Source organism: Erythrolamprus reginae, chromosome Z, assembly GCF_031021105.1.
Source record: "Erythrolamprus reginae isolate rEryReg1 chromosome Z, rEryReg1.hap1, whole genome shotgun sequence".
NCBI classification, from domain to species: Eukaryota; Metazoa; Chordata; class Lepidosauria; order Squamata; family Dipsadidae; genus Erythrolamprus; species Erythrolamprus reginae.
Genome location: NC_091963.1, coordinates 95,651,245 through 95,891,333, shown reverse-complemented (window position 1 = coordinate 95,891,333; position 240,089 = coordinate 95,651,245). Strand labels below are relative to the sequence as shown.

At 39.5% G+C, this 240,089-nt stretch overlaps 4 protein-coding genes across 13 annotated transcripts; 2 read left to right on the top strand and 2 right to left on the bottom strand.

Moving 5' to 3' along the window:
• Positions 1–29,967: 29,967 nt before the first annotated feature.
• On the top strand, positions 29,968–110,855 carry MARCHF10 (membrane associated ring-CH-type finger 10). 8 transcript variants are annotated; one of them, XM_070729259.1, is made up of 12 exons: positions 30,684–30,768; positions 40,011–40,095; positions 44,306–44,411; positions 44,664–44,816; positions 51,168–51,345; positions 58,553–58,702; positions 60,333–61,698; positions 66,484–66,650; positions 68,122–68,231; positions 76,018–76,131; positions 81,143–81,176; positions 110,647–110,855. In XM_070729259.1, the coding sequence occupies exons 3-12, from the start codon at positions 44,325–44,327 to the stop codon at positions 110,676–110,678; spliced, it is 2,391 nt and encodes a 796-aa protein (XP_070585360.1). In that variant the 5' UTR covers positions 30,684–30,768; positions 40,011–40,095; positions 44,306–44,324; the 3' UTR covers positions 110,679–110,855. The 8 variants fall into 8 exon arrangements, with proteins under 8 accessions (XP_070585365.1, XP_070585364.1, XP_070585360.1 ...); XM_070729261.1 differs by lacking the exon at positions 110,647–110,855 and adding an exon at positions 89,195–89,823; XM_070729264.1 differs by lacking the exons at positions 30,684–30,768; positions 44,664–44,816; positions 110,647–110,855 and adding exons at positions 29,968–30,063; positions 89,195–89,823.
• Positions 91,158–199,579, bottom strand: MRC2 (mannose receptor C-type 2). Of its 2 annotated transcripts, none has more exons than XM_070729256.1 (30): positions 199,338–199,579; positions 171,229–171,636; positions 167,799–167,972; positions 164,675–164,839; positions 163,583–163,696; positions 161,800–161,943; positions 157,431–157,616; positions 153,558–153,712; positions 150,312–150,416; positions 139,592–139,707; positions 139,105–139,253; positions 133,123–133,340; positions 129,254–129,396; positions 128,780–128,882; positions 127,193–127,331; positions 125,624–125,659; positions 124,129–124,289; positions 121,989–122,056; positions 121,772–121,872; positions 118,198–118,343; positions 116,270–116,375; positions 114,923–115,086; positions 112,606–112,714; positions 111,432–111,670; positions 110,964–111,132; positions 110,626–110,775; positions 96,490–96,609; positions 95,906–96,085; positions 95,079–95,105; positions 91,158–94,207 (listed from the first exon to the last, which is right to left on the bottom strand). In XM_070729256.1, the coding sequence occupies exons 1-30, from the start codon at positions 199,438–199,440 to the stop codon at positions 93,987–93,989; spliced, it is 4,419 nt and encodes a 1,472-aa protein (XP_070585357.1). In that variant the 5' UTR covers positions 199,441–199,579; the 3' UTR covers positions 91,158–93,986. The 2 variants fall into 2 exon arrangements, with proteins under 2 accessions (XP_070585357.1, XP_070585358.1); XM_070729257.1 differs by having other exon boundaries at positions 157,431–157,613.
• LOC139153134 (tigger transposable element-derived protein 1-like) lies at positions 147,124–150,198 on the top strand. The gene is made up of 3 exons (XM_070726731.1): positions 147,124–147,604; positions 147,850–147,998; positions 150,133–150,198. The coding sequence occupies exons 1-3, from the start codon at positions 147,196–147,198 to the stop codon at positions 150,196–150,198; spliced, it is 624 nt and encodes a 207-aa protein (XP_070582832.1). The 5' UTR covers positions 147,124–147,195.
• On the bottom strand, positions 190,320–192,833 carry LOC139154550 (zinc finger protein 862-like). Of its 2 annotated transcripts, none has more exons than XM_070729268.1 (2): positions 192,756–192,815; positions 190,320–192,490 (listed from the first exon to the last, which is right to left on the bottom strand). In XM_070729268.1, exon 2 carries the CDS (start codon positions 192,481–192,483, stop codon positions 190,321–190,323), a length of 2,163 nt encoding a protein of 720 aa, XP_070585369.1. In that variant the 5' UTR covers positions 192,484–192,490; positions 192,756–192,815; the 3' UTR covers position 190,320. The 2 variants fall into 2 exon arrangements, 1 of the variants encoding a protein (XP_070585369.1); XR_011556925.1 differs by lacking the exon at positions 190,320–192,490 and adding an exon at positions 192,601–192,665 and having other exon boundaries at positions 192,756–192,833.
• Positions 199,580–240,089: the final 40,510 nt, after the last annotated feature.

Genomic DNA, 240,089 nt, shown 5'->3' with positions numbered 1-240,089 from the left:
GAGTTGCAGATTACAGATTTTTTTTTTCTGAAGCCAAATTGTTTGTTGGAAAGTAGGCTATTGGTTTCAAGGTGGAGTGTAATGGATTGGTTTATGATTGAATGATTTGCAAGTGACATAACCTAAAGAGATTGGTTTGTAATTTTGTAATTGGTTACTTTGTTGTAAAAATGTTTGCTGCGACTTTGAATTCAATAGGTCTATGTATTCTCTCAGAATCATATGTGCCAAGGAGTTCTATTTAAAGTTACTTGCCTATGTTTCTAATTATTTCTCAGATCTTGATTAGAGTGATGTGAGGTTTTGTATTCTGTAGCTGCCCCTATCTGAAAAACCCAGGCGGGGACTAAAAGAACAGGAAGGACTACAAGATCCATGCAATTGACAGGCTGCATGTAAGTAAGTGATCATGCCACTTTGTACTCTCTTTATCCTTATCCTGAGACAATAGTGTGTTCAGTTTGTCATATGGAAGTGAGGGCTGAACCCTTCAGAGGAGCATAGTAATAAATTGAGCCTAATAGCTGTGGATTAATCCAGAAGTGGCATTGCAAAACAAGAAGAGAAAGCATAAAAAATGAAAGGTTGATGAATGAATGCATATTGACTACAAAACATGAAAAAGGTATGTTGGGTAAATTTATGATGTAGAGAGAATTAATGTGGATCAGTAATATAAAATAAATAATAGAAATAAGATTTAAATGGGTTAAAAGAAAGCAAAATGTTGAAAAAATGATAATTGAACAGAACTGGGATCCACAAAAAGAAAGAAATGATAAGCTAAAAGAACAGATTTGTTCAATCTTGCTTCTGTCATATGTGTATGATAGAGATAAGCATGGTTTGCAATGATACAAGGGTGTGAAGATATATACTTTATGTTATTTATATAAATTAGATTTTATTAGATATCTTTTATTTTTGTTTGTCTATATTTTGTTTTGCTTTCTAACTCTTATTCCTTTTCGGTGCTATATATAATGTACAGCACTAATTTTTAAAAATTGTAAACATGTTTTATTTCTAAAAATCACAAAAAACGCCTGGGGTATTCACATGGAGGGGAATTTCTATATACAATCCCAATATAATTATGTTTACTTGTATAAAAATTGTAATTTTAACATCATTATGATTGAATTATGGATTTGGAGGCTTCCTATTGTTGAATCAAGATAAAAATAGCAGCAGTAACATTATAATCAACATTATGCTTCAATTAGCTACGTAAGCTTAGTGATGTGTTTTTGTAGAGTGATGACCAAGTCAGTACCTCTTCTACGCACATCCAACATTGTGGACTGATTAGTTTTTAAATCTATTTGTGTCTTGTAAGAAACACATATCTGTATCGCAGGCGGTCTTAGTAGCCAGAAAAATAACATTTGCTTCTAGAATGATTAGTGAGCCTGTTGCTTTCAGAGGTACCTACTAATTTGCAGAGGCTCAAACCACGAGGATGTAAAAATCAAAATACTTACTTGATTTCATGTATATTTCCTGCAGAACAGTTATTGATGTACAGTATGTGCTTTAATGTTTTGGGAAGCCCTTTCTTCTCAGAGAACCAAATTGGTAGAAAAAAAGAAAAAACATTTTGCATTTGTAAAGTAAATTAGTATAAATGCTTGCAATAGATAATTAAGAGAACATGGCAATGAATAAAATCAGGAATAAAATAGTACAAAAAAACCTGAGATATCAATTAAACCAACTGGTTGGATATAGCTATATCATTTATTATGAAGGTAATCTTTTATTTCAAAAAGTGATTTCTTTAGATTTTTCAAAACTTAGGTTTGCCCTTTATTTTGATCATTTAATTTTTACTATACAAACGCTATCATTTAATGCACAGTATTTCATATTCATGTGAAAATTTGGATTGTCTGTTAATAAATGTAAATATATTGATTTAGATATTTTTATTAGAATAATTTTATAAAGTTGTTTGTTGTTGTTTGGCTCTTGAGTTTACTTTTGCAGAACTTATAAACATAAGCAAATAAAGTACTTTGTCCTTATTAACTTTTCAGATTTTCTGCATTTTCAGCTTTGCCTTTATTTTTTTCTAAAATATAGTCACCACAGATATAACAATAAAAGGGAATATTTGTAGCTCAGGATTGAAATGAGAGGTCCTTGATGTTCTCTGAACTTGCTTGTTTATTTTCTTGCAGATATTTCATTAACCAAACTAGGTAACATCATCAATGCTAGCACTGATGATGCTATAAATGAAATGTCTGCAGGAAAACAAGCTATTTCATAGAGTACGGAGGACCCTCACCGCAGATATAGTCCAACGATTATAAAATTTTATTGGAGAATCCTCTCACTAGTTTCCCCTCCTAAATAATGAAGATGTAATTTATTGACTGACTGACTGACTGATTGATTGATTGATTGATTGATTGATTGATTCAATCAATCAATTTATTTAACCTCCCATCTCAACAGTGACTGGGTAGTGAGAAATAATAAACATTTAAGAAGTGCTGTATACAGTGGCACCTCTACCTACAAACGCCTCTACTTATGAACTTTTCTAGATAAGAACTGGATGTTCAAGATTTTTTTTTCTCAAGAACCATTGTTCCACTTACAAACCCGAGCCTCCGAAACTGTAACCAGAAAAGGCAGGGAGAAGCCTCGTGAGGCCTCTCTAGGAATCTCCTGGGAGAAAACAGGGCCGGACTCTCCTTGTGGTTTCCCCAATCGCACGCATTATTTGCTTTTACATTGATTCCTATGGGAAAAATTGCTTCTTCTTACGAACTTTTCTACTTAAGAACCTGGTCACGGAACAAATTAAGTTCGTAAGTAGAGGTACCACTGTACTGTATGTGCAAAAATTAAAATACATAGTAACCAAACCAATATCCACATAGCCAGGTCCTTTCACTTATTCAAGAACCCAGGCCACACAAAAAGCCAGGACTTTAGGGACCTTACCAAAGACAGTAGGTTCAGGGCTAACTTAATCTCCAGGAAGAGAATATTCTCCAAAGTGGGTTTAGTGGCAAAAAAAAAAAAAAAGGCTTGTCTTCTGAGACTCAGAGCATACCCATTTTGCTGAACTGGATGAAATGGGCAGAAATAACTGGGAAGAGAAGGTTCCTCAAGTAATCTGACGCAAACAATGAACACACCAAAAGAATATAACAAGTCCATGGGATACTAAAAATACAGTTTGGAACTATAGCAGCATGGAAATCTAGTGGTACTCACTAGATTTCAAATAATAGGATTGCAGGTGAAGACTATTTAAAGGATATATGTAAACAAAGTATGTCGACTAGGCTTTGTTTATATATTTATTTTTTTAAAAACAGGGAGGGGCAAATAATATTAGAGACAAAGGAGCTCCATTTCTCTTTCCTTCCTTGTAGTTTTATTAAAATGCACCAACTCAGAAGATCAACCTTTTTTAATATAAAAGGAATTATCAATGATCAATGACTACCATGAAGGGCAAGATCAATTCTGTATCTTTTGAAGATATTGTTTATATAATCTGAAATATACGGTCCAAATTCTTCTTTGTATTTGACACTAATGTATTTTCCATTGAGGTTTCATGCTGTGAAATATAAATGAAGGTTCGTTGTCATGACATACAGCAATTCTCAACAAAGAAAGTGAGCAACAAAGAATAAAGCTATTGTGTTTTGCCTCCTGTTACTGCATTCCTTGGACTACTGGAAAATTTATGATAGTCAAAATGTTAAGGATCAAAAACCTTGCAACATTAAGAGATTAACAACAGTAAGTAAGTAATCTATTCTAAGATAACAGTTAGTAATCTATTCTATTCTAATCTAAGTAATCTATTACTTACTAAAGTACCTGGTTCAGACCACTCAGTGTGATGTGATGATAATAAAGTTGTTTGCTTCTATTTACACCACAATATGTTGCAGCTTGAAGAAGAGTAGAAGATATTTGTAGGAGACAGACAATTGTAGTCATTGCCCTGCCCATTCGGGGATGGGTTGACTTGGTAAAGTAAGTGATAATTCAATTCTTCAAAATATGAGAATTGCTTTGAAATAGATACTGAGCTGCACTTCTTGTTAAAAGGTCCTCTATATACTCAGAAAATTTGTAGAAAAGCCACCCAGTTGGGTTGGACTTCCCTGCCTTTCTTCCTTCCTTTCCTCCTTCTTTATGTTAGGTTAACAGACCAGCCAGAAGTTTGGACTGAATTCACATTTGGCTTTTACAGTGATTGAACCTTTGGAACCTTATCTTTTTCAGAGCACCCAACTCTGTCAAAATCGTGCCTGACTGTTAATATTATATATACATCAATGTGAAATAACAGCTGCCATATTTCTCTGAAAATAAACCCTAGCCTGATTTTTAAGCATGCGCCTAATATAAGCCCTATCCCCAAAATAAGCCCAAGTGAAGGGGACGGTGGTAAGCATGGCTAACACAGTAAGTGGTGAGTGCCTGTGGTCAATAGCGTCCAGCCGCCACCACGTAGTGTAGGTGAACTGATTCTTTGTCCAAGCAGCAGGTAGAGGCAGAGGCTGAGGAAGCATACAATCTGGATGCACCATGTACCTATGTGAAAGCCGAAAGTCCGAGTAGCAGACAACCATGGGAGGCTTACCTTATAATGATAAGAGTGATAGTGGGTCCAGCAGTAGACCAAGGCAGAGGTGTAAGGGGGAAGGCAGGCAATCTGGACACAGCTTGATGACCACAGGAAAGCCGAGAGTCGATGGGCCAGGGCAGGCTGGCGACTGCAGAATGCTCCCAGTTTGCCTGCAGTGTGCATGGCACATAGGGATCACCTCCCTTCCGTCCCCCACCACCTGCCAGTGCTGCCGTGTGAACACGAGCCTCCCGCAGCAGGCAGCCTCTCCAGCCCACTGACGCTCAGCTTTCCTGCAGCCCCCATGGCACTTCCCACCACATCTCTGCCCCTGTCTCCTGCTTGGACATGGAATCAACTCACAGCCCCAGAATGCACTGACCTTGGGAATGGCAGGCTACAGCTGCTGCCGGATACCATCAATCCTCAGGGAATTGACACCTCTTGTGTGAACGCACGGGGGCAGGACACCCAGCTGGGCTGATCATCCTGAAATTGTATTTCCTTGAAAATAAGCTCTAGTGCTTATTTTGGAGACCCCAAAAATATACGAGCAGGTCTTATTTTCAGGAAAACACCATTCTTTAGCTTAGTTTAGGCTTCATATACAGTATGTGTTGTATTATATCAGTGTAATAAATGTGTAATTGCTAGATAAAAATGTTGTCAATATGCAGGTTTTCTAAGTGCCATCCAAAATTTTTTGATATGCATCCAGTGTGCCAATAATGACTAAGATCCCTACATCCATTTTATACCACAATCTTCAAATTTCAGATTTGGGTAGGATCTTTCCTGTATTGCCACATCAATTATCCATACTTACTATTTTACTTTATTATTTATGAATGGTTGTACAGTCAGTCAGATATTTATATATTAATAATATTAATTTATTATAGTTTGTCACATAGCCAGATGTTAGATTGGACTTGACATTTTTATCATCTATCCTTCTCAAGGACCTGGGATAGGCAGATATTGATGTTTTTGTTTGTATTACATGTATTATTGCATAATGTAAGTTGCTTCAAATAAAGCTGCTTTTTGCAATTGACTGATGGAGATTTTGTCAATATTAGTAGTGTTCAAATGGTGCTCCAGATATTTTGGGATTGCATCCAAGGCATCTATTATTATTTATTTATTTTATTTGTTTGTTTGTTTTGTCCAATACACAATAATACACAATGAGGGTTACAGAGGATATAATCAGGTAGAATGTATTAAAGGGGGAATAAAGGAGAAAATAAAGGAGTAAAATATAACTATGAGAGAATAGGAGGAAAAGATATAGGTATAGAAGAGAAGTTATATGAGATATAGGAGAGACAATAGGACAGGGGATGGTAGGCACTCTGGTGCATTTATGTACGCCCCTTACTGACCTCTTAGGAACTTGGAGAGGTCAACTGCCCCAAGTCTACGGAGAGGGGTGGCATACAAATTTAATAAATAAATAAATAAAGTAAATAAACCATGGATAGTCTAAGGGTAAAGTGTTGGAGGCTAGGGGGATGATACTACGGAGTCCGGTAGTATTTGGTGCTTTTTTTAACCACAGTAATTCTATTTCTATTTGCAGGTCTTTGTGTTTTGTTATCTTCTTCAGTTCTCTTCTATTCTTCTGTCTCCAGATATTGTCCACAATCCAGACTTTTTTCATCTTTGTTATCAACAATTGTTAAGTTTATGGTATGATATAGCAGATGCTTGTGATTCTCAAATCCTAGAGAACTGAAGCTTCTTAATTTCTGATTACTGTAGTTTGTCTATTTTATGAGTCAATGAATTCTTGCTTGCAGGTAAATAGTATTTCTTGCAGATCTTCCAGTTCACCATTGTTTCTTCTTGCAACAGCTAACTAGATAAGACACCTAGAGCATAACTAGAGCAAGACAAAGAAAAGGGCTGACTGAACTCAGGCAAAAGCCTATATTAGGTCTTACAGTAATAAGAGTGACAAAGAATAATTATTTTAGAAGGTCTATCTAGCTGTTCATATCTTAAGGCAGTATTTAATATTTGGACAGACATGTTACTACTTGTTATATATTACAGATATACCAGAAACCTGGGGTGTTTTTTATATCAGAAAAGAGTAAGGCAAGTTTAAAAAAAATTATTTCCAAAAATACAACAATACTGCAATATGAATGCAGTATTAGTCATTGCTAGAACTGTAATTGAGAGCCCTCCTTTGTTTCCAATCTGTCCTTGAATTACTCTGGAATAAGGAAGAAAACTAGCACCAATAACAGGAACAGGGGTTTATTATGTGCAACCTATACACAAGAAAACAATCTACTAATAGTCAAGGTAAATTGTAGATGAGTCAACAGAATTCACGGAGGTTCGACTTAGGTCTCTTGTGGGAATTGTAACAACTCCAAACTGATGATGTGTTTGATCCTGTCTTTGGCTCCACCTGGTCATCTCCTACAAAGTTATGGAGATAATAGGAGGAGGAAAGAGCATTAGCTATGTTTATCACCTTAAAGTATTTATTTAAATGCTTTCAGCTTTATGGTCAGGTGAACAAAGCTTAAAGATGTTTTGTGCTGAATTTGAAAATTAAGGGAGACTAGGGTAGATCTATTTCGGCCTTATTTGGCCTCATCAGCTAGCCATACCCACTGAGACTTGAACCTGCAACCTTTGCCTTGTAAGACAGAGAATTATCCTCTAGGCTACAGTATCTAATCCCTTCAGCTCTGCACCAGGGAAGGGTTACATATTTTTGTGTCGAATCACCCTGGTGTATTGAGGGAACATCACAGCTCCTTATTTGCCTCTCTCTCTATGTATATAAATCTTTACAGTTTGTTCACCTGACCATAAAGCCAAAAGCACCAGCCTGAAGATGACGAGTGGGATTATATACACACACACACACACACACACACACACACAAACAACAGAATAAAACATCATGAAAACACAACAGAATAAAAGATGTTATCAGGTTTACGATTTGTTAAGTGCAAATGTGAAACTCCAGTAATTTGGGAACTGAGTATTATATTTGGTAATTACAGATATGCTATGCTTTGAATCCACAGCCAAAAGGGTGTTTCAAAGTATGCATGAGTGTGCATGTTGCATCTGTTGGCACCACCCTAAAGAAAGTCTTTTTTTTTAATGCCATGTAAGAAGTTTCTTAACTCAAATGCATGTTTTCCTGTGGTGGTCTTGCATCTATTTGTAATCCCAGAAAATGACAGATATAGTAGGAGTGCCCATACGCGCTCTGTACTACATTTCTAACTTTGGATCCAGAATGAAGTATGTACATTCCTAATAGTAATTAAATCTAACTTCTTTATAATATTATTATACATAGTTTTATTTCAATCAATTTCACTCTAGTGCAACAATTGCAATTAATTTACAGGCATAAAGAGTGTTATGTTTCTCTTTTCTCTACCTCCCTGACAAAAAAAAATCAATTTGCTTGAGGACAGATAGATTTGAGATACATATTGCTGTTGTAATATATATGTACAATGATTCATAGTGATAGTCAGCCATGGTTTCTTGAGTCCAAAGTGCTACTGAATTTCACAATATTAACTTGTAACAAAAACATTCAATCTGCAATTTCCATGTGAAGGCTAACTCCAAACTACAGATCTTTTTACAGTCTTGCTTAATTGTTTTAAATTATTTTGTCTCTTCATTACCTGCTTCTTTAGCACATCTTATGTTATGAGTAGTTTTGAAAAACTGGATAGTTTAGATCAACTTTTAAAACATTTTGTAAAATTTTAGTAAAGATGCTAATTAAGAGACATGATCTTGGAATATTTTTCCTCTTGTGGAGCATCATAGATGTATGTTTTATCATTTGTATATCTTAATAATCATTTTATTGTTAAGAATAGAACAATAATCTATTCTTCATGTATTTCTGAGATTATTTTTCTATGGAAAATTATCACTGTGCTAATAACAAGTTAATTTTGAGAGAGGGGGTGGCTCTTAGCACTATCCCTTTAAAAAGTTACTTTCTTTCCTTTCTTGGTGGAAGAAAAATGTGAAAGAATTCACAGGAAGGGTGTAAATACAAATTAACACCAATCATATGAAATAAATAATCTCACATGGAACTTTCTTCCCAAATATGGTTATTTTTTAAAGAAGAGAACTAGAAGAAACATACTTTCTGTATGTAATCAGGATGGAATTTTGCCATTCTATTGTTCACAAAACTGAAATTGTATATGTTAGTTTCATGAAGTACAGTAGAGGGTAACCATCAAGAGTATAAATTATTTATATATTTTAGCAATTTAAAACTCAGTGATGCCTCATAAAGTAATGCTTTTTAGGGAAAACATATATGTCTGTTTTTCTTTATTAAATTTGTTTTAAAAATAGAATTCTATGTCATTTGCTTTGGTAAAAATCAAACATAGATTAATTACAATAAAATCTCTATCCTGTAATTAGCAGGGTAAAATAGCATAACAATAATTATAACTATTATTTATTAGATTTGTATGCCACCCTTCTCCGCAGACTCAGGGCGGCTCACAGCAGTTATAAAACAGTATACAATGGCAAATATAATATTAAATCTAAAATAACAATTTTACATTAAATGTGACAAACTGAGAAAAATCTTTCTCTTCCTCCTTTCATGCAGGACAGTTTGGATAGTGTTTGTTTTTGTCCTCATTCAGAATTTTATGCCTCATAAAAAGTACTGGAATTAAACACCACTAAGCAAAGTCAAGACTTTCATATTACATTCAGAAATCATGCCCTTTATCCATATTTATTTGCAAGGTTTGGCTCTTCAGTGCCTTCCTGCTGCCTTTTTGAATCAACGCCTTACTCATTTCCAGTCTTGGAGGCTTCTACCATCTGTCCCTTGTGTTGTTTATAAAAGAGCTTTCTCTGGCATGAGAATCAGAAATTCCTATCTCACCCATTTCAACTCTTGCAAAGTCATGATTACAACTTAGGACATAATTATGCCTTGTACTTCCCCTATAATGGGCTATTTCTTTTCCTTTCTTTTCCTCCTTAAAGACAGATCTTCACCATCTTGACTTTTTCTACTGTGCCCTTTTAAAAATTTCTTTGCAATCACAGCAGCCATCGCTCGTTTTTGGCCGCCCTGCAGTTTCATTCCATCATCCAATTCTTATGTTGTTGTGGGTTTTTTTAATCTCGTAATCCCTTAATTCAAGGTAGAATCGGGACGACTGAATGGAGCTGAGAGTTTATTGGCTAGATGCCCTTTCTAACGCATATAAGAAGTTCGCCTGAGAGAGAAACATCTGCCATTGCTTAGGATTGAACTCTCAGCCTTCTAAATGGGAGGCAACAGTCTTCATCAGTAGACCATGGTATTCAGCTATAGGACCTATTTTAATTTGTGAGCGAAAGTGTTAGTGGAACCTCTTTCAGTCAATGAAGAAAAAGTTGAGAATATTTCAAGAAGACTCTGGAATGCAGCTGTGAACAATACAAACTAAGACAAGTCTGTAGAATAATTGACAAAGGCTGGAGAATCAGTATTCATGACCCCAAATACTGTTCTGCCGGGCTCTCTGATAGGGGCCTCCTGAAAATTCAAGGATACAAATTTCAAACACACACACACGTTTGAAAATTCAAAACAATGTTCTTTATCACAAAATGCAAAATAAACAAAGCACTCTATTTGTATGGCAAAGAGCACTCATCCCAAAACAACCAGGTAGTCTGTACAATTACCCTTAAGCAGTCATTAAGTACTTAGATAGCAGCTGTGAAGAAACTTCACACCCCTTCTTCTTCCAACGAAGTGAGACACACACACACGTTGCTCTGCTTTGTTTTCCAAGGCATGAAAAAGCAACAAAATCCAGAAGACACAGGATTCCTGAGGAACTCCGATCAGATATTCTTCCACAATGGCCAAACCCACATGCTGCTATTTATAGCAGCAGCCCTAATTACTGGAGCCCCACCCAAACACAGGTGGCCTCTCTTATTTCCTGTAATATGTTCTTACTTGATCTCTTCTACGCATAATTCTGTGCTTGCATGAGTCCGAAACGTCATCATCCGAATCAATGGAAGATAAAGGAGATTGACTGCCTGGGCTGTATGCCAAGCCCTCCTCTGCCGAGTCACTCCCACCTTCTTCTTCGTCCGATGACACTAAACTCTGAACTGATTCTGTCGGCAATAACACAGGCCTATGACATGTTGAATTTTCCCCTTCATCCACCTCCCCATTCCCTGGGGCAGGAGCTGGGTCAGAGCCAACCACAACAAATACCATCCCAGAAAAGGGTAACAATATTCTCATAAAACTTAAAATATCAAAGATTTCTCACAAGAGATGTATAAAACACCAGATTCCTGGAGATCTGCTGACCAATTCAGAGGGCAGCAAAAATAAAAAATCAGAAATCAGTTGATTGAAATTGAAGTTGCCTCTTCTTACCAATAATGTGGAATGCTATATTGTAACATCTTTTCATGCTTGAAACTATAAAAAAAGAATAGTGAGAAGCCCTATACTTGGAGCCAACATAAGCAGAAGCAGGGAGGTAAAACAAAGCAAAACTTGGAGCCCTCTTATAAATCTTCAGCTTAATAACTCTGCTGGAATAAAGTCAGCCTCAGAGCTTTCCATGGCTATGCTCAATTAACTGCTTGGTTTCAAAGGTGGTAACTGAGGGCTAAGGAGTAATTGCATGAAACCTATGATGTTTTTCTATGCAGAACCTATGATTTTCCTGTACACTGGCCAGTAGACACGCAAGATATTCTAGATAGAACTGTGTGGGGATAGTGGGGGTGGTACTTAGTCAGATACCAATTGTGCAAGTTCTCCCATTTTAAAAGATGAGAGAAGCCTGTAATTGACATCATAGATAACCTCAACTATGAGAGACAACATGAGAAAACACATCCAGAAAATCACATTGTCTGATTTTTAACTAATTTATTTGCAAATTATGGTGAAACATAAGTATTTGGTCAATAATAAAAGTTAATCTCAATACTTTGTTATATATCCTTTGTTGGCAATGACAGAGGTCAAACACTTTCTGTAAGTCCTCACAAGTTTGGCACATACTATTACTGGTATGTTGGCCCATTTCCCCATGCAGATCTCCTCTAGAACAGTGATGTTTTGGGGCTATCGCTGGGCAACACAGGCTTTCAATTCCCTCCAAAGGTTTTCTATAGGGTTGAGATCTGGAGACTGGCTAGGCCACTCAAGGACCTTAAAATGCTTCTTACGAAGCCACTCCTTCTTTGCCCTGGAAGTGTGCTTGGGATCATTGTCATGTTGAAAGACCCAGCATGTTTCATCTTCAATGCCCTTGCTGATGGAAGGAGGTTTGCACTCAAAATTTCACGATACATGGCCCCATTCATTCTTTTATGTACACAGATCTTGCGTGGAGCCCCAGATCGAGGGAGATTATCAGTGGTCTTGTATGTCTTCCATTTTCTAATTATTGTTCCCACAGTTGATTTCTTCACACCAAGCTGCTTGCCTATTGCAGATTCAGTCTTCCCAGTCTGGTACAGGGCTACAATTTTGTTTCTGGTTCCTTCCACAGCTCTTTGGTCTTCACCATAGTGGATAACAAGTTCAAACAGGTGCCATTACTACAGGTAATGGGCGGAGGACAGAGGAGCCTCTTAAAGAAGTTACAGGTCTGTAAGACCCAGAAATGTTGCTTGTTTGTAGGTGATTTCCACCATAATTTGCAAATAAATTCGTTAAAAACCAGACAATGTGATTTTCTGGATGTGTTTTCTCATGTTGTTTCTCATAGTTGAGATCTACTTATGATGTCAATTGCAGGCCTCTCTCATCTTTTTAAATGGGGGAACTTGCACAATCAGTGTTTGGCTAAATACGCCCTCCCCCCACAACTAAGATGTGGAAGAAGAGCAAAGTATAAGTAATCCTTGACTTACAATGGAACCCCTAATTTTTGTTGCTAAAGAAAACATTGTTAAGTGAGTTGTTTAAAGATCACTTTATGACCTTTTTGCCACAGATGTTAATCAAATCACTGCAGTTGTTAAGTGAATCACACATTTATTAAGTGAATCTGGCTTCCCCCATTGACTGCTTGTCAGAAGCCAGCTGGGAAAATTAGAAATGGTGATCACATCATTATGAAATTTTTTGAAAAGCTGATTATTATTAATCTTTTACTATTCATCTAGCCTCCCTCCAGTGTTTGGCTCAGTTGGTGGGTATAGTGGAGTTGATGTCAAAGACTGCTGCTCCCTTAGGCAGGTAAACAGTTTCGCTTATTAGTGATGCTTGATTCTTTGCTTACCCGCCAAATCATTCCACAAAGGATGCTATTTTCTCCATAAGAGTTTAGTGCACTTAGAGCAGCGGTCCCCAAACTACGGCCCGGGGGCCGAATGCGGCCCGCTGAGGCAATTTATCTGGCCCGCGGGGGCCAACGAGATTTTATCAATAGATATAATAAGCTCCCGCGGTCTGCTGCTGAGTGAGGAGGTGGTACAGAGGCAAGGGACGGGGATGATAGGAGGGAGAGAGAGAGGGGGAGGGAGAGAAAGAGTGAGAGATACAAAGAGGGAGAGAGAAAGGGAATGAGTGAGAGAAAGAGAGAGGGACAGAGAATGAAAAAGAGGGAGAGATAGAGAGGAAGAGAGAAAGGGGGATAGATGGAAAGAGAGAGAGAGAAAGAAAAAGAGAAAAATGAGAAAATGATGGAGAGAAAAATGAAACAAATGAGAGAGAAGGAAGAAAAGAGAGAGGGAAGAGAGAAATGGAGAGGAAGGAGGGAGGGAAGGAAGGAAGGAGAAATGGAGGGAGTTTGTTGATTTAAGTTTAAATTACTTTATTACTTAATTAATTACTTCTTTATTTTAAATATTGTATATGTTCCCATTTTGTTTTTTACTTTAAATAAGATTTGTGCAGTGTGCATAGGGATTTGTTCATAGGGTTTTTTTATAGTCCGGCCCTCCAACAGTCTGAGGGACAGTGAACTGGCCCCCTGTGTAAAAAGTTTGGGGACCCCTGACTTAGAGGAAAGAAGTAGTCAATGTGTGAACGTTGTTTGTTTACTTTAGTTTGGCATTTAATGTGATCATCGCTCAGCATTTAGTACAGTGATAGCAAACTTTGTTTAGTTCACATGCCAAAAGGGTGTGTGTGTGCTAGCACGCAGGCATGTGCTCACACCCATTCCCTCCCTCCACACGCATGTACAATCCCCTGTGCTGCACATGCACACAATCCCCTACCATCCCCGCACTTGTGCACAAGCCTCCCTGAAGCCTGGGATGATGAAAAAATGGGCAAATCGGAAGTTCAGAAAAATAGAGGTCTGGTTTGTCTGTTGTGCTGTTTTTTGCACTCCACAGCCTTCAGGGAAGCTTCCTGAAGCCCCGGAGTACGAAAAACAGTACAATGGGCAAAACGGAAGTCTGTTTTTCGAGCATCTGGTTTGCCCATTGGGCTGTTTTTTGCACTCCGGGGCTTTAGGGAAGCTAGTTGGCTAGTGCATGCGTGCGCACTGGAGCTGACATAGGACAATGCCTCAAGTACCCTTTGATATGGCTCTGCATGCCACAGGTTCCCCCTCATAGATTTAGTAGATAAACTAGATCTTTTTGGCTTTAACTCTTCCTTTGTACAACTGGCCCCTTGATTTTATCACTGTTAGGCCCCAGTATGTGCAAGCTGCGACTAATATTTCTAACACCATTATTCTCGAGCACAAATTTTCCCCAGGGCTAAGTCCTAAGTCCACTATTGTTCACCCTGTTGACTCATGAATGTTTGCTACCAACCGTATTGTGAAATATGCAGATGATAAAACAGTGGTGGGCCTTATTCAGGATGATAATGCAGATGATGACTGGAAGTTGGTAGAGGGTTTGATGAAGTGATGTAATAAAAACAATCAAGTTTTAAATGTAGGGAAAACAAAAGAGATCATTGTCAATTTCAGAAAAGGCAGGCACAGTCATTCACTTGTGTATTAACAATTTGACTGTAGAGTAGTATCAAGTTTCTGTGTGTGCAGATGACAAGGTTAGCTTGGTTATTCAATCAATGTGAGACTCTGGTGAACCGGGCAGAACAATGCCTGCATTTTATGAATCATATCAGAAGAGCACAACTTCCTTCCACTATCCTTACCACTTTCTATGGTAGGGCGGTTAAAAGCATCCTATCATATTGTATTACTGTGTGGTTTCGAGGTATTAATGTTTCAGACAGGAAGGCTGTGCAGAGAATGGTGAGGATGGCATGAAATATTGTTCACTTCCTTCTATCATAGTATATAAGTAATGTTTGACCAGGGTCTTCACTATTGTCACAGATGCTATACATCCTCTCTATTACTGGTTTTCTTTGTTACATTTTGGGAAGAGGCTTCACAGTATCCCAAGCAGGCCAACTAGATTCTATAATAGTTTTATACCATATACTGTCAACCTTGTTAACTCTCAAGACTCTTTTTTCCACATTGTATTCTAAATGGTCTATGATCTGCCTGCCTGCCTGCCTGCCTGCCTGCCTGCCTGCCTGCCTGCCTGCCTGCCTGCCTGCCTGCCTGCCTGCCTGCCTGCCTGCCTGCCTGCCTGCCTGCCTGCCTGCCTGCCTATCTATCTATCTATCTATCTATCTATCTATCTATCTATCTATCTATCTATCTATCTATCTATCTATCTATCTACATGTGTGTGTTAGTGTGTGCTTGCGTGTGTGTGTACGTGTGAGTATGTGTGTACATATTTTCTTTTGGAAGCAGGCATCAGAATTTCATTTTTTAATGTATGCCAGTATGTTCACAGAAAAAGTGACAATAAAGATTGTCTTGTCTTGTCTTGCCTTGCCTTGCCTTTATTCTCTTTGGATATAAGAGTGAAACTGTGGAATTGTTCAATGGAGATTATGTAAGGATTCCTGTGAGGACACAAAGTTTCCCTACACCTTTCTTTCTTTACTGTAGTCTCTGTTTTCCATTTATTCCTTCAAAGGCTAATCTATTTTTTTCTTTCCAATTGATTTTTGTTATGCATTTCCTTTCCTTTTGGTGCATCATGAACATCTTCAAACTTACCAACCTTGCCTCACTTTTCAAGCCTTGCTTTTCCTATTGTCCCAAATATTATTATTATTAAGAAATATATATTATTTTTATTATTATTTATTAGATTTGTATGCCGCCCCTCTGTGTAGACTCGGGGAGGCTCACAACGGTGATAAAAACAATACATGGTAACAAATCTAATAATTAAAATCTAAAATAACAGTTTTATATTAAAAAGTCTAAAAAGAAAAAAAAAGAAAAAAAACCCCAATAGATAAAATACATACACACAGTCATATCATGCACAAAATTACATAGGCAAGGGGGGGATGTCTCAGTTCCCCCAAGCCTGACGACAGAGGTGGGTTTTAAGGAGTTTACGAAAGGCAAGGAGGGTGGGGGCAGTCCTAATCTCTGGGGGGAGTTGATTCCAGAGGGTCGGAGCCATCACAGAGAAGGCTCTTCCCCTGGGTCCCGCCAGATGACATTGTTTAGTCGATGGGACCTGGAGAAGACCAACTCTGTGGGACCTAACCGGCCAGTGGGATTCGGGTGGCAGAAGGCGGTCTCGTCTTCATACAGTGGTACCTCTACTTAAGAACTTAATTCATTCCGTGACCAGGTTCTTAAGCAGAAATGTTCTTAAGTAGAAGCAATTTTTCTCATAGGAATCAATGTAAAAGCAAATAATGCGTGCAAACACATTAGGAAAGAAATAAAAGCTCGGAATTTGGGTGGGAGGAAGAGGTGGAAGAAGAGGAGGAGGACAGTTGCTGTCGAAGGAAGAAGGTGAGGTTAGGAGAATCAAAAAAATCAAAAACTTTAAGGCTTAAAAATAAAAACCAGGGACTCTGAGGTGGCGAGGAGGAGCATGCGCCTCACATACACCCGGCGTGAGGCTACCTCCCATACACTCCACCAGAGAGAGAAACCCAGGCGGTTGAGAGTGGGGAACCTCCCACTCCTTTGACTGAAAGGCGGCGGCGGCTGCTGCTGCTACCTGCTGCCTCTTCCTTCCCATGCTGAAGGGCTCCCCTCTCCTCTCGCTCATTTGTTTTGAAGCTGGTACCTTTCCTTCACTGCGGTGACTCCTTGGTTTGGCTGAAGTTGAGTTGATCTGGCTGGGCGAAGCGCCCCCTTTTGCGTTTACTCATGCAGATGCTCCGGGAAGCAACCTCGCACCGGATGTATGTGAGGCAACACGAGGGAGTCACCACAGCGAAGTGGTTTATTCCCTCTCCAAGCGCCCAGAGAAAGGAAAACACTCCATTCGCTCTGGGCTGCCAAAGTCTCCTTAAGCACCACCGAAAGGCTCCTCTGGCAGCCTAGAAAATCCCAAGATGGCTGGGATTAAAGGGGAAATGCCTGGAATTAAAGGGGAAATGTTGGGCCTTCGTGCCGCTCTCAAACTTCCTGGGAAATTTTTCCGGGCTCGAGTTCTTAAGTAGAAAATGGTTCTTAAGAAGAGGCCAAAAAACCCGGTTCTTATCTAGAAAAGTTCTTAAGTAGAGGCTTTCTTAAGTAGAGGTACCTCTGTATATGTCACCTGTTTTTGCTGAATTTTTAAAATTAAGGGAGACTAGAATAGTACTGTTTTAGCCTTGTTCTGGCCATCATCAGCTACCCATACCCTTAGTGGGATTTGAGCCTGCAGTTTCTGCCTTGTAAAGCAGAGAATTAATCTCTAGGCTACAGGATCTGATCCCTTCAACTTTCTACCAGGGAAGGGTTATATGTTTTTTTTCCTGTTGGATCACCCTGGTATATTGAAGGAGTGTCACAGCTTCCTTTTTGTCTCTAGGCCCAACCCAGGGCCATTTCCAAGACAGTTAGTTTGTTCATAGCCGACTAACTACTGTATATATAAGCTTTACATTGAAAACCTGGATTGTGGAGGCAATATGCTGGCTCTATTAAAAAGTGCTATTGCTAACATGTTGTAAGCTGCCCTACGTCTAAGGAGAAGAGTGGCTTAAAAATCTAATTAATTGATTAATTAAAAAAACTAAAATCTTTTTAGGGAAAAATTAAATATAAAATAGTGTAACTGCACAAGAGTGCAGATTCTCTTATAAGTAAGGATGTGCCTGTGTTCAGAATTAACCAATCACATCCAAATTTATCTTAAATAAATAATAGGATATACCTGCCATCAATTAAAGTGACTTTGATTAAGCCCATACAAAATTCCATTGTGCTAGTAGGAGTTTTCTGACATTTACTCTGTGCCTCCTACACCAAAAGCCATGGTCAACAAAGGGAACTCATTTTTGGAAGGCATCAGTCAGGAGAAAGATACAAAAAAGTTTCAAAGGTATTGGATATACAGGGGGACACTATGAAGACAGTCAAAGCAGAGAAAATATGGCACAAGGTGACATTACCACAAACTGGATGTACATAAAAAATTATGAAAAAAACCAAGAAATCTGGTCTGATTGCCAGCCAAGAATCTTACAGCAACATTAAAGGGACCAGAGGAATTTCTAGAAAGTATTGATTGTGTACTACAATACCTGACATTTTTCATATATCTGGACTGTGGGGTAGGGTGCAAGATTTACCACCCCCACCCCCCACCACCATCCAACCTTGCTACACTTTGTAAAAACCTACATAAAACCTAACAAAGCAAATGGGAAAATATTATGGTCTGATGAGACCGCGATTGAACTTTTTGGCTATAATCGCAAAAAATATGTTTGGTGCAAAAACAACATTGTGTGCACCACCAAAAATACCCTGTGGCCAAAGTGAAGTGTGGTGGTGGCAACATTAGGTTTTGCAGCTGCTATTCTTCAGCTGGAAATGGGTGGAGGGAATTTTGAATAGGTCCAAATATCAGTCAGTTATGGCACAAAGCCTTCAGCTCTCTGCTAAAATGCTGAAGATGAAGAAGTATTTCACCTTTCTATATGCCAACGATCCAAAGCATCACTCTGAATCAAGAAAATAATGACTTCACCAGTCAGAGCCTGGATCTGAATCCAATTGAAATTCTGTGGAGTGACCTGAAAAGATGGTGCACAGGTGCCCCCCCACTGATAATTTTGGAGCAATTTCGCAGGGAAGTGTTGGCAAAGATTTCCAAGGCAAGATGTACCATATTGTTAGACTCCTATCCCAAAACACTGAATGCTCATAACATTAAAAGGAGTTTCAACAAAGTTTACGGTGTGCATACTTATGCATTCACATTATAGTAAGATTTTTGTCCATTCCCCCCACCCAATCTTTTTTTAGTTGAATTGTACAGCTTATATATTCTTTCTCACTGAATTACTGAGAGTGACTTGGTTAACCATAATCATTTTCCTAGATAAATAAAAATTTATTTTAAAGGTGGAAAAATTCTACAGAGATTTTTAGTATCTTGATCTTATTTGTTTACATTTTAAAAATCCTGGCATTTTAACAGGTAGATTTTCTATATGCAATATAAAGTACATATATTGAGGGGTGAGTTTCATTAAGATTGAATTGCATTTCAGGAAGAAGGGACAGGGAAACAGGTGTTTAGAATTTTTGTTTTGAATCTGCACAGTCAAAAATTATGAAAGTATTTTATGCAAGTGTTAATAGACACTTCTTTTTAGACACAAAATTCAAGAAAGAAAACGGGAAGTCTAGAACTACATTTAATCGAAATCTGACAAATCACTTGTTCTGTTTGGCAGCAAGCATAATTGAAAGTGAACCTGATTACATCAGCTATTAATTTATAAGGGAAGTGTTGATAAATGCCTACATTCAGTGTGTCCACTCGAGGGCCCTAAATTTCTGGTTTCCCAATTTCTACTATTAAAAAATATGAAATAAACAAACCAATTATGTTTGAGCTATGTTTTCACTGTGATTTGAAGGGAGAAATAACAGAAGCTCATTTCTAAAAGACTAAGTAAATACACTAGCTTGATCAGCAATGTGAATCAGTTTCCTGGGAAATCATGATTACTAAAATTTATTTCTTATGGCATAGCAAAATTCAGCATAGCACATAAAATTCATAGAACATATGTATGTATGTATGTATATGTATATGTACATACACATATTATGTATCAAAATAAAGAAGACCAGGGCACTGAATTATTTTAAAAACACACAATGCAAGTGATGAATAAAATAATGAATAAAATTAAATTATGTAGGAGTGGTTACTTTAATTACGTAGGAGTGGTTACTTTAAGATGAGATGGTTCTTTAACCATCATTAAAATTAATGGGATTTGCATCAAAAAAAAATTGCCAAAAAAATATAAGCATTTATATCTAGATTATGCTGTATATCCAGTACATCTGAAAGGACAGATAATGCAAATAATGAAATATGCATTGATATTGGGCATGAGAGAGAATGTCATTTTCTTGGATTTTGGTATATTTGGGTACCAAATAATTAGGAGACCCTGTTTAATTCTCAAATTCTCAGCTAAGTGCAGAAATCCAAATAAAGTGGTCTCAAATAGAAGACTGCCTAGCTTCAACACATCCAGCAAAGAGTTTACCACTTTGGGTAATTAGGTCTGCTGTACGGAAACATTTTTAAATAATTAAATTTGCCTTCCCATCCCAAACTTTGTTGCTAGCATCTTATTTATAATGACTTATGATAATGAATCCTAAATTTGGAATAAAAAATAGGTTTTGAACTTCTACTATGTAACACTTTCCTGGTTTATTTGATGTGTGTTTCCCTCCTATTTTTCTCAAGGCAAGGCTAAATATTCCCAGTCCTTTCTTTTTAAGATTTCATTTGCAATCTTCATTATCCTTCTACTCTTAAAGACCCATTTTTTGTCTTGTGAAGGGAAGATTCCACTCAAATGCTTCCTTTAGAAAGCTATTTTATCTAGAAATATAAACATGTGAAAACTGCTCATAAGAATGGGAAATTTAAAAAACACAATATTGTACACTATTTGCACCTCATTTCAAGTCAAAAAGTCCAGTTATTTTTTTTAAAAAGCAAGTCATCTTCCTGTCAACTATGAGCTAACTTAAGCTAAGGTTCTAAACTTAATAGATCTCTGAGTTTAAAGTAGCCATCATTGGAGATTTATGGAAATTGAAATTCATAAGCAAGGCTTATTATAAATTTTAGCTTCCAATCTGTGCAAACCCTCCCCAAATTGTGTCTGCTCCAACATAAGATGGGAGAGTAAGCCTGAAACTTTGATTAAAAAGCAGCATTGAGCTGTGGGAAAGAGTAGTGCGTGTACTTTAGCTGAACTGTGTGGCTTTGGCCAAATGTGTAAAACAACCATAAAAATAAAAAGAACCCAATTTGTTCTTCCAGTATTCTTAAGATCTGCATTCACTGAGTGAATGATAAAACCTATTAGTAGTCCTAGTAATCTAGTATACTTTTTCCACAAAAATATTCACACTTTAAAAATTGAGTAGTATGTGGTTTGGTAGTGTTTGAACATGGAGATATAAAGGTTCTGCACAGATTTTTATTAATATGTTTAAAGGACAAATTATTTGTCCAAAGAACACTCCTTTATGTTAAAAATTATCCTCCCCAAAGTTCTGTGATTTATTTTATTTTTCATTTTCCCTGTAGAAAAGGGCCAAAAAGTTATAGATATATATGGACATATACTATGATTGGTTTCTGAAATAAACTATTATAACGCTACCTGTGTTAGAGGATTTTTATTTTTCTCTCCTTTAAAATATATGTCTTTTTATTTGTATATACCTTGCAATTAATGTAGTGTTGCACTATATCCTGCTTTTGGGGGAGAATTTTAATGATGTCTAAACCTTTTCTGAAATATTCTCAAGCCATTCTTATTCCTATCCCATTGTGGAGCCATTACTGCTGGGTTGCATTATTACAGACTGAAATGGAATTGTATTGATGGTTTCTCCACTGCTGAAAGGATATTCAACATTCAGTATAAATTTGTTTCCATCTCTCAAGCATCTCTTCTCAGCTAGCATATTGAATATAAAAATCTGCCCTTAACAAACAGACTAAGTTATACATTGGTATGGTATTAGATGGCTTAATACAAGGTTGAATCCTAAATATGCAAAGCTACATTCATAAACTAAAATATGGCAATTTTACATTATGTAGAAAATATCAATATTATTAGTAAATAGCAGGAGGGAATTTTTTAAAAAGTCAAGGTGTATTTTTCTTTTTGGAAAGCACTAAGTAATCTGATCAGACAGAGGAGGATAGCATCAGCAGTAAAAAAAAGATGGAAAATAGATTTGTTTAGCAGTTCTTCATGCTAAAAGAGAGGAGGAGAGAGATAATAAAGTAAGCAGAAGCAAACACATGATGATGATATCAGGTTTCCTGAAAAAGAAGAGGGTGGAAGCTACCACATTTTGCAATAGACAGTGTTTCCTAGCGACTGCAGAAAGAAACAGGTTGCTAAGTAACCTGGGGGATATGCAGGCAACAGGACTGGCCACACAGAATCCAGAAATCAGCCATAAAAGGTCGGCTCCCTATTTCAATTTTCTGGTTGCCATGGAGATTATATATAAGCAATGGATCCCAAGTTAAGAAACATGATTTAAACATATTTTCCTTTACTTCTTTTTTTCCTATATATCCTAGATATTTAACCAGGAAGCCAGCATATACTAATTTTTTATCCCCCTACTGAATAACATTATTTTGAAAAACCATACTGACAAGACTAAACAACACTAAACATAAACTCAGTGCTATGCTTTTCTTTATCTGCATTATATAGAATACTACTTGAAAAAATGTAAATGCACTGAATTAGAAAAACAGTAGGATTATTATAATCCCTCCCCAAAATTCAACTTATCATGGAACAACAGCCAATCAACATTTGAATGTAGTTCATTGGATCCATGGTATGTTCATTTTTTGGACATCACATCTATTTTCCTAAATTATCTTTTTTTTCCTTTTTGTCTTTTGCTAGTTGCAGTCTGATTTACTATTTGTGCAAGACCCACAGAAAACTATCTGACCAATCAGGCGTTTACAGTGGGAGTGTCCCTCTGACCTTCCTCCCAATCAGCTTAAAGCTCTGTTGGGAGAATTGGCACTAGACTTATGGTTGGGAGTCACCATAACATGAGGAACTGTATTAAGCGGTTGCGGTATTAGAAAGGTTGAGAACCACTGGTCTAGAGACTTATATAAAATTTGCTTATACCACAAGGTGTTTGTGCCATGATCATGTTTTAAAAGATCATAGATTCATAGAAATGAATCTATCTCTTCTACTTCTACTGCTTATGGAAATAAATTGAAGCAAGGAAACAAATATTATTGATCATTTATTCATCAGTGTCTACCCTGCTACCTATTGCAAAGACATTACTTTTAACTTTCCTTTTGCAATACAATTGCATACAGAACCAATGGTACATCACAATCTGTTCAGTTTCATGGGCTTAATGCAATGCACTATAAAGCATTGTGGCTTTTATAGGAAACCATTGTTTTTAATATTCCATCTTAGCATCATGTATGAATCCAGATGGTCACACTAGAAATAGCTTGCCTCTCTTGTCTTTAAAAAAGTTGCCTATGGGAATCCATATTGACAGCTTAATGCTTAAAACTGCTTAGTCCTCGAGATTTAGAGATGTGAAAAGATTTCTAAAGCATATATAGTTAATCAAATCTAGGATTAGCACAGAATAGTTTGCTTTATTTTTCTGAATCAAAAATAAACAATATTTTATAGCCTTAGGTGGTCAATTGAGATGGAGATACAAAATAAGTAAAATAAGATAATCCATATTCTGGTTAAGCAGAGCATTTGTGTACTGTATATGTGTATATCCTGAGAGCCCTGTGTGATATAATAAATAATTACTGGCCTAGGACTTGGGAGAACTGTGTTCGAATCCATCTTTAACCATGGAAACTCACTGGATGACTTTGATCCATTCTGGGTAATTTGATATTAAAAGATCCTACTTCCAGCATCTCAGAACTTTCAAAATCTTAGTATAGATTGTAGTGGATTGACTGTAGAATTGAATTGGCAGTCATCCAGACTAGCATGGCCACTGCAGAACCTGACTGCAATTGCTGCAAGCCAACCACTTAGAAAGGCTTAACACATCTTGGGAGAGATAAGATCTATTCCTGCAGCTCATTAGTAGTGGATGGCTCATACTGGTAAAGGCAAGCAGAGCGTTCAGATCTGCCCTCTCCATCCTATTTTACAAGTTGCTCTTGTAAAGCTTTTTGAAGAGAAATCTTTGTGTAAACTTTAAGAAACATATAATCTTCATGTCATATATGGATTTTCAATAACCACAGAAGCATGCTTGATGAAACTGATGTAAATGGGCACTAAACTTTTTATGTATATTTTCTTACCAGCTGAGGGTAGAAAGGATTTGTCTAAAAAAAAGCTTATTGCATTTATGTCCAGCTTTTTTAAAAAAAAACTAAAAATTTATTGCTCCGTCAAATCCAGCCATTTTACCATCAATTTTCAATGGATGATCTAAGATTGCTCTGCATTACACAAAATGATAGCTAAGATACTAATAATTATTATACTGTAACTTGCAAACCTAGAAACTGAGGCTTGTAAATTATACTTAATTTATCAAATTTTGAAACTGCCCATTTCTCTTGCAGATGGAATTATGTTACAATTTAACACATACTAACTTACTCAATGGTGATTTATGCAATAAATCACAAACAATTAAATAATGACAGTTCAAAATAGTATAATATCAAATAAACTTGGATTTAATTACATTTTATAAATGTTTAGGACTGTGTTACTGAAGAAGAAAAAGAAAAATGGAATGCAGTGAAATGCAGATATATGCAACAAATGGAATGCAATCAAATTCAGATGCATGCAACAAACAAGATAATTACACCCATCAACTTTTTTGGCTTTAGCCAGTATGCTAAGTCAAAACATGGTTTGCTTGTTATTTATTCTATGATATATATTCAACCAAATATATATTTTAAATTAAACCATGGGTTGGCATGTTCTATAAATACAGCTTAAGAAACGCAAACGTAAGGGCCATTCTTTATCAAGTGGACCAGCTGAAATTGAAGCCTTATTTGAAAAGAAACCGTCACAAAAACAACATATATGATAGAAAAAAATGTGTTCTTTCTGATGAAATAAAAATGAAGGTGATTGAAGTTGAGAAAACAGAGAGCGATAGAAAAAAACATGCTCTTTCTAATGAAGATAATTGAAGGTGATAAAACAGAGTTCTCTTCAATCATCTTCACTTTTATTTCCTTAGAAAGAGCATGGGGAGGGGGAAATTATTGATGCCCTCGGAGAGAGTCCGTAACTGGGGCATCCTATTCGATCCACAGCTGACTTTAGAACATCATCTTTCAGCTGTGGTGAGGAGGGCGTTTGCACAGGTTTGCCTGGTGTACCAGTTGTGGCCCTATTTGGACAGGGAGTCCTTGCTCACAGTCACTCACACCCTTATCACCTCGAGGTTTGACTACTGCAACGCTCTCTACATGGGGCTATCTCTGAAGAGTGTTCAGAAACTTCAGATCGTGCAGAATGCAGCCGCACAAGCAGTCATGGGTCATCCCACATATGCCCATGTTTCGTCAACACTCCACAGCCTGCACTGGTTTCCAATTAGTTTCTGGACACAATTCAAAGTGTTGGTGATGACCTAGAAGGCCCTATGTGGCATCAGACCAGAATACCTATGGGACCACCTTCTGCCTCATGAATCCCAGTGGCCAATTAGGTCCCACAGAGTTGGCTTTCTCCGGGTCCCATTGACTAAACAATGTTGTCTGGTGGGGCCTAGGGGAAGAGCCTTCTCTGTGGCAGCCCCAGCCCTCTGGAATCAACTCCCCCCGGAGATTCGAACTGCCCCCATCCTCCTCGCCTTCCGCAAGACCCTGAAGACCTATCTATGTCACCAGGCATCGGGCAATTAATGTATCCCCTTTTCTGACCATTAAGAGTTATGTGTGGTTATGACTGTATAGTATTGATTGTTTTTTAAGATAGTGGGTTTTTAGTTATAATTTTAACCATTAGATTTGTATTGTGCTGTTTTATTGCTGTTGTGAGCTGCCCCGAGTCTTCGGAGAGGGGCGACATACAAGTCTAATAAATTATTAATTATTATTATTATGTTTTTTTCTATTATATATATATGTTGTTTTTGTGATGGTTTCTTTTCAAATAAGGCTGCAAATATCAGTCTAGTGGACATCTGGTCCACTTGACAAAGAATGACCCATAGGAAAACTCTGGGTACATATTATAAAGCATTTATTAAGTATTATTTTTCTCTTAAAAGAATGTTGATTCAAGTTAATTCTGTATGTTGTTGCCCAAATTCCTGCCTGACATCAACAGATGCAAAATGCATTTAACTGCCAACCCAAGCAACTATTATAACATAGGATGACAGTCTCCTAATATTATCATTAAGCCTGCTGTTGGCTTATCTAAAACACATAACTAAGACTTGGTTGGTTTACCACTAAATGTTAGGGTGTGTTTTCATACAATTGTACTTTAGGATTTAATCAGAGTTTTCAAATAGCATGAAAAATTTCAAATAAGCAAATCACATTTTGAATAAATACAGTATATTGTCTCAGGCAAGATATAATTTTAATGATATTTATTCAGAAATAAATCTCCCTGATTTAAGTAGGTTATTTTGAGGTTAATATATGGAACTGCAAGCACAGTTATTTTGGACTTAGTAATCAGTATAGGGACTTACAACTTTCTATCATGAACATATGATTGTATTTTAACTTGTGTAGTTAGTGTACTACAAAGCAAGTTTGTTTATAACATATTTATTCAACAAAAAAAAATTACAAATTTGAATGAACAAAATGAAAAAACTAAAATATGATAGTGATGATAAGCACTTAAGTGCACTTATGCACACATCCTTAGGAACTTTTTACATATGTGATGAGGTCCACAAAAATTAAGTTAGAATTAAAACTAAAAGTTAGTAGCTGAGACAACTGAATCAGGTAAGATATTCCAGACTTTAACAACTCTGTTACAAAATCTGATTTTTTTTTTACAATCAAGCTTAAAGTAGTTTACATTTTATTTTATTTATTTTATTTATTAGATTTGTATGCCGCCCCTCTCCGTAAGAGTTTAAGTTTAATGACATTGTTTGCATGTGTTACATTGTGATTAAAATTTAAAAAATCATTTAAGGTAAGATGTTACTATGTCCAATTTTGTATACAATATCTAAATCTGACCACAATCATTGCAGTTCTAAACTATCCAAATCAAGAACTGATGATTAATCTCTATAGTCCACATTTAAAAAAAATTTTTTTTTAAATTCTATTTTCCATGAAACATTTCGAAACTATGTGTATACTTTGCCTCGAAGCAAGATTATCTTACTAGATTACCCTATGGTCAGCTGAGATGCAGTAGATTGATAGAAATGATTAAACATGGATTTAAATTAGATTTCTTTAAAGTAGGCTGAATAGCATCTCAAATAGAAGCAGATAACAGCAGGCAGAATATCCCTTTTCTAAGTAAAGCCATCACGAACGATGGGATGTGTCATAGAATCAAAAATAGTTCATACCTTTATTATTGACTCTTTCCAAGCCAGAACCATGTGGAGCATAAATTTCATAAACTATAATTTTCCAAGAATTATGAAAGAGGGATGTGGGTAGAATAAGATTTGTTAATTTTTTAAAACAATTAATCTTTTGTCAACCAAATTTATTTTAATAATAAGGAAAAGATTCAAATTATTCTATATGACATTGCTAGGAGGATAAACTAAAAATCAAACAGGCCACATGCCTATAGAGCAGTGTTTCCCAATCTTAGCAACTTGTAGCTATCTGGACTTCAACTCCCAGAATTCCCCAATTAGCAAATGCTGGCTGGGGAATTCTGGGAATTGAAATCCAGACCTCTTCAAGTTGCCAAGATTGGGAAACACTGCTGTAGAGGGCGTTGAAAATATTACTAGCAACAACACTGCATGAGTACAGTATATGAAATATTAGAATACACAATGAGAAATGATGGATTAGAATAGAAGTTGGAAATGAAAATTGCTGAAAATTCAAAGGATTGTTAAAGTTGAAAGGCTTTCTAAGTTATATTGGGAATTTTCTAGCAGACTTACAAGGTTTAAAAGAGAAATAAATTCATACATTAAATTTTATTAAATACAAACAAAGCATTAAGCAAAAAACCTTAGCTGCCTGTTCCCCGTTCTCATTTGGAGAAATAAAGGACACTACCTCCTACAGAGTAGCAATGCAAATCCAGCAGGAAAGCTTTGAATCTTTTAAGGAAACTGAGCTAGACAACCAACACAACCAATGTAAACTCCTGACTAGTATAATAGAATAATAATAATAATAATAATAATAATAATAATAATAATAATAGGCTTAGGAATTCTGGGAATTTAAGTCTACAAGTCATAAAAAGGTCATAGTTTCCCATCCTGATCAACTTGCTCCCCTATTATCCCTGTTGAAAAGTATTTTGGAGTAAAATTGGACCAAAGAATAGGGTGGCAAAATCAATGCTTAAATTATGTGTAAATGAGGAGCCTCAGTGGCCACCTTCAAGTCATCAGCGCTAGGGTTGGTCTACTCCACAGCAGAATACTATGACTGTGGTATGTCTTAACAGATCCATACTAGGAAGTTAAGATGCTCAATACCATGAGGATGATAAACAGATGTATTAAAAACACTCTGATTCAAAATTCAGGAAACCCACACTGGCACTTGCATAACATCTGCCTAACAACTTTAACACTGATTACCAATGGAAAGTGAAATGGGTTGCTGAACACCCACATATGAAGACATATAAATAACCTCACAAAAAAGGTGTCCGGCTTTAAACGACTATGTCAGCAATGGACAGTCCTGAATAGGATCGATACCTTATACAGCATCTTCCAGTACTCTCTGTATAAATGGGGCACAGTATGCTTCCTTCAGTGTGACTGCAGAGTCCCACATTTGCTGTAGATCACATTGTCACACAGTCACCGACTGTAAATTGAGGGCATATACTAATCCAAAATCTGTTTTTTAAATATAAACTATACTGGGCTTTAGTGGTTTGTTGGCCTAGATCAGTGATGGTGAACTTTATTTCTCTGGGGTGCCGAAAGAGCGTGTGCGCATACTATCATGCATGCATGAGCGCCCACGCCCATAATTCAATGCCTGGGGAGGGCAAACACAGCTTCTCCTACCCCCCAGAGGCCCTCTGGAGGCTGGAAATGACCTGTTTTCCAACTTCTGGTGGGTCCAGTAGGCTCATGTTTCACTCTCCCCAGGCTCCAAAGGCTTCCGTGGAGCTGGGTGCAGATAAAAACACCTTCCCTCATTCCCCTGGAAGCTCTCTTGAAGCCAAAAACGCCCTCCCAGAGCTTCTGTGTGAGTCAAAAATCAGGTGTCCAGCACACACATGCATGTTGAAGCTGAGATTGGCAAAGGCTCAAGTGCCAGCAGATATGGCTCTGCGTGCCACCTGTGGCACCCGTGCCCTAGGTTTGTCATCACTGGCCTAGACATAGGTATTTTTAACATTTATATTTTATTGGATTCTACTAACCTAGATGAAATATTAATATATATTGCTAATCCATGTATGATATGGCATATGCTAAATAAATACATTCTCATTTGGAATAGACAATATAATGAGGAACTGGAAGGATGCTTTCATTCTTATTTGCACTGTGTTTATTAGTATGTCTATACATGTCGTTTTACAAATTTGGTATGAAATCCTGGCAGTTGGCAAGCTAGTTGATCAATATCAATAATTTGGAAGGCACGAAATTCAAATTTTCACCATTTCAGGTCAGTATTAATTTCTCCACCAAAGGAAATGCTTTGGCCAGTTTTCTACCTTTGGATCGTTCGTGAATGACAGTTACCAGAGTAGACATTTATGTACATGCATATCTGTAGGGTATACAGAACCAAAATTACAAGATATTTCTGTAACAGGCCTCGGGTTATCGTTCGCCTCCGCGCTATTTTTTTATTTTTTTTTACGAAGGCGTTTATGAGTTCCCGCACAAAGGCTGACCAATTTACGGCCGGATAAGTACAAACACCCACCCAAGGAATCGCCTCCGCTGCCACCCACACCGCCTGCGGAGAGGCGGGGGTGGGAAAGGGGCCCTGTTTTGCGCATGATGACGAGACCAACAGATGACGAAGACAACAGCTGCTCTAGTATCAACGCGTGAACTGCGGACAGTTAAGTAAGCCTCGGCCCCGCCCTCCTCCCTGCGAGGCGCGGGTCCTCAAGCGCCTCTTCCGAGCAGCTTGGGCTCTTCGATTGGCGCATAAGGCTTGTTGTTGACTCAGACATTCAATACACGAGAGTTCCGGACTCCTCCTTCGATACGGTAATAATAATAGAAGAAATCCATCTCTGTTGTGACAGCCTATCTCAATTACAGCAGGCATACAGCACACAGTCGCCTCTACGAAAAACATGAATGCAAACAGCAAACCCCAATCGCTTCTATCGCTGATGCGGCTATCTAGTTTGGGTAATGGTGCATAAGTGCACCAGCGTGTCTTCCGTCCCGTCCTAATGTTTCTTTTTTACTAGCATCATATATGAATATTATTATATCTTTATATATCACCAATATGTACTTGACAAAACAAATAAATAATGAAACGTCTGCAACAAAACGAAGTTCAAAGAGCCCCTCATGTCAACCCCGAGCTGCAGATATTTTCCTTTATTGATATGAATGTTTATTGGCTCATTTTAAACTTAAAAAAAAGAAAATCCTAATTCACAGTAATCAGTCAGTGAAATAACTTCCTCGCTAAAATTTTACTTCAAGAAAATCAACAATCTGCTTGCGAGGCGAATTAAAGATGGCTTCTCTAAGGAAAAGCAATTAAAAAAAAAAGATTATCTATAATTTCCTATCTCTATGGTGCTTTACCATCACAGCATAGTGCGCACGCTCGCTCGTTCTCTATTCCCTAAACCGGAACTATGGGGTTGCTAGGAAACGGGTAGACGCTACCCGACGGCTTGGAGAGAAAGAAAGCGCGAACGCGCTCGAGGCAGGCGGACCAAAAATAGGAAGGTGAGAGATTTCTTGGCGAACAGTCGTTCTCAGCTCATAGTTATTTAAATACGAAAGGGTTATATGCCCCTCCCCCTTTTCGATTGCGAGATTAACTTTTACATATACAGTTTGCTTACTATTATGGATGCTATTCCATTTCTGGCGATGGCCGCCGCAGTTTTTATATCTTTATGACTCGCTTGTGAAAGACATCTCTTCCCCCCCCCCCTCTTACATTCTGTTCCCAGTATCATTGGAGAATTCTTACGGTTTATTTAACAATAACAGACTTAAAAACCGAGACACACAGGTACATATATCCCTAGTTAAAATGTGACTAACTAAATGTCTACGAAGTAAACATAGACATTTTTGACACTTTTTACCTTCTCTGTAATATTTGTATCTATATTAAGGGAACTGAAGCCACTGGAAACTATCACCTGATGATCCTGCCTGGGGAAAGGGTTTATGATTAGACAGTTAACCTGTTTCATTTTGTGTTGTGCTTTCAGTCAGTTTTGACTTTTGGGAATCAGTCAGGTAAGTCCCTGTATTCTTGGCATAATTTTAAAAAGAGGTTTGCCACTGTCATCTTCTTAGGACTGAGAGTGGACTAGCTCAAAATCACCTAGTTGGTTTTGGGCCTAAGGCAAAACTAATGATCTCCCAATTTCTAGCCAGTCAAGCATTTAACCATTCCATCAAATTATATCTTTTTATTAGGACCATCCAAAATAAATAAAATTCACCCAAATATAACATAATATAAAAGACCATGAAAGAACTACATGATCTATGTAGATTTAATATAATAATACAGGTTTTATTTATTTATTTATTAATCAGATTTGTATGCCGCCCCTCTCCGCAGACTCGGGGCGGCTCACAGCAATCGCCATACAATGTAAACAAATCCAATATTTAAATTAATTTTAAAACACCACAAGTTAAAACCAATCATACACACTAGCATACCATACATAAATTTTATAAGCCTAGGGGGGAAGGAACATGTCAATTCCCCCATGCCTGACGACAGAGGTGGGTTTTAAGGAGCTTACGAAAGGCTAGGAGGGTGGGGGCAACTCTGATATCTGGGGGGAGTTGATTCCAAAGGGTCGGGGCCGCCACAGGGAAGGCTCTTCCCCTGGGTCCCGCCAAACGACATTGTTTAGTTGACGGGACCCGGAGAAGGCCAACTCTGTGGGACCTAACTGGTCGCTGGGATTCGTGCAGCAGAAGGCGGTCCCAGAGATATTCTGGTCCGGTGCCATGAAGGGCTTTATAGGTCATAACCAACACTTTGAATTGTGACCGGAAACTGATCGGCAACCAATGCAGACTGCGGAGTGTTGGTGTAACATGGGCATATTTAGGAAAGCCCATGATTGCTCTCGCAGCTGCATTCTGCACGATCTGAAGTTTCCGAACACTTTTCAAAGGTAGCCCCATGTAGAGAGCATTACAGTAGTCGAGCCTCGAGGTGATGAGGGCATGAGTGACTGTGAGCAGGTTTTAAAAAGATTAAGAGAAGCCTAGAGCGCCGCTGGAGGAAGACAAAAAATTACTCGATTGGACATGCTTTAGAGCTACAAAGGTCAACCTTATGGCAGTAAGAGCAGCAAACATCATTATTTCTCTGCCCTTATTGTATCCTCACAATGTTACTTAGTGAGCCTATTCCAGATCATCTATTCTTTACTGGAACGGGTGGGGGTGGGGTAGGGGATAATAATTTTCAGGGCCATTGAGAGGAATTTGTTTAACAACTGACAAACATTTGGATTCATTCCCAGTTAGATCTCATGCATGAAGCAATTCTATGTGAGATACTTTGGGGCAAGGTCTTCCACTGTTATCTGGGAACCATTTGACCCATTGGACCTGAGAAAGTGGACCAGATCCTTAATGCTGCTGAAGACTACTACAATATCTTTTTTAATCAAAATGCAGAGAGTAATGTACCACTAATAATTATGAAAACAAAAAAAACCAAAAATTACCCATAAAAATAAGGAAACTCCAATCCCCCCAAAAATTCCTTTGGTGAAAACCAAAACTGGCTATGTTGCTAACTTTAAAAGCTGCTACAAAATCTAAGCCACCAATTAAAGACTGAATGTATCAATTTTCACATCAATTAAGGAAAAAACCTGTGCACAAATTCCACATGTGCCTTCTACATCTTTGTATACATCCCACCCATCAAAGGACCAAATGGTAAATAATATAATGATGAAGCTGTTAAAGCCAACCTCTTTAATAAATTCTTCGGCTCTGTCTTGGTAAACAGCAATAGCTTATGCCCAATATTTCCTAGCCCCAAACAATTTCAACAATCTAACACAAATCGATTTTACAGAAGATACTGTTGGAAAAGCATTACACAACCTAAAACCATCTCTATCCATTGGACCTGACAGTCTATGTGCATATTTCTTTTAAAAAGCTCTCCGCAACCATAGCAGAACCTCTAAGCATAATTTTAGAAAAATCCTTTCAGAACTAGTCTCTTACCCAAGTTATGGTCACTAGCTACACTCATCCCTATCTTCAAAAAAGGAGATTCAAGTAACGTGGAAAATTACAGACCAATGTCTTTATGTTGCATCACCTGCAAAGTCATGGAATCAATCATAAATCAATCCATCACTCTTCACCTAGAAACTAACAACCTACTCTAACTAACACTTTGGTTTTAGAAAAAAATTATCCACTAACCTGCAACTCCTATACTGCAAAAACATATGGACTTCACAACTCGATCACGGTAAATCAATAGATGAAATTTACATAGACTTTTGTAAAGCCTTTGATTCAGTAGTACACGGCAAACTATTTACAAAAACTAAAATCTGGTCCCCTTCATGATTGGATAACTGTGTGGTTGTCAAACAGACAACAAATGGTTAAAATTCTGCACCAACACTATTTATTCTTTACATAGTGATCATATTAGAGTGATACCTCGTCTTACAAACCTCTCATCTTACAAACTTTTTGAGATACATACAAACCTGGGGTTTAAGATTTTTTTTGCCTTTTCTTCCAAACTATTTTCACCTCACAAACCCAAGCCACCGCCACTGGGATGCCCCGCCTCCAGACTTCTGTTGCCAGCGAAGCACCCGTTTTTGCGCTGCTAGGATTCCCCTGAGGCTCCCCTCCATGGGAAACACCACCTCTGGACTTCCGCGTTTTTGCGATGCTGCAAGAGAATCCCAGCAGCGCAAAAACAGGCGCTTCTCTGGCAATGGAAGTCTGGAGGTGGGGTTTCCCAGTGAGGGGAGCCTCAGCAAAATCGCAGCATCAAAAAAACACGGAAGTCTGGAGGTGGGGTTTCAAGGACTTCCGTGTTTTTGTGATGCTGCAATTTCGCTGAGGCTCCTCTCGCTGGAAACCCTACCTCCGGACTTCTATTGCCAACGAAACACCCATTTTTGCTCTGCTGGGATTCTCCTGCAGCATCAGTCAAATTTCTCATGTACTCCAAATTGTTAAAATACAGTACAAAATCTTTAATAGTAGGCTTTAGTTGTATATTCTTTTATTCATGTTTGTCCCTAGTATCCACATATTAAAATGGCCACTCCTTAATTTCCAGTCCTTGTTTTTCCCTTAAACTTTTAAAGTATTTGTTTTACCTTTTCTTTGGCAATATCGCTCACCCACCTTCATTTCTTCACATCTCCAGCACTTATCCCCGAGTCTGCGGAGAGGGGCCGCATACAAATCTAAATAAATAAATAATAAATAAATAATAAATTATCATGAGATTTCCTTTCCAGATGACTTCCAACTCGCAGTTTAAATCCATTCGATTGTGACCTCTTTAGCTAGGGACGACATAAAAGTCATCTCCCGTCACCACCAGCTGAGGAGACTGTTCCGGCTCCCTGGGGGGGTGTTGCCACGGGCGATGCTCCTCTTCTTCACCACCCCTTCAGGGTGGTTCTGACCTGGCTCTAAGTGAGTCAGGTTTCCCAATAACGTGGGTTTCGGGGTTGTCCTGCAGAACAAGGGAAAGTCTGTGGTACTGTGGCATTTGGCCACGCCCTTTCATCCTCTCAACAACTATCTTGTGGCATGCCACAGGGTTCAATACTTTCTCCACACCTTTTTAACATCTACAATGCACAGCCTTCCATTTCTGCTGGCAGAGGCCTTCAGGAGGCCATTGCAGCTGAAAATGGAGCTCGGGAAGGGTGCATGTGCCCCTCCTGAGCTCTGTTTTCACTTGCAGAGTGCTAGCAAAACAAACTACTAGTCCTGAGTTGCCTTGAGAAAGGGGGGCATAGAAATCTAATAAATAAATAAATAAATAATAAAAGTGGCATTGAGGAGATGAAAGTGCATGGCCAAATGCTGCAGTGCCACAGACATTCCCTCGTTCTGTAGGGCAACCCCGAAACCCACATTATCAGTATCACAAGCCAAGGAGACATCGAGAAATGTTTTCCCTTTTGCATTCAAGCCTCCAAAAGGGACAGGAAAGGAAAAGAGGAAAGACAAAGAAAAAGAAAGAAAGATGGGAAGAGAGCAAGGAAGGGAAAAAAAGGAAGAGAGGGAGAAAGGAAAATGAAGAAGGAAAGAAAAGGAAGAAAATGGAAAAAAGGAAGGAAACAAAGAAAAAGAAAGAAAGAAAGGCAAATTAAAATGAGAAGGAGGGAAGGTCTGAAGGAAGTCCTGCCTTAGCACTTGGCCCCAGCAGCCCTACTGCCCTTTTGCGACCCCCTTGTCTCCTCCTCCTGACCTCTTCTGGTGATGTCTCATCCTATCGCTCAAAATGTTTTCAAGGCTGGGTCATCTTGTGTGGAGAGGGAGTGGGCCTCCCTCTGACCCCCACACTTTGCCCTGTTGCACATATCATGAACAATCTATCCAAGGAGAGCAAGAACAGTAGCAGCAGCCTCAAGGAGGAGGCAAACGCAGCTGGGCACTTCATTGGGCAAATGGGCTGGTTTGGGCTGATGTCCTGGGAGTTGGTGGGCTGGGCACTTGCCCTGCACTGCCTAGGGCTCTGGGTAGCATATGCCTTCCATGTAGCCTGAGAGGGATGGCGATGCTTCTCTGGAGGACAAGAGTTTAACACTGTCCCTGGTGTCATCTTCTTCCACTGGAGACAGTGGATCCCCCCGAGTGCTGCCTGTACCATCAAGGCACCTGTGACATGAGTTGTGTAGAGCTTGCCATGCCCTCCCCCCAGGTCAAACACAACCCTGGTGCAGCTCAGTGAAATGGAGTTTGACACTCCTGATCTAATGAATCTGTCACCATGGGTTGAAGTATCTGAAGTATTTGTACCCATGATCACCCTAGTGATGTTGCTGTTTTCTTGTGGTGCCTGGAGGCTGTGGGATCTTGAAAGGGAGACAACAGGATTTGATTGAACCCTAGCTTTGGATGCATGGAGCCCCAAAATCTGGAACTCCAGTTGGTCTCCTCCTCTCCCTCCCTCCCCCTCATGGCAGTGTTGGCCTCTTGCTGGGGAGCGGAAGGGTCCATTGCTTGGAGGTCAGCGCAGCTCCTGCTCCTTGTCATGATGTCCTTTGTCGTGGGACCAAACACCACTTCTATTTTCTCTCCTTCCTTCTGTTACCTCCCCCCTACCCTTCACAGCAAACCGGTAGGATGAGACTTCCTAGACCAGCATTTGTTTCTGAGAAAGTCTTTGAGGACATGCCTTTCATGCCCAGATGCCCTCCCATCTTTGCCGGGCACCAGAGTCTCGGGCCGTCCCCAGGAACAGTGCTTTTTGCTGTGAAGGAGTCTCAAAAGCCTCCTGAGGAGGTTTAAAGCAGGGCCTGAAAGATCCCCCCCCCATTTTTAAATGGGGAATCCAGCAGTCAAAAGAGATGCAAGCTCAAAGACTTCCTCAGAAACAAAAGCCGGTCTAGGAAGTCTCAGAAATAAAAACCAGTCTAGGAGTGTTGAGACAATGGGAGGAGTCGTGAAACTTCGGAGAGGGGGGGTTGTCTTGGCCGAAGGGTGAAAAGGCAAGATGGGATGGAGCCGAGTGCTTGGCAGCACGTCTCTCCAACACACCTGGGATCCAGACCCTTCAGCACAGTCCCTCCAATTTAGGAAACTGCTCCAGGACGATCCCTTTTTTATTTTTTTATTGGCCAAGTGTGATTGGACACACAAGGGAGGAGAGATAAACAAATGAGAGTGTGAAGGGGGAGAGAGAGGGAGAAGACAAAGAAATGAGAGAGACCTGGAAAGAGAGAATGAGAGAGAAGGAAAAGAGAGAGAAAGAGAGAAAAAGAAGTGGAGAGAAAGAAAGAAAAGGGAGAGGGAGGGAAAGAGAAGTGGAGAGGAAGGGAGGAAAGGAAGGAAGGAAGGAAGGAAGGAGAAATGGAAGGAACAAAGAATGAAGGGAGGAATGGAGGAAGGAAGGAGAAATGGAGGGAACAAGGAAGGAAGGAAGGAAGGAAGGAAGGAGGAAGAATGAAATGAAAGGAAGGAAAGAGGAAGGAAGGACTTTTGGGGGGGGGTGTTAATTTTTTTTTAAAAAATTCTCTCAACATACATTTAAACAGTACAGTGTACCATCTAATTTTCCATGAATAAAATGTGGTATTTTATTAGTAACTAATATCAATCATCAAAAAAGTTGCAAAAGTTTTTTTTTCTAATTTTGTCATCCAGTTACGTACATTTTCTTTTAATTAAATTCCCTCCTTAATGTTCCTTCAAGAAGTACAACAATTATATTTCTAGCTTAACCATTATGCCAAAGTGCTTCCTTCCTTTCTTTATACATTTTTCTATAAACCAAGAAAACCTTGTATAGCCAATCAGATGTTAACCAAAGCAAATTAAAAACAAAACATAAACATATACGAATTACAGACTTCTTCCCCCCTCTAAATGGTACATTTACCTAATCCCAAAGTTAAAAATTATTTCAGCCCATCTAACACTTAGCCAATTAATACTTATCTACATTTCTTACTTAATTATTAATCTTAAATTTCAGTCAATTTGAGAAAAGAAAAAAAGGGGGGGATTCTAAATATTCTCTATTTTCAATCAATTAAAAATCATTAACATCATTAATCCCCCCCAACAATTCTAAATTAAATTTCATTTATGCATTAATCCAAATCAGTATCACCTACTACATATCTTATTATAATTAATACTTCTAACTTTATTAAAACAGATCAGCAATTCCTAAATCTCAATAGAAAAAATAATTAAAGTTAAAAAGAGCAAACAAAATAATACTCCAAGCTTAATCAACCCTTCTCAAACTCCAATTTTAAAAATCTGAGCAGATCTTTGAACCGAACCCCCTTTTTTTTTTGTATACCCTTTTAATCCCCTTTTCCATTTTATTCTTTCTATTCTTCCTTCTAGGAAGGAAGGACTTTGTTAGAAAAATAAAGAGGTTATTGGATCAAACATTGGACATTTGGCAACTGGTCTGTAGTTATGATGGTGGCAATGTCCCAGGGTTATGTGAACATCTTTTGGGATCTTCTGACAAGCAACTGCAGGGATTCACTTAACGACTTTGGCAAGAAAGTGAGGCAGAGCTCACTTAATAACCGTCTTACTCAGGAGATAGAAACCTTGGCCTCCATTGGGTTCAGAACAGAAGTTGAGGATTATCTATCTGACCAGTGCACTCTTTTAGAAGCAGATCAGAAGTCCATTTTGAAGCTCCACAGAAAACATCTGGGAAGGCAGGTTGTCCTCGACTTACAACAATTCATTTACTGACTGTTCAAAGTTGAACGGCCTTGAAAAAAGTGACTTATGTCCCTTTTTCACACTTATGACCTTCGCAGCAACCCCATGACCGCGTGATCAAAACTTGGCCGCTGATGTGTCTTGAGGTCACGTGACCCCTTTTGTGACCGTCTCACAAACAAAGACAATGGGGGAGGGGGGAGAAGCCAGATTTGCTTAACGACCGGGTTTCTAATCAATCCACGCCCAGGCATGAAAATGTGCCACTCAGACATTATACTTTTCTGCCCACACTGAAAAAAAATTAGAGGGAACATTGGTCCAGACTATTCGAGGGATCAGCTTATTCCACCTTGATTGGCTTGCCCCATCCATGCCATCCATGGGATAAGGGGCAAATAAATAAATAAGGAACGGGGGGGGGGGGAGGTTTGCGCTCTTTGTATGTGTGTGTGTGTGTGTGTGTGTGTGTGTGTATGGGGGGTGTAATTTGGGAGAAAGAAAACAAGAGAGTAGAACTGAGTTAATTATATTAGTCCGGCCCTCTAAAACCATCCCAATTTCTCATGCAGCCCCATGGCAAAATTAATTGCCCACCCCTGCTATAGATTATTCATTTAAAAAGCTGTAGGCTTAATTCACACATTAACTACAGTACATATTACCTTTGGTTTAGCATGTTATGTGAACGCACTATTTTCATTTATAAATTATAGTTTATAATTGTATAAACTAAACATAATGTTTGTATTCAATAAACCATTGTTAAAGAAGCTATTATAGATATGAACCAAATCACAATATGTCCAGAAACATATATCTAATGAGCCAACGTCAACATTTTTAGAATATTATTCATGGAAATGCTTTCAATGAAAGAGATTAAGTTATCAGTATGAAAACAAGGTGTAGGAATTTGTCCAGGCAGTCATCAGGAATCAAGATTGACTTTAAAGCTCCTCTCTACACAAAAAACAAGCCTCAATCCGCTTATTCTACTTCTATACACATTCTAAATTATTCCTTACTGAGTTCAATATGCCTCATATTGCCGCCTTTTATGAGGGTGAAATTGGCAAATCTAGTGTCCAGATTTTCAGAATTCTACAAAGTTATACAATGAAAATTTACTGATATAACAGTTGGATTTCAAGATTATTTCTGTATCAATCTTTATTTTAAAAGTGCTGCCCCCCATCTCACTGAGAAAAAATAATTGGTTCTGCTGATTCAATAAAATTGTAGTGCATATCCTTTGGAGCGCTCAAAGAAAAAACTATGCAGGGAAAAATATTTATTACAAAATAGTTACCCATCTCTGTGCTAGTGCAAGTGGTCTCATCTATGACGTATCATAGTTCTCAGTATATTGTTAAGTCATTACATATGCCCAGGAAACAGAATGTTTGGACTTCAAAGAACCAAAGTATTTAGTTGCAACTGTGTTTCTCTCTGCCTTGTCTATAATATAATATTCCATTTTTTTCTTGTGTCCTTTCCTCCCCTCTCTAATTACCTTTCTTTTTCCTTTCTGTCTTTCCATCTACTTTACGTAGAGTGACAAGCCTGCCTCTAGAGGATCAATTCTGCATAACAGGGCACAGCAATGAGAGGGCAACAAAAGCTGCAGTGATCCTGAATGTAAGAGCATTTAGAATTAATAGAACTACTAAAACAGAAAAACAAATGGAAACTATCAGTAGCCTTGCTACAGAGAAAACATTAAATAGATCTTATATGATAACTGTTATAACAGTTTGCATGCAGCATTATCCAAAGTTTCAACTCATTATGCCATTTGAATTCAAAGTGAACTTTATGTTGAGTCCCTTTAATTTTGATAAAAAGGATGCAAGAAAATGTTTCATTTCACATATGATAGTAATTAATAGAAAACAGAAATTAGAAGAGCATTGCATTCTGATAGAATCTCTCCAATAGTTTTAGAAGTGAGATCACATATATGCTGCTTAATCAGGACTGTACTGTAGATTCAGATTCAGCTTTTATTTCATCACTGGGCCTACACAACTAACATCAAGCTGCTAACATCTGACGTAGAATGGATGACCAGATTTCTGTCTGTTAAGTACAGATAGTCGTCAGTGTACAATAGTTCATTTAGTGACTATTTAAAGTTACAGCATCATTTTTAAAAAAAAATATTTTATTGATTTTATAACAATAGAACATACACACAACATATAACAAGGTGCTTAGTATTTTAGTGCCCGCCACCAGACAACATTTACACCCCTCCACCAAAATGGGGGCATATTTTGTACATACCATTTTAATTTAAAAACAATATATCTATTTACATATTATAAAGTGATTCTAATTTATTATTTATAGCTTGGTCTCGAATTCTACTGACCACGTATCCTCTTACCTTGTCCCATCGTCCCATCAGTTCCCGCAGATTGATTTCATTAGCCGAATTCATCCTCTTATCCATAATCTCAAACTGAATGTGATCCACCATGTACCGATACCAAGTTACAACATCACTGAAAAAAGTTATGATCATTTTTCACACTTACAACCATAGCAACGTCCTCAAGGTCACATGATCAAAATTCAGATGCTTGGCAACTGACTCATATTTATAATTGTTGCAGAGTTCAGGAATCATGTGATTCCCCCTTTGCAACTTTCTGAGAGGTAATGTCAATGAGGAAGACAGATTCACTTAATATCCATGTTACAAATTTACCAATTTCATTGATTCATTTAACTATGGCAAGAAGAGTTTTAAAATGGAGCAAACCTCATTGAGAAAAACGTAATAAATATTTCACTTAGTAACAGAAATTTTGGGCTCAATTGTAAGTTAAGGACTTATACAGGTATAAGTCTACTGTATAAGTCTACTGTATTCCAGTCTATTTAAACTTCACAGCAAAGAGAAACACTTTGGTAGAAAATGGGGGAAATGGCTCTTTATACAATATGGTAATTCAAATGTTTTTTGTAACTTGGGGGTCTGAGTCAGATTAAATAAACATTTTTGCAGGCTGAATTGCATACAGAGCTATGGATTCAATTCTCAAATTTATCTGTCTGTCCGTCCGTCCGTCCGTCTGTCTGATTTATAAGCCACCCAACTCCTCAAGGACTCTGGTCAGCTTACAACAAATAAAACAACATTTAAAAGAACAATTTTAAAATAACTACAAAAGCCATACATTTCTCTCAATATCTCTCATGGACGGATCTAGATGATATCTCATTCAGTCACTGACTAGGCCAGCCGAGAAAACCAGGTCTTTACAGCTTTAGGGAAGGCTAGTAGGGTGGGGAGGGTACAGATCTCTGGGGACAGCTAGTTCCAGAGAGCTGGAACTGCCACAGAGAAGGCCTTTGCCTGCGGCCACGCCAGTTGACCTTTTTTGGTTGCCAGAGTCCAGAGAACCCCCGCCCCATGGCAATAGATCTGACATTCAACAGCAGCAGCCCTGAGGCCAGGGCCCTGATATCTCCTGTCACCAGTTATACGGGGTGAACCCGAAGGGCCAGAACAAGGAATCACTCTGAGAGAACGAGTCCTAGTTCCCTAGTTCCCTATGAGCACCTACCTCCCCAGTTCCTGCCATATCTACTTTCCTCAGTCATGACCATGATGCTCTGGCTCTCCCTTCCCCCAGAGATCTCCTCCCCAGCCCTACTGTTTCCCATCCTCTCCAGCAGGTCACTTATTTATTTATTTATTGATTGATTGATTGATTGATTGATTGATTGATTGATTAGATTTGTATGCCGCTCTTCTCCGCAGACATATCTCATCCATACCGAGCCGGGGGTATGTGTGTGTAGTCGGGTCCCTATTTGCTTCTGTCTACACATTCAGCAGAGGGGGTTGAATCAGACAATCCTGAATATCACTATTCCTCTGCTCCAGATTACCCTGCCCAGATAATAATTGAACTATTGGTTAAACAGCTTAGTGAATAAAGTTGTTCTAATTTTGTTATCATTGTTATCATTTTAGCATCCAGGAATGCAGTAAAATAGAACAATCTAAATGCTTCAAAATATCTTTTCAAACAAACCTGTCTCAGCATTGCTATTTTCTTAAATTTGATGATATTTCAGTAATTTATCTTTCAATAAGTGCTTCATACATTGCAATTACTGAATGGTTTTCCTTGTAACTCCATCCCAGCACAATATTTTTGGTCTTTCCCTAATTCTTGACTGATGCACTGTTTTTTCATATATTTGTTTTGCAATTCAGTCTTGATTCAGTCTGTCTATATGATTAAAACTCTTTAGTGTATTTCTTCTGTATTGCTAAAACATGTTCTATAGTCACATTTATCCAACATTCATTAATGACTGACCTTATCTCCTCTAGATTTATTAGACATATTAAATGAAATATTCTTACTTTTATGCCATATTTACTTTTATGCCATACAATTACTCTTGGGTTTTAGATGTTCTCTGAGTTTGCTTCTCTTCACAGAGAAATTCATTATCAGACTAGGTAGCATTTTAACCCTTTGGGGAAATGCAATTTATATGTAGTAGCTTGTCTTACCAGCCTCAGTTGGGGTAAGACTGTTTTTTATTCCTTATTTGCAGGGTATTGTTTCTTTATTATTTTTGTTTATCTGATGCTGATTCTTGTTTATCTGGGGTATTGGTTAATAGGTATGCAATAAAGAACATGTTTAGTTCTGTTTTGATTTTTGGTTGTTTCTTTTTAAAAAAAATACTGTAGTTTGTAAATGAGATTTATCTCAGTGTTTCTGTTTATCACTACCATGTTGCTAAGAATTCTTTTGTGTTTTTTTAAATCTTGCTTGGTATAAAATATTTACTTTCTTTGCTGAAACTGATTAAATTTTCAGTTTGTTATAAGGTTATGGAGATTTCATAGTATCTTCTTGTTGCTAATTGGTGTTCATAGTTCTGTTCTCTCAATTTTCCGCCTGGTTATTTGTGGGTCTTGGGTTAATGTTCAGAGTGGGATGGTAACTATGCTGCCCTAGGTAGCACAGAACTTAGATATTTGTGAGATATTTACAATATATTTACAATTAATTAGTTAGGATATTAATTAATTATTTAGGAGAACGTTGGAATATGCCAGGTTCTATTTATTAAACAATGTCATTTTATGGGAATCAAGCATGACATGAGGTGGACAAGGATCACTCACAACAATTGGCACACCGGGCACTGTGCCAAAAGACTTCAGCCAGCATTTGAAAAGAATAAACATTGACAAAAATCACGATCTCTCGATTTCAAAAGGCCACCATACTTGGATCTGTGCACATCATACGAAAATACATCACTCAGTCCTAGACGCTTGGGAAGTGATATTGTGATACAAAATCTAGTACTATATCAATTTCGTTTGCTGTGTATTACTGTTTTTTGTGAATAAAATAACAATAACAACAACAGCAACAAAGTTGGGAAAGACCTTGGAGGTCTTCTAGTTCAACCCCTGCTTAGGCAGATAACCCTACACTACTTCAGAAAATGGTTATCCAACATCTTCTTCCAGTGTTGGAGCATTCACAATTTCTGGAGGCAAGCTGTTCCACTGATTAATTGCTCTAACTGTCAGGAAATTTCTCCTTAGTTCTATGTTACTTCTTTCCTTGTTTAGTTTCCATCCATTGCTTCTTGTTCTACCATCAGAATCTTTTGGGTTTGCTTTTTATAAATATTTTTAGTTGTAATTCTTATATTTTTTATATTTTCTAGTTCTTTGTAGTTTTTCTTAGATTTATATTTTTGATATTTCCATTATCCTTTTAAAATTAATGTTCCCTATCTTTCATATGCTGGTTTGTGACTGCAATAAAGATGTAATTTGAATATGTTTTGATAGGTTTTCCTGAAAGATTGCCATGTATGAAGCAAAGGAAAGACAGAAGTTTATCAGTGATGCTCAGTACCTAAGAGAGATGCAGCACAAGATGGATTCAGAGTATCAGGTAACAAATTATATTTCAGTATTTGATTTTTTTTTTAACAAAGAACATGAACCAGAAGTAATCCTCCCCAAATTAAACATTGTTGTTCGTAGATACTAGGTTGACGTATATTTCAAGAAATCTGGAGAGCTTCTGATTGGGAAAAATTGGTAGAGGGTGTTATGGATATGTGGCCAGATTCCATTAGCTATTATTTGAATGTAAGCCTCCACATGCTACTCATTTAAAATAGATATATGGTTTATTTATTAGGCCTGCCTAAGAAAACAAGAGCACATTAAAGACCAGTCTGATAAAAAACGAGAACAGAGCAAACAAGAACTAAGGCAGAGAAGTTTATCATCTATCTCTCCAGTGCGTAGATATGAAAGGCCATGGATTTCAAGACTTCCTGTTAATAGACAGGCAAGTATTTGCTAACTTTAGATGTGAAGTAGGAAACATGTTCTAATAAAGACACAAGCAGCTTTTTAAAATGCAAAATCCTGGTGTATCTTTTAATTCTGGAGCATAGGAGTTCATATTATTGTATATCTTAGAATTATTATGAAGACCGAAGATAATAACTCTTGGAGTTATGGAGAATCAGGGTGGTTTTTCTTTTCAATTCAAGACACATTTCATTCGCTTCAGGTCTTATAACAGTCTTACTGAAAATTGGAGCTGAGAGGTAGTATCAGAGGAGCATCAAGAGGAATAACAATAAAAAAAACATTTTGGAAAAATTTGCTGAAGTATAGACCATTCCATTCTCTAAGAGTATTGCTAGAGAGGTGGTTTCTTCTGTGTTCTGAAAAGAAAATTGCTTGTTTAATAGAGAATTAAGTAAAGATAACTAGTAATGGGCAGCCAAAATTTTTACTGCCACGCTTTGGGTGTGGCTTATTTTGTGGGTGTGGCTTGATGGTCACATGACTGGGTAGGAATGGCTTGCAAGCCATGTAATCAGGTGGGAGTGGCTTGAATGATCATCATCGTTCAAGTGAACTGTTAAGTCCTCAACTTACAACCTCACCAGTGTTGTTCTCTGGGGTAACAATTTGCTTTGTGTTTCCTGCACTCTCCTTCCTGGGTCAGCCCCTGTCTCAGGCTGTGTAGCTAGGCGAATGGGTACCGATCAGCTGTTGAGAAAAGAAGGGGGAGGAAATGGGCCCCCTGCAACTCCTGCCGGTGCTCATCTCCCAGCCGCTTTCCGAGGAAGAGGAAGAAGTTGGGAGGGGGGAATAGCCAGTTGGAGCTGGGCACACAGCTTCATTTCTGCCGGTGGAACTGTGTTCCACCCCATCCTGCCTGTTGCCCACCCCTGAAGATAACACATTATAATATATTTTGCATAAGTTTAACCTTTCAAATGAACAAATATTAAACACAGATATTAATCACTCTGTTGCCTTTCATGGTAAACAAAGTTAGGCAAGTTATAGAAAAGAAATAAGAAATAATAAGGCAAAGAAATTATAGGATAAGGAAAGAAAAGAACAACCATTTGTCTAATACAGTGTTTTTCAACCAGTGTGCCGAGGCACACTAGTGTGCCGCGAGACATGGTCAGGTGTGCCATGAAGCTCAGCTTCCGAGACTGGAAGCTGAGCTTCATTCTTCAGGTCTCCTTTTTTGCGCCTTCATTCTTTGTGGAAGATGAGCTTTGGGGCCCAGCAGGAGAGCGCCGGCAACAGCGGCATCGGACAGTAGCCGGGTGGCGGCTGCGAGCGGGAGTTCCAGGTCGGAGGCACCTGCAGCGCCCCGCCCAGCTGGACTTTCCCTGGCGTTGGCAGCAAGTGTCCTTTGGGGCCCAGCGGGAGGGCACTGGCAGTGGGAGCGGGAGGGTGCCATCAGCAGCAGCACCGGGTAGTAGCCGGGGGATGGCGGCGGCGAGCAAGAGCTGAAGAGCGGAGGTGCCGGCAGTGCCCCGCCCAGCTGGAGCTTCCCTGGCGGGGACGGCAACATGTATCCTTTGGGGCCCAGGGGGAGGGCACTGGCAGTGGGAGCGGGAGGGTGCAGCGGCCCCAGGCATATATATATATGAAGGTTTTGGCATATTCGGGTTTCTTCCCGTGTAGGATTTATAGATTTTTGGCGACGTTTCGACGAGGTCCCACTCGTCATCTTCAGGCTGGTGCTTCTGTCCTTGTTCTAGGGCGAACACCTAGAACAGGTTCGCCCTAGAACAAGGACAGAAGCACCAGCCTGAAGATGACGAGAGGGACCTCGTCGAAACGTCTCTAGAAATCTCGAAATCCTACACGGTAAGAAACCCGAATATGCCAAGACCTTCATACCTGTACCCATAAAAATCTATGAAAACATGGTATACAAATTCATTTATTTGACCTAATTCTTCATCATTTATGTATAATTTGCATTTACTCAATTTTCCAGTAAAAAACAACAATCTTATTGCATCATTGTTTTTGCCTTGTATGTGTTAGTTAACTCCTAGTCAAACATATGCTCCAAATCAGAAAACCTCATCTTCTGTTTATAGAAATACACATGCATTCATATTCCCAGGAAACTTATCTCTAACTTAATCACCATAAGCATTCATATACATTTATCTATAAACTTATTTAACAGTCATGGTAGTGCATCCCTGCTTGGCACTGTGAACCATTTGTTGAGCATTTCACTTATTTTCATGCATGGTTTCATGCATAGTTTACTTCCATAATTTTATCATATTCAGCCATCAACTCTCAAGTTCAGCAACAGAGTTGTCAATGCCTGGAATGCACTACCTGACTCTGTAATTTCTTCCCCAAACCCCCAAAACTTTAACTTTAGATTGTCCACTGTTGACCTCACTCCATTCCTAAGAGGTTTGTAAGGAGCGTGCCTACTGTCCCTGTCCTAACATTCCCTTTTATTTATATTCATCTCGTGTATTCATAATCATGTTTACTCTTATATCTGTTATCTAATACATGCTCAACAAAATAAAATAAATAAAAGTTCAAATTTGCACAAAACTGAAAAGTTGCATCTCCTAACCAGCTCTGTTCACTTCTTACAAGTGAAGAAATAAGAGTAATTTCTTTCTACATGAGAGTTTAGACCAATTCAGATTGTAAGCAATTTTGCAGGTACACATGTACAAATATATAATAGACTTAATGGATCAAATGTAACACTTTAAATTGAATTGGAAACCAATTGGTAATCAGTCCAATATCCATAACACAGGTATAATATAATCCCAGTGCCAAGTGTCAGATGGCCTGTTTCATTCTGGAATAATTTCTGAGAATTCTTTGAAAGCAATCCCATGTAAAGCACAATCTAGTAGTTTAATTCTTAGGTCTCTAAATTGCCTTTGCTATAGTCTTTTCTCTTATTGCCACATATCCATCCATGTCAAGTTCCTTGATCATATTTGTTCAGAATAGGACAAAATCCCCTCCCTAATCATATTCAATTTATTTATTATCTCCATTCATTGGAACATATAGCTAGTCCTCATTTAGTGACTGCAATTGAAACTGCAACTTGGTCATTAAGTACATTTGCTATGTAAAAAACTACAACTCTGTTTAAGATTTTAATTCAGTTTTACTTTGCTTTACACATCTGTGACAATTATAAATGTGAGGACTGAGTTATTTTTTCATCACTGTGGAAACTGAACATTTGCTAAACAAACCAGTTACTAAATGAGAACTATCTGTAATTTTCAAATATAGATTCCTTTAGACTTATCTAGAACAACCAATGGTACCAACTTATGCTTTATGACATACATTTTAGCCCTTTCAATTACAATTAAATTTGCATTGTTTTTCCCTTCATCCATTCATTTAGACCATCTTAATTCACAATATTGCTTCCTTCCATTTTTCTTGGTTTCACAATATGTTACACAACATATCTTTTTTGTAAGTCTAACCCAATATTTTGCCTGAATCCATATTAGAGTCCACATTGTAATAATGAGAATGTCAAAGTGTTATTTCCCACACACACTTTATTATGTCTCTAGAATGATGCCAAGTGTTCCTTTGAAGGTAAACTTGACCTTTTGCAGAGGGTGGGTTTGAGGGATTGAATGAGGATATGTGAAGAATGTGCTTGGCATCTAATAGATGAAGTCACTTGCATTAATATAGATTCTGATCAGACAAATCTTATAGTTGACTGAGTAGAGGTCTTGCTCTTTTACAGTTAAGTTCTTTGGTTCTGATGACAGTTGGGTCCAGAATTGCCATAGCTAAGTAATACATTTGTAAAGTGCAACATCATGTGTTTCATTGCTTAGTGATGTCAGTCCTGGTTGCCATCATAATCCAAGAACTGCACGAGTTATTAAGCAAGAAGAGACAGGAGTCTTGGGCAAGGAGTATGAATGTGCAATGGAGAAAGTGCCACAAGCAGGAGCTATGGAGCTCAGATGGGTCATTGGAGGCCTTGGAAAGGCTCTACAGAGGGCTCCTAGGGATATAAAGCAGTGGGAGCAACTTGGGGCAAATTGCAATCTTCCCTGCCAGCTTCCCCGTTGCTTTTGCTAACAGATGTCTTTCAAGTGCAAAGCTGTGTTTTGGTTATTACATGTAAATCTCTTCCTTTATGACTGAAATTATATACTCTTATTCATATTTACTTGAAGAGTATAGAATGCTAGGCTTTGAGAGTTATACTTCAGAAGCAAATAGGGTCAGGACTTGAAATCCCAGTGAAAAATATTTTGGCCCTTCTTTCATTTTTGCCTGTCACTGGTTTGATGTCCTTCTTGTGTTTATAACAGGAGTAGGGAAATTTACAGAGGTAACTCATTGATTAACAATCCAACTCTTACCCTAACCAAAGAGTTCAAGCACATTCCTAATGATAATTACTGAAATCAGCACTATTATTTTTCACATGAATAGGAATGATAATAACTTTGATGAAAGCTTGTTGAAGGTAATGGAGATTCTAGCTATGCAGTTAATCAAGTAGAAACGTTTAGCCCAAAGGACTGTGTTAGATTCCTAAATGAAATTGTCAAATATTATCTGTGATTTGAATTTGGCTAATTAGAAGCTAATTAGAAATTGTAGCTGTTGGATTGTTAATTATTATCTAAAAATATTCTCCCAGACAGTTTATAACAAATGTCATTGCTGTCTGAAGGGCAAGAAAGGCCATCACATGTCAATTGCCAAAAAGGTCCTATTATTCCTAATATTGCAAAATTCCAGTCTTAATCTGATTTTATGGGATATTGACAAGATATAAATAGTCAACAGCTATGAAAGATAAATGTAAAAGAAATCTTCCATTTATTTTGAAGGTTCTTTTGTTACTTTAATCATCTGACTCTTAAGTTCTATCTGTAATAAGGAAGAAAGAAAAAGGATAATTGAATTCACTGATTATTACAATCCCACTATCATTGGTGCACGAATAAGCATTAGCAAATTAAAAGTTTATTTATTTTGATTTTTTAAAATTAGAATGTATTAGCCTTCCCTAGTACAAGCGATACAGGAGGTGAACCTGTAGCCTAGAGGTTAAGACCACTGCCTTAGTCTCCTTTCCTTTACATTATCAGCAAAAATATGTTACACACACACACACACACACACACACACACACATATATGAATATATATATCCCACAAACATTCTTACAATATGGCTGGAATGGAACATATGGTTAGTTATAAGAGGAAAATAGAAGGCAAATATTAGTAGGCTGCTCAACATCTTAAAAATGCTTGGCATTCTGTCTATCATTTCATACCTTTATTTGGGGGCATGCGGACACACCTCTAAATAAATATTGGTAATAGGATGCAGCTGCCACTGTGTGTGTGTGTGTGTGTGTATGTATGTATGTATGTATGTATGTCAAAAACATGCACAAGATAGCTGGTATTGGTATAAACATAAATACAGTATAAGCAAAGTAGGCACAAGTAAATTAGGACAATAGGACAGTAAGACGGGGACAGTAGGCACAATGGTGCACTTATGCATGCCCCTTACAGACCTCTTAGAAACGGGGTGAGGCCAACTATAGACAGTCTAAAGTTAAAGCTTTTGGGGTTTGAGGAAGAAACCACAGAGTCAGGTAGAGCATTCCAGGCATTGATCACTCTATTGATAAAGTCATATTTTCTGCAATTGAGTTTGGAGTGGTTTATATTGACTTTGAATCTATTGTGTGCTTATATATTATTGCAGTTGAAGGTAAAGTATTCATTGATAGATAGGACATTGTGGTAGATGATTTTATGAACTAGATTTAAATAATAATGGAAGTTATGTAGCTAAGCTATCTTTGCCCAAAATGTTAAGTCTGGTAGAATGAAGTATTCTGTTGCATGCAGAGGAGTAGAGGACTCCTCTTAGAATTTAAGAAATCTTCTAATATTTTCTAAGAACCCTTCTGATATCTACATGGGTTCTAAAGACTTTCTTTGAAATTAAATTGATGCTGCATGCTAAATGGTGAATTTGGATGCCACATTGGAAACTGAGGTGCTTGGGCTGCAGCAGATGTACCAACTTAGAGTAGTTTTTTAAACAAGGATTTTGAGCCAAACTATTTCTAATGCTATTAAAATCTTTGGCAGAGGCAGAGAATTTCTTCATTTGAAGAAAAGAAGCTTAATTTTTCCAGCTATAATCCTGATTGAAAGACTGACATTTGCCTCAATGAAAATTAAACAGAGAAATAAATTCCTCTAAAGAGAAATTAATTCTCCTAATACCAATATATGGGATATTAAAATTGATTTTAGTGTTAATAGTTAAGTATTTCTTTTCAAATTACCAGATCCCGGCTGATGAAATTTCTGGAAGTGATCCAAAATCTAATGTAAAATCTCATGGGAATAAACCAGAAGCTAAATTTCCTGCCATTGACAAAACATCTGTTAAACAAAAACAAAAATCAAGCTCAAACATGAAAAAAAATGAAAAAAGTGGGTCTAGCCCCAAAAAAGATATGCAAGGTATGTATGGAAAAATATTTATGAAAATAAATTGCAATGCATATGATTGGAGCTAAAGAGATTTTTAAATTAAGCAAAACAGCTAATATACTAGCTCTGTTAAAAAGTGCTATTGCTAACATGTTGTAAGCTGCACTGAATCTAAAGAGAAGGATGGCATAAAAAAATCAAATAAATAAATATATATTAAAAAGGCTGGGTTAGAAATTGTGAGTTATATAAGTGAATAAAAGTGTATTCTGATTAAAAACAACCATATAGTCTATTATTCTGGAGAAAATAGTCATGTACAAAATCCATTAAAACTGTAGCCCCCAACAATTTAGGCACCAGGGACCGGTTTTCTGAAGAGAGGTTTTTCTGTGGACCCGAGGGGGTATGGTATTGTGTGCTTCCTGCTTGGGGCTTTGCTTGTTTGTGCAGGCAATGCTGGTCCACAAATTGGGGGTTGGAAACCTGTGCCTTTAAAAGTTGTTGTTGAACTGTGATAAATATATAAAATACTACCATCCTTACTGTAGGGCAATGGTTTTCAAATAATGGGGCGGGCCCCCTGGAGGGGCGCAGAATGATGCCAGGGGGCGTGTGACCCGGGGGGGGGGGACTTGTTTTTTTTTGCTGCAGGGAGTAAAGGTTTTTTGCACTGAACAATAGCATACAGCACAGAGAAGTAGATACAAAGTGCATATAACAAACCCTTAAGAGATACCTTGGAAAATATTTAACAGGGATGAAAAGAAAGGAGGAGAGAGGCATAGATAATGAGACAAACATAAGTCTCCTGAAAGCCAAGATGAGGAAATATGACGACGCAGAAGTAGCACTTGGCTTCACTGTGACTACAGTGAGAGATGAAGAAAGACCGGTATGTTTACTGTGTCTAAAAATATTGGCAGCGAACAGCATGAACCCAAATAAATTAAGGCATCATTTAACCATGTTACAATCACGTTGATAAGCCACTTGAGTTTTTTCAGCGAAAAAATGCTGAATATTGCAAACAATCATCCCGGTGGAGAGTTGGGCAGGGCACCAAATGTTTAGTTCTCCCTGGTGGCGGGTGTGTGTGTGTAACAGAAAATAATTGAGAAACCCTGCTGTATGGTATGCAATCTCTTTCAGAATCAACTTTTTCAGATCAAAAAGCATTACAAGCATAATTGAATATATTTATTTTATTTATTTATTTATTCTTTGTCCAATATACAATACATATGGAAGAGAATAGACATTAAGTAATATATATAACGATAGAAAGTAAAAAGAAGAGAAGTAGATGGGAGGGAGAGAATATATATGATATATATATAGATAAGGAGAGAATATATATGATATATGAGATAAGGAAAGACAATTGGACAGGGGACGATAGGCACATCAGTGCACTTATATACGCCCCTTACTGGCCTCTTAGAAACCTGGAGAGGTCAATCGTGGAGAGTCTAAGGGAGAAGTGTTGGGGGTTGGGAGTTGACACTATTGAGTCCGGTAATGAGTTCCACGCTTTGACAACTCGATTGTTAAAGTCATATTTTTTACAGTCAAGTTTGGAGCGGTTAATATTAAGTTTGAATCTGTTGTGTGCTCTTGTGTTGTTGCGGTTGAAGCTGAAGTAGTCGTTGACCGGAAGGACGTTGCAGCATATGATCTTGTGGGCAATACTTAAATCTTGTTTTAGGCGCCGCAGTTCTAAGCTTTCAAGACCCAGGATAGATAGTCTATTTTCGTAGGGTATTCTGTTTCGAGTGGAGGAGTGAAGGGCTCTTCTGGTGAAATATCTTTGGACGTTTTTGAGAGTGTTGATGTCTGAGATGTGGTATGGGTTCCAGACAGATGAGCTGTATTCAAGTTATGCATTTAATAATTATGTTATTGTAACCCAAATTTAACCGGATAATTTTTGTTTGAGTCAAAGGAATCTTTGATTATACAGCCTTAATCTCAAATTAAATGTAAATGCAAATACACAGTTAAATAAGATTACATAGCATGTATGCATTTGATATTTTATACTTATATCACTTTCATTATAATTTGATAGCAACAATGAGAATTTTATCACAGGCTTTAGAAACAAGTGGCTCTGGAGCCATGTTTTTCACATCATCTTTCACCAAAGTCTCTGGGCCAAATTAATCTGTCACAGGATAATAGATCTTAATTTATCAACTGCTTACAAAACATAAACCATAAATGGGAGGTGGAGGGCACACAATGAGGACTTTATTGGTATGTATGGCATCATCCTTGCTCTCCCGCTCTATGTCTTAAATACTATCTAACGCTGGAAAGCAGTGTCAAATTGAAATAGGTAGACAGTTCACCTCTTCCCAAAAGCCCACTTTATTCTTTGGGGGCCACAACATTTATGCATTAGCCATACACTAAACAATTTCACGTGAAAAGCTTGATTTGGAGTCCAATGGGCTTTATTGCAACTTTTTGTAGTATGTGGGTTAGTTAAGGTCTACACTAAATAAAAATCTTCAGCCAAAATTCATTTAAGAGTAGACATATATTTGTTTGTTTGTTTGTTTGTTTATTATTTATTTATTTATTATTAATTAATTTTATTTGTTTGTTTGTTTATTTATTTATTTGCAGCCCCTCTCCAAGGACTCAGGGCGGCTTACAACATATAAAAAACAATTTCACGTGAGAAGCTTGATATGGAGTCCAATGGGCTTTATTGCAACTTTTTGTAGTATGTGGGTTAGTTAATGTCTACACTAAATAAAAATCCTTAGCCAAAATTCATTTAAGAGTATATATATATCACATGTTTTTTGCTGAAATTTTAAAATTAAGGGAGACTAGGATGGCACCATTTTGGCCTTGTTCTGGCCTCATGAGCTAGCCACACCCTTACTGGGATTTGATCCGGCAGCTTCTGCCTTGTAAGGCAGAGAATTAACAGCTGAGCCACCAGACCTGATCCCTTTAGCTCAGGGAGGAGCTATATGTTTTTTATGTCGGATCACCCTAGTATATTGACCAGGCTAGCTGATGAGGCCAGAACAAGGCCAAAATGGTGCCATCCTAGTCTCCCTTAATTTTAAAATTTCAGGAAAAAACGTGATACATACAGAATATAGTTGTCGGCTATGAATAAATTAACTGCCTTGAAATGGCCCTGGGTTGGGCCTAGAGGCAAAAAGGAGCTGTGACGTTCCTTTAATATACCAGGGTGATCCGACATAATATATATATATATATATGACGGTCTTGGTATATTCGGGTTTCTTCCCGTGTAGGATTCAGAAATTTCTGGCGATGTTTTGACAAGGTCCCACTCGTCATCTTCAGGCTGGTGCTTCTGTCCTTGTTCTAGGGCGAAGGACAGAAGCACCAGCCTGAAGATGAGGAGTGGGACCTCATCGAAATGTTGCCAGAAATTTCTGAATCCTACACTGGAAGAAACCCGAATATACCAAGACCGTCATACCTGTACCCGTGAAAATCTACGAAAATATATATATATATATGCATGCAGCCCCTCTCAAAGGACTCAGGGTGGCTTACAACATATAAAAAACAATGTGGGCATCCTAATCCAATAAAATTAAAATTAGTTACTAAAACCCCAATAATATTACAATCAATCATTACCATTCACACAAGAAACATACATTACATTTGTTGGCTAGGGGGCTAGAGTTAAATAGCTCCAAGCCTGGCAGTATAGATGAGTTTTAAGACTCTTGCAGAAGGCAAGGAAGGTGGGGGTGGTGCAAATCTGTGGGGGAGACACCACAGAGGGTCGGAGCCCCCACAGAGAAGGCTTTTCCCATAGGCCCCACCAAGTGACATTGTCTAGTTGATGGGATCTACAGAAGGCCAACTCTGTGGGACCTAACCGGTCACTGGGACTCATGCAATAGGAGGCAGTCCTGCAAGTAATCTGATCTAATGCCATGTAGGGTTTTGTAGGTCATAACCAATACTTGAATTGCGTCCGGAAACCGATCGGCAGATAGTGCAGTCCGCAGAGTGCTGGAGAAACATGGGCATACCTGGGAAGGCCTATGACTCTCACACAACTGTGTTTTGCACGATTTCCAGTTTCTGAACACTCTTCAAAGGTAGCCCTTTGTAGAGACCATTGCAGTAGTCAAACCTCAAGGTGATAAGGGCATGAGTGATTGTGAGTAAAGACTCCCTGTCCAAATAGACAAATAGTTGCACCAGACAAACCCATGCGAATGCCCCCCTCGCCACAGCCGAAGTCAGCTGTGGATTGAGAAAGACACCCAAGTTGCGAACTCTCTCTGAGGGGGTCAAAAGTTCCCCCCAAGGGTAATGGATGGACAGATGGACATGTCCTTGGGAGGCAGAATCCACAGCCACTCTGTCTTGTTGGGGTTGAGTCTGAGCCTGTTAACACCCATCCAAACCCGGCAGCCTCCAGACACTGGCACATTACTTCCACTGCTTCACTGAATTTGCACGGGTTGGAAATGTACAGCTGAGTGTCATCAGCATACTGATGGTAACTTACCCCGTGCCCTCAGATAATCTCACTCAGTGGTTTCATGGAGATATTAAACAGCAGGGTGGAGAGAACTGACCCTTGAAGAACCCCACAAAGGAAGGAACTCTGACCCCCTGCTAACGACTGCAACTGACCAGAGAGGTAGGAGGTGAACCACCATAGAACATTGCCCCCTACTCCTAATCCCTCCAGCTGGCACAGAAGAATACCATGGTTGATGGTATCGAAAGCTGCTGAGAGATCAAGAAGCACCAGGATAGAGAATAAACCCCTATCCCGGGCCCGCCAGAGATCATCCGCCAGCATGAGCAGAGCAGTTTCTATACTGTAGCTGAGCCTGAATCCTGACTGTTGAGGGCCCAGATAATTGGCTTCATCCAAGGACTGTTGGAGCTGGAGCAACACCACCTTCTCAACAACCTTCCCAATAAAGGGAAGGTTGGAGACAGGATGATAGTTGTTAAATACAGCTGGATTCAGGGAAGGCTTTTTGAGGAAGGGGCACACAATTGCCTCCTTGGAGGAAACTGGAAAGGACCCCTCCCTCAAAGAAGCATTGACAATCTCCTGAACCCAGCTCCATGTCAACTCACTGCTGGCCGAAACCAGCCAGGAGGGACATGGGTCCAACAAACAGCTCCCATGGCCTTGTCCACTTCATCAGATGTTACTTGGTCAAACTCATCCCACACAACAGGACTAAGGTGAGCCCCTGTCACCTCGACTGACTCATTGTCAGCTGACACTGCATTCCAGTTGAAGTCAAGATCTGTCCGGATCTGAGTTATATTATCTGCGAAAAACCTGGGTGGGATTCTGCAGATGCAATCAAGGTGATATGCGCATCTCTAGACTAATTCTGACTACACATGACCAAGCTTTAAGAACAAAGGGAGAATTGAGAAGACAGCAACAGATAGTAAGTACTGCCTATGCAAAGAAGCTGAAGAAACAGTGGACCACTTGGTAAACTGCTGCAAGAAGATTGCCCAGATTGATTACAAATAACAGCATGACAAATAAACAATAAGCAACAAAGGTGCATTGGAAGAGCTGCAAGAAATATCATTTGTCTGAAGAAAGAATTGATGGTATCATAAAAAAGGAAAATTCATAGAAAATGAGGAAGTTAAATTGCTCAGGAGAGCAATTAGAATTCGAATAGGCATTCATCACATAACACCCTGCACTTAACAATGGTGAACAATGGTGAACAGCCAAAAACTAGAAAGATATATCTCCCAGAGGCCCTAGTTTAGGCATGACAAAATAGAACGTTGTTCTGAAAAGCTTTATAGGACAGTAATCTTAACTCTAAGGTAACAAGGAAATTTGCAAAGCACAGAATCAACCGCAATAGCAAGAACATTTAGACTTATATTTGCAGTGGACATGGAGTAAGCACACGGACACAGAACTGGGATTTATGGGTCACATTTATTAATTTAACTTAGTACCTGCAGAGGTAAACGAAAGAGGGTGGAACTACCATTCAAAACATTCCTGAGCAACTATAGGGCAAAAGCGCCCTGCTGAGCAAGGGAGGGTCCCCTTAGCCTTGAAGTTGGATTTGAACTTGAACTTGACCCTCCCTTGCTCCTTGCCATGCCCATGCATGTGGGGAGGCTCACCCACCCAGGTTGTCGTCTCTGAGCATGTGGTGGGTGAGCCCCAAGGGCATCTCGCCTCCATATCCGGGCTGGCCCAGCCTTGTAATCATGGCATGGAGCGGCCCATCATCTTCCAAAAGGTGCCCAAAGGAGATCACACAGTTGCTGTTTTTCCCAATTTTTCCACCCCTTACTGCCACAGCAGGGGAGGGTAACTTACAAGTGAGTGTCCCCTGCTCTCCCGGTGGCATTGCCGAAAAGGGAGGCAAGCGGCGCTCCATCCCCTTTTGTACTGGGGGTTGCTGCTCGCCTTCCGGAAATATGTCATGCCCCACATGGCGCATGCTGGGGAGGGGGCCGTGCATTATGTTCACGTGCCTATGTCCCCCTCCCTAGAACACTGCTGCCGGCTTCCTCCGTGCTCGCCCCACTACCGCAAATGCCGCCAGCTTGAAGGCAGCCAATGGTCCCATATCTTTCTAACACTTTACAGTACTCTCTGGGCAGTTTACAAAATAAACATTATTTGGATATTGCACTCAATAATCTAGACCCTGATTTTTTTTGACCTTGGAAGGATGGAAGGTTTAATCAACTTTGAACCTGATCAGGATTAACCTAAAGGCTGTGGGCAGTTTGCCTACAATATTGCAGTTTAACCACTGCACCATGAGGGTTTCTTAAATTCCCCAACTGCTCCCATCTTAGGAAAAAGCTGTGGGGGTTTTTGTTTGGTTTTTTGGAGACTTCGTGGAGATGTCATTGGGAGCAAGAGTTGTACAATGCATACGTTTGCACAATCCAAATTCTTCTTGCAAATTTAAATGCCTTTAAAAATTGATTAATAACAAGATGATCTAAAGAATTGGTAGTGGTTTTGTCTTTAACTTCAAATATTTCTCGGGGAAAAGATCAAACATATTCTTTCTCAGAGTTTTCTAAATGCATCTTGCATTCTTTATTATTAGAATCTCTTTAGCCTTCTATATTTACTATTCCAATGCAGGAGATGATACATTTCTAAATTAATAAAACTTTGATTTAAGATCATCCCTATCTTAATCTTTCTAAAACAAGTGAAATAATAAACCAATATTTTTAATAGGTTTCCCAAAGCCAATTTTATCAAGAAGACAACAAATGAACCCGAGAAATGTGCTGGAAAATCCAGACTCTGAAACTTTTAAAAAGGCAGAAGGAAAAAGAAGGAAAACGCCAGTGCTCCAGGAAATAGCAAAGATTACTAGAGGATCTGGTGAGAAATTCTTTTGCAAGTTGTGCTAATTTTATGATTCCTTTTTATAAATGTATGGAATTTTTCTTTAGATAGATTTTGCTTACTTTAACAGACAAATAATATATACAATATTGACAGGTTAATTGTAGCTAAAGGACAAAACATGAGCAAAGTTGATTAAAGTCAAAAGTTACTTTAAGCTTCTTAATGAGGCAGGTCCATGTATAAAAGTCCCAATATGCAAGGACATCTTTTAAAAATAAAGACAAAAGCAACAGCGTGTAATTATAATCTATGATTTTTCACATTTCCCTGGCATTTCCTATAGCACTGATATAGGAAACTCTGTTGCTTTGGTGATTTGAGGCAGAACTGCAGTAGTTATTTTTTTATTTTGGTCAATGACCAATGTATCATTTGGCAGAATTACAAATATGTAATTTTACATGGAATTATCTATAGTGAATGTGTTTTGCTATCATATTTAGAAAAATATAAATACTTCATCAAATAGTATTACTTATACTATAAATTAAAATTAATTAAATGTAAAAAAAAAATCTAATATAGAAAAACTAACCAGTTTTCAAATGGACTATCTCAGAGATGGGATGAAACAAGTTGCTAACGGCAAGTTGCTAGTGGTAAACCGGTGTGAACCAGGAATAATCTACCCCTGGTGTGTGTGTGTGTGTATTCAAGTTATAGAGTAAGAAACATAATATGAAAATATACTGCTCAAAAAAATAAAGGGAACACTCAAATAACACATCCTAGATCTGAATGAATGAAATATTCTCATTGAATACTTTGTTCTGTACAAAGTTGAATGTGCAGAACAGCATGTGCACATACTTCAGCTTCAACCACAACAACATAGGAGCACACAACAGATTTAAACTTAATATTAACTGCTCCAAACTTGACTGTAAAAAATATGACTTCAGTAACCGAGTTGTCGAAGCATGGAACTCACTCCATAGTGTCATCCCCAAACCCCCAACACTTTACCCTTAGATTATCTACGGTTGACCTACCCAGATTCCTAAGTAAGGGGCGAGTACAAGTGCACTAGAGTGCCTTCCGTCCCCTGTCCTATTGCTTTCCTATATCTCCTATACCTTTTTTCTATTCCTATATCTCTTCTTCTATTCTTTCATTGATATGTTCTATTACTATATCTTTTTTTCTATTCTTTCTTAGATATATTGTGTTGTTTAAGTGTTCCCTTTATTTTTTTGAGCAGTGTAAATATTTTCAGAAGGAAAGCAATTGGCCATTCCTGGAACAGAAAAGTGGTAGGCCCTAGCATATGATAACCTATTTTTTTGCACTGAATATCTTGCAATATCTTATTACTAAAGCAAAAGTCTGCCTGCATTTTCTCAAACCAGCTGAGTTAAACTAGCATTAATATGAGAAAAGTAAGTGCAGATAGACCTATTCCTTCACTGCATTTATCAAAATATGTCAACATAAAACAACAATTTAAAGAATTTTACTATAAATAATTTGTGAATCCAAAAATTTAATATTTATTTATTTATTCATCAATTTATATAGCCTGCATTTCTATTATATTGAAATTGATTGCTTTTTCTATCATATAGACAAATACATTATAAAAGCTATTTTCTCTTCAATATAGAATCACAAAATATCACAGGACAAAAAAATGGTTCTATTCAGAAGACAAAGAAAAAACCTCAAGAAAAAAAGAACATATTCCAGTCCTCTAAATTAAACATAAGTAGTAAAAACCTAGACCAGGATCTTAAGAAAGGAAATGTTCTTACAGTAGCACAGCAGCCCTTGGCTAATTCAGTGGATTCTTCTGTTCAGTCTGCTAATTCTTCTTCAAATGAATTAAGTAATTCAAATCTTCCACCCATTAGAAACACTCTTATGAAGTCCAAAGAAGATGATTTTTACACAGCACTATGCTCAAATGTGGAAGCATCTGTTGGAATAAATGAAGATACAAATGATAACTTAGAACAAGAACATATTTCAGTTGATCTTAACAAACCTCCTCTTTTTGACCAAAGTAGAGGTAGTACAATAACTTTAACACAAGTGGAACAACATAATTGTGAAACTGGAGTTGGGAGTGATGGAAGTAGGGCTGAATTTTCCCATAGATTTTTACGACAACATGATGTAACAGTGGACTCAGCTATTGAATCACATTCATTAGCACAAAGAAAAGTAAGAGATCAAAAAAAATCTTATTCTCTTGAAGAAAACCTTTTGGAAGAGGCTCATAAAAATGAAAGTGAACATTTGGAATTTAATTCAAAAATCCCACAAGCAGGAAGTGCAACAGCTGTTGAAGCTCCTGGTAACTTAAATTCTCCTGAAGACTGGCAAGGGAACAATTTGTATGGCAGAGAAAGACAGAGTTTTGAGAACAATCAAAGATGTTATGCTGGTTTTATTTCTGCTAGATCAACAGTACAAAGGCCTTCTATGCGTTCTACACTTAATACAAACTTTAATACAACTGCAAATAGAAGTGATATGGCAGGCACTTTGGATGTTGCAACGAGTCCTGTGCAAATCACAGAACTGAATGGAAATCCAAGACTAACTGCTCGCAGACAACTATCTCCCATAAGAATCAGAGATTCCTTTTCAGGTGCTGAAAGTTGCCAATCTTCATCACCCACAGTCAGTCACTTTGATGATAGCAATCTGCTTGAGGACAGTATAAGCAATGGTTTAAGTAGCATATCTCCAAGCACTGCTTCTCATGATGAAGATAACTTTTTGAATTCCCACAGTTCCTCATCATCCACAGATTCTTCTCCTCCATCTCTTTTTCGCACAAATTTCACAGCACATCTTCACATGACTGGTCCTTTACCTGACCAGGTTCCAATTTTCCTGACAGTATCTGATTTGCGAAATCAAAACAACTATATAAGCAGTACTACTTCTTGTAATTCAATAAATTCCAAAGAGATTAATAAAGCTGAAACAGATCCTGAGAAGCTAAAAAAGTTGCAAGAGAGGTGAGTAAAAGCTAGTGGGCATGGAATGTTGACACTTTTCTTTGGTTTGGTATAAGCTAAAGTATAAAGAGGAATCTATTAACTTTTATCTAGAACTATTTTAAGCTATTACGTGCTACAATTATTTTTCAATTCCAGAGGTTAAAATAAACTCTAGTATAGAGAAATGGGACATTCCTCATAAATGATCAGATTTGGTGATACATTTCTAAATACTGTATTTTTCAGAGCATAAGATGCATCGGAATATAAAATGCACCTTAATTTTTGGGAGGAAAATAGGGAAAAGAATCTGCTTACCAGGTATTCATCTGGCTAGCATCCTTAGCCAGCACATAATTTAATCCCCTGGTTAGGACTTTAAAAAAAAATATTCGGAGAGAGTAACAATGAAAGAGCTTGCAAGCCAGTAAGAGCTTTGAACATCATTAGCACCTGGAAATAAACCTAAAGCAAGTAGAGCAGTAAGGAAAAAAATCTGCAAAGATTTAGGGCTTGGAAAACATTCTTCACAGAGAGTAAAAATGAAAGAGCTTGCAACCCGGTAAGAGATGGGAACATTGTTAGTACCTGGTTAGGGCTGGTAAAAAACATTAGGAGCAAGTAAAGCAATGAAAAAAACTTGCAAAGACTTAGGGTTTGGAATACATTCTTTGGAGATAGTAACAATGAAAGAGCTTGCAAGCTAGAACATTGTTAGCACCTGGTTAGGGCTGGAAAGAAATATTCAGAATAAGTAGAAAATGAAAAAAACACTAAAAGGCAGGGTTTGGAAAATATTCTTTACAGAGAATAACAATGAAAGAGCTTGCAAGCCAATAAGAGCTGGGAACATCGTTAGCCCCTGGTTAGGGTTGGAAAGAAACTTATTTGGAGCAAGTTAGAGCAATGAAAAAACCCTGCAAAGGCTTAGGGCTTGGAAAACATTCTTTGCAGAGAGAAACCATGAAAGAGCTTGCAAGCCGGTAAGAGCTGGGAACATCGTTAGTGCCTGGCTAGGTCTGGAAAGAAACTTATTCGGAGCAAATTAGAGCAAGTTAGGTTGTAAAATGCCCAGGTCTAATCTATTAGTTTAGAAGGTCGTAGCTTCAATTTGGTAAGATTATGTTTATTAGGTGTAAGCAAATAAAGAATTTCTCAATTGGATCATAGTATGCTGTCTTTGAGCTTAGGCCTAACATCTGTTGATGATTCATCCTAATGGCAGAAATTAGCCGCCATTTAAATATCTTCATTTCAGTTAAGGCTGGCTGTTCTGTTTGTCTTTAGTTTGATCTTTATATTTAATTTTAGTTCCATTTTTTTCACTTTGTTCCTTAATGTTTAAGGTATTAAGCATAAAACGTATCAGGAAAGACTTAATGAACTCAATCTGTATAGTCTGGAGGACAGAAGGAAAAGGGGGGACATGATCGAAACATTTAAATATGTCAAAGGGTTAAATAAAGTTCAGGAGGAAAGTGTTTTTAATAGGAAAGTGAACACAAGAACAAGGGGACACAAACTGAAGTTAGTTGGGGGAAAGATCAAAAGCAACATGAGAAAATATTATTTTACTGAAAGAGTAGTACATCCTTGGAACAAACTTCCAGCAGACATGGTTGGTAAATCCACAGTAACTGAATTTAAACATGCCTGCGCTAAACATATATCCATCCTAAGATAAAATACAAAAAATAGTATAAGGGCAGACTAGATGGATCATGAGGTCTTTTTCTGCCGTCAGTCTTCTATGTTTCTATGTTTGCTATTAGACCATGCAAATCTTTTGCATTTTCAGCTATCAAGGTAGTGTTATCACCATAGCATAACAAATTTAAAACCACACACTTTTCTTCCAGTCCAGTTTCTTTTAATATACATTTGGCATATAGGTTGAATAAATAAGAAGATATAATATAGTCCAGGGACACTTCTTTCCTAAGCTGGAGCTAGGTTTTTTCACCATGTAGGGGATGCCCGGAGAAAGGGAATTTGGAGAAAGTTGCAACCAAGTATTCTTGATCGGCATGCTCAGGTACAGTCCTCAGTGGACTCCAAAGCCCACAAGATTTTATGCAGGTATTTTCTGAAAATGATGCATAAGAATTAAAAAGCAATATAAATTATAACATGACCTTTACAGCAGCAGTATAAAGTCTAATACGTGGAGTAAAACCTTGAAAATAAATAGTATCTGCTATTGTGCCCATCTATTCCTTCCCATCTATTCCTTCCCTTTACAACTTGTTTTTTTATTATCTGTCTCCTACCCTTCCAGGGTCCTCAGGCAGTTTAGTTTTCCTGCTCAAAATATGCACTTCAAATTCAAGTGTGTAAGGTAGAATATTATTTGTCACTCAGATGGACTTCTCAATTAATGTAGCAAGGTTCTTCTTAAATTCCTTATGAATGTGCAATCTTTTAATCAAAACTATTTAGCAATTAACATGTCTAGCAAATCCAAATAACTGATATTTTCATAAAATATAAGGGTTTTTTATAGATAAAAACCAAAATTAGAAGAAAACCAAAGAATTTTTATATTTTAAAAAAGCAGGAGATAATGAGTTAGTTAAAAAATAAACAACTAAATGAGAATTCCATGTTTTCTGAATAACAAAGTGTGAAGAGAAATATTTATTTATGGGGCCCTATTCTGTCGCAATTACATTAAAAAGAAAATCATTATAAAATAATTTATATATTTAGGTTGTAATTTTGTTTTCAAAAAAGACTTTGATTTATTAAAGAGTAAACTATACTTCATGGACTTCTTTCTAAAGAGTTCTATTTTTTTTGGAAAGAACTTAGTATGCCCTTAGCCTGAAGCAATTCCCATTGACTACACAACATGTGTATTAATCTGTAAATCTTGATATCTTTCTCTGAAGTGTAGTCCAAAGTTGGCAAATTTGAAAAATATTAAACATTTTGTTTTAAATGGAACTTTTTTCAGGTATCAAATTGAAATGGTTGGGGAGAATTTTTATCAGCCTTTGGCATGAAATATTTTCTTTCTCTGATGAAAAATAAAGGGGAAAAATGGTTGCTCTCTGATAGGGCTTTAAATTCTTCAGAGGCACCATATTATAACTTTCCCAAAATAAATAGAATTTAAATAAAAACCAAGTTACTTTCCAAGACATCCTTGGTGCTTCCTGAGTTTGATTGTTCTCTTGCAGATGTTTCATTATCCAAACTAGGTAACATCATAAATGATAGCACCAAAGTCTATTATCATAGGGCACCAATGACCCCTAATTTCAACTGTGTGCTGAATTTCGACAAAGGAATTCACACAAGACGTTCAGGCAAAAGAACAGAAGAGTTTTATTCTCTCTGGGTTTTAAAAAAATGATTGGCCAAGCATGGTGATTCCTCCGCAAGGAAGAGACACCTAACAGAAGCTAAATGCAGGTTAATATACCTAATGAAAACACCTCCCATTCCTACATCAGCTATTCCGACAAGGAGGGTTACAGACAGTGAAGGGCTACCAAAATTTTTACTATCACACTGTGGGCATGGCTTATGCATTTTTCCCCAATTTTTTTTCAAATTGGGTGCTCTGGGATGGAGCTCCATTTTTGCTACCCCACTGCGTTCCCCCCCTGTCCAGGCAGTAGCCCACCCCTAGTTACAGCCTATAACAAAAATACACACAAATCCTGCCTTAAACAATACTATTTCTTTCTTTCCCATTGCTAATTCTAATATTCCCTTGTCTGGCAAACCATAGATGATTCATTACTATCCTCCTGCCGTCTTATCAGGGTCACAGACTTCTTGAGAAACAGTTCTTCTTTGTATGAGCTAAACTCATCTACTAAAACAAAACTTAAGTGCATATGTATAAAGGGAATTTTCCACCTTCACAACCATGACTTACAAATATTCTTTTTTTATTGGGTAAGTTAATTTCTAAATATAATTAAACAAAATTTATAGAATGCTAAATAACAGCATTGGAGTAATCCAACTAATTAAGTTAGACTAATGAACTCTAATCAAACAGCAGACCCTATACTGTTCCAGACAATTGGTTGTCCAATTGTTTCTTGAAAATCTCCATAAATGAAGCGCCCATAACTTCTGGAGGCAAACTGTTCCACTGATTAATTGTTCTTCTTAAATCTAGGTTGGATTTCTCCTTGACAGGTTTCATATGGTTGGGTTTTTTTGGTGTTGCTCTGTATTTGTAGAATAAAGTTGCTTTGAAGAAGAATTTGATTCTCCTCTTTAACAACCCCTCAAATAGTATTTCTTTATGGTTGGGGTAGTGGTTGAGGTAGTTGTGGTGGAGTATAAACAGGTGGTGGTGGAGTGGTATAGGGAATTTGGTTTGATGGGTTTGCATTTTTTCAGTGCTTGGATATTTTTCTCCATGGATGCAAGATGTGGTTCAAGGCTCATATTTAAGTGGTTGTCTACTAGGACTCCTAGATCTCTCTCACAGCCACTGCTGTTGCGCCAGATACCCTCTATTCTATATTGTGCATTTGGTTTAGTAAGAGTTAGGTTTGGTGTATCTGACCCTTTAGTTCTCTAGTTTTTGAGAAATAAAGTTGTCTGCTAATTTGATTGAAGCCTGAAAAAAAGGACATTATTCCTTTTGTAATTTTGTATTATACTTAAATTGAGTATACTGTACTCAGTATGTAAGAGAAAAATTACTTCTTCCCACTACTCTTTTATTTTGATAATTTTGAAACCTATTTTAGATATGGACTTTTAAATGCCACTCTTCCAGATTTTTTAGATTCAAAATTTTGCAGGATTGAAAAATTGTATTTGTATTTCCAGTCTCCTGGCAGAAGACCCTGAAGAGGAGGGAGATCAGTGTCGGATATGTCAAATTGCAGGAGGATCTGTAACAAATCCTCTGCTAGAACCTTGTGGATGTGGAGGAAGTCTTCGATTTGTCCACCAGGAATGTCTAAAGTCATGGCTAAAGGCTAAAATAAAATCAGGTATGGTTTTGTGTGTATATGTGTGTGTGTGTGTATAAAGACAGACATCATGATCTCTGGAATTTAAAATATATTATCCACTTAGCTTTCGTTAACCTCTGCTAACATTGTCAGAATGCAAAAACTACCATTGAAGAGGGAGGGGGCCACAGAGAAGGATATTAAAGCAATACCTGACAGCTCAGCGCTGTTCCCTGGGGATGGACAGCCCAAGCGGTATGCGATAGGGGAAGAAGCGACAGGAGCTAGGCCTCTATCGATTAACAGATCTGAAGTAAAAACAATAGAGCTAATTATAGGTGGGAGGTGGGTGGATGGGCCTATCATACGCACAATGGCTAGATTGATCAATGATGTATAAAAGCAAATATCTCTTCAATTGTAGTTTTTCTCTGATGATGTTAGCAGAGGCTAACAAAAGTTAAGTGGATAATATATTTTAAGTTCTGGAGATCGCGATGTCTGTCTCTTCTTTTATAGCTACACCTGGAGCTTCTATTTTTAGGATAGTTCAAGATATGTGTGTGTGTGTGTACATATGTATATATATGCATGTATGTATGTATATTTGTATATATCTGTGTACACACACACACACACACACACACACACACACATATACATACATACACAATACATATATATACATATATGTATACTGTGTTTCCCTGATAATAATATGACTTGTCCTGAAAATAAGATCAAAATTAATTGGGGTGGTGGTGGTAAGAATATGCCCTCCCACAAAAATAAGCCCATGAAAGAGTGGTCCTGACCAGCACAGGAGGCAGCCCTTTTCTTCTCTGGTCACCTCAGGGCTTCTCAGACCCTTAACTGAATCTGCCGATATGTTCCCACTGCCATTCACAAAACAGCTGATTTGCAGGTGCAGCTCAGGCCACTGGTACTGGTTTCTGACTTCTCATATTAGGATACTATTACACAAAAGCATTATTTTTCCCTATTAATATAAGTAAAATCCAATTTGGTGTAATCATTCAGGCATTAGACCATAAATGGAGAGAGCAAGAGTTCTAGTCCCACCTTGGACATAAAGCCACCTGGGTGACCTGGGACCAGTCATTTTCCCAATCTAGGAAACAGACAATGGCAAATCAATTCCAAAATCTTGCAAGAAAACTGGACAGACCTGCCTAAGTAGCTCCAATCATTTGAAGACACACAACTATATTATCTGTATATTTCAAGCATGTTTCAGCTCCCCAGAGTTACTGTGCAGTAAGATAAATCTTATAAATAAATAAATAAATGTCGTGGGCTGTAAAATGGATATCAATATGTTAACATCAGTAAACAAAATACAAATTTGATAATGTGATTGTGATTACAAAATTCTATACACAGCTATTAACTGATCTAATATATGGTATAATTAGAGAGGATATTAAACTATTTAATCACCAGTAAATATCTTATAAATAAGGTAGCAAAAAATATTTCTGTTCATTAGGTGCTGAGCTTGGTGCTGTGAAAACATGTGAACTGTGTAAGCAGACTCTCACTGTAGATCTGGATGATTTTAATGTGAATGACTACTACAGGAATCACCAACAGTCTCGGGTAAGAAATCAGCTACTGTGATAAACCCATCTTTTATTGAAAAAAAGCAAATATCTTTGATTATCTTCCTTGATGAAAACTATATAAAACTGGAGATTCTACCTATACTTAGAAACCCAAACTTTGTATCTTCTATCTTCTTGGCTATCACTGCTAATTGCCTGTCTTATGATTTCTAGCACTTCCTTAATCTTCCTTGTTTCTAACTTATATTTCTTGATTAGGCATTCTGTTGGTCTTCTTGTTTTTCACCTTTTCCCCATCTATTCTAGGTAATTTGCAACTGATCTCAGTTTGCTAATCTTATTTTCTAGCCTGATCTTCCATTTGATGGTGCGTTCTTTGGCTTTCAGTTATGACAGCATGGTGTGATTTATTATTGGTTTGTTTCTTGTAGCGAGTGAGTGCTTATATTTGATGTTGCAGTAATGGCATCTTGTAATGGTTATGCTGTTTCTTTAGAACAAACTTCAACACAGATAACCTTATTCTATTGGGTTTGTGCTTTTCTACATGCTCAATTAGTCTTTGTTCAATTATTCTACTTCAGTTAGAATGTGTTACTTATTTGCTCTTTCTGAAGTAATAGAGAGGTGTTCCTCATGGTTTTCAGAGGTATTATCCCAAAAGTTACCTCATATGAGATTAAATTGATGTCTAGACATCAGTTGAGATTATGGCTACTGCTATAGTCTCTCTGCTGCATTATTATCTCCCTGTCTGGGCTCCTTGACTCCATTTCCGAGGAGCAGTTTTCAGTTTGGAGCAGTGGCAATTGATCAGGAATTGGAAGAACTGTCTTTGGTCCCATTTCATGGTCAAATCATGCCCTGATAGCCATGACATTTTTTTTATATTATTCCCCACTGCAGGGAGACAGAACCTATTTCATTGGTCCATAGGAATCTGGGGCTTATTCTTAATAACAGAGTTGGAAGAGATCTTGGAGATCTTCTAGTCCAATCTCTGCTCAGGCAAGAAACTCTATTCCGGTGATAGTGAAGCTTTTAGAAACAGAGTGTCCAAACTGCAACCCAAAACCCATTTATTTATTACAAAGTGCCAACACGGCAATTTAACCCGAATAATGAGGTTTAACTACCTAAAATAATGATAAAGAAGGTAGAATTCAGCTAATTGTTCTAAGAAAAACTTGGTAACTGCACTTTTATGTCCCTTCATTTTTTTCCCATGTTACATTTAGCAACAATAAAAAGAAAAACTTTTGTAATATCGTTTCTTTCCCTCCCTCTTTATCTGTTTCTCTCTTTCTCTCCATTTCTATTTCTCTCTTTTTCCTGTTTTTCTCTTGCTTTCTTTCCATCCTCCCTCGCTCTTTCCATCCATCCATTTATCTGTCTGTCTGTCTGTCTGTCTGTCTTTCTATTTATCTATCTGTGCTCTCTTACCCAGATTCATGTATTGTGTGAATCCAAACACTTGGACTGTGGAAGGGGAGTGGAGGCTGGCAGGCAAAGCCAATCATTAGAGATCCACACGAAATAAGACAACTCAAACCTGGATCCTGCCCAGAGGACACCCCCTTTCCTCTCCCTAACTTCCCCCACAGCACGGGCCCAGGTGGCCTGAGCACAGCTCCCTCCTCGGAGGTGAGCAGAAAGAAAATAAATTTGGCGCTGCAGCTGGGAAGCAGTGGTGTGTAGCCCCAACTTTGGCCAGCAAAAATGGAGCAGACAGGACATGCACCTTCCCTGCTGCTGCAACACTCCTTTGGGGTGAACTGGATGGGAGGGCAAGGGCAGCGCCAGCCAGTGGTGGAATCACCCAACTGGGAGCCACAGCAGAGAGATGAAAGACCTTGCAGCTTGCCAACACCCGCCCTATGGCATATTGTGATGGGGTGACAGTGTGCGTGCCCACAGAGAGGGCTCTGCGTGTTACCTCTAGCACACACGCCATAGGATAACCACCAGGGGCCTATACCATTTCAGAAAAGTAGTTGTCCAATATCTTCTTTAAAACTTCCAGTATTGGAGCATGCACAACTTTTGGAGCAAAGTTATTCCACTGATTAATTGTTCTAACTATCATGTAATTTCTGTTTAGTTCTTAGTTGCTTCTCTCTTTGATTATTTTCCATCCATTGCTCTTTTCTTCTGCCTTCAGATACTTTGCAGAATAGCTTGAATTGCTCTTCTTTTTGGCAACGCCTGATACTGCTATCATGGCACATCTAATATTTCCATTAAACTACTCATAGCCAATTCCAACAACTTTAGCCTCCAATCTCCTAATCATCTTTTTTGCTCGTCTCTGCACTTTTTCTGGTGTGTCAAAAAAGTTTATATCATGGCAACCAAAACTGGATGCAGTATTCCAGCTGTGGTCTTACCAGAACATTATAAAGTGGTATTGACGCTTCATGTGATCTTGACTCTGTCTTTCCTTTAATCCTTTTGGCTTTTTTGGGCAGCTGTAGCATACTGCTGGCTCATATTTAAGTGATTGTCTATTAGGATTCTGAGATCCCTCTCACAGTTGCTGCTTTTGAGTAAGATACCACCTATACTATACCTGTGCATTTTGTTTTCTTGCATAAAACTTACTTTTTTTCACCACTGAATTTCATGTTGTTAGATAGCGCCCAATGTTCAAATCTGTCAATATCCTTCTGTATCTGAAACCTATCTTCTGGATTGTTGCCTATTCTTGCCAGCTTGGTATTGTCTGCAGATTTGATGAGTTCCTTATCTATTCCCTCATCCAAATCATTGATGAAAATATTGAAGAATACTGGGCCTAAACCAGCACTTGGGTACCTCACTGTATACTTCCCACCAAGTAAATGCAGTTCCATTTAAAATTGCACATTGAGTATGGTTGGTCAGCCAGATACAAATCCATCCGGTGGTGATAATGTCTAACTCCAATGCTCTCTACATGGGGCTGCCTTTGAAGAGTGTTTGGAGACTGCAAGTAGTGCAAAATGCAGCTGTGCAAGCTATTGTGGGGCTTCCAAGATCTGTGCACATTTCAACATTATTCTGTGAGCTGCGTTAGTTGCTAATTGGTCTCTGGGCACAAAGTGTTGGTTATGACTTATAAAACCTTACACGGTTTAGGACCAGATTACCTATAGGACCGTCTTCTGCCTCATGTATTCCAGCGGCCAGTTAGGTCCCACAGAGTTGGCCTTCTCCAGGTCCCATTGGCTAGACAATGTCGGCTAGCGAGACCTAGAGGAAGAGCCTTCTCTGTGGTGGCCCCAGCCCTTTGGAATTAACTCCCTCCAGAGATACATACCAACCCCTCCCTCCTGTCCTTTTGCAAAGCTTTGAAGACTCATCTCTGCTGGCGGGCATGATGGCCGTGAGTGCTGAGATTTAACTCCAGCCGATACAATGAGTGACTAGATTAGATGAATGTGGATGGTTGTGTTAGGATAAATGGGGTTTTTAGAAATTTTTTAGTTTTTGTAGTATTTTTAATATTAGATTTGTACACATTGTACTGTATTTATTGTATTGTATGCTGCCCTGATTCAGTTGAGAAGGGTGGTATATAAATCTAATAAATAAATAAATAAAATAAAATAAAATAAACAAACTCACAAGTGGTATGTTGTGATTACTTTATCAAATACCTCAACGAAGGCGAAGGAAATTATATCCAGCATTCTTCTGGTGTACTAATTTTGTTACTTTGTCAAAGAATGCAATAAGATTTGTTTGGCATGATGTTTTTGACAAACTCATGTTGGCTTTAGGTTAAGACTTTGTTTGCCTCTAGGTGTTGGCTGATTCATTGCTTGTTATCTTTTCCAGAATCTTCCCAGGTATTGAGGTCAGGCTGATCCAGGACTATAGTTTCTTGGATCTCTCCCTCTCCCCCCCCCCCCTTTTAATATGGGAACTACATCAGTTCCTTTCCAGTCCTCTGGTAGTTCCCTGGTGCTCCAGGATCTTTGAAAGATATAGTTCAGTGATTCTGAGATCGGGTCTGCCAGTTCCTTCAGAACCTTGGGGTGTAGTCCATCTGGTCCTGGTGATTTGAACTCATCTAGGGTGGAAGGTGCTCATTTACCATTTTTTTGCCTATTGTTGATGGTTTGCTGCATGATCCTATTCAGGTCACAATTGTCACTTGGAATAAGGGGGCAGAAAAGACACACATACAACCTTTCTTTCCTCACAGATCCAATCACTGTGATTTATAGAAAAGTTGAGTGGGATCAAGTGGGTTAAGAGATTTATTTTATTTATTTATTTATTTATTTGTCCAATACACAATACAGAGAATAGACATGTAGTAATATATATAAAGAAAAGGATAGAAGAAAAGATATAAAAATAGAGGAGAAGATATATGAAAGGAAGAAAAGATATATGAGATAAAGGAGAGATAATTGGACAGGGGACGAAAGGCACACTGGTGCACTTATGTATGCCCCTTACTGACCTCTTAGGAACCTGGAGAGGTCAATCGTGGATAGTCTAAGGGAAAATGTTGGGGGTTAGGGGTTGACACTATTGAGTCCGGTAATGAGTTCCATGCTTCGACAACTCGATTGCTAAAGTCATATTTTTTACAGTCAAGTTTGGAGTGGTTAATATTAAGTTTGAATCTGTTGCGTGCTCTTGTGTTGTTGCGGTTGAAGCTGAAGTAGTAATTGACAGGCAGGACATTGCAGCATAGGATCTTGTGGGCAATACTTAGATCGCGTATTAGGCGTCATAGTTCTAAGCTTTCTAGACACAGTATTGTTAGTCTATTTTCGTAGGGTATTCTGTTTCGAGTGGAGGAGTGAAGGGCTCTTCTGGTGAAGTATCTTTGGACATTTTTGAGGGTGTTGATGTCTGAGATGCGGTATGGATTCCAGACAGATGACCTGTATTCTAGGATGGTCTGGCAAAAGTTTTGTAGGCTCTGGTGAGTAGTGTGAGATTGCCAGAGCAGAAGCTGCGTAGGATCAGGTTAACAACTCTAGAAGCCTTTTTGGCACTTAGGTCATTTGATATTAGAATTCCAAGGTCTTTTACTGAGTGGGGGTTGGCTGTGAGATTTTGTTTATTCAGTTTATATATGAGGTTCAGGTTCTTTTTGCCAATGTGGAGGGTAGAGCATTTGTTGATTGATATTTGAAGTTGCCAGGTGTTAGACCAATCTGAGACAAAGTCGAGGTCTTTTTGGAGAGTAGATATGTTGTCCGTGGTGTTGAAAAGTTTTACATCATCGGCGAAAAGAACATAGTTGCTTGTGATGTGATCGCAGAGGTCGTTAATGTAGATAATGAAGAGAGTAGGACCTAGTACGCTGCCCTGGAGAACGCCACTTTTGACAGGGACGGGGGTGGAAATGGCGCTTCCAATTTTGACAACTTGTTGCCTGTTTGACAGGAATGCAGTAATTCAGCTGTGGTGGAATCCTGAGATGCTATAGGATTTGAGTTTTAGGAGTAGTTTGTCGCAGACCAGTGAGTCGAAGGCTTTGCAAAAGTCAATATAAATTGCACCAATGGATTTTCCTTTATCTAGCTGTGTAGTCTATATGTTTTTGCAGTGAAGTAGTTGTAGGTTGCAGGATAATTTCTTTCTGAATCCAAATTGTTTGTTAGAGAGTAGTTTATTAGATTCTAAGTAAAGGGTGATAGATTGATTTATAATAGATTCCTTGATTTTACATAAGGCGCAGCATAGTGATATTTGTCAGTAGTTGTCAACGAGAGAAGGGTCTCCTTTTTTGAAGATGGGGATGACTACTGTTTTGACCATAGTTTGGGGAGTGTGCTGGTCCTGAAGGATTTTTGGAAGATAATGCTTATAGAGGTTCAGCTATAGCAGAAGAAAGCTTTTTTAGGAAGTATGCACAAAGACTGTCTGGTCCGACTGATAGGGAAGGTTTGAGGTCATGGATTGCTTTTTCAACACAGTCTACAGTGAAGTCTATTTGGGTTAGGTGGTTATGAGAGTTTGAGGTGCGATTTGCAAAGATGGGGGATGAGCCGTTACTGTTACCAAAGACAGAGCCAAAGAAAGAGTTGAAGAGGTTAGCTTTGGATAGATCATCATGGTATTCTTTGTTGTTGGATCCTTTGAGAGGTGAGATAGGTCTAGAATCTTTGAGTTTATTGTTGACAAAGTTGTAGAAGGCTCGGTTAGATTTGGTGCGAAGGAGGTTTTCCTCTTGTTTGCTGTGATAATTGAGACATTCTGCTTTTATTTGCTGGCATATCCTTTTGTAGTGGCTTCTGAAGTTGGTTACTTGGTCTTTTTTGCTTTTACGCCAGAGAGATCTTTTTTTGGTTTGCAGTTTCTTTATCGAGACAAGTAAGTTATTTTTTCTTTTACCTCTGGATGAAGTGAGTGGTACATGTAGTCCAATAGGTCTTTTAATCTGGAGTAAGAACGTGTTGTAGAGATCATCAATGGTGTTGCAGTTAGAGAGCAAAGATTGCCAGTTAAGAATTGAGAGATTGGCATCTATGAATTCATAGTTGGCTTTCCTAAAATTGTACTTAGGTGTCACATTATTCAGGTGAGTGTCAGGATGGTGTAGATTGAGGTTGAAGTTAATCATACTATGATCGCTGTTGGAGAAGGGTTCTTTTATATGCAGTCCATAGATAGCACTTTTGCTATTACAGAATATGAGGTCAAGACAGCTGTTGAGTCTGGTATTGTTTGATACTAATTGGTCAACTCCCAAGCTGGTGATGGCGTTGTAAAGGGCAGTATGTATAGATCCTGTGGAGCATTCGTTTAAGGTCCAGTTGATGTGTGGTAGGTTGAGGTCGCCAAGGAAGATAATGGAGTAGGGACAGGAAGTTGCCCATCTTAGTAGGGAGGTTAATTTTGTTGCATGGGTAATGTCGTAGTCTGGAGCTCTGTAGCAAAGTAGGAAGCGGAGTGTGGTATTGAGGGAAAGGTCACATATAATGGTTTCAGGAAGGATAAGATCATGTGCAACTTGGATGTTTTTTAGATTGAGTGAATTTTTATAGAATATAGCTACACCACTTCCTCTGCAGGATTCACGGTCAGACCGGAAAACAAGGTAGTTACTTGGTGTGGTGATGGAGTCAGGATAGGATGTATTCAGCCATGTTTCACAAACAAATATTATGTCAAATATGTTGGTGTCAAGTAGGAGGAGGAATTCAGACAACTTGTTGATTATACTTCTTGCAATGATTAGTTTACATTTGAGATTGAATTTATATTCAGGAATGAAATTGGATTGAGTTGAATTGAAATTGGATTGAATTGAGGTAGTAAGGGGCACGCTTTCCTATTCTTTGTTGGATGCCTGGACTGCTGCTGTATATGGATGAATATTGTTGATGCTAGCAGGCTATTTCTCTTTTGTGGAAGATGGGATGAAGAGAAAGGCATTCAGTTCTTGTCCAGCTTGGTGATAGCAAGCATGAATGCTAGTTGAGAAAGAAAGTTTGCAATTCACAATCAACATCTTAGAGGCATTTTAATGTACCTGGTAGGGTAGTCATTAAGATCATTTAAAAAAGCATAATGGAGTTTTAAAACTGATGATTTATGTTAGAAAGTACTGTTTACAAATCGTGTTCTAACTGCATTGTTATTTTTCATGAAATAATGTCTTCCTTCCTCCCAAAATAAAGTCTTCATATCATTTTCCATAGTAATGGGAAATATTCAGAAAATATCTATAGAAAGGATTTAAAGTTTTTATATTTATCTTGTATTCATGCATCTTGTATCAGAGGATAATAGAAATATGCTCAGTTAAGATAAATTTATTTGTTGTTTCTTTTGTGAAACAAACTCATAATGTCTTCTTTAACATACAGGCCCAGGATGAGCTGATGAACTCAGGTCTTTACCTTGTACTGCTGCTTCATCTATATGAGCAAAGATTTGCAGAACTCATGAGATTAAACTACAATCAAGCCTCCAGAGATAGGGTAATAGCCAGAATAATATTTATTTTTTTCTTTCTATTTACTTAGGAAAATTAGCACTTCTTTTGTGTTTATCATATCTATTCACAGCAGTCTAAGAATCTCAGGGTTCCCTGTGTCATTACCAGATTAAATGAGTATACATTAATGTTCTGTCTGGGTCCCCCCAGACGCCAACACCAACCAAAAAGAGTAGCCAGACACACTGGTAAAAAGCAAAGGCAGTTTATATAATTCAAAGCAAACACAGGTAACAAAAACTGTTCTTACAGACAGGAACACTATGAAGCTTCACAGAGGTTTCATGAAGGCCAGGCAATAAAACAGGATTCTTGCTGGCAAAAACAATGCTGGAGATTATAAAACCCATGCCTCCCCCAAGTCTTCCAGACTTCTAGGCCACAAGCCAAGATCAGAGACGCCGAGGATCGAAGCAAGGTCACAGGACTCCCAATTGATAACTCTCCACAAGACTGTAAGGGCGGGCCTGCCTTTTCAACCCTGCTGAGGAGAACCACACCCAAACCCAGCTGTTGCCAATTCAGGGATGGAAATACCTTTCTAATTGGCCCCGTCTTTGAGCTGCTCGTCGCTGCCTCATGTCTATTATAGCCTGTGTGTCTTCATCCAATGAATCCAGGCTACTAGTTGGGGAGAGCCCCCCCCCCCGGGGGTCTCAGGCTGCTCTCCCTCCTCCTCTTCCTGACGTTCCTCTCCCCCGTCTGCCTGGTCCTCCCCCTCCTGTTCACTGACCTCCTCCTCTGGGCATGGATCCGGCAGAGCTCCAGCCGGTCCCTGAGGAGCCTCAGGCTGAATCACAACAATTAATAGGAGCATATCTCTTTTTTAAAAAAAAGAAATCAAATTTTGTATAAAACATGCAATACAGTGATCCCTCGATTATCGCGAGGGTTACGTTCCAAGACCTCTCGCGATAATCGATTTTCCGCGATATAGTGGTGCGGAAGTAAAAACACCATCTGCGCATGCGCGCCCTTTTTTCCATGGCCACGCATGCGCAGATGGTGGAGCCGGGGAGCGACGAAAGTTCGGAGGCTGGCAATGGTTATTTTTAATGTCGGCCCCCCCCCAGCGCCCCCGGGCTCCTCACCGCTACCCCCCCGCCCGCCCGATTCGCCCCTCTCACCGGCTTTCTTGGGGCACGAGTCCTCCTGCAGCAGCGCTGGCGGCAACGGCTTCTCAGCTTTTAGAATGCCCGCCTCCTTCCTTCCTTCCCTCCCTCCCTCCTTCCTTCCCTCCTTCCTTCCCTCCCTCCTTCCCTCCCTCCTTCCCTCCCTCCTTCCCTCCCTCCTTCCTTCCCTCCTTCCTTCCCTCCTTCCCTCCCTCCTTCCTTCCCTCCTTCCCTCTCTCCCCCCTTCCTTCCCTCCTTCCCTCCTTCCCTCCTTCCTTCCTTCCCTCCCTCCTTCCTTTCGTAAAAAGCACTTAAACAATGACAGAATAAAAACCCCAGCCCTCACCAGCATTTGAATTTCATTCGCTCAGTCATTCATTCATTCATTCTTCTGTATGCCACTCAGTCCCAACACTTTCAACCCACAAATTACCATTTCACATCCCCTTAATTACCATTTCCCCTTCACCTCTACCTGTACCTGTACTGTACACATTGAATAAGACACTTAGTCATCCTTATTATAAATGATAACAATATTTATTTACATATTTACATTTTTTGGGGGGGGGTTAGCATAACTAGGATAACTCGGGATCTTCTTCTATCACCATTTCTACAATGGACGCTGCAGGTGATGGTGTGACAGACCTCTTGGTTTTCGTGACAAACATAGTTATGGGCAGTTGTTGGCGCAGTTTCTTTTTCTGGGCTAACATGGCTCTGTATGGTGCAAAGGTGTTGTCAAGGGAGGCCTTAAACTGTATAGAGCGAGTCATGTTGGGATCCCAAAGTTCCACCATGCGTTGTACATTTGCAGCAGCTCTGTTCAGTTCTGCAAGCCGCTCAAGCGTTAGGCCAACATCTTCTTCCTCAGCTTGTTCAGCTTCCGCTTCCTCCTCTTCTTCTTCACTCGCTGACCTGGTCAGCTCCTCCAGATCTTTGTCAGCGGTAGGCCATGCTCATCAAGCAAACCATTGATTTCATCTGGGGTCATGTCAACGAAGCCTTCTCCACCCAGTGCCTGTGCCAGCTTCACAGAGTTCTGGACTGCAGCATCTTGAATTTCTTCGGGAGCAAATCCCTTGTAATCATGCACCACTTCTGGCCACAATTTCTTTCAGCAGGCATGTCTGTGACTTCATATCCATTAAGGCATTCTGAATGTTCTTCAGACAAGATGCGATCGTGTACTGACGCCAGTAGGCCTTCAATGTGAAGTTTTCATCAGCATCCATTGCTTCCACGATGCTTCCAAGGGAATTGCGTGTGTACAGTGCCTTAAATGCGCGGATAACAACTTGATCCATCGGCTGGATAAGCGATGTGGTGTTTGGTGGCAAGAATTCGACTTGCACCCCAGCATGTTCATGTGCCAGGTCATCATGGCCTCCAGCATTGTCCATTAGGAGAAGCACTTTGAAATTGAGTCCTTTGGCAGCCAAATAAACCTGCACCTGTGGGATGAAGCACTGATGAAACCAGTCCCGCGTGAGGGGTTTTGTAACCCATGCTTTAGGATTATGCATCCAGTACACTGGCAATGCATTCTTATTTCTGTTCTTGAGGGCTCTTGGATTTCGTGACTTATAAATTAGCCCTGGCTTCATCAAAAAGCCTGCTGCATTCCCACACATGATCAAAGTCACCCGATCTTTCATGGCCTTAAAGCCAGGGGCTTTGGCTTCATCTTGCATCAAGAAAGTCCGTGAAGGCATCCTCTTCCAGAACAGGCCTGTTTCGTCCATGTTGAACACCTGTTCTGGAAGGTAGCCCCCTTCTGCAATTAGGTCTTTAAACGTGCCCTGGACGTACTTTTCGGCTGTACCTGTATCTGCTGAGGCAGCTTCTCCGTGCAATGACACACTCTTCAGGCCATAGCGCCGTTGAAATTTCTCGAACCACCCTTTGCTTGCTATGAATGTGACTGGGGCCGAAGAAGCAGAAGATGTTGATGGCTGGGGGTCCTCAGAGTCATCAGCACCTTCACCAGCACCTTCATCTGCAGAGAATGACAGATAAAAGCACTTAAATAATGACAGATAAAAGCACTTAAATAATGACAGATAAAAGCACTTAAATAATGACAGATAAAAGCACTTAAATAATGACAGATAAAAGCACTTAAATAATGACAGATAAAAGCACTTAAATAATGACACATAAAAGCACTTAAATAATGACACATAAAAGCACTTAAATAATGACACATAAAAGCACTTAAATAATGACACATAAAAGCACTTAAATAATGACCTTCCCTCCCTCCCTCCCTCCTTCCCTCCCTCCTTCCCTCCTTCCCTCCCTCCTTCCTTCCCTCCCTCCTTCCCTCCTTCCTTCCCTCCTTCCTTCCTTCCCTCCCTCCCTCCTTCCCTCCTTCCTTTCGTAAAAAGCACTTAAATAATGACAGAATAAAAAACCCCAGCCCTCACCTGGGTTTCCCTCATCTGCATCGCCTCCTTCTGTGTTTCCAAGACGGTTGTACAGTTGCTGTGCTTTTGTCCTTATGGTGTTGGTATCCAAAGCAATGCTCTTTTTGCGGCAGTCTTGTACCCACACGGACAAAGCAGCTTCCATCTTCATAAGGCGTTTGTTTCTAGGCGTCACCATTCTTTTTGCAGCCTTGTTGAACATTATCAGAGAAGTTTGCCTTATCTTCTTTTCGTCTTTCCGAATGTATCGCACACTCGATTCGTTGATCCCATACTGCCGACCAACATCTGCATTAGAACGTCCCGCTTTCAGCATGTCCAAAAGTTCAATTTTCTCTTTAATTGTCAGTATCTTCCTGCTCTTTTTAGCGTCGCCGCCTCCACTCCGCGTGCAACGTTTAGGAGCCATCTTCCAACAAGTCTTAACAAGTTCCAAAAGTTCCAAAGCACGCAGGGCAAACAACACTGATTGGCCGAGATTTCTGTCCATCAGCATTGTCGGGCGAAATGTTTGCAATGACAACGCTGATTGGCTGAAATTTTGCTGTATCACCGTTGCCGGGCAAACTTTTTGCGATGGCAAAGCTGATTGGCCGAGATTTCGGCCAACCAGCAATGGCAGACGTCAGTTTGGTGATGACGTATGACGTCATCGGGCGGGAAAAACCGTGGTGTAGAAAAAAAAACACGGACGTATTTTTAATTTATTATTTTTTGAAAAACCGTGGTGTAGCGTTTCGCGAAGATCGAGATCGCAAAAATCGAGGGATCACTGTATATTGATTTATTATGCTCCTGACTTCTACTTTCTGCTATAAGACAGTGTCAAAATCACCCAGCTGGCCTTCATTCCTAAGGGAGAACTACACTTTTTTAATATGCAGTTGTTTTTAATTAGAAAACTGATTTGTGAAATATTGCTGCTTTAGACAAGTATAAATTAATTGTAGATGTAATGAAGCTTAATTCAATATTAATACCTAGTGTATCACAAATGTCCACCGTACCTTGCATAGACCAACAGTACTCATTCGGCAAACTACTCTTGTATTTACAATTATTCATTTTATGAATAAATTTTGTACCTCAACAATCTCCACTGAAATATTAGAAATCCATACCTCATTTCTGATATCAGCTATTAAATATCCAAGGTTGGAAGACTTCATATCTTCTAGACATGTATTAGGACATAAGCTTTTATCCAGTCACAGAGGAATCACATTTTTTAAAATTCCAGTAATCTGGATAAAATGTTACAGCACCTTTATTTAAATGGTTACAGTACTTAAAATTTTAGTACTATGCTTTACCCAATTATTTTAAATTAGTTCTATTTTTTAAAATACTTTTTCCAAGTTATTTCTATAACATTGTTAAAACATTGGAAAATCATGTTTCTGTTTATTATTAATAGAGATGTATATTAATCTTTTTTCTCTTTCCTTAGCTCTCAAGGCAACCTAGAACAGAGGAAAACCAAAGTAGGTTTATATAGGGTTACAACAAGATGCATGCTATTTAATAGTTTCGAAACAGCTTACATATTATTTCTGCCTAAAAATTTGCAACTATGTTTGCTACTTACTTGTGGAATCAATATGATAAATTCCTCTTCTAGCATCAAATCAGATAGCAAAAATAAACCTTATATTTTATGTGACTTTCAGTTTATTTCAATCTCTTGAAGTTCTCTATTGAGAGTAGAAAACAATGGGATTCTGAATCTATTTCCATTTAGAAGAAGTACAAGCAATATTGCATTTTCCAATGTGTTTTACGAAAATAATCAGTGTAGTGGCCAGAGAATTGTTCAGGTTGCTTTATTTTTTTTGTTTCAGAAATTATATAGATTATAGCATTGGTTTACATTTTATGAAGTTCCTAGTTTCTCAGATATTCAATTTGACAAAATATATAGAAAAATATTGTTCTGAGTGAGTACAACTATTAGTGTAATAAATCAGATTTTAATACTGTATAATTAAAAATATGTGTGTAGTAACTGATATGATGCAAAAACAACTATAATAAAATTTCTTATTTCTTTATAATCTAAATTAGCCCCCCCCCATCTCTTGGACTGTGGCCCCCATCTTCTGAACATGCTATGGCATGTTCAGAACTGGGCTGTGGAAGCAGTGGGCAAGCGAGCATAACTGTTGGTTCATTTGCATTCACAGTGGGTGGGCGATTGTGCATGCACAGCTCCATTTGTGTAAACAGTGGGCAAGCAGTGGGGGTGCGTGTCCACTTGTGCAAATGGAGCTTTCGCACACACTCGCTCCCTCCTTGCATGGAACCATCCCTCTTGCCCACCATAATTTGATTTTAATTTAATAGATTTATATGCCACCCAATTCCTTGGGACTCAGGGCGGCTTAAGGTTGGAGATTGCTGATCTAAGTCTATGTATAATTTGCATTATTGCTGAAGCAACAGTTGTTGAATGATACACTTTGATGGCACTCTTTTTCCATCCACTGTTCAACATTGATTTATTCTTTCAGCAATAGAAAGACTGGTTAACAACTAGGTTGACCAACAGAGTGTCCTAAAACAGAACTTCAAGATAGTAGGTCATAGTTTGTCTAGCAGTTTGCTCACCTGTTCCAGAATTAGTCAGCTGAATATTGCACTACAACTTTCATAGTGAAATCAGGTGCAGCAAGTAGGACCATCTCCCCAGTTATTCGTACCCTGTATTTACTGTATTAACATTCATGTTTATACTTTATGTCTGTTATTTTGTTATCTTGACAAACTAAATAAATAAAACAAAGAAATAAACTGTAAGGGATCGGCAACAAATGACATAAATGGAATAGAAGGAATTGAAGGCAAATACCATATTTCTTGAGTATAAGACCCACCTTAGACTTATTTTTAAAGACTGCTTTGTTACTCTTCTAGACCCACTTACCAAAATGAAGAAGTTTTTTAAAGCTGAATCTGAAGAGGCCCTGTGCTATTGTATCTTCTTTTAAAAAGCAGATAATACAGTGGTACTTCTACTTAAGAACTTAATTCATTCCGTGACTGGGTTCTTAAGTGGAAAAGTTTGTAAGTAGAAGCAATTTTTCCCATAGGAATCAATGTAAAAGCATTGTAAAAGCCTGTGTTCAAATCATTAGGAAAGAAATAAAATCCCAGAATTTGGGTGGGAGGAGGAGGGAGAAGAGGAGGATGACAATCACTGCTGAAAGAAGAAGGTGAGGTGAGGGGAATAAAAAAAAATCCAAAACTTTAAGGCTTAAAAAAAAAAAGAGGAGGAGCATGTGCCTTCCATACACCCGGCACGAGGCTGCCTCCCATACACTGTGCCAGAGAGAGAAACCCGGGGGGGAATGGCAGAAAACTGGCCGGACCTTCACGCCATTCTCAAATTTGCTGAGAAATTTCTCCGGGCTCGGGTTCTTAAGTAGAAAATGGTTCTTAAGAAGAGGCCAAAAAATCTTGAACACCCGGTTCTTATCCAGAAAAGTTCTTAAGTAGAGGCATTCTTAGGTAGAGGTACCACTATATTTCCAGAAAGTCAAATCAATTTTAAACATCTGTAAAAGTATAATCTGCAATGTCCTGTTTTAATATTAAGTAATAATATCAAGTATTAGTATTAAGATAAGACAGCTAAGTTAAACTTGTATGCCGCCCCGAGTCTTCGGAGAGGGGCGGCATACAAGTCCAACTAATAAATAAAAACCCTTATTTAGTCATGTTTGGAGTAGTTCTATTTAAATAATTGGGAGGAGTAAGTGTGATTACATTTAAGAAAACTTTCTGGGATTAATATACTGCCATAAGGTACATTTCTCCAATTATTTGCTATTTCTATGGGTCTCACATGTACAGAAATCAAAGCAAACAGTTTATATAATCTGTGCTGTTTACTGTTTGGCAAATTGCTAGGTGTCAAATGCTTTTTTCGTTGTTTTCCTCCCCCCAAATTAAGGTGCGTCTTATACTCCGATGCATTTTATATTCCAAAAAATATGGTATCTCTAGCTTGAAAGTCCCAACATGGACATTTGGTAGTAATATAATCAATAATAAAACTTGTAGCATTAGTTTGATGAGCAAAAACGTTTATCAGATGCAAGGCATGATTGGCAATTTTTTATACTGTATAGCAAAATTAAAATAAAATGAAAGCAGTGACAATTTTATGTGACACTTGAATGTATATAAGATAAAGTGAGATTTTGCAACAGCAGAAATTATTAATATGGATATTTTGAATCCCTTGTAATTAATTAACATTTGTGGGGTGACAGAGCTCAGCTTTATTTCCGACACAGCTTATGTCTTCCCTGCAAGTTCTGTCTTTAAAATGGGTTCAAGATTAATGATATTGGAATTGAATGTGCTTTAGTGTCAGAATGTCTCATTTTATGTTTTTCTTCTCTTTTAGCTAGCAATTGACCTGGTTTTGCCTACTGCATTTAGATAACACAAAAACATTGCTGATGCATTATCACGTGTATTCCATAGTTTGTTTTAGACTTGAATTCTGATGGTCCCCCACTATGCATAGCTTGGAAAGCCAAGAGTGCATAGTTCAATGACTATTTGATGGACTTGTAGCTATAAGATTCTTGTAACACAGCACAAATTAAGAGAGGTAATATGACATAGCACTTAATGCCCTAGGGTAGAAATCGTTAGACTGTGAGTTCTTGTCCTGCCTTAGGCACAAAGCCAGGTGGGTGACCTTGAGCCAGTCACTCACTCTTTCAGCCCTGTAAAAGAGCCAATGATAAATCACTTCTAGAAAACTTGTCAAGAAAACCTCTAGTCTTCGTTGCACAAGCTTGGAAAACTACATGCCATTCTGAACAAATGGCTGCCCAATATTTTTGAAAAACCCCAATGATAAGAGCACCCACTATTTCTAAAGGCAAGTCATTCTACTGGATAATTGTTCTGTCAGGAAATTTCTCCGAGGTTGGTTCTCTCTTTGATTAGTTTTCATTCATTGATTCTTGTTCAGTGTTGTGATGCTTTGATAAATAGGTTTACCACTTCTTCTTTGTGGCAGCCCCTAAAATATTGGAACACTGCTATCATATCAGCTGGTCCTTTTCACTAGACAAGGCGTACCCAATTCCTGCAACTGTTCTTTTTGTTTTAGTCTCTGGTCCTCTAATCATCTTTGTTGCTCTTCTTTGCATTCCTTCTAGAGTCTTTTTTATATTGTGGCCAAAATTAGATACAATATTCCAAGTGTGGTCTTACCAAAGTGTTATAAGGTGGCACTAGCATTTCACATGATCTTGATTCTATTCCGTTAATGCAGGCTAGGATTGTATTTATTTTTTTTTTGACAGTTGCAGCATACCACTATCTCATATTTAAAGTGATTTCCACCGGGAATCCCAAATCCCTCCTCCAATTACTGCTATTGAGACTGATTCCACCTGTTCTACTTTGTTTCACCAAAAATAATACCCGGACTTATATTTTGGGGGGCTCCAAAATAAACACCTGGAGTTTCAGGATTAGGTTAACCCTAACCCTCCCAGTGTGTGCACAAGAGATGGCTGGCTGGTCCCTTGGTACTTGGCACATTATTGGTTGGCAGTCTGTGCAATACAGGAGAGTTGATTCCATCAAGCAGCAGATGGAGACAGTGGCATGGGGATGGGGGAAGCAGGCAATCCCAGATGTGCCACATAGACCATTGGAAAGCTGAACCAATGGGGCAGAGTGGTCAGGTGGCTATGGGAGGCTCATCTTTATAGGGCAGCATCAGCAGCAGTTGGAGGCAGACAAGGTGGAAGGCATGCAATCCCAATGTCTGGCTATGGGCACCCAATCACTCCATCTCACCAATTCCTAGCTTTCCTGTTACCTATATGGCATGCCTCCCATTGCCTCTGCTTGCATCTTGGACAGGGAATCCACTCACCTGCACTGAGCAAGCTGTGGCTGCTGCTGGATACCATTGGCCCATGCATGCTCACTGCCTCCTATGCTGGCCATGCCCACCTCTTCATTTTTGGAGTTAGGGCTTGTACTAGGCACATGCTTAAAATCAGACTAGGGCTTATTTTTGGGGAAATGGTAAATATTAATTATAAAAATCTAAATAATATATGAAGATATTGTAGAGTCCTGGCCTTAAGACATAACTTTGGGGTTCCCTCCATATAGATGTTTGCAAGCCAGTTACAAATCTATCCGGTGGTGATGCTGCCTATCCCACATTTTCTAACTTAGTAAGAAGTAGGTTTTGGTCTGTTTTGTCAAATACCTCACTGAAATCCAAGTAGATAATCTTTCTTTATGATGAACATAGAAAATCAGCTGGCATGATTGGTGTAGATCCCTTTTCCTTTCAATATCAGTTTTATCACCTTATGGATATTAATGTGACCTTATACATAGTTATGCCAGTATGTTCCTTAATGAGAAAAATATGTGCCAAAACTGTATTCTTAAACTTTGCAAAGATGCTGTTATAAAGAAGAGTGAAAGATTCTTGTCAAACCTCACTACTGTGTAAACTCCATAAAATGTTAATTTACTTATTTTTTAAATTAAATTTAGAGATGGCCCATCTCACTCTGGGCAATATATAATTAAATTATAACTTTTGAAATAATAAATTGAAGCCATAGTTCAGAATATGAAACAGCCAGAATGCTTGTTATTCATCTTTATTGGTATTAGTAATATATAAGCATTAATTTAGCTATGGAATCTTAAAATAATCAAGTTCATAAAATAATTGTTTATTGTATTCCATAAAGTTTTAGCTAGCAAAAAATATCTTTATAGAACAATGATAGTTCCCAACATTCTGTACTTATCTTGAAGTAAATTTATTGAAATCAAACTTATGAATACACAAACAGCTTATTTTTGTAGCTAGGGAAATATGTTACCTTTTCCCCTTTTGGGATGTCAAGAAAGTTTGCTAGTTAACTATATATAAAGCTATTATAAGATTTATATTAGAGGTCATTCTCAACTTAAGACAATTGAGACCAGAATCTCAGTTAAGTGAAATATGCCTGATTTTATGTCCTTTTCTCCCACAGTTGTTAAGCAAACTATTGCAGTTATTCAATGAATCTTTTACTTTTTGTGTCTAGATCAAACTTTAAACTGCCAGAATGAAGTCACTTTCTTGGCTCTGTCATTGGCCAGAAATAAGTCATCAGTACATGTTTCTGGTAATAGCTACATATCATTAGATGGGCTGGGCTCTTTGTCCCTCCACATTCACATAGCATTTTTATTTATTTATTTATTCAATACATATTGAAGAGAATAGACATGAAGTATTATATATAAAGAAAAGATATAAAAATAGAGAAGATATATGAAAGGGAGAAAAGATATATGATATATGAGATAAGGAGAGACAATTGGACAGGGGACGAAAGGCACACTAGTGCACTTATGTACGCCCCTTACTGACCTCTTAGCAACCTGGAGAGGTTAATTGTGGATAGTCTAAGGGAGAAATGTTGGGGGTTAGGGGTTGACACTACTGAGTCCGGTAATGAGTTCCACGCTTCGACAACTTGATTGCTAAAGTCATATTTTTTAGTCAAGCTTGGAGATTTTAATATTAAGTTTGAATTTGTTGCGTGCTCTTGTGTTGCGGTTGAAGCTGAAGTAGTCATTGACAGGCAGGACGTTGCAGCATATGATTTTGTGGGCAATACTTAGATCGTGTTTTAGGCGTCATAGTTCTAAGCTTTCTAGACCTAGGATTGATTGATTGATTGATTGATTGATTGATTGATTTGATTTGTATGCCGCCTCTCTCCGCAGACTCGGGGCGGCTCACAGCAATAATAAACAATATATAACAAATCTAATAATTTAAGAGAAAAGCTAAAAAACCCATTATTAAAAGCAAACATACACACAAACATACCATACCTAAACTGTATAGGCCCAGGGGAGATGTTTCAATTCCCCCATGCCTGACGGCAGAGGTGGGTTTTAAGGAGTTTACGTAAGGCGAGGAGGGTGGGGGCAATTCTAATCTCTGGGGGTAGCTGGTTCCAGAGGATCAGGGCCGCCACAGAGAAGGCTCTTCCCCTGGGTCCCACCAAACAGCATTGTTTAGTTGACGGGACCCGGAGAAGGCCAACTCTGTGGGACCTAATTGATCGCTGAGATTCGTGCGGCAGAAGGCGGTCCCGGAGATATTCTGGCCTGATGCCATGAAGGGCTTTACAGGTCATAACCAACACTTTGAATTGTGACCGGAAACTGATCGGCAACCAGTGCAGACTGCGGAATGTTGGTGTAACATGGGCATATTTGGGGAAGCCCATGATTGCTCTCGCAGCTGCATTCTGCACAATCTGAAGTTTCCGAACACTTTTCAAAGGTAGCCCCATGTAGAGAGCATTACCCCATGTAGAGAGCAGATTGATAGTCTGCTTTCGTAGGGCATTCTGTTTCGAGTGGAGGAGTGAAGTATCTTTGGACATTTTCTAGGGTGTTGATGTCCGAGATGTGGTATGGGCTCCAGACAGATGAACTGTATTTAAGGATGGGTCTGGCAAAGGTTTTGTAGGCTCTGGTGAGTAGTGTGAGATTGCCTGTTGATATCCGCTAAGAACCTCCATCTGAACTTATTTATTTAGGCATTCCAACTCTCAACCTGTTCAGGGTCCTTCAGGTAATATAAGGGAAGTCAGAATTTTCAGTCACATTACGTATCATTAAGCAAATTTATCATCTCCCATTAACTTATCTTGTTGGAAGCTAAATGGGAAGATTACAAATGGTGATCACATGACTCTGGGATGCTGCAAACATCATAAATACATGCTGATTGCCAAATGCCAAGATTTTGACCACAAGAACATGGAGGGGTCATAAGTGAAAAGGCCAGCCATCACTTTTTTCAATGCTGTTTTAACTTCCAATGGTTGCTAAAGAAGTAGTTGTAAGTGGATCAGTTTCTTTATGCTTCCTGAATACATCCTGCTGTTTCCTTGTGCTGCCAACTCCTTGGCTCCTAAGTGCCTAATAAGCTGGTGGTAAATCAGCCCTCCTGTTGACTGCCAAGGAACTTCAGTCATTTCCCTGGCTATCTTTGTGCCTACTCAGACAACAATCTTACTAGCTGCTATTCTCCCACAATCTCCCATCACCAAGCAATCTTGCAAAGATTGCTTGGAGGTAGGAGATACTTCTAATGTAATCTATTTGAAGCCATGCATGGATTGTGCCTGTGATGAAATAAACAGGTGGGGAGGAACAATCAGCCTGCAAGAACACAACGCCAGTAGATGAGGAACTCATTGGTAGCCTCACATTGCAATGAACAAGGATATACATTCAATTTCACAGCTATTAAGATTGTTCATTATAATTGACTATGTCACTGCTTAGAATAAGCTACAGTATATTACATTGTTTAGAACTTCATCACGTTCTTTAGCAGCAGTATTCAATAAGTTTAACATTTTTGCTGTTTTATGAGCCAAAAGGTCTAAAATGTATTTATTTATTTATTTATTTACTGCAGATCCAACCAATTCTGCCAACAGTGGCTAAGAACTGTCAAGCAGGATCTGAAGAAGTAAATTCCCTTTAGAAATCTGACAGAACTCTCCTCTACACCCTTCCACTTTCACCCGTTGATAACACCAGGCCAAAATGAATATGTGCACCATTCATATTCAGTGTCACCTTTTTAAATTTAAAGCCTTCTAAGGGTCTAGGGTTGTTTGTGTGGTTCGGTTCTTGTCTTAAGTTGTATTACTAACTTTTTTTCAACACCATGGGTTATTAATAGCAACCTGCAAAGTGTAAATATCTCCTCCTGATTAGCCAGCAATTGGTACTCAATCAACAATGGCTACAGTTTTATTTGTGGGTACTTTTTAACTGAAGTTTAACAATCTTCTGAATGCTAGGTACCTGTTTTTCTACCCTTTCTTTAGAAGCCAGTCTGCATAATTTTGCTATGGATCAGAGGCTTCTTGAAGATCCATAATCATCTGTATATTAAAATAAAGTTGTATGCCCCATCTTATAAAACAATCTGTGAGACACAGATGTAAATGAATTGATGTACTATTGTATGAACATCTTGCCTATGATTTGCATGGCACAAGAACCTAATAAAATACACAATATTTTGTTCTCTTTCCAATCACCACCTTACCCTTTTTGCAGAATAGATAGTTTGCTTAGCTAATATATGATACCACTGTTATACTACCACCCTTTTAGGAAAAGGGTGAAAATCCAAAAGATATTTTCTTCATCTGTCTAAGTCTAGTATTTAACAGTTTTTGATGTAAATTCTCTTTATCTTGAGATAAACAGTTTTCTTTAAACCTCACCTATTTTATTTTGCTATACATCTTTTGGCAATTTCTTTCTTTTTTCTTGCTGAGGACTGTTTCATTTCCATGCTTAATACAGCACATGCCATAAGTTCATGGTGGTTTAATGTTATAACAATATCAACAACTGTAGCCCAGATAATTTGTCTCAATTGGAGCCCTCAGATCACTGCCACTAATTTCCATGCTGTCATAAAAAGCTTTCCCTGAAGAACTTATTTTGCTTCTAAATCTAGAGACAGCTTTTGATAAGTTACATTGCCATAAATTACAAATTGAGGGACATAATTTATAGATACAGGAAATACTTTTGAAGAGCCCCTGTGCCCACAGAGGGAATCCAAGAATACTGATAGCTCTTAAAGTTCAAATATACCATATTGATAATAGATGCTTGAATCCTTGTCAAACTTCATTTCTTTATTACATAAATACCTTCAGCGATGAAGCCAGGATGCAACTTATTAAAGCTCTGCTAAATAGCAATTTCTTAAATTCTTTTTAAATTCATCTTTGTTTATATATGATAGTAAGTATCAAAATCTTTGCAACTGCATTCCTGAAAAGAAATGATTTAAACAAACATATCTAAGACTAAATAAGCATATTTCATAGATACAATCTAAAACTTCAGTGGCATTCTGATTTTCATCTTGCTTTAGAGTTGATGCTGTAGTATTAACTATTCTGACTATACTCCTAAAGGGAGGTCACATTAGTAATTTGTGAATCAATTTTAGATACTACTTTTAGTCCTCTATTTCTAGTAAGTTTCCTTTTATCTCATTTATCTATATACTATATTTTGACTTAATTAGCTACCTGTATAATTCAAAGGAAGCGATGTTGCATACTATTATAAATGCTTGCAATTAAACTAGGATAAATTGTAAAGTTTGGCTAAGGCCAAAATAGTACTGATTTTTTAAAGTTTTTCTGCTTCATACATTACATAACACTAACTTGGGTACCATTGCAGGGGAAAAAAATAACAATGCTTATTTAGGTCATATAAAGTAGAATCTTTCCAATATTACTCAAAGCAAAGATCAGCATTGTAATACATCCTGAGAGAATAAATCACAAAGGGTTTTTTGTAACTATTGAAAACATGGAAAAAAAACATTTTGCTGATAATGATGGGAAAGTAAGCTTTATTGAAAATACTTTTCTTTTTTAAAAAAAGCTATAGCAATCTGTTTTAAAATATGCCAGTTTTAGCACCATTTCACATTATTAAAAACAAATAAAAATAATCTGAATCATTTTTCCAGTATATTCAAACACCTCCATTAATGGCAGGATATTTCTCCCCTCCTTTATGGAATTAATCATTTCTAGTTACACTTTATTTACTCCGAAAGCAAATAATAAGAAAAGAATACAGTATAGTCATTATGGAGAGAGAAACTGAGGGAATAGCAGCAGCTTGGATAGCTGGGTGAATGAAGAGGCTGATCTTGAAAAGCTTCCCATCCTTTCAGTTCTGCTATTGCACTTACTCCTTGAACACGTTAGCTGGCCTGCCTAGCACAAGAGACACTTTCAACACAACTCCCTCTGTTAAACAAAATTGAATGAGCATGCCAGTGGTTCCTTGGGAAGAAACCTGTGCTTCTTAAAAAAAAAAATCAATTTCAGTGAACACACATGGTCAGTTTCCACAATATATTTGCACAGAAATCCTGAATATTACTGCAAAGTGATTCTATATCATCCTAAAATGGCAAATCTTTTGTGCTCAATGCTATAAATCTTGACCTCTGCTCTAGCATTATTAAGATGCAGCAGGACTGCTTGTATGTCTCATCAATGAGATGAAAAAAACATTGCACATGCTTAAAGGCAACTTGCCCATCCTACAACAGACTCTGAAACTAAATGCTCTATCTTGATTTAAACTATCCCCTGAGGAGAAAAATATTGAGCAAGAGAGTCATATAAACATATATAGACACAAATAAAATAGTTTCCTATGAAACAGGCAGTTATGAAGGGAAAAGAAAGGAAAACGGGAAAGTTAGATTTGCTTTTGAAATTTCCCTTACTATTTGTTGGTGTGGAATAGATTTGGCTGTCTAAATGTCATAGTTATAGCTTTTTTTACAAACACTTAATATCCAGCTTAAGTGAAGAATCTGTTTTCATACACAATAAATTCCTTAGGTATCTAGGTTGTAAAAATATTTATCCCCACTTCATTGTCACAGTTACCACTCAGAAATATTTAATTAAAAATGAAAACATAAAATAGAATGGCTCTCACAGGTTCCCTGTTTTAAATGAGGCTCCTTTTATTCTTTATTTCTGTAAATAATTATAATAATTATTATAATAAAAAGCCACTATTCCAAGCAGATACAGTATTTTTTCATTGGTTCTTAGCATCTGATATCCAAACCTTAAGTTGCCCAGCAGCCTTTATGCTATTCTTAAATAAAAATAAAGGATTTACTTTTTTTCAACCCATGTGGAATGGAACGTCAATTCACAGACCAGTTTTCTGTTTCTGAAACATTACTGCCCAAAGTAGGGGGATAAATAAAATATTAAGAGGGTAATCCAAATGTCATAATACAAACTATATTTCTGCACGCATAAAATATATCTCCCTCACACACAAAAGTTTGTGTTGTGCTGGTCATTTTGTGATTGTAATGAAATTCAGATTCTGAGCAAATTTGGGTTCCAAAATCTAGATGATATCTTTCTGCTATATCAGCTTTTATACAATGTGCATTATTTTCCCCCACTTGTGTTATTACATAGGGCAATTACTCCTTTGGCTGCCCGCATTTATTTTAAGCGCTCAAACATTTCATCTGGGGAAATGTAATCCTGCTGTAGAACCTCTGAATATTCTTCTCTCAGAGATATAAAGATCTGAACACCTCACCTTCTGCATATTCTTAATTACAAGGTTTTTTTTAATCAATGAATAGTAATTACACAATACTCGGGCCATTTTTATGCAGTATTGTATAGCGTATCCTAATTACCAAAACATTTCAACATCCTTATATTGTTTGCCACTCCAAAGCATTCATTTATTATTTTATTTATTAAATTTATTTGCCACTTATAAATTGAATAAATATATCTACAGTGGTGAATCCTTTCAATATTTATACATAAATATGACTTAAACCATGATCTGTTTCCCCACATGTCCTAAAACTAGATAAAGAGAAACCAATTAAATAGATGAGTCAAATCATTATGCAGAAATATTGAATCTTCAAAGGGATTCACCAGCTATTAACCATTGCTGTAAATATTTCTGTCATGAAGCTGGCACTTGTAAATATGAAAGTTCAATTATGATGGTTTGGGGAAAAGGCTTTCTACGGCAATGGGTTTCATGATAGCATCATGGCTTAAAAAAGAAAAAGTCCCTGGGCAGTAGTGAAATAGAAGATCTGGTCCCAACTAAAAGGATTCAAGGGCCTTTCACATTGCTCTGAGAAGTAATGGAAAGACATATCAGGGAAAGAAACAGGTAGGAAGAGCAAGATGAAAAGATACAACAAAATACTTGTTTTGCTATTATTATCAGAGAGGAAAAATGCTTATATACTAAGTCTCTAAAGAGATGTGAAGAAGTTATACAGTTTATTTATTTATTTATTTATTAGATTTGTATGCCGCCCCTCTCCGTAGTTACTTAGAGATTATAGGTTCCAAATGAGATTTTCTTTCCAAGAGATAAACCATCATTTTTCTCTTCTCTGAATAGGACAAAGGTAAACTGTGATTTCTTACAAAGCTTCTTTTAGTATTTCTCCACATCTCCTTAGTGGGTCACTGCCCTGCCTTTCAACCTTTCTACTGTTAACTCAGCAGTTCTTCTCTCCTCTCCTGAGCGGCTTATTTTTGAGACAGTTTATGACAGGTACTTGTGACCCTATCCCTGTTCATATACCACCCCCCATCCCTACCCCACTCCCACAATTGACAGATTCACTATTAGTCTTGTTGTTCATTCATCTCCATATCAGATACCAGGATGTTCTTCTCAACAGATTCAGTAGGACTAGCATTAGTGCGGCTATAGCGAGCACTCTCAAATGTCCCTCGTTCCGAAATCCACCGGCGCTTATACAGATAGAAGGCCACAGCTACCAGTGCACAGAGTGCTAGAGAAGAGAAGATGACTACAACAATGGCTTTTGTGTTTTCCAGGAAATCTGCAGTAAAAGGAGAAAAGTTAGAAGGAAAGATCAATTTTTGTAACTAAGCAGTATTCAAAAAAGAGTGAGCAAAATAACTTGGTGTGTAAAACTGACCAATAACAAAAACTTGATGAACACTAAGAGATGAATCACTGAAATTGGGGGATTCCAACCCATTCAAAAACAGTGTATATTTCATCTAAATATTTTGTATACTCAAAGACTTTGTCAAACTACTCAAAATAGCTGTAATCTGCAATTATATATAGATGTGCTAAATTCAGTTTGTTCAAATATTTCTACTACTTTCTTCCAAAGAAGAACGGGACTTTCTGTTCAGTAGTAAATGATACTCTACAAACTTTTTACATACAATACATCATGGTGGAATTACAAACACCATGGCAGTATCTATGGAAGTTACAAACCACATGTGTCTCACCGCCCTGTCCCCTCCCCCCCCGCCAAAAAAATATTTGGAGAAATACCAAAGCATCCTCTTTGATAAAGTCAATGGACTCTCCAGTCCTATTCAACATTACCTAATACTGATACTCAAGTCTCACATCTGAGGTAGAGTGGGTAAAAGAAGAGGTAAGAGGCAGGATGAAGAATTAAAGGAGGTCTATTTCTGGTATGTTATATGTTTTTGTTATGCTTAACTAATGTAATTTGAGTAGGGGTTCAAATACCTGCCATACAGAATATATTTATTTTTTATTAGTTTGATTTACCTTCTGTTTTTTATTCAATTAGGACACTCATATGCAAGGCCGTGTATTTGCAGCATAATTAGATCAACTCTCACCCTATTAGTTTCAACAGTGATGTTAAAAGCGGTGTTGGGTTAGGGAATTGAACTGTGTGATAAAGGGGCAAAACATACCTGATTTGGAGTTGGAGCTTCCTTTCACTGCCATGGAAAATACAAAGAAATAAAGAACGTCAGCTTCCTGTCCCAATATCATTTGACCTACCTCTCCAATTCTGTTTAAGTTATTCCATAATGACTCATATTCTGCTACAGCATCATCTAAGTTATTATCAAATATGTCTTGATTTCAAACAATATTATACTCAACAAGGAGGTAGATCAATTTTACATCTAGTGGAGTCCTTAATTTTTGTCCCCATCGTAATATTAAACTAGAGTAGTACTTAATTAGTAGTAATTAATAATTAATCCAATTTAGAAAAATGTGAACCCTACAACACTTAGTCAAACAGAATAGAAAAGATTATGTCAATCCACTTACTGCCTTCCCTTTATATAATAAGGGTTTCTCTTTTAACTGTCATTTTGTCTCTTAAAGAATTCCATAAACCTGCAGAATATTGCAGATTCTTTCAATTTCAGTTGGCCCAATCAAAGACCCAATACTAACTGAGGGCTACCACAAGCCAATCACAGTTTCAAGAAAATGAAGAACAATGCAACCCAAATAATTCCTATCTAAACCCACCATCTTAATGGTCAAAATTCTCCCTGACTCTTCAAAATCATCCATAGGTCTTCATGAAAATATCTGCTTTCCCCTCATAAAAACAGTAGTTCCAACCATAAAATGGTATCTGTTATAATTTGTCCTTGCCCTAAAATAAATAGGTAAGAACATCCAGGTCCTGTTTGTATTCTCCAGTGCTATAGTTCAATTGAGGGCCATTCAAAATCTACCCTGATTTTATCTGTACAAACATAATTCATTTCTTTACCTCGAGTCGTCTTACAGATGACTCCCATGGTTACATTTGAACAAGAGCCCAGACGCCAGACGCCATTGCTGCTCTGGATCCAATAGCAACTATTTGGGCTAATCATGCTTGGTCCTGTATCATGTTGTCCCCAGTTAGAATAGTTTACAGCTGTGCTGTCATGCCAAACAAGTGCGGCCCCTGTGCAGATAGGAAGAACATGCTTTATGTGATTTGTGAAACAGTCATTCTAGAGTAATACATTAGAATATCCTCAGACCACCAAATGTTGGAAAGCAGCAAAAAGAAGTAGTATAGTCATTAAAGCATTTGACTAGGACTGAGGGGACATAAGTTTGAGTCCACCAGCCACACCCAGTCAACCCAGCCAAGTTCACAGATTTATTTTAGTGGGAGAAAAGTGAAGAGAGATCTCATGTAAACTGCCTTTGGAGAAACAATAGGATATAAACTTAATAAGTACATTGTCAAAGTATATTTTCAGAGACGGACGGTCCAGTGCAGTTCAGTGAATCAATTTCAAAGTTACCAAAGTTGTCTAAGTGCGGAACAATAATACAGTCTCTCAATTGTGCTTGAGTTACCTTTGGGATTAAAGGACATCCCCAGCCATACTCCTTTGGCTTGGCTTTCATAAACTTGTAGATGTTGCCAAACAAAGATATTCTCCACCTCATCTAGGATGGACAGCACCGTACCTCCAACTATGGAGAACAGAAGAGATGCAACAGCTAAAAAATTACAGAACAGTTTGCACTTTCCTGTGAGAGTAAAGTTTTGCCATAGCTCAAAGGCCCATAAATTATACAATTCTGTTGAACATTTTCCTCATATGAAGAATATTCATTGGAATAAATAGATAGTATATTTTACAATTATTTTTAATTCTAAAATATATTGCATATTTATTCTGGAGAATAAATGCATTTGATTAATTTTATGCAATCTTCCTGTAAGACTGAAGTTTACAAGAAAGAGAACTTCACATACATGGGTAAAGTATAAAAATGTCCAAAATGGCAGCATCATAATCCATGCTCTGTTTCTTTTGACACAGCCGATACAAAAGGAAGAGATTTTACTCAGGATGTCATATTCACCATGCTGCAGATTTTGATTTTTTTTAAAAGTCAAACCTATATGCCATCTATCTCATCAAAGTCAATTAAGAGCATGATATAAACATTCAATATAAATACCATATAAAATATTTTAAAATAAATAGAAACCATACAATTATAATATAGTTAAAATCAAATTGACCAAGACTAAAAGGAAGGGAGTGACTGAGACTTACTGGGGTCCCAGGCCAGTTGCCACTGGCAGGTCTTCAGGCAAAAAGGGTGAGTACTGATCTCACCTGGGCGAAACAGCATTTCAGAAAAATAGCCCTTCTCTGGGACCTTGCCAGCCAGAATTCCTTAACTGCAGGATCCATAGCATTATTCTTCTGACAACATCAATGTATAGGCAAATCTCAACAGGGTGAAATGATTCCTCTGTTTTCAACACTACTCCATCCCACCAAGCAACTGAATATATGCTATTCAATCATCCATTCATTCATATCCCACCTCTATTATGTTTACAGATAATTCACCATGGTAGGCATACTTTCCTTCTCCTATATTCCCCACTACCATTCTCCTGTGAGGTAGATTGGGCTGAGAGCACGCAAAATCATCTTTCATGGCAAATACAAGACTAGACTTTTCCACTTTGTAATTGGAAGCTATGCAGTGTCACTTAGGAGCAAGATGGTTGGCATATAAATTTAATAAATAAATGCGCACATGCATAAATACATTATTTAACTGTTCCCCATAAAAAGAAATCTTGTGGCCAATTTGACCTAAAAGAACTGATTGGAGGTCCACACTGTGCTTCCAACTTCTTACTTTTTGACCTAGGACTGAATCAGAAATTTTCTGATTTGCTTCAAACTGCCCAGTTGTAAGAAACAGATGCAAAAGTTCAGTTCCCTTATAGCCTCTGATTTTTAATTTTAATTTTAATGCAGTTTGATATTGTTGGATAGTACAGTGGAACCCCGACATAAGAGCTGCTCTACTTAAGAGCAACTCGAGATAAGAGCTGGGAGGGGAGAGATATTTTTGTTCTACTTACAAGCCCAAATTCGAGATACAAGCGCCAAGGAGCTGTCTCCTGAAGCCAAACGCTAACTTCCGCGTTCGGCTTCAGGAGACAGCTGCGAAGCGGCGCGCGTGTTTTAAAAGGTTGCAGCCGGCCTGGGGGGCTCGGGGGGGTGGTTGCAGCTTTCTTTCTTGCTCTTTTTCTTTCTCTCTTTTACCTTCCCTTCCTCTATTTCTTCTTTTCTTTCTCCTTCCCACCTTCTTCCCTCCCTCCCTCCCTTCACTCATTCCTCTCTTACTCTCCCCTTTCATAAGTTTCCTTGCTTCCTTCCTCTGTTCCTGTCCCTTCCCCCTTTCTTTATTTATTTCTTTCTTTCTTTCTTTCTTGCTCTTTTTCTTTCTCTCTTTTACCTTCCCTTCCTCTATTTCTTCTTTTCTTTCTCCTTCCCACCTTCTTCCCTCCCTCCCTCCCTTCACTCATTCCTCTCTTACTCTCCCCTTTCATAAGTTTCCTTGCTTCCTTCCTCTGTTCCTGTCCCTTCCCTCTTTCCTTCCTTCCTTCCCACCCTCCGTCCATTCATTCACCCATTCCTCTCTTGATCGCTTAAAGCCGGTCCCTGGTGCAAAAAGAGTTGGGGACCTCTGTCCTACAGGATTGGGTGGCAGAGAAGTTGAACATATGTAAATTTAAAAGTTTAAGAAAGTTTACAAGTTAAGTGAAAGAAACTTCATTATTCATTTATATGTACATGTACATTTCTTCATTAAAAACATGTCTTTCTGCATAATTTAGACTAACTTTGTGAGTTTTTTGAGGGCTGGAACCAATTAAAATTATTTACATTAATTCCTATGGGGAAAAGTCGTTCGAGATAAGAGCTGCTCGACTTAAGAGCCCAGGTCCGGAACGAATTAAACTCGTATCTCGAGGTACCACTGTATTGGTGTGGATTTTTAGCTTTGAAGAAGATACAGTTTCTGCATCAAAGATTCCACATGTTATTCATGTATCCTACTTTGTATTAAAATGGACAAAATAGGAATAAAAATATTTCTCAGTTTCTTTTCTATTATTACTTTGCATTTCTCTTAATATTCCTTTTGTGTTTCTTGCTACTGCTTGGCAACAAAAGATAATTTTGGGCGGTGGGTGATAAAATTCCAAAAAATCACTCCCTAATTTATTTCCTTTACATAAAGTAGGTGCATAACTAATATCTATTTCACAGGAATACAGATGGAAAAATATGACAATTTGTAATGAATTAACATATTTCAATTTTGCTAAGATTTTCCTATACGCTAATGCAGATAAAAGAGTGAAAAAGAATTGTTTGATTAGAGACTTCGGCAAATAAATTTCCTAAATAAAATTATAAAATACAGCTAGTGGGATGTGTGGCTGAGCTTCTATGGAAGATACTGATCCTGAATGCCGCGCTTGTATGTTAACTTGCTCTTTTAGCTATTATCAACTGCTTATTCACACTGAATTCCCTTCTAAAACAACTGAGAAATGCAAACTATCCAGGAAAGATGCTTCTCAAGAAGCAAAAAGAGTCAGAACTCACATGAAAAAGATAAAAACAAATAACTAGCAATCCTCCAGCTGAAAAGAGGAAGATGAGGACAAATTGCTACTGAGCTCTTTAACAATATCAAGCGTTTATTACATTAATTTATTTAGGATCTAAAGATGGAGTGGGAGAAATCATCTATTTCAGTAACAGATAATTTAGCATGTCTAAAGAAAATTAATATAAACAGTTCAAAGTTTTAGCAAAGAAGATATAAGACATTAGCTGAGAAAAGTACAGGTAGGCCTTGACTTATAACATTTCATTGATTTCATTTTTTGACCATCTGAAGTTACAACAGCACCGAAAAAGTGACTTATGACTGTTTTTCACACTTATGACCATGATAGCTTTCCCATGGTCAGGTGATTAAAATTGAGATGTTTGGCACCTGATGGTTAGAGTGTTCTGGGGTCAAGTAATCACCTTTTGTGACCTTCTGACACACAAAATCAACGAGGAAACAGATTCATTTAACAAATATATTACCCTGTTTCCCCGATAGTAAGACACCCCCGATTGTAAGACGTATCGGGGGTTTCAGGGGGGTTGGCTAATATAAGCCGCACCCCGAAAGTAAGACATATGTCTTACTTTCGGGGAAACACGGGGGTATTGCCGCCTCCCTCTCATCTAGCTGCGCGCCGCCTCCTGCCCACTTCCGTGCCGCCCCCCCTCCATACATCACCGCGTCTGCCGCCTCCATCTGATCCAAATGAGCGCCGCCTCCTGCCCACGCCTGCGCCGTCCCCCTCTCCATACGTCGCCGCATCTGCCACCTCCCTCTGATCTTAATGAGCGCCGCCTCCTGCCCACTTCTGCGCCGCCCCCCCTCCATACGTCACCGCGTCTAAATGTTAATTTTATGGTTAAAACAAAAAATTCGACAATTTTTTTCCAATATAAGACATACCCCGAAAGTAAGACATAGTGGGGCTTTTGGGGATAAAAAGAAAGTAAGACACTGTCTTACTTTCGTGGAAACACGGTACTAACTTAACCACTGCAGTCAATCACTTAACAAGTGAGACAAGTTAGGTCATAAAATGGAACATTTAATAACTGCCTCACTTAGCAACAGAAATTTTAGATCAATTGTGTTCATAAATTGAGAACTCATACCTATAGTTAGCCCAATGTTTTAAATACTAAAACAGCCTCTAGCATAAAAAAATAATTGAGAAAGACATTATGGATCTTAAAATGCCTCTAGCAGATTCTGAATATAACAGCAAATGAACCTCTATATTAAAGGCATCAATGAAAAAAGAACAATACTATGATAAATTATGTAGAAACAAATTGAAACTATCTCTTCCTCGATCTACATTTGGCTGAAAAGGGCATAACATAGTACATTCCCAAAGAATTCAAAATTCCAGGCTTGCAAAGTTAAATAAAATCAAGGGTTAATGTAATTAAGTTTCTAAATTAATGTACCAGAGATAAAATTCTTAAAAAGCTCACAGGCTGAAGAAAATGAAGTGCAGAGGAGACAAAGAGATTCATCAAACTTCTACAAAATGTAACTGCATTCAAGACTATAATAGAATTGTTGATAAAAATGAAAAATTTCTATGAATGGAGATATCCATTCAAACTTTAAAACTACAAGGAACAGCGATAATCTCTTTTATTCAGGACTTGAATCAAATTCTGACTGACTTCAAGACTCCTACTGATGTTGGCCAAATGAGTAATTTGAACATCAAAATAGACACAGTTCCAAAAGGATGATCAAAAGGAAAAAAATAATAAAGAAACTATACTGATCAGTTATGATGTAATATAATAAAGAAAACTTTAGTTTACATTAGGAGTTAAGGAAATATTGGCAAATTATAAGTAATTTATTAAGATAAGGATAAGTTTTTTATTGGGTGGCAAAACCCCTCCCCATTTAGAGCTTATGCCTATACAGAAACTGAACTAAGGTTGGGTTACGAAGTAAAGAAGAATATTAAGAATTTGGGGATAATTATAGGGGAGAGATTTGTGGGCATTGATGGCCTTGACAAGTTTCAGAAGTGAAAGGAAACAAGGAATAAGATATAATGAACAAAAGGTTTATTCTCAAAAGCCCAGAATAAATTCAAATAATTTTAAGGCATGACATGTATCTACTGCATCAATAACATTTCATGTATGATATTGGTACATTTATCTAATTGATTTTTGGAGAATTGAGAGATCCATTTTAAAAGTTACAATCTATTTAGACATATTCAAATTTTATGTTACAAGAAACGTCTTGGATAGACAGTATCTAAATAAAGACAAATATTTTGATGTAGTAATTTTTCTCTAGGCACAAACAAATCAAGATGGTTTATAGTTTTATTTAAAGATGCTTTAAAGGATTATATTGTGAGCTGCCCCGAGTCCTCGGAGAGGGGCGGCACACAAATCTAATAAATAATTATATTATTATTATTATTGTTGTTGTTGTTGTTGTTGTTGTTGTTGAAGGATACAGTGGAAATTTATATTTACTAAAGAAGACTAAGACATATTTCAAGTTCTTATTGTTTAAGTTTAGTCCCTAAATCAGTCAAATATAGTTTCTTAGGAAAATATTAAAGGTATTAGCAGTATTTGGAAAGGAGAACTTACTATCAGGAGATCATAAACATAGATGCAGGCACCTTTTCAAAAGGGAAAATATTAAAAATATCTGCAATATACTGTACTTCGTTTTTGGAATCAGAGAGAAAAGTGTTTTCAGGCAGAAGTTCCATGATCCCCTCCCTAATTCCAAAAGCGGAGTGTGCAGAGACCAAAACAGAGCACTGCATTTTGGGTGACAGACAGCTCTGGCTGCATGCCCCATTTTTGGAACCTGATCCACACGAAAGCCTGGAGGGAGGGAGGCCCCGGCTTAGAGAAGTCAGGAGGCGAGGCTGCTTTCCTCTGTTGGCAGTCCAGGCCCTTCACCACAGGGCGGGAAGCTCTCCCTAAATGGAAGCTGCCCATCCCATCTTGTGCCACCTGGCCTGGCCAAGCTTGACCCAGTCTCTGGCCACCTGGAGAGTGAGCGGGGCGGCCGTGGGGGAAGGCAAACACTTGGGGGAGCCGGTCCCAAACACCTCAGAGGCTGGATTGCCACACAGCCAGGCCACCGGCGGAGGCTTCACAGAACACTTTGTTGGGCAAAACGGCAACCTGTCAAACAGCCACCAGCTCGTGAGTATCGCCTGCTGCCAGGCAGGCTGGCTGGCTCATGTTCACCCCTGCTCTCCCAACTAGCGGGAGGGCTTCTGCTGGGCCTGGAGGGGTGGGGGAATGGGCGCCAGTGGTTTACATGCATACATCTCTGGCCTGGCAGGTTCCCAGCTGGGTTTGGGTGGAAGTACTTGGAGATAGGTGGAGTGAAGCGAAAGGCTGGGCAGGAGGTTTGAGGGGAACCCCCAAATTGACTGCAATTTAAAGGGGGGAGCAGTAGCCTGGCTCAAGCCATTACATCCAAACATGCAAATCTTTAGCCGCTTAACAATCTTAATTAGATTAGATTAGATTTATTGGATTTATATGCCGCCCCTCTCCGCAGACTCGGGGCGGCTCACAACAATGGTAAAAACCAATCTAAATTACAATTTTAGGTTAAAAAGTCAAAAAAAAGAAACCCCAATATATAAAAAACAAGCAGTCAATCAATCATACACCAAAACTACATGGGCAAGGGGGAGATGTTTCAATTCCCCCATGCCTGACGGCAGAGGTGGGTTTTAAGGAGTTTACGAAAGGCAAGGAGGGTGGGGGCAATCCTAATCTCTGGGGGGAGCTGGTTCCAGAGGGTCGGAGCCACCAGAGAGAAGGCTCTTCCCCTGGCTCCCACAAGACGACATTGTTTAGTTGACGGGACCAGAAGAAGGCCAACTCTGTGGGACCTAACCCAAAGATTTTGAGTTATCCCATTGTCACTCAAATAAATTGAATCATAACATTTTTCAGACGAAGAGCTCCTGCTCCACACACTGTGCCCCAAAAGTCCATTAAAGGTAGTACATTAAAGCCAAGTTTAACTAGTGTGAACATATTTCTTGCATGAGGTGGAATTCTCTGAACAGCATTTCCCACCCCCTTAAGTTTGGCCGTGACTAGTCTGCTTGTTTTGTCCTTTATCAGCCACCTGAAGTAATGGGTGTGGGTTTTCTTCAGCCAATTTGGGATTCTGCCTCTTGGCTGGACTACACCTGTTGTACAGAAAACTGTTTCACATCAAATGCCCTTGTATTAAATTGACCTCAGGCCCTTCCTTAGGTTGAGCAGTTGAAGTTTGCAAGTGATAGTTTTCAGCATAAGGCACTAGGCAAGTCTAGCTACAGGAAGTCCTCAACTTAAAACCATTTGTTTAGCTACTGTTCAAAGTTACAACAGCATTGAAAAAAGTGACATATGACAATTTTTTACCTTGAGAACCATTGCAGCATCCCCATGATCAAAATCCAGATGCTTGGAATCTGGGTCACTTTTATGACAGTTGCAGTGTCCCGGAGTAATCCCTTTTTGTGATCCAGTTTTGTCACTCAGTCACATGACTTTTAAACTACCTTTGGTCATATGATCATCAAGCCACTCCCGCCTGGTCACATGGCCGGTAAGCCACTCCTACCCATCACATAACCATCAAGACATACCCACAAAATAAGCCACGGCCACAGTGTGGTAGTAAAATTTTGGGGGACCCTAGCCTGGGGTATCTGTGTGTACACAAACACACATATCCATAAAGTGGTATAACCAAATAGCTGGCATATACTGAATGTACAAACAAATAGCTAGCAAAAGATAGGAGACCCCAGAGAAGGTTGTGGAGAATAAGAAAACTAAGATCCTATGGACTTCTACATAGCAACAGCACTTAGACTTACAGTGCTTTACAGCCCTCTTTAAGCAGTTTATAGAGTCAGCATATTACCCTCAACAATCTGAGTCCTTATTTTACTGACTTTGGAAGGATTGAAAGTTGAGTCAATCTTGAACCTGGTGAAAATCGAACTGCCGAACTGCCAAAAGCAGTCAGTCAGCAGTAGCCTGCAATACTGCATTCTAACCACTGTGCCACCATGCCGCTAAATCCAGACAGACAGATAAGTACTAGCTAATCAACTAGACACTGTATAGTGTCTAGACAACAATCAAAGACAGTGGTGGCAATATATGTAATAATGTCAAGTGATAGCAGCATCAGGAAAAAGAGTATGAGATCCAAAAAATGGATCCAGGAAACAATAGACCTATCAGCCTGACATCATTATCTGGGAAGATTCTGGAAAAGATAAGCAAAAAACAAATCTGCAAGCACCTAGAAGCCAACGAGGATTTGTCAAAACAGATCATGCCAGACAAATCTTATTGCATTTTTTACAATATCACACAATTAGTGGACCAGCTAAATGTTGAAGATATAATTTACTTTGACTTTACTGGCATTTGATAAACTAGCATCTTATTGGCATTTAATAAACTAGACCACAATCTACTACAGCAGTGTTTCCCAACCTTTTTTGAGCCGCGGCACATTATTCGTATTTTCAAAATCCTGGGGAACACTGAAAGGGGGGGGCGGGCTAAAGAAAAGTTTGGACAAAAAAACCCTCTCTCTTCCTCCCTTTCGCTCTATTTCTCCCTCTTTCTCTCTTTTCCTTCCTTCCCTTCATTCTCTCTCTCCATCCCTCTTTCTTTCTTTCTTCCTCTCTTTTTTGCTCTCTTTCTCTCTCCCTCCTTCCCTTCCTCTATGTCTTTCTCTCTCCCTTGCTCTCTCTCTGTCTCTCTTGCTATCTCTTTCTTGCTTTTTTCTCTCTCTCTTGCTCTCTCTCTCTCTTTCACTGTCTTGCTATATGTCTCTTTCTTTCTCTTTGCCTCTCTTGCTATCTCTCTTTCTCTCTCTGTCTCTCTTGCTATGTCTCTCTTTCTTTCTCTTTCTCTCTCTCTCTGTGCCTCTCTTGCTAAGTCTCTCTTTTTCTCTTGCTATGTCTCTCTTTCTTTTTCTCTCTCTCTGCCTCTCTTGCTATGTCTCTCTTTCTCTCTCTCTTTCTCTATCTCTCTTTCTCTGCCTCTCTTGCTGTCTCTCTTTCTTTCTCTGTCTCTCTTTCTCTGCCTCTCTTGCTATGTCTCTCTTTCTCTCTCTCTCTGCCTCTTATATGTCTCTCTTTCTCTCTCTCTCTCAGCTGACTGCAAGCGGGAGCCCTGACGGCGGCAGCTGGACGTGGTGCTGGACACCGTATATGCCAGGCACGCAGCGCCAGCATGTACGACGTCCAGCAGAACATCCAACCGCCACCGTCAGGGCTCCCACTTGCAGTCAGCTGAGAGAGAGAGAGAGAGCGATCCCTCTCGCCGCCGCCATCTCCCCCGACTGCCTGCGGCCGCTGCGGCCACCCCCCCCGCTCCCATTGGACACTTGCCGTCAACGAAAGAGGAGCTCCAGCTGGGCGGGGCGCTGCCGGTACTTCCGTCCTGGGGCTCCCGCTTGCAGCTGTCCCCCGCCTCCTGCTCGATGCCGCGGTTTTCGGCGCTCTCCTGCTGGGCCCCAAAGAAAGAAGGCGGGAAAAAGGTGCGAAGAATGGAGCTCTCCGTCTTCCTGCCTTCCTTCTTTGGGGCCCAGCAGGAGAGCGCCGAAAACCGTGGCATCGAGCAGGAGACAGCTGCGAGCGGGAGCCCCAGGACGGAAGTACCGGCAGCGCCCCGCCCAGCTGAAGCTTGGCGGCACACCTGGCCATGTCTCGCGGCACACCAGTGTGCCGCGGCACACCGGTTGGGAAACGCTGTACTACAGTGATACCTCGTCTTACAAACGCCTCGTCATACAAACTTTTCGAGATACAAACCCGGGGTTTAAGATTTTTTTGCCTCTTCTTACAAACTATTTTCACCTTACAAACCCACCGCCGTCGCTGGGATGCCCCACCTCCGGACTTCTGTTGCCACCGAAGCACCCGGTTTTGCGCTGTTGGGATTCCCCTGAGGCTCTCCTCCATGGGAAACCCCTTCCTCCGGACTCTTTTTTTGATGCTGCAGGGGAATCCCAGCAGGGGAATCCCAGCAGCGCAAAATGGGCGCTTCGCTGGCAACGGAAGTCCAGAGGTGGGGTTTCCCAGCGAGGGGAGCCTCAGTGAAATTGCAGCATCACGGGTTTCAAGGACTTCGGTGTTTTTGCGATGCTGCGATTTCACTGCTGGGATTCTCCTGGTGGGATTTCCCTGCAGCATTGCAAAAACACAGAAGTCCGGAGGTGGAGTTTCCCATGGAGGGGAGCCTCAAGGGAATCCCAGCAGCGCAAAACGGGCGCTTCGGCTGGCAAAAGGGTTGAATTTTGGGCTTGCACGCATTAATCGCTTTTCCATTGATTCCTATGGGAAACATTGTTTCGTCTTACAAACGTTTCACCTTAAGAACCTCATCCCAGAACCAATTAAGTTTGTAAGACAAGGTATCACTGTACTTGATAAGACAAGAAAAATTTGGGTTAAAGATTTGTAATTGGCTGAGCAACTACATTCAATGTGTAGTCCTTAATGGAAATGCACCTACATGGAGAGAAGCATGCATCTATTCCTGGCTCCATAGTAGTAACTGTAAAAAGATTTTGGATCTACTTATGAGTCAGAAATGTCAAAAAAACAGTGTCAAAAAAGCTAGGCTGCATTAAAGAGGGATAGAATCAAGATTACATGAAGTGTTAGTACAGTGTTCCCTCGATTTTCGCGAAAAGTCTATACCACGGTTTTTCAAACATATTAATTAAACCGTGGTATAGACTTTTCGCGAAAAGTCTATACCACGGTTTTTCAAAAATATTAATTAAAAAATACTTCACAGGCTTTTTCCCTATACCACGGTTTTTCCTGCCTGATGACGTCACATGTCATCGCCAAACTTTTGTCTGCCTTTAATAAATATTTTTTTAAATAAACTTTAATAAATAAACATGGTGAGTAATAATCTGAATGGTTGCTAAAGGAATGGAAAATTGCAATTTAGGGGTTTAAAGTGTTAAGGGAAGGCTTGTGATACCGTTCATAGCCAAAAATAGTGTATTTACTTCCGCATCTCTACTTCGCGGAAATTTGACTTTCACGGGCGGTCTCGGAACATATCCCCCGCGAAAAGCGAGGGAACACTGTACTACTATATAATACCTATGTAAGACCATGCTTGGAATATTGCATCCAGTTTACATTAAATTACAATTTAAAAGAACATTTTATAAGATGATGTATCATTGTTATATAACACCAGATAAGTTATCAAGAATATATTAAAGTATTTCAAAGGAATGCTGGAAATGCAAATGTAAAGAAGGGACTTTTTATCACTTGTGATAAAGCAAAGAAATATTGGACTACCGTGTTTCCCTGATAGTAAGACCCCCCCGATTGTAAGACATATGGGGGGTTTCAGGGGGGTCGGCTAATATAAGCCATACCCCGAAAGTAAGACATATGTCTTACTTTTGGGGAAACACGGGGGTACAGTAGAACCTCGACATACGTCCCCCCCGCCGCCCCCCCCCGCCGCCGCCTGCAAGCGCTCCTTCTCCGGCTCTCCGGCAGATCGAGCGCGTGAAGAGGCACCTCTCACCTTCCGCCGCTGCTGGCCGCCCTCTTTCGCCCAGCGTCGCTTCGGAAGCCACCGAACGCCATCAGGGGGCGCGTGGCGACCGCCTCTCCGCTCGCCAAGCGCCCCCCTGACGACGTTCGGCGGCTTCCGAAGCGACGCTGCGCGAAAGAGGACGGCCAGCAGCGGCGGAAGGTGAGAGGTGCCTCTTTGCGCGCTCGATCTGCCGGAGAGCCGGATGAGGAGGCACCTCTCGCCTTCTGCTGCTGGCCGCCCGCCCTCTTTCGCCCAGCACCGCTTGAAAGGACCCCCCCCTTTCCACCCCTTGTCGCCCGACAAAGGAGAAACTTCTGCGAATCGTGCGCCGTCTCCAGCGCTCTCTCCGCGCTCATCTGCTGTGTGGCCGACAAGGGTGCGGCGGAGGCGGCAGCAGCCCTCCACTTCCGTCCCAGCGCGAAGGCACTCCTTGCCTCCCCTGCCCGCCCCCGGGTCACACACGTCGGGGTTGCTGCTGCTGCTGCTGCTGCCGGTGGTCGGTCGGTCGGAGCAGCTTCCTCTCCAACCAGGCCGGGGCGGCGGCAGCACCGACAGCGGCTGCGTTTCCTGCACGAACCCAACTTTCCCATTGGCCGCCCGCGAGCCTGCTCGGCCGGCCCCCAGCCAGCTGCTTCGCCGCTGGCCCACGATTCGCAGAAGTTTCTCCTTTGTTGGGGAAGTCGCGCGGGCTGCCAAGCCGAGAATGGGGCGCGAACTCGGGGGAGCGGGACAGGTGGCCAATGTCCGCGCTCGGTTGCCAGACCCTCGGTTGCCACACAGGGGGCCGGGGTTGGGGGAAGGGGAGAGGTAAGATGTGTTTGGTTTTTTTTGCAACGCCGCTCAAAAGGTGCCTTGGCTGGAAGAGTAGCTGGTTTCCAGGGCATAAACTGGCTCGCTTCCGGGGATGGTGCACATCCGCTCACTTGCAGGGAAACAGCTTTGGGGCTAAAGAGGCGCTCCGGGCGCAAGATTGTATCCCGAGTAGTAATTCCATATACTGCTCCGATGTGCCTCGCTGCAGGCTTTCTGTCAACGAAATAACAGCAACATGTTCTCGGAAGCCACCGCCTCTTCCCCTGCCTCGCTGCCCCTTGTCTCGGGCGACAAGGGGGGGAAAGGGGGGGGCGGAGCTGCGCCCTCCTTCGCCCGCCTCCTTTCCAATGTAAGACATACCCCGAAAGTAAGACATAGTGGGGCTTTTGGGGGTAAAAAGAAAGTAAGACACTGCCTTACTATCGGGGAAACACGGTAGGATTCATATTCAAATAGAGAAGATGCTTAAACTGAATATAAAGATAAAACCAGAAACTTTTCTTTTTGGTTTAATGGAAAAAGACTTGGAAAAGAATTTGGAACTTCGATGTTATATATGTTGATGGCAGCAAAATTACTTTATGCACAAAATTGGAAGGATGCTTCAATCCTCACAATGGATGAATGATTGCAAAAACTGATGGAGTTAGCAGAAATTGCTAAACTGTCTGCTTTGATAAAAGAAAAAAAACAAGTACTTTTGTTTCTACTTGGAAACCACTTCTGGACTTTGTGCTTGAGATGGTGGCAGTGGGGAGAAATGAAACTTGGATTTTTTGGGGGGTCTTACTGATTACATAGATCTGCTTTTATAGAAAAGGCTAGTTTATGCTATTATGTAAAAGTAAAAAGTTGAGGTTCAATGTTAGTTCTTACTTTATTGCACCAAAGGGAATCAGAAATCAATGCCTTTTCTTTCTTTTTCCCTTCTCTACACTTTCCCCTTTCCCTCCCCTATTTTTCCTATTATTTACTTTTGTATTTTTGTATTTTATATTATAAATTAATAAAAAGAAGTAAAAAAACAGGAGGGGGAAAGGAATATTGTATTCAGTTTTGGTCGCCAAGATATAAAAAAGGTTGGCGGGCTCTATTCTGCATAAAAAAAACCCTCCTTAAGTATCCATTTCATCTGGAAATTTACATTAGTGGCATCAAGCCCCAATAACCTCACACATATCTTCTCAGTATTTAGTGAGATATTGGAAAGGTATAGATGCAGCTGAGGAGCTGGCAATCAAAATAAATATTCTTTTATCTTTGATGAGAATGCAATAAAATATTGGCATTTTGGAAGAACATTCTTAAATAAATGTCTTACACAAAATAATTATCACTAAATATGTTGGGTATCTTTGATGGGCAGAATAAAAAAATAGAAAAACAAACAAACAAATAACATACATGTCAAACCAAAGACAGAAGAATGTCACCTAGCCTTTATATAAAAATAGGTAAAAGAGATGGATTGCTCCTTGTACATATGCTTATCTATACCTTACTATTTATTTGGGGTCAGGGGTTGATGAAAAGAAAATGCCTCTGGATTTGGGCCTCTAATACTTTAATTATACGCAAATCTTCCAACAATTAATAGCCAAAGTGAACAAGACAAGAAACCATTAATTCTAACAAGATTCACCTTTCTGGCATTTCTTCACAGCTTCCTTCTGGCCTAGAATGACTTCCATGTGAAAAGCATAGCAGTGGTTTCGAAAAGGAACCCAAGAGGAATCTTCTATTGTTTTAGGACAACTTCCATTGTAGCTCCACTTGTGTGAAGAAAGGGGTCCTGAAGCAGAATACTTGGTCAGAAGAAATTGAGCAAATACTTACACTGGTTTTAATCATTAAAAACAAATGACAAAATGATTTATTTATTTTTTGCTGATTTATTTATTTTTTGCTGGTAGGAGAGAAGAGAGTCCTTATTTCATCATTCCCTCCTCTATCTGTATAGCTACCATACAGGTAAATTACCTGTGTTCAACTTGCAGATGGCCCCTTGAAGCTTTGTGTCACAAGGGGCAGTTCGCCATGTTCCATCAATATCCATGTATGCACACCCCATAATTTGTTGAGGTTCTCCATCTTGCCAGTTTGTGTAGGAGACACTCTCATCTATAAACCATTCATAGTTACGTCTCCCCTAAAAAAAGTCAATATATATATAATTTTGCCACACTGGACTAATCAATCTAACCAAAACATATTTCATGGCATACATTTACCATATATATATATACACACATGCACCAGTCACTAATAGTTCTCCATAGGAGATTTCTTCTTTATACCTTCACTATTTGTTATTCCAGAACAATGATTTAGCCAACACATAATCTTAAAACCATGACTGACTCCTAGATATGCTGCCATTTTTTGCATCTACTATATGCAAGGCAGGTTTGATTCACATGCTGTGGTTTCTAAATATAGTTGACTCACCTCTTCATTGGACAAGCCAATCCAGAGTGGGGTACGTAAGCTGCTGACTATCTGAGTGAAGAAGGCCTGGGTGAATGGTTCCATCACATTTGCTAGGCTTCCATTGAGACTCTCACATAGCAACACAGCTTCATGCCACTTGAGGGGCTTCATCAAGACACGGTAAGTGTTGTTAAGATATGAAAGAGTAGAATTGAGAACAGGAGAGAAGGATGTTGAAGAAGGGCTTAGAGTAGGGTCTTGAAAGTGGAAAAAGAATTTGAAAGAAAATAAAAGGTTGGTCACACTTTATAAATATACTTTAGATCCATTAACAAAGCAGTATTATTTTTATAACATAATATAATATTAGCAATTTGCTGACTATCAGGTCGTTTCTTAGTGTTTTATTCCATTTCACTGAAAACTGGTTATTTTTGTGTTGCTTTCTTATCATTTCTGTGAAATAGAACTTTAGTTCTTTCTGGGAGTCACTGTGTAAGGATGGTGAGAGAAGCAAGATATATTTATAGACACTACTATACCATCTCATTTAAAACATTTATCATTAATTCTTTAGTTAGGAAACCTCACTTTTCCTCTATGTAGTTTGATCAGGATAAGGAGAGAAGAATGTTAATGTCTATATTCTACTTCTGACCATGGTTAAATATTGTTTTCTCATTGTTAATAAAAAATGAGGAAGGATGTATCTGCTCCCTATCTTATTTGGTACTTAATCAACTGGAGTAAGGAAAAATGGATAGAACTCACGCATTAGATACATATTGCAGAGAGAAACCAAACCTTGAATAAGTGCTCACAAAAACAACATTTTCAAGACTAATGGATTTTGACAATAAACAAATCAAGAGTCTGGAAACATTTTCAAGACTGATTAATCTTTTTGGGGTAAATTCTGCGATCAGAAGCAGAAGTTTTTATGAACATGCACGCAATTGATGAACAGAATTGTTGCCCATGAAATAATATGCTTCAAGTTGGCCAGGCTTGAAGATGCTACCAGATTCTTTTATCTGTGTTCTTGCCACAGCCTAATATAATTCTTCCCCCTTGTGCATAACAGAAATGAATGCCAATGTCCTTAGCACAAAGAATTAAAATTATCACAAGCCCTCTCTGCTAAGCATAACATAAGCCAATGTTAATTCCATGCATTATTTCTAACTCTTACCTTTACTTCTTTGGCAGATAAAAATATGTTTCTCTTCTTGGCAGTTCCTATCATCCCAACGGCCTGTAAACAGGGAAGGGGGGCCATGCCACATCACAGCGCAGTTGGTCTGTGAGAAATAGAAACAGGAAAATCAAAATCATATACAGTAATACCTCGTCTTATGAACCTAATTGGTTCCAGGGGGAGGTTCGTAAGACGAAAAGTTCGTAAGACGAAACATTGTTTCCCATAGGAAACAATGTAAAATCCATTAATCCGTGTAACGAACCCCCACCCCCCGCAAAAAAACGCCGCCGCCCGACTGTCACCTTTTGAAACAGCTGGGGGTGCTTCCCAGCGTCCTCCTGAACCCGAACGCCAAACCCGAACTTCCGGGTTCGGCGTTCGGGAGGCAGATTTTTATTTTCTTATGCTAATCAGACTACTGAAATTGGATGCAAGGAGGTAAGTCAATTATTATTAGACTTATTTTTTAAAGACTGCTTAACAAAATGAAGTTTTTTTAAATTCTTGATCTGAAGACGCCTAGTGCTATTGTATCTTGTTTTAAATAGCAGAGTAATGTATACTTCTAGAAAGCCATATCAATTTTAACAGCATCTGTACAATGTAGCAATATCCTGTTTTAGTATTAAGATAAGGCAGCTGAGTTAAACCTTGACTTAGTTATGTTTGGAGTAGATCTATTTAAATAATTGGAAGGAGTTAGTGTGACTACATTTAGGAAAATTTTCTGGCATTAATATACTGCCGTAACGTACATTTCTTCAATTATTTACTATAGCTATGGTCCAGGCACACATGCACAGAAATATACAGCAAATAGTTTATATAATCTGTGCTGAAGTAATTGTTGACAGGAAGGACATTATAGCAAGTGATTTTATAGACTATGTTTAGGTCGTGTTTAAGGCGACGTAGTTCTAAGCTTTCTAAACTAAAGTCTAGTTGAGCAGGGTATTGTGTTTCGAGTGGAGGCTCTTCTAGTAAAGTATCTCTGGACATTTTCTAAAAGTGTTTATGTCCAAAATGCTGTGTGGGTTCCAGACAGATGAGCTGTATTCAAGGATTTGTCTGGAGGAAGTTTTGTATCCTCTGGTTAGTAGTGTGAGATTACCAGAGCAGACGCTATGCAGAATTAGGTTAACAACTCTTGGAGCCTTTTTGGCAATGTTGTTTTGGCACTTAGGCCATTTGATATGAGTATTCCAAGGTCTTTTTTGGAGTGAGTGTTGTCTGTAAGGTCTTGTTTATTCAGCTTTGTATTTGGTGTTCTGATTCTTCTTGCCAATGTGTAAGACAGAACATTTTTTGGTTGAGATTTGTAGGTGCCAGATGTTTGACCACTCAGATACAAAGTTGGGAAGAAGCTCAGATCTTCTGAATGCGAGCTTCTTTTCTCCTGCCCAGTGCCGAAGTTCTCCTCTCCATGGTGTATGGAGGAAACTCTGGCACTGGCTTGGATACAAGTTTGCACCTCAAAGATCTTTATTTCTTCATCCTTCCCTGCAGGAGTTTCCCTCTCCCCCTCTCCACAAAGAGTGAAGTACTTTCACAAACAGTAGCAGCTTTCTCTGTCAGTTTCCACACTGAATTTCTGGTGAAACGAGCAGAGAAGATTGCAAATAGCAATCATATAATTATAGGACTCTTGACAACCAGTCGTAAGTATAAACAGGATGCCAAATGCCTAAAATGTGATCACATGACCTTGAGGATAATGGGGGATCAGTACAGATGTGAAGCAATTTTTTCACGAGTCTCTCATAACTTTGAACTGTCATTAAATGGCCAATTGTAGGTTGAAAATGTGCACCTGTGTTACAAAATGTGCATCTTTGAAAAAAACATGCGGCTGGTTAATCTGTAAGTAACAGAATGCTGCCCTACAGATACTAGTAGATCAAGTAGAGTAAAACTAGTAGAGTAAAACTGTAGGTACTAGTTTTAACACTAATTGCAAGTTTTAATATTTTAAAGAGATAATCAACCCTCCCCCCACTTTTATTATATATTCATTTAGCAGGAAGAAAAAAATGTTCTCTGAAAATCATACCAAATGCTTGAAGAGAAATAAACAAATTATGATTTGTTTATGAAAATACACAAAAGGCCACTTTCATGATTGACCAACTTCAAAAATTCAGAAGTCAGAATTCAAAAGCCGTATTCTAGAGATAAATAAGACATAGCCTTTTCTTCTTCAGTTTTTGGCAGAGAAACCTGAACAGAAATTGTAATTCTGTTTGTCTGAATATTTACTTACTTAACCCAGACCCTTATTTATGCTATTAGCAGTAGAGGTTTAGCTCACCGGCTGATCACTAGCAATGGATATTCCATGTCCAGATGGTTCTCCAGGGGCCCAGTTCACATACTTAACAGTCTCAGATTCTACCCAGATAAATTCCTTCTTGGAATCATGGAGGCCAATCCATACATCAAAGGTCACATTTGGAAGAAGAGTTGTTATAAAAGCTGCAAGAAAGAAACAAAGGAATGGAAAGTGCTTGGCGTACGATTAGAGAAAAAGCAGTGAATATAGTGCTGTTTTTCTAAATGGAGCTAGGAACTCAAAAGTTGAACCTCACTATTCCCTCTATTAGTATTTCCCATTGTCCATAATATAAAATTTACTGCCCTTCCCTGGCTTTGTTACTTCTGTTTCACCGCAGTCCTTGAATAACATTCAAGATAACAGAGAATTAAAGGCTAACAGATTTTATACATCACGAGCTTCATTTGATGGCATCAGAATACTATTTTAACATGGTACTGACAAAGACATCAGCTCAGAACTCCTCTGAATGTATGCTTGCAGAATAGCATAAAAAAGGCTTGATCTGGACTGAAATGGTACTTCATCCTGTCACTTTTTAGCATAGACTTGAGCAGTTTTGATAATAATGAGACTGCTACAATTATTCTACAATTGTCTTGTTTAGCATAGACAATCTGTTAGTTTAATTTATTCAACAGCTAAAATAAATGCAGTATTTATATTTTCAGGGCCATCTATTCTTTATTACTACTTCAGATATTCCTGGAATGAATGCTACAAAATAAATTCTGTGTATGCTCCATAAGAGAATACATTTGCTCTAAGTAGAATTCAAAACAGTTTGGGAATAAAACTGATATCCCTACCAAAGACTACTAACTATGATACTAAAAGGCAAAGAAAGAAACAGATGAATCTCTGGCTATCACACATTCATTAAAAAAAACCCATTTTTTCCTTCCTGTGAACTGGAAAATTATTTATCTTAGTGTTCTAAAAATTCCAAATTGATACGGAAACCATTTTCAGAGAGATAGCTGTTACCAACAAGAAAAGTTTGCACTTTTGTTTCAGTTATTATTGAAACACATAGCCAATCGTGATATTATTTCTTTAGAAGAAATGAACTTCTCAACACATCTACAAAAAGAGCTTGCATTGTGAGATCCACACAATTATCATACTATCTACCTCCCTTCCTCCACACAGATACTTCATTAGATGAATTTTCCCAAGAAAAATACCATTCTCCCTTATCATATTTTTTTTCTCTTGAAGTACTCTTTTATCTATTCTGGGATCAAAATCTGTCCACTTTTCAGAGACAGAACATGTATCTCTCTGTGTACATTTACCCAAATACCCTTGGATAAAACCTACCTTGCTCAAGGAGGTTGGAGATAGTAGCCAATATACCTCCCTGAATTTCACATTTCTGCTTTGCCTCCAGCCATGTCACTTTTTCTTCATTATAGATCCTAAAGCACTGTAAATGGATTTAACAGCAGAGAAAAAAAATTAAAATCAGGAAGTAGAGGAATCTTTTTGATGCAGATTTATTTACAGTAATTTACTATTTACTCCTCTTTTTATTCCTCTCCCTAAAAATCCTTTTTCTTCCTGAAACAGCCTAGTGAGGTAGTGTAGAACATTGTTCTACACCCTTTGGGACATCAGGGACTGGTTCCATGGATAGAGGTTTTTCCACAGTTTGGAGGGGGCATAGTTTTATGTGCTGCCTGCATCTTTATTAATTAATTAATTAATTAATTAATTAATAATTAATTAATTAATTATTAATAATAATAATAATAAAATTTTATTTACGGTCAAAGACCATCAATATAATATTAATAATAATTAAAAGGAAAAAGAACAGGAAACAGGACTTTTGGCTGAGCAACCAAGATTGACCCATTGTAACTATACAAGAGATGTACATATCTCGCTATGAAGGCACACATTTGCGACGAATCCCCGCTGCTGCTGCGCAGAATCTGGCCACCTGTGCCATAATCCTGGCCTGCTCATCCCCAAGCAACCACCGGAGATAGGCAACATCCGAGCGGCCAGGATATCCCTCAATAAGTGGTACAATATGCTTTCTCCTAATGTCAGTGTAAAAGGAGCATCTCAGGAGCATGTGTCCCTCAGTCTCTCCTGAGCCACAAGGGCAAAATCTTTCAGTGGCTGGAGTTCCCTTGTACTTGTCGTACAAAACAGCGGATGGAAGCGCATGGCACCGTACAAGAGCAAATGCCTTTCGATGGCTTGCGATTCTAGCTGTCCCAGGTATCTTGCAGGAGCCACAACATATCTAGTGGCATTTGGGGCCAGAAACAGCTCTACCCAAATCTTCCTGCCTCTCGATGTCCTCCACCCTTTGTCGCAAGGTCTGTCCTGCTAGATCATAGTTCATCTCAAGTATTAAATCTGGGGAGAAGCCTAATTTGTGAATATTGAACTCGATGGCCTTAATCCATGAGGAGGAAAATTCATCGTGAAGGATTAACGGAGCAAGACTTTGTGGAAAAAAATTAAGCTTTAACCACATATTTAGGGATGCTATACAGATTCTTGCTTCGACCTTTATCAGTCCAGTCTCCAGGCGCAAAAGTGCATTTGAGACGCAACGTGGCATCTGGAGAATTGCTCTAATAAATTTGGATTGAACTAATTCTAGTGGTGTAAAGTGTAAAGCTGAAGCTAGCGGTCCAAGCAAGGACCCGTAAAGCAGCTGAGCTGGTGACTTGGCCTTAAAAAGCTTGATAGCAGCAGGAACATAATAACCTCCCTTTGTGCGGAAAAAATTGAGAATGGCACTCGCTGATCTTTGGCCCAAGAATTGGGGAGGAGCCAAGATGGAGGACAGGCAGCACTGGCTCTAAAGAGCTCCTCCAAAAGTAAATAGGCTTTTTTTTTAGCTCGTTTATATTTATTCTTTTAATTTATTTTTAACTCTATTTTACATTTAAACATTTTAACAAAATATTTTATACTTTTAACTTATTTTTAATGACTGACATTGGGTGAAGCATTCTAGGATTTCAGTCGAAAGTCTCATCGACCATAGTTTACCATTTTACTGCACTGGTTTCTAAACTCATTTATTCTTATATGTAAAACATTAAGTAGGGAAAGGAAAAAGGCCCTGATGCCAGGAATAGGAATAATTTTGAAGAAACGGTTTCAGTATTTTCCACAAACCTTACTTTTTCTTCTCACATATTCAGCTCAAAGAGGACGCACAAATAGATATTGCTTCAAATTGTCCCCCTTAATGATTTACAATAAAGTGATCTGGGTACCTTATTAATGAAGGCATGCCACCCTTGGGCACAACCGCCAGGAGTTGGCACAAGTAGCGATGGCAAGGAAGGCTGCACAGTGGTGATGTTGGTACGCTTGCAAATATAAGGCAGAGCAGTAAGGCATCTCTGGTCACCCCAGTCCTCTGCAGAGGGTGGGAAAATGATGATGAGTTTCATTCAAAGCATGCCAGAACACAGTGGCCCTCTTAAAGCAACCTCTTAAAGAAAGTTCTTGCTTAAAGAAACTACCTTATAAATGATACCAAGATTTGATATTAAAATTCTGACAGAGAAAAACCCAAATACGAAACTTGGGATGTTTTCTCTCTTACCTGCTGTGTCTGAAAAGCCATCTAGACCCACACCACTAAAATAAAATATAAATGAGAGGAACTTTATACACATTTCCATATTAATGGTTAATTGCATTCCAGTTATTAAAAAGAGAATGGAAAGTAGGGAGAGAAGAAACTATAGTGCTTTAATAGCAAGGAAATAAAAACAAAGACAGGAAAGAAGTCTACCAGTACAAACATTTCTATAAGCTTGATGCATTGCACAAAGTTTCTTCAAGGGTGGATAAGGATACCAATTTGGCTAACTGGAAAAAAAAGCAAGAAAAAAGAAACATTTCAAGCTTTCTATCATGGTTTTTAAAAAACAAAAAACAAAAACATTGTTTTTCTTTACATTTGTTGAAATTGCTGTTTTTTAAAATAAAAAAAACCTCCTATCTAGAAAGAATGTAATGATAACTGCAGTTCTATAAAAATCTCAGAAATGTTCATAACAAAAGGGGTCACCCATGTTGAAGTTTTATATAAATAATTCAACAATATCTATAACGTTGGGGTGAGTCAGTGCTCCAACTCTCACTATATCTATCATGGGGATGTTTTTTCCCAATTCATTGAACTCATCAGTCCATAAAATCAAGGAGATTAATTGGGCAAGTACAGGTAATTGAGTTATAACCATAATTAAGCCAAAGGTTTGTGCTGAAACATTTGTTAAGTGAGCTTGTCCCATTTTACAACTTTTCTTGCAACAGTTGTTTAAATGAATTACTGCATTGGTTAAGTTAATGACATGGTTAGTAAGTTATAGCAGATTCCCCACTGACTTTTTTTTGTCAGCAAGTTGCAAAAGCTGATCACATGACTCCAGGACACTGCAACTTTTATAAATATGAACCACTTGTCAGCTATCTGAATTTTGATCATGTAACCCTGGAACACTTAGACAATGGTCATAAGTGTGAAAAATGTGCCATTGTAACTTTGAACAGTCACTAAAATGTAATGGTAGAACTTTTAAAGTCTTAGAGATAGTTTGTAGGCTAGTATTAACTAACTGCAATGGAAGAAGAACCTTTCTCTGCACAAAGGTATAAATCCTTTGCTTTGATGACTGATATTCATTACATCTGGGAAGGGGATATCTACAGATGAATTTGTTAGATTAGAAAGTTCTTGATCCTCACCCTCCTCCTCCATCATAAATCAGATAGACAACTGGTATATTTATAAGAGGTTTGGATAAGACAGTGTTTAATTTTCCTGAGCATCTATGCAGCCAATTTCTTGGAAGTGAAAAATAAGGAACTGAGGAACTAAGGGAAGATTGCGTCAAACAGAAATATTTGGAGGACTCCTGTCCACACAGTGGGTGGTCCCTGTGGAAATCCTCCATTATACTTTCCCCTTGATTTTCTCAGCTCCTGAAACAGTTTCAAGATTATCCCCATTATCTGAGAAAGTAGTACGATAGTAGAAATCAGTGCTGCTTTCCATGTCACCATATCTCCCTTAGGCAAATGGGAAGAATCTGGGCTGAGGGCAGGAGATACTATAATCTGGTTAGGCTGCTGCTTGAAGGGTCAAGCTCTGAGAATGGCTACCCTGACTATTCAAATGTTCTCTCAAAGTATCCATAGACTTTCTGAGGTCATGGCCTGGCCAAGGAAGACAGGATGAAAAAGTAAAGGAAACATGAAAAGAACTGCAAGATTAAAAGAGAAAAAAGTATTTCACAAGGAGTTCTTATTTAGATCCTTAACATTGGCTGGACGGTTACTTCATTCTGCCACATAGAGGTTACAAATGAAAATGATTTGGTCTTATCAGCTAAGAATATTAGAGTAAGTATATTCTTACTAAGGGTAAGAATAAGATCCTTCCAAAGTTCCTTTAATAAGGTATGTTCTAAGAAATAGTAATAAATTACAGAAACCTCAGCAGCTGCTTTGTTTTGCTTTCTGAATCCAATTTATCTCCCAGGTTCTTAAGAAAATTTCTCAGTCTCCAAATATATCCCCTGGGAAAACTGGTAAGAAGCTGTTCTATTAACTGATAGAGAAGGACCATTTGGATGATTGACTTGTTGGCTTTTTAGTGTTTAATTTCTAAATCAGTTCCTTGCAAGGTATGCTCCCAATCTCTCCTGGTTGAACACCTGTATTATCAATATGCATTTAATATTATTATTTATTCAAACAATAACCAGACTCAGAAGAAAATTGAGAACATTTGCACAATTCTGTATTGATAAACAAACAAGTCCAGAATACTGATTGGCAAGTGAACTTAATTTCCCAATAACTATGGATTCTAAAGGCTCATATTTAATCTGCAGTCAAATAAATATTTCACCACCTTGGACTCTCCTAAACATTAGAGAACATTTCTTGCAAGATCCATTTATTATCCTTCCATCTATTTTGCCATACAGCAGGTTTCCATGCTTAGAATTGACTGAAATAGTTAAGCCATGTTCTACTCTATTACAAATGTTACAAGAATCTATAGCGTAAATTGTGATTTCTTTAAACAAGCCTTCCATAGCATTCAGATGAATTTCTTTGTGTTGCCTATAAAGTAACACAATTTTCACAGATGTATATAGAGTGCAGAAACAAATAATGATGCAAATTAAATCAGTAACCTTTAGTATGTAATCTTGTATTGCTTTATGTTCATGTTTGTTTATTACACTATACAATAGGTATTTGACAATTACTAAGGAATCTTGCCACTCTTCATTGCAGAAAAAAAACCTTGCAAAAATTCTGCTAAATTGTCTGGTTACCCCATCTGGAGCCATAGTCACAACTTGGCTTCCACAAACATCCTGGGACTATTGACATAATTTTTTGTCATGCACCAAGCAACAGCTTCAGGAGAAGAAACAAAGAAAGCAAAGAAATGTTATGCCAGAGTTCCCAACCTTTCCAGCTTTGCAGACCAGCCAGGTTGGGGCATGGGAGGAGAGAGGATATGGTTCCATGCAAACAGTGGGCAACTATTTGCGTGAGCAGTGGGCACACACACACACCGCTCATGCAAATAGAGCACACACTTGCCTGCTGCTTGTGCAAGTGGGGATGCTCACCTACAGCTTCCATGGCCCAATTCTGAACATCTCAAGGTCCAGTAGTGTGCTATGAACTGGGAGTTGGGGACACCTGTGTTATCCCTTGTGCCAACTGGCCAAACACACAGTAAAGGCACTCAAGAAAGAAATCAATTATCATTTGGGAATGTCAAGCATTCCATGAATATCTACTACTAACCTCGGCTAGCTGTCATGTACACACACTTCTTTTCTTTGTTGATAAGCCGTGGTTGATCAGGTGCCCATGAGATGAAATTCAATAGAGAACTATCAGACCACCTGAAGGAAGTAAATGGCACAGAGGGAAACTTCATATTTTAGGCAAAGGTGAAGCCATGAACTAAAAACATTTCTAGAGCAGTGACAGGTGTTAATGAAGAACACAGAAAACTCACCGAAACCGTCCATCGTTCTCAAAGGTGTTTAATCCAATCCACCAATGTTCCTCCTGACCTCTTGAAAACTGGTCAAGGATTGTATATATTGGCATTAGAAATATCATCGTGAATAAGAGGGAGAATGAGAATAAGAGAACTAATCATTTCTCTCCAATGTCAAACTACCTGTTGTGTCTAAAAAAATGCCATCCTGGGCCTCCTTCTTTCATTATTCTAGCTTTTGATGAAACATGCCTCAAGTACTACTAAATAATTGTTGACACTGCAGCCTTCAATCACAAGTCACCAATCTCTCTTTAAGGTTATTAATTCTCTATTATATTTTCAAGGATCAAACAACATGCTTTTATATAACTTTACATACACCACCTTGTATGCTTTTGAAGAAAGGCAGAGTAAAATATCAATGTATGTCAGCCTGCAAATTCACACAAATCTACCTAGATTCATCCTTAGTAAAGTTTCAATCCCCACATAGCTTACCTATACATGAAACCACAACTGCACACAGCATGGTCTCTCATACCAAATCATGTTGTTTTTTCTAGCCCAGTATTTATTTTTTTAAACTTTACCATCACCTAAACCTTAGATTTGGCATTCTTCAGATGTTTTAAATTAAAACTTCCACTCAGTTCAACTAGCTTGCCACTGATCTGGCTAAGATTCTCATTGAAGCCATCTAATATGCACCTAATGTAGAAAGCTAAATTGTACAGTGTAATAGGATCCACTTTATGGATAAAGGTTACCTGGCCCTCCATTAGGAAAATGATATTAGTATTAGGATCATTCCAACATCATGGTCTCATTAGTACTATGCTCTTTGTAGATACATTTAAACATAGAATAAAAATAATTATGTACATTAATCCTAAATCCTTCACCTGAAAATGCCAGAAACTGAATCTGAGAATATGTATATTCTAAACATATGCTCATTTACCAACTTCATTGGAATTAGAACACATCGATAGAAAAACAGCTTTCCTTTTTAACTTAAAATAAGAAGTCAAAATCACAATTGGCCATGTTTGAATTAAAAGATGCATCCATTACATTCTGAACATTTAAGCCTGTTGGACTCTCATTGCATTTATATAGAAAAGGACTGTTAAAAACAGCATTTTGTTGAAGATGTAGTAAGGATAAAGCTTCTTTAAAACATATGTTTCCATAATATTCTCTACTTACAAGTTTGGCAAGAAAGTAGGTGATTGTATCAATATGGGCAACAAAGCTAAATTTTTTGGAGGATAGTGGGGTTTTTTGAACTCGAATACATGGAATTTGGGCAACGTAAATGGATTTTCCATGCTCTTGCTATGGCTAAGACTGATACTGCATCATTAGAAAGATAAAGGGATGACCTCTTTTAGTTAATGGATTGAAGGCTTGATTACACTTACAAGCAAATTGCTGTAGATTTGTATAGACAACTATAATAAAATATAGGATTCATTTATATAAAATACATTTATATGATAACTTTAAAATTGTGTTTACATAAATATATTAGAAGTACATTGAATAATATTTTCTTTAGTTTAGCAGATATGAAGTTGCAATTATTTACTATTACAATGACATACTATTTGTTTCCTTGTCCTATTTTTTCATTATTATTTTGTTAAAGCATTTTTATATGGTATTTTTTTTCTCTTCTCTTTCACTATATAAGTATTTCCAAATTATTATCTTCATGTTTTTCTTTTCTTTTTCGTTAATTATTAAAAAGCAATAAAATAAATTATATAATATCCTATACAAATTTGCAAAATTAAGTTATGATATAAATACAATCATTTTTTATGTCTTCTTCCAGACCACTCTCCCAATCATCAATTCTTTCTCCTTGTAATAGGCTGCTTTGCAAATGGATTTATTATCAGAGAGGTAGTCCATCCTCCACAGATTTTGTTTTTTAAAGGAAATCAAAACTACTTTTATAAATTTTTGTGTTTCTTACAACTTCTTCCATTTTTGTTTTTTCTATAAAATAATTGTTTTGGATGGATGAAATATGGAAATGTCTTTTGACTAATCTTGAAATCCCTACAATCCCTAAGGCAACACAATATGACTAGTTTTATTTTATTAATTTATCACATCATCATATTTTTAGATAGTGTCCTACCTTCTTCAAGTTTTGGCCCAGAAAATCCAATTCAGTTTGGCTATGAATTGACACCAACTCAGCTTGAAACCATGTGCAAATCCGTTGAGCCTGCACCCAAGTTGAGTGGTGATCAAAGAACTTGTATTCAGCATCCTGAAACTTTAACCACTCATTACTCCCTGCAGAGAAAGTGAGAAAATAATTGGTCTGTCTTAGTGCTTTTTAGCTGCAGAAAAATCAACGATACAGTAAATCTACCCTGAGTCGGTTGAGAAGGGCGGCATAAAAATCTAATTAACTAAATAAATATCATAATCATCAAAGGAATCATTTCTTTGGCTAGTTACTCTTTCATTGTTTTTGTTTTTTGTTCTCATAAGAAAAGAGTTATAAATCCTGAAGTATTGGTGAATGAACAGGTTTTACTTAAATCATATCAAATTTCTGCTCATAAACTAATGTAGGTGAACATTATCCTTATGAGCATAAAATATTTATGAACGCAATATCTTGACCATAAATTCCTTGCCATCCAGCTATTGTTAAGAGTACAACCATCTTCATCCATCACAATTGCACACAATGAATGGGATTGACTAGAATTTGATTTCAATTGCAATATGTTTCTCACCTGTGAGAAAATAAATGTCAAATCAAATTCTTTGAATCTGGTCAGTAATCCACATGCCATAAAACTTATTAAATATAACCTGCGTAGTAGAGCTACAGGAGTGAACATACAGAGTAAAATAAATGTCAATCTGGAGGTCAATGCTAGGTCAATCTACAACACAATGCTGGGTCAATCTACAACACAATAAGTATATAATATATTGGAGCCAGAGGATTAGATTACTATTGTACAGTAAACATAATTACTGTGTTCAGTTTCAGTCAATTATTTTTGTAGTTTAGTTTCTTCCAGATCACATATGATTCTAGAAACATTATAATCATAATGTGCTCAGGCATATTATATATACTCACAAAATATGCTCACAATATACACAGTATACTCAAAAAAGCCACCCCCTTTCATTTTAATCAACTTTTCCTTCTGCTGCCTCAAGCACTGATCTGTCTTTTTGATGAAGGGCCTTGTTGACCCTGATTATTGCCTTCCTCCCTTGGCACTTAGTTAGGGCCTGCACTTTCTCACAGCACTTAATTCACATAACACATCTCTTAAAACTGCTTCATACATATTAGGCCTCTGCAAGTCCACCCAACTTCTAAGTATCAAATGCTTTCTAGTTTTAGTTGATTCATAAAAACCCTTACCAACCACCTGCTGAAAAAAACAAGTTAGTTTGAAGTAACATAATCCATCACTGCCAACTATAATACTCTACTGATAATGTGGGATACTACCACATCTATATATGTAAGTCTTGACATCCATTGTGGCAAACAAATCTAATAAATAAATAAATAAATAAATAAATAAATAAACAAACAAACAAACAAATAAATATAGACATATATATATAGACATAGGACTAGATATACTCACCTTGGATGGTTGTTTCTGGTTCTTTCACTTCAGTCCCTAATGAATGAATGAATGACAGATCATATCCCCATCAAACATATCACATTGTTTTCAAGAAAGCAATAAAATGAATTGTCCTTATTTGAAACCCCCACAAAGCAGGTGAATTTATTTTCTTGTTTTATTTGTCTATTTCCTTCACTGGCAAAACACAAAGCAATTCGTAAGGAGCTTTCCTCATAATATCTCGATGTATGCTGCTTTTATATGTTGTAAACCACCCCAAGACTTTGGAGAGGGGTGGCATATAAATTGTATTATTATTATTATTATTATTATCATCATCATCATCATCATCATCATCATTATATAATAATAATAATAATAATAATAATAATAATAATAATAATAAAAGATTTGTGAGTTAGATAATAACTGCCATAATAATGTAGCAATAGAAAAAAAAGCAAGTGTAGTGGATAAAGCTATTTTGTAAAAAACATTCAAAAATAAGTTAACCTTGTAAATCAAATGAGGCAAAGCTCTCAGTCTAAAGTACACAGTTGTAACTATATTATTCATATGGTCTACTTAGGCACTAAAATTAGTTAATAAATCCTCTTTAAAATCTCATATTTAAAGACAAAGAGAATGAAGAAATAGCAAAAATTGTGATAGAGGTACTTAATAACCGCCTGAGATAAGGATTGCCCCCCACCCTCCTTGCCTTTCGCAAACTCCTTAAAACCCACCTCTGCCATCAGGCATGGAACTGAAACATCTCCCCCTTGCCCATGTTGTTTTGGTGTTTGATTGATTGTGTGCTTGTTTTTTATATATTCTGAGGTTGTTTTTATGAATTTTTAGCTTAAAATTGTAATTGGATTGGTGGGTATTGGATTTGTCACTATGTACTGTTGTACTATGTACTATGCCATTGTTGTGAGCCGCCCCGAGTCTGCGGAGAGGGGCGGCATATAAATCCAATAAATCTAATCTAATCTAATCTTTTGCTGCATGAATCCCAGCGGCCAGTTAGGTCCACCAGAGTCAGCCTTCTCCAGCTCCGGTCAACTAGACAATATCATCTGGTGGGACCTAGGGGAAGAGCCTTCTCTATGGGGGGCCCGGCCTTCTGGAATCAGCTCCTCCCGGAGATTCGCACTGCCCCCACCCTCCACCTTCCGTAAAGACCTATATATTCAAACAGGCTTGGGGCCATTAAACCCTAGCCCCCTGGCCGACGAGTGTAGTATGTTTGCTGAGTGAATGGTAATGAATGATTGTAAATCTTATTAAAGTTTTTAAAAGTTTTTTAGTATATTAATTGGATTTTTAGATATGTATATGGTGTATTGTTTTTGACATGCTATGAGCTGCATCGAGGGGCGGCATTCAAATCCAATAAATAAATAAATAATAAATATATAATAGTATTCATAAGTACATAAGCATTCAATTCCCCAAACAGAGAATTAAGAATACAAACCATGTCCAAACATGGTTAGCTGAAATACCTTGTCCTCTGTACAATCCCATCACTTCTTTTATTCTGCTCCCTCCCTGTCTCCTCATTACAATCCCAGTCACCTTTGGGCAATTTGCAGATCCAGTCCAGTTTAATTTCACACTGCAGAGGCACCCACTGCAAGGATGCCAAGTCCAGGGCCACACAATTACGGATGTCATCATTATCATGGTTACTGCGGTCAAAGTTGTGATAAGAAAACTAAAGGCCGAAATCAAATGGGAAGCAGTTAGTTCCAAAGAGAATTTGGAGAAAAACTCTCAGATCATGTTTGGCTGCAGATGCAAAAAAAAAAAAAACTCAGATAGACTGCTCTTGATCCTCTGCCAGCACACTCTTCATTCCTTGTCTCCTGAGTTAGGCTTTGTTTTCCAAAGGTTAGAGGATTTTGGGTGAGAAAAATGAAATATTTTGTAATGTTTGTGCTTTAAATTATTAAATTAGTCTAGTTTTGAAAGTATTCACCAAATCAAAAATAAACAACTACTGTATTTTGGGGGGGGACTATAAGATGTACCTGTGTATAAAACACACCAGCCTTTCGAAGAGGTAAGTAACAAAAAAAAAAACATTTTTTTTGTCCACCCTGGTTCCCACTCTGCAAGCCCCCCCAAACCCTCTGTGTGACCCATTTTTTTGTAAAAATAGGTCTGTTTTTCAAATGGGACATGCAAAGCGCTTGGGATGCCTGCAGGGTATTCCTAGGAGCTGGGGGAAGGTAAAAATGCCATTTTTCATTCTTTTTTGCAAGAATGGGTGCATTTTTGCCTTCCTCCAACACCCAGCCCCCCAGGAGCACTCAGCAGGCCTCCCAAGCCCTCTGAACACCAATTCTTTTGCAAAAATGGGCCACTGGCTTCAAGATGCCAAAAATGCCTATATTCCATGTATAAAGCACACCAAAATTTTAACCCTCTTTTGGGGGGAAAAGTTGCATTTTATACTCTGAAAAATACAGTAGATATGAAAACAGAGTTTGCTTCAGGATGGGCAATTCTTCACAGAAAAAAGAGACTGATATTCTTGCTGTAAAACCCTTATTTTTCTAAACCTTTTTCAGATTTTTTTCATATGAATATTGTCATTTAATTTGTTTGATGCACTGAAGTACAAAATACAGAATAAAAAGAATGTTATTTGGCGAATTATAAAGTTCAGAGGTTGGGTTTTTTTTGTTTTCAGTGTAAATTATTTGACAGTGGTCCTCAACCTTTCAAATGCCGTGACCCCTTAATACCATTCCTCATGTTGTGGTGACCCCCAACCATAAATCAAGCGATAATTTTCCCAACAGAGCTTTAAGCTGATTGGCAGGAAGGTCAGAGGGACACCCCTACTGTAAATGCCTGATTGGTCGGATTGTAAAAATATGTTCCAAGGTACCAGAATAGAAACTTTAGTTCCTAACACCATGGGAAATTTGTCTTTTCCCATGGTCTTAGGTGACCCCTGTGAAACGGTTATTCGACCCCCAAAGGGGTCCCGACCCCCAGATTGAGAATCACTGGTCTAAGCAGTCAACGATGCTATATTAAACAACCTGTAGCTCAATTTATACTTTGTAAAAAGCTGAGTCAATAAATAAACTAATACTGTTTAAATATTTACACTTCTCCATGTATATTCCAAATATAAAATCCACTACTCACTCCAACACCATCGCTCCAGCTCCAACTTCCCCCAGCTCTAGGGCTACGGCGATTCAAGCCAATCCAGAACCAATGTTGCTCATGAATGTCAGGTTCCGACTCCCTGAGTCATAGCAAAGAGGGACAGAAACAGATGATTGTGTAGGCGAAAAAACCCATTTGACATAATTAAGAAAAATACTCTGATTTTGCTTTTGATGCTGAAAGAAAATTGAACAATTCTTCTTCTTCCTTTCCCCTAATTACTTTCCCCAAATCAAAGTATTGCCATGATTTAAGTTATGTTTTTAGTGAGGTCATTTGGGCTTTTACAATAGATATAGAAACTCTAGGTAAAATTACTGTATGTTCAGCCAATGCATGTATATATTCAGGAGCACAGAAAAATGCTCAAATGTATATAAGCCTGTAACTCCAAAGTATACATTTTCTAATTAGTCACAAAATTACTTAAGTACTTAATTTATTCCTCACCCAAAAATCTTGTTGAGAGTATTGGCTACAAAATGTTCTTCCTCATAATCACTCAAGCTCAAGAGCTGTGCTTTTAATTCCTGACAGAACAAATGTGCTGTGATCCAATTTTTCTTTTCCTGCAGCTTATCATAGCTGAATACCTGTCCAAAAATTAAGGAGAAAGTGTAATTTTACTAATTTATCTCTGTTATTATCCCACCATGACTGACTCTGGTTTTTGTTTCAAATGTATGACAGTATATGTCTCACACAAACTCTACATTGGAAAATGAAATCTATTCTGTTAAAGAAGAATGCTCCATGAATAATATCCCTTTTCTTGAAGACTCAACAAAGGCAGAATCTGATAAATATGCAAAAGGAGCATCATGTTTTCTCATGACTTGATTAGCATTTGGGATAGGATAATGTGAATATCATATTTTTTTATTCTATCTAAAGCCTTCAATATTGATTGGGGTTTGGGTTTTTTTCTTACTTAACCAAAACCATATTTACAGCAATGTGAGATACAGCTACAAATCTATTCACTACACCCATTACCTTTCTCCTCAGTGCATAGCCATAAAACATGTTAATTTTTCTTTCTTTCATCTCATTTGTTAATTTATTCCTTGGTATCCTTTACTTTTACATTCAAAGTCATAGTGTTCTATATTTATTTTATTTTGTTTTGTTTTTGGTGTTATTATATACTATTATAATTTGAATGGTTAATTTACAAACAGTACTAAAACTAGGGCAGCAATACAGTACATTACAATGACACAAACATTAATCTGCCCCCCACCAAACTTTCTTTAAAAAGTTTGAATTAGGTTCTAGAAGGCCATCAGACCAAAAGTGGGAAAGGTTCCACAATGAAAAAGCATTATCTATATGTTTTGCCATTTAACTGCTCTGTAATGAGAACTCCTATGCTGTTTTCTCAGCATATTCAGGAAGGTACTTAAGAAATAAGCAAAATAGCACTTTGAACTGTACTTAGATGGATAACATATGAGAGTTTGAATAACGAAGTTGGAAGAGACTTTGGAGGTCTTTTAATCCAATCCCCTGCTCAGGCAGGAGACCCTATAGCATTCCAGACAAATGGCTATCCTCTTGAGGCAACCAGTTCCACTGATTAATTGTTCTCATTGTCAAAACATTTTTTCCTTAATCCTAGGTTGGATGGCTCCTTGTTAATTTTCTGTTATTTTATTGTCCTACTCTCAGGTGCTTTAAGTTAACTTCCCTCTTCTCTGTAACAGCCCCTCAAATCTTGGAAGGCTGCTATCATGTCATCCATAGTCTTTCTTTTATTAGAGTAGATATATCAGCGACCAGTTACGTCCCACAGAGTTGGCCTTCTCCGGGTCCCGTCGACAAAACAATGTTGTCTGGCGGGACCCAGGGGAAGAGCCTTCTCTGTGGCGGCCCCGACCCTCTGGAATCAACTCCCCCCAGAGATCAGGACTGCCCCCACCCTCCTTGCCTTTTGCAAACTCCTAAAAACCCACCTCTGCCATCAGGTATGGGGAAATTGATTCCCCCGGGCCGTTCCATTTTATGTATGGTTTGTTTGGGATGTATGACTGCTTTTATAATAAGGGTTTTAAACTGTTTTTAATCATTAGATTTGTACTGTGTTTTGTCGTTGTGAGCCGCTCCGAGTCTCCGGAGAGGGGCGGCATACAAATCTAATAAATAAAATAAAAATAAATAAATTATCCAGTTCCTGCAACAGTGCATCATATGTTTTCTTTTAATAATCATCATTGCTGCTCTTTCCTGCATGTTCAACATCTTTTTTGTATCATGGTGAACAAAACTGATGCAGTTTTCAAAGTAGATTATTTCCAAAGCAGTATAAAGCAGTATTATCAAACGTAATGTCCCTAAATAGCAATTCCTGTTTCCAACAATCTAACAAGTTGGCTGCTATATTTTACACTAATTGCAGCTTCTAGGCAGCCTTCAAAAACACCTTTTTATTACAAATATTTTCACACTATTCTGCAGAACTAGAGGATCTCTGACTTGCAAACCAGTATGCTGTTTCTGTATCATACCAGCTAGGAAATACAATCACATTCAAACTATAGCATTTATGTTGAATTATGAAACTGCTGCATTAAAATCAGTTCAAGTTAAAATTATTCTCCTTCCATTTAATCCTTTGCGTATACAGCAATGCTGATAAGTTTGTGAACCCTCAATATATATTTACATAAATATAACCTAAAATTTGACAGTTTTCCAAATAAGTTCTAAAAGTAGAGAAGAGAACTCAGTTAAACAAATGAGTTAAAAACTTTAGATTTATTCATATAGAAGATTATTAGGCTGAGTCTGAGGCAGAGTCAAATGAATCATCAGTTTGGAATTTCTATGCCTTATAAGAAACTTACATCCAGTCCCTTTTCAAAAGAGTCCATTGACTCTTACTTGGCCTTGACCGCTAGTGAATCAGATTCTTGTGAATAGGTAGCATGAAATAAATTTGGAGTACTTTTGGACTCTATCTATCCTGGTTCCTGATTTCTTGTCCCTGACTGTTCATTCATTTATTGAGGAAAATAATCCAAAACTACATATCTCTGTAGGGCAAAATATGTGAACTTCTAGGATTATCAGCTCAGTTGAAGGAGAAGTTAGTGTCACATTCTTCAGTCAATGGGGTGATCAATGGGACCACACTCAGAAGAATACTTGGCAACAATGGTTTGCACAGCAGGGTTAAAAGGAGAAAGCCATGCTCTCCAAAAATAATATTGATAGTCATTTAGTTTGCAAAGCACTACATGGATAAGCTAGAAGTCTATTGAAGAATGTCCTGACCAAAAATAACTTTTTGGTTTGAATGAAAACTTTATGTTTGGCAAAAGGAAAAGCTATATTCCAATATAACAACCTTATCCCATCTGTGAAACATGATGATGGCATGCCGGGGTGGCGCAGCAGGTAGAGTGCTGTACTGCAGGCCACTGAAGCTGACTTGTAGATCTGAAGGTCAGCGGTTCAAATCTCATCACTGAGCCAGGTTGACTCAGCTTTCCATCCTTCCGAGGTGGGTAAAATGAGGACCCAGATTGTGGGGGCAATAGCCTAGCTCTGTTAAAAAAAAAGTTCTATTGCTAACATGTTGTAAGCCGCCCTGAGTCTAAGGAGAAGGGCGGCATAAAAATCAAATGAATGAATGAATGAATGAATGAATGAATGAATGAATGAATGCCTCTGGACCAGGATGGCTTGCCATAATTGATAGAACTATGAATTCTCAGCTAATTCTATAGGGAAAAAAACAGAATATATGTTTATAAACTGAAGCTCCAAAGAAAGTGGGCCATGTAGCAAAACAACAACCGAAACCACAAGTTAAACAACCAAAGAATGATTAAAACACAAGAAAATGAACATATGGACTAGCCAAGTCAAAGTCTTAATCTTAATCCTTGAAAAATGTGGAAGGACTTGAAGCAGGCAGTTTATTTTAGGAAGTCCACTAGCATCCCCAAGTTTACATTTTTCTGCAAAAAGGAATTAGCTAAAAGTTCCTCAAAGCCAATGTGCAGGACAGACAACAGTTATCAGAAACATTTAGTTGCAGTCGCTGCTGCATGCGGAAGTCACACCAGTTATTGAAATAAAAATTCACATTTTTGCCACACACAAATTTGCAGCTTTGGATCATTTTGCTCAATAAATAAGAAGCCTAATATTTTGACTCAGTTGTTTAATTGAATTCTCTTTCTAATTTTAAAACTTTTGTAGAGAACAGATGGTTTAGCTGATATTAATGCAAAAATATTGAAAATTCAAACTTTTAAGCATCACTGCAAATCACTAAGGTAGTTGGCTGCCTTTCTTTACTCGGGACTTACTTTATAGCAATATCTCAGCTTGGAGGTGGTGGTCCAACCTGAAGGACAATTGCCAGTGAGGCTGGGTGTAGGATGTGGTGAAGGAAGTTCAGGATTTACTGGTGTCCCCAGATTCTGCCTGCAGATATACTTGGCCTTGAATGTAGTGCAGTTCTTTACTTCCCACAGGCCCATGGCACTTCCTGTGGCTAAAGCAACACAGCCACCTTTGTTATAACCTAATAAGTTCATGAGAAAGAGGAATATCCAAGAGAAAAGATTTAAATTAATATTTTCTTTCTGACTCACAATACCACAAGATTGCTACCATTACAAAAGCTGACCTTTCTCATTCCTTGAATCACAAAATACCATTTTGATTTTCTCAAATGTGTATTCAAGCTGAAATGTTATTGTCATATTGATTGCAAACTTCTTATAAAAAGATAGCTAGAGACTGTAGTTAATATCACACATCTGATGATGTTATATGTGACGGATACTGGGGGAATATACATTTTGGTGGGGGGTTTTTAATTCCAGATGTTCCTTGTTCCTTTGACTCAATTTCCATAACATTATTTTGAAAGAGAGATGATTTACTATTATTGCTATCAAATTTACATGCTACCCATTTCACTATTCAGAGAGACTCTTACAGCAAGATAAAACACACAAATAACTGACTTATAAATATAAAAACAGATTAAAGTTACAAAAACTAAAACAAACTTTTAAAAAAAGGGTTTATATATAGAGAGAGATGTTAGGACACCATGCCAGCCAGCATGATAGCATTTTCAGGCTGTTTCTAAAGGCTAAAAAAAGGAGTCCGGATCTTACTTTTGTGGCAAGATGTTCCAAAATGTGCAGACCATGGCAAAAAAGACTTTTTTCCTGGATCCCAGCAGTCAAAATTCCTTGCCTGATTGGATCTGCAGTAAGGCCCTTCTGCCAACACGAGCAGAGCAAGCCAACCCCATTGGGGAAAGATAGTTCGGTACATACCCTGGATATGACTTTAAAGGTAATAACCAATACTTTGAATGGCACCCAGAAGCTGATACCGTGTTTCCCCGATAGTAAGACCCCCCCGATTGTAAGACATATGGGGGCTTTCAGGGGGGTCGGCTAATATAAGCCATACCCCGAAAGTAAGACATATGTCTTACTTTCGGGGAAACACGGTACTAAAAGCGAGGGAGGTGTCGAAGCAGTTCGCGGCGCTGGCGAGGGAGCTTCGCACCCAGGAGAGTCTCCCAAACCCGGCGCGGATAAGAAGGACTCCTCGGCCGTTCACGCCAAGGACAGGCAGCCCCAGTTCCAGCGCCTCGGCCTGCTCGCCCGGCCTCTAGCCCGGCGGGGAGAGCAAAGGCGGCGGCGGGAGTAGCGGAGGCGAGGTGGAGAAGAAAGAAGCGGCGGATAGCTGGCGAGGCGCCGGCTAGAGGGCTGGACCCCGCCTCTTTGCCGCCGCTCCCGCCGCTGGCTTTGCTGGGGTCGAGCGCCACCTCCTTTCTCTCACCCCCAGTCCAGCGAGAACGAGAGCACCTTCACAGCCCCTCACTCAAGCACACAGCCAGGCTGGGCCAGGGCGCCCTCAGGCTTCTTGGCGCAGGATCCCAAGCCGGCGCGTAAAAGCCAGGAGGTCCGAGGGGAACATGAGGGTGGGTGACGGGGGAGAGAGAGAGAGAGAATCTTCGCTCTTCCCGGCTGGGGAGGCTACTGCCGCATTCCCCCGGAGCCTTCCCGACGCCGTGTTGCTCGCTGCTGCTGCCGCTGCAAACAGACACCGCGCCACACCACACACGGCGCGCACAAGTGGCGCGCACAACCGGCGAAAAAAGGGAAAGAGGCAGGCGTGGCAGCTCCGGGAATACAGGGAAAGCCGGAGTCCCTTCGTTGGACTCGCCCCTGAGGTGCTGCTGCTGTCACTCGGCTTCGCTCGCTCGCCCGGGTCTGCCTTTCGTATCCGAGGCAGGGCTCCTCTCCTTGCCGCCACCGCTGCTGCTGCTGGTGCCGCCGCTGCCACCGCTGCTCCTGCTTGGGAACGTGTTTCTACGTGCTACCGCCGAGGAGACGACGCCAACACGAGACGCAAGAGGTGCAGGGTTTGGCCACGTCCAATAGCCCATTGGAAGGTGGGAGGGGGGATGGAAGGGGGGTGATTGGAGGGAGAGAAGACGGCGTGGAGGTGGGGGGGGTGGAGACCGAAAGGAAAGGTTCGCAGGGGGGGGGGGGCGACCGCGTCCCTTCCTTTTTCTCGAAGCGTTTGTGTGCTGAAATGCCCTCCCTCTGACTCGCCGAAGCCTGAAGACGAGCCAGCCCCGGTGCCCGGGACAATATAAGACATACCCCCAAAGTAAGACACAGTGGGGCTTTTGGGGGTAAAAAGAAAGTAAGACACTGCCTTACTATCGGGGAAACACGGTAGGATCGCCTAGAGTCCTTAGGGAGTTGGGCAGCATAGAAATGGAAGAAATAAATAAACAAGCAGCCAGTTCAGTTTGCCTAACAGTAGAACATAAGAAGAGCCCTGCTGAATCAGGCCAAAGCCCATCGAGTCCAGCATTCTGTGTCACACAGTGGCCCACCAATTGTCCTTGAGGATCTTGAGCAGAAAGAGAAGGCAAGACCCTCCTTTTCCCCTGACCCCCACCAAATGGTACTCAAGAGAATCCTGCCTGCCTCAACCAACATAGAGGCGGCACATGGACATCCGTTTCAATAACCACCGATACACCTGGCATCCATGAATCTGTCTAATCCTGCCTTGAAGCTATCAAGGCTAACAGGGGTCACAACCTCTTCTGGAAGTGAATTCCATAAACCAACGACCCTCTGGGTGAAGAAATATTTCCCTTGATTTGTCCTCACTTTGAGTGGTGTTACATGTAAGGGGCCTCTAGAACTGTCTGTGCTGCTCCACCCTGGACCAACTGTAGCTTCCAAATAGACTTCAAGAACAGCCCCATGTACAGCACACAGCAGTAATCCAAGCAGGAGATGACCAGGCTAAGAGTGACTGAACACAGTGTCTCAGAATATAGAAAAGGGCACAACAGCCACAAGACAGAAAGTTGTGGGAAGGGTCTCCTTTCCAGAAGTGCTATCTGCTCTTTGAGCAGGAGATATGGACCTAGGATAGTGATGGTGAACCTTTTTTTGCTCAGGTGCCAAAAGCCTGCCCACACATGCAGTAGCGCGTGCAGTAGCACCTATAATGTAATGGCCTCCCCTCGTGCATGCACACACAACCCTCCCCCCTGACTGCCCCTGCATTTCCAAACTTCCGGTTTGCCTGTTGGGCCGTTTTTCACCATCCAAAGGCTCCAGAGGCTTTCCTGAAGTTTGGGGAGAGCGAAAAGCAGCCCAATGGAGGGAAATGGCCTTCCTCTGCCCTCTAGAAGACCTAAAATCAACTGCCTAGCGCACACAAGCGTGCTGGAGTTGAAATAGGGCAAAGCCTAATGTACCCTCAGATATGGCTCAGCATAGCACCTGTGGCCCCAGTACCATAGGTTCACCATCACTGGCCTAGGAGAACTCCCCAAGTTGCATACCAAGTCTGCCTAGGGCAGGAATAGGCAATGTTGGTTCTTCTATGACATGTAGACTTCAACTCCCAGAATCCATGAGCTAGCATGATTAGCTCAGGAATTCTGAGAGTTGAAATCCACAAGTCATAGAAGTGCCAACTTTGCCTACTCTGGCCTAGGGTAATCCCACACTATCCAGAACTAAAGATAGCATCACAATAACTATTTTAGGACTTCTGGGTCTCAAGACTTTGTATCTTTATCTTTATCTTTATCTTTATTTAGATTTGTATGCCGCCCTTCTCCGCAGACTCGGGGCGGCTCACAACAAAGTGGAAAAAACAGTTTATAACAAATCTAAATTTCTACTAAAAACATTTTAAAAACCCCATTTTCTAAACACGCATACATACACACATACCATTCATAAATTGTATATGCCCGGGGGAGATGTCTCAGTTCCCCCATGCCTGACGACACAGGTGGGTCTTAAGAAGTTTACGAAAGGCAAGGAGAGTAGGGGCAGTTCTAATCTCCGTGGGGAGTTGGTTCCAGAGGGCCGGGGCCGCCACAGAGAAGGCTCTTCCCCTGGGGCCCGCCAACCGACATTGTTTAGTTGACAGGACCCGGAGAAGGCCCACTCTGTGGGACCTAATCGGTCGCTGGGATTCGTGCAGCAGCAAGCGGTCTCGGAGATATTCTGGTCCAGTGCCACGAAGGGCTTTAAAGGTCATAACCAACACTTTGAATTGTGACCGGAAGTTGATCGGCAACCAATGCAGACTGCGGAGTGTTGGTGAAACATGGGCATACCTAGGTAGGCCCATGACTGCTCTCGCAGCTGCATTCTGCACGATCTGAAGTTTCCGAACACTTTTCAAAGGTAGCCCCATGTAGAGAGCATTACAGTAGTCGAACCTCGAGGTGATGAGGGCATGAGTGACTGTGAGCAGTGAGTCCCGGTCCAGATAGGGCCGCAACTGGTGTACCAGGCGAACCTGGGCAAACGCCCCCCTCGCCACAGCTGAAAGATGGTTCTCTAATGTGAGCTGTGGATCGAGGAGGACGCCCAAGTTGCGGACCCTCTCCGAGGGGGTCAATAGTTCCCCCCCCAGGGTAATGGAAGGACAGATGGAATTGACCTTGGGAGGCAAAACCCACAGCCACTCCGTCTTATCCGGGTTGAGTTTGAGTCTGTTGACACCCATCCAGGCCCCAACAGCCTCCAGACACCGGCACATCACTTCCACTGCTTGTATACCCCCAGGCACTCTGTCTTTCAGAAGGTTCAGTTGAAGCCTGTTGTCCCTTACAACAGTTCCACAGACTCCAGGCACCACAAAAGGACAGCCACACCATCACTTGTGACACCAGCAATGGAGATATGAAGCTGAGTGTTGGATTATCTCACCCAGAAGTTAAAAAGGAGAGTACCAAGCCCTATGGCACCACACAAAAGAGCGGCCAGGGACTCGATATCTTGCTCCCATTAGCATCAATTGGAACCAGCCACTGAGAAAGGAACCCAGCCAGTGCATCACAGTACCATCTAGTCCTAAATTCCGCAGTCAGTACAAAAGGAAGCTATGGCGATGATATCATGATAACCATTTTTCTAAAGACACTAATGTGTTCAGGGTAATATGGGGCCATAATGGAATCCTGAACATTTTTGCTCTCAGGTACAGGAATAAATGAGGTGATCATAAGCTAAAAAGGAGATGTTACTAATCATGGAACATATTATATAAACCCAAGAAAGCCTAAGAATTTCCCTCTGTAAGAAAAGATGTTTCATAGGGAAGATTTTGAAATTTTGAAAAGGGAATGGAGCATCTCCCAGGCTGAAACTAGGTTGCAACGCCTTGGTCTCTTCAGTCTTGAAAGATGGTGTTTAAGGGGTGGCTTGATTAAAGTGTATAAAATCATGAATGGAATAGAAAAGATGGACAGAGAAAAATTCTTTCCTCTATCACACAATACTAGGACAAGTGGGCACTCCCTAAAGCTCATAGGTAAGAAAGTGAGGACAAATCAAGGGAAATATTTCTTCACCCAGGGGGTGAAGAAGAGGCCGTGACAGCTGTTAGCCTGCATAGCTTCAAGACAGGATTAGACAGATTCATGGATGCCAAGTGTATTGGCGGTTATTGAAATGGATGTTCATGTGCCGCCTCTATGTTGATTGAGGCAGGCAGGATTTCCTTGAGTAACTGACTCTTAAAATAGTAGGTAGTATCCATTTCTTAATCATTTTAATATGAAAATTTTCATTGCTGATTCACATAAAATTAATGTTTAATAAAGCAAACCACAAGATTTTTTTTCTAAAAGCCAGTGTATATTGATATACCAAATCAATACAAATACAAAATCAGATGGTTTTTTTTCTTAGATTGAGTACTTAAAACAAAGTATATAAGAGTGTATATATACTTATGATTTGGAACACAATATAAATTTTTACCGGGTTGGTTGCGGTTCCAATGGGTATAAGTGACTTCATCTCCACTCAACCAATGGAAAGAACCAGTTTCATTTATGTCTTGTAATGCAGTCCAAAAATATTCATCCTCCCAGCCATAGATGAGGCTGCTCACATAAGCTTGTTCAAATCTGGTCCAGGAAAAAAAGAACAAATCCATCATTGCCTCATGTTTTCCTTGAACCCTAATCTTTCCCCAGAGGTTCTGCCATTTTACTATTATCTCTGGCATTCAAATAGCACATACTCTTTCCAAAGGCAACCGAGAGGACAATGGGTAAGTAAACATAGAAACATAGAAACATAAAAGACTGACGGCAGAAAAAGACCTCATGGTCCATCTAGTCTGCCCTTCAAAAGTACTTCAAAAGCTTTACACTGGAGTATCCAGAAGCCAATCTCCCCAATACCTGAATGTTTTTTTAAAAAATGCCACAATACAAAAACTCTTCTTCGTGAGGTTACATACCTGTTGGTGATGGTAACCAGGGTAGAGCCAAAATCCATGCACATTTTCCGAGCTTCATTGTATATCACATGATCGTCCCCCAGCCAATAACAGGATGGACTGTGCCATTTCCAACCCTGAGTAGAACAGAACAGAATCGAATAGAATTCTTTATTGGCCAAGTGTGATTGGAATTTGTCTTTAGTGCATATGCTCCAAAGGAATTTGGAATTTGGTGAATATGCTCTCAGTGAACAACATGGTCTTCAAATTGCCATGTGTTAATTAGTCTGCATCAACAATTACATTATTTCTTCTTTGACAAAATAAAGATTGAAAATATTACAAAAATTGTTAACTTAATGAAATGGTAAATTGCCTTATTTAAAACAGTGAATTATAGAAGGGTACCAAAGAGATATTTTTATCTCGTTATCTATCTGGATCTGGGCTGCAAAAATCTAGACAGACATCAGATGAGAGGTTGATTGTTTTCTTTATCTCGTTCCTCTTATTTTGGGGGCCAATGTTTTGTAGCCCAGATCTGGTAATTCTTAGCATATTGTCAAACTCAGTCACAAAGTTAGAATGGATGGCACAAACAGACTCCAACAGCCTACAGTAGCTGAAAATATTATTCAGATAATTTTTGTCCTTCTCAGTCCTTCAAGCCATAATTGGGTAACAATGGAAATATTACTATCTGCCAACAAGAGAGTGCCAGAAAAGAAGTAAAAAGAACAATTGAAGGGGTGTAAAAATAACAGTATTCCTTCTCTGCTGCTGGTTTCCATTATTCATCACTGTCGAGTAAACCTGTCACAGGATAAGCAAAGAACATAGGGATACATGGGAACTGCTAAGTTTATACTTAATTTACATAAACAAATATGTTTATAACCATCATCCTAATTTCTTATAAGATTTGTAAGACAAGCCACAATTTGCAAAATATGTCATTTTCTACATGCTAATTCCCTGTAACTTGAATACATAATTGGAACAGTCATTATAGTAATAGCAAAATTAAAATATCATAATAATACTAACATAAAAAATTAAGGTTGTATGCCACCAAGAGTCTTCCAAATGAAGCAGGCATAAAACAAAAGCTCTGGGAATGGGATGCCCTTACAATGCCAGATCTTCTCAGGGTGTCAAACTCAATTTCACTGAAGGCTGCTTCAGGATTTTGTTTGATCTTGGGGGGCAGGAGTGGGTGGGGCCAGGGTGGATATGGTCGTCATCACTTGTGTTGGGGGCACCTCTGGTGGTCCAAGTGCTCTGCCAGAGAAAACAGGCTCCTAAGCTCAGATTTTGGTTGTGATGGCCCTTTGCAACCCTCTGTAAAACAGAGAGAAAACAGAGTGCACGGCCCTCCCAAGCTCCATTTTCACTGGCAGAGGCACTGTGGGCCAATTCTTCCCTGTTGAAGGACAGGTCAGATCTAAGCACCTTACAGGCCAGATCCGGGCCTTGAATTTGACACCTCTGTTCTAAGAAATGCCATTCCCACCTCACTGCTTTTAAATATCTTCCCCATTTTTCCTTCCTATACCTCTTCAGCCTACAGGTTTCAGACATATCTTTTCTGGTTGTATGAAACTGAGCCTTTTATTTATATTTTGGGAACCGTGAGGTTCAGCATATGGAATTGTTTAAAGAGGCTAAAAGGAGCACAGGTTGTTTTCATGTCTTGGCAGCCAAATACTATAATCTGCAACAGTAATCCAAAATACACTTCATCTCAAATTCTTCCTCTCAATTTCAACAATAAAATGAGAGCATGGTGGGAAGAAATACACAAAGGCCAATGCAGCTGTTCCAGTTCAGGATGGAAGTAAAAAACTAGATGTACCCTTAATTCATGGGGCAGCTACAAATGAAAGATTATAGGACTGATCTGTACAAGAACAGGATGTAGTCCAATAAACTTAGCATCCAATTTGATGGCTAATAGCTCTTTTAAAAATAAGCATAGTTCCATTCAGCGGAAAAGATTTGCCAGAAAGAAAAGAGTTCACAGCAGAGGTGGCAGTTCTCAAAGCCTAGAACATATTGTATAAAAACAACTTTGGACACAAAATCAAAAGTAACTGTCTTTACAAAAAGGGCAAGATATTTGAATACAAGCTTAAGACATCTAAATCTGAATCTTGCTGACAGGAATCCTCTTCTTGGTTAGATGGTGAGTAAAACGGTTAAGACAGCTAAATTAGCAACAATTTCATGCTAAAAGATAAACATAATTCATGATGTAGTGAGGCATGATGCCTTACTCTACTGGGGCTATACAAATCATTTTATTTTTTTCTCTTGATTTTATTTTTCAACTAAAAGCCAAAACAACCAAACTGGTTTGTTTTTTGCTTCTGCAAAACCAATGCCAATCCAAAACAGTTCAGGAGAACTTCTGGTTTCAAATTAAAACTCATTTTATATTTCATGTCCGCCACTTACAAAAAAATTAAAATTTGAATGAGTGGGAGAACTATCCTTCAACCTTCCATTAGCCATAGTCATGACCTTATATGAACTGTTCTGTGGACCACATTTAAAAAAAATATTTAACTAGAAATCATTGAGCCAGGTTTATAAACAGTCTTCTTTGATAAAATGAGATGAAATTGCTTTTACTTCTTTATAAATGAGATTAAGCAACCTTAAACCTAAGTTCACACTTCTGGAAAGGGAACTGAGGGTCAAAGAAGTGTTGGAAAGCAACACAAGAATGAGCATCATCAAAATTTTCTTTTTCTTTTGTTAAGAGATCAGATGTATTTTTGCATCTCGATTCCCACAAAAGAAAATCATTCCAATTTGGGATGAAGAACATGGGTACAAACCTTCTTCTGAAAACTCTCCGCCCTGCTTCCCACCAAAAGAGAGAGAGAGTTTTTTATCCTGATCTCTGAGGACTCTCAGACAACTTCAAAGTGAGGGAGTGAGAAGATTGCAGACTAATGATTGTGATGTAAGTTAATCAAGATCTTATATACCTTAGACCAATATTTCTCAAGCTTGACAACTTTTATGATATGTCGACTGGGGAATTTTGAAAACAAAATCCACATATCTTAGGCTACCAAGTTTGAAAAACATTGTCTTAGACAATAACAGTAACCCAGAGAAAGTCCCTTAAATATTTCAAAGTTTGTTAGATTTTTATACGTTGTATATCTGAGAAATCTTATTTAAAGGAATAATAGTTAGTATTTTATAATTTAATCCAAATGAAAAATTTGCAAAAGATATCATCATATCCAAATATTTCCTTATCTGCATTTTGTTAAAAAAATACAACTCTATTCTTGCTATTCTAAAGGTTTTTTTCTCCCAAGTTATAACATTAACAAGAATGTGTAAGAATCATATTGTACATTCTTTCAAAGGTATCATTTAAGAACGCTGATAGTTTTCTTTGTAATTATCTGATCTGATAGTCCCAAAAAATCTTAATGAAAATGTCATGAACATTTAAAACTATCTACTTTATGTGTAAAATAATAATAACTTTCCTCTCTCCTTATATACACAAATATAAGCCATTAGTAATTTCTTATTATCTAATATGCTGGCTATTTATTTCTTCTTTCAAAGGTAACCACAGAATTCACTACTATCAATGCAGAGAATAAAGAGAATAAATAAAAGTAGTTAACCAGCCAATCACTTGACAGGTAAGCAAACAAAAGATATGCAGTAGTAAAATGAAATTCAAACTTGTAGGCTCAAGAAAAAAACTTCAGGTGCCTTCTGAAATAGAATAATCAGATATACAAAAGTATATAATAGATTATCAGCTTGGTAAAGTCAGAAATTACAAGAATGGAAATCTAGCACTTTGAAAAACAACAGTTCAACATCCAATAACAGGTCACATCCATAGTTTTTTTATGCTTGTATTATTTTATTCAAGTTCCACCTTAGCCATGAAAGCAAGCTAGGTGATCTGGGGCCAGTCAGTGTGACTCAGCCTAACCCACTTTAACACTGTTCTTGTTCTGGGGACAATTGGATGAGGAAGATGTGCTGGATATGTTTGTCACCTTGAATTATTTCTAATAAGATGAAAAATATACAAAAAAATAAATACATTTATGTTTGGATGATTGCAAACATAAATGTATTTATATATCTTAAGACGCAATCATTCAAACATAAATGTATTTATTTGTTTGTTTATTTTTGAATCAGTCCTGATGTACTCTAGCTGGTGATCTTAAAAGGGTATCTTTAAAGAGAATTGTTTCCTGAAATTCTGAAAAAGACAAATTCTGGAACAATATATATTTCTGTTGATATATGACAATACATGGGGGGGAGGGAGCGGAAAGCTACTTAAAAGGAAATTGTTCTTCTAGCTCTGTCGATTATTAAGACAATGCTGACTCCACTTGGCTGTGTGAAAAAATGTTTACATCAGAGTAAGGTTATGACGAATTGTCATTATTTTAAAAATAAAAGAAATATTGAAAGCTAGCTCATCTTCATTCAGGTTTTTAGTCCTGCCTATGAAGATTAATTAGACATTCAGCATTTTTATTTATTTTTATTTTTATTTTATTCATTTGTCCAATACACAAATACATAGGAAGAAAAATAGACATGTGATAATATAAATGAGGGTGAAAGTGAACTTAGAGGAAGGATATATGAAAGGAAGAGAATATATAAGATAGGTGAAAGAAAGGAAAGACCATTGGACAGGGGACGAAAGGCACACCAGTGCACTTATGTACGCCCCTTACTGGATACATTTGGACTAAATCCTTTCATAAAAGTTTATCATATGGAAAGGAACAGAAACTGCTGATGCTTATGCTGAGTTCTGTGAGCCAGCAATGGAATAAATAATATGGGAATATAAGCATTAAAAACAGAAACAAAAGAACTGCTGGTAAGAGAGAATGGGAGGAGAAATGGGGGGTGTTGGGGGGGGCAATCATCACAATTTTCTGGGAAATGGGAAAAACTGGATTACAATCAGTGATGGGCTCCTACGGGTATGGTCAGGCACGCAGAACAGGTAGAAAAATTTTGGTCAGGTATGCAGAACCGGTAGAAACATTTTGATTTTTTTTCTTTTTTTCCCTTCTAGGCTCTGGGTATGTTTTTCCTTTCGCAGTAAATGAGGTTGAATGTGTATAATTTTAGAAGAGTTGTGCATATGTGTGTGTGTGAACATACACATACAGTTTATTTAATAGATAATGTATATTTTTGTATGCCTGTGTGTAATATGTATGTACACATATGGCATATATACATAGAATTAAATAGTATGTTTTAGATGTTCAGTAATAGTAAATAGATAGGGAAAGTGTATCTCTTTGAGGCGAGGAGAGGTCAGGCACCCTAACCCTAACCCTTGACGTGAGTGATGTCAAGTTGTCCACCTTTAAGCCACTTACATGACCTTTAAGCCACCCCAGTCACATGATCGTCAAGCCATTCCCACCTGGTCACATCGCCGGCAAGCCACACCCAGTGTGGTAGTAAAAATTTTGCAGCCCTTCATTGATTACAATGATGTGTTTTGAATTTCCATTAAGACCAAATTAGATGAGTCCTGTGTTTTTGGATGCATTTTCCCAATTTGGCAAAATGGAAATAAGAATAATTTTTTTAATTGAAAAAAAAACTGAGAGGGAAAGATATGGGAGCATAGTTTTTTTTTTCTTTTTTGCCCAAGCTTACTTTTAAATTTGGAGAGATAGATGCACTTACAAAACGGACACAGTGATGAATCTGGCCAGTTACAAAAAAACCTATTTACAGTAAGGTGAAATAGATCCCACAGATAAGCAATTCATTATCCAAATGATATTAAGGGCTGGTCCTTTGATTTGCAGAATCTCAACATCCTTTTAAAGTTTTTTATTCAAAGTCACTTTTAATAAGTCAGGTGGCACCAAGCAAGGTAATTGGGGGAAATATATAAGGAAGGTGTAAAAATGCAAGCTGATATACTGTAGTTCCAGTTTCCATGTGCAGCTGCATATATGAAATAACCTCCCCTGTAGAGAAACAAATGCACACAGAGAAGGCTACTCTGCCTATGTGACCCTGGAGGCAAAACTTCTTAGCAGACCTCCCTGTGACTTTTTATCTGCTTAAATGCTAAGTTTACTTACACACATTTTTAAAATTAGCAAACTTCCGTCTGCTGCTAGCATAGTTTCCCGCAGCCAATTGGCTCTCAGATATGCTAGACTTCAACTCCCATAATCTCACCCAAATGGCTAGGAAAGCTAAACTTTTATTCAACTGAATGGAGTCTTAACTCTGCCATTAACAAACAGGCAGATTAAATTTGCTTAATTGACACAACTATTAGCTGGTTTTGGGATTGGCATCATTTTTGCATCCCCAATCACAGAGGTACACAATGAGGATTAATCTAAAATGTGCATCATTTGTTCCTTGGGTGGGAAGTAAAACTGGAGAAATAATTCTAACTAGTGTTACAAATCTTTCAGGTAATATTTCCATAATAAAATACCTACAATACTGGAAAAATACACATGTTCCCTTCCCTCTAGAGTTGCTGCAGGGATGGAAAAGCTGAAGCATTCTGCTTTTGGTCAGCTGGAATGTATATGACCCCTGGGCACGGATGCAGAGGTGGGTTAGTCCCGGTTTGGACTGATTCTATGGAACTGGCAGCAACTTGGTGGCCTGAGTCACTAGCATTGGCAATAACCCAGGCCACTCAGTGAGTTTTTCATCCTCCTCAGGCTCCAGAGGCTTCCCTTACACACAAACCCGGAGGCCCTTTGGAGACCAGAAAGAGCCCATTTCCCGATTTCCACTGAGCATGATAGGCCTGTTTTTCACCCTCCCCAGGCTCCAGAGGCATTCTTGGAGCTGAGAGAGAGCAAAAACATTCTCTGCCACCACCTGGAGGCTCTCCGGCGGCCAAAGACGACCTCCCAGAGCCTCCATGTGAGCCATAAATCAGCTGGCCAGCATGCACATGCATGTTGGAGCTGAGTTAGGACAAAGGCTCTTGTGCCAGCAAATATGGCTCTGGGTGCTACCTGTGGCATAGGTTTGCCATCATGGCCCTTGAACATTGCAGCTAAATATGAGTCAGTTGCAGTGTCAGTTGCAGTGTTTGATCATGTGACCATGGGGACATCACAACAGCGTGAGTGTGAAAAGTCATTTTTTTCAGTGTCTTCCCTGTGGCTTTGAATAGTCACTAAATGAATGGTTGCAAGCCAAGAACTATACTTGTATACATGATCTTTCATGGTATGGCAAGGGATGGAAGTGCCCCTTTTTGTCCATGGAATCAAACAATTCATATCTTGCTCTATTTATTTTATTTATTTATTTGTATATTTTTTATTTTGTCCAATACACAATGAGGGTTTTAGTGGGTATATATCTATACAGTGATCCCTCGATTTGCGCGTTCTCGATTAGCGCGAAACGCTGCAACGCGGTTTTTCAAAAAATATTAATTAAAAAATAAGTCCGCGTTTTTTTTCCTACACCACGGTTTTCCCCGCCCGATGACGTCATACTGATTGCTGATTGGCCAAAATCTCGACCAATCGTTGCAAACGCAAAAAAAAGCTTTGCAACTGTTGGAACTTGTTCAGACTTGTTGGAAGATGCCTCCTAAACGTTGCACACGGAGTGGAGGCGGCGACGCTAAAAAGACCAGGAGGATACTCACAATTAAAGAGAAAATTGACATTTTGGACATGCTGAAAGGGGGGCGCTCTTATGCAGATGTTGGTCGGCAGTATGGGATCAACGAATCGAGTGTGCGAACCATTCGGGACGACGAGAAAAAGATAAGGCAAAGTTCTCTGATGGCATTCAACAAGGCTGCAAAAAGAATGGTGACGCCTAGAAACAAACGGCTTATGAAGATGGAAGCTGCTTTGTCCCTGTGGGTACAAGACTGCCGCAAAAAGAGCATTGCTTTGGATACCAACACTATAAGGACCAAGGCCCAGCAATTGTACAACCGTCTTGAAGACACAGAAGGAGGCGATGCAGATGAGGGAAACGCAGGTAAGGGCTGGGGTTTTTTATTCTGTCATTACATACTGTATTTAAGTGTTTTTTAAGGAAGGAGCAGGGAAGGAGGGAAGGAAGGAAGGAGGGAGGGAGGAAGGAAGGAGGGAAGGAGGGAAGGAGGGAAGGAGGGAGGGAGGGAGGGAGAGAAGGGAAGGAGGGAAGGAGGTGGGCATTTACTCTGTATGCTTTCATTCAAGTCACTTCTCTCTCCCTTTCCTGTCATTCTTCTGCTTCTTCAGCCCCAGCCACATTCACAGCAAGCAAAGGGTGGTTTGAGAAATTTCAACGGCGCTATGGCCTGAAGAGTGTGTCATTGCATGGAGAAGCTGCCTCAGCAGATACAGGTGCAGCAGAAAACTTTGTCCAGCGCACGTTTAAAGACCTAATTGCAGAAGTGGGCTACCTTCCAGAACAGGTGTTCAACATGGACGAAACAGGCCTGTTCTGGAAGAGGATGCCTTCAAGGACTTTCTTGATGCAAGATGAAGCCAAAGCCCCTGGCTTTAAGGCCATGAAAGCTGAAGAAGCTGAGGAAGAAGAAGATGTTGGCCTAACGCTTGAGTGGCTTGCAGAACTGAACAGAACTGCTGCACATCTGCAACACATGGTGGAACTTTGGGATCCCAACATGACTCGCTCTATACAGTTTAACGCCTCCCTTGACAACATCTTTGCACCATACAGATCCATGTTAGGCCAGAAAAAGAAACGGCGCCAACAACTGCCCATGACCATGTTTGTCACAAAAACCAAGAGGTCTGTCACACCATCACCTGCAGCGTCCATTGTAGAAATGGTGATAGAAGAAGATCCCTAGTTATCCCAGTTATGCTAACCCCCACCCCACCCCAAAAAATGTAAATAAATATGTTATTGTTCATAACTTAAGAGTCTTATTCAATGTGTACAGTAATGGTAATTAAGGGGATGGGAAATGGTAATTTATGGGTTAAAAGTGTTGGGACTGAGTGGCACACAGTACTGTACATACTGTACAGAAGAATGAATGAATGAATGACTGAGTGAATGAATGAAATTCAAACACAGGTGAGGGCTGGGGGGTTTTATTCTGTCATTACACAGTACAGTACAGTTACAGTTTAAGTGCTTTTTGAGAAAGGAGGGAGAGAAGGGAGGGAGAGAAGGGAAGGAGGGAAGGAGGGAGGGAAGGAGGGAGGGAGAGAAGGGAAGGAGGGAAGGAAGGAGGGAGGGAAGGAGGGAAGGAGGGAGGGAGAGAAGGGAAGGAGGGAAGGAGGGAGGGAAGGAGGGAGGGAGAGAAGGGAAGGAGGGAAGGAAGGAGGGAGGGAAGGAGGGAAGGAGGGAGGGAGAGAAGGGAAGGAAGGAAGGAGGGAGGGAGAGAAGGGAAGGAGGGAAGGAAGGAGGGAAGGAAGGAGGGAAGGAGGGAGGGAGAGAAGGGAAGGAAGGAAGGAGGGAGGGAGAGAAGGGAAGGAGGGAAGGAAGGAGGGAAGGAGGGAGGGAAGGAGGGAGGGAGAGAAGGGAAGGAGGGAAGGAAGGAGGGAGGGAAGGAGGGAAGGAGGGAGGGAGAGAAGGGAAGGAAGGAAGGAGGGAGGGAGAGAAGGGAAGGAGGGAAGGAAGGAGGGAGGGAAGGAGAGAAGGGAAGGAAGGAGGGAGGGAGAGAAGGGAAGGAGGGAAGGAAGGAGGGAGGGAGAGAAGGGAAGGAGGGAGGGTTGCCATTGCCGCCAGCGCTGCCCCAAGAAAGTCGGTGAGAGGAAGGAAGGAGGGAAGGAGGGAGGGAGAGAAGGGAAGGAGGGAAGGAGGGAGGGTTGCCATTGCCATTTGCCGCCAGCACTGCCCTGTGGGTAGCGGCGAGGAGCCCGGAAAAATCACCATTGCATTGCCAGCCTCCGAACCTGCGTCGCTCCACCTTCTGCGCATGTGCGGCCATGGAACAAAGGGCGCGCATGCGCAGATGGTGTTTTTACTTCCGCATCCAGTATAACGCGGAAATCGGTTAGCGCGGGAGGTCTTGGAACGTAACCCCCGCGCTAACCGAGGGATCACTGTATACACATAGTAAAATACATGATGATGTTTATAGAGGAGATACTCATAGTAAAATATATCTAAGAAATAATAGAAAAGAAGATATAGGAATAGAACATATCAATGAAAGAATAGGAGATATATAGGAAATAGAAGATAGGCTTTTCTTAGAAACTGTTATTGACAGGTACTTTTTGGTTTGGAAAGTGTTTTTCTTCTTAGCCAACAATTTAAAGTTCTATTTTTGCCAATAACTGTGTCAGTTTGGGCACTGATATCTAAGATCATCTATTTAAAAATGTCCTTTGCCTGAGAGGCACTTGAAGGTAAATATCGGGTGGAAACACATGCTGTAAAATAATTTTTGATACATTGCTTACCCAGCACACTAGACAGAAAACATGCTTGCTGATTACTGAAGGGAAAAAAAGCTTTCACCTTCTTCATGCTTGCTTTTCTACATTCAATTTTCATGTAACTAACTTTTTAATCAGGATTTGCAAACTTTTCATTATTAGTCACTCCTGCCTCAGAGACTTCAGCCAACTGGAAAGGAAAAGCTTTGCCTCCGTTTGCGTACATGAATCTTCAGAACAATTCTATATAAGCCAACCACAAAATGCAGCTCCTGGGTCTATACCTGGTGTCTATACCTGGTGTACAGGTATACATATATGTAGGAAAACAATGTCTTTACCTTTCTGCAGCCATGGTCCTCCTCTTTCCCCTGACTTACTCGACCTCGTTTCTTACAGACAGAAGGCAATGTCTGATTGCATGGACTGTCATTCCATCTTCCTTCCTGGATGGAAGCACAGAAGTTTCAAATGAGTAAAAGCTATTTTCACAGTTGGGTTCCAGTTTCTAAATACAGTGGTACCTCTACTTAAGAACTTAATTTGCTCTGTGACCAGGTTCTTGAGTAGAAAAGTTTGTAAGTAGAAGCAATGTTTCCCATAGGAATCAATGTAAAAGCAAATAATGTGTGCAAATCCATTAGGATAGAGATAAAAGCTTGGGATTTGGGTGGGAGGAGGAGGAGGAAGAAGAGGAGGAGGACAGTCGCTGCCGAAGGAAGAAGGTGAGGTGAGGGGAATTTAAAAAAAACCAAAACATTAAGGCTTTTTTAAAAAAAGGGATTCTGAGGCGGTGAGGAGGAGCACGTGCCTCCCATACACCTGGCGCGAGCCTGCCTCCCATACACTGCGCCAGAGAGAGAAACCCAGGGGGAGTGGCAGGAAACTGGCCGGGCGTTCGTGCCGCTCTCAAATTTCCTGGGAAATTTTTGCAGGTTTAGGTTCTTAAGTAGAAAATGGTTCTTAAGAGGCAAAAAAATCTTGAACACCCGATTCTTATCTACAAAAGTTCTTAAGTAGAGGCATTCTTAAGTAGTGGTACCACTGTATTCTAAATATTAATATTGTATCTTATCAACTTCCCGTGTCAACTATATATTTACAATTTTAAAAGTTTTGCAAAGCCTTTATTGTATGAAAATTTCTAATCTATCTATCTATCTATCTATCTATCTATCTATCTATCTATCTATCTATCTATCTATCTATCTATCTATCGGATTTATATGCCGCCCCTCTCCGCAGACTCGGGGCGGCTAATATCTAATATTAGCTTAATCTTTATCTTTTGCCTTTTGTATGAGACTATCCATTTGTATTTTATCCAAAATTCCTTTTGCAATGCTGATCTGTTTAGCACACGCCTGGGCATATTTCTGCAATCGCTATTTCAGAAATCAGTTTTTTTAAATAAATAAACCAATTTTCTTTCTACATACAATCTCCCAGATACCATAAACCCAAATGCTTGCAATCTAAAGGAATATGGTCTACATGTGCACATGAGTGCCAGAAACCAGCAGACCAGGTGACTGGCATGCATGCACATGTGTACACTGGAAACTGGAAGCTCAGCTTCCCGGTATTCACATGCATGCCAGGAAACTGCTCTTCCGGTTTCTGGTGCTCCCACACACGTGCTCCTGTTTTGGCACTCAGTACTGAAAGGTTTCGCCAACACTGCTATGTATATGTACCGTATTTTTGGGAGTATTAAATGCACCTTTTAACTCCCTAAAAGAGGCCGAAAATTCAGGTGACTCTTATACTCTGAATGTAGCTTTTTTCCCCACAAGCCCTAACTAGCTGCTGACAATCTTGCCAGCTCTTACCTTGCAGGCTCTTTCATTGTTTCTCTCTGTGAAGAATATTTTCCAAGCCCTAAGTCTTTACAGGATTTTTTTCATTGCTCTACTTGCTATGAATAAGTTTCTTTCTAGTCCTAACCAGGTGCTAACGATCTTCCCAGCTCTTATCAGCTTGCAAACTCTTTCATTGTTACTCTCTGCAAGGAATGTTTTCCAAGCCCTAAGTCTGTGCAGGTTTTCTTTTCCCCTCATTGCTTTACTTACTCAGAATGTTTCTTTCCATCCCTAACGAGGTGCTAATGATGTTCCCATCTCTTTCATTGTTACTCTCTCCGAATAAGAGTTTTTTAAAGCCCTAATCAGGGTTTTTTAAAGCCCTAATCAGGGGATAAAATAATCAGCTGAATCTGACTAAGGATGCTAGCCAGATGAATATCTGGTAAGCAGATTTTGCCCCCTATTTTCCTCCCCCAAAACTAAGGTGTGTCTTATACTCCGGTGCGTCTTATACCCCGAAAAATAAAGTACAGTGATCCCCCGGTTGTTGCGTTCCCGACCATTGCGAACAGGCTAATTTGCGATTTTTCAACCCGGAAGTAAACAACACCATCTGCGCATGCGCGCCCTTTTCTTTCTATGGCCACGCATGCGTAGATGGTGGAGTTTGCCGGGCAGATCAGCTGCTGGGCGGCTTCCCTGGGTCTTCCCCCTCTTGCCGGGGTTTCCCCTTTGCGTGGGCGGCGGGGAAACCCCAGCCCCGCTTCCCAGCTGAGTGGCGCGAGCAACGGCGTGGGCGGGTGAAGGGCGGGCGAAGGGCGCGCGGACAAGCGGCGGCCGCACCAGCGGCGGCGGCACGAGCGGCGGCCGGACGAGCGGCGGCGGCACGAGCGGCGGCCGGAGAAGCGGCGGCCGCACCAGCAGCGGCAGCACCAGCGGCGGCCGGACAAGCGGCGGCGGCACGAGCGGCGGCCGGACAAGCGGCGGCCGCACCAGCAGCGGTGGCACGAGCGGCGGCGGCATGAGCGGTGGCCGGACAAGCGGCGGCGGCACGAGCAGCAGCCGGAGAAGCGGCTGCCGCACCAGCAGCGGCTGGACAAGCGGCGGGCAGGCGGGCAGGCAGGCGGCTCCTCAGCTGTTGGGCGGGGGTCTTCCCAGGTGCGGAAGTAAAAAACACCATCTGCACATGCGCGGCCATGAAAAAAAGGGCACGCATGCGCAGATGGTGTTTTTACTTCCGCAGCGCTACTTCGCGAAAACCCGCTCATTGCGGGGGGTCCTGGAACGGAACCCTCGCAATGATCGGGGGATCACTGTATATACTGTATGCAATGTTTTTAAAGAGTTATTTAATCCTATTATACGGTTACTGGCAAAACCTCAAAAGGCTTCAAAAAATAAATGTTTCAAGTTTATCAATATATCTGGGTGATCCAACTATAAAAAACAAATTGGAATAGATTCCTACAAAGCTTTGTCTGCTTCAGATGTCTGTGAAAAAAATAAATAGCTCTTAGATTACATAATTGTTTTGGACGAAACTGGATAAGTCGTTTCCAAATTTCTTTACAATCAAATTTATTTTAAGGGGGGGAAAAGAGTTTAAAGTGCAACTCACTTTAGATTCCAAAATCACAAACCATTCATGATGGGTTATAGTTATTCACCTACAAGTACATTGATATTGTTTTGACTTTTTGATACGTGGTACCAAGAGTCCTCTTTATGCTAAAATTAGGTATTTTTTTTATGATAGAAAGATTTCCGAAATTTTACTCATACCGGCCCCCAGATAGTCACACAGTCTTCAAGGCTATCTCGGAAATTGTTGGGCTCAAAAGGATGCCAGAATGTAAACTGCACTGGTGTGCTGTCTGACCACTCAAAATTCATCTGCAGTCGAAGATCATTCAGACCAATCCAAAGTTCTTCAACATCTGGCACAACAGGGAACAAGAGAAAAGAGTTTATACAATCCTCTTCCGTGTATGTTAGGAATTACTTCTTTGTATTCACCACATCATAAGAGGTATGCCTTTCTAATTTACTTGCTCTTCTAATACAGTGGTACCTCAAGATACGAACCCCTCGTCTTACAAACAACTCGTGATACGAACCCGGGGTTCAGAAAAATTTTGCCTCTTCTTACGAACTTTTTTCGAGTTACGAACCGGCGTTCGGAGACTGCTGGGAAGCCACGCGGCTGTTTTAAAAGGTGACAGCCGGGCGGCGGGGCTTCCCAGCAGCCTCCCGAACGCCGGTTCGTAACTCGAAAAAAGTTCGTAAGAAGAGGCAAAATTTTTCTGAACTCCGGGTTCGATTCGGGAGGTTGCTGGGAAGCCCCCCAGCCCGGCTGTCACCTTTTAAAACAGCCGCGTGGCTTCCCAGCAGTCTCCGAACGCCGAACACGGAAGTTCGGGTTTGGCGTTCGGCTTCGGGAAGCTGCTGGGAAACCGCGCGGCTGTTTTAAAAGGTGACAGCCGGCCTGGGGGGCTTCTCAGCAACCTCCCGAACCCCGAACTTTTGCCGAACTTCCGGGTTCGGGGTTCGGGAGGTTGCTGGGAAACCCCCCAGCCCGGCTTTCACCTTTTAAAATAGCCGCGCGGCTTCCCAGCAGTCGTCGCACACCGGTTTTTTGCGGGGGGGGGTTTTGGTTGCACGGATTAATTGACTTTACATTGTTTCCTATGGGAAACAATGTTTCATCTTACGAACCTTTCGTCTTACGAACCTCCCCCTGGAACCAATTAGGTTCGTAAGACGAGGTATGATTGTATATAAACATTTAGCAAAATGTTGCTAAATTCATAAAAGAGAATGTTGGCCTTCTCTGGGTCCCATCAACTAAGCAATGCAGGTTGGATGGGCTGCAGTGGAGGGCCTTCTTTGTGGCTGCCCCTGTTCTATGGAAGCAATTCCCCCCTGATGTCTGTATTGCTCCCACCCTACTGGCCTTCCAAAAGGCAGTGAACAACTGCTTTGTCAGCAGACCCAGGGGACGGGAATACTATCATCTGTCACGGCCGAATTGTGTCGATAAGTTAGGTATGTATGTTGATTGATTGGATTGTTGTGGGTTTTTAAATAGGATTTTATTGTTTTATTTTAATATTTAGTTTTAATATTAATATTGACTTCTTCTATTATTGTATTATATTGTGTTTTATATTGCTATAAGCCGCCCTGAGTCCCACAGGATTGGTTGGCATAGAAGTCGAATTAATAAATAAATAATAAATAAATAAAAATCTTCCATGAAAACAAGGAATTTAGAATTTGGACAGAGCACTCAGAAAAGTTGTTACTTCCTCTGCTGTGGTTTATCTTATTTCCAAGCTAGAATAGAATGGAATAACAGAGTTGGAAGGGACCTTGGAGGTCTTCTACTCTAACCCCCTGCTTAGGCAAGAAACGGACAAATGTCAATCCAACATCTTCTTTGAAACTTCCGGTGTTGGAGCCTTCATAACTACTGGAGGCAAATTGTTTCACTGATTAATTGTTCTAACTGTCAGGAAATTTCTCCCTTAGTTCTAAGTTGCTTCTCTTCTTGATTAGTGTCAGCTGGCGGGCCCCAGGGGAAGAGCCTTCTCTGTGGCGGCTCTAGCCCTCTGGAATCAACTCCCCCCAGAGATTAGAACGGCCCCCACCCTCCTTGCCTTTCATAAGTTACTTAAGACCCACCTTTGTCGCCAGGCATGGGGGAACTAAGATACCCCCAGGCTTATATAGTTTACGCATGATATGATTGTGTTGTATGGTTTTAATGCTGGGTTTTTTAGATGTTTTTAATATTAGATTTGTTATACTGTTATTATTTTGTTGTGAGTCGCTCTGAGTCTACGGAGAGGGGTGGCATACAAATCTAATAAATAATAATAATAATAATAATAATAATAATAATAATAATGATAATGATAATGATAATAATAATTAATTAATTGTTGGTTGTTGTTGTTGTTGTTGTTGTTGTTGTTATTATTATTATTATTATTATTATTATTATTATTATTATTAATAATCAATTGCTTGTCCTACCCTCAGTTGCTTTAGAGAATAGTTTCACTCCAGGGATGGGTTACTACCAGTGTAGTAGGCAACTGTGCACTGGTAGTGGATGCCAGATTGCACAATTTTTGCGCGACCACTCCGGTGCCAGTCCTTTAGGCGTCGCCATCTTTTTTCTTTCATTTTTTTGGATTTTTTGCTCATGCACCTGAGATTTTAGCACATTTTTGCTTTCTGCACATGTGTGGAAGTAAAATCATGCTGGAGACACACATGAACGCGAGAAGACTCAAGCTGCATGCGCAGTGCACTGGTAGAGGCAGGTAAGAAGAATCCACCCGTTTCATTCCCTCTTGTTTATGGCAACGCCTGAGATATTGGAGCACTGCTATCATGTCTCCCCTAGTCTTCTTTTAATTAAACTAGACATGCCCAATTCCTGCAACCGTTCTTCATATGTTTTAGCCTCCAGTCCCCTAATCATCTTTGTTGCTCTTCTCTGCACTCTTTCTAGAGTCTCAAAGTATTTTTACAGCGTGGCAACCAACATCGAATGCAGTATTTCCAAGGGAAGCCTTACTAAGGGTGGTCTTATGAATTATAAAGAGGTATTAACACTTCATATGATCTTGAATCTATTTCTGTTTATGCAGCCTAGAACTGTGTTGGCTTTTTTGGCAGCTGCTGCACACTGCTGGCACGTATTTAAATGGTTGTCCTCTAGAACTCTAGTCCTACTACTACCAGTACTACTGCACCTCAATTTCAGCATTGCCTTTATCCTCCCTACTCCATATTCTTTTTCAGAAAGACTTTTCATAAACATATAACATAGTGATTCATTCTAAAAGTTCAGTGAGTATCATAAAAAACCCAACTCAGATTTTTAGAAAAACTGACCCAAAAATCAGCAATCAGCTAAATGAAGTGTGGAGGTAATCATTTTGATTGTGAAAATGACAATTCAGAGCTACATTCCAGCCATTTTAATTGAATCAATACCTATTGGGAACAAGAATGATCTAGTTCCTCTTAGCTTAATTCGGAATTCTGTCAGTCAAACTTGGTTCTTCTTAAAATGCTAAGCAGAATCAAATCTGATTATTATATGGACATGTAACCATGAGAAAGTATTAGGGCAGGGCTTGCCTAGAAAGCTTAAAAACATGGAAGGCAATGGTAAACAATTTCAATATTGTTGCAAAGAAAACTGTATTTATGAAATTACTGAAGTTCAACTTGGCCACAGAGCAAGTTAATTGGGTAAGCATCTACATCTAAGTCACATCTTATTTTCTGTAAACTCTATCATACAAATTATCTACCCATTTTGTAATATGATTACAGGGAAGGAGAGAGGGAGGGACAGAGGGAGGGAGGGAAAGAGGGAGGGAGGGAGAGAGAGAGAGAGGGAGAGAGAGATTGTACATAGATACCACTCTTCTGCTAAAGATACATCTATGTGATCATCAATCTTCTAGTTTTCTCTTTTCTCTTTGACTGCCACCATGGCAATCATTTTATAAATGAGATTACTTACTGCATAGCTGCTGCTGAATGAAAATGCTTGGGATACTAATCCGAAATTCTGAGTATACCTCAAGTTATAAAGGGCCAGAGGGCATGATAAAATCAATTATTCCTTACCTTGCTTGATTTGCTTGGTAACAAACTCCAGTTCAGAGAGGGTATGGATGCTCACCAGATCCCCTTCACCGCGCAAGCAGGTCTTTTTGGCATCTTTCCAACTCTTCTTTTCGCTTATCAAACGATAGCAGTTAGATTGGAAAGGCTGCCAGCTGGGATCACAATCAATCTTCACTTCAGATTCTACTGGGATTTTAGTACATAAATTTAAGAAAATCAGACATGGGACATACTTGTGAGACTAGAGCCAAGATCTATAACCCAGAAAACAGAGTGCTATAAACTTAATTCAGAACTTTACTTTCTGTCATATAAACCATCCTACTAAGTCTTTAATCACAAATATTAATAAAAATATTCAAACAAAAAGCCTCCATCCATAGCTTCTTTTCAAACAAAATTCAAATATTTATTCCCTTCTTATTCCTTACCTTGGTGCCCGAAGTGCCTGGCTTTCAAGCTCTGAAAGTATTTTGCCTGTGTACTTCCTTTTAAATCTAAACCATTCAATATATATATATACCTCTCTCTCCAAACCCTCAAAATAATAATAAAATAAATATTAAAATCATCTAACAAATAAAAGCCTGGTGAAATTACAATCCAGAGCTTTCCTGCTAATTAAAAGAAATGGACAAATAGACTTCCAGTTGACACCACAGCAGGATTGGATCTCCACACTCCCGTGCCATGTTCCCTCCATCTAAAAGGAGTCAAAGCCACCCTGTAGGGGTGGTGAAGCAAAAATTGAGAAGAATCGCAGCTCTACAGTCTGACCTGAGGTGCTCCCCCTGCCGCGGTGAAGTAAAGAGGCAGCGTAAAGATGGCTTCCACAAATCTGGGACAACCATGAAACAACTAAAACTGGTGCTGGATGGTGACTGGAACTGGGGGAGAGGATTCCTTTTTGCTTAAAACCCAACCCCAAGGAATAATTTAGAACTATCTGCTCAGAATTATTTATTAAAGTGGTGTGTAAACATTCTGAGAAAAATACTAGACCAGAAGGGAAAGGTGTGAAGAGAGAATAATAATATTTTTTAAAATATACAGAAAATTGGACTCTTAAACTGGAAAGACGTGATAATGGGAAGGCATTTTAAAATACAGTATTCCCTCACTTTTCGCGGGGGATGCGTTCCGAGATCGCCCACGAAAGTCAAATTTCCGCGAAGTAGAGATGCAGAAGTAAATATTTTTGGTTATGAACAGTATCACAAGCCTTCCCTTAACACTTTAAACCCCTAAATTGCAATTTTCCATTCCCTTAGCAACCATTCAAATTATTACTCACCATGTTTATTTATTAAAGTTTATTGAAAAAAATATTTATTAAAGGCAGACAAAAGTTTGGCGATGACATATGATGTCATCAGGTGGGAAAAGCCATGGTATAGGGAAAACACCCGCAAAGTATTTTTTAATTAATATTTTTGAAAAACCGTGGTATAGACTTTTCGCGAAGTTCGAACCCACAAAAATCAAGGGAACACTGTACTGGAACTTTTTGCTTGAAAAACTTATCCTGCTTCTATAATTGATTTATCACTAAAATGACAACTGACTAGTGGAAAATTGAAATATATATTGAGAGCAACACCTACTGACGAAAGGAAAATATACAAAATTCAGGTGCGTCTTATATGCTGAATGCAGCTTTCCCAGCCCTAACTAGGTACTAATGATCTTCCCAGCTCTTATCTTGCAGATTCCTTCATTGTTACTGTCTGTGAAGAATGTTTTCCAAGCTCTAAGTCTTTGCAGATTTTTTTCATTACTTTAACTTGCTCCAAGTAAATTTCTTTCCAGCACTAACCAGGTGCTAACGATATTCCCAACTATTACTTCTTACCAATGAAAGCTCTTTCGTTGTTACTCACTGCTAATAATGTTTTCCAGGCCCTGTTTTTGCAGGGGTTTTTTTCCATTGCTCTAACTTGCTCCAAATGTTTCTTGCTAGCCCTTAGCACATCCCAAGTATTGCCTCATAACTGGGGAGAGAAAGAGGCAATACACAAAAGATAAAGAAGGAACAGCAACTCCACCTGTTTATATGACTAAGCTAGCAACGGCTAAGCTAATTACAGGAAGGAAGGAAAGGCATGGGCCTATGACGTGGGGAAATGAGCAAAGTGAACAGCATCATCTATAATCAACTGTCTTCAATGGGGATTTTAACACTCTGACAACATTAGTAGAGGACTAACTAAAGCTTACTTAATTTTAGTAGTTTTTAATAATTTTTAAATGTTCCAGAGATCGCAATGGCGGTTACTTCTTCATTTATAAATATACCCAGAACTCACATTTTTAGGACAATTCTTGACATGTGTGTATATATGCATGTATGCATATGTGTGTGTGTGTATAACACACACGCATACACACACACACATACATTGCATACCAGCCATATATATGGTATGACTGGCTGACGAGAGCATAATAAGCTCAAAATAGATCTATACTAGTTTCCCTTCCTTTTCACTTATCAGCAAAAATATGTTACGCACACACACACACACACACAAACAGTGATGGGCTACCAAAATTTTTGCTACCACACTGTGGGCGTGGCTTATGCATTTTATTTCAACATCTTTCAGTGCAAACTGGGTGCTCTGGAGTGGAGCTCCAAATTTTGCTATGGGAACTGCGTTCCTGACCGTTCCTGTAGGAGCCCATCACTGCACACACACAAACTTGGGTGAGGGGGAAGAAATGAACAAATTTATCATGGAAAAGACAGGACTTATCCATACAGCCCCTTGCCCCAACTTATTATGTCCTTACACAAAGACCACTATCTTGGTGTTAGATTGCTGCTGAGCATGAGACTCAAGCTGTATCAAAGCAATGCAGCAAGAAAATGGCACTTTTCACTGAAAAGCTAAATGTGATTTCCTACATGGGTACTTCATGTTGCAGAGATCAGCCATCTTCATAGGATTGGCAGTTGGCTGGGCTCCTAACTGCTCTTTGCAAAATCAACCCCTCTGTTTAGGCTGCTGGAAAGAATGCAACCATGCACTGCATGCTTTTTGCCCATAGCTCTGGAGAGCATCAACCTCATAGAAAACGTCTCTAAGATCTATAGGTGAGCTTGATATAACTTTTGCATTTATGGTTTACACGGTTTCTTATGAAGTCCTATAAAACAACAGATGGAAGATGGTAGGGACTGCCAATTGCTGGAACCATAAAGTGAACACACCTATAAGGAGCTGCTACTGCAAAGTCCATTGCTCAAATCAAAAGCAAAACTTTTAATTTCAGGAAACCATAGCAATTGGCTTAGAATTATAACTCTGGAAAGAGAATTTAAGAGGTCATGCAATCCAATCTGTATTCAGGGCCCAATTTAGTAACTTTGGCTGTCTAGCTTCTCTGTGAAGTCCAAAGTGAAAAAATCAAGCCTTGGGCCAAGAAAGAATCTGGCAGCAAATACAGCTGAGAAGAATCTTGTGGAAATAGCTGGGAACCCAGTACTGAATTTATTTCTTCACAGGCTGGCCAGGGCTGATTTTGTATGCGAAAAAGGTTTGCAAGAGGCACTTTGCCTGGGTGTGATGCCAGGGTACTCTCTTAGTAAATGGTGATTGTTGATTTGTTGATTTAATTTTTCCTCTGCTCCTACAACAGAAAGAGGTATATGCCACTCTTGTTATGAGGATAAGAACTCTACTGGCATTTTTCCAAGGCACAGTAAGAGAAATTTGCAGCTCCTACCAGAAAAGTTAGAATCACAACGCATTCAACAAACCTACCCATTCAATAGGGATGCAAATCTATCTAAAAAGAGGCTACGGTACCTCAAACCCTCGAATCACTTCTTTACTTTGTCCAGTTTATCTGGACATATTTTTAATTTGTTCCTTTTGGTAAGATCATTTATTGAACTTGGATAGCATTCAAGAGTACAATTTTTTTTGCTGAATTGGACAAGTAAGAAGCAATTAAACTGGACATCTCCGCATACTGAAAATATCCCACTCCAAAAGGATTACCTGCCCCCGTGGAGTATGATATGCAACTTTTTGATGACTTTCTTCCCTTTTGCAGCCTCTTGCAAACTAGAGAGGAATATCTTTTTCTGGCAAAGAGGCACGCACCTCTATCTGGTCTCACTCTGGCCAATTATTCAGGTAAGAAGGTCAAGGCTAGGCACATAGTTTGTGTGAATTCTATCACACAAAAAGCCTACAATAATATACAATAAATTTCCACATTTACCATACAATTTCTCCTGTATTAAGACCCTGTGTGAGATTTTCTGCAAAGATCCATAGACATTTTACATTCTGGAGTATTGTTATCGTTTATGTTTAAACCAAAAAAATAAAGTTTTTGCATGTTCCAAATTACGCACCTGTGAAGTATGTATTAGAAGTGTCGTTTGGTTTCTTCTTACAGATATATGGCAAAGCCATGCTGCAATCCCGATTCTGCCATCCTCCTGAGGACTCTGTCCGTATCACCCCACAATTTTCTTCATTGGGATTATCAGGTTGATCTATAAGAGAAGAAGAAACCCTACATCTGCAACAACCAATCTTAAAAAAAAAATCATAATCCAAGAATGTTTTCAATATTAAGGATTCAATCTTGAATCGACTCTGAATTTCAATGATCAACAAACATTCTTTTTGGATTTTGTTATCAGAGATGAAAAAAATAGACATTGTGCTGATGAAGATGTGGCTGCATGTGGGAAGTTAAAGCAATTTTTGTCCAATGCTGCAAAGTAACTGGATAAAACAATTACATAAAAATAATATCCTCTATATCCTCAAAATTATCATGATCGTTTTAAAATGTAACATTAAGTTTTAAGATTATCTACCTTTATTTCAAATGCCCATTCCTTGCAAAGGATGGATTTTTAACAATGTATTATTATTATCGTATTATTTTAAATTGTACATTAAAGCCAAGCAGTACATCTGTAGAGAAAAAGGATAGGGTATGTTTGACCCAATGTTTGCTAACGATATCACATTTGGGCTGTAAAAATTCAAATATGTTCCTTTCACTACCATCTAGGGCTACTCAAATTACTGCATCCCAGATATGGCAGCCCTGCTTTGACTTATTGACATATACTTCCATCATGCCTGATTAGAATATCATTAAGTCAAAGTAGGGAATGCCATATCTGGGATGCAGCAATTTGTGTAGCCCCTAGATGGTAGTGAAAGAAACGTACAGTGATACCTTGTCTTACAAACTTAATTGGTTCTGGGACAAGGTTCTTAAAGTGAAAAGTTTGTAAGATGAAACAATGTTTCCCATAGGAATCAATGGAAAAGCAATTAATGCCCAAAATTCACCCCTTTTGCCAGCTGAAGCACCCGTTTTTGTGCTGCTGGGATTGCCCTGAGGCTCCCCTCCATGGGAAACCCCACCTCTGGACTTCCATTTTTTTTGCGATGCTGCATGGGAATCCCAGTATTGCAAAAATGAGCGCTTCACTGGCAACGGAAGTCCAGAGGTGGGGTTTCCCAGAGAAGGGAGCATCAGTGAAATCGCAGCATCACAAAAACACCGAAGTCCTCGAAACCCCACCTCCGGACCTCTGTGTTTTTGCGATGCTGCGATTTCACTGAGGCTCCCCTCACTGGGAAACCCCACCTCCAGACTTCCGTTGCCAGCAAAGCGCCTGTTTTTGCGCTGCTGGGATTCCCCTGCAGCATCACAAAAACACAGAAGTCGGGAGGTGGGGTTTCCCATGGAGGGGAACCTCAGGGGAATCCCAGCAGTGCAAAAACGGGTGCTTTGCTGGCAACGGAAGTCCGGAAGCAGGGCATCCCAGCGGTGGCGGTGGGTTTGCAAGGTGAAAATAGTTTGTAAGAAGAGGAAAAAAAATCTTAAACTCCAGGTTTGTATCTCGAACAGTTTGTATGACGAGGCGTTTGTAAGATGAGGTATCACTGTATTTGAATTTTTACAGTTCAATGTAATATCTTGTATTGTCCCAGAGAATGTTTTATAGTTTTCCTGGGTCTTCATTTTACACACACACACACACACACAGACATATCATATCATATTTATACAATAGAAATCTGTACAGTTAATAAGCAAGATCTGGTTATACTCTAATTATATAAAATATAATCTCCTTCAGTTTTCAGTCTCTGTGTCCAACTTACCATTTTCCCAGTTGAGGAACTTCAAGGGAGAATTGTCAGACCACTGCCAGCCCCCATTGAGGTCCAAATCATTAAGCCCAATCCAGAGTGTGGAACCATATCCTGTCAGTAGTCCTGTTAGAGTCAGAAAAAGATAAAAAGTTACAGGAGCAGATCCTCTACCGTAAGTCATTCTAAGCCATAATGGTACCTAACAATGCATTTTCCTCCACATTCTTGTTAAACTATGGTGATAGTCAATTACCCACTATACATCAAACACGATATTTCCTGAATCTCTTCTCTTCTGAGCTATCCACAGGACAGCTTTTTTTACAATATTCATATTGCATATGAATATATATATACATATTAATACTTTCTCTATATTGATATTCAAAATACCAAAGAACATCCAACAACTATTGGAAAGGTTATTGTTAATCTATATAAGTGAAAAATGGTAAACATGTCAGTCTACAGGAAAAAAAACATTTTTCCATCCCTTTTATTAGGACTGCGATGGCAAACCTTTTTTTTTGCTCAGGTGTCCAAAGGACATATGCATGTGCGATAGCATGCCCGTGTGTGCCCACACCCATAATACAGTGCCCTCCTCACTGTACTGCCCCCATGCATGTGCACAGACCTCATTGAAGCTTCAGGACCCCCATTGGATGAGGGGAGGCCGTTTCCGCCCTCTCCAGGCTTCAGAAAAGACTTGGAAGCCTGTGGATGTTGAAAAAAGGATCCAAGGGGTCTACCAGAAGTTTGGAAACAAACTTCCGGTTGGGCCATTTTTTGCCCTCCCCAGGCTTCAGGAAAGCCTCCTGAAGCCTGGGGAGGGCAAAAAATGGCCCAACCGGAAGTTTGTTTCCGAACTTCCGGTTGGGCCATTGGGTCCATTTTTCTCCATCCACAGGCTCCGAGGCTTTCCTGAAGCCTGGAGAGGGTGAAAATGGCCTCCCCCCCCAATCCTCTGGCGTTCCAAAAATCAGCTGACCAGCACACACATGAACATGAGTGCTGGAACTGATGTGCCCTCAGATATGACTCCATGTGCCGCTTGTGGACTAGAAGAACCTGTTTCAAGTACATATTTCCAATGCTTACCATTGATGTACGTCTGCTCATGAATCGCAGTGATGCTAAGCAAGCCTGCCCCCTGCTGCTCACAGCTCTTTCCAGCTTCCTGCCAAGACAAGGTGGACTGGAAGTTGAACTGATAGCAGCTATTGGTGAGTTGGTCTCTGTCCCAGAATGTATCACAATCATTGCCTACGAGGACAGGAGGAAAAAGAAGTGACTCCAAGTTAACACAATACATCCTCACTTTAGTAAATGGATTCGAAATATGTTATACATTTTTGGAAATTAATTCTACATTTTCTTTTAGTTGTGTGGCCATGGTTGCCTAAAAAATAATCATATGAAAAAAGAAAAGAAGAATATACAAGGTTGGATATTGTTGGATTCAACACAATACATAAACATCTGTACTTTTCGTAAGGATTGCAGCAACTGCATAGAAAGATACATATATTGAATGATGAATTTGATATTATTTGGAATATTGTGTTCAGTTCTGGAGACCTCATCTACAAAAATATATTGATAAAATTGGTCCAAAGACGGGCTACAAAAATGGTGGAAGGTCTTAAGCATAAAACTTATCAGGAAAGACTTAATGGACTCAATCTGTATAGTCTGGAGGACAGAAGGGAAAGGGGAGACATGATCAAAACATTTAAATATGTTAAAGGGCTAAATAAAGTCCAGGAGGGAAGTGTTTTTAATAAGAAAGTGAACACAAGAACAAGAGGGCACAATCTGAGGTTAGTTGGGGAAAAGATCAGAAGCAACGTGAGAAAATATTATTTTACTGAAAGAGTAGTAGATGCTTGGAACAATCTTCCAGCAGATGTGGTTGGTAAATCCACAGTAACTGAATTTACACATGCCTGGGATAAACATATATCCATCCTAAGATAAAATACAGGAAATAGTATAAGGGCAGACTGTAGATGGAGAAGGCTCTTCCCCTGGGTCCCGCCAGATGACATTGTTTCGTCGACGGGACCCGGAGAAGGCCAACTCTGTGTGACCTAACCGGTTGCTGGGATTCGTGCGGCAGAAGGCGGTCCCAGAGATATTCTGGTCCGATGTCATGAAGGGCTTTATAGGTCATAACCAACACTTTAATTGTGACCGGAAACTGATCAGCAACCAATGCAGACTGCAGAGTCTTGGTGCAAAATGGGCCCATGATTGCTCTCGTAGCTGCATTCTGCATGATCTGAAGTTTCCGAACACTTTTCAAAGGTAGGCCCTTGTAGAGAGTGTTACAGTAGTTACTGTACAGAGGTGATGAGGGCATGAGCGACTGTGAGCAGTGACTCCTGGTCCAGATAGGGCCACAACTGGTGCACCAGGCGAACCTGGGCAAATGCCCCCCTCGGCACACTGAAAGATGGTTCTCTAATGTAAGCTGTGAATCGAGGAGGATGCCCAAGTTGCGGACCCTCTCTGAGGGGGGTCAATAATTCCCCCTCCCAGGGTAATGGATGGACAGATGGAATTGTCCTTGGGAGGCAAAAGCCATTCCGTCTTATCAGGGTTGAGTTTGAGTCTGTTGACACCCATCCAGGCCCCAACAGCCTCCAGGCACCGGCACATCACTTCCACTGCTTCCTTGACTGGACAGTTGCATGCTGTGATCATAAATGCAGGATGCCGTGTGTTCAAATTTTGATTGCGTGACTGAAGAGATGCTGCAATGGTTGTAACTCTGAGGATTAGTAATAATCACCACTTGTTCAATGTAGCCATGGCTTAACAAATGGTCATCAAGTGAGGACCACAATAAAAGTTCACAGTTGCAACAGTGATGAAAAAGTAACACTGTGACCAATCCTTACATTTATCAGATTTAGCAAGTCTGTAAAACAATGGAAAGTTGATATAAGATTGTAAGCACAGTTGCAGTTTCACTTAGTGGCTGTTTCATTAGCAACCAAGTTTCCATTACCAATTGCAGTAATAACAACTATAAATAAATTATTCATTCAGTGACCCTTTAATGTTACAATAGCATTGAAAAAAGATGACCTTATGATTGGTTTTCACACTTACCACCTTTACAGCACCCCCATAGTCATGTGATCAAACTTTGGGCACTCAACTGGCATGTATCTATGACGGTTGCAGTGTCTCAGGACCATCTGATCACTATTTGTAACTTTCCGTGCTGGCTTCTGTTAAAGTCTATTGGGGAAGCCGGATTTGCTTAAAAACTGCATGATTCATTTAACAACTGCGGAAAAAGGATTATAAAATGGGGTGCAGTCACTTAACAACTGTCTTGCTTTAGAAATGGAAATTTGGGGCTGCACTGTGGTTGTACATTAACCTGTATATGACCTGTATATAAACAAATGCCTATATAAACACCACTTTTCTAAGTGTTCAATGACAAAAGTCTGGCTGTACTGCTAAACATGTATGTCACTGCTCAAGTTACTAAGGGGAAGAATCAGACATATAATGCAGGAAAAGAAAGCAAGCACTAGAGAAAAAATGCACACTTATAATTTGAGCCTAGTTGTAAAGTAGTAATTAAAGGCAAGATGTATAGGAAAGCAATACAGGTGAGTTAAGTTGACAAGAGGGTAGAAAGAAAGAATAACAAGAAGGCCCAGGAAAAATCTACAAGGATTTTTTAGTAACAGAATTATTCAGGAAATCATAGTCCTAAGTCTTAAGAGCTTAGCTGTGAAAAAGGGAAACAATAAAAACTCTTGTGGTGGAGAAAGGATAAAGTATAGAAAGGAAGATAGAGAAGGAAATAATAGTAGGAGATTGTAGCAGGAAGGGGGAGAGAAAGAAGGTATTAGAAGTGGAATAGCCACCTGAGATAGAAAGAGGGGAGTGGAGAGAGGAATGATTGGATTGACTGAATAATAAAAAATACAAATTGAAATGTAACCTACATTATTGTCTTTAGGTGATATATATGATTGATTTGTACTGAAGGTATATGCAATGTTATTTTGTTGTTGTTGTTGTGGAGAAAAAAATAAAAAGAACTTTTATGAAAACTTTTATGAAACTTGTGGAATCTAGCAAAAAAAAAAGAGAGAACCCATTGAATTGCTCATTTCATTCTTATGAATAAGTTTAAAAGTATTAGCCTAGGGAGTCATATGCCCACAATTCTGTACAACCGGAAGGAGCTTACTCTTAATGGGGCAGAATCCCCATCTCTCATCTTTGCCATAATCCTGTGTGGTGGCACACCAGAGATGACCATCTCCGCGTCCCATACTGGTACAATCATGAAACCACTGATTATCGTACTTGAAAGGGATGGTGCAGGGCTTTCCATGAGAGTTGCCTTGAATAGTGTAAATTTCTGGAAAAGAGAGAAAGCTACAGCTCATATTTTGTCCTCTGCTAGAAAAAGGAAATGTAATTTGTAATCCAGTTTAAAATTCTATAATTCCTTTATGGATAGCCATAATCAGCCTGTGCTGCCTAATTTCAAACTGAGCCCACACATATTTAATTGTTAGACGATTGTCCCAATCCATGTATGACTGTATTTCCCCACCAGCAATAATCTCCCCACACAGTCTTCAACATGATGTACAAATTCTGCATCAAGTGGAGAAAAATGCAATTAGAAAATTCAGGGTTTATCAAATTGGCAGATAGCTAAAACATAAAAGTAGACCATTTGCACTTAAGTTCATAAATATTTGGCAGATAACTCAGTCCCTGGTAGTGTTCGAAAATGTGCTACTTAACTCTAAGAAAAAAGTATTTATTCCTTGATCAGATATGCATGTGTATTTTGTCTTAAAAGAATACATAGAGAATCTTCATTACTCTCCATTGTCTTTGCACCAAAAGAACTATGTTTCAAAGATTCAGTCTCATTTACTGTAATTGTATTATGTATTAATCTACTGTGATCTTTAATCTCACCTATTAACACAAAAAAGAGTTTTGTGGCATCTTAGTCTAACCTATTTTATCATCACATACAACAGTAATTATACCAGATAATTTTTAAAGTTCTAGAATGGTAATAGCTAAATACTAAAAAAGTTACTCCTATAATTTGGTGTATGTTTTGGCAATACAGTATCTGAACATAGTTCTTCTCTTGTTGCAAAGACAATGGAGGGCAATGAAGATTCTCTATGTATTCTTTTGGGGGGAAATACACATACCTATCTGATCAATTATAGGTAACAATTTCATACATATTACTAAATTGCTCTAATCTAAATTTGCTTTGGTTGTTCATTTTTCATAATGCAAAAATCAGTCTTATACTTCTGCATTAAGATTGGATTGAGAGAAATTAAATCCAAACTAAATAAATCTGCATTTAAACATTTTTTTAGAAAAAATAATACATTTAGTAAATTTGCAGTGTTCCTTGTTCACTTTTTGGTATCAGACACTTTATGAGGTATGTTGCTAATTTTCTTGTATTAACTTAAGAGAAAATTTATTTTACTTTTCTAATGTTTCTGTACAACTGTAAAACTATAAAATATGCATAGAGATCTGCTGACAAAGTTTTGGATCCTGACTAAATTACTTATAGAGCCCAACATTCAGATAAGTTAGTAGCATTTAAATTATTTGAAATCAAAATATTAATTTAATACTCTATTCTGAATATTCTATTTAGAACATTCTATTTAGACTGGATTTAATGTAACAGCTGAGTCTGGATTCAAATCAGAGTAGAAACCACTAGTTCATCATACAGCTGTTTCTCATATAAGCAGAGGCTCTTTTTTAAATGGTAAGAGATATTCAGAATGAATGGTGGTTGATGGCTTTGGAGTTCATCCATCCTTTGCAAAAATGGAATTCTAAATTATAGTAAAAATCTTGAAATAGCAGACTGAATATAGTAGTGATGGCAAACCTTTTTTTCCTTGGGTGCCAAAAGACCATGGGCGCACAATATTGCGCATGCATGAGTGCCCACACCCATAATTCAATGCCTGGGGAGGGAGAAAACAGTTTCCCTTGCCCCCCAAAGGCCCCCTGGAGGCCAGAGATGACCTGCTTCCCAATTCTGGTGGGCCCAGTAGGCTCGTGTTTCGCCCTCCCCAGACTCCAAAGGCTTCTCTGGAGCCAGGGGAAGATAAAAATGCCCCCCCATCCTCCCAGAGGCTCTCTGGAAGCCAAAAATGCCCTCCCAGAGCCTCTGTTTGAGCCAAAAATCAGCTGGCCAGCACACACATGCACATTGGAGCTGAGCTAGAGCAACCGCTCATGTGCCAGCAGATATGGCTCCACGTGCCACCTGTGGCACCCATGCCATAGGTTTGCTATCACTGGAATATATTTTGGAAGACAGTAGAATTATTCTGATATTATTTGCTAATTCAAGTTGATTTTGTATGCCGCTCCAAGTCTCCAGAGAGGGGCGGCATACAAATCCAATAAATAATAATAATAATTATTATTACTTAGGACAATGAAGCCTACAAAATAAACATTAGGAATTTTAGTGCATTTTAGACCAGTGAAGGTGAACATTTTTTGGTTCGTGTGCCAAAGGGGGGAGTGTGGAGGGGCATGTGCACACCTATAATTCCATGGGGGGGCATGCATGTGTGTGGGACTCCCCCTCACTCCCGGCACATGGTGTCACCCCCGTTTTTCACTCTCCCCAGGCTTTAGAACCTTTCTAGGAGCCTGGATTGGCCAAAAATGGCCTCCACCCAGAAGGCCCTCCAGAGGCCAGAAAGTTGGGAAATGGGTCATTTCTGGACTCTGGAGGGCCTCTGAGGGGAGGTTAAACAATATTTTTAAATTATTATTTCAGCAGATTTATAATGATTGGTAGCATTCTTGAACAAACAATCGTGATTTTATTCAAATTATTGTTGAAGAAATTAGTTGGAATTTATCTTTCTATTTCAGTTTAAGAAAAATTAACCAAAACAGGTGAAAAGTTGCTGTTTTTGTATTTTATTTGTCTCTCAAGGAAAACTATAATCAGAGAAATGGCAGTTTTTCCATATTTGCTTTCTAAGACTTGTAATGAACTATCCACAAATAGTGGTCCTAACTAGATAAAAGTGAATATGGTCGAGGTGGACTGAAAGTGATTTTCCTCATATGATAAATGGAAGAATTTACTGTATAAACTCACTAATAATATTTTGCTATAACAACCAACACAGACTACTTTTACTAAAATCATCTAAATCAGATAATGAGGATTGGCTACCTATAAATCCTACAGATATTGCTAAACTGCAACTCCTAGTAACTCTAGCTAGCAGGGCTAAAATTAAGGGGTGTTGCGAACATCCAGAAGCCTAGAAATTACCTTTTAATTGCTATAGCAATGATCTGATAATGCTTGGACAATAAAAGTTTACTTTAAAAAGTTTGCTTACTACTTTCAAGATGCAAAGGCAGCTAGCTAAATTACATAACTTGAACTCATAAGCATGAATTAATATTAGCCTATACTTATTATAGTCAATGATATCTGTTAATTATGTTTTTTGCTTATAATTTTAACAAAAACATCTAAAAGGTATTAAATTTGGATAGCACAGAATAACATTTTTAACAATGACAAGTAGCAACATTAATTTTTCAATTTTTCTAATGTGGGTTTTTACCAGAGTATGGCCTAGAGCACAAATCTTCATCATGGCCATAAATCTTCCATTGTCCTCCACGTGCCTGGTCACCTCTCTCAGCTGGTGTCATTGACCAGTTCCCCAATCTGGAGCTCAAATACTGGGAAAGCTGGTCCCCTAGGCTCCGACAGTTCCACCGCATGTTGACAGATTCACGGTCACATTCATAAGTGGCCAACGCATGGGTAGTGGCACTGCTGTTTGCAGACTTCCAGGAGACTCCCAGGCATTGCATGTTTCCAATGTTGAAAAGCCGATTCCTGGAAACCCATTTCCACTTCTGAGAAGGAAGACTTGTATTACAGATCTTAGAAATTTTCACCAAAGTCTCCTTTGTTTCCAAGCAGCTCTGCAGACCACTGTTATAGATGAGAAATATCCCAGAATCTGAGAAAATACAAACAAAAAACAACAGATATTACTATCACTAAAGAAGGTTCAAATATAGAAAACCATTAAGTACCTACCTGACACATATCCCAAAATACCTCACAAATGAAGCCATCTAAACTTGGACTTGGCACTGAGTTAGAAGCAGACAATAAATATGGCAAAAAACTATCAGTAAATTAATATGGAATGAGAAAAGACCCCGAGTGAAAAGAAAGCTAGTCTTTGGATCTTCAACATCTAAAATCATATCATAATAATAACAGTAATAATTTATTAGATTTGTATGCCGTCCCTCTCCGAAGACTCCGGGCGGCTCACAACAATAATAAAAACAATGTTACAGTGGAACAAATCTAATATTAAAAGGGAAAAAACATATAAAACCCCATCATTTAAAACCGAACAACACATACATACCAAACATAAAATATAAAAGCCTGGGGGAGGTGTCTCAGTTCCCCCATGCCTGGCAATACAGGTGGGTCTTGAGTAATTTACGAAAGACAAGGAGGGTGGGGGCAGTTCTAATCTCCAGGGGAAGTTGGTTCCAGAGGGCCAGGGCCGCCACAGAGAAGGCTCTTCCCCTGGGGCCCGCCAAAAAACATTGTTTAGTCGACGGGACCCGGAGAAGGCCAACTCTGTGGGACCTAATCGGTCGCTGGGATTCATGCGGCAGAAGGCAGTCCCAGAGATATTCTGGTCCGATGCCATGAAGGGCTTTATAGGTCATAACCAACACTTTTACTTGTGACCGGAAATTGATCAGCAACCAATGCAGACTGCACAGTGTTGAAGTGACATGGGCATCTCTGGGGAAGCCCATGATTGCTCTCGCAGCTGCATTCTGCACAATCTGAAGTTTCCGAACACTTTTCAAAGGTAGCCCCATGTAGAGAGCATTGCAGTAATCGAACCTCGAGGTGATGAGGGCATGAGCGACTATGAGCAATGACTCCCTGTCCAAATAGGGCCGCAACTGGTGCAACAGGCGAACCTGGGCAATAGCAATTGCTATTTCTTGATAAGCTAGAAAAATGGATTTGTAACTGGCTGACAAACCATTAATGAGCAATTCTTAATGGTACTACATAATATTGTGTTCCTTATCGATACGGGCCACACTGCACAACTGTAGCAAAAACGAAGATGCGCGCGCAGCACCGGGTGACCAGAAGTCAGGTGCGCACATCCTGGTGAAATTTTGCTTCTGCGCATGCACAGAAGCAAAATTTATTATTTGGATTTATAGGCCGCCCTTCTCTGTAGACTCAGGGTGGCTTACAAAGCAGGGGCAAATACAAAAAGAAGCATATAAGAAATCCAACAGTTAAATTAGTCTAAAATCTAATATAAAATCCCAAAATTTAAAACAATCATGCACATCCAAATCTCGCCAGGACGAACATGCGTACTCGCCAGTCACCCGAAGCTGTGCGCGCATCATACTGGTAGCAGCGGCAGTGATGGCCTGCTACCGGAACGGTAAGGTGCTATGATCCGGTAACGATTTGCAGGTTGCATGCAAAGCTGCATGCCCCAATGCACGCGCACGCACACACACACACACAAGATTTGGCTTCTGCGCATGTACAGTAAACCAAAACTCATATAAAGACTCTTGTGTGAGCGACATTTCAGTGATTTTCACCAATTTTTTGCTTCTGCGCAAGTGCAGAAGCCAAATCTTGTGCCGCTGTGTGCACATGCCTGCAACAGCTGCAGAGGCGCACTGATAGCACCAAGGACAGCAGGCCTTTGCTGAGCGGCGGGAACCCCTTCCTGGTGCTATAGCTACATGGACGGAAGTAAGCAGTGGGGTACATAAAGTTCTGTCTTGGAGCCGATACTCTTCACATATGCAATTGATACGAAACTAGCAGGAACAGCCAACACCCAAGAAGACAACCTCAGAATCCAAAAAGATCTTGATGGATTTGAACAATGGGTTTTATCCGACAAATTAAATTTAATGTAGAGAAAAGCATGGTTTTACACTTAGGCAGAAAAAAAACAAAGATACAAATACACATTAGGCTCAAAACCTGGCTCAAAAATGCAACTGTGAGAAGGACCTTGGTATTCTAGTGGATGATCACTTAAATATGAACCAGCAATGTATGGCAGCAGCCAAAAAAATTAATACTATCCTTGGTTGTATAAATATTTGTTTATGGTTCTATGAGGCATAGAATCAAAATCATATGAAGCGTTAGTATCACTTTATAAAACCTTAGTAAGACCACATCTAAAATACAAGCATCCAGTTTTGGTCACTGCATTATAAAAAATATGTTGAGGCTTTGGAAAATGTGCAGAGAACAACAACTAGGATGATTAAAAGCCTGGAGATTAAAACATATAAAAAACGGTTGCGGGAACTGGATATGGCTAGCCTAGAGAAAAGAAAGATTAGGAGATGACATTATAGCAGTATTCCAGTATTTGAGGGGCTACCACAAAGAGGGGTCAACTTATTTTTCAAAGCACCAGAAGGCAAAACAAGAAACAATGGATGAAAACTAATCAAGGAGAAGCAACCTGAAATTGAGAACAAGTAAGAACAATTAACCAGTGAAACAGTGCCTTCAGAAGCTGTGGATGCTTCTCACTGTAATTTTTTAAAGAAATCAGACAGCCACTTGTCTCAAATTATATAGGGACTCCTGCTTGAGCAGGATATTAGACTCAAAAACCTTCAAGCTGAATTCTGTTTGATTAACTACAGTTAATACTAATATATTTTTATTTTTATTTTCAATATTTTAAACATTCTAAATAATAGAATTATCATAACTGTTAATTATATTAAATATTACTGTATTGAAATTTACATTGAAACAATCCAATGTATCAAAAATTACAACATTACAATAAAAGGGAAAAAGAAGAAGTGGACAATAAATATGAAATAGAGCCTTAGAATATAGAATGGGGTTAAAAAAGATCTTTGAGGTCTTGATGTGGGAAATCCTAGATTCAATAGTCCCACATCTGTACTCAAACATTTTGGAAAGGAATGACCAAGTCAGTCTGCTGAGAGTAGGGACAATTAACGAGAATGATATACTGTATAGTACTTTGATTGCAAATAAATATATACTGTACTCTCATAGTGTTTAGTTGGTGTTTTAGTTCAAATTTCCAAAGATGACTAATGTTATGATTAACTTTCTTGTCTTAAACTGGGGTGTTTTCCAAGAAAATTCTTAGCAGGATTTCTGGCTAGTTATGTTCTTTCAGCTCAGAAAATATGAGTTCTGAGACACCAACTTTTTTTAAAAAAGTTAAGCACTTTTAGGATCTCTTTTTTTAAGCAGCAAAAAGAGAAACATAAATTCCCTTCCCAACAAAGGCCAACAGCACATTTTAAGAAGAGTTAACTTTCCCCAACTTGCTCTATATTCTTAGTTTTGTGGTTTTAGAAACTTTCAGGTCACAATAAGCTAAGTCAGCAAAAAGTGTGAGTGAGCCAAAAAAACAAACAAAAAAAGCATCAACTTACTCTAAAAACAAAAGGCTAAAGTTGGAAAATTACAGCTTGTAGAACTGAGAAAATTACAGCCCCAAAAAGTTTCATGACCTTTTGCTGAAAGGAAAAGAAAAACAAAATAGTCATCTGTTACTTGGTTAATAGTTACTAAAAATTAATTATCTGATTAATAAAATCTTGGATCTATTTGGAAGACGTTTCCTCTATTTGATCTACTATAGTAAAATTCAGGGAGATAAAAACTTCAATAGATGAAGCACAACAAGAGCAAGCATGGGCAGACCTCAAAAGGAATGTGTCTATCTTGCTCCTCATTTAATTACGCCTTTCTTTAGCACTATTGCAGTGTAGATCTTCTTTGAAACTTGGTGGAGAATCTGACTATATGTTGCTACCAGCTTTTATATGTTTGTTAGTTTTCAAATTATAGCAAGTATATATCAGTGATGGCAAACCTGTGGCACGTGGAACCATATCTGAGGGCATGCGAGTCAATGCCCTATGTCATCTCCAGCATGTATGCATGCAGTGGCCAGCTGATTTTCAGCCTTTTCAGCTGTTTTCGCTCTCCCCAGGTTTCAGGAAAGCCTCCTGAACCCAGGAAACAGCCAAAAACGGCCCAATCGGAAGTTCAAAAATCGGCCCAGCAAAAACAGAGCAAAAAACAGACCAGCGGGCCAACCAGAAGTTCAGAAATGAATTTCCAGTTGGCTCGTTGGGCTGTTTTTCACCTGTCCCCAGGCTTCAGGAGTCCGGAGGCCTCAGTGTATGCACGGGAGGGAGCACAGGAGGGTTGTATGCATGCACAGGGGCAGCATGAAGGTTGTGTGCATGCATGGGGGGGCATGAGTGTGGGCATGTGAACACTATTGCATTCACACACACCCTTTTGGCATGTGAGCCAAAAAAGGTTTGCCATCACTGATATATAGCATCTATACTCAACAGATATCAGAACACATTGTACTCAGATAGAGTCATTGGCTGGTTTCTTGTCTAAATTTCGAAAGTAAGCTCAGAAAAAAATTAAATCCCTATAAAGTATTTTTCAAGTCCAAGGTACAGAAATAGGAAAAACTATACAGGGATACTATTATTGCAACTAATTTCAAAATATGATAATTTTACAGTTCTTATAAGGGGTGAGCATTTACACCAAAGAATCAAAATTTAAAAACCTAGATTAAGCAAATGAGATGATAGGTCCTGAAGTCTACAGCCGCCTGTACCAACCTGATGCATTTCAGAAATGTTAAGAATAGTTATTTGTTGAGGATGAAAGGAGAAGGAGAGTGCTTGCAATGCATCTGGAGGTAGGTAGATTGGGAAGGCTGCATAACCCTTCCCTTTCTCTCTCTTTCTCTCTCTCTCTCATATCTCTTTTTTTATTAATATTTTTATCTATCTCTCTCTCCACTTCTATTTTTTTCCTGTTTCCTCTAACTTTTAAATATTATTATTCAACCAAGATTGGCAAACTTCGGGTAGCATGTCTTATTATCTAATCACCTGGTTATTTTACAATGGCACCTGGAAATTTGAAAACAATTATTCTCTACCTAGAAAAATGGCAGGGGAGTTCTTGGGAGAAGAACTTAAAAAGTTAACATAGTAAGCACACCCACAAAAATCTAATCCTCCACGCTTTTTCATACATGTGTGATATACATTAAAAGGGATGAAGTTTCAATTGGGTAATCATCGTAACCATCTTGACTTTTTGTATGGCTCTTAAAAATAGAATCATTTCTATGGAATGAAATTCTTGTAGCATTATTTTTAATGCCACTCTAGAGAGATCAGTGTAGAAATGAGACAGGCCATCCCAACATAGGGAGGAAATTTCTGGTTAAACTATTTATTTTATTTGTCAAACATGTATAAGATACAAGATATAGGAATAAACATGATTATGAATACAGGACAAAGATACAAATAAATTTGAACAGTAGGACAGGGATGGTAGGCACATTGTGTGTCTATACATGTCTCTTACAGACCTCTGAGGAATATTGTAAGGTTCTGTTATATTGTATTGTATTGTATTGTATTGTATTATAATATAATATATTATATTTATTAATTTAAAAATTAAAAAAGAAAAAATCCAAAAACACAGTCCTTTTCACAGCTAATTCTCTTGCTACTAATACTGATACTGCTATAAAAATGATCAACGAAGTAAATACCATTTTCTTTTCTAGACAGATGGATGGCAATTCCCTCATGAAAGTTTACAGAACAGCTGCTCTGCCTCAAGGCAATTATTTATGGTATTTTGCAGAACAGCATCATAATCTCATCCTGATTAATATTCTAATGAAAATACTGAGTGAAATGCTGCTGTTCTCAAGGGAGATCAAAATTCTGAAATATGTCAGACAACCAGACTTAATTTTTTTCTTTACTATCTCGTGGAGCAAAGAAGTCAGATTCCAGCAGGCTCAGAACACAGAAGTTGCCAATAGATACCAATCACATAAGGAATACCAAGTTGAAGCAGCTATAGCTACCAATAATGTAAGTTTTCCACACTACTTTAGGTTACAATAAAATAACTCACATACACCATAGGGAAATATTGGCAACTCAATCACTTTGTTCAATGAAATACAATTTAATCTTCTTTGCTACGTAATGTAGTGTTGCCACACACTTTGCAAACTGATGCACATCTGCATCAGGAATACCCAGATCTGTTGCCTAGGGTGATATCAAGCCTGACACTACATGGAGTCCACTTTGTGGGATGATGTTTGGGAGTCCTCAATGCAGACATCTGGCACTTCCAAACCAAATATAATTTTTCATCAGACCCTTAGAATCACATATAAGAAACCAAGTACGTACGAATAGGCTTCTGGCCATGGATTGAATACAACTGAGCTTAAATTTGATGCAATTAACTACAATATATTGTTTCTGTAGAGGAAAAAAGTTAACATATTGAATGGATTTAATTATAAGATAAGCCAAGAACACTGACAATTTTTTACTGGAACAAAATGATTCCTTTTGTCTATTTTTCCCATTGCTTTTTTTCTTTATTTTAGATTTGAGGAAGTAATATGATTAGACTATATTTTTCATTATTCAGATGATATATGCAATGACAACAGTTAATGCAATTAAAAATAAAGAACACAAAAACATATTGAGACATCTTACACAATAATATAATAATGCACACTTTATAGAAATAGAATTAATTTAGAGCTTTTGATAAATAAAATGGAAATGTTGACAACATATTATATTGGGAAACGAAGGAGAGATTGTTAATGAAATAAGTAGTGGAACATCTGAAATTAAACTAAAGCAATCTTAAAAACCTGATAATGAAAGTAAAGGGAGATGAGAAAACTGAGGGGAAAATGAAGTAGGAGCAATGGACAGCATTATAGGCCTCAGACACAAATTAGCCAGTTGGATAGATTGGATTAAAGAGATTCCCTTTCTCTCACAGGAAACAGCCATATCACAAAGATAGTAGAACAGGGTGTCAAACTCCCGCTATGCTGGCCACGCCCATGCCTGGATTAGCAAAGGGGGAGGGAAGTCCCGATATGTCATGTGACGCTGTGAGTTTGATACCCCTGTAGTAGAAGAAGGAGAGGAGAATGTTGAGTACTAGGGCTTTAGTACTTAGTTATTAATGGTACAGTTTTCTAAATAAACTCTATTTTACTTCTTTTGTCAAAACAAACCAAGTAATACAATTTGGAAATCAGAAGAGTTGCTAATATGGCATTTAATCAAGTAATTGGATTAAATGTTGGGGACAATATGCTGACACTTAAACTGCTCAGAGACTGTTGTAGTTGTCCCCAGACCAGACACTCAGCATGCCAGCAACTGGGCTACACAAACAAGCGAAGCCCCATCTGTGGGATGCAGGCAGCACATGAAAGCACACTTCTATGCTCCATGGAAAAATATTTCACCATGAAACTGATCACTGGTATCCAAAAGCAATTTTCTCTGCCAATGGAGATTCCCCAAGTGGTTTAAAATTCATGACTTGAAAAACTTTTTCCAATGGAATCAATTCTGTATCCTTTCACTGCAGGATTTTTAATTCCCCGCCACACTGGCTCTCCACAGGCATTAGGCCTGTGCATACTCACCTTGTGAAGATCTATCAAGTTTTCAGTTTCCTGGGCTACTTCAATGCTTCAGGCCTTTGGTGCATTTGCAAAGAATGAAGGCTTAAAATACTGTAAGATCACGTGAGATCAGAAGAATGAGATGTCATGCTATTGATCTTGTCTGATCTCACGATTGTCAAGGTTCCAAATAGCATCAAAAACTAGATCAGAGTCCAAGGCAAAGTATTCCTCAAAGTTCCAATTCATTAGTAGAGCCATGTTGGCACATCTGGGAGAAACCCGAATCTGAAGTCCCGGGGGTTTCTCCACCCAGTTGAAAGTTCAAGCCCTTGTCCCCACACTCCCAAGTCCATAACATTGACCAATTTTTATCTGACAATTGGCAGAAGCTCCCATCCCTTTCCGTGCATGCACATGTGCAGGAGTGGAAAGACAAATGATGAGCTTGACCATCTAGAAGGAATTTGTTATGGCTACATGCAGACATCCCTCATGTAATTACCCCTCTCAAATTCCCACAGCAAAGAATACATTTTAAAATAGCATAAAGTGTGGCAGGCCCAAGTAAAATGGCTTCAGCTTGACAGGCAACCTCCCCTCAGGAAAGGACTGTGTTCTACAAGAAAATAAAGAGAATAACATAGGGGGTTAATACAGCATCCTTAACCACCCCTTCCTCCAGGGGGACCCTTTGGTTTGTCTGGTTATTTATCATGGAATTATTTAACTAGCTTGTCAACCTTTACATTCCAACCTTTCATCATTCATGTCAGACACAGGGTAACCCTTCTAATATTGTAATTGACCGCTAAACATTCTGGAATCTAAAATTTTGTTCACGTCATTGTGTTTCTTTCTTTGTATTACTACAGGGGGAGGTGGGGTTGGGTTTGTGGTCTTATATTTGACCCAATCACCAGTTTTAATAAGTTGCAAAGAAATACCTGAATTTTCCCCAATATTCTAGGCAATGCAAGCTGCACAGTGACTGTGCTGATAATTTTAATTTATTGGGAATGGACCCCAAAATTTTGGCCCTAGCTTTTTTCTGGGCATTCTCAATCGAATCTATTTAGTGGATAAGAAAACTTTATCCCCCACTCAGAAGGGAAGTTGGAGGGATCGGTGCTTGTCTGCTTGCTTCTTATAGGCTTCCGCAGCTTCATCTAGTGCTTTCTTGGTGTTCTCCCATCCTTTTTTCAACTTCTCCATCCACTCTGTCAAGGACATCAAAGTGGCAGCCTCTGTAGGTAGCTCAAGTTTTAGATTACCATGCCACTGGTAACCTAAAAAGGAGTTAGTCCAGTGCTGCTATGAACAGCGTTGTTGCATGCCACTTCTGCAAAATACAATAGCTCTCACCAATTTTAGATGTTTTGTTCCACCATTGCATTCGCATTTTCGATTGCTCCATTTGTACTGGGATAGAAAGCCAAGCTGAGTCCTTGTGTGAATCCAATTGCTCCAGAACTTGGCAGTGAACTGCATGGTCATAGATTATTCTTTTGGAACTTCATGTAGGCATTGAGGAACAGTTTCGCTAGTTTCCTGGCTGGTGGCAGACTCGAGCAAGTGATGAAATGGGTTTGCTTGGAAAACAGGTTGATGACTGTCAAAATCACAGTGTTCCCTTTGCTGTCTGGGAGATCCACGATGAAGTCCATGACAACCTCCTCCCTGGGTTTGCTGGAATTAGCCGCTAGCAGTAGTAGTCCAGGCAATTTTCCTGGCCAATTCTTCCTGGTTGCACATGTAGTACAAGTTTTTACATAGTCTTCCACCTCAGCTTTCATCTTTGGCCACCATAACTGTCACCGGGCTTGATGGAGAGTTTTCAGGAATCCACAATGCCCTCCCAATTTGGAGTTGTGGCTTCCTTGGAGCACTTCCAATCTAAGGCTGGCAGGCATGTACAGTTTGGACTCTTTCCAGGGCAAGCCTTCCTTCATCATCAAGATCTCTTTGTTGCCATTGAACCAGGGAGGACTGTTTTCAGTGTTGCTGTCCATTTGGTCTCGCTAAGAGCACTTGGGAGTGGGGCTGCTGTTTCCCCCAGTGAGTGGGGGATGACGCAGTGGGCTTTTTCCTCCCTCGGACTGTCATATTGTGGTTTTCTCGACAAGGCATCGGCCAATAAATTCTTCCCAGCTGGGATGTGCTTCAGTTTGAATTTGAATCTTCTGAAGTATTGTGCCCAGTATACAGTACTTGTTTTGGTGAAAGTTCCCTGGAGGTTTTCAATGCTTCAAAGTTCTTATGATCTGTCCATACCTTGAACGGTACCTCTAGGAATTGTCTCCAAATAAGCAGCACCCAACAAACTGCATAGCTTTCTTTCTCCCAAATGCTCCATCTCCTCTTGATGGCTGTGAGATTCTTCCCAAAATATAAGCACACAAAAGGAGTTGGCCCCTTTTATCTTTCTGTAACAGCACTACCACCACCACCACATCGCTGGCGTCTGACTGAATTATGAACTGCCATTCTGGGTCGAGGTGTTGCAGGATTGGTTCTTGGGCAAAGAGTTGCTTCAGTCTTTTGAACAATTTTTGCCATTCCATTGTCTACCCAATCGGCTGGTTAGGCTTTGGCTTAGTGGATAAAATGGCTTCGGCCTGACAATGGTACTGTTCTCTGTAAATGAAGGCCTGGATGATATCTCCAGGCCTGTTTACAGTGGCAAAGGCTTCTCCTCAAGCCCTTTGCCACTGAGAATGAAGCTTCTATTCACAGCAGCAAAGGCCTTTCCTCAAGTCTTTGCCACCAAGAACGGAGGCCTTTCTGGGCTCAGTTCTTGGCAGCAAAGGTTTTTTTGTGAAAATGACGCAATATCTCATTCTTGTAGACCTTGACAAGATTTTGCTCAAGATGAAATTGTGGCAGAGAGGGTACGGAGTACAGAGACCTCCGTTAATCATCAAGATCTACATAAGGTAAGTGACCCGGATGGCAGGAAAACATGAGAAATCTCAGTAAGTGGGAATAGCACCAGTCTCCCCCCATGACCTTCTCCATTCTGAGATACATCATGTGTGTTTAATTACTTATGTATTTGATTAGCAAATGTGTGGACAAAAGCAGAGAGTGATCATGGTCAAGCTATGTAATTCATTCTTACGAATCATCAGGTTATGAATATAATTGACAGGCTCCATTACATTCATTTTTTTAAAAAATTATTTATTTATTTATTTTATTTTATTTATTTATTAGATTTGTATGCCGCCCCTCTCCGTAGACTCGAGGCGGCATACATATTTTTATTGATTTTTTACAATATAAGACTCACACAACATAAAACAAGTATTTTGTGTATTTTGCCCACCGGCTCCATTACATTCATAACTTGAAGACAACCTGTATTTGGTTATAATTCTATATAACTTGCATATTAAAATTGGAGATAAGGTATGCTGTTCTGCCTTGTTATATTTTAGTTTTATTTTCTGCTTTTTTAGATGCATTCATTGTAATTGTACAGCATCCTATGCATTTTAATGTGGCGTTCAACTGTTGAATTAGAAAGGGAAACAAGAGTAAAAATATCTGAAGCACTTTCTTGAAAAAGAAGATTCACAGCAAGATTCCCAGTCCTCTTGTAAAACCTATTTTATGTTAACTGTCAGTTTGTAACAATAAGGTGAGAAGTATCCCAGGTTTTACTGATTAACATCCAAAGATTGATGTATAAATTTACTTTTCAAACCACAGTGTTATGATTCTATGTAGTATTTACTATTTATTCACGAGGAAACAGAATGTACTAAAGCCCCAACATAAAAAAGCTGGTTTAATTAATTATTATTATTATTAATTAATATTTACACTTTGCGGTTACCTAGAGAGGTATTTGGAGATCAGACTAAATATCCTGGTAATGAGGAACAGGCAACTGGAAGCTCTAGAACAGAGGTTTTCAAACTTTTTAAATAGGAGGCCAATTCACAGTCCCTCAGACTGTTGGGGTGTGGATTGGCTGGGTTGGTGTGGCTAGGTCATGTGGCTAGGTGGACATGGCCAATTTAACAGTTCATTAAACAATACATAAATTAAATTTTAATTTGTTTTGCTCCTTGGGGTATTTTGTTTGCTTTTGATTGCAGGTTGCCCTTTTATTTTATTTATTTATTTTTAGAGTTGAAAGGAACTTTGAAGGTCATCAAGTCCAACCCCTTGCTCAAGCAGGAAACCGTACACCACCCCTGCCAGATGGTAGTCCAATTTCCTTTTGAATGTGTCGAGTGATGGGGCGTTCACAACCTCCGCTGGTAGGCCGTTCCACTGGTTGATCACTCTCATCGTCAGAAAGTTCTTCCTTATTTCCAGGTTGAATCTCTCCTTGGTCAGTTTCCATCTGTTGCTCCTGACCTGGCCCTCTGGTGCCCTGGAAAATAGTGGGACCCCCTCCTCTCTATGGCAACCCCTCAAATATCTGTACACTGCTATCATGTCCCCTCTGGCCCTCTTTTTCGCTAAACAATCCATGCCCAATCCCAGCAACCTCTCTTCTAGGTTGTCTAGGTTTACAGTCCCCTTATCATTTTGGTTGCTCTTTTCTGTACTTTCTCTAGAGTTTCAATGTCCTTTTTGTAGTGGGGTGACCAAAATTGAATGCAGTACTCTAAGTGTGGTCTGACTAGGGCATTATAGAGTGGTATTAGTACCTCCTTCATGGGTTTCGATCATCCACAACTCTATTCTCCTTCTCAATCTTACATGCCAGTATAAAGAGATGTTAAGTATCTGCATATCAGATATTAATACAATCGAAGGAGTCCAAAAATACTTCACAAGAAGAGTCCTTCACTTCTCCTCATGTAACAAATTACCCTACTCCTCCAGACTTCAAATACTAAATCTAGAAAATTTACAACTACGTCGTCTCCGAACTGATTTAACTGTTGTTCATAAAATCATACATCATAATGTACTCCCTGTCAGTGACTACTTCACCTTTAACAACAACAACAACACAAGAGCACGTAATAGATATAAACTGAATGTAAATCGCTCCAAACTTGACTGCAGAAAATACGATTTCAGCAATAGAGTGGTCACCGCCTGGAACTCATTACCTGACTCTGTTGTTGCTTCCCCCAACCCCCAAATCTTCAACCTTACATTACCTACAATTGACCTCACCCCTTTTCTAAGAGGTCTGTAAGGGCACTTTTGTGCCTAATGTCCCTGTCCTACTGTCTTATTTATTTATTTATTTATTCGATTTTTATGCCGCCCTTCTCCTTACACTCAGGGCGGCTTACAACATGTTAGCAAGAGCTAACAGAGCTAGGCTATTGCCCCCACAATCCGGGTCCTCATTTTACCGATCTCTGAAGGATGGAAGGCTGAGTCAACCTTGAGCCGGTGATGAGATTTGAACCGCTAACCTTCAGACCTACAGTCAGCTTCAGTGGCCTGCAGTACAGCACGCTACCTGCTGCGCCACCCCGGCTTATTATCCTTTCTATTACTTATGTTATGTTATGTTATGTTATGCTAATATGTACTATAATACTATACTTGTTTGACAAATAAGTAAGTAAGTAAGTAATTTTCTAGAGAAATGGCTTATCACTCCAGGGACGTAGCGAGGCTATGGTGAATTCCTCTTAGAACAGCTCTAAAAAGAATCAAAATTGGAGATTCTGGAAGATTCCTCTTTGATGTTCCTCTAGTCTTTGCTCAGGAAAGGATAGGAATATAGGAACTCAAATCTGCCAAAAAAAGAGGAAGGAATATGCAATCTCCTAAATTATATAAATTTATCCTTTCTTAAATACCTGTATGGGAAAAGAGTGCATTTCCATGTTCTTTGATGTTTTATGGAGACCAAGAGAATCTTTTCTTGCCATTATTTGGGCCTTGGCCCTTTTTCAGGATCAAAATTCTAAGCCTTAAGTTTCGACCTAGAAATCCTTGCTGCTCTCTTGCTAGGAATGATCTCAGCAATCTCCTTTCAGCTTTCCTGCGACATATTCCCACTGAATACATTTAGTCTTTTCTCTCACACACAAGCATGAAAGGCAAAGGCATATAGATTTCATGGCTTCCCACTGCCACCCCCACCTCCCAATCATTCCTCACAAGTCATTTATTTCAGGAATTAAACCATCCTCCCAACACAAATTCAAGTTAATTACTTATAACTACAACATATCCTTCATTTTGCTTCAAAAAGCAAAAGCCTTCCTCCTTAAATTAGCTGGTGTTCCATCCTCCTGTTTACAATAAAAATTAATGGGGAGCTGTTCATGCTTCTATTCATATCCCTGAATGTAAACAAAAATCAATCAATCAAAGCCCATCTGCATTTTCCACCTTCATCAACTTGGAGTGACAGCATTAGATTCATTCTGGCAGAACAAAGCTGCCTTTCTTGTAGGAATGAAAACCAAAAGTCTTAAGGGCATCTTGGAAAATTGCCTAGGCCAAGAGTTTTCAAACTTTGCAATGAATGCCACGACCTCCTAAAATGATAAATTGATTTGTGCAATATCACCAACCATTAATAAAACGAAATACTGTAGTTCATTGTGATTAGGATTAAGTAAAAGATAAACAGTTTACTTTTAAAAATTAATGTTTAAGTATTTAACAGAACAATGATAGAACTTTATAACTTATTAAAATAAAATGTAAATTTAAAACAAATATAAATCCATATTTTAATGAAAAAGGATAAGCTTGTTTACTTTTGCACAATCCCTGAAACCTGTTGATTTTTTGAAATGGACATTCATTTTTCTTCCCATATTTACTTTCAATAACTGTTTGCTTTTTAAAGCAACAATTATAGGAAATACAGACTCACCAAGAAAGATTGTTATACATGTTTATCAATGCCTTAGGTTTTGTTATATCTCTGAACAAAAACCTTTTATTTAAAAAATGCCTTTTATATCTATTCAAAACCTATACAGTATATTTAATGCTTATTAGTAAGAGAGAGGCAGCATACAAGAAAATAAGAGAGGGGTGGTATACAAATCTAATACATAATAAATAAAAAATAAATAAAAATAAAAATTATTATTATTATTATTATTATTATTATTATTATATGCATTAAATTGGAATGCTTATTAAATTTACAGAGGATCCAAAATTAGTGTATTTTTCAGAGCATAAGACGTACCAGAGTATAAGACACACCTAGATTTTAGAGGTGGAAAACAAGGAAAAAAGTATTCTGAACCAAATGGTGTTAAATATGATTTAATAAAATACTAGTGTGGTAGAATACTTTTTACAAACAGGTTCACTTTTTACAAACTTCAAAGTTTACAGCTTTAAGATTTGTGGGTTTCAATTCCCAGAATTCCTCCTCCAGTCATGTTAGCTCAGGAATGGGAATTGAAGTTCACAAGTCTCACACTTGCCAAGTTTGAAGACCTTTGCACCCCTATCCCTAACCCAGGGGTCTTCAAACTTGACAGCTTTTAGACTAGTGTACTTGAACTCCCAGAATTCCTCCTCCAGTCATGCTAGATGGACTAATTAAAAGGCAAAAATAGCTCCATTTGGGCAACGGGTCGGGGAAGCCTGCAGGGAGCTCCTGGATGTTGGGGGATGGCAAAAATGACCCCATTTTTGTGAAAAATGGGCAATTTTTTACCTTTTTTTTCTCCACAAAAATTGAGGCATTTTTGCCTCTATTTTTGGAGGCAAAGGGGGTTTATATTAGGCACAAGTGTAAAAATCTAGCTAGGGCTTATTTTCAGAGTAAGTCATATTTTGGGGAAAACGCAGTAAACTATTCGGACTGGTTTGCCAAATTGGTAGTAACCGCTGGTGATGTCACGATGACTTCACTGACCTGGTTTGGTAAGTACCTGTCTGTAGGTGCCGCTATCTTTTTTAAAAAAACAATCTTGAGTATTTTTCAATTTGGGAGGGGGGGATTTCTTTATTTTTTTCCCTTCTGCTCATGCACAGAAGCGAAGGGTCTGGCACTGCGCATGCATCACCACTTTGTTTTGGGCAGGGTCATTCTTTTTGCATTTTTTAAAAGAGTTTTTTGCACTGTGCAAAAATTTCCTCTGGTCCAAGAGCAGAAGCTATCCACCGTCAGCCTGGGTCATGTGGAATAGCGAAGGAAAGGGCTTTCAGGAGGCAGCTCCACAATCCCATCCCCAAATCCAAAACAGGTTCACTCTTTTCTGTGGCATGGACCAGCCTTTAAGGACAAAGTCGATATAGCCACCTAGAGGTAAGAAAACAAACCTCAAAATACAGAAAGATCTAGATAAATTAGTACTGTGGGCTCAAACTAACAAAATGAAATTTAACATAGAAACATAGAAGATTGACGGCAGAAAAGGACTTCATGGTCCATCTAGTCTGCCCTTATACTGTTTCCTGTATTTTATCTTAGGATGGATATATGTTTATCCCAGGCGTGTTTAAATTCAGTTACTGTGTATTTATCAACCATGCCTGCAGGAAGTTTGTTCCAAGCATCTACTACTCTTTCAGTAAAATAATATTTTCTCACGTTGGAAAAAAGCAAAATCTTACACCTAGGTAAGAAAAACCTAAGACACGCATACAAATTGGGAGAAACCACACTTGACAGAAGCGACTGTGAGAGAGATCTTAGAATTTTGGTGGCATATAAGTCCAATTAATAAATAACCAATTAAATATGAGCCAGCAATGTGCAGCAACGGCTAAAAAAGCCAACACAATCTTAAGCTGCATCAACTCAAAGACAGGTGAAGCAAGGAGGGAAAGCCAGCACCCTGTTCAGTGGAAGTGGTTGGCTGAAGTGAGGCTCTTTCGGTGGCCCAGCCCTGGAAAATGGACATGGTGCTGCATTGCTGAGCAACTGCAGCCCAGGGGCTTTTCAGTGTGATCCCCGATGGCAACAGGAGCCCAGCTGCAATGTAACCCAAGAGAGGCTGATTGCATGAATGCCTCTCTCCAAAAGCGCTAGCCTTCGGCTGTGGGCAAATAAATAGTTCCTCTTGGAAAGGGAGAGAGGGTGAGAGAGAGAGAGAGAGAAAGAGACGGAAAGAAGAGAAAGAGGAAGAAAAAGGAAGGGAAGAGAGAGAGACAAGAAAGAAAGAAGAGAAGGAAAGGAAAGGAAAAGAAAGGAAAGAAGGAGGAAATGAATGTCAGAACAGAGAAAGGAAAGGAAAAAAGGAAAGGGAGAGGAGAGGAGAGGAAAGAAGGAAAGGTGGAAAGAAAAGGAATGGAACAAGGGAAAGGAGAGTTAAGCAAAAGGGAGGGGAGGGGAGGAAAGGGGGAGGGGGGAGAGGAAAGGAAAAGAAAAGAAAAGAAAAAAGAAAAAGAAGGGAAGGGAAGGGAGGAGGGAAGGGGAAATGGAAGGAAAGGAGGAAAGTAATGGGGAAAAGAAAGGGAAGGGGGAGGCAGGAGGGGAGTGGAGGGTAAGGGGAGGAAAGGAAAGGAAAGGAAAGGAAAGGAAAGGAAAGGAAAGAAGCAAAGGGAAAGGAGGAGGGAGGAGGCACCGGAAGGAAAGGAGAAAAGGAATGGAACAGAGGAAAAGAAAGGAAAGAAGGGAAGGGGGAAAGGAAGGGAAGGGAGGAGAGGGAAGGAAATGGAAGGAAAGGAAAGGAGGAAAAGAAAGGAATGGAAGAGGGGAAAGGGAAAAGAAGGGAGAGGGAGGAAAGGGAGAGGAGGGGGGAAAGGAAAGAAGGGAAGGGAAGAGAGGGGAGAAAATGGATGGAAAGGAGGAAAAGAAGGAACAAGGGAAAAGAAAGGAATGGGGGAGGGGGAGGGAGGGAAGAGAAGGAAATAAGGAAGGGGGGAAGGGAAGAGATGAGAGTGGAGGAAATGGAAGGAAAGGAAAAGAGGAAAGGATAGGAATTGGACAGGGGAAAAGTCTGCGGAGAGGGGCGGCATACAAATCTAAATAATAAATAAATAAATAAAGGAAAGAAAAGAAGAGAATGAGGAGGGGAGGGGAGAGACTACAGCTGCAACTCTGGCATATGACATCAGCCAAGCCACTGTCAGTCCGCTCATCTTTGTTTTCCTTAACTCAGATTGACCAAGCTTCTTGAGAGAAGAACACAGAAGAAGTTTGCAGGCTGTGTGCCTGGATCAGGTACTTTCTCTCCGGCCTCCCACCCAGAGGCCTCGCAGAAGCAGACAGGCCTGAAAGGCGGGATTGAAAATTATGAATTTGGTGGTTCCTGAGGTCCCAAAGGTTGGAGACCTCTGGTCTATCACACTCTTGAGCATAGCTTGTGAGCCATTTCCCCCTTTCAGTAGTCCAGGAAAGTACATCTATAGTATGTAGGTAATAAAGTTGAAAAAAGTTGAACTACATTTTATAATCTATAGATACCTTGAGGCTGAGTGTGACAAGAAATGGCTGGGAGGGGAGGGGCCAGGTGAGGCACCTCTTGATGTGAGTGAAATTGAGTTGGCCACACCCACCCAGTCACAACTGCCAACCCAATCCCACCTGATCACGATTGCCAACCCATTCCCACCTGGTCTCATGACTATCACACCACTCCCACAAAATTAAGCCATGACCACACATTAGTAAAAAAAATTGGAACCAACTCCTCATTATATCTATATATAATAATTTATACCGAGAAATATTTATTCATATATTTAAATGTCAATTTAAAGAAAGCATATGATGAAGACAGAAGGATTAAATTAGGGAATCAGCAATGGGAAGTTGATTGCTAAAGACAATCATAGCGGCATATGATGGAAATAAAACATGGGAGAACAAACTATGCTTAGAAAATTGTTCAATCTTGAGAAGGAAGTATGATGTCCCCTTAATATATTAGTAGACAAAGTATATAAGATACTGTGACGATACGTAGTGGAAATACATTGTTTGAGAACAAAAATGTACATTTTTCAATGAAGATGCTGTTTGCAGTGAATCTCAAGACAGATTACATCAGTGGTCGACAAAGTTGTTCAGAATCTAGGAGCCAGCCAAAAAATTTAGGAGCCAGAATTTTTTTTAAGCAAACTTGGTTTTTAATTTAACAAAAAAAACATTACAAACGTTATAAACAACATTTTACTTTTAAAGATAATAAATATTATATTTTGATATTTTAGATTTTAGGCAACATTCTAGTGTTTTTCACTTTGCGTTTTGTGGCCATGAACATGCCTTGTGATTTTAGAGCTGAAGTACCAGTGGTCCACAGCCTTGGCAGGATCAAACGCCTTCACAGATGGCCCATTCATGGTGATCATAAACAAGTCACTTAAACTTTCTTCTTGCATCCTTGATCTGAATTTATTTTTGACCATGTTCATCAAACTAAATCCTCTTTCACAACATGAGGTTGAGACAGGGAGCACCGCTACAATCGACAACAGGTTTCCCAGAACTGGAAATCTCTCGGTGTTGGAGAGTGCCAAATCCAGAAGCTCACACAGTTTCTTTCCTTTTCCAAGGACCTTAAACTCATACCACTCATTGAGGAGTGAGTGAATGCATTGGTCATCACTTTCAGGTGGAGATAGCTGTTTACGAAAATGATGAGCCAATGCAGTAATCTCAACCACACCGTAGTCTTGCAATGTTGTTCCTGCTGGCCAGGCAAAGGTGTCAAACACTGCGGTGGATCTTTCAATATTTATATCACTTAGAAATCGCACTGTCAAGTATTTAACTGCATGATTAATTAAATTAGCTTTTTCCTGCTGAATTGATGCAGCTACAGTGTTGCTCAGTCCATGTAGCTGTACATTTTGAAACAGTCCTTGAAGAGATGTTCCTGAGACAAATCTGGCCTCATGTTGTTTTGGTGCATCTCTAAGTGAATTGATTGTTGAAATTGTGCTTTTCACATGCAACTCAATTGTGCTTAAAAAAAGCTCTTCCCTTTGAAATATAAGTGACAAGTTTTTAAGAATTTCCAGATAGTCCAGTAGAAAATGGAGCATGTGAACAAATTTAAAATCTGTGAGCTTTCTCAGTAAACCATGGGCAGCTGCAGAGGCACTGTCTTTTTCCGCAGCCACACTTTCTAGGTGGATTGTCACGCATTTCCAGTCTTTGACAAGTGCAGACAGAGCACCGACTTTGCTTGCTACCCATCTGACATTATGCAAGTATTGGAATTTCAGAATTGTAAGCTGCAGGTTTTCTGCTACTTGCTTCAGCTGTCGCATTCTCTTAGGTGAGTATTGATAAAATTGGTAGAGTTTCTTTAAAATAGAGTCAAGGTCATCAATTAATTTAGCTTGTTTTACTGAACTTAATACACTTAAGTTCAATCGGTGTGCAACACAGTGAATGCCAATTAAATGACTGATGTTTTGGCGTATTTTCTGCACCAAGCCATTTTCGGTCCCAATCATGCTGGCAGCACCATCTGTACCAATGGCAATCAAGTGACTTGAAGAAAGCCAGCCTACAAGACCAAGTGTTCTAAGTTCTTCTGTGAGCGCTTCTAAATATCCATCTGCAGTAGCCATTTCAAGAGGAGAAACAGAAAGAAATACTTCTTTGACCCTGTTGTCCTTGATGTACCTGACATACAGAATCAGTTGTTCAACCCCTGCTTTGTCAGTTGAGCCATCTAGCATCAAGCTGACATATTTTGCCTCTTTGAGCTCACTGATTAGGTTTTTCCTGATTATTTCTGCAATATGGGAAATTAATTCTTTGCATCTTTTATCGTTTGCATATTCCTGTCGCACAGCACTCCCTAATTTCTCCGTCAACTCTAGCAACCCTTCAAAATCTGTGAAAGGTCTGTTGTTTTTGGCAATATAATAGGCCACATTAAATAGAATGGTCATATGTTTAAACATGTCTTCATCCATTTTCCTTATACAAGCAGCCAATGGAGTAGCTTCTGGAGCCAACGCTGCATGTGTAGCCTCCACACAATTTAGATGCTGGAGAGACTTTGCGTGCTTTTTGAAGGTTTCAAGTTTAAAGGGTCCTGAAAATCCTTTTACGATCCTAGATGCTTGGTCAGCAATGCCAGGGAAGGAAGCACAAATCTCGCATATAGCTATACCAGTTGTATGGTCAAATTTAAGCCATGCGAGTTCTTTACACCACTCTTGCCTAAATCTCCTGGGTCCAGCAGTTTGACAACGGCTTGTTGATGGGGACTCCTCTGCTGGTGGGTCTTCTCTTGTTTCTTCAGTTACCTGTTGCCCGGCACTTTCTACCTGTTGCACTGCGCTTTCAAGAGAGGTCTTTGTAAAGAACTGTGTCATTTTCAGTTGCTTTTCATTTTCTGGTATTCTCTCTGTTGCTCTGCGCTTCATTTTTTTCCTGAACCCAGAAAAGAAAAAAAAATGTGCACTTTGCTCTGCTATGCCAATTATAACTTACACATGAACTCTTTACCCTTCTTTGTCCGAGTGGACGAGGCAGTACTCCGGCTTCGTTCTCCTGGCGGCACCCGACTTTGTTCTTCCAGCAGCACTCCGCAGTCCGCCATATAGTACTGGTAATGGGATACACTGTGAATATACTGCCATATAGTAACCATATAATTACAGCATATACTGTGTATATACTGCTATACCCTACTTACAAAAAGATTTAGCAATGTAGGAAACTCCATTCAGTGGTGGTCCAGCAGGATAGGGTCTCTCAGCACTTCTAGAGAAGATTAAAAATCAATCTGCCTTATTATCCATGTATTTTATTTTCTAACCATAAGAAGTTTCAAATCCTTTTTTGTAGGAACAACACTTTTCTAAATCAATGAAACAACATACTCACCTACTCAGCGGTGAGCTGCGATGTCCAGCGACGTCTTGCAAGATTCCCTGCACGTCCTGGTTCAGCTCCGGGAGGTGAATGAATGAACTGCCTGCGATGCGCGCTCACAGAAGCCGCGCATGCGCAGTAGGGTGCAGAGGCTGCGGTCGCAATCTTTCCGGCGCTTATCTGCTCTGGAAAGATGACGTCAGTGCAGGGGGCAGGGAACAGCTGCGGTCATGCGCGCTAGGCGCGCATGACCGTTCCACACAGTGCTTAAAGGGAACCTGTCACCTGCAAAAATCATGTTAAAGTGGGTGCAGTAGCGTGTTAGTGATGTGCTATGCATCACTAACACGCTAGTCCTAGGAAAATCCGTGCAGTAGATCCCCCCAAAACAGTACTGCGGCCTCATTGAACGCGGCCGGGGAGGGGGGATGGTGGGGCACACACTGTATGTACATATAGACCCCCTCACACACGGCGTCTCCCCGGGGAGCATGGCCTTTGTATGTACTTACACAGGTAGCGGGAGATGAGAACGGGCCCCCGGCCACAGCGATCCTTCCCCCGTAACCCAACTCTCCCTGTCCAGTCCCGGAGCATAAGGGGGGCGGAGCAAAGTGGGGAAGGCGGCCTGAGCGATACTGTCCCTGCTTCCTCCGATTGGATGACTCCGTGCAGGAGGTGGGATTGGATTGAGAGTAATATTTTTTCTTCTCAACTCCTCAAGCACCAGGCAACATTTTCTAGGCGCCAGACAACATTTTCTAGGCGCCACTGGCGACCAGGCGCCTGGGTTTGTCGATCCCAGGATTACGTAATGCAACAAAAAACCTATATCTGAGAAATACAACATGAAACAAGTACAGTGGTACCTCTACTTAAGAATGGCTCTACTTAAGAACTTTTCTTGAACCAGGTGTTCAAGATTTTTTGCCTCTTCTTAAGAACCATTTTCTACTTAAGAACCCAAGCCCGGAAAAACTTCCCAAGAAATTTGAGAGCGGCACAAAGGCCCGGCCAGTTTCCTGCCATTCCCCCTGGGTTTCTCTCTCTGGCACAGTGTATGGGAGGCAGCCTTGCGCCTGGTGTATGGGAGGCGCATGCTCCTCCTCGCCGCCTTAGAGTCCCTCTTTTTTTTTTAAAGCCTTAAGCTTCAAACTTCCTTCTGCAGCGACTGTCCTCCTCCTCTTCTTCCTCCTCTTCCTCCCACCCAAATTCCACGCTTTTATTTCTTTCCCAATGGGTTTGCACACATTATTTGCTTTTACATTGATTCCTATGGGAAAAATTGCTTCTACTTACAAACCTTTCTACTTAAGAACCTGGTCACAGAACGAATTAAGTTCATAAGTAAAGGTACCATTGTAATTGTTTTTCCAGATAAAATGGATTGAACAAGTTCAAGTTGTACATAGATGGCAAAAAGCTGGAACAGACAGCCATACATTACATTCTCCCCTCTCAAGAGAGTTCAACTCTATTCCCTTCTTATTTTCCAGAAGTCCCTTGTGACCTGGTTTTGTTATTAAGCCTAGTATCTCAGGGGACTGGGTGGTAGTATAAACTAGTTTTAGCTACGTTTCTTTATCTGATGCTTTTAATTTACATATACTGTAAATCCAAATAATACGATAGATAGATGGATGGATGGATGGATGGATGGATGGATGGATGGATGGATGGATGGATGGATAGATAGATAGATAGATAGATAGATAGATAGATAGATAGATAGATAGATAGATAGATAGATAGATAGATAGATTTGGTCTATTTTTTATTTTTTATTCTGCATAACGTCTGGAAATGGAATAGCACAATACGTATGTTTTATAGATGTTTTGTATTTCCACTTCTTTTGAGAGCCAAGTATAGCAGAGTGAATGCTCATTTCATTTTCTTTCTATCTATTTTATATACATGGTGTTGGCATCCTTCGGTCTCAAAAGACCATGATATCATGCTGTAGACTCCCCAGAGCATGAAGCCTGGTTAGGTTAGTATGGAGGATAGACTGTTACCCAAGCAGCAGATTCCCTCTCTCCACTTCTCTGAAATAATCCAATGGAATGGCAAAGGCCAATACGATTGGCTCCAATTGGTTCCACTATAAAGTTCTGAACCCTAAATATGAACAACGACACAATAATTAATTGCTGAGGCTATTATTATGTTGGAAGCTGCCCAGGGCCATTTGCTATCAGATAGACAGCAAATTAATAAATAATAATAAATAATTCATATTTAGTTAATATAAATAAATTCCTTTTTACAAAAAAGAAACTATGTCTACCATTTGTGATTCAAGGACAATTTGACCAGGAGTGTGGTGAGGGAATGGATTATTATTATTCAATATCCAAGAACACTTAACAAACCACAATCATGTTTCTGAGATCACCAGCAGTGTTTTCTCCAATGCTGCCTTCATTTCTCCCTCGTTGCCTGTGAGTACTGATACAAAAAGTCTTATCCTTGTTATAGTTACTACCAGTATAAACTGTGTAATAAATTACTTTGGTGGAGAAGGCAGATAACTATTAACAAATGTTATCAGAGGTATGTTTGAGAAGCATTGGGATAACCTCCTCTATTCTTTTTATTTTGACTTTCTTCAGTGCCCTCATCGGTAGATATTTCTCCATTGAGTGGTGATGTGCAAAAAGGAAAAGCAATTAAGCCAGATAAGAAGGTCAACCTTACTTTGCCTATAACAGTGAAGGCAAACCTATGACACAGGTGCCACACGTGGCATACAGAGCCACATCTGCTGGCATGCAAGCAGTTGCCCTAGGTCAGTTCCAACGTGCATGTGTGAGCCAGCCAGTTGATTTTTGGCTTGCAAAGAGGCTCTGGGAGGTTGTTTTTGGCTTCCAGAGAGCCTCCAGGGGGATGGGGAGGGCATTTTTACCCTCCCCTGGCTCCAGGATAGCCTTTGGAGCCAGGGGAGGATGAAACACTAGCCTACTGGGCCCATCAGAAGTTGGGAAACAGGCCATTTCCGGCCTCCAGAGGGCCTCTGGGGGAAGCTGTTTTAGCCCAGCCCATGCATTGAATTATGTGTGTGGGCACTCACACATGCGCAATAGGTTGACTCAGCCTTCCATCCTTCCGAGGTGGGTAAAATGAGGACCCGGATTGTGGGAGAAATATGCTGACTCTGTTAAAAAGTGCTATTGCTAACATGTTGTAAGCCGCCCTGAGTCTAAGGAGAAGGGCGGCATAAAAATCGATTAAATAAATAAATAAATGAATGAATGAATGAATGAATAAATAAATAAAATTAAATTAAAATAAAATAAGTAAAGTAAAGTAAAGTAAAATAAAATAAAATAAAATAAAATAAAATAAAATAAAATAAATAAAATAGTGTGCGCCCATACTTTTTCGGCACCCGAGGGCATAAAGGTTCACCATCACTGGCCTATAACATGTGGCACAATCAGAAACAGGACAAGAACATTCAAAAATGTTAGGGTAATGATGATTTAATAATTTATCTGAAGAAAATTCAGTCTAACCAGCATGATCAATGACCACAGACGCTAGACCAGTGATGGCAAGCCTTTTATGGTTTACATCCCAAAAGAGTGTGTGTGCACACCCATTCCCTCCCCAATGCATGCCTCCTGCACATGCGCACAAGCCCCCCTTTCCCTGCACATGTGCACAGGTCTCACTGAAGCCTGGGAGAGTAAAAAACAAGGGCAAGTTCAGAAAAACAAACTTCCAGTTTGCCTATTGCGCTGTTTTTCACTTCCCTAAAGCCTCTGGAGTGCAAAAAACAGCACAATGGGTAAAGCAGAAGTCCGTTTTCCAAACTCCCAGTTTGCACGTTGGGCTGTTTTTCGCACTCCGGGGCTTCACGGAAGGCTGAAAATCAGCTGGCTAGTGTGCACACACACACATTGGAACTGACATAGGCCTCTGGTATGGCTCCACGTGCCACCTGTAGCCCACCGTGGTGCTAGACAACAGAAGTTTAGCAACATCTAAAGGCCCCAGTTTCCTCACTCTTGTTTTCTGCTGTAGTGTAGCAAAACCTGAATATTATTTTAATTGCTATGAAAGCAAGAGATCTTTGTTTCCATTCCTCCCGAAGAAAAAAAAAGAGTAACTCCTAGGCTTGAATGGAATATTGAAAACTCTCAGAATAAGGAAGAAATAGAATGGAATGGAATGGAATGGGTTGGGATGGGACAGTGATGGCAAGCCTTTTTTTCCTCGGGTGCCGAAAGTGCGCACGCATGCGCTATTGTGCATACACAAGTGCCCACACCCATAATTCAATGCCTGGGAAGAGCGAAAGCAGCTTCCTCCTCCCCCTCGAGGCCCCCTCGAGGCCGGAAATGGCCTGTTTTCCAACTTCTGGTGGGCCCAGTAGGCTCGTGTTTCACCTTCCACAAGCTCCAAAGGCTTCCCTGGAGCCGGGAGAGGGTAAAAATGCCCTCCCCTATCCCCCCGGGAGGCACTCCGGAAGCCAAAAACACCCTTCCAGAGCCTCTGTGCAAGCAAAAAATCAGCTGGCCAGCACACAATGCACGTTGGAGCTGAGCTAGGACAATGGCTCGTGTGCCAGCAGATATGGCTCCATGTGCCACTTGTAGCACCCATGCCATGGATTCGCCATCACTGGGATAGGATAAGGAAAAATACAAGTACTGTAGTCCTCATGTTACAACCACTTCTCCAGTGACCGTTCAAATTTAGCATGTCCCTGAGCAAGTAGTATTACCAATTGATTCTTGAAGTTCCAGCCATCATGGCAGTCACATGATCGCCGTTTGGATGGTCATGTCTCAGGGCAGGTGACACGATCATCAGTTATGACCTTCCTTGTCAGCTTCTCACACATCTTCCCATTTAGCAGCCTGCACATTCCTGAGGCTACATCGGCATCTGGGACTGCCTATTGCTAAGTAACGCAGTCGGCCGATATTGTGCTTTAGGACCCACATTGTACATAAATTCCAGCCGCAATCCAGTTTGTTAACTGAGGACTGTCAGTACGGTTGTTTTTCTAGGCTCTTTCAATCAGAATAATTCAGTTACAACTTAGTTGTAACTTTGCATACAAAGAGAACCATTTCTGACTGGATGAAAGTAAATTGGTATGGCATTCGTGACTACAGATCATCCTGTTTTAAGTCAGATTTGTCCAACAGTGGCAAAGTCACATGTTTAAATTGATATGGCAAATGGAATCTCCTCCTTTGAATTGTAATACAGTACATGTCAACCTGTTATTATTTCTTTGCAACAAACAAGATCATGGGTAATTTCAGATAGGTATCACATTGCAATGCTATTGTTTTCATCAATTAATCGCTCAATAAAAGGTTGAAGTGAGAGCAAAATCATTTTTTTAAAGTGCAATTGCCTTATCTGTGCTCTATTACGTTCTCACCCACCCACCCCCAATTTAGCAAGAAAAAATAAAGAGGAAGGAGGACAAGGATAAAATAAGACATTGAGAATTTAATACAAATCTTGGAATCCATATCCCACACCCACCTTCCTCTCCAGGACAAATGGGTAACTTTTTGTGTGTGTTTGGATGACTCTTTGGGGGGTTTTTTTTTGGGGGGGGGTACTTTGGTGTAGTGATTAAGGTGCTAGTGTAAAAACCAGAGGCTGTGAGTTCTAGCTCCCCCTCAGGCATGAAAGCTGGCTAGTCGTTCTCTCTCAGCCCAACCTACCTCACAAGGTTGGTGTTGTGGGGAAAATAGGGTGAGGGAGTAATATGTATGTTTCCTGCTTTGACTTACATATAAAGTAATCAAGACAGGGCAAATATCTAGTAAATAAAATTTACTCTTACATTCTCTACGAAGGTTGAATGGCACAAAGTGGTGTGCCGTATGTGGGTTTTATTACGCTTGGACACGTTGAGAGCAGCAGAACTGAACTGCAATTGTCCTAGAGTGAAATCCCCCAAATTAAATCCCGAGTATTGGGATTGCAGTTTTATGTGCCAATTTCCCTTCCTAAAGAATTTGTTCAAAAGCAACGCAACTCTGGAAAGCAACCCTTCCAAACTATAGATGACTTTTTTTGCTGGTGTTGTTGTTGGAGAGGGGCAAGAGAAGCAAGTTTAAAAAACAGCCCGTGGTTCACGCCAACCAGTCCCCTCCCTTTGCCATTCCAAGCCACATCTGGTTTCATTCAGGTCTCTCCTTCCTTTACCACTCGCAGGCACACACCCCCAAGCGCCGTACAAATGTCCAACAAAAAGGGAGAAGAAATGGGGAGGGGTGGGATTTGCTAAATTAGTGAGGACTCAGGATCCTACTCCTTTTATTAAAAAAGGAGAAAAAAGAAACGCAGGGTGTGCTACAATCGCCTTCTACTCAACCCACCCCCACCTCAAAACACCGCAAATTAGGAAGGAGGGGAGGAAGCATACCTGAAGGAAGAGCATGGAGTCCGACCTCAAGGATGAAGAGGATGCCTAGGGTGTAACTTAGCAGGCGAGGCCGCGTTGGAGAGGGGGATCTGGGAAGCTTCATCTCGGACGAGGTGAGAAAGCAACTCGTTGAGGCGCGGTGGATCCCCTTTTCCTCTTTCTCCCCTTGGACCCTCCGCTCCCCGTCGCCGCGGTGTCTGGACGCAGTAGCTTTCCACCTCCTTCCGTTAGGAAAGTGATGGGCGAGAAGATGGGAGAAAAAAGAGAGCCCCCCAAGCCCCTCCCTGCCCTCTAAGAATTCAGACGCTGCGTCACGAACCCCACTGGCTGCCCAGCCAGTTGTGGGCGGAAGGGAATAGAGGCGTGGGGGGGGGATGAGGGAGGGAAGCTTTCTTTAAGACTTCCAAAGTGGAGGCAAACTTTCAGCGGTTTGGCAACCGGGAGGATACTAAACGGAATTGCAACACGTTGCAAACGGGGTGGGGGAAGGACAGGGAGGGAGAAAGGCTCGATCCTTTTGGAAACTTTCTGAAGGGGGGGGGAAAAAGAGTCGCATCTCCTCTCTTCCTCCTCAACTTTCTAAGGAGCGACCACTTCCACGTTAATTTTTGCTCCCGCGTGTATTCGAGCATTGCGCGTAATGCAACGTGTACACGTACATGTCATGTCTTGTTACATTACCCCTTTAAAAGAAAATGTAAACAAAATCATCTGCAGCAGAGAGAGTGTATAGAACGTGGAAGATTCTGTTTTTACCTTCACTGCCACAAAAAAAAGTGTGCTGCTGCCATTCAAGAACTCCATCGTTACTATATAATGCATGCCTTTCACGTTAAAATATGTTATACTGTCTATAATTTTGAAGTAATGAAATATCAGAATCGCCATCAATTTCTCATTTTTAACATGAAGCATGTAGTCTTCATCACTATTTTCTGTAAAGGGTGATTATTTCCCACTAACAGGAATGGGAATAAGATAGACAAGTCTTTCCGATAATGGGTTAAAGTAAAAATCTCATAAGCCTCAGCAAACATGGCTGCCTTTGCGTTGATATTAAATTGAAAATTTTTGGAAGACAACAGGTTATGCATCCTGTTCCAGACTACACTTATCTATGAAGCCACAGCTCTTCCTCAGAGACACACACAATCAGGTCAAACTATATTTCTCATTAGTCAATTTTAGAAGTGGACTGAGAGACTGCAAGTTTATGATATCAAAGACATGCCGGTATAGTTTTGGTAGTACAGTAATAGAAAAGTGATTTGCTGTTCTTTGCAGGGGAAGGAAGACTTCTCAGCTTAAGGTATACAGTATGTCACAGGAGTACACCCCCTCACATTTTGTATATATTTTATGTATATCTTTTCATGTGACAACACTGAAGAAATGACCCTCGGCTACAAGATAAAGTAGTGAGTATACAGCTTGTATAACAGTGTAAATGTGCTGTCTCCTCAAAATAACGCAAGACACAACTATTAATGTCTAAACTGTTGGCAACCAAAGTGAGTACACCCCTATGTGATAATGTCCAAATGAGGCCCAAAGTGTCAATATTTTGTGTATATTTTCTGCCTTAATGTCATAGACTTCACCAGAGCTTCACAGGTTGCCACTTGAGTCCTCTTCCATTCCTCCATGGCAAAGTCACAAAGCCACGTCCAGCAGACGTGGTTGGTAAATTTATTTATTTATTTATTTAGATTTGTATGCCGCCCCTCTCCACAGTAACTGAATTTAAACATGCCTAGGATAAACATATATCCATCCTAAGATAAAATACAAAAATAGTATAAGTCAGTCTTCTATGTTTCTATGGTGGAGAACTTGCACACCTCCATCTTCCATTTCAGGAAGATATTCAATAGGGTTTACATCTGGAAACATGCTTAGCCAGTCCATCATCTTTATCCTTAGCTTCTTTAGCAAGGCAGTGGTCCTTTGGGAGGTGTGTTTGGGGTCATTGTCATGTTAGAATACCCCCTGTGGCCCAGTCTCTGAAGAGAGAAGATCTTGCTCTGCTTCAGTATGTCACAGTACATGTTGACATTCATGGTTCCCTCAATGAACTGTAGCTCTCCAGTGCTGGCAGTAATCATGCAGCTCCAGACCATGACATTCCCACCACCATGCTTGATTGTAGGCAAGACACATTTGTCTTTGTACTCCTCACCTGGTTGCTGCCACACACGCTTGACACCCTCTGAACCAAATAGGTTTATCTTGGTTTCATCAGACCACAAGACACAGTTCCAGAAATCCATGTCCTTAGTCTGCAGCAAACCATTTGTGGGATTTCTTCTGCATCATCTTTAGAAGAGCTTCCTTCTAGGATGACAGCACTGCTGACCAATTTAATGCAGCATGTGGTGTACGGTCTAAGCCCTGACAAGCTGACTTCCCCACCCCTTCAACCTCTGCAGCAATGTTGGCAGCACTCATATGTCTATTTCTCAAAGCCAACCTCTGGATATGATGCTAAGTACGGGCACTCGACTTCTTTGGCCAACCACGGCAAGGTCTATTCTGAGTGGAATCCGCTTTATGGTCTTGGCCAGTGGGCTGCAGCTCAGTTTCAGGGTCTTGACAATCTTCTTATAGCCCTAGGCCATCGTTATGTTCAGCAACAATTTGCTTTTTCAGATCCTCAGAGAGTTCATTCCCATGAGGTGCTATGTTGAACTTTCAGTGACCAGTAGGAGAGAGTGAGAGTGATAACACCAAATTTAAAACACCTGCTCCCCCTTCACACTTGAGACCTTGTACCACTAATGAGTTATATGACAGTAGCAAGGGAAACTGGTTACTTGGGCCCCATTTGGACATTATCACTTAGGGGCATAGTTCCCTCTAAGCTGAGCAGTGAGCAATCGCTCACTTAAAAATCATCATCAACTCAGAGTTTTTCAAACCTGCCCAGAAGCCGAGAGGGAAAGAGTGAGAGGGAAAGAGTGCCGCCCAGTCCCAAAGGACACTATACTGCCGCTCAGACACTATACTTTTCCGCCCACCCCCCAAAAAATTAGAGGGAACACTGCTTAGGGGTGTACTCACTTTTGTTGCCAGCAGTTTAGACATTAATGGTTGCATTGTTGTTGCATTATTTTGAGGGGACAGCACATTTACATTGTTGTATACAAGTTGTATACTCACTACTTTATATTGTAGCGAAGTGTCATTTCATCAGTATGTCACATTAAAATATATTCTTAAATATTTATAAAATGTGAGGGGGTATATTCACTTCTGTGACATATTGTATGTCCTCTGGTACACTGGATAAGAAATATTTTGCTCCCTGAGCACTTTTGGGTGTTTCTTATAAATATTTGATTGCTAAAATAACCTGTAATTTAACTCACATTCAGTTTTATATAAATGTTCTGGTTTTTTCAGTGTATGAGTATACACTGTTGGATATCTGCATGCATGGAAGAAACACAAAAACTATTGTCGTCCTATCACCAAATACAGCTGGGATATCTATAGAGATCTAAAAGTAGTGGTTCTGTTGCTTGAAATGCAGTTCAGTACTTTTGTAGTACTGTTGTTACATGTGTGAATGAGATGTTACATGTTTAAAGAGACAGCCATGCAAGAGATTCATTAAATCTTGGTATTTTAAAAAATGGCCAAGCTGAAAGAGTTTGTTTTAGGACCGAAAAACACGGCACATGAACCATTTATTGAGCATACAAAGGTATTTTTGTTTCTGTTTCACATAAAATTTGTATTGATGAAAAATTTTGTGAAAGTTGCATGCATAAGGAGCATGCATAAGTGCACCAGTGTGCCTTCCATCCCCTGTCCTAATGTTTCTTTATATTTTTACTAACATCATGTATAAGGATATTATTATTTCTAATGTTTTTCTAATCTTTTTATTTCTTTTACTGGTATCATGTATATAAATATTATTATATCTTCACATACCTCCATTATGTACTAAATAGAAAACAAACAAATAATATAAAGTAAAAAGTGATGAATAAGAAAAGTGAAGGTTTCTATTGTTTGAGACACCTGTTTCCAAGAATAATTGATGCCAAGATTAAAGAAGGCATCTTTGTTTGTCCACATACTTCGAAGGTCTGTTAGGGGGCCAGAGAAAATAGTCTGGAAAGCATTCAAGGATGTTGTTGAGAACCATCTTGCCAACTGCAGGGCACCCAGATCAGCGGTGGGTTGCTCCCAGTTCCGCCCAGTTCTAAGAACCAGTAGCTCCAATGGCAGGGGGTTCTGCCCATCAACCCGGGACGCATAATGCATGAGTGCACAAACTGATAGTAAAAGATTTTAGAACCCACTACTGACCCGGAATACATTTAGCTGCTGACGAACATCTTACAGCATACAAGAGCATGAAGCACGACATGTCATTGAAGATTCATTTTCTGCATTCACACTTAGCTTCTTTCCTAAAAATCTAGATTTAGTTAGTGAGAACATGGTGAAAAGTTCCACCACGACATTGCCACAATGGAAAAATGGTATCAGGGCAAGTGGGATCCATCAATGCTGACTGACTATTGTTTGACACTGCAGCGAGATGATATCTAAGAAATCAGCAGCCCAACACTTTGGGCGCTGTTGACCTCATGCAACATGTTATATAAGCATATTTAAGTAATGTTATATAAGCTTATTTAGAAAAACAAGTTAGGTCCATCAGTGTACACAAGAATAATTCCCATTTATGCAATTAAAAAAAAATAGCACAGAGTTGAAAATATCTCCCATCCAAATGCATCTTTCCCCCATTGCATTTCTGTGGGCAGATTGGAGATATTGCACCTGGAGTTCTGCTATTTTTCTGCTGTGAAGATTGCGGAGGAAAAAATAAACAAAGTGATAAGGATGGTGGGAAAGAGAAAGTTTTGACTAAGGGAAGAAGAAATATGTGGATTGTGACTTCCTTTCTTTACAAACCCAAACAACAGCTGTGCCCACAACAGAGAAGCCTACAAAACTTGCACAGAAGGCAACAATATCTATCAAAAAACCCTGCTATGATCAACTTCCCTTTGTCTTTTAGCAGAGATGTGAAACTCGCACACAAAATTCTGTACAGTGGTACCTCTACTTAAGAACTTAATTTGTTCCATGACCAGATTCTTAAGTAGAAAAGTTTGTAAGTAGAAGCAATTTTTCCCATAGGAATCAATGTAAAAGCAAATAATGCGTACAAACCCATTAGGAAAGAAATACAAGCTCGGAATTTGGGTGGGGGGAGGAGGAGGAGGAGGAAGAAGAGGAGGAGGACAGTTGTTGCCGAAGGAAAAAGGTGAGGTGAGGAGAATAAAAAAAATCCAAAACTTTAAGGCTTAAAAAAAAGAGGGACTCTGAGGTGGTGAGGAGGAGCATGCGCCTCCCATACACCAGGCGCGAGGCTGCCTCCCATATACTGCACCAGAGAGAGAAATCCAGAGGGGAGAACATCCCACTCCTTTGACCGAAAGGCAACAGCAGTAGCTGCTGCTGCTACTTGCTGCCTCTTCCTTCCCATGCTGAAGGGCTCCCCTCTCCTCTCGCTCACTTTGTAGCCAGCGCCTTTCCTTCACTGTGGTGACTCCTTGGTTTGACTGAAGCCGAGTTGATCCTGCAGGGGCGAAGCACCCCCTTTTGCCATTCTGGCCCAGATGCTTTGGGAGGCAACCTCACGCTGGGTGCATGGGAGGCAGCGTGAGGGAGTCACCACAGCGAAATTGTTTATTCCCTTTCCAAGTGCCCAGAGAAAGGAAAACACTCCATTCTCTCGGGGCTGCCCAGAGTGAAGGGAGCGTTTCTTTTCTCCGGGCGCTCTGGACTTCCAAAGCCTCCTTAAACCACCACCAAAAACCTCGTCTGGCAGCCCAGAAAAGCCTGAGATGGCTGGGATTGAAGGGGGAATGGCAGGAAACTTGCCGGGCTTTTGTGCTGCTCTCAAATTTCCTGGGAACTTTTTCCATGCACAGGTTCTTGAGTACAAAATGGTTCTTAAGAAGAAGCAAAAAAATCTTGAACACCCGGTTCTTATCTAGAAAAGTTCTTAAGTAGGGGTGTTCTTAGGTAGAGGTAACATTGTATATCCAATTGATCTGTCCAGTTAGCAATGCTTTATTTCATTTCCTTTTTTAATAGGTTTCTTTCATATTTATTCTTTTTATCCTTACCTGTAACTACCTGGAAATACGTGGTTTATTAGATCTCATGACGTATTTAAATTGCCAGAAGCTGAGAGAATTTTCTGTCCAGTTGGGTGTTGCCTCCAAAAAGAGACAACAATTTGTTTCTTGGCTGCATAAAATCTTAGAGAAATGCCTCTGATATTAGTAATACTTCGAGTCAGAAAAATCGGAAACCTGCTGCTAGCTACATAACAGCCTCAGATTTGCTGACTTACAAGAAAGTGAAGTATTCAAAATCCTGAGAGACTAAGCAAATGTTTAAAAAGGCATAGCAGCAGTGAATCTAATTGACAAAGAAAAGAAGGGAAATGCCCTATAAAAGGAATTATACTGTGATGACATCAGCAAGTCCATAACCCATCCATACCTCATAACCCATCCTTGCCTCAACAACATTTGAGAGCACCAGCAGAAGAGCTTAATTTTCTGTCCCCTAAAATGCAGTTTAATGGTTTAAGTGCTTGAGCTGATTCAGAGAAATCTCCAATCTATTGAATCTGAAGCTTACCAAATGAGTCATTCTATGGGAGATTAAGCAACTGAATTTCCTGTCTCCAACAGAACACAATTTTTAGTAAGGGTAAATGACAGAAGACCTTCGTATAATGGGGGGAAATATTTTATGATTCAAACACAACATGGTTTGCAGCAAAATATTATAGTATAAGAACAGAGAAAAAGTCCTGCTTTCTTTCTCTCTTTCAACTCTCCTCCAGCTCTCCTTCTCTCCTCCAACGTATTCGCTCTCGCGAACTACGGGCAGAACTCAAGAGACGCTATGAACTTGGTGAAACAAACCTTTACATAGATTACCGCACGGAATGCATCAAACCCAAAACCCATAATCCTCCCTACATCTTCCGGTCTAACTTCTTCCAACCTACCATCTCACAACATCAAACTGACACCTGCCAGACCACCATCCCACAACAACAAATGTACATCCCTACCACCTCAAACAAAGAATAGGAAAGCGTGCCCCTTATTTCCTCTAACCACCCCAAAACCAATCCCCAACACAAGACCAATCTCAAATGTAAACTATTAAATGCTAGAAGTGTAGTCAACAAGATGTCTGAATTCCTCCTTCTACTTGACACCTCCAATTTCAATATAATTTTTATATGCGAAACATGGCTAAATGCTTCGTACCCAGACTCCATTATCACATAAAAAAACTACCATGTTTTCCGCTCAGACCATGAATCCCGCAGAGGAGGCGGAGTAGCTATATTCTACAAAAAATCGCTGAACCTAAAAATCCTCAAAGTTGCACAGGATTTATCGATACCTGAAACTATTATCTGTGATTTATCCCTAAATACCACAATTTGCTTCTTACTCTGCTACAGAGCCCTGGACTACAACATCGAACATGCTAACAAATTATCCACATTACTAATGTGGGCAACCAACTGCCCATACCCCATTATCTTCCTCGGAGACCTCAACCTACCACACATTAACTGGTCCTTAAATGAATGCAGCACGGAACCCATCCATTCTACTATATATAATACCGTCACCTATCTGGGACTCGACCAATTAGTAACTAACAATACCAGACTTGATAACTGTCTGGATCTCATCTTCTGCAACAGCAAAAGTGCAATATATGGCTTAAAAATAACAGAACCATTTTCTAACAGCGACCACAGCATGATAAACTTCAGTCTCAACCTCAGCCACACTATGATCCACCAAAATAATACAACACCAAAATTCAATTTCAAAAAAGCGAACTACGTACTCATTGAAGCCCATCTCTCAACATTAAACTGGAAAACTCTATTCTCTGAATGCTACACTACTGATGACCTCTACAACACATTCCTACTCGAAATGAAAATTATCATCAGACAGAAGTTTCCAACTTCAAAAGCCGATATAAAAGCATTTGCAATCAAATAAAAGCAGAATGCCTTAACTACTACAGCAAACAAGAGGAAAACCTCCTATGCACCAAATCGAATAGATCTTTCTACAGCTTTGTCAACAATAAACTCAAAGACTATAGACCTATCCAACCTCTCAAAAGACCCAATAACAAAGAATACCACGATGATTCATCTAAAGCCAACCTCCTCAACTCTTCTTTCTTTGGCTCTGTTTGTTAACAGCAATGGCTCATCCCCCAATTTCATCAATTGCACCTCAAACTCCCTCAGTGACCTAACCCAAGTAGACTTCACTGAAGACCAAGTTGAAAAAGCATTACGTGACCTTAAACCTTCTCTATCAGTCAGACCAATGGTCTATGTGCTTACTTCCTAAAAAAGCTCTTTTCTGCCATAGCATAATTTTCAAAAAATCCTTCAGAACCAGCACACTTCCTAAGCTATGGTTGAAAGCAATGGTCATTCCCATCTTCAAAAAAGGAGACCCATCTCTATGCTGCGTCCCATGCAAAGTCCTGGAATCAATTATAAACAAATCAATTACTCTCCACCTAGAAACTAATAATTTGCTCTCTAACAAACAATTTGGTTTCAGAAAAAAACTATCCTGCAACCTGCAGTTCTTCCACTGCAAAAATATATGGACAACTCATCTAGATCAAGGGAAATCTATAGATGCAATTTATATCGACTTCTGCAAAGCCTTTGATTCAGTGGTCCATGACAAACTACTCCTAAAACTCAAATCCTATGGCATCTCAGGATCCCTCCACAGCTGGATTACAGCATTCCTGTCAAATAGACAACAAGTGGTCAAAATAGGAAGCACCATATCCACCCCAGTCCCAGTTAAAAGCGGTGTTCTCCAAGGTAGTGTACTGGGACCAACATTCTTCATTCTCTACATCAATGACCTTTGTGATTACATCACAAGCAACTATGTCCTCTTCACTGACAATGTAAAACTCTTCAACACCACCAATAACACAACTATTCTCCAAAAAGACCTGAACTCTGTTTCTGAGTGGTCTAACACATGGCAACTCCAAATCTCAACTAGCAAATGCTCTGTCCTACACATTGGGAAAAAGAATCTGAACTCCAAATACGAACTGAATAATCAAATTATCACAGATAATCCCCACTCAGTTAAAGACCTCAGTATACTAATAACAAAAGATTTAAGTGCCAAAGCCCATTGCAACATAGCCAAGAAGGCTTCAAGAGTTGTAAACCTAATCCTACATAGCTTCTGCTCTGGCAATCTCACACTACTTTTGCCAGACCCATCCTCGAATACAGCTCATCTGTTTGGAACCCATATCACATCTCAGACATTAACACCCTTGAAAATGTCCAAAGATACTTCACCAGAAGAGCCCTTCACTCCTCCACTCAAAATAGAATACCCTACGAGACTAGACTTTCAATCCTGAGCCTAGAAAGCTTAGAACTAAGACGCCTTAAACAAGATCTAAGTATTGCCCACAAGACCATATGCTGCAACAACCTGCCTGTCGGCGACTACTTCAGCTTCAACCACAACAACACAAGAGCACACAACAGATTTAAACTTAATATTAACCGCTCCAAACTTGACTGTAAAAAATATGACTTCAGTAACTGAGTTGTCGAAGTGTGGAACTCATTACTGGACTCCATAGTGTCATCCCCAACCCCCCCCCCAACACTTTACCCTTAGATTATCCACAGTTGACCTATCCAGATTCCTAAGAGGTCAGTAAGGGGCGAGTACAAGTGCACTAGAGTGCCTTCCGTCCCCTGTCCTATTGCTCTCCTATATCTCCTATACCTTTCTTCTATTCCTATATCTCTTCTTCTGTTCTTTCACTGATATGTTCTATTACTATATCTTCTTTTCTATTCTTTCTTAGATATATTTTACTATGAGTATATCCTCTATAACCTTCATCATGTATTTTACTATGTGTATATATATATATATACCCACTAAAACCCTCATTGTGTATTGGACAAAAATAAATAAATAAATAAATAAAATGAATCTGCTCAGTTTGTTACACACAGTAGCTGGATGAATTTTGAAAGCTCACATGTAGACTGAATGGCTTCTCCATTGTCCTTCCCTGGTTGGTAGATAAAATACACTGAAAGGATTCCAGGAAGATTAAATACGGAACACTGACTTTTATTTTCCTAAATTCAGTACCCTTTTAAAACTCTGTATTTCTGATGGCAGAGAATTTTGCAGGTTAAGTGTGTAATATGTACTGTTCCTTATTTTGTAAACTCCTTAAAGTTTGTTTGTTTCAGCTGACGACTTTCAAATTCTGATTTGAGTGGGGGAAAACTGTTTCCCCCACATCATGCATAATTTTATGCATGGTTTTATTGTTGAGAGTCATTGCGGCAGAGTGCTTGATATAGAGGTCCGAGCTGGTAAGACTAAGTTTGAAGCCATCATGTAAGCTAGCTGATTTTGAAGCAGTCATTTTTTAGCTCAATATACTATGCAAGGAGAGAAAGGGGGGAGATATCTATACTGCTCAAAAAAATAAAGGCAACACTCAAATAACACATCCTAGATCTGAACGAATTAAATATTCTTATTGAATACTTTGTTCTGTACAAAGTTGAATGTGCACAACAGCATGTGAAATTGATTGTCAATCAATGTTGCTTCCTAAGTGGACAGTTTGATTTCACAGAAGTTTGATTTACTTGGAGTTATATTGTGTTGTTTAAGCGGTCCCTTTTCAGTCATCCCTCGCCACTTTTTGGTTCACCTTTCGTGGACTCGGTCATCGCGGGTTGCTGCTGGGGCTTAACCTGGTGTGGAATGGAGCCTCTGGGAGCCCCTCACAGGAGGATTCTCCACATGCACACATTGTCCCTCACTCCCACCCTCTCTCTTTACCTCTTGTCTCTCTGCCTCCGTCTCTCTCTCTCTCGGGGAATATTCGTGAGAGGCTCCCGGAGGCCCCACTCTGCACCCAGCAGCAAAGCATCAAATTCCAGGTGACTGCACAGGGCCTCCGGGTGGCAGGGACAAAATAGGTGCGCTGCTGAGCTAGCCAAGAGCGGACCCTCCAGGAGTCCCTCGCAAGGATTCCAAGAGAGAGAGAGAGAGAGAGAGATATGTAGAGGCAGAGAGATGAGAGGTAAAGAGAGAGGGGAAGAGTGAGGGATAATTTGTGGGGGAGAGAGTCCATTAATGAATATGTTGCTGCACTCCGCAAGCCTGCTGTCCATTGTGAGTTCCATAGATGAGCTACTATTCGACCGAGTGATCTGCAGAATTTGGGACACTAACGTCCAATGGAGGTTACTTTCAAAGACAACCCTCACTCTCCACATTGCACTGGACAAGGCCAGGGTAGCTGAGGCATCTACTAGGTTGAGTAGGCACTACAGAAACCAAACAGCCTGAAAAGTGCAGAAAAGTTGGTTGAAGTGCATTGCAAGAGTTTGGTGCGAGACTTCTCACCTGACATTGATAAGGAAGTTTGTCGCCTTTGATTCAAAAAGCATGAAGAGGCAAATGTACCCGTTGACAGATTACCACCATGTGCCAGCCTGTACCATCACTGCACCAACTGCCAATACCGTGAGGCTATCTGTCAGCAATCCGACTCTCATGGTCATCTAGCAAGAGTCTGCTGCACCAAGCTGCCTTCACCACAGCCTCAACATGGTGGTTGGCAGCCACAATGGAAAACTGACTGGGTCAGCATGACCGAGATTTGCCAAACAACAATCCAGCAAGCAGCCACACCATACCAAAAAAAGCTGCTCAAGGGGTCACCATGCAGCATGAAGATTGACACCAGATCATCTCTCACCAAGAACTGCAAGAAATCCCGGACGTCCAAAAGAAAGAGCTGAGGCTGACTAACTACCAAGGCAATCACATTCCAGTCATCAGCTGAGGCACCTTCCACATGCAATTCAAGAATTTCAACAGCAACCTCACACTGACAGTGGTCAGCCACACACTTCCAGGTCTGCTTGGCTTGGAGTGGTTCGAGGCCCTCAGCATGGGAGTAACCAAAATCAACAGCACAGAAGACCTTCTGAGAGAGTTTGAGGATGTTTTTAGCGGCAGTCTGGGTATGTATAAGGGGATCCCAATTTCGTTCAATTTGGACCCAAATGTAGCATCAAGTCAGCTGAAACCCCAGAGGCCTCCTCTCACCATCCAACTGAAAATAGATAAGGAATTGGACAAGCTAATTGGCCAAAGGATGCTAGAGCCTTTTGACCATACATCCGGTAAAACCGCAAGCGCCTCTCTGAAAGCCCTCCAGGTCCATCAGGCACCTGGAAGCGGAACCATCCGCTCTGAGAGGAATACCATGTCAGGAATGTGCCCGCCTCTCATGAGTCGGGCCCTGAATTATTTGAGTCAGGTCCATGGTTGCCATGGAGGCCACGAACATCTGCACCAATTCTGGAGATTCACCGAGTACAGTATATTGAGGTCCCTCAAGACAATAAATCTGAAGGATTGAACTGCTAACCAGGGTACCTCCTCAAGTAGTAGGGGGAAGGGCTGTTGACACGTAGCTGGGAGGCAGGTACATGAGCAACAAGCCCACCTGAACCCCTAGGTCCAACTTCACAAGGAGACACTCACAACCTACACTCAAAAGCAGAGGACCTGCATAGGCTGAAGGTCTTCCTGGCTATAATGGCCACTCCTCCCACCCTTCCCTGGGGTTGTGGCTGATGCCACACCTGAAATCCAGCTGGGCACATTTTAGAAAGTGGGACTTCTCCCTCAGGGCCAAGCCTGGTATCAGTCACACATGCCAAGTTGACCTCCTCATCCAGGAGTAAATCCTGGATGAGGGGAGCTGTATTTACAACCAATCTGGCATTGAGCAACAACAGCCTGACCCCAAGGTCTGCATTTCGCCTATCAACAGTATCCCAGGTTGAGCTCATGAGGCCGGAACAAGGGATTGCTTTCAATGAAAGCAATCCCTTGTTCCCTGAGAGTAGCCCACCCCATGGTTCCTGCCATATCTGCCTCTCCCCAGCAAGACTGGTATATTCCGGCCCACTGCCATCCCAGAGATGAGCTTCTTCACTCCTCCCATCTCTACAGCATCAGACAGTCTAACTCTTCAATTCAATTCACTCATCCCAGTCATACTCTCCGTCCATTCATACAAATCCATCTGTCACTAATAATTAACCCCCCATAAATTAATTAAAAACAGTGACAGTAGAACATTAAAACTAAGAGACCCTCCCCAATTTATAAAAAAAGTTTAAAATCATAATTAATTAAGCTACCGTGTTTCCCCGATAGTAAGACCCCCCCGATTGTAAGACATAAGGGGGGTTTCAGGGGGGTCGGCTAATATAAGCCATACCCCGAAAGTAAGACATATGTCTTACTTTCGGGGAAACACGGTAGTAAAAGCGAGGGAGGCGTCCGCTACTCCCGCCGCCGCCTTTGCTCTCCCCGCCGCGCCTGGGGCTGCCTGCCTGCCTGCTGCCGTAGCCGGGCTGGGCGCGGTGCATCCTCGGTGTTGGGCAGCAGCGGGAGGAGCCGCAGCGGGAGGAGCCGGCCAGCCGGGCTCCCCCAGGACGCGCATCGCAGAGCGGCCCTGCCGCGGCGCAGGAGGGATGGAGGCCGGGCCCGACGGGCAGCCGCGCCTGCCGCACAACGCCGCCTAACGCCGCCCGCCCGGAGGAGAAGAGGCCTCGCCCGGGCCAAAGCCGCCTTTGGTCTCCCCGCCGCGCCTGGGGCTGCCTGCCTGCCTGCTGCCGTAGCCGGGCTGGGCGCGGGGCATCCTTGGCGTTGGGCAGCAGGCAGGCAGGCAGCCCCAGGCGCGGCGGGGAGAGCAAAGGCGGCTTGGGCCCGGGCGAGGCCTCTTCTCCTCCGGGCAGCCGCGCCTGCCGCGCCACGCCGCCTTACGCTGCCTGCCCGGAGGAGAAGAGGCCTCGCCCGGGCCGAAGCCGCCTTTGGTCTCCCCGCCGCGCCTGGGGCTGCCTGCCTGCCTGCTGCCCAACGCCGAGGATGCCCCGCGCCCAGCCCGGCTACGGCAGCAGGCAGGCAGCCCCAGGCGCGGCGGGGAGACCAAAGGCGGCTTCGGCCCGGCGCGGCGGGGAGAGCAGGCAGCCCCAAGCGCGGCGGGGAGAGCAAAGGCAGCTTCGGCCCGGGCGAGGCCTCTTCTCCTCCAAGCAGCCGCGCCTGCCGCGCAACGCCGCCTAACGCCGCCCGCCCGGAGGAGAAGAGGCCTCGCCCAGGCCGAAGCCCGAAGACGAGCCGGCCCCGGTGCCCGGGACAATATAACACATACCCCCAAAGTAAGACACAGTGGGGCTTTTGGGGGTAAAAAGATAGTACGACACTGCCTTACTATCGGGGAAACACGGTAGGTTATAAGATGATTAAAAACTCTCCCAAATTAGACATGACCTCCTTTCCCTCCGATACAAGGAGATTCGTATGATCATTGTTATATGAACCTCCTTGCAGCATATCACTCATAGTGCCACCACTGCTAGAAGTCCTTCCCAACTTGTAATGAGTCGCTGACTACGATCCCACCTAGATCGACTAAACTCTAACTACTCTGCCAAGGCCTCAGTAGACTCAGCTCTAGCATAGGAGATCAAGTATACACTCACAACTATGCTGGGGGTCCTCTCTGAGTTCCTGCTGCAGTCACTGGCCCCTTGCTCTTACTGACTAGAGCTCGAGGACAATAGGAGCTGGAGGCAGCATGTTGACCAACTTCAAGGCCGACTCAGCTGCTCCACTCTTAGGCTACCAGAACTAACTTCTGGGCCAATGCCTAACCAACAGGAGCAAGCACTTGCTCCTAATAAAGAGAACTCAAGCCAACCAAGTCTGGAAAACCTACCTAATGATACTCATGCCAGGGGGTGAGCTTTGATCTAACCAGTCCTCGAAGCTCCAGCAATGCCACAGGCCAAAATAGAGGACCTTCCATGGGTCGAGGCTGGGAGCAAATGAAGCTCATCTGACCTGACTCCTTACCCAGCTCCAACTGAGCTGCACAGGTCTGAAAGACCAAGTAAATGCCCTGCTTATCTGTGCGACTACATCACACGTTGGGTTAGCCCAACTAAGAGGGAAGGGGTTTCACATTCTCAGACTGAAGCACATAGGCTTCAATCAGGTCTTCCATTCTGGAGGAAAAATACTGACTGCTGATAGGCTAGACCCAGGATGGTGAACCTCTGGCATGCGTGCCACAGGTGGCATGCAGAGCCATAACTAAAGGCATGTGAGGATTGCCCTATGTCAGCTCCAGCCTGCATGTGTGTGCTGGCCAGCTGGTTTTTGGCCTTCTGGAGGGTGAGGGGAGATCATTTTTGCCTTTCCAAGGCTTCAGGAAAGCCTCCAGAGCTTGTGAATGGCAAAAAACAGACCCAACACACTTATCAGAAGTTCAGGAACAAATTTCCAATTGGGCCCTTAGGCTGTTTTTCACCCTCCCCGGGCTTCAGGAACTTCAATGAGCTGCGTGCATATGCAGGGGGAGCACCATAGGTTGTGTGTGCATGTGTGGGGGGAGAGGGCATTGCGTTATGGGTGTGAACACACGCACACACACGCCCCTTTTGGCGCCCAAGCAAAAAAAAGGTTCGCCATCACTGGGCTAGACTCTCTGTCAGCTCTCCATAAAAGGGCTGGCTGTCAGACAGAACCTTTCCTGGGTTATAAATAGTTGCCAAATAAAGAGCTGTTATTATTATTATTACTATTATTATTATTATTATTATTATTATTATTATTATTATTATTTATTAGACTTGTATGCTGCCCCTCTCCGAAGACTGTTTTTTTGAAGCCACTTCTGTCTGCTTCTTCCATTCACCCTGTCTAACATTTTCTCAAAACTATCTTTACTCACAACTAAAAACTCCAGTTGCCTTCAGGTTTCTGTCATTTTCATTTGCTCCTTGTTCAGTTTTCTGTTTCTTCCTCCTAAAAATCAGCGTTTCTTGGCTACTGATTGTTTTCATGATCATTACCTTGAGGTCCTTAAATTAATTTTGTTCTTAATCTTTGTTTCCCGTAAATCTAGTATAACCCTTCCTGTTTACATTGTTGATGACATTTTGAATTTAGACCAAGTCTTGCAAAAATGAATAATTTATTAATAAATATTGTGTGACCTTGCTTATTGTACAGATCTTGGGAAAATACTAGCTAAATATTTAGCAATTTAAATATGTTTTTATCCACATGCTTTTTACCACTATTGGACAAAGTAAACACAATCCAGAGTTTTTCCTGGATTCATAGTTCCTGCTTAAAGAGCTGGTGTCATCTGTGACTAAGAAGGCTTTTGTGTTTGGGTATGTCACTTCATCCTTTCCCAGATTAGGAGCACTTCAGACAATTTAAGTCACTTATACTCTAATCATCTTGTGATTTGACTACTACAATGCTATCTACATGGGGCTATTCCTGAAAAACAACCAGAGGCTTCAACTGGTTCAGAATTGTAATGCTATGTAGTAATTGCCTTGGAAGACAGGAGCAACAACAAGGTCTTGTAAGATTGTGTTAATATAACATGACAATAAACTTGAAGTAATTCATTTGAATATACTTATTTTCTGGACCATCATTCAAGGCTGCCATCTGCCTTCAGTGCAAAAGTACATCCCCCACCATCGCCTTTACAGCCCAAGAAAATAGACAGGGTCCCTTCTTTTTTGTGCCCATAATTATTTTGTGCGCTAATAATAATAATAATTATTAATAATAATAATTTATTAGATTTGTATGCTGCCCTCTCCAAGGCCTTGGGGTGTCTCACAACAATAATGAAATACAATAAACAATGGTACAAATCTAATATTAGTAAAACTGAAGTTAAAATTCCTTAATATTAAAAAAACAATCAGTACTACACAATCATACCATTCTCAAGTGTTATAATCAGCAAAGGGGAGGGGGAATCAGTACCCCCATGCCTGGCGACATAAGTGGGTCTTTAACATCTTGTGGAAGACGGGGAGGATGGGGGCAATTCGTATCTCCAGGGGGAGTTGATTCCAGAGGGCCAGGGCCGCCACAGAGAAGGCTCTTCCCCCTAGGTCCTGCCAGATGGCATTGTTTAGTTGACAGGACCCAGAGAAGGCCAACTCTGTGGGACCTAATAAGTTGCTGGGACTCGTGCGGCAGAAGGCGGTCCCGTAGGTATTCTGGTCCGATACCATGTAGAGCTTTATAGGTCATTACCAACACTTTGAATTGTGAGCGTAAACTGATCAGCAGTCAGTGCAAGCTGCGGAGTGTTGATGAAACATGGGCGTACCTAGGAGCTCGCATGGCCGCATTCTGAAGTTTCCGAATACTTTTCAAAGGTAGCCTCAGGTAGAGAGCATTGCAGTAATCGAATCTCGAGGTGATGAGGGCATGAGTGACTGTGAGCAGAGACTTCCTGTCCAAATAGGGCAGCAACTGGTGCACCAGGCAAACCTGGGCAAACGCCCTCCTCGCCACAGCTGAAAGATGATGTTCTAATGTTAGCTGTGGATTGAGGAGGATGCTCAAATTGTGGACCCTCTCTGAGGGGGTCAATAATTCCGCTCCCCCCCACGGTGATGGACGGATAGATGGGATTGTCCTTGGGAGGCAATACCCACAGCCACTCCATCTTGTCAGGGTTGAGTTTGAGCCTAATTTAGCCTAAGAAGCTAAACTGCTTCTTATCCAATTGTTATTTTAGCTGCAGCTCCTTTTATTGTTATGGATCAGTCAGAGTTGTTGAGCATACAAGTTTAATAAATTATTATTATTATTTGAGGCAATGGAGAAAGTTGTTAAAAAAACTTAGAAAAATAAGGGTAGGATCTCACAAGATGAATGATACAATATTGAAAAAAGAATTGGTAATTCTCTAAATGAGCTAGTTCAGGTTCAACAATTAACTGTAATCTAAAAATCTTAAAACGAACTTATTAAAACAATGACAAGCTGTAGTCATTGTAATTTTTTTTTGTAATTAATTATTGGAGTTGGGGTGCATATTGTAAAGGGGAATCAAGAAAATATTTAAGAGGAAATGCAAGAAATTTCCATTTAAATATTAGCTCCTCTGAGGAAAAGAAGCAGGTGAAAAATAACATCAAGATTATCCTCCCTTAATTCTCTTTGGCATAAGAGCATTGAGCAGGCAGGGGAAAACTCTACCATGCTTTCAGGATTCTGTTATTATAACCTAAAACAATAGAGTTCCACTAGTCTTTGTAGTATCAGTTTCTTAATCTGTACCGAGAGGCATTGATTTTTCAGCCTCAGTACTTTCTGATCTGAGAGACATCAAACTTTGACTTTGATTATGGAGGTGGTACCAGATCTCTGGGACATTCTACTATCTACAAAACAACTCACTGAAGCACTGTTAAACACAACAGCAACTGTATGTATAAATTAATTTGATAAAGCCAACATACATCTAATGCAGCATTTGCAACAAATGGTATTTCTTCCATCTCATGGAAATTTGCTGAAGACATTTGAAGCCACCCTGGATTTCTGAGTTTCATGTTGCAATGTGACTTGCTTTCTTCCAGGACGAGACAGTGAAATAGGCAATGCCCTACTTTAAAGCAATGACCCCGTCAGACAACTAGCAAAATTTTATGTGCAGATTAAGGTGCAGAAGCAGCAATTGGACTTGTTCTCTAGCACGTATGTCACAGTCACAAGTCCCTTGCAAAATAATAGCTACCTTTCCCAAACCCCTTTCCCAGGGTGTCATGCCTTGTGCTATACTCAAAACCGAGGAGGTCACATTCCTAACAGTTTGATAATACAAGCCAGCTCAAACTTTTCCGTTAAAATATTTTATGTGGAGATTACAGTGGTACCTCTACTTATGAACTTAATTCATTCTGTGACCGGGTTCTTAAGTAGAAAAGTTTGTAAGAAGAAGCAATTTTCCCCATAGGAATCAATGTAAAAGCAAATAATGTGTGCGATTGGGGAAATCACAGAGTGGGTGGAGGCCCTGTTTCCTCCCAGGAGATTCCTAGAGAGGCCCCATAGAGGCTTCTCCCTGCCTTTTCCGATTACAGTTTCGGAGGCTCGGGTTTGTAAGTGGAAAATGGTTCTTGAGAAGAGGCCAAAAAATCTTGAACACCCAGTTCTTATCTAGAAAAGTTCATAAGTAGAGGCGTTCTTAGGTAGAGGTACCATTGTATATCTGAAAACCACAAGTCCCTTGCAAAATAATAGCTACCTTTCCCAAACCACTTTCTCAGGGTGTCATGCCTTGTGCTAAACTCAAAATCCAGGAGGTCACATTCCTAACAGTTTGATCATACAAGCCAGCTCAAACTTTTCCTTTAAAATATTTTATGTGGAGATTACAATGGTACCTCTACTTACGAACATAATTCATTCTGTGACTGGGTTCTTAAGTAGAAAAGTTTTTAAGAAGAAGCAATTTCCCCCATAGGAATCAATGTAAAAGCAAATAATGTGTGCGATTGGGGAAATCACAGAGTGGGTGGAGGCCCTGTTTCCTCCCAGGAGATTCCTAGAGAGGCCCCATAGAGGCTTTTTCCTGCCTTTTCCGATTACAGTTTCGGGGGCTCGGGTTTGTAAGTGGAAAATGGTTCTTGAGAAAAGGCCAAAAAATCTTGAACACCCAGTTCTTATCTAGAAAAGTTTGTAAGGAGAGGTGTTCTTAGGTAGAGGTACCACTGTATATCTGAAAGCCATTTATCATTGTGTATCTATTTTGTATTTTTTTTAAAATAATTTTTATGCAGGTCCCTGATCTGAAATAAAGACACTGATAGGGCAAACCTTTAGAACAGTGTTTCCCAATCTTAGCAACTGGAAGACATCTGGACTTCAACTCCAAGAATTCGCTGGCTGGGGAATTCTGGGAGCTGAAGTCCAAATATATTCAAGTGGCCAAGGTTGGGAAACACTGCTTTAGAATATAAATTGAAAGCAAAACCCACTCTATTCTAGCATTGATAATGTTACATAGTTTGGGTAATGAAATGTCTCCAAGGAAGAATTATAGCTTTCATCAATTATGACTTTCTTATTAAATGGAAAAGAGGAGAATATTTTTTCAATTTTTAGCTATATCCATGGAGATATTTACTAAATTTTTATTGTATCGTTACAAAACCAACACAGATTTTATATTGTTAGGGACATTTTGTTGAGCTATTCTTTGGAGCTTTCAAATTCTTGGCAAGTTGTTCATCCTAAATATAATAGAAACTCTGTTATCTTTCTAGTACTTTTAACATTGATGGTGGTCTAACATATCTGGAAAATAAACTGATCCTTGTTCCCTTGAGAAATGAATGTTTTGAAATAATTATTTCAAAACGACAGTTATTTTTCTTTTAAAGTATGCACTGAAAATGTTAGCCTTAATCAGTTAGCCTTGATCCGCTAAATAATAATTCTTTTCAATGTTTGAAAGATTACAAAAAACATTATACTTATTCCAAAATAGCTGAATAGCAATACATTATAATAAAGCACTGTACTCTTTATTTAAACCAAATGCATTGGCTGCCTCAAAAGCCCCTAGGGTTTTGAAAGAGATATTTTTTAGAAGCTGAAGCAACAATTTAGATTTACTAATAATTTAACAACTTATATTGAAACTAACAATATACTAAAATAAATATTGTATACAAGATAATCAGGGGATTTTCAGTTTTAAGAAATGATCTTTCTTAAAAAGATGCATTCATGTTGGATTTATCAGTAGAGGTCAAAAAATGTTGTTTGCCAAATTTCTTGTGTTGGAGTTCCTATACATTTAATTTAACCAAATCCCTTGGTTACCTATATGTATAATAAGCAAAGTGTTCTTGGAAAGACACTAGAATTTAAAAATATCAATATATTGATAAATGGCATTCTGAAAATTTGGAATTCATCTATTTGTGAAAAACTTTTATTTACTTGCTTGGTGTGTTGCCCCCAAATCTGGGTGTCTTTGGGACAGGCATTCCCAAAGCAGAAGCAAAACACTTCTGAAATCTTGCCCCACACATTGCAACTTGCCCAGACTGTTGCCAAAAGTCAAAATTGTCCCAAAGGCACACATCAAAATCATAACAGTTATATAAAATGATGACCGGTAACCATGATAAGAGAGATTAAAGTTAAAAATTCTTAAATACATATAATTAATTTTGCATTTATAATATGTTTAATTTAGTTTTTTCTTTTGTTTCTTGTTATGTTTAATTTGCATTCACATACCATATTTTTTGGAGTATAATATACACCTTAGATTTTGGGAGGAAAATGGGGTGGGGAATCTGCCTACCAGATATTCATCTGGCTAGCATCCTTTCTGGTCAGCTTCAGCACAATATTTTATCCCCTAGTTAGGGGGGATACAATTATTTTTTTTTATTTTTTTTAAAATCTTATTCAGAGAGAGTAACAATGAAAGAGATTGCAAGCTGGTAAGAGCTGGGAACATGATTAGCACCTCGTTAGGGCTGGGAAGAAAAATTCTGAGCAAGCAGAACAATGAAAAAAACCCTTCAAAGACTGAGGGCTTGGAAAACATTCTTTGCAGAGAGTAAAAATGAAAGAACTTGCAAGACCTAAGAACTGGGAACATTGTTAGCACCTCGTTAGGGCTGGAAAGAAAAATTCTGAGCAAGCAGAGCAATGAAAAAAACCCTTCAAAGACTGAGGGCTTGGAAAACATTCTTTGCAGAGAGTAAAAATGAAAGAACTTGCAAGCCCTAAGAACTGGGAACATCGTTAGCACTTCGTTAGGACTGAAAAGAAACATTCTGAGCAAGCAGAGCAATGAAAAAAAACCTGCAAAGACAGAGGGCTTGGAAAACATTCTTTGCAGAGAGTAAAAATGAAAGAACTTGCAAGCCCTAAGAACTGGGAACATCGTTAGCACCTCGTTAGGGCTGAAAAGAAACATTCTGAGCAAGTAGAGTAATGGAAAAAACCCTAAAAAGACTTAGAGCTTGGAAAATATTCTTCGCAGAAAAAAAATGAAAGAGGGTGCAAGGTAAGAGCTGGGAAGATTGTTAGCAGCTAGTTAGGGCTGAAAAAAAAGCTACATTCAGAGTATAAGATGCACCCAAATTTTTAGCCTCTTTTAGGGAGGAAAAAGATGTGTCTTATACTTTGAAAACTATGGTACTTTCTTTTTGTTTTTGTTTTTATAGTTGTATTCAAGCAGTGAAAAAAGTGGGAAAGATTGACTTGATGTGCAGGTGTTGCCTTCCCACTAACTTCAAAAATACAGTTTATGTTAAATTAGATACTGTTGAACAAACATGTTTGTCAAACTCAAAATGATATATGTTTTGTTCAGAGGGTTTAGAGTGGAGTGACCAATTAATTTTCCCTAGGCACATATAAGAAACTGAGACTGTTGTGGTGTCCAACCCAATAGGGTCACTGCTACCGCAGCCCCATTGCTGCAGCTATGGTCCCCTACACTGCCGCTATGGCCCTGATCACCACCATTGTCGCCATCACTGTGGGCTGGAAGGATCAGCCAAGGATCAGCCTATCAGCTATAGAATGCCCAGGTCTGGTATAGAGGAACAATTAACTGGGAAAATATTTTATTTATTTATTTATTTTTTTAGTCCAATACACAATAATACACACTGAAGGTTATAGAGGATACCTTCAAGTAAAATATATTAGAGAAAGAAAGAGGAGAGTGTACAGGAATAAAATATATCAATGAGAGAATAGAAGAAAAGATATAGGTATAGAAAAGATATATGAGATATATATGAGATAGGGAAAAGATATATGATATATCAGAGAGACAATAGGACAGGGGTCAGAAAGCACATTAGTACACTTATACATGCCCCTTACTCACCTCTTAGGAATCTGGAGAGGTCAACCATGGACAGTCTAACGGAAAAATGTTGGGGGTTAGGGGATGATATTATGGAATCCGGTAATGAGTTCCATGCTTCAACGACTCTATTATTAAAGTCGTATTTTTTACAGTCAAGTTTGAAGCGGTTAATATTAATTAATTATTAATAATACAGTCAAGTTTGAAGCGGTTAATTATTAATTAAAATTAATAATATTGAATCTGTTGTGTGCTTTTGTGTTGTTGAGGTTGAAGCTAAAGTAGTCGTTGACAGGTAGGACGTTACAGCATATGATCTTGTGGGCAACTTAGATCATGTTTAACGCGTCGTAATTCTAAGCATTTAAGACCCAGTATTGTCAGTCTAGTTTCGTAGGATATTCTCTTTCAGGTAGAGGAGTGCAGGGCTCTTCTAGTGAAGTATCTTTGGACATTTTAGAGGGTGTTAATGTCCGAGATGCAGTATGGGTTCCAAACAGATGAGCTGTATTCTAGCTTAGGCTGGTGTATGCGTTTGAGAGAGATTGTATTTTTTTTTAATTATTTACAATGTACAAAACAATATGAACTGTAGTCAGAAAGGAAGAGACTTCCAATCTTCAGAATAGCTACAAACTTAGTAATTCTATCATCTCTGGCTTCAACTATTTTTTCCTAATTATTTCTTTATATTCTAATATTCTGAATCAGATAAGGTTTGTTTCAGCTCTTTATCTTGTAGATCTTTAAAATCTTCTTTAACAACCTTTGGTCATAATCTATCCATAGGAGCAGACTTCATCTGTGACATTGTCACTATAAATTTCTGTCTTCATTCTTCAAATATTTTTGTTTAAGTATCTCAAATATCATAATTCTTTCTGTCATTTTGTTTCAAAACTAATCAAAGACAAACAGCAAAACATTTTTTTCTTTTTCTTTGTACCTGGAAATCTCCATTCTCTCCATGTGCAATTTCTGAAATCATAAATTCTCAAATTTAATCTTAAATAAGATTAAACAACAATTCCCTCAAAGATACTGTTTATTATAACTATTTCCAAAAATATATAACAAAAGTCCTAATATTGAAAATTCATTTGGTCCTTAGAGTAATTTATGAACTTTTGTCGTTTCTTAGATTAATGCCTAATTTAGCTTTTTGCATGTCAAATTCTCCAAATTCTTAAAGAATTAGGTATTTAAAGAATATAGGCAATTTCTCTTTTCTTCTGGAAAGCAGGTAAACTCACCATGTGACTTTACAGACTTGTTGCTTTGAAGATCTCTAATACCCCTAAAAGGATAGGTAATTTTTGAAAATTAGATATTGAAATAATGAACCTAGTGTCCTTTCAAAAGCAGTGGTTGAGTGAATGATACCCTTCATCCCTTCAAATCTGCAGGAAGTGGCTAGTAGTGGTTTCCTTGTGAGGAAAAGCTATCTAGAGCATAAACAAATGATCTCCTATCCTCTTCTTATCTGGAGAGGTTTTGAGATTAGTCTACTTGCTGGTAGATGGTTACATCATCTTCCTTGCTTGTTTGATGATCTGCTAGCTCAACTTTCCTTATCCAGAAATCCTAAGACAGTGTTTATCATTTCAATAATTTTACAACATGTGTACTTACTAGCTGGGACTTCCATTCATCTCAAAGTTGCTGAAGCTGAGAAACATTTTCTAAGAGATCCAATATCTAAGGAGATATTTGAACCATTTCTCTTCCATTGATGGTTAGGAATATAATATTACAGCTTTAATGGACTTTAATTTCTATCATCCTAATTGCTATTCTGGCAGGGGAAGAAAATGATGTAAAATATACATGGAAACCCAGATATGCTTCCTCATAATTGAGGAAAGCTAAACCACTCAATTTGCCTAGAGAGTTATAATAAATAGCATCTAAATAGCAAATTGCGTCAATACATGTATTATTTTTAAGTAGCTGATATAATTTGTGAGCCTGACAAAGTTGAAAGTAACTGCAACTTTTATCATTTCATTCTGAAAAATATAATCTAAGAGATACTTTAGAACAGTGCTTCACAAACTTGACAATTTTAAGGTATGTGAATTTCATGCTGGCTGATAAATTGAGGATTTGAGCTTAAACTTTCCCAAGTTGGGAAACATTGTTTTGAATTCTTTCTTTCCCAGAAATATTCTAACTTAGATTTATAGAAAGAAGCTTTAATGCTTATGATATTCTAATATTCAAAGCCACGATGACATAGTGGTGCAAAGTTGAGCAATATATTGAAGAAATTCTATTTGCTAAAATATCAGCTTATGCATATTTAGATATTATATCATATTATAAGGCATACAGCCTATCTTCTAAGAGCTGCTGCAACCAAGGATTACCCAAGGCAATGGAAGTTTTACAATTGTGCAATTCTGAAACTAATCTAAGTCATATATGATTCTAATTTAACTGCACTTGTTAAATGTGATATTCTTATGCTGGAAAGTATCATCCAATCTACTTTTAGGAAAGATATAAATATCATATTTCATATTAGTCAATATCACATTGATATTTCTTCCAATGGAAACAATTAGGTATTACAGAAATGCCATAGTACTTCTTTATTTTAAGGACTTCCATATAATTACTGAAAAATATTAATGAGTAAAATTAGTCTTGGTACAGATATGAATTTAATTTATAATTTCTCTGCAAACAGATCATAACTTTTCTGTTTCTCTAAGAGATAAAATATTGCATGAACTTTTCCTTTGGGTCCAAATATTTCATCAGTTTCATCAGTTTATTTGTTTGTTTGTTTTGTGTAGTACTGTACATAATGGGTAGAAATAACATATCAATATACAGTGGTACCTCTACTTAAGAACTTAATTCGTTCTGTGACCAGGTTCTTAAGTAGAAAAGTTTGTAAGTAGAAGCAATTTTTCCCATAGGAATCAATGTAAAAGCAAATAATGTGTGCAAACCCATTAGGAAAGAAATAAAAGCTCGGAATTTGGGTGGGAGTAGGAGGAGGAGAAAGAAGAGAAGGACAGTCACTGCCAAAGGAAGAAGGTGAGGTGAGGGAAATAAAAAAAATCCAAAACTTTAAGGCTTAAAAAAAAAGAGGGACTCTGAGGCGGCGAGGAGGAACATGCATTTCCCATATACCCAGCGCAAGGCTGCCTCCCATACACTGCACCAGAGAGAGAAACCCAAGTGGGCAAGAGGGAGGAACTTACTGCTCCTTTCGCTGAAAGGTGGCTGCTGCTGCTACCTGCTTCCTCTTCCTTCCCATGTTGAAGGGCTCCTCTCTTCTCTCGCTTGCTCACTTTGTAGCGGGCGCCTTTCCTTCACTGTGGTGACTCCTCGGTTTGGCTGAAGCTTAGTTGTTTCGGCTGGGGCAAAGCACCCCCTTTTGCTTTTCCGCACCCAAACACTGCGCCCAGAGAAAGGAAAATGCTTTGTTTGCTCTGGACTGCCAAAGCTTCCTTAAGCGCCATGAAAAGGCTCCTCTGGCAGCCCAGAAAAGCCAGAGATGGCCAGGATTAAAGGGGGAATGGCAAGAAAGTGGCCGGGCCTTCGTGCCACTCTCAAATTTCTTGGGAAACATTTCTGGGCTCGGGTTCTTAAGTAGAAAATGGTTCTTAAGAAGAACAAAAAAATCTTGAACACCCAGTTCTTATCTAGAAAAGTTCTTAAGTAGAGGCGTTCTTAAATAGAGGTATCACTGTACATGAAAATGGATTAGAAAAGTGGAGTTCATATCCTTCTGCGCTGGCTGGAGGGGTTGGGAGTGGGAGGCACTGTTCTTCAGTGGTTCTCCTCCTACCTCTCTGGTTGGTCGCAGTCGGTGTTAGTGGGGGGTCAGAGGTCGACCTCTGGTTTCTCCCTTGTGGGGTGCCTCAGGGGTCGGTTCTCTCCCCCCTGCTATTTAATATCTATATGAAACCGCTGGGTGAGATCATCCAAGGGCATGGGGTGAGGTATCATCAATATGCGGATGATACCCAGCTGTACATCTCCACCCCATGTCCAGTCAGTGAAGCAGTGGAAGTGATGTGCCGGTGTCTGGAGGCTGTTGGGGTCTGGATGGGTGTCAACAGACTCAAGCTCAACCCTGATAAGACAGAGTGGCTGTGGGTTTTGCCTCCCAATTCCATCTATCCATCCATCACCCTGGGGGGGGATTATTGTCCCCCTCAGAGAGGGTCCGCAACTTGGGCATCCTCCTCAATCCACAGCTCACATTAGAGAAAGATCTTTCAGCTGTGGCGAGGGGGGCGTTTGCCTAGGTTCGCCTGGTGCACCAATTGCGGCCCTACTTGGACCAGGAGTCACTGCTCACAGTCACTCATGCCCTCATTACCATGAGGTTCGACTACTGTAACATTCTCTACATGGGGCTACCTCTGAAGAGTGTTCGGAAACTTCAGATCGTGCAGAATGCAGCTGCGAGAGCAATCATGGGCTTCCCTAGGTATGCCCATGTTACACCAACACTCTGCAGTCTGCATTGGTTGCTGATCAGTTTCCGGTCACAATTCAAAGTGTTGGTTATGACCTGTAAAGCCCTTCATGGCACCGGACCAGAATATCTTCGAGACCGCCTTCTGCCGCATGAATCCCAGCGGCCGGTTAGGTCCCACAGAGTTGGCCTTCTCTGGATCCCATCGACTAAACAATGTCGGCTGGCGGGACCAGGGTAAGAGCCTTCTCTGTGGTGGCCCCGACCCTCTGGAACCAGCTCCCCCCAGAGATTAGGATTGCCCCCACCCTCCTTGCCTTTCATAAACGCCTTAAAACCCACCTCTGCCATCAGGCACGGGGGAACTAAGATATCTCCCCTTGCCTATGTAGTTTTATGTATGGTATGTTTGTGTGTATGCTTTTTAAATAATGGGTTTTTAGACTTTTAATATTAGATTTGTTACTGTATATTGTTTTATTACTGCTGTGAGCTGCCTCGAGTCTGCGGAGAGGGGCGGCATACAAATCTAATAAATAATAATAATAATAATAATAATAATAATAATAATAATAATCTGTGATGCAAGAAAAAAACATAAAGAGACATTTGGATAGGGGACAGGAGGAACTCTGGTGCATTTATGCATGCCCCTTACTGACCTCTTAGGAATCTGGAGAAGTCAACAGTGGAGAGTTTCAGGGTAAAGTTTTGGGGATTAGGGGATGACACTACAGTGTCAGGTAGTGAGTTCCATGCTTCAACCATTCTTTTACTAAAGTCGTACTGTTTGCAGTCGAGTTTGAGCGGTTTACATTAAGCTTGAATCTGTTCTGTGCCCGTGTGTTGTTGTGGTTGACGCTGAAGTAGTCATTGACAGGTAGGACGTTGCGAGGTGTTGAAGAGGTTAGCTTCGGTTGATTCATCATGGCATTCTTTGTTGTTGGGACCTTTTAGTGGTGGAATGGGTCTTGAGTCCTTGAGTTTGTTATTTACAAAGTTGTAGAAGGCACGATTGAATTTGGTGCGCAGAAGGTTTTCTTCTTGTATGCTGTGATAGTTGAGACATTCTGCTGTTATTTGGTGACATATGCTTTTGTAGTGACTTTTGAAGTTGGCAACATGGCCAGAGAGATCTTTTATTGGTTTGTAGTTTTTCTATTGAGACAGGTAAGTTATTTTTTTTTTACTTCTGGTTGAATGTTAGTGGTACATGTAGCCTGATAATTCTTTTAATTTGGAGTAAGAATGTGTTGTAGAGGTCATCAGTAGTGTTGCAGCTAGAAAATAAGGTTTGTCAGTCAAGAATTGAGAGATTGGCATCTTTGGCTTTCCTAAAATTGTACTTGGGTGCATAGTTCCCTCTAAGCTGAGCAGTGAGCAATGGCTCACTTAAAAATCATCATCAACTCAGAGTTTTTCAAACCTGCCCAGAAGCCGAGAGGGAAAGAGTGAGAGGGAAAGAGTGCCGCCCAGTCCCAAAGGGACTGCCGCTCAGACACTATACTTTTCCGCCCACCCCCCCAAAAAATTAGAGGGAACACTGCTTGGGTGACACATTATTTGGATCAATGTTAGCATGGTGTAGATTGAGGCTGAAGTTAATCTTACTATGATCACTGTTGGAAAAGGGTTATTTTATTTGCAGTCCATAAATTGCACTTTTGCTATTACAGAATATGAGGTCAAGACAGCTGTTGAGTCTAGTATTGTCTGTTACTAATTGGTGGAGTCCCAGACTGGGGACAGCATTGAATAAGGTAGTATGGATGGGTTCTGTGCTGCATTCGTTTAGGGTCCAGTTGATGTGTGATAGGTTGAAGTCGCCAAGGAAGAAAATAGGGTAAGGGCAGGAGGTTGCCCACATTAGTAAGGATACTTTGATTGCATGATTGCTTGCTAGAAGATAGCATATATTCCTGTGAAACTATGAATGAGAGCTCCTAATTTTTATGAGATATTCAGTATTCACATTATTGAAAGGTTATTCAAGGCAATGGGTAAATTTCCAAACGGAAATCAAATCAAATTCCAGCAAAACTGAGCTCATTGTCACTTGAATATCTGTCTAGAAATAGTGATTAGACCTGAATAATTTTGCTAATTTGATATTTTACAATGATCAATCCCAGTACAATTTTAAAAATTAAAAGAATCCAAGACAGATGTTGGCAAACAAATGATTTCTTTCCCTAGAAGGACTTTTTTTTTACCTTGCTATTATTATTTTTGATGCTTGGAAATTGTGAAACTAGAGAATTTAACTAATGTGCCTATGTTCTCCCTATACAGCGATGTAATATAATATTTTGAAAAAATGTACAGCATTTGTTTAGTATATCTTTTGTTTTGAAACTAATTGGTCTGATCATTTCTGGCTTAGCAATCAGACTTACCATAATGGCATATTTTCTCCCCACTGTGGAATAATATCAGGATCTGAGAAACAGCAAAAATAAGAAGTCTCCTCCAGTAACTGTACAGTTTACTGGGGCAAGACAAAATTGTGAAGCAGCCATGCTTCTGCAATAACACTTAGTTGCTTGAAAAAAGGAATTCCTTATCTGCCAAAAAAATAAAATAAAATTAAGGCTATAGCAAAAGACACAAGTAGTCTTTGCTTAGTGATCACAATTTGGACCAGCAATTCTATTGTTAAATTCATAATTATTAACTGGAAAATCATGTGACAATGAGTTTATGCTGGCTAGTCAGTTATTCAGTGAGATATTGTGTGACTGTGACTTGTGATTTTACTTCTGAATTCTACACTAACTTTATTTTCAGAGGCTGGTTGAAAAGCACAAGAATACTGATCATGTGATCATAGTACTAATACATATCTACCATCTGTCACATCAAAACCTTTTAAAAAAAAGAGTTATTGTTTTACTTCTGGGGATTGCCTGGACTGTCAGGATGTAAAACCTAAAGTAATATTGCAAGTACAGTAGAAATGCTGTAATTACTGTAATGTAAAGGTAATGCTGAGTCATGGTGCTTCGTCAGAATGATGCAATCTGTTCTACGACAGGATTGGTCAGTGCATGTATATAATGTTATATAGCTTTCGTGTGGATGTGAACTTGTGGTCTGGTCTAGTTAATTTGGTTTGGTAGTACAGTATAGTGTAGTTTGCTGTGATCAAGGTTAGTTGGTGTTTAGTATAGTGGTTTGTTCTGTAATATAGTATAGAGCAGTGTTTCCCAACCTTGGCAACTTGAAGATATCTGGACTTCAACTCCCAGAATTCCCCAGCCAGCGAATGCTGGCTGGGGAATTCTGGGAGTTGAAGCCCAAATATCTTCAAGTTGCCAAGGTTGGGAAACACTGGTATAGAGTGAATAGTTATTTTTAATATGACTGAAGAAGTAAAGGACCTTCTGAAGAAACTCCTGCTGTAGTGTCTTTATTAAGAAACCTTTCTAGTGCCTGGTATCCTCCACGTTTCCAACACAATTTCAAAATAACTCTGACATGGACAAGTCCCTGTAGTTTCATTGGCAAGCTTTCTGGAAGTGGTTTGTCATTGATTGTCCTGGAGAGTAGGTGACCTATGGTCTAATAGCTGGTGTTGGTCTTAAGTGGGAGTACAGCTCATGGTCTCTGAGTTTATAATCTGAAGCTGTAACCACTACACCAAAGTAGCTCTCCATGACCTTCCACTAGAAAATAAAAAGACACATTCAAAATTGAAATAGCAAGTAAAAGGTATATTTCAAAAAAGTCCTATTTGAGAGCCTTCAGGCATAGACTATCCTCCCTTCCTCAATCTTCTCTTTGCAAACAAAACCTGACCAGTTTCTTTAAGGTTAATAATCCAGACCCCTTATTATGGTAATTTTGAAATCCCTCCAGCCCCTCCATTTTATCTCATGTGATACCAGAATTCTAAGTATGGTCTCGCACACCCCCATAACAATGGAGCTACATGTAATGAGTTTAAGGTATTTTACTAATGCAGTCCAAGATTATGCAAGCTGTTTTAGCTATTTCATCATACAGCTTGCTGATGTTCAGCAGATGTTCTATTAGAAGTCCTAGGTTTCCATCCAGTTCTATGGCTATATGTTCCTTTTTTGCTATGTCATGTCATTCTGCTGAATTTTGTCCAATGTTCCAGCCTGTCAAGGAGTCATTTTGAATTCTGTTCTCTTAAAAGTATATTATCATCTGCAAATTTGAAAGCATCATTTTTAGAATATTAGAACAGACATTTCAAAAGGGCAGCTGCTGTTGCAACACTATTTTCATCAATGCCCTTTCTTCTTTCCTGTGAGTGCTACTTCAAGAATACTCGGGTTCTTACAAGATTGTCCAAACTGTTAGCAACCTGCTGGTGATATAATTTTGGCATCATGAATCCAATTCGGGTGGTGCTAGTCTGAGGGTGCCACCATCTTTTTCCCCACCCCAATTTTTGATGATTTTTTTCTGTTATCTGACAGCTTATCCTCTTCCTCTGCTTCGAAAAAAGCCCTCCTGCCCGGTCCTGGGTTAATAGTCCTTTTTTTCTTCACGCGAAGCACAGCTAAGCAGCTCCTCATGATGTGAACCAGTGGTGAAGGTAAGTAGAACCTAGGCCTGCCTTGCTGTACTGTATGATGTAAATCCACCTATATAATTTTATGCTAAGCAGTTGGTTCAAGGATATGTATTGTTTATTGTTACTTAGTCTCTGCTCCAAAATAAGAGCACAATTTTTTTTATTTCTTTTAAAGAAAATATAATCTTTATTGAAGATAAATAGGGGAGGGGATACATAAAGTAAAAGGACTATGCAAATATTGGTACAAATGTATATGAGTTTTGAGTATACAGTTATAAGTCAAAATACACACATATATATAAAAGGAAAGAGAGAGAAGGAAAGAAAAAGGAAGAGGAAAGAGAAAGAAGGGAAAAGAAGGGAAAAAGAAAAAAGAAAAGAAAGAAGAAGAAAGAAAAGAGGAGGTAAATTCGTATCTATCAATTTATCAGTGGTCGTAGATAGTGTCAACTTATCTGTTGACCCAATTACTCTACAGCTTTTAAGATCTTTACTATCAGTATAAATGAAAATTTTGAGTTTCTAAACTTGAGTTAGAGTTTAAAGTTTTGTCATTTTGAATTTGTTCATCCTTTTATCAGTGATTTGTAATGTTATTTTATAGGTTCATGGGATCGTTGTTTGGATGAAGGTTAAGAGGGTCAAGATGGAGATGTATGTTGTCTTTTCTCCAGCCAAATGTACCATTTATTCCACACTATGTAGAACTCTGATTACTGTGGATTTAGACGTGATAGATAAATCCACAGTAACTGAATTTAAACATGCCTGGGATAAACACATATCCATCCTAAGATAAAATACAGAAAATAGTATAAGGGCAGACTAGATGGACCAGGAGGTCTTTTTCTGCCGTCAGACTTCTATGTTTCTATGTTTCTCTTTGTCCTGCAGTTCAAGGGTCATTTTGTATAATTCATTGCAACATATCTGTTTTGAGGAAATCATTTTTGGAAAATAATTTTATAGCATTCAATCCAATTAATCATAGGGCCTACAAAGCTATTTAATCCAAAAACAATCTCAGATGACTCAAAACCAGAACAAAAGACATGAAGTATATGTGAGACATCATGCAGGTAGACTATCTTGAGAACCTGCAATTATGAGATTGACCAAAGCCTGAAAAGATGGGTCATCTGAGCCTGAACTGAACACAATCCAGAAATTTATTGCTACTGTTTCTGCTTCTGTAGTGTCATTGTTTTTACATGCATTTTAAGGAAAGAAATAGAATGCAATAATCTCCCAGTTGGAGAGTATGTAAAATAAATTTAATCTTTAAATTTAAAGTCAAAACACTTTAGAAGAGATAGTTGCTAACAATCAATTAACAATTCACCACTACATGGTGGCCTCTGTTTCACAACTGGGGAAGTGTCAGGGGTATCAGCTAGGATCTCTTTTTACTGTGAGCTCTGAGGAGGAGTACTGAATTATTCTTTGCTGTCTTGACCTTAGCTGTTACTAGCCAAAAAAAGCCTTTTGATCAGTAATTTAAATGGCAGAAAATGCTAAGGATAAGTATTTGAGGCAATACACACGAAGAACTGAACAAAATACTTGTCTGCACTTCTTTAAAGTGGTTGTGTTAGTTTGAGAAATTGCAGAGAGGGGCTATTTGTGCAGCACATTCCCAAATGATTATTTCACCCTTGAATCTCAAGTGCTTCAGAATCCTAGTAAATGTCCTGTAACGGCAGGCAATAGTGGTTGTCATCTTGAAAATAATAATAAGAGCATGAGATTCTAAGAATCAGAGGAAACTTCTTTTTAGCTGCATAATAGCTAAGGTTGCTACCTGCTGCCACCCTTTGTAAATGTAAATCTACCCCGTATTACAATAACTCAAGTTTACCAAATATCAATTTCAGATTTTTTTTTCATGCCCATGGTTTAGGTCCATAAAAACTTACCCTCCTTCAGACCAAGCTGAAGAAGCCTAATTTCAGTAGCTTTTCCTTTGAACTGTTAACAAGTGCAACTTTTAACTACGGTACTGTCAGTGAAGGGCTACCAAAATTTTTACTACTACACTGTTGGCATGGTTTATGCAGGACAGCCTGCATTTTCTTTCAACATCTTGAACACCATGCAAATGCTTGAAGTTTATAGTGTTCACTTTTAATTTTTATTCCTTGGATTTCCTTGTTGTGCCTTATTTTATTAAGTAGAACTTCTAGTGTGAAAATAAAAATCAGGGGGGCTAAGGGGCAGCCCTGCCTCACTCCTTTTTTAATGTTTATTGTTTCTGTCATATCGTTGTTTATCAGTAACTTGTCTATTTGTATTGAATAAATAATTTTAATGAGTTCTGTAAATTTAATACCAAGTTGCATTGATGCCATTTGGGTTGTGAAGAATTGCCAGTATAAACTATCAAATGCTTTCTGTGTCTATGAATAGGAATGCTACTGATTTGTCTATGTTTTTATTATAATATTCTAGAGAGTCCAAAATAATCATTGTATTTGTTGCTATATTTCTTGCTGGAAGGAAGCCATTTTGGTCCGTATGTATTCTAATAGTAAGTATTTTTTTAAATCTTTCAGCTATAATTCATGCAAAGATTTTGTAGTCTGAATTAAGAAGGGATATGGGGCAATAATTTTGGATGTAGGCTCTATTTTGGGTGTCTTTAGGTATTAATGTTATATAGGCCTCATTCCAAGAGGAAGGAAGTTTTGAACCTTCAAAAATTTCATTAAAGAGAGGTAACATTATAGGCTCCAATATTTCTTGAAATTGTTTGTAGAATTCAGCAGGTATACCATCTGTGCCCGGGGTTTTATTGTTTTTTTGTTTCATGATTGCATTAATTAATTCTATTGATGTTATTTTGTCATTTAGCATATCCTGATCTCCCTTGTTTATTTTTGTATCTTCTAAACTCTCGAATAGTTTCTTTATTGATTATTCATTTACGTCATCTTTTTTATACAATTCCTCAAAGAAGGATTTAATTATTTGTTTTTTATCACTGTTGTTTTTAAGACACCTGTGTGGTCGTATATTGCCTCTATGGTTTTGGTGTTGTTTGGTTTAGTTTGTAAGGTTTTTTCAAGGTTCTGAAGTTTTATTTTTAGTGTACATAGGCTGTTTTGTTTCTGTTTGTTTCTTTTTTCTTTTGGTGTGCAATATAAATTCCTCGCACATATGCTTTCATTGTGTCCCATAAATTTTGTATAGAGGTATTACCATCATTGTTGATTGGAGAAATTCACACATCTCTTGTTTTAAAGTTTTTTGAAAATTTTCTTCTTTAATATTGTTTGGTTCATAGTCCATCGCCTTGCATAATTATTGGTTGAATCTCTCCTTTCAACAATATGGGGTTATGGTCTGCCCAGGAATTCGGAAGTATTTGTATGTCTGTTACTTCATTGATAAATTCTAAATCAGCACAGGCCATATTAATGCGGGACCGTGACTTGTGGGGAAAGGAGAAGAAAGTATATTGTCTATTGTTTGGATTGAAGTAACGCCATATGTATTTTAGAGCTAATTCAGTTGCGAGTTGTTCGAAGGTTGTCGGTAGTTGTTTTCTCTTTTTCATTTGTTTAGTGCTTTTATGATCCTTTTTCCTATCTAAGATTGCATTGAAGTCACCAATTATTATTATATTTATCAAGTTTAGTTCAATAATTTTTTGATGTAGTTTTGCATAGAAAATAGATTGATTTATTGTGGGAACATAAATTGCGATTATGTGTATTTTCTTTGGTCCTGATGTGATTTGTACTATTAATATCTGTCCATTGTCATCTGTATAGATTAATTTGGGGGTGAATTTGGGTTTAATGTATAGTACTACTCCTCTCTTCTTAACTTGAGAAAGGGATGAGAAGATTTCTCCAAGTCTGGGATGGTTCAAAATTAATTGGTCTTGTTTTCTTACATGCGTCTCTTGGAGACATATTATATCTGTATTTTGTTGTTGGATCTTATGAAATTTTTTTTTCCTTTTAATAGAAGAATTGAGGCCATTGATATTAATGGAAAATAATTTATTTCATTGTTAGGTAAGGTTTTTTTATGATGTAGGTTAATTTGCTTGTTCTCTTCTTTTCTCCTTTCTCACCTCCGCTTTAGATCTTGTTGTTGGACCGTCTCTGCCATATTCTTCCATTGATTTAAATCCAGTTTCCTTGTCTGAGAGAATGTCTTCAGAGCTAAGTTCGTCCAGACTAGGTTTATCTTTTGATTCTTGTTCCCTAATACATTCCTCATCCACCTTTTTGATGACTTGGTCATAGAAGTCCCTTGCATCATCTGTCGAAGTTATTCTGTATTTTTTATCGATCAGGGAGATGAGCATGCCCTCAGGTGTCAGCCATCTAAATGGTATCTTGTTTCTGTTAAGTTTAGTAGCTAGGGTTTGATAGGGCTTCCGCTTTTCTCGAACTCATCTGGCAACTTGATTTAGGATTATTATCTCTTTTCCTTTATATGATACAGAGTTTTCCCTTGACATATTATAAATTTCATCTCTTATAGTACACTTTGTAAATCTGATATGTACTTCCCTGGGTAAGCAATTTCTTTTTGCATAGCTTGTGGATAATCTGTAAATTTCATCTATTTGCTGATACATTTTCTGTGAGGTTTTGTTAGTAATGGATGCAAGAATTTCCGACATAATCTGGAGCAGGTCCTCTTTGTTTGAATCAGTAATATTCTGGAACCTCAAGAAGAATACAAATTTTTCAAGTTTGAGGTTTATTATGGCCTCTTCCAGATTTTTATTAATATATTCTGTTCTACTTTCCACGTATTGTAGTCTGGTTTCCATTCTATCATTTAGTTCCTCAATTTTTTTAATTTTTTCATCATTCTGTGTGAGGGTTTCATGAATCATTTCTATTTTCTCATCAAGATGCCCAACACAGTCGTCAATTTTCTTAATACCTTCCTTGACATCTTCCTTCATCACACCCATGTTTCCCATCATTACTTCATAATTCTGATCTATTGATTGCAGCATTTTAATCATTATCTCTTGTAAAGAGGCTAAGGTGATAGGTGCAATTTGGTCTGATTGTACAACTGATGTTTTGCCAGTAGAAGGGTTTTCTGAGTTATGCTGGATGACCGGGGTGGAGGGTTGAGGTGTTGCCTTCCTCCAAGCTTTAGTAATTGTATTTGTATTGGTACAATACAATACATTTTGAATATTTTACAAATAATTTCCAGTTTAGTCATGTATAGTTAGTTATGGGGATTTCAAATTTGAATATCTGTCATAGTTCAAAGTAATTGCATTAAAATGATTAAAGTAATGAAAGGTAAAAGTAACTAGCTAGAAGTTTTGCATTATGAATATAAGAAAATAAAATAGAATACAGTAAAGGATACAGAGATATTAGCGGATCTCCGGTTTTGGAATTACACTGACACCAGGCAGCCTTCGGTTTTGTGTGTTTCTTGGTGGCTTAACGGCGATCACCGACCTGGAGAGATGGTGATTTAATAGAGGAATTCCCAGTGCACCTGAGGGAGGTCGGCGGAACCACCGGGAAGCAGGGAAACCCTTTTCGCCAGCGCACGAAGAACCGATCTGCAGATTGGCCTAAAGCTGTGATGCTCCAACTCCATTAAGGAAGCTGTGAGAAGACGGTGGTGAAAAGCCTTTGGAGTGAAATAAGTGAAGGATTTCTATTTGTTTGATCAATCGTTGTTTGTGGATAATAGCAGATGAAAGACCCCCTGTTGTGTGCTTTGCATTGATTAAAGAAGAGTGCCAAAACCTCTGAGAAAAGCGGTGACTGCAATTTTGTTTAACTGGCTGATGGCAGCAGAGAACAAACAAGATTCGGCAGATTGAGTGGATGTGTGAGTGAAAACTATATACCATCTGGACTTTTCCGCTGGACTCTGTTTGTTGATTAATGCAGTGATAGATTGGAAGCAACGTGTGATATACAACAGTTGGGGAGAGAAAGTTTTTGGATGTCTTGATGATAAGAGGAAGTTTTGGACAGATTTGAGTGGATTAGAATGAATCGAGTCAGTGACAAAAAAAGGGACAGTATTAACCCAAAAAGGTCTTTATATAGTCCTTATCTTTTTTACCTTCCCTTTCACGTCCTCCCCTTTGTTTAATCCCTTTTCTCTACCTCGTTTTTGACTTTGTATTGACTTTGCATTGTTGCTCCAGTTGTTAAAAAACAAAAAACTACGAACTCTGAACTTTGATTTCCTATTGAACCTACAACATTGTTCCCTTACTGACAGAGACTGAACTGTGACTCAGCACTATTGCATCAGCCCAAGGAGAAAGAAAAAGAAGGAAGAAAACATCTTCCCGATACTATCTGCTTCTTACTGTTTCCCCCCCACTCCTGAATAATCCTGTCCCTTGCTGCTCTCTCTTTCAATCATTTTTTGAATATTTCATATGTGATTTGCTGCAACATTGAGAATAACCTTTTAATTGATTTTTGATAATATTCTATACTGATATACTGCCATTAAACCGTTATACTGCCATTGATAATATTCTATACTGTTATATGTCATTACTATTAGAGATTTATTGCACCTATGAATTAAATGAACTACTGAGCTAGATTTACTTACTGATTTATATCTAAACTAATAATTTATTTATTGAGCTATATACATATATGCTCATGTGTTGATTTATCTATTAATACAAATACTAAAACTTGCTAATCAATTGTAATTAATTATTATAAATTAATTGAAAGTTACCTTTTATTACTTATTACTTAATTATTCTATCCTTAATTTACTCCAATTTACTTTAATACTTGAATACTCATATTTAGAACCTTGAAGACATTAATATTAATGAGATATTGATATAGAATTGTATATTGACAATTTTAACTCCTAAGTGTTGTGGTTCAGCCTGAGTCAGATCAAAGAGCCAGCTGCGTCTCTGCTGGCTCCATGCCTGGGGGAGGCTGAGAGCGGAGAGGAGAGTTCTTGGCAGTCAGACAGCAGCCACGAAAGTGATGCTGATGAAAGGCCTGGGAGCCCTGGGGAAGGGCTCTCTCCAGCCAGTAGCTTTGATTCTCTGGAGTCCCTGGATGACGACGCACAAGCTATCATTAGTATGCGACAGAGACACATAGATCAAAGGAGGAATCAACTGAATAGGTATTATCAGCATTGAATGAGGAACACCAGGGGGTTGGGTGTGGTCCTCATTAGCAGGGAAGGGTTTATAAGGCAGGCAAACCCTTTCGGCAGCATGGAGTGTTATCAAAGTGGAGTTGCTGTTATCTGCATTTTCTCTCAGCGTTTTTGTTTCTGGCTCGTGGCCCAGCAGTCTTGAAAACCCGTGGGAGGTTGGTGTCTGTTAGCAACAGCCTTGTTTGGCATTGAGGATCCTGTGTTTATGTATGAACAATTGCCTTCGTGTATCTATTTGGAGTTCCAGTGCTTTCCTGACTTGTAAGGACATTTTCTGTTGGCTTCTTTTCTCTTTACCATTATAAAACTGTGTTTGGATTCAACCGGTGTGTCTGGCTTATCTTTTTGGGTTGGTCATAGCTTCCGGAGTGACCCAGACAGAACACTAAGACTTGGACTGTAGAGTTTATTGTAAGTTATCTTACTAAGATTAATATAAATCAACAACTTTGACCCTTTTGAGTACAAGCTAAAACTAATATCTCTGTATCCACAATGTCTTCTTAAATATTTCAGTGGTGGAGTATTAACAAATTCTGAAGGCAATTCTACTGATTAATTGTTCTCACTGTCAGGGTTTTTTCCCCTTAGTTACAGGTTGATTCTCTTCTTTATTAGTTTTTATCCATTGCTTCTTGTCCTAGTGCTTTGGAAAATAGATTGACACCACCCTTCTTTGTGGCAGCCCCTCAAATATTAGAACTCTGCTATCATATCACCCTTAGACATATTCTAGGCCAGACATATCCAATTCCTACAACCATTTTTAATATGATTTACCCTCCAGACCCCTAATCATTTCTGTTGATCTTTTTTGCACTCCTTCCAGAGTTTCACTCTTCCCCTACTCACAGGTTCCAAGGCCAGCTCTCTTTTTTGTTTTTCTAAACATTTAGAATATTTCTAAATCTTCTGTAAGCAGAAGATTATTTCCTCTCCAACTTTCCAACTCATACCAATTTATTCTTATAAATTAATTTAAACCAGATGTTTTTCACTGTTTGGCACTACAGCTAGGAATCTCAAGCTGCCTGTAGCTGAACATATGCTTGCAGTGACAAATGAAACCATTGGATATCACTTTCTCTTTTCTTTTCCTCAAGACCTCAGAAAAATACGTTGTTCAAAGATACAGTAAAAAGAGAATTTATTTTTGGTCGTTTCTCATTGTATAAAATTGAAGTTAATAATGTAAGCTCTTCATATAGAATAGAACTAGACAAGTTGCTTACTTCAAGCACATATGGTCCTGCTTGATATTTTTTGTGGCTCTACAATCCCGAAGATCAAAAATCATGAAACAATAGTAGAATTTCCTGCCACTTTTTTTCAGGAAGTGGAATAACTAAGAATACAAAATTTTCAAGAAGCAAAATTTCCCTATAATAATTAGTATTATGTTTAATTTTTTAAAAAAAGGACAGGTATCATTCATCTTTTCAGTCCCGCATATGTAAAAAAAAATCCCTCTCACAGCTATCATTTTAACTCATTTTTAAAATTGTAAATAGATTGCAAAACTATAATGTAAATGGAATGAAAGGAGCTGTACAATTCATGGTTGCGTGAACCATCTTTTCCTAATGGGCATATGGATGGAGCTGGTCTTTTAAAAAATATATATATAATATTTTTAAGTTCAGGAAATGGGCAATGGAAGTTCTGCAAATTTGGGCTATGCCTCACATGAAGAAGAGAGAAA

Excerpts from the sequence above, each read along its gene's own strand:
- MARCHF10 (XM_070729259.1), top strand. The coding sequence starts at position 44,325 with ATGTATGAAGCAAAGGAAAGACAGAAGTTTATCAGTGATGCTCAGTAC. Across the intron at positions 58,703-60,332 it reads AAAGATTACTAGAGGATCTG|AATCACAAAATATCACAGGA; the intron begins GTGAGAAATTCT and ends TCTTCAATATAG. Across the intron at positions 66,651-68,121 it reads AAAGGCTAAAATAAAATCAG|GTGCTGAGCTTGGTGCTGTG; the intron begins GTATGGTTTTGT and ends TCTGTTCATTAG.
- MRC2 (XM_070729256.1), bottom strand. The coding sequence starts at position 199,440 with ATGAAGCTTCCCAGATCCCCCTCTCCAACGCGGCCTCGCCTGCTAAGT. Across the intron at positions 157,617-161,799 it reads TTCTAATACATACTTCACAG|TAGAATCTGAAGTGAAGATT; the intron begins GTGCGTAATTTG and ends CTAAAATCCCAG. Across the intron at positions 111,671-112,605 it reads TATCTGCCAAAGAAGTAAAG|ACCCTACTCTAAGCCCTTCT; the intron begins GTAAGAGTTAGA and ends TCCACTTTCAAG.
- LOC139154550 (XM_070729268.1), bottom strand. The coding sequence starts at position 192,483 with ATGAAGCGCAGAGCAACAGAGAGAATACCAGAAAATGAAAAGCAACTG.
- LOC139153134 (XM_070726731.1), top strand. The coding sequence starts at position 147,196 with ATGCCTCCTAAACGTTGCACACGGAGTGGAGGCGGCGACGCTAAAAAG. Across the intron at positions 147,605-147,849 it reads TGCAGATGAGGGAAACGCAG|CCCCAGCCACATTCACAGCA; the intron begins GTAAGGGCTGGG and ends CTGCTTCTTCAG. Across the intron at positions 147,999-150,132 it reads GCACGTTTAAAGACCTAATT|TCACTCCTGCCTCAGAGACT; the intron begins GCAGAAGTGGGC and ends TTTCATTATTAG.